Source organism: Microtus pennsylvanicus, chromosome 4, assembly GCF_037038515.1.
Source record: "Microtus pennsylvanicus isolate mMicPen1 chromosome 4, mMicPen1.hap1, whole genome shotgun sequence".
Classification (NCBI taxonomy): Eukaryota; Metazoa; Chordata; class Mammalia; order Rodentia; family Cricetidae; genus Microtus; species Microtus pennsylvanicus.
The window spans coordinates 25,881,906-26,170,263 of NC_134582.1; the positions used below are offsets into that span (position 1 = coordinate 25,881,906).

Genomic DNA, 288,358 nt, shown 5'->3' on the forward strand with positions numbered 1-288,358 from the left:
ATGCAAATGAATCAGGAGAGCAAGGTTATAAGTCAGGAGATATAAGTAAAATGGCTTAAATCCCTGTTCAAAAGTCGGAATTATATGCTATTCTCATGGTATTATTAGATTTTCCAAAGCCTCTTAATATAGTTACTGATTCTCAATATGCAGAAAGAGTTGGTTTACATACTAAACCCACTAAACTTATACAAGATAATTCAGAATTGGTGTTTGTTCAATTACAGGAAATAGTTAGAAACATCCCTTGTATATAACACATATCAGATCCCATACTGGTCTACCAGGCCCTCTACCACAAGGTAATGATGAAATTGATCAGTTGTTTGTTGGGAGCTGTGAACCCCCAGATCCTGAACTTCTTGTAAACAACTTGTTTTCCCCTGATCTGAGTGCCTACAGCTGCTCTGAACATGAGACCCTTAGGCGTTCCTGATGGCAGGGGCATAGTTTCTGGTGCGTTTGGCTGGGGTGTGGCTATCCCTATATAAGCTGCCCCTGGACACAATAAAGGGGGCATTCTTGGGGCACTCCTGTTTCAGGGATGGTCCGTGTTTCTGTCTGTGAGTCTTTGTGTGTTTCAATCTCTAGCCCCTTTCCCGGTACACGAACAGTGTGGTGGCGCATAGAGCACAGACGGACATGTCGCGTGACAGTTGTTGTCAAGAAATGTCCTGAAGACTCAGAATTCCATAGGAAATACCATGTTAATAGCACAGGTTTGAAGGAAATTTTTCTATCACTTGACAACAAGCCAGGAAAATTATAAGGAGATGTCCCATTTTTTCTTTGTATAACCAAACTTCCCTACCTGCATCAAGTAATCCTAAGGGTACTCAAAGAAATTAAATTTGGCAAATGAATGTGTTTCATTTAGAAGAGTTTGGAAAATTAAAGGATGTTCACCACACCACAGAAACTTGTTCAGGATTTAAATGGGCAACTGCTTTGAATTCTGAACAGGCTGATTCTGTAATCACACAGAGTGTGTGTGTGTGTGTGTGTGTGTGTGTGTGTGTGTATTATTATTGATATGCTTACTTTGCAAAGGCAAAAAGCTTCTAGAATACACATTAAGATTTATTCATGAAATTCATTTCTAAATGAAAAATTAATCCAGTAAATATTTTGATGCAATACTTTTTCTGTTAAATTCAGGACTTAATACTTAACAGATTAATTAAGGAATGATAAGCATTTGAGGGGGATCAAAGCATTCTAGCCATCTCTGCCTTCAGTCTCTATCCAAATGCTCACTGGGGTATATAAAAGCTGCTGGGATTCCAATTAGCTTCCTAGGAAAAGCAATGTATTCCAGCATGCTTTCAATACACCAGGATTGCAATGAAGAAAGTTGAATCTATCATGTAAATATCACCATTCAAGCTCACAATACTATCCCCTCAGACTCAGCATGAGAAACCTGTTGTCTAAATTGTATAATTCTTTTATCAAGTAATTCCTGGGTGTGAAATACAGAAATGTAAGTAAAATACTGAAAGGTAGAGGCAGTTATAAACAGGCTTAAATGTCATGGGAAGTATGAGGGAACTGGAAAAGATAAAAATAATACACACCTCATTACCACTCTATCTTTAACGTTTTATTTTCCTTCAATTAGACTCTACTTTAGAAACAGATGTTGGAGTAATTTAGAGGAGTGGGGATAAATTTTATCATGGTTCTGGTGATGGAAGCTTATTATACACTGGCCTATTAGCTAGGTCTTATTATTAACTAGCTCTTACAACTTAAATCAAACCATTTCTATTATTCTATATTTTACCATAATGCTCGTGACTTGTTACCTTTCATCTTGCTTCCCCAGTGGAAACATGGCATCTCCTCACCTCTGCATACTCTCTCTCTCTTTCTCTGTTCAGATTTCCCACCTGGCTTTACTGTGTTAACCCATTTGCCAAGACAGCTTTATTGATCAACCAACCAAAGCAACACATATACAGAAGAACATCCCACATCAGGTTGTGGTATTTATTTTCATTTTTTATATGAACTTTTGGCAGTCTTTTTATTTGCTCAATATCTACTGTTGTATGTCTTCACAGTTTTAGAGTTTTACTTGATAATAATTTTACCAAAATAATTCCTCAATAAATATTTGCTAATTGGTTAATGTGGTGGTTAGCATGAATATTTGTATCTTTGTTGGTTCTGCTGTGTGTTTGTGTTCATGATGGCAGTATCCCTTTTCCTAACAGGACCACTTTATATAAAATTTTATCAGTTCAATTTCAGGTGGACCAAGTTCTCTAAAATGTAACAGTAGATTTCCAAAAATGTGTAAGTATGCATAATATATCAACAAACTCTAGAGGCAGTTTTGTCAACATGTAGAACTAATGTATTGATTGAGTTTCATTGTGATAATACCTAGTATGGAGCACATTTTGCTCAGATGTTGGTGGCTAAGCAGATTGGGACAGAAGAAGGAAATTGACAATTGGATGTGAAATTGAAGTTGATGGTTTCTGGCTCGATCCAGATGCGGCTTCTAGCCATCTGGGGAAATGAATCATTGGTGGTGTCCACAGCATCCTCACCATCTGTCATGGCAAACTTAGCAGCACGACTGGCATCCGAGTGAGGCTGTGGGACCGAAAGAAGCGGGACCACACTGGCTCCAGAGGCTACACTGTGCCCTATTGATGTCCCTGAAGGATAAAGAGACTGTCAGTCAGCATCGAAGAAAAAAATCCTCTAATACTGCATGCTAAAAATGATTAAGATGTTGAGAGGAAGTGGGCAAGGGAAAGGAGGCAAGCCAGCAGCAGTTAAAAATTCCATTATTGTCCTTGAGAACATCACCTTGTCTTATCCTGCATCGTTCCTCAACTAAGGGTACTTTCTGAAAATGGTTTGCCCTTAGTAATTAAGCATAAGTTAGAAAGGAAGCTCAGAAATCTCTAGATTGCCAGCAGAAGAGCTGCCACTAGAATAAAGCACACCAACTTCCTATAGTGGATGGGACCACAGGCACATGTCAGAAAGGAGGAAGACAGCAGGAAGACCGTGGCAGCTTTCCTACATAAGCAGAATGTAGAGAAAGCTTTGTTTCCACCTTCAGATCATATCATCAAGGGCAGTATAAAGCTCCAGATATTTCATGGGCTACTGCAGATTTTCATTTCTGTATTATCTATATGAACCAATTTCCTGTTGGGTGGGAGAGAAGAGAAGCAGAAAACTATCCAGTTCAAGGTCTATGTACAGTATTTTTCCCCCAGGACACTGTAATAAGCCCTAACTGGATGAACTTCTGAACAATCAAGCTGATAAAAAGGAACGAATCCTGTTCTTAGAAGAAAGAAATCAGTGTTAACCTGGGCCACTAATCAGTCACTCCAGTCATGGTGCTGCTGCCTTGGGCCTTCTTATGCTAAAATGTTACTCTTTTATTTAAGTTTCTGGGCAACATTTATTTACTTGTTTGGGTGATGAGCACACATTTGAATATTTCATTTCTGTACTTAGCTCTCACACTGTTAATTATTTATAATGGGCTCAACTCTTAGATCCAGAAACATTTGGATAATGACAGTGTGTGTGTTTATCTCAAGTCTGTATAGTCACATGCTGACTTTCTTCAGTGTAGAATACTTTTGCACTTAGTTGGCCAGGATGAAACAGAAAAACAGCTGCCGGCATCACACATTTTCACATCTTTCCTTGCTGAGGTCCAGTGGCATATGTTCAGGTAAACAGCGAAATGATTGCCGTTCCCAGCAGAGCTGCGTACAAAGGATCCAACAACGTGGGAGAGGATTATGAAGCAAGGTGGCGGCTACAACAAGCTTAGCTCTCTCCAGAAGAACATTTGGCAAAAGAAGCATGCTTAAGTGTGGGCTAAATGCCTCTATGGTGACAGCTGATCTTTGCCCTCCATTGATTTTATATCCTGCCAATACCTGAGAAGTCAGGCAAAGACCCAAGACAGACACTTCCCATTGGAATAGCCTTTAGTTTAAACCTGCTTTCCATAGAGTCCCATAATTGATGAATACCTCCATTCCTTCTTCTATTAAATATACAAAATATTCAAATAATCTTGAGAGCTGTTATTAGGATTAAGTAAATGCATTTAAGTAAAATGCATTGCATGTTTTTGAGTGAGTAATCATATACCCATAGTGATGTGGAAGGATAATGGAACATTTTAGGGTGATGTTTGTAAAAATAACCATAGATATTCAAATAACAGAATGCTGTGTTTGTATTACTGAGACTACATATTTTTTCTTCTGACCATATTCACAGTGTATTTTCTTAAACTTTAACACAGTAAGAAAACAGATACCATGTAAATCAACAAACTTAATTTTACTAACATCATGACCCTTAAATCGTCAGTCAGGAAATACAATATTGCCTGAAAAGAAATTGTCAGTAACTTATGTCAAATTACATAACCAATGTTAGGTGTACCTATGCTAGTTGGTCACAGTAGTGTGCTGGTTTACAGCTACACTTAAGTGCGATCTTTGCAGCCCTTCATCTCGTCTGTACAGGTCCATGAACTGAAAATGGTTCACTCCTACACAAAGACCTTTGTGCACCTATGGAACGGTGAGAATAACAGAAATAGTCTTCCCCAGGAAAGAGGACAACAATTAATTGCCCTTTACAAAATGCTCAGGCCTGAAAACATGGATACAAGTAACCTTACACAGACTGAGCAAGTTATATTTAGAAGTATACAAATGTAAGACATATGCATGTAACAACAATTAACCAAAAGAAATGGCCAGGGATTTGAAAGAGAGCAAAAAGGGTTAAAAGAGAAGGGAAGGAGAAATTATGAAATTATATTATAGTCTAAAAAATAAAAGAAGGAAAATAATTGAAATGCTGCTTTGCCCTTGGTTAACTCTACAACGTAGAGTGTTTGGAATGTGGTGTTTATCTAATACCCTCTTTCAGCACTCATTCATGTTAAAAAATAGACTCAAATACTAAAACATTAACTAGCCATGATCAATGGATAATAATTATCCAAAATAAATAACTAAATGTTCATATATTTCCATTTTTAAGAAAACAAAATGTGCACAAGAGCCAAGTTATGTAAGGTAAGAAAATAAGCTATTAAAATAAGTATTGTGAAAACCAAGGGAAACATAAGAGCAGAGATCAATTTTAAATTGCTGGCCCTGTCAAGATAAACATTTTAAAAGTGAAAATGTCATTAATTCCTTTCTGGTGTACTTAAAATGATTAAGATGATATGTTTAGGCAGGGAACTTTCCCTCCTGTTTTGCTCAATACTAAGTAATGTTATTTTGAAGACCTGGGAAGACTTTCAGTAAAAGGGGTTGTTACCAGGCTAGGACCCTTCTAGCTTGGTGCCCTTGTGGCCATGTGTCACAAACAATGCCAGCCATTTGTGAGACTCACTTTCCAGCTGACTTTGATAAAAATTGTTCTTGCTTTTGGTGAAAAATGAAAGTCATTTTCTTTACTTTGTTCATAAGGGTAAAATGTAAAAGATAAACCTTTTCTTCATTAGAAGCTGAAGACAGGCATGATGACAACATGGTCTGGTCAGCACCAGGAAGGTCTAGGTGGAATGCAGGAAAGCCAGAGAGTTGCCAATGTTGAAATATTTTGTTTGATTTTTGTGTACATGTGTTACCTGTTTGCAGAATGATTTTTTAGAACAAGTTTCATGAGACTTCCTTGCGTAAGTATATAGGTATTCATTCTCTCCTACATTTCTTAAATATGGCAGTTTTTCTAGCAATGACCTCATAGATTCAGTTAAAAGAAAAACTGTAGTGAGAAATGAGATATTTCCCTAGGTGTTTTTTCATAATTATAAAATTAATCTTCTTTATAATTTCCCCCAGGATTGTTCTATTTTTATATACTTTCTAAGGCAGATTTCAAATGATTCTTTTGTGGTTGGACAAGTCCTAGTCTTCAGAGACTGAGAAGAGAGGAGTCTCTTTTCAGAGGGTGGATTACTGAATTAAGAATTTATTCTCGTGAATCACTTATGAAGGCTGGGAGTAAGGCAGAACACAACGCACTTCCCATGATCCCATGGTATTTTTCCCATCTAGTAAAGCCAGAATGTTTTGTTGAACACCACCCTAGAAATTACATCAAATAAGACAGAAAGGAAACAACAGAGCTTCGTCAATGTTTTTGAAAAAGAATACGGTTATACCTGTGTTTTATTATAAATAAACAGGTTCTGTCATGTTTTATCTTCTTGCCAGCAAATGAAGGACATTGTTTCATAAAGCTTCTAAAATGTACATGAATATTTCATTAAATCATATTTCCTTGAGAAAATAAAGTTCCTTCGCATTTATAGCAGACAGCTGTGAGGAGTTCGTCATTGTAAGACCAGGGTAGCCAGTACCGGTTGCTTGTGGAACAGTACTCCTCAATTTTTAAAACTTTTTTCTTAAAAAATAAACATACAATCATAGGTGTTCATTTACTTTAAAAATTCTAACGATGAAGAAAATTATTGTCTATATATTTAAGTCCTTGTATAAATTACAAAACTCAAGTTTATGTCACAGAGTCCCTTCCCCATAGGAAGCATAAAGCACTTTTGTGGTACCTTTCACCAGTAAATATTTGTATCACATTGAAGTTGACAAACAAAAGAAAAAGTCAATATTGCATCTTTAAGCCCTAAGAGAACATTCTTCTAAGCTGTCTCTTGTGATGAATGCGCTTCCAAGGCCATTTAACTGCCACGATTTAACTCAATCTCAAAGCAAGTTATAGAAAAGTAATACGTGTATTGACTTCAGTAGAACTCTGACTGTGGAATATCAGTGAACTTCAGACTCTTCTTGCTTGAGGTCAACAAACACCCATTTGGAAGACAACCAAGAGTACTTTAAGACCAGAACAACAAAATAAAATTATATCAACAACAATAACAATAACAATAAAATAACAATAATAAAATAAAAATAATAACAGCCAACACTGAGGTAAACTCCCCTTTCAAAAGGCAATTAAGTGTTGCCTGGACTGTCAGGAGAGAGTTCGATTGTCCCTGATACCCAAATGTTTTTCTAACCAGAGTTCAGCCAGTTGCATGGTTGAGGCAAACGTACTTGCTTTGGATCCTAAACACATCTTATACTGCTTAGGGTCCAAGTTAGGATCACAATGAACTGGATGGAAAATGTGCACCACTCCTATTTCTTGACTTCTGAAGGGTTGTAAGCCAGATAGGATAACTTTACTGTAGAGATCGACATCTTCCAGTCCCCAGCCTTGTATTGAGGTATCAAATCCACCTGCACCCAGTAGATCACTTTTGTAAATACAGGTGATTCCATAGCCATAGTCTCTCCAAAATCCAGTTTCCTTTGAGAATACAAAGTCATCCTCTGGGGGAGGATTTCCCATATGGGTCACCTTTGGGTCATACTGGCTAAAGATGATGGGGAAGTATACCTGTTGTCCCTGAATTGTATTGTCTCTACATCGTTGGAGAAAGTCTCCTCTAAAGATCAAGTCAACATCACAAAATAGCAGCAACGTGTCATTGTCAAACTGAGAAGAAGCCATTTCAAGACCACGACCTCTGGAAAACTCTCCCTTCATGGGAATCAGCATCACTTCTGCCTTAGGGTACCTATTCTGATAGTCTTGTATCAGCGCAATGTGCTTGTTGGAGTCTTGGCCAGAATCCCCAGTGAAAAGGATGATGACCAGCTTTACATTTTGCTTTGGGATAAGACACGTACTTTCAAAATTTTCCATGAATCTCAAGAAAATATCGTACCTGCCAATAAGGGGAACAAGAATGTGCACTTTCTTTTCATTGTGCCCTCCCATTTCTTTGGCCTCTTGAAGAGAAGAGAGTATCTTTAGAGAGTTGGAGATGAACGATAATGACTGAGTGCCGCTGTTAATACTCTCCACCAAGCTGTTGACATCGAGTTCCTCCATTTCTCTGAAGAAAGGCTTGCTAAATAATTGCTGAAGATAGGCGTGGCGCCTCACCGGCACCGTCAGTTTCCTCCCTTTGTGCCTTTTGTACAGGAGTAGCAGATCCAAAATGTACTCCACCCCATGCATGGGGTCGACCCTGCGGTAGCCATACTGAATTTCCTTGAAGTCTATGAGTCGGCCCCTACTCTTGGCATTCTCGTTGATCATCTCCATGACCTGCAGGACGGTGTCATCCAGGGCTGTCCTTAGGATGCTGTTGATGCTCTGTCGAGGGGGCTGGTTCTCCGCAGCTGTGTAAAGCAGCTTCCCGGTCAAGAATTCCCACTCGATGACCTCATTTCTCTCCCGTGGCTGGAAGTGATTGAAAGAGGGCAGCACCCCCAGCTGCTGGTCCTCTTTGCTCACTTCGCTGTTGCTAAGCTTACTCATGAGGGCGCTTTCCCGGTGGAGCTGGATGGTTCGGTAGCGGAGCTCAGAGATCTTCCGGCTGAGCATGTAATTATGCAGTCTGTACTGGTACGCAGGCCTTTTGTTCGGATGAAGTGTGATGGCCGCGTGGATTTTGCTGTTGTGAAGGTCTTGGATGTAACCCTTGCGGTTGTGTTCATAGTTTTCATGGAACAGCTGCTGCATCTGCAAAGTAAAGGCAACCAGAATGTAAGATGGAAAGGAAAACGAGCATGATAGTTAAACATTTAAATGAAAATATTTAATAAATATTTACTAACATGGCACTTTGTTAATAAGCTTTATAAAATCATACTATAATTTATATTATAAAATTATATTATAAAAATAAGTTTTATTTCTAAAACAAACAGATAAAGTTTTATTTATCATATATAATATGAGGTTTTGAAGTATTCAAAAATAGTGGGAGTAATTAAACCTAGCTAATTAGCATATTTCCTATATCATAGGTATCATTTCATGAAATCCACCCCCCCAAGAACATTACATTATTATTGACCTAATCCTCCATTTTGTATCGTAGAGCCCTTGACCATAGCGTGTCAGTAAAACTATTATCTCAACCCTACTATTAACAACCATTTTACTTTCTGCTTCTAATTAGATCAACATTTTTTTAAAAAAAAATCAACTTGGACTCAGGTAACAAATGCCATACACTTGGGGGGGGGGGAAGATACTGAAAACCAATGGTTTATATATTTTCAAGTATTTTGTATCTTTATTTCTCCCCAAACCAGTCCCAAATCATTCAAATATTTCCATAACCCCCTAGGAGACCCTTAAGACGGAAAGAGGTGCAGTGACCATGCCATGGGTTTCTCTAAGAGGATGTTTGCTGAAGAGTAAAACAGGTCTGCTTGGCATGGCAGGAATAGGCTCTTCGCCAGATGAGCCTTGAACATTTAGTGTCCTAGTATACCAGCTTCATTAAGGAAGTGCTTGGTAAGAAGCTGACTTACACTGCTCATCTCAAGTTATATCCAGTTAGACATGATTGACAGCCTCCGAAACAGGAAAGCTTTCAGCTCATCTATAACGAATTTACTAACCCAGAAATGTAAGTGAAGATACATATTTTTAAAATCAGCATTCAAATGTCCAACTCACATTTCTTCCTATGACAGGAATCAAAAGTGTTCTACCACATCCACACAAATAAAATATACTGAGTGAAGAAGCTTTTTTTTTTAGAGAGAGCTGAGAAAGTTACTGATCTATTAGCATGGTAATACGTCATTGGGAGTTATGGTATAGCTATGTTCATCTAGTAGAATAATAGTAGTAGGTGCTCCCCCTGGGCATCTAACCTATCTAGTCCCAGGTTCTTGATCTCATTAACAACACCATTGTTTCATCTCACAGAGGGAGCCTTAAATCCAATTGAAAAGTGATTATCACTCCCCTAACATGTGCCACTATTGTACCAGTGTGTATATCTTGCAGACTGGTTATTATTATAGCTCACAAGGTTCATAGGGTGAGGTAGATTATTACTTTTCTCCTTTGGCAGCATGTATAGTACCTTCTAGCACTATGGATGCTAGCATAGAGAAAGAAAGCTTCCTGTAGAGCCCAAATCAGATTTCTCCATCTTCTATACTGAAAGCATAGTATATCACCATGAAATTACCAAGAAAGGAACAGGATATTACCATCATGTTGTGGAGGGTAACTACAACATTTGGGGATTCTATAAGACTCTATTAGTCAATGACTCAAAAAGAGGTAATACATTCCTGTACTGTGGTTTTATTTGGTAGCATTTGGTATCTAGTAGGGGATAGAAAACATTTTCAAAATCAGATCGCTTATACATACTTCAGGTAATATAGTAATTATGATAGTATCTTCAATATACTTTTTACTAAGAGGCATATAGATTGTTGTTCAAATTTTTTACTTTCATATTTAAAGAGGTTAAATTTATTATTAAGGTTGGACAGTTAATCTAAGAGGTGTACTTCAGAACCAACAGAGATTAAGTATTGTTGGGAACTATTGGGGGCTAAGGATCACGGGACCCTGAATTCCCTGTGAGCTGCATGTTTTTCCTATGCTTGCAGCCGCTCTGAGCAAAACAACTTGTTTTCCTCTGCTCAGACCCTGATGGCAGGCTGATGGGTCTACAGCTGAAAGATCCCAAGAGCTGGGGCATGGGCAGAGCCCCATACAAGCTTCCCCTGAGCACAATAAATTTGGTATTCTTGAATCAAGGATGACTCGTGTCTCTCTCGTGTGTCTGTCTATGTGTCTTTAAGTCTCCAACTTAGTTTCCAGCTCGCAGACTGTCTTGTGGGGGCACGGGCGCTACAGGCGTAGTAATGTATAGCATGAAGTACAGGACCGTTTCGGTTTGTACAAAATATACATAGGTTTTTGAACATGGCGCTCTGTCTTGTCTAGAAAATTTCGTAGTAAGTCTATTTAATCCTTTGTCGCCTCTGTACAAAGATAAAATGCCAACTACTTCAATGCTTATTGAAATTGCATTAACTAAGATAAAAGCATGCATGACTTTTTAACATTGTAGCTATCTAATAGGGAGTCCTTAGTAAACAATAATTACATGGAAATAACTATCCAAGGACACAGCAACTTTATTTTTGAAATTGTGGTTTTTTATTAGGACTCTTTAGAGAAGGAAGATTGCACCCCCAGTTAAAACATTCCTTTATTTTCATGCTCATCAAGGCAGAATTTGAAATTTGGCTACATAGAATGAGTGCTTAAGTACTTCACATACTATTGGCAAATTAAATTATAAGAAAAGGACATTGTGAATATTTCACCAAATTAAAGTTTATAGTGATTGAGTTAATTAATTAAAACTCTATTAAGAACGATGAAAATGGGCTTAAAACAACATGGTACATATCATATTACATATGGAATACAGCAAAACCTGAGAAAAGAATGTAAAGTTTACACTTGAAGATTACAGGAACTTGTTTGACGTGATATATAACTTATAGTTGAATTTGCTTGTTTTTTTTAAATTATCAGTTGACTTTGTGATAGCACCATGATACAATAACATAATCACAATTGTAATGATAACAATGATTTAAGTCACCCACAGCCTCAGTGTCCGAGAGGCTATGGGAAAAACGTATTATGAAAAGTCAGAAAAAAAAACAATAGATGTCCAGAAATGGTTTAATATGAATTATTGCAACACTATACTATGTTGAGCTCCCTCTGCCTTTGAATTTATTAGTAATGGAAATATAGTTTGCATAATTATGAAATGACCATAGATATGCAAAAGAAAAAACTTCAAAATCCTTTAGATATACAGGAAGGAGTTGGGTATTTAAATAGACGCAAGGTCAATATAAGAATAATGAAAAGCTAATTTATGAGCTTTAAAATGGTTATACAACCGTATCAACTTAGTAGATACCATTAGGCCACACAACTGCAAAATAAAAATTCCCCAGACTATAAGTTATTTAAAAAGAATAATGTTGGAAAGAAAATACAACCAACTCCAATTTAAAATAATATTGGTCACAAAGAAAATGTGGGGGATTTCCATGGGTGGTTGAGGATGATAAAGTCCATCAGGAGGCAACTGGTGACAAAAGGCCACGCAGGGCAATGGTCACAGAAGGCCACGCAGGGCAATGGTCACAGAATGCCATGCAGGGCAATGGTCACAGAAGGCCATGCACGGCAATGGTCACAGAAGGCCACACAGGGCAATGGTCACAGAAGGCCACACAGGGCAATGCCGTTGGTGAAAATTGCTGCAGACGGCAGAGTTCACAGAGAGCTAGGAAAAGAAATAGTCTAAGAATATTGAGCACATAGCCCTTAGTTTATAACTTGGGTGCAGACACTCACAAGAAAAACTCAGGTAGAATCAATCCCTGGATTCAACATCTATTTCAAAGAAATAGAAAACGCAGAGGCATGGGAGATATGAAACACATGGGAGGTTTGTCCGTGGAACAGATGTAATTTTAGGCTGCAGAGAAAAATCAATGTCTTGTCTTTGTTGAAATTAGCAAATATAGAACTGTTTTAAACACACTTCCAAGATAAATCTAAGGTGAATGTCTTGCCTGGTTAAAAGTACTTTATTCTGAGACAAGTCATTTTCCTAAGAAAGCACAAATACAAAATCCCAGTTTAAAAACCAACATAAAGAACTGCCACCTCCCTCATACCCATAAGAAATTATAAGCTATGGAACTGAGGAAAACATTTAGCAAACTAAGCAGAAATATAAGATGGTAGGGACGTGATGTTGAGAGGAGACATCAGCCTGTAGATTTAAATGTAAAATGTAAACTGTCACAGACAGGAGGATAAAGTGAGAAGGGAAAAAGGCAGGTCCCTTAGAGAGACTGCAAACGTAAGATACCAGGAGACACACTAAAGAGACGATTCACAGAAGTGTTTCTGTGGTAGGAGGGGCAAAGGTGCTTGCTGCCAACCACGAGGAACAAGCTAGAAGGAAGGAACAGACTCCAGCAAGTATTCCACTGTCCTCTGACCTCCCTGTTCAGGTTTGTGTGCTCACAAGCACATATGTGCATGAACACACACACACACACACACACACACACACACACACACACACACACGGGGGTGGGGAAAAATAATAACTGGCATACTTTTGTCTATTCTTTAAAAACACATTTACACAACATCCTTCGATCATACATATTCAATAGTCCCTACCTCTAGCCTCCCTATTGTCTGTCACACACCATGTTTCCCTCCTAACTTCCTATCTTTTTATTCTATTATTAACTCCCTGAGTCCAACCAGCATATAATGTTAGTTAGCATAGGGACATTTCCTAAAGAGGTGTGCCTTGTGACGAGCCTTTCCCCTACCTTGTGTACTCTCTGCTACTCCACTCCCTTCCATAGCTCCCAGGCCCCATTCACTTCCTTGTTTATGGCCCATGTGTCCTATGTCCACCCGTCATCCTCCTTCATGACCCAGTGTTACTCACTGAGTCTCTTTTTCTAGATATTTAGACTTTACCCAGACTTAACACATGTTCCCACAAATACACATATGCATTATAGGCTAGGATATGGGGGAAGACTTTATCTTTTTGTAGTTTGATCACCTCATTTAATATACATTTCTGTTCCATCATATTTCTGAAAATTGGATTTTTCTTTACGGCTGAAAATATCCCATCGTGTATATGTACTACAGTTTCCCTAGCCAATCATCTGTTGATGACATTGAGGCTGGTTCTGTTTTCTTGCTATGTTGAATACAGTGGCAAGAAACACAGTTGTGAAAATGCAGAGGCAACAGAATACAGAATTTGGGGGAAGTATACCCCCAGGAATGCCATCTTAGTTTTTGAGATGGGTTCTCTCACTGAACCTGATCTCACCAATACAGTCAGGCTGACTAACTAATAAACCTCATAGATCCTCCTGCCTCTGAGCCCCACAGTTCTTGGTTTGCAAACATGCGCTTCTGTTAGGCCTTTCTAAGAGAGCCGGGGATCCAGACTCAAATCCTTGTGGTTGCAAAGCAAGCACTGTATTGAGTGAGCTATTGTAGTAATATGGGCGGCGGCTAGCTTTACCCGAAATAATTACACAGACACTGTATTCATTTAAACACTGCTTTGGCCCTTAGCTCTAGCCCTTACTGGCTAATTCTCACATATTAATTTAGCCCATTTCTAATCATCTGTGTAGCGCCCCTAGGTGCGCTTACCGGGAAGATTCTAGCCTAAGTCCATCCTGGGTCGGAGCTGGGGCATGGTGTGCGTCTTCCCTGGAGCAGGTAGCATGGCGTCTCTCCTGCGTCTGCTCCGGAGAGCAGAGCTGTGGAGTCTGACCTCACTTCCTCTTCCTCCCAGCCTTCCCTTCTGTTTACTCCACCCACCTAAGGGTGGGCCTATCAAATGGGCCTAGCAGTTTCTTTATTGCTTAAACAATGAAATCAACAGATTGATATATGACACTCCCACATCACTTCCCCTTTTTCTGTTTAAATAAAAAAAGGAAGGCTTTAACCTTAACATAGCAAAATTACATATAACAAAACAGTTATCAAGTAAAAGTTACATCAGAAACATTTATACATATAACAAAATTGACCGTAAATCTCTATCAATAAAGCAAAATCTATACTAATGCAAATTATTCATATCTATATCATATCCCCCTTTAAATGTAAAAGAACATTTATAAACAATTTTTGGGAATATGGGCGCAGTTTTTCTCTCCAAACTGCTTTCTGCTGAATGGGGGCGTCGTTAATTAGGTCTTTCATGGTATAACCTGTGTGCTAGTTTCATCTCAGTTGGCAGTTGAGCGAAGCAATTTTTTGAAGATGTTTACAACAACCTTTCAGGAGGGCGTGGTCTATCATACCAAATTGGAATAGAAGAAATCCATAGAGTCTCATCCTCTGTGAAAACAAAAGAAGACTCTCTCCAAAGCATCATATCCTTAGACCCAAATTCTGAAGTCATACCCTTATGATATCCGTTTTGGTTCCACTTGGCAGCCCATATAATGAAATGTCTCTCTGTATTTAGCTCCTTCGCAGTCAAAAATTTTAAAGAAAACACAATGTACATAATCCAGACTCTCTGTGAATTTTCCATCTTTACGCAGCTTATTTTTATTTATATCTATAACTATCTGTACTCTGTCTCTTTAAAGACTTTACCTTTTTTTTTTTGAACCATTAACTTTATTTTCTATATTCTTTTTCTTCTCTCTCCCAAGCCTACGTACATTCATCCAACAGTGTGACTCGTTTAGTGGTCTGAATCTGTCCTATTGTGAATCTGTAATTTTTTACTATCCAGGAGCACTTTTGATTTGCGCCTTTAAATCATTAGGCGCTTAAGAATCTAAGCTGAGACATTCCTAAGTTAACTTTTTGCTTTTTGAGCGTATATCTGTGGACCAGGCTGTCTTTGAACTCTCAGAGATCCGCCTGTCTCTGCCTCCCAGGCATTGGGATTAAAGGTGTTTGCTACTATACCTTGAACTCACAGAGATCTGTTTGTCTCTGCCTTCCAGGCACTGGGATTAAAGGCGTGTGCTACCACGCTTTAAAGTCACAGAGGTCTAACTCCCTCTGCCTCCCAAGTGTTGGGATTAAAGGTGTGTACACACAACAACTCTCTTCCTTTTTTTTTTTGTTTTTTGCTTTAAGAACTTCAACTTTCAGCTTGCCTATATTTTTAACACACTTTAAACCATTTAGAAATTTTCTCTGTCTTTGAATCTCTCTTTACTGTATATCTCTTTTTCTGACCACAAGAGCCTTTAATTTACCAAGCAATATCAGTAGGACTAAAGGCGTGGCTTTGCCAGCTAGATCCAGTCCATTCCTTAGCTTTTCAGCCTCTTGGCTGAGGTACTGGCTGTAGCCATGTTTATAGCATTTCAAGGTCCCTGCCAGCCAGCAAGCTACAACAGACGACACTCAAGTCCTCTCTCAGTAGCCGGCCCTCCTGCCTCAAACAGTCAGAGTTTGCCCTGGCAGGATGGCCCAGAAAGCCGGCATTTTTAAACGCGCAGCTTTTTTTCTGTTACGGCTGAAAACCGAAAAGCATGCGTTCAGCTTTTCGTCACCACCGTTTAAGTGTTTTGTGGCAGGACCTCTTAATGAGCTGCAGGGATTTGCAGCTGAAGCTGAGTCAGGAAAATTTCAAAATGGAGGACGTACCATTTTGTGCTAGCTCTGGGGCCGCCAGGTAGGAGCAGCATTCAGCATTTTAATTCTGAGACTGAGCACGCAGCACAGAAATTCTTTTTATCCAAGTTACATCCAAATCTGACATGCAGAGCACTGTGCAGTCTGAAAACACGTCTCTGTATGGCGGCAGGAATCCGCCATGCTCTTCCGCCTGCCTAAGCCTGATTTTGCCTTCTGCCCAGGAGCAGGCGGGAAGCTCTGAGTCATCGCACCGTCTCAGAGCACTCTCCTTCCGATCCCAAGCGGGAACACAAACATAAAGCCAGAGTTTGCACTGGCGGCAAAGCCCCAGGAAGCCGCGCTTTAAAATAACGCAGCTTTTTTTCTGCTGCTGTCGCTGAATCAGGAAATCTCTCTACAGCACGCCACCAACAAACAGCAAAAATCTGTGTTAAACTCTCTCTCCCTTATTTTTAAGCCTTCTCAGGTTTTTTAAGTGGGTTTAGTTAGCCCCACGTTGGGCGCCATTTGTAGTAATATGGGCGGCGGCTAGCTTTACCCGAAATAATTACACAGACACTGTATTCATTTAAACACTGCTTTGGCCCTTAGCTCTAGCCCTTACTGGCTAATTCTCACATATTAATTTAGCCCATTTCTAATCATCTGTGTAGCGCCCCTAGGTGCGCTTACCGGGAAGATTCTAGCCTAAGTCCATCCTGGGTCGGAGCTGGGGCATGGTGTGCGTCTTCCCTGGAGCAGGTAGCATGGCGTCTCTCCTGCGTCTGCTCCGGAGAGCAGAGCTGTGGAGTCTGACCTCACTTCCTCTTCCTCCCAGCCTTCCCTTCTGTTTACTCCACCCACCTAAGGGTGGGCCTATCAAATGGGCCTAGCAGTTTCTTTATTGCTTAAACAATGAAATCAACAGATTGATATATGACACTCCCACATCAAGCTATCTCTGCAGACTTCATTGCCCTTCATTTTAAACATTCTATCCAAGACACCAGCAATCTTTACAGAAACAGACTTTAGGAACAAATAAACAAGACAAAATAAGTAACTGTTATCAGAAGGATGAAAGGGGGTATTGCAATTATTATTGTAACATAAGGTCATGCTGATAGATATATACATAACATCATATGCTCCATTACACTTCTATCTATATATAAACCAAGGTCGCTCATATACAAAACACAGCAAAAATTAAGTGGAACAGTGGAAATTTAAATTTAAAGAAAAAGAGATGGGAATTAAGGGTGATTTTAAAGAATCTAGGAAGTTAACACAAAAGACATAAAAATGTAAAATACAGTTGACAGAAGTTTAGAAAATGGACAGGTCCACCTGGGAGGTCTGTATGTAGCCAGATAAGAGTCATTTTAGAAGAACAACAAAAGAAACAGGCAAAGAACTATCAACACAATCATCCATGAAAACTGCCCCCATAGGCAACAGATAAAGGGCTGGTCTTTCCAAACTACAAAGGCTTTTTTCCCAAAACCTTCAAGATGGACTAACTCATGATATGTAAATCAATGAAAATTTAAGATCCTGTAGTAGAGAATATGCTGGAAGTCTGTTAGGAGAAGAGAAAGAAAAAGCTTAGGAACTTGAATGTCTTTGGAATTCTTAAAAAAGAAAAGAAAAGAAAAAAAATGAAACAAGATGATTGTTATGATTGTTCCAAAATTTGATGGAACAAGGATGTCAACCCTGCATGGTCTGTCTCAACAGCGGGAGATAATAAGGTCATGTCCTTAGTTCAATATATAAATATATATATCACATTTCTTAGAAAACTATTAGCTGATCTGTTTTACCAACAGAGGAAAAACAAGAGAAAGGAAGGAACTGTCAAGACAGGGACACGAAAGACAAGCAAAATTAAACTGATTATCATGGAGAAGTTGGTGAGAGGAAGCTACATGTATGCGTATATGTACATGATTGAAGATGTTTGTTTTTTTACGAGGGGACATGAGCAAGATGTATTTGTGTAGATTGAGAGAAGGCTCTACCTTGAGTAACAAACCTGATCCATGGGAATCCAACTGGATGATTAACAGAAAAATTGGCTTTTTTTTTTAGCAATTTCCCTGTAAAAGGTGATGACGAGTCCATTCATACAAAGGTTGTAATAAGCTCATACAAATGTTATAAAATAATTTAATTTTGAATGAATTTATAAAGATCAATGAATGTTTGAAAAATCCTTCCAAATGAAAAGGAACTAAGAAAAAAATAAACCCAGTGGCTAAATGGATAAGATAGAGAAAAAAATGCTATCAAATAACTTTATAAAATTGAGAGAATGAGAGAAAGGGGTTGTAATAAAGAAATAAAAACTAGGTGATATAAAATTAAAAAAGGCTTTTAGAAATAAAAAGAGTTTAATGAGTAAATCATTAGTTGGGAAGAAATAGGCAGTCTTTTGCTTTTCATTATAAATCTCCAAGCCTTGCATGATGTTTCAACCACTTTGCATATAGGTTTAGTATAAGTGAATTTAAACCAATAATTAATTGCATACATATAAATTTTGATAAATATTTGGCACACCTGTTTTGTTAGAAAACTTCATAGGAAAGGTATCTGAATATTGAATCTGAATATTGCTTTTGGTAGGGTGGCCATTTTTATATTAATCTTGCCAACCCACAAGTATGGGGGGGTCTTTCCTTTTTCTGTTATCTTCAATAGGGTAAGGTCCAAAGGTGGTGGATGAATACAAGGATAGAGCATCTTCCAGACACAGTAGCTGCACATCCGAACTCACAGTGAGAAAGGCATGCACAAGATGTATGCAAGCTCATGTCACCAAATCCCAAAATGAGAGGGAGGTGAGCACAAAGTCCGACCCTTTGCCAAATAGCTACTAGCAACTGATAGTTGCTGGGAAGGAAGAGACAGACTTAAGAGTACAGCCCTGAGGAGCTGATCACACTCCAATGGAAAGTCCATACATCCAAGATTATATGGGCAGAACAATTTTGACTTAATAGGCATTGCAGTGAGAATAAAAAGCAAAAACGACAAAGTTGAGTTTGTAGGGAAGGATAGCTATGGATCTGGGACAGGTTGGGGAAGGTTGAATTTGCCAACACACATTTTAAAAGAGTTCTGAAAGAAGTAATAGTTTTTGCTGTTCATGTTGTTTTTAAACTTAGGAAATGGCCCTAGCATGCACAAGAACTATTTCCATCACCCATTTCTGCTATAAGGAGTGCATGCATTTGCTTTCCGGGGATCTTCTCCTCTGTTCCCCAGCCAGTCCTCCCACTTCACTGTCTTACATTCTGTCAGTAAAAAAAATCGCATCACAAATAAGGTCACCTTTATGAACCATGTAGTAGAGATTCCAGTCCCCAGAGAACTCAGAAATTCTCTTGCATTTCTTAATAGCTTTGAACTCCTAGTCTAGTCTAGAAATATTTGCTATTTCTTTTCTATAAGATTTTATAAGTTCTGAAGAAAAGATCTATTTCTGTTTGTCTCACCATAACTCAGTCAGTGAGTATACCTTGCAAGTGAGCACTTAGACAGAAGCCAGACCATCAGGGATGGACCTGGCACTGAGGCCGAAGAACCAGAACCGTGTGGACTCGCACAGACTCCTTACTTCACAACGCTTTGGTTTAAACACTCTTAAAACACGTGTACCAAAGCATGAAGCCCGCAGAGCACTGTCAGCATTAACTAGGTTTGTCTGAAGTGCTCAGAAAAGTACATGCCATATAATAATTGCGATAGGAATCGCATTTTGAACATACACACTTCTGTAGACATTTGCTTTTTCTAACATTATTAATGAAAGTTTCAAATACGGATAAAGAATGGCCTTGGTCAAATTTTCCTTAGAAAAATTTACATAACATTTGATTTATCACCTGAAAACTAGCAAACTGACAATTCATACCATGAAGTCTTTGGTGAAATAAAAGAGAAATGAGAGATGACCATGACTGGGAAAGCTGGCTCTGAATATCTTTGATGCTCTCCATTAAGGACAAGCAATGACATTAATTTTTCTCTAATAAGGAGAAATTTCCCTTAATTTATTTGTGGAAGAAAGCATTTCATTCTGCTGATTTTTTCTCAGCTGTCACAATGCTTTTCTGAAAAGAAATGATCTTCTCAATTACAAGCATTTGCATATATTTCTTTAAGATAAAATTGAGGAGAACAGGGGCAAGGAGGGGTTTTTATACTAGGAAGTGGATAGTCCACAATTAGAATGATTGCGAAGGCTTACAAGACAATAATGAATCATTAACACAATGTAAAACATAATCGTGACTATGTATTAAAGACTTCATAATTTGCTCTGTGAATATTTAAACTTATTTCATTTTCTGTGATTTAGTTATATAATACTAATGACTAAATGGAGAGTACCACTGCCCTAATGAAAATGCCTAATGACGCTTCTTTTATTTTACTATATTAGAGAAAATACAAGTCCTAAGGGGAATAGTGGTTTCTCCAATTAATGCTATTATTCTTCCTTAAGTGCTGTCTTCAAATATTAACAGGAATGTGCATAAGATGTGTCCTACTTCTCTATGGGAAAAAAAAACCACAATGAAGGCACAGCTTGACTTTAAATCATAAGAAGTAATTTTAGAAAAAATCATTTAATTCTGTAGTTATGAGAAACAATTTAAAGTTGTCATAAGATGTACAGTAAAGAAACAGTCAAAATCATTGAGTTAGTGTAAGCATAACAAAATAAGCCCTTCGCACATCATTTATTCTTTTCACATAAACTATTGTTTTTTCTATAGAGATTTGTAAAAATAATAGTACTTTGTGAATAAGCTCAATTAATCTATGAATTCTGCTTTTAAAATTAACTGTTCAATATGGAGTAAAATTGTATGGAACAAAAAACATGAGGAACCCCCCCACACACACACACACAAGTTGAGAGAGTTGAGTAAGGTGAGCAGATATCAGTGTGCTGATTGTGAAATTTAATTATAGACTATCAAATGCTGTCTTAGTTGGGGATTCTATTACTGTGATGAAATACCAAAGCGACTTGAAGAAGATTTATTTCATTTTACAGATCACAGCCTATCACGAAGGGAAGTCAGGGCAAGAGCTCAAGAAGGGGACCTAGAGGCAGAAACTGAAGCAGAAACTGTGGGTTAACACTGCATTACTGGTTTGCTTCTCTTGGTTTTCTCTGTTTGATTTTTTATATACTCTGGGGCCACTTGTCCACAAATGTCACTGCCCACATGGGCTGGCTTTTTCATATATATCACCAACTGAGAAAATGCCCCGCAGGCCAGCCCAATGAAGGCATTTTCTTTTCAGTTGAGGTTCTAGAGTTGACAAAACAAACAAAGAAAAGCAAACAACAACAGAGGCCCCCAGATAACCAGCCCAGATGCTTGTTTTTATGAGCATATGTGAATCCATCACTATCTCAGACAGCTAAGAAAATAACTACAATTCAAAAGTTGAGATAAAGTATTTTATACTTTTTTCTCTTCTTAAAAGAGATTATCACACAGTATATTAAAAGCAGATTTTGAAAAGCTGTAGCCCAAAGGCTGCACATGTACCCATGCCAGTGTTTTGTGTTTCTTGAGTTGGGAAGTCCATCACTTTTAATGAATTTTAAATTGAAAAGTGTGAAGCAGGCAGCACCATTTTCAGTCCTATCCACTTTCCTCATGTTTGTTTTATGATTTTAATTTGCTTAAAGTCATTTGTGTTTTTAGATATCATTTTAAAGTCACAAAAGCTTAGTTTTTTTAATTTGAAATCATGTCGCTGCTACACCATAGTTTAAATTTGAGAATACGTCACTAGGCGATATAAACCAGCACAAACACATGCACGTGCACACACATACACACACACATTCATGCACACACAAACACACACAGCTACTAGCTGATGAACTCACATATTGGAATTATCTACGTAATCTTGTTAACCAAATACAATCTACAAAATGGTAGATGCCAAGGACTGGAGGAAGAGGACATGGGAGCTGATACAAAGTGGATACAGTGATCCAGTTTTGCAAGGAAGACTCTAGAGATCTGATACCTAACATGTGAATGCCCTTGCCGTTACCGAACTGTACTCTATAAAATGTGAAAAGTAGCTCTGTTTATTTTACATGGTGCTCTAACTCCCTGAAAGAGATTTCACACCACGCTCTGACTAAAATTTGCCATAAGAATTTACATCTGGGTCAGTTGTGTATATGGGCAAGATTTCTCTCTTGAACAGTAACAGAAAAGGTTCTCTTCAATCTTTAGTTCAATTTCCCACCTTATATCTCAAAGAAAGAAAAAAGATACCTTTCCAACCAGACAGAGCCATGAAAGAGAGGACTGCTTTAGAGAGCAAGAAACAGCAGTACCGCTGGGCAGCCACATCAGAGCTCTGAGGATACCAGAGCTGTGACTCTCCCCATATGGTTATGAAGCCATGGTGCTGTAACTTGCACCCAAGAATCCCTTCAAATACAGCTACCCTGATCCATTTCAGGGTGAGGCCTGTGCTAACTCTGTATAGTTTCAAAGAGAACTTGCCATTTGTTTGACTAGCTAGTTCATTCTTGGTTGAAATTCAAGCTGTGAACTCACATGGGTGCCCTATGCCATTAAAACAGATCTCATTTTATTTTCCCAGCTATTTTAGTTTCAGAAGTTAAAAGCATCTAGAAGAAAAATAGTTGTCAGATTATAAGCAAGATAACTCACGGATATGCCTGGATATGAAGATTTCTACACAGTATATATTCAATACTGCATGAAAATACTTCAGTCATACAGCAAATATCTCACAACTGTTCACTATCAATAACTGTTGCAGACCTCTCAATGAGGTATGTTCTGAACATTTGAAACCTCAGGCAAATGCAAAGAGTTAGGGCCATAAAGGGATGACCCAATTAATCATATTTTATTTTTCATAACTTATAATAATGCTATTAATGGCTTCATTTTACACATTTTGAATTTCCATATGTTCCATCACAATTCAAGAATATTAAATGGGAAATCAAAAAAATAAAAAATTGATAAGTTTTTGTGGCATGATGAAATTCCATGATGTCCTTCTCTGGGATGGCAATCATTCCTCTGTCCATCAGAGCCACACCGTATGTACCACCAACCCTTTTTTAACCTTAGAAAGTACAGCTTGGAGCTTGCCATATGACTTATGTTACAAATATGGAAACATCTTATCTGTCATACACCTTAAATGGCCAAGGAAATTTCCCATTGCTTCAAACATTTTCAGGAGATGCTTTGTTTGAGCATCTAAAACCATCTTCTGTTTTGTCCTCTGGGGTCTACTAGGCAGCACTTACACCTAGGCAATTCTGAACACGTATCATTAATGCCTTGGTTTTCCTTATGCTCTGTAACCTTTCCTAGAGTGGCTAACCTTGAATACCAAAATTATCTATGGGAAATCTTGATTTTCTTCATTCTTCATTTTCATTTGTCTTTCACTTTATGACCTAAGCTTAGGGTGAGGCATTAGAAAACCAGTCAGTTGCAAGTGTGTTAGGTGGTAAAGCAGCCACCACGCCATTAGTAGCCTCTCCCTTTCCCAGAGCTCACTCCCTGCTCTGAAGTGTTTAAAGTGAAAACACTTAGAAAAAACTTGGAGGACTAAATGCATTTCGGCTAAGGTAGCATGAACTGGCATGCTTTTCTTAGGGTCCTTTGTGTAGCAATCTAGGTTGGACATCTGTGATTCTGATCTTGTATATAACTCTAACATTTTAAACTTGCAATCTATTTACAAAAAGCTTTTAGTCTGGTTTGAACCTGCGCGGAGGTAAAAATTTGCTATGTACAGTTAGTCAGAGTAAAAGGAATAAGACAGGTTTTTAAGTGTCTGCAATGCTTGGTGGACAAATGGATCTAGTTATGAAGCATGTCTTAGTATATATTCTGCATGTCAAAATTATATATTTAAATGAAAAGTCCTCTTCCTGACCACCCACAGATATATGTGTGTCCATAAGATTGAAATGTAATCATGATATTGCATACAAACATACATGAAAATGCATAGTAATTTGAAGATATCATAGCTATTATCACAAGCACAATTACAGTTTTCAAAGTCAATAGACCTGCAGGCCCTTACTGGCAGGGTTCCTCCATCAGAGAAAAATTTCTCAGGGGGGTTGATATCTGAATTACCAATTGCTATAAGGTGTAATTGAGTCATGGCCCACAATAGCTTGTGAGAACATTCCTGACACCCATTGACTTTACTTTCCAGGTAGACATTTAATTTTTTCTTCATAAATTGTGAAGCAAAACCTCCCATTTACTTTATCCTTTAGACTTCTTATCTACCCACAAGTCACAATAAAAGAGGTAAAAAGTGTCTTCAAGGTGTCACTCTGTAAACATATAGCTACCAGTGACTGATATAATATTAAGATAATGTCTGTCATCACTAGTGAATTCATTTTCTTCTAAATGGTTGGTGTCCACCAGAAGGAGTAATAGACAATGGGTTTTAAGAGTTGAAATAGATAGAGAAGGCAGATATTACTTCCATTATTAGTTTCTGCTACATGATAAGTCTCTAGTAAGCATTATTAGTGAACTTTAGGAAAACTTGGAGTACATGGTAAGGAGTGACAATATGTACCACCTCCTAACAAATAGAAAGAGGGTCATTATTCAATGCCACAGGCCTATGTGCAGTTGTGTCTGCAGAAAAGGTTTATGTTAAAATACATTCTGAAATAGAAACAAGATTTCTTTTCAAGATTGTAGAGCAAGTATTCTGTGTTCATGATGTACGGTTCAGAGTTGCTGCCTTGAAGTACTATGAAGTAAGACATCTTGGAAAATACACTGCAGGACCATGTACACAGAAGATAGTCAGCAAAGATAATGGAAGTCAAGTGTGGGGAGACAGTGCATGCTTGACATTCTAGCCCCCAGGACGTTTAAGTCAGTGAGACTACATGGTGAGAAACTCTGCCTCAGATGAAGAAGTGAAGGAGTAGGTGAAAATGAAGGGAAAAGGGGTGTGCTGGGAGAGGAAGAGATGGAACTGACAAGGAGAAAGGGGGTGGGAGAATAAAGCTGCTGAGGCTACAGTAGAAATATTCTATTTTACATAAATGTGGGCTACATAAAAAAGATGAGATAGGAGATTTGATTGAGATAGGAGATTTGATGATAAGGTGGTAATTTATTCCAGCCTCTTTGCCTGAATATTATCGAAAGAGGATTTAGGTAAACCCTGTAATTCAACTTGCTTTTAGCTAACTTTTAGCACCACTGATTTGGTTTGTCTGGCAGCAGAGGCACATAGCATTGGTATTCTGGTGGTTTATCTATACAAAACACCTCTGAGTTTTCTTCCAGAGACTTGGAGATCATGACCATCAGGTGGGAAGAATTGAAGCAAACAGGTAGGCTTGGTGCTAGAATAGCAGCTGAGAGCTTACACCATGATCTACAAACACCAGACAGAGGTAACTGTGAATGATGTGGGTTTTAGAAGCTTTAAAGCCTGCCCCAAGTGACACATGTCCACAAGGCCATACCTCCAAATCTTTCCCAAACAGTTCCACCAATTGCAGAACAAGTATAAAACCATATGAGCCAATGAGGGCTATTCTCATTTAGACACCACAACATCTAAGAGGATAAAATGTTCTGCGAAAAGTTGAATTCTATTATCTCATACAGGAGAGGCTTCTTCCTTCCAGAGAGAAAAAAAATGCCTTTCTCTGTCCCCCAAGCTACTGGTAATGTTGTCTTTCTTTCTTTATACCATCCTCTAAAAAAAGATGCTTTTTACATTTAAAAAAAGTTCACTGCAGAACCATTTCTTGGAAAAGAAACTAGAAAGATATGAGTCAAATGACTTTCTAATTGTAATCTTTCTTTAGACATAACAGAATATACAACTAATGGTATGGCTTTATGAGTTGAAAAATGCAGTGCACTTCATCTTTGTAACATCCTTGGTATTTGCCCATCTGATATGCCTCTTAGGACTCCCGCCATAAACCTCACACCTGAAAACTGGGCAAGATGGTCTTTGATGTGGACAGCCTCCTTCTTTGGTCTGTTAGCTTTCTTTGAATCAACAATTTGCCCTGGAGTTGGTGGTCTTATTGAGCAGTTTGTGAACTTGAGTTTGTGCTTCATTTGCACCCCTGGCCTGAAACAATACTCCTGGCAGCTTGCCTGTCTCTCCTGCAGCTATAGTCATTCATGCGCTCCCAGTTATTTCGTTTCTAAAGGTGTCATTTACTACAGGTAGGGAAATTACAAAAATAAAGTACAGTTTCTGCCCTTGTGGAACTGCCTAGGGTGAGATATAGTACAACACACACACACACACACATTTTTAAGCAGCTGAATATTTTTGACAGGTGGTCATTCTGCTCATTGATCACACTGTACTTGTTGTTCTAAATGATACTTGCTTTTCTACCTGACCAGCTCCTAGTAGGTGGGTTTGATACTTTGTAAAATACATAAAATTAGTTTGAATGCACTCCAGAATATTTGTAAATATAGGAACCAAAATGTCTAAAACACAATAACCCATTTTTAAAACTGTAGCCACTTTAATAGCCTTTCTTTCTTAATATTTTCTATTTTCTAACTTGATATCATGAGTCAACCCTTTAGAGACATTTTGTTTTCATATTATACCAATAAAACTCTACAGCCAAAATGATAATATTCTAAAAGGAGAAGCCAATTGGCCCTGAATTTACATTTTCATTAAATTAATGGCTCTGCACTTGATCTTATAGAAGTCATCACAAGCTGGAATGTTCTTTGCCTATTCCCTGAACTCTATTTGAACTTGAATCCTTCTTCCTAATGTTATCATACTCATCATTTACATGGGAGGTCGAAGCCTAGACTTGAAGACTAACACTTTTCTATATCTGACATGTATGTAGACAATGCTTACCACAAAAATATAGATTCTTATACTGAGCCATTCAGGATTTTCTGTTTTACCACACACAAAGTCAAAGATTTTTGCAGTATTAGATTTTGGAAAATTGTGAAGGAAATAAGCTTTGTTATTTCTTTAAAACACACTTTACTATACCCCGGTCCTTTGAAATTCCAGTTTACAGGTTGTTGGAGATGTGCTGATGCCAACGTGGTTCCTCCATGGACAATTCCTTCATATGTCAAACTACTGTGGTTTCTGGCCGAGCCCACATGCTTGGTATATTCATCAAAGAAGCTACCCATGAACTCTCCTCAACATGGCTGCCTAAACAAGAACTTTGCTATGACACCAATGGACATGCTAATATGAAAGAGCAAACCTCGTGAAGCCTTAACCTTAGGTAAAGAACTACAGAGAGATGAGAAAAAATAAGAAGGAAATGGTCTTCCCCAGGGAAGAGCCCTCCAAGTTGGTTACCCAATACCAAATGGTTGGCCCTGATAACTTTTACATACTGACAACATTACACAGATTTATGTCTTTAGGAATGTATATGGGTATATATAGATATAGATATATAGATAGATATATGTATATATATACATAGATTTATGTCTTTAGGAATGTATATGGGTATATATATAGATAGATATATGTGTATATATACAGATATATGTATATATGTGTGTGTATTTCCTTATGTATTTAGGAATGTATGTGTATATTAATTTATATATATTTAAAAAATGTGTGTTTGTGTGTCTGAGAAAGTGAGAGTATATTTCTGGTTGAAAATTAAAGATGCCCTGAGTTTGAAAGAGCAAGGAGATGTGCATGGGAGAGTCTGGAAAGAAGAAAGGGAGAAGGAAAATGATGTTATAATAATTTAATGGTTTCAAAAAGTCAAAATTAGTACAAATAAGTCACTGTGTATATGCATAGAAAAGCATCCTGTATGTTCTACAGTGTAAAGGTGGGGAAAAACCAAAAACAAATAAAACAAATAACTCCATCAACAACTTCCATGACTTTTGTTTCAGTGAAACTGCGTTTTGTTTTTCTCCTTATTGTAACAGTCTTGAATAAGGTCTCGCTTGTTTAACCCAGGCCCTGGTGATTTTTCTTTAATACAGGTCATGGGCAATATTCTGTGATGTACTGAGCTACGGTGCTTATATCCCCTGATATCCCTAAAACTTGTGCACATTAACTTAATATAATTAAAAAAGGGAAGGCTCAAATTAAGATACAGTTCTTTATGGTGTAATCAAGGATAGAAGTAGGGCCTGCTTCCAGCTGATTTTATTAACATTAAAGTTTTATGATAAATTATAATGATCTCTAGAGCTAAACACACAATTATAATAGCATCAGCATGGCGGGGTGTCTATTATAATGTTTTCCTTAGGAGAAAAGTCCTAATTATGGCGCTGTAGACTTCTACAGGGCCACAAAGGATGGCAATAAGACTCTAATTAACAAGTGGTCCCTTCCAAGATGACAGTAACTGAAAATAAGTGATGTCTAATCTAAAAGTCAAGTTTTCTATAAGTAAAAAGACAATTTGAGTCACTTTGAATTTAACCTTCCTAACTGTATTCATCCATCTTTACTCAGGGAGTATGTGTAGTTTATTCCTATAGGCTCTCATTTATGAGGTTGTTACAACAAAAAGGCATAATTTATGTCAAAGATTAGTAAATCATTTTCATGAGACCCACAAGGTTTCACACTGTCTGACAGTCTCTGTATTAGCTATGGTAAAAGAGTAATGGGTTATTTAGTTCTCAGTAAACAGAATTATCTTCTAATCACACAGAAAGAATTTCTAATTGTTCCAGCTGACCAGAAGAAATAAATGAAGTACTTTTAGCAATCAAAAACAACATAGACTCTCAAGAGGAAGCTAATGGGAGTTGACAAAGTGTAATTGGGAGTGAATCCGTATGAGTCAAATGCTGGTTATGTTTATTAGGATGGATTTCTTTCCCTTCTTTCCTTTCTTCCTTCCTTCTTTCCTTTTATTAAGACGGGTTTCACTATGCAGTGTTGGCTGTCTTGCATTTGCTGTATAGACCAGGATAAGCTCAAAATCACAGAGATCCTTCTGTGTTGCCATACCCAGAATAAAGCTACTGGAAGAGAAAAGAAATAGCCAACTTTACCCAGCTGTGAACCCTGCAACCTACAGTAAAAAACTTACTGAATGGATATGACCACTGACGTAAGGGTAGCCAAATTTTAAGGACAGTGTAAGTGAGAAAATATCAAGCTAGGTAGGTAGGGTGGTAGGGGAGAATCTGTGAGGACTTGAAAAGGTTAATGAACACCAGAATACATGAAATTATCAAAGAATAAGTAAAAATGTCATGTACAACATAGTGCCACAAAATAAAAACATAATCAGTACATTATTAAAGTGTCTTTGGAGAGCAGAGATGTTATGTCAAGTTATACTTAGTATTTCATTCCAAATGACTACTGCATTACCAACTCCGATCTCTCTCCTTTCACAGGGTGTCACTGTCTAGCCCAAGTTGATCTCAAATTTATGATCACCCTGTGATGTGAGATTCCCCTAAGTATGCTGTGAATACCACTGGTTCATAAAGAAGCTCCTTTGGGCCTATAGCAGGGCTGAATATAGTCAGACTGGAAGAGATACAGAGAGAGTATCAGAATCAGAGAGATGCCATGTAGCCACTGCCAAAGGAGAAGATGCCTGCCCCCCAGAATCTGCCGGAACCTTGCAGGTAAACCATGAGCCCAGTGGTAAAATTCAAAATAATAGAAATGGATTAACTTAAGATATAAGAGGTAGCCAATAAGAAACCCGAGCTAATAGACCAAGAAGTGATTTAATTAATACAGTTTCTGTGTAATTATTTTGGTCTGGGCGACCGGGAACAAATGAGCAGTCTCGGTCAACAATCCTGCTTCAGATTCCAAAGTTCTATGATCACATCATGCCTGTCTTTCTTGTATACTCAGAGAAGATATAATAGTCCAAGATTACAAGACCTTTGTTTTCAATAACTACTTATTTGTCCCAGGACTTCTGGAAGCTGTCTGTAAGCTGTTCTGCACGAGGAACAAATGAGTATGATTGTTTGGCTTCCCTTCCCTGCTTGGGCCATCCATGGGCATAGACCAAAGCACTCAGGAGTCGTCACCTCCGTTTTTCTACAAAGAGTTCTCTTTTCTCCCACTCTGTGCTCTCCAGCCACACTTATGTCTTTTCCTTTTAATGCCTTTATACAACAAGCTTTATCCTCTACTTTGAATGTCCTTCCCTCCCTTAGTACTTCTCTGCTATTTAACTCTAACTCGGCTCAAATGTTACTATGGCAAAGGCACTGCTCTGCTTTCATTAAAAATGGCATACCCTCCTCGGTACCAGGTGCTAATCCTTCACACGTTCTGGCTTCATTTTCGATTGGTTTATTCATTCAGATCACTTCCATCCTCACACAACATCCAGATTCTAGGGTATCTTGGATTTATGTAAGGCATTGTAATGCCAGCCAGATCACATAACCTATGTTTACTACAATGCTTTCCTATCCAAGCATTCCTTTATCAAATTATATATTTAATTATTGAATAGCAACTAGTTAATTGGTTTTTAACTATTTAACTAGCTAATTGGTTCATTTCAATCCTTCACAACAGTTACATCCAAATCATATTTTAGCAAATGTATCTCATTCTGACTGGTTCTGGGGTTATTAAGGATGGCCAGAATTCCATCAAATGATTGTGGTTTCAAAGAGAAAAGCATGGTGTCATCTTAGAACAAGCGAATTGATTTTCCTCAGAGGAGGATTTGGAGCAAATGGAAGCAGCTCTGCAGGGCTCCAATGCTGAGAAAGATCCAGTAGCTGAAGCGAGACACATGACAAGCTGGCTTGAGCCAGCCCACCAAACTTGTGTCCCTTGGTGAGGGAGTGAAACATAAGCGACCTTTTCAAATGTGTGGGTATGAGTTGGGTTTCTTAAAAAATTAGGACAATTATCAAAGATAAAGTAGTTTGACAGATACTGTTTCTGTGCTTGACAAAATCATGTATGTTGCCAATAGATTTATTTTTCTCTACACACAATCACGCAGACACGGAGAAACACACACACATACACATGCCGACATGTGCACACAGCACATGCACACTTTCTTGGGTGGCAGTCTAATTATGCGGCACAGGGAGGTATTTGAATGGGGATCTTTCTGCCTCAGCCCCTGTGGATGGGATCGCATGTGTGCGCCATCATTCTGCCTCACATTCGTTTTTCTCAGACTGAAGCTCAACTCATTTGTTACCTTTTCCTCTTGACAAATCTGCTTTCATGTAATCTTTCTTCAATTTTTTTTTCTTTTTCAGGGAGAGGGGCTGGGCACTAAAATATATGCTAAGTGATTTAATTCATATTCTGAGGGCTGATTTGCACAAGTTGCACTGATTGAAAAATTGCTTGTTTGATGACAAAATAAATTGGAAGGTAATGCATTTACATAGAGAAGGCACAATATTGCTCTATGCACATCACCCGAGTTTAGAGTTGACTTGATTGCAGCTATGTAAATGTATTCCATCTGCATTGTGTAATCCATGGAACAACTGGTATGTGATAATGAGATAAATCATACAAAATAAATACACAAAAAATAAATATAGGAATCAATGGAATTTACAAGATGGAATGCTTGGTATCAGTTTATTTTATAAGGTAGAACCTTAGGCTGAAAGTCAACTGATCAACTGTTTGATAGTGGACACACTATCATCCTATTCTTTAGGAAGAATAAAAGCCAAACACAAGCTATGTATGCAATTATTACAATTAACTAAACCACTGCATACAATTAATGCATATTCATAGCCGGGCGATGGTGGCGCACGCCTTTAATCCCAGCACTCGGGAGGCAGAGGCAGGTGGATCTCTGTGAGTTCGAGCCCAGCCTGGTCTACAGAGCTAGTTCCAGGACAGGCTCCAAAGCCACAGAGAAACCCTGTCTTGAAAAACCAAAAAAAAAAAAAAAACAATTAATGCATATTATTTAAAAATACAGTTACAATAGTGGTTCATTCATACAGAAAGTTATGTGAGACAATCAAAACACATTTACATGAGATATAGTACATAAATTGAGCATCTTGGGGGAAAAAAAGATGACAAAAATGTATCTCAGCCCGGCGGTGGTGGCGCATGCCTTTAATCCCAGCACTCGGGAGGCAGAAGCAGGCAGATCTCTGTGAGTTCGAGGCCAGCCTGGTCTACAAGAGCTAGTTCCAGGACAGGAACCAAAAGCTGCAGAGAAACCCTGTCTCAAAAAAAATGTATCTCTGCTCAAATGACAGACTGGCTAAAATTCTCAGCAAGACAGTGCATGTCAATTATTATACCATACAAGTGTTTTTGAAGAGTACACTGAGAAGTAAGACAACTGGCGAAATAATCGCTACTAGAGGAGCTAATAAGCCTGTCTGAGGGGATCCTGAGAAGAGAGAAGATGCCTTTGAAGGGTTGTAAAGATGTGGAAATGAACACTGTGATGAGAAAGTGGAATAAAAGTCTGTAGAGTGTGAGAGGAAGAAAGAGGGAGAGAGGAGAAGAGAAGGAGACAGGAGAGGGAGAAGAAAAGAAAGACCAGGACTTTGTGCCACTTTTTTGGTAGTCTCTCCAAAGGCTGCCATTAAACCCCTCTACTGAGGAGGCCTCCTTCCCCTTCTTCCTCTCACCATTTGTTGAGTGAGCAACACTTCCTGGGGCAGAAGCTTCCTGACATCAGGAGACATCTTCAGGTATGGTGTGGAATGATACACAGGTCCCTTTGGGCTACAGACAGGACACAGCATTTATGTAATGGAAAAGAGGTTACCAGGAACCTCTGCCTCTATGATGATAAAAGATTCAAAATTCTCTTTAGTTCAGAGACATGATGTACCTCTAAACACAGAAATTGCAGAAAAGCACAGCAAACAGATGAATGGAATTTGAAAGGGAAGTAGAAAGCCACACGCAAAAGGAGAGACTTACAAAGAGAAGGAGAGAGGCCTCTGAAAAAGAACTGAAACATCACAGGATACAGGACCCTTTGGTAGGAGAAAGATATTTCCTCTGTTATGGTCGGGGGTGTGAAGAGAAACACATGCCTATGTGGATGAGCTGAGGCTTTAGTAGCAAGGAGACAAGCTGGTTCCTACACTTTGACTTCAGGTTAACTACTAAGTTAATCAGGTATTGGAATTCGGTGGACAAGGCATTTGCTGTTCTCTGTTTAATCCTGCTAAACTGAAATACAAAAATTTGTGGTTTTGATTTACATAATCTTCTGTGACTGCAAATACTCATCTGTTCCTAATTTAGATCCAAACGGAGATGCAAGGTTTAACGGAAATAATCTACGATGAAGTTATCGTTGAAAGATGCAAAAGGAGTTTCAGAACTATGTCCCATAACCATTGTGTATCCTTTGATGCCCATACACTGGAATGTTACTATAAGGAACTTTTAGCAGGACTCGGTCTGTGTCAGGTAGGGACCGACACCCAGCTTGTTTCATGGTCATGACTGTGTACAGCTGATTGCATTGATGTGTTGATGTATTCAGTGGTTGACTGACAGCAGACATAGATGCTCATTTTTGCTTTGGTCCATTCAGTTATTATGAGATTCATTCCCCCACCACTCACACCTCCAGTCTTTTGTACAAATTTGCTGAGATGGGAATAATGGACATATGCTAATTCTACCATTTAAATTTATTAGGCTTAATTTGCATTTTACATCGAAAGTGCATAATTACATACTAGATGTTTATACTCAGGGTTTGATTTCACTTACTGTGATGTCTCCACCAGAGGGATTAGAAAAGACAAAAGGACAAAGACAGAAACTCATTTCTTCTAGCTAAATTTAATGTGATTTAAGGTACAACTGGATAAAAATTGTTTTTAGATATCTGAATACAGAATAGAGGGATAATGGTTTTTATTATACAGGAAATTCCTGTGGCTAAAATTTTATCCCTGCAGTTAAGAAGTACCTTTCAGACTTGCTGCAAGAACTTTGGGATGAATTTTAAAGCCACCTATATGTGATTTCATGTGGGAATGTTAGCACTGACAAAATTCCCTTCCCCAGTTAGCAACTACTCCATCAAAGGTTGTCCAGGGTACAATGTGAGGGACTGTAGTAATAAGAGCGGTGGGGCTGCGTCCCCAACACCCCAGCCACCTGCTCGGCTAGCTTTTGCCCTGAAATAACAACACACAAACTGTATTCATTTAATCACTGTTTGGCCCATTTCTATCTAGGCTAATTCTCACATATTATTTTAGCCCATTTCTAATCATCTGTGTAGCACCCCTAGGTGCGCTTACCGGGAAGATTCCAGCCTCTGTCCATCCTGGGTCGGAGCTTCATAGTGTGCGTCTGCCTGGGAGCTGGGAGCATGGCGTCTCTCTCTGAGGTGTCTGCTCCCAAGAGGAGAGCTGTCGAGTCTGAGCTCACTTCCTCTTCCTCCCAGCGTTTTGTTCTGTTTACTCCTCCCACCTCTCTTCTAACCAATGAAATGGGCCAAGGCAGTTCCTTTAGTAGCCAATGACCTTCCTCCATCAAAGGACTCTAAGGTATCCCTCGTCTAAGTCTCCCAGTTGGTTATCAAATTCATTTTATTAGCTCTCTTTAAATCAAGAAAACCCACATGATCTTCTAAGGCATTTAGCTTAGGTGACTGCATCCTGGTATTAGTTCCATTTGTTCTTTAAGAATAGAACATGAAGAAAGCAGCAGACTTGAGCTTCTGGCTTTACTAGCCAGTCTCCAGAGTCATGCTTCTGCTATCCAGTAGATGTGACAAATAACACCACAGTGTAGGATTCAGCCCTTGTTCTCAGCTGAGTTCATTCTTAGGTATGCTTCAGGATATTTCTTTCTACTCAATCAAATTATCGAGTCCTTTAACTTTTAGTCCCTGGGACTAATTCTAATGCCTTGTGTTGTAGTGCCAAACTCAGATTGTATTTGTCCATGACTTCCCTTCGTGTGAATCAGCTGTAGTCACTTAGGTTGGCTGCTTTGTTGCTTAAAACAAACCCTGGTAGGATTCTCATCTCCTTTGTTTCTGCAGGATTTTAGTTTTCTCAGTGTATAATAATCAAAACCAAATCCATAACAGTGCTTCAGGTATAGCCAGAGGACCTCAACTGGGTCATTCTTTAGGCTATTTGAAAACACAGGGCTCTGCTCTCTTAACCAACATTTATACTATTTACCATGGTATGATTAGTATGATTATTATCTATATCTATATAAGTTATCGCTAAAATGAAGGGGGCAACAAGTGAAAGACGGTAGATAGATAGATAAATAGATTACAGATAGATAGATTGATAGATAAATTCATAGATGATGGATGAATGGATAGATAGATGATAGATAGATAGATAGAGTTTCAAGGTTGATGCTATCCTAATATCCTCCACATTTAGAGACTACAAACAAGTTAGTTATTCGTGAACTTGTATTTGAATCTCAATCACTTTAAATCAGACAAGCCCATCAGCTAAGAGATTTAACCCAGAGGCCTAAATTCTTAATCTGCAAATTGAGAAGGACAATATGTCTGTATAGCAGTCATAGCAATGACTATTTTCCTATACAATATTCAATAAAAGGTCTTTTTTGTTTTTGGCTGAGACAAACAATTCTAGGCTGTTCTCATAGAGGTGGCTGCCAAAAACCCAATCCTACAGTTTTGAGTCAGGAGCTCTCTGTAGGCGAGAGCTATTGTGGGGTGTGTTTTGCTTACATGCAGACAACTAAGTCTATGCAACACTTTATTAAATGGGATGGTTAGTGCCTGTGAGAGCTGAGCAAAACAACCTTTGCAATTACCAATACAAGTCTGAGGACTAATTGAGTGCTGATTCCAAGATGCTCAGACACATTTGCTGTCCAGGCTGGTGCCACAGACCCTTCTCGCCTGCTTTGGATTTGCCCTGCTTTTCACTCAAATAGCTCAGCTCTGTCATCCCACCCCTCTGATCTACAAAATGGTGATAATGATGTTGACCCATCTCCTCGGATGCGCTGTGAAGAAATGCTAATTAATGTTCACAAAACACTTTGAAAACACAAATTGCCATTTAAATGCTAAATATGTGTATTCAACAGATGCCGAGTGTACCTTGGGATTAGCATGTCCTAGATGTTGAAATGCCTCACATGAAGTACAGAAACCAAACAGCCTAACACCTGCTCAAAATTCATACTCCCTTCCCCCACGCTACTTTGAGCAACACATTCTTGTTTTTTTTTTTCTTATGAATTTTGTAACTGAAAGCTAGAAATAAGCAGTGACTTGAATGTGTCTCTTATAACAAAGCAGAGGATATTCTTTACGTGGTTGGTAGCGAGCTAAGTGACTAAATTGCTCAGGGTCTGTTTTTAATGCGTTTTAGGTGGTATACGCTATGGTGAGAAAACTGACAGGTCTTTTCTGTGAAACTCAATGTTGCTAATAAAGGGATAATTGCCACCTTTTCAAACAGGAAGATCGATTGATTTGGATTAACACAGACAAGCGCGTTCAAACCCTTAACTTCCCGGGGAAGAAAACATCTTGAATTGTACAACAGATGAGACTTGTAAAAGGATTCGAAGACGGAAGCCAGGCAGAGCCACCCCACCCTGTGCTAAGGCGGCTTGTGCTAGAGCTGAGCCAGCAGCTGCTTAGCAGAGTCTTGCTAATATATGCTATCCCAAGAACCCTGTCCTAGCTTTCCAAGGCTTTGGAAAAGGCTGCCAAACAGTTCTCCCTGTGCCTCTACCAACCAGTCCGTCGCAGGACCCTCTCTTGCTTTGAGGACATAAAGAACATAATGCCTAAACCATCTGGAACCGTTTTCCTCCAGTTGTCTTTTTACCCCACCAGGGGCCTGTGGCAGGATTTACATTTTCAAGGCTTTTCAATTTTCAACAGTTAATCATCTCGGAGGATAGGGATGTGCAAAGCTGGCAGTGTTTCTTGGGAGACTCGATAGAAACTCGGGAGAGGGAAAGAAGCGGTTTTGAAGTGGAGGGTTGCATTAAACATGAAATAAACACTCCACTCCGGTGCTGCCAGCCTAAAAATAGCTGTGGGCCAGATTTTAAAGAGTCGTTCTATGCTTTCTCCAGTGGAGCTAGTAGCATTAACATTAGCCTGATTACTACCGAAGGAGAGGGCCAGATGGCCTGCCCTTGAACTGAAATCAAAGGGCCTTCTTTTATTTGTAGCGGGTGCTTCCTAAATATGTAATGGCCCCTTGGTTATTATGCAAGTGAAATTTGGGGGTCTGTTACAAACTCTTCCAGCTGAGTTCAGTATTCTGTTTTCTTGGCACTCTGAATAGTTAAAATCAAAGTTAACTCTCCTGGAAATACCTCATTTTCAAATTGTAATGTATCCCAGAGCAAAGCAATCTACCACTGAACCAACGCCAATTGCTCTCTCAAAGAGTCAGATGTATTGGCTTGTTCTTCAGGGTGTCTTTTGGGGTATTATGTTAGAAATTTTGAGAGATGTGGGCTTCTAAGCCCACGAGGACTAAATGAATCAGCGATTGAAGTTTAACAAGATCCCAGCTGATTTGAATGCAAATTGGAGTTTCAGTACCAAGAAGCTCCATGTAGCTTCTGCCAAGTTCTCTGCTTCCTAAGGTAGACCTGAGCAGTGCCAGGACAGAAGCTTTCATTTCTCCAGGTAGAAGAATATTGAACAGAAAATTGTTAGATCTTAGCCACCACTACATCAGATTTAGCTAAGACATTAGTACTTATTGAACTTCTATGCATAATATAATATTCATAAGTGATGAGATCTTGCAATACCTGGTTACACATGCACACGTTGACTGATGGGTGGACTTACAGAAACTGAATTCAGGAAGGCACCAAGTGGCTCTGAAGGGAGAAATAAGGACACCAAGTGCACAGGTGGGCTCACTGACGTGGGAAGGCGAACTTGTCCCAGATGCGATGATGCTTTGCTCTCTGTTGTAAGGCTTGTAGGGTTTTAACTCATGGAGTAGGAGACACATTGTGATACCTTACAAGGGCCACTTCAGAGACTCCATGGGAAAGTGTTTGTTGCAAAAGGAATTCCTGTTATTCCTGGAGGCTGGGCTCAGTGTTCCATCTCACCTAACTTTTACATGTAGTCAAGACTCTGTATCTTTATGGCTCAAGCCACTTTTAATGTTTAAGGAGGGTTACTATTTATAAAAATAACCAAACACATATACCTCAAACTGAAAGGACCAGCACTGGAAAGCTCTGTGGGATGGAATTTGAAGTACTCCGCAAAGTCAACATAAAGTGTATGCAGTGGTTCTCAGCCTTCCTAATGCTGTGACCCTTTAATACAAGTCCACACATTGTGGTGAAGCCCAACCATAAAACTATTTCATTGCTATTTTATAACTGTAATTTTGACATGGTTATGAATCATAATGCAAATATGCAAGAAATATAATATGTGACCCCCCCCAAAGTGGTCAGGACCCACAGGTTGAGAACCTGTGCTCTAGCGCTCTGGGACCATACAGAGGTTTGTTGGTGACTTTCAGGATATACAGAGGCAGAAAGTAAGAGAAGGCACAAGGGGATGTAAAGGGAGGTGGATCTTCACTCTGAGTGCTGGGGGTGGAAACAGAACAAACTGCTGGGATGATAGGGTTCCCAGATTCAAAAATATTGGCTGTGACTTCAAGTTTCAAAAAGTGCAAAAAAGTAGAAAGAAGAGGGGGAGGAAGTGTTCCAGGTGGGAAAGCCGCACCAGCAAAGGCTGCGGGAGAGTGTTGCTTGGATGAGGCATCAGGCCAGGGCCGGCTAGGAGAGCGCACAAGGCTTTATCACTGACTGAACGTTAAGGAGTTCGTGACAAAGATTGCTGTTTATTTGTTAGTTTGTTTCATTTCTTATGAAGAGCCAACGTTCAGGCTGCGGTAGGAGAGACAGAGACCTGGACTTTAAATCGCTGTTCCATGTGACCTGATTTTGGTTTCACTGGGGCCAGAGACACAGAAGAACTCAGCCGGTGTAAATCTGCTCATGCTTAGGCTAGCAAGCAGTTTCTAATAATTTCTTCAGTTTCTAGAACTTTTCAAATCTGAAAAAAAAGATATTTAACAGATGTCTAGAGGGCACTAAATATTATCAATCAAGCTGACTTCATATTTCTTTGAAAAACAGCTGTGCTTCTTTCTGGGCTTTTTTTTTTTAAGGAAACTGTGTCTGTTGCTTTATCTATAGATTTAATTGGAGGTATTCCATCTGTGATTTTAATTATTTACTCTCAACTTTAGCAAAAAGAACATTGATTAAGAACTATACTCTTCCTCTATTCCACATCATGGGATTGACAGGAAAAAAATTTAAATGTTCTTTGGTAAGGAAAAACAGCCAACACAAAAATATCTCTAAAAATTATAGGCAGGGAGAAATGATGAAATTGAACTGAATATTAAAACATCCTGTTAGGCATATTTTATTAAAATTTCCAATCTGTGTTCTGGAAGTCATTAATTTATGCAATCTATAGTTGTTCTTTCCAAACTCAGAGTGTCAGAATGAGCAAAACGAAGTTTGGGTGTCAAACCAACAGTGTTTGCTGAGGTCACAAGGAATGCAAAAGACTGAATCTCAATGTTTTGCGTTATTGTGTTATTTCCCCACAATAAGTACTAAGCACAGATTCCTGTATCTGTTCTCTCTCTGTCTCTCTCTCTGTCTCTCTCTCTCTCTGTGTGTGTGTCTATATGTGTGTGTGTGTGTGTGTGTGTGTATATGTGTGTATATGCATGCATGTGTGTGGTACATTCACTTGAATGTGTGGGTGCTCATTTCCACGCATGAACCCCACATCAACTGTCTTTCCACAGTGAACCAGAAGCTGGGATTATAGGCATGTCCAGCTTCTTGTCTGGGTGCCAGGATTCAAACTCAGGTTTTCAATTGTGTTCACCCAGTAAGACATTTCTTCAGCATCAGGATTTATTTCTCAATTACAAGGGTTTGTTTTATTCTGAAAATCTCATATATGAGTATTGTGTTGGGTTGGTTAATTTTTTGTCAACTTGACCCAAGGCAGTAGGCTCATCTGGGAAAAAAATCGTCAGCTGAGAAAGTACCTCCATCAAATAGGCCTGTGGGGCAGTTTCTTGATTGATGATTGATATGGGAGGGTCCAACTCAATGTGTGCGCTGCCATTCCTGTGCAGGTGTGCTTGGGAGGCAGAAGAAAGTGAGCTGACCATGAACCCGAGAGTAAACCAGTCGTCCCACCCCACCATGGTCTATGCTACAGCTCTTGCTTGACTTGAGGTCCTGTTTGACTTCTTTCAATTATGGGCTGTGGAAATGTAAGGTTTAAAAACAACAATAACAAAAATTGCCTTTACCTCCCAAGTAGGTTTGGGAAATGGTGTTTATCACAGCTGTAGAAAGCAGACTATCACACACACACACACACACACACACACACACACACACACACACTGCTAAGTCCATTTTGTGTTGATCATGTTATGTGTTTAGGGATGACCACTTGGAATCGGTTAACTTATCAGGGGTTCATGTCTGAAGAAAATGGATTCTCCTTCTTTCGGCAGTCATTGTTTTTCCATATTTAGCTTATCATCTCAGGATGGGGCCTTGAGAGATTTTCTCCATCTGCATGGGCATATCAACTGCTGTTGCAAGCATGCAGATCTTGTTTAGGAACCCATAGAGCTGATTCCATAAGTCAGCATCTATATAATACATAAGAGATGCTTTTTTTTTGCTCCCCCTATTCCTTTATCCCCTCTTCTGTGATGTTCCTTATGCCTTAGGTCCAGGGACTCCATTGTAGGTGTACTAATTGGGGACAGAAACTGCATGGACACCTACTCTCCATATTTTAACAAGTTACGGATTTCAATAAGTCTCAAGATGCCGTTAAAAGAAGATTCATTAAAAAAAAGAAGATTCATTGATGAGAACTGAAAGCTACACTTAACTGTGGGCATAAGAATACATATTTAGAAAACAGTTAGAAATTATGTTGGTTTAAGAAAATGGCAGCAAGGCCGGGTGGTGGTGCTGCACGCCTTTAATCCCAGCACTCGGGAGGCAGAGGCAGGCGGATCTCTGTGAGTTCGAGGCCAGCCTGCTCTAGAAGAGCTAATTCCAGGACAGGAACCAAAAGCTACCGAGAAACCAACCCTGTCTCGAAAATCCAAAAAAAAAAAAAAAAGAAAAAAAAAAAAGAAAAGAAAAAAAGTAAATGGCCACAATAGGTCCTCCTCTAGGGTCTATGCCCTCACCAGCCATGAGTAGCTGGCTAGGTTTACAGGATTAGACGTGGATTCTCTCCTCTTGACTAAGACTTAAGTCTAACCAGAAGGCTATTGGTTAAGATGTAAGTGCCACTACTAGATGCTTGGGGATAACGTGCCATGAACGTCATGGTTGTGGGTCTATCATGGGAAAGGAAGCCGAGGTACTTCCTACATTGCAGGGTTCCTGCTTTTTATTAAGAGTAAGTCTGGTTCTGAATTTTTTACAGGTGTCTGGAGTGATTCTATTGGTAGAATCACTGCATTATATTTTAAATGATATTGGACTGATTATGCTAGGTTGACTCAAGGGTACTCATAACTAACCATAGCTAAGTCCTCAAGAAAATTAAACTTGTGAGATCTATGCACCATGGTAATACAGGAAAATGCAGGCTTCATGTAGGCTGAACTTTGCCAGGTTTGTACTTTACCATGACCCAGTACTCACATGAGAACCTGGTTCAGACTTATTCAGAAAGAATTTGCTGAATACATACCAAAAAAAAACCCAAAAAACAAAACAAAACCCTGAAATGAGCATGTCAGCACTTGCTTACTGACACTCTTGTACTTTGTTTGGTCTTCTGATCGAAGGTAAGCATCAGAAAGTGAAGGACATGTGTCAACCATGGAAAACTATGATAATTAAAAGGATTCCATATGGGCTTCCATGGATGATAGTACGGAAATTTGTTAACTGTCTTGGTGTTAGATAGATTTTTACTCTCTATCCACCCAAAACGGAGAAACTATCCATCGAAGTTATAATACCTTAGTGGATCATGACAAATCAGGGCCAAATTCAGATGCCTACTCTACGTTACCACATGAAAGAATTGTGACACCAGAAGTCTGTCCCTTCAAATGCCATGTAGTTTCAAGTCATGATGAAATACAGAGCAATCCCACCCCTGGAACTCAAAACCTTGTGAAATGCTTCCATATTTATTAGTTGTCATGCTCTGAGACCAGTCCTGTGTGATGGTTAAACTGCAGCAAGAAAGCGATGAGAAAACACAAGCTTTCTGTGAAGAAATTTCTTACAATCTCTCTGGAGTGCATGAGAATATTTTATGGAAATTTGAAGTTACATAAAACTCAGAGGAAGTTTTATTCCTCCACAGAGACTCAGCCGAGATGAAGAGTTCATGCTGCGAGCTCCTGCAGCAGAGCCAGCACTACTCCTACTGTGCCTTTTATTAGCAAGGGATAAGAAACCAATGTGACTTATAGTTCGAGACCCTTACTCTTTCTGCAACTAGCATTGTTAGCATAGACTGTGGGAGAGACTGCTCATTCATTTCCCGACTGCTAAGACCTGAAAACTCACACAGAAACTGTATTAATTACAACACTGTTTGGCCAATGACTCAGGCATATTTCTAGCTAGCTCTTACATCTTGAATTAACCCATTTCTACCCATCTGTGTATTGCCACAGGCTGTGGCTTAATGGAAAGGTTCTGGATCCTACTCCTTTGGCAGTTACATGGTGTCTCTTTGACTCTGTCTACTCTCTCTAAACATCTCTGTTAGGATTTCCCACCTGGCTTTGTTCTCCTAAGCCATCGACAGGAACAGTTTTATTCATTAACCAATGATAATGAAACATATTCACAGCATACAGAGGGGAATTCCACATCAATGAACAGTTCTCAAAACTCTGAGCATTGTGTCTGAAAGAAATCATGAGGCAGTTCACTGGGGCTGTTCAATGACGAGAAATCTATTGATACTCTACATTCAAGAGTTCTATGATTCTAATTAATGTGGATTTGTCTATGCTTCTCTGATTATCAACAGTATTTTCTTTTTATTATTTTTAAAAAGAAAAAAACTATCTATTTTCATTTTACATACCAATCCCAGTTACCACTTTCTCCCTCCTCCCATTTCCTCCACCTTCCTTTCACCCCACTCCCATCAATAGTATTTTCAATACTTTTTAATTGTTTCATGAACTATTTTCAATTAAAGTAATAGATACTTACTTTACAAAATATTGGGACCATATTTTAAAAGATGCCAAAATATCCTCAGGGTTCTGAAAACATTGACAGCAATGATTTTTATTTTTTATAAACTTTCATTCAGATTTTTTATGTTATTTGTATATAATTATCATTAAAAGACATAAACAATTTTATATTCTACTTTTTACAACTATTTTAATGACAATTTTATATATGAATATAGTGTATTTGGATCATATTTCTTTCCTATGAACTTCCATTTTTCCCCTCTGGACCCTTCTTTCTAACAAGTTTTCTGTACTTTCATGTCTTTTGTTAAATTAATGAACCATTCAATTTAAACAGAATTCTTTGCATGAATATGGGTATGGAAATATTTACTAGAGTATGGGTAGTTATGTAGGAGCTATATCATTGAAAAGTAATGATTCCTGCCCCTCCTCTTTTGCCATTAAGTGCTAAAAGTTCTTCAGCTATGAGCAAGGTCTTGTACTTTCATTCCCTATACATGGTGACATGTTGACTGCTTTGATACTATGCAAGAAACAATAGCTCTGTAAGTTCATGAGGACCATGGCCATATCATGCCCAGAAGGCAAAATTTATACCTGCTCAGAAGTTCTGAAACATGTGACTGTTGGGTACTCAGTCTTAAGTAAAATGTCTATATTAAAACTACCACCACCACCAGCATCTCCATCAAGACTCAAGAAACATCACCAAAGAGGTGATGGAAAGACTGTAAGAGCCAGAGGATGGGGAGAAGGCCTGTAAAATGCTGTCTTCCAGACATGAGATCATCTACTTTAAATGAGATTATCTCAAGTTATTCATAAGCATCATTTCACATTTTTATAATAATTTTAGGCATAAATTATATTTTAATAATTATTCATTATCATTTCATTTCATTAAGAAATTTGGACATAGATACCAGTGTTTTTTTTTTACTAATAAGAATACAGTGACAACTCTGTCCAATTCTGGGGAATATAACTTACCCTTTCCACACTAGGGTTATTTTTATATATAGACTGAAGCTCTCATTCTCTAGATAATCACTTTAACTACAGATAATATTCTATAATCATAGGCATCATTGAATGTGTGGTTTGTATGCTATGTGCTATAGAAGCTGTAGACATCTTTGACTGGTACTTTGAATATGGAGCAGCAATTTCTCATTATATTCATCAAGGACTGAACCTCTTTATGACTCATTTTCTCTCTTTCTAAGGGTTGACACAAGATTATCATGAAAAATGGCAGTGTTCTAGATGACCTAAACAAATGAAACTTAACTTCTATAATCACTAGTTTTAAAAACAGGCTCAGGGAGAATGGTTTTTTGTAGTAATAGGGGGCGGCGGCAGGGCTGCGTCCCCAAATCCCCAGCCGCCTGGCTCGGCTAGCTTATGCCCCAAATAATTACACAGACACTGTATTCTTTTAAACACTGCTCTGGCCCATTTCTAATCATCTGTGTAGCGCCCCTAGGTGCGCTTACCGGGAAGATTCTAGCCTAAGTCCATCCTGGGTCGGAGCTGGGGCATGGCGTGCGTCTTCCCTGGAGCAGGTAGCATGGCGTCTCTCCTGAGGCGTCTGCTCCGGAGAGGAGAGCTGCGGAGTCTGACCTCACTTCCTCTTCCTCCTGGCATTCTGTTCTGTCTACTCCTCCCACCTATCTTCTAACCAATGAAATGGGCCGAGGCAGTTCCTTTATTGCTTAGCCAATGAAATCAACAGATTGATATATGACACTCCCACATCACTTCCCCTTTTTCTGTTTAAACAAAAAAGGAAGGCTTTAACTTTAACATAGCAAAATTACATATAACAAAACAGTTATCAAGTAAAAGCTACATCAGAAACATTTATACATATAACAAAATTGACAGTAAATCTCTATCAATAAAGCAAAATCTATACTAATGCAAATTATTCATGTCTATATCATAGTTTTTCAGCTTACATACTTCATGACTAGACAAGTCCAAATGGGATGTAAAAAATATCAAACTAAGTGTTTTAACCTTTATTTAAATTTTTAAATCTGGGCATCATCTATGTACAGTAAGGTAAAAACATCTACAGATCACTACCATCAATACCAAGACACATTCATATTAAAACCTTAACAATCATAAATTCATATTACATTGTGACTACACAAACATAGGGTGAGTGTAAAATCTCAGGTGCAGAGTACATTCTGTTCGAACAGTTCATTTTGGCCATAGAACTGTTAAATGGTGAGTCTTTCAATGTGCCTTTGCTATATACTTGGCTAATATTTTCCTGACAAAGTCAACGTTTCGTCTTACTAGCATAACTGTTGTTATAACTGCCCAATTCTGGAAGGGTGTTCTCTTTCTGTTTCAACATATGAGCTCAGACTCATCACATTTGTGCGGTTGTGACAATGACCAGAAAATAGAAAATATGAGGACAGCACGCAAGCCCATATGAAAGGCCGTTTCTACATTTTTACCCATAAAGTCTTTCTGCTGTGCTGTACTGAGGATCTTTTTCCTCAAACCACTTAATGAAATCCTAGCAATGCTGAATAGAGAAAAAAAATTGCTCACAAGTAACATTATTTTGTGCAGAGCTTTAGTTCAGCCAAGACAGTCAGGACAAGCTACTCTCTATTCTTTAGAAGTGAGTCCCTGTTCTCCCTCCAGATTACTCAGCCTTCCTAATATCTCCTGGGTAATCAGCAACATTTAAATCTTTTCTACTAGTTATTCTGACATATACAATTAACTGCTGTGAACCATATATATATTCTCCCATGCTGCAAAGCACTAGAAGTCATTCACCCTGCCTAGTACAGCCCTCTAGCTCTTAGCCATCCTCTCCACACACACAATCCCTAGGCTCTGATGACAACTGTTCTACTTTCTTCTTTGGAGACTTTTAGTCTCCACTATAAATGAGAACATGCACTATTTTGCTCTCTCTTACTGACTTACTTAATATAATGATGCCCTTAATTTCTAGCCACTGCTGCATAAAACAAAATTTCACTGCTTTAATTTAGTACTATTACACACAAACACACATCACGTCACATTCACTTATCCATCAATGGAAATCTAGATCTTTTCATATCTTGATTACTGTCAGCATACTGGTTTTATGTATATGTGTGTGACTTTTTTGGTGTGTGTAGATGGAGCAGGGCATGAAGTCAAAGTTTGCCTAGCACACATGCCGCTGACCTATCCACTGAGCACTATAATGAGCATTTCTTATCCATCTTTTTGGACATTTGATATCTTATTCTGAGAAGTATCAATTAACATCTTTTGTTCACTTTAGATCATGTGCTTACTGTTCTATTACTTGAGTTCCCTACATAGGTCAGTGTTCTATTCCTTTGTTGGATAGTAGTTCTTGATCAATTTTTTCCCATTCTCCTGGCTACGACTTCCTTAAGTTGGTTGGATCCATGCTCTCCAGAATGATAATATCTGTTTTTGTTGGCAAAAAGTATGTATGTATGTTGTAAGTTTATGTCCTGCCTGGTCCCGCAGCCATTCAGTTCCAATAAAAAACACAGAGGTTTATATTAATTATAAACTAGTTGGCCTGTTAGATAAGGCCTATTATTAATTAGCTCTTACATCTTAAATTAACCCATAATTCTTATCTATATTTAGTGATGTAGCCTGGTACCTTACTCAGTGAAGCATTCTCATCTTGTTTCCTCTGTGTCTGGCTGGTGACTACAGACTGAACCTTTCCTCTTCCCAGAATGCTTCTAGTCTGGTCTCCCGACCTATACTTCCTGCTTGGCTACTAGCCAATCAGCATTTTATTAAACCAATACAAATGACAGATCTTTACAGGGTACAAGAACATTATTTCATAGCACTTGGGGAAGTGTCATATCCAAGAAAAACCTGTGCCCAGGCTAGTGTCCTCAAGTGTTTCCCATAAATTCTCTTGTAAGAGCCTCATGGTCCTTTTGATGTCGAACTGATTTTTGAGTATGGTTCCCTGCACATTTAAAGAAGCTTTAACTACTTAGACATTTTTTTGCTTTGAAAAAAATGTCAAAGTCTAATAATCAAAATTTACAGTATCATTTATTTTTGATATTATATTACTAATCACTATGAACCTTAGTACAATGATGATACAAAAAGCTCGTGTTTCATGTCTCAACTCAGTTCTCACAAACACAATCAACATTAGAATATTGTATTTTCTCTTTAGCTACAAACATTTTGTAAAAAGGAGGTTTCAATGTCCCAACTCAAGCAGAAATTATAAGCAAAACCCCTATCCTCTGACATTGCAGAATGTGTTTTAGACCAACCGCATGATGTCACTGCCACCAAACCCAAAAGGCATCCCATATTTACATGTGTAATTTTAGAGTTCTCTACTAAAATATCCATCTCTTCCATTTGTGATGTTAAGGGTTGACTTCTTGATCTAGTTTAACTCAAACAATAATGTCTGTTATATGAAAACCACATTATTACTGTAGATTTTAAAGATGAGCTTCAAAATCTCATCACTGTACTTGACTTGATAATAAACATTTCCATGAGAAGTAAATAAGTTTGTGATGTAATATCTATGATTATGAAATCTGGATTAAAGTAGTTTTAGCATTGGAACCAGGGTCTGTTTTTGGTGTGTGAGTTGGCTATTTGAAACTTATTCCCTATGGTGGATGCCTTGCTCAGCCTTGATGCAGGGGTGGGGGGCAGAGCTTCATCCTGCCTCATTTTGATATGCCATGCTTTGTTTGACTCCCATGGGAGGCCTTACCCTTTCTGAGAAATAGATTGAAGGGGGGGGCGTAGAAAGGAGGTAGGGGGAGGGAACAGGAGGAGAGGAGGGAGGGGAAACTGAGGTTGGTATGCAAAATAAATTTTAAAATATTAATAAAAGTATATTTATTTTAAGCAGTATAATAACAGATATCTTAAAATATTAACCAATGCATTCAGTCTCTCTGAACTATTTTAATGACTATAGTGATACTAACAGTGAATTTTGTAAATATTCTCTTTTAGATTTGATTTAATTATGTGTAAGTATGTAGTCTGTGTCTCGTTGGAGGTATGAGCACTCGAGTACAGGCGTCCATGGAGGGCAGACTCATGGGATTCCCTGGAGTCAGAATAAGTGACAGTTTTGTGAACCACCTGATCTAGAGTCCTCTCCAAGAGCAATGCTGGTGATCATAGCTGAGCCGCCTCTCCATTCCCTGTGGATATTCCTTATCACTCTTTAAATTTAGAATTTCTTAGAGTTCAGCTGCATCATTTTGATAGCCTCTTGTGAAGACTCAGAGGGGAGCCATGTCTTCCTGCAGCAGCATAGAAGAAAAGAACTTGACTTTAGAATAAAAATTCCCATTCTTTTTTTTTTAACACTTTTGCTTGGTATTCTAGAAAGCATTGCTTTCATCTACTGTGATGCTGTGTGCCTTACCAGCTCTCGAGATTTTAGTTTCAGTATAGGTGAGGCACATTCTAACTTCAAGCTCATAGTGAGGCTTTCTGTGTATCTCACACATGACAAAGCCAGCACAGCTCACTAGGAGCTCCTGAGCTTCCTGAACTTCATCACTACTCTCTTCAAGGTTGTTTATTTCAATGGTGTCTTGCTCAGAAGAACTCCTTAGGCCAGCTGCATTCAAATCTCAGCAGAATTGATGTTTTAGGTATGTATTATTTTTTTTAACTCATCATCATTCTTGAAAAAAAACTTGAGAAAAAAGAAAAAAAAGGAACTTGGGTTCCATTTGTTAGAATTGTCTATGCTTTTAGGTCAATATGTTTTTATCCCATTACTCAATATCATTTTGCCAATCTCTGGTTGATAGCTAAATTAGATCAAGTCTTTATTCTCTATGTTTCTCTATTATATATGGATTATCCATGCCAATGATTACAAAATGGCACCAAACTGGCTCAATGATCCATTTTATATATTACATATGATTCTCCCCAAATATAAAAACATTAAGAAAGTAACTGATTTATAACTCTGGTTAAATAGTATGCATCTTAATAAATTGGGATGGCTCTTTAGATTTAAAAGTAGAAATAATTAAGAGTTTATTATTATTTGCTTACAAGAAACAAAATTTTCTACACCTTCTATTGATTAGCATTCTAATGAAAAATACACCCTTTACCTAAAGCACAAATCTGGAGAGATGTTCATTCATATCTGCTTAGAAGACCTTAAATCACTTTCCATATTATAAAACACTAATTTATCCAACAACCCTTAATCAGTTACCAATACACACTGGGCACCAGATGAGATCAGAGAGGTAGAGGCAAGCTCAGTGTTGAGTCTCTTGCTCTTCAGCAATTTTTTAGGCTATTTTCTTCGTGGCTTATTTCAGAGCCTTATCAGGGTCATCAACATGATAATTATAAAAACAATTAGCTTTTTTTGTTGTCATCCTTTGGCTTTCAACCATCTGGGATGATGGCAATAATGATTTAATGCTATAAAATTCCCAGGATCTCTGCTGTCTTTATCTGGTTAAAATAGATAAGAGCACATAATTAACCCTGTAGAATTTTTGGAGTGTATTCCACTCAAAACTGAGCTACTGAAATAGCTCCATTGGGTATACTTACTAAGAAAAAATTAACAGATGTGTGCGGGGGGGGGGGGAGGGAGTTGTTGGAATTATTGCTTCAGGAGAAGCTTTTGCTCTAAGATTGCTTTTCCCCAATGTTTATTCCACTCAGAATTCAAAATTTCCTTACAGGAACATCTATACTATGAAAGGTAGAAAATAATTTAAAGACTATACTGAACAGAAAGGAAAATGAAGGTATCTTCAGGAAATGTCGCTTGAGGAGTATTATACATGAATATGATTAAAACTACATAAATTTGTTACATATGAATGTGTTATACACATATACATAATCATATGCCTAGCCTTGGTTGCATCAGTATTTTGATTATTTTTCTTTGATAGTTTTCTCATTGCTTTACGTTACCAAAAATGATACAGATACACATACGTGTATGTATATTTCAAAGAGTGTGCCTATGGTTATTGCATACAGAATAATATTGTCTCTACATTGCATCTCTTACCACACTCTGTCCCACCTATTTCATCCTTACATCATCCATTACTTCCTAATCCTCATACACTGAGCCTCAAGTTGGCCCCACACAAGTCCTACTACTTATGGGCATAAAGGATGTAGATGAATTCAACATTAAAGTCATCCACGCTGTGTGTCCTCATTTCAAATCTGCTCTCTGTCGTACCTTCTTGCCTATAGCATGTTCTACCATGGAATAGGCTCCTGCTTCAGATTTTAACCTATATGCTGCCTCTGAATTCTTGGCCTGCCTGCAACGACTCCTTCAAAACTAACATCTTTTCTGATTTGTTTTACAATCTTTCGTCAAAGACTGCTACCTGAGGCATTTCCCCTCACATTACCTGCCTGTGTCTGTCTTCAGCCTCAGCCTTCCCTCAGACTCATGCTCAGATGCTGTTCTTGGATGTCACCTTGTATGTCAATGCATGGTCACCTGGTGCTGCCTTGGTTCTTGTACACTCTCTTTACCCGAGCTTTGCCTCTCTCATACCATTCTTCTGCCAAACGGGCTTCAGTTTTGAACACAGCATCAGGGACTGTTACTGAGAAAGAATTACAGTTGACTGCCGGCCTGCAGAAGCGTTTGTGCCTTTTGCTTACTTAGCACACTGTTGATGCATTTGCTCTTTTACCTTCCCCCTTCTATTGTTCTTTTGTTTCAATTGGTTATCAAATTTTAAAGATGCGAAAATTATGCATAAAAATCTGCACTTCTAGGTGGAATTGAAGGTGGAGCTATAGTAATACTGTATCTGTGTCAGCGCAGTGTTTATGACTCCTCAGGTTGCTAATATCTTTTCAGACAAAGCAATTCTATCATAGACTGTCACCTCCCTTGGTGAGGTCATATATATCTGACCCTTATTATATTTGTATTGTTACTCTTTCATTGTGGAAGATGAAAGTGAACAAGAAGAGATTTAAATCTTAGATTTAAAATTTAAGCTAACACATTCTTTTGTTACCATTAAAGAGTCGGAAAACCAGAGATTAATATAACCACATGTTAAATATACGTACTTGGAGAGAGGGTGAGAGAGAAAGGGAGAGGGGGTCAGGAAGAGAGGGAAAGAGGGTAAGGGGAGGAAGATGGCGAGGGAAAGAAACATCTATGTACTCAGGCACCTATTTCTTGATGGATATTTCTTACTGGATATTACTGTACATGTCTTCTATAACACTATACTGTACATGTCTGCTATAGTTCTAGACAAACTAATGTATTCACACAGCCTGCCTGATCTCTGCTGGTATTGAGATTTTTTAACCCATTACGATTGGATGGTGGGGTTGGATTTTAAAGAATTTAAAGTGAGGAAGAAACTAGACAATATTAGGAAACCTTGGCTGGCCACAATAGTCCCATATAGGCTGAACTGCTATAAGGATTTCTGTTTTCTCTGTGAACTGAAAGGAAAAGAGTTGCAGGGAAAGACGTTTTACTTGTTAGTGCAGACAATTAGGGTTGTAAGATATTCTCTAACTGCAGATGGTGTGAACACAGCCTGTGGGAACTCCTAACAGCTTTAAATGCTCATGCTTTTTAAATAGGTATGAGTCATTACATTCGAAATAGTGATTTATTTTCAGTGTTTTTTTTTTTTCCTGAAGACTAGAGGGATGTACATGAGGCAAATAATGAAGGGAGAGAATAATTTTTTTGAGAGAATAATTTTTGAAAAAGTATTATTTGAAGTTAATGAATCTTTTTAATGTTTGGAACCAGAGACTCGAATAGGTGAGACATAGATTACCTTCCGCTTCCTCTATCACCTTCCCTCTCCTCTTTCGCTTTCATTCATTCTTCCTTTATCCCTTCATTTCTTTTCCCTTTCTTCTTTTTTTTTCTTTCTTCATCCCTTCCTCCTCCTCTCTCAAGTACTGGGAATGGAGTGCAGGGCCTTGTACAACATAGGCAAATGTTATGCCACTTGGTCTCATCTCGGTCTAACCTATAGATTAAGATGTTGATGATGATGTAGTTCATGGGTGTACCTAAGAATGGTTATTAATACAATTTTATATTCTAAATGAATATTATGTAGGGATATTAATGCAAGGGGAAAAAACAACATTTTAAGCCAAACTAATTTTTGATGAAAATCTCCAAAGATTCATTGTTCAAGCAATGAATGAGATTCAGAATCTAAAGATAATTAAAATCTATACTATGAGCAGCAACTCTAATTATACCTCTAAATATTTGAAGTTGAGCTCTGTTGTAATACATTCTTTTGAAACAAAGATGTGAAAAACATGTGAATATAACAAAATAAAGATGTGTGTGAACATCCTGAAAGTATGTTCGTGCTATGAAAGTAGAAGCAAAGTAGAAAGTCACACATTTACATCTATGTAAACAACATCTTGATCTCGCTCTAGATCTCCATGGTAGAGAGTTTCCCTAGCATTCGTAAGGCTCTGGGTTCCAATCCAGGAGTGTAAAAACAAAGTTCCATCTGGACTACCAAGCTTGCCACCTTCCAATTCAAATGTGTTCTATGTACCTATTACACCTTTGTCACAAATCTGGGTTTTTGTTGGAAATAAAAACGGTAAGTGGGCAAGGTGCTAGTTCTTAGATCATCAAGATAGAAGATATCGGGAGAGAAATGAGGCTAAGTAATCAAGAGATAAACTCTGAGTGCTGCATGCCATGACTTGATAAACTAGAAAGAATTCAATACAGATTTAAGGGGAATATTTGTGCATTGTACCTAACACGGGAGGTCAGATATGTCCTCCTCAGGTATAGACCATAAAGAAAATGTTTCTATAGAAGAAACTGTAAGGGGTATGCTTCTAAATCTGAGGAAGGCTGATGTACTTAAGACAATTTTAAAAAGCAAGACCAACAGCTCTGAAATTGGGTGTGTTTTCAGGGGGAGATATTATAACCCTCCCCACCATAAGTAATAGTTCCTCTGGATTTTATTCAATTTCTTTTATTTCCTATCAGGATATTTCACCTGATCAGTTTTCTTGGAGACTAACAATAATATCCATAATGTCACCTCTCTTCTCCTGCCAGGAAACATTGCCAATACCCAGTTACACACAGTCAGCCATCAACTAAGTCCAATTCTTAAAACTGAGGATTCAAACTCAGCAGGATCCGCGTCCTCCAACTGCTCTCTCTCTCTCTCTCTCTCTCTCTCTCTCTCTCTCTCTCTCTCTCTCTCTCTCTCTCTCTCTCTTTATTGAGAAAAGGGAAAAAAAAGGTTCCGCCTCCTTCCAGCCTCTCATTTCCCTCCCCCTTCTCCCACCCTTCTCCCCCTCCCCCCACTCCTCTCCCCTTCCCTGTCCAGTCCAAAGAGCAGTCAGGGTTCCCTGCCCTGTGGAAAGTCCAAGGTCCTCCCCCCTCCGTCCATGTCTAGGAAGGTGAGCATCCAAACTGGCTAGGCTCCCACAAAGCCAGAACATGAAGTAGGATCAAAACCCCGTGCCATTGTCCTTGGCTTCTCATCAGCCCTCATTGTTCGCCATGTTCAGAGAGTCCGGTTTTACCCCATGCTTTTTCAGTCACAGTCCAGCTGGCCTTGGTGAGCTCCCAATAGATCAGCTCCACTGTCTCAGTGGGTGGGTGCACCCCTCGTAGTTCTGACTTCCTTGCTCATGCTCTCCCTCCTTCAGCTCCTCATTGGGACCTTGGGAGCTAAGTCCAGTGCAACTGCACTCTCTTTATACTGTGGCCTGCCCTTGCTCACCGAAAGTCATCCTCCAGGCAAGTGTCTTAGCAGCCACTCTCCTTCAAGACACATCACACTCTCAGATCCTATTTAGGGTCTCTGCTCCCCTGCCACCATTGTGCTAGCAATCCCAGACTCTCGAGGCTCAATGGCTTTTGGTCTTACCCCAACTTCTACCCACCTTCCACATGATTTTTACAGTACACTGTTTTAAAGCCCTGTGCGGTTTAAAATTTGCCAATTCCTTTCCTTTCCCAGTGGGCAAAGTCCAAATCCTTCACAAAGCCTGTGAGACCTCTATGGATCTGTTCCCTAATACTCTGCCTGCTTTTCACACGCAGAGCTCTGGCAGGACTGAACCCGGCAGTTCACAGACAGAACACCCTCCTTTGAATCCAGATCAATTTCTTTTGTAATGGGGAGACTGTGCGCTCATCTTTTCTGGTAATTTGCCTCTTTTTTTCACATTTTCCAGGAATTTTGTGTATTTGGGACAGAGTCTGCTGGTCAGTAGGTCCTAAGTAGCCTTTCTCTGAATGACTCAGCAGTGAGTTCAGTTTCGTCTGTTTCATTTCTTAGATAAATCTCATTCTCTTTTCTTTCCACCATCTCTGCCAGTGCCGGAGTCTGCCTTCCGTCATCTGCTGCCTGGACTATTTCAAGCAGCTTCTGAGTTGCCCATTTTTCGTCTTTCTCAACTCCATCTGTCAGACAGTTGCCAGAGTTAGAATCCAGTCATTACTTCCCTGCCTTAAAACACGGTGGCTCCAAACTCCTTGGTAGCATGGATTATTAGTCTTAGTAACCATATGGATGGTATATTCCAACGACATGAAACTCGTTACAGCTTCCAACTGAATTATGCTGCTTCTTGTCTTTATTACCTGATGCCTCTGCCTGGATCTCTCGCTACTTCTCAGCTGGATCCATCACTACCTCATTTCTTTCTCTATGTGCCTTCATCTCCTCTAGCACTGAGAATTCAATAAATAATTATTCTTTTTCTGACACATTCTTCATCTTCCTCCCTGTCTGACGGTGGCAAACATCTTCTGGAATGAACAGTATTCAATGTCCAACTGCGCTGTACTGATCCTAAAATTTCTCATTGCAGTGACTTGGTTTTTCTCCTTCAATCTCTTGAGAGAAGGATAGGAGCTGGGAATTTTCTCAAAGAATCCTAAACACATGGCATCATAATCAGGAAGTGGACAACCTTAAGTAATTATTTGAAAGAAAAAAAACTTTTAATTTTGTTCTATTGGCTATCTAAAATCTTGAGCTAATTATATAAGCAAAATAGCAGCAGAATTTGTGGTTTTGTGAGTCTGAAGACTAACTGTGGTGTCCAAATAATCTTTCGTCTTTTATTTTTATTAGGAAGTGTATAATCAAGAGATAGCTCCTCCTGAGAAAAGCCAGCTTTTTACAGAGAGATGAATAATGAAATCACAACTGCGTACAAAGCCTGAGAGGTTTCTAAGCAATATTTCAGTGATGGTCCTGACATTCAAGGAAATCGATTCATAGTGAGATGGAGAAAGGGAGAAAATGATGGGAAAAAACGCACATAAAATAAAATGAAATTTGAAAGTGTGGAAAGTCAAGAAAGAACATGACTGACATCAGCTCCAAGGTTAAATTAAAAAGTAAAAATCCTGCAAGACAAGCGGACTGACGTTTTTCCATGTAAAGATACTTCATGATATTTTAAATTCAAACGTCAACATGTGATGTTTAAAAAAAGAAAAACAAGTGGTTTGAGTGTGATGGGCACCGTTTTAAGTCCAGCACTTAGGAAGTAGAGGCAGGAAGATTTCTGTGAGTTTGAGGCCAACCTTGCCTACATAGTAAATTCTAGGACAGCCAGAGAGAAAGATACCCTGTCTTGGAAAAACAAACACAATACAAGTTACAAGTGTACCTTCTAAAGAGCCGTTTGACACACACATACATGCATGCATGCACACATACATACCCATTTGTATATATTCCCATTGACAGCCTAAAATGAGACTTTACACAGAACAGGTACTTAGATATGTGAGTGCTTATATGCAAAGTGTCTGTGCATTCATCTATATCCATGGAAATATTCACAAGTAGACGGAAGGAATGGTTTCAGAGTCTGGTATTATGTGGAAAAACAGGAAGAAATGAAATGTGAAGTAATATAAGTAGTGACTGTGCAACTTGACTATACATTATTTTAAGAAAATTACACGCTGTAGTTATCCTAACCATCAAAACTCTTTGTAAGTAGACAAATGATGATAGCAAAATACAGGGCTCCAATCTTTAAGAGAAAATGATATTAAGTGAGAACATCTTGACTAAATCTATGCAGTAATTTCTGACTGAAAGGTTATCCAATGGTTTCTTGGAACTGGACTTTTAAATATAGCTCAATTCTCCAATCACCTGGTGAAGTGGGTGTTCAGAGAATAAATCCTGCCCCAGGTATGATGGGATTGTGACGGTGAGACAGCAGGACTGAGAACAGGAGATTCCTGACCCTGCCATTGACACAACAGGGGTCCTATATTTTGATCCTCACCAAAACATGTAGCTTATAAAATGTATTTTAATGTATAAGATCTCCCTTTTGAATTTATGAAATTTGAGAAAAGTAGAAAAAATATATAAATCCCATTGTTTAAATATTAAAATTAAGCACCACACATTCTAGCCCAGTAATGATATGGAGACAGGAAGATGGACTCTGTGTACAATTGGATAAATGTGGGTTCAGGTTCAAGTCTATGTTTCCAGGCCCTTAACTCTGCAAAAGCAGCATCGTTTCTTCAAGCTTCATTGTCGCCTTCCACAAAGGCAAATATATCTCAAGGGGTTGTTTTACAAGACTAGTAGGGAGCTATGAATAGCACAGTAAGTGATATAAATGACATGGCTGTTACTCAAATGTTCATATGTGACATGTTATGCTAGTTTCTAAAATAATATGATACCGCTTTTATAAAATAGCAGAGAGCAGTTAAGAATCAGGACTAAGTGAGACAAGGAACACAAGCAATCACAATCAGGGAAGTGCACACCTTGGGGCAAACCTACATCTGATTTTATTCTTATGACAAGACCTGTTATAAGACAATGTGTTTATTCACTGTCTTCTTACCTTTAAACAGACCTTATATTTCCAGAAAGCCAACTTTTTTCAATATCAGAAAAACAATAAAAACATTCCATGAATACCAAGATCCTACAGGTAAAATTATAAATCTGAGGGGAGGAGGACATGATTTGGCAGGGGAAGTGCTTGTTGTGCAAGCACAAGGACTTATGGGAGCATGGACCTTTATCCCCAGCATTAGAGAAGTGGAGGCAGGAGAATCCTGGGGGTTCACTGGTCACTCAAGTCCTATATAATATTATAAGGTGAAGAGCGATAAGGAAGACAAGTGAGGCAACTTCTGGCCTCTACAGGTGGTCAAACAGACAAGTACACATGAACATATACGTGCACACATGCAATTCATGCACATGAATGCACATGCACACACACATACACACACAAAAACACATAAACACACATGTTGTGTTCTGGATGATATCTCTGAGCACTAGGTACTTGGTTATGAATGTCAATGTTGAACAAGAGGTTAGTCCCAGTCTACTGAGAGACAGGGAATATTGTTCCTGTATCTCCTTTACCATCCTTTCCTGATTTCATAACCCTTACCTCATACTCATTTCCCACAGTTGAAGAAGAGGACATCTAGTTGAAAGAAGTCATAGCAGTGACCAAACATCCCCTAATGAGCAAGATGCAAATCCTCACTTACAACAAAGACTTTTCTGATCCTTATTATCAGTAGCATCAAGGTTAAGAAACCTTCAAATAGGAATCTGACTTTTGTAGTCTCTCCAAATTTATAAAATCTCCAGTTAATATTTTTTAACCATTTTACTTTATATAATTCAATCAAAAAGATCTATTATATTGCACTGTTCTGCTACAGGAGTATAAGAAAACACAAGCCTCTTGACTTTCTTGGACAGATGTGACCTAGAATTTTTATGTAAAGTGTTTATAGTTATTGGCCAGCTTATTAAAAGCTCCTTTGGTATGCACAAGAACTCATTATCTTAGCATTATCATAAGGGCAAGAGCACAATACTTTAATAATCTCATTTTCCTTGAACTCTCAATTGTCTCTCCATTCCTCAACTGTGACAAATTGTGTGTGTGCCTGAATTTATGGGTGTGCATAAACTTAGTTACAAAACTAGGAAGAGTATCATGAGAAAGAAGGAAGAGATATTAAGGGAAGGATAAAAAAGGACAGAATAGTAGACCTGAGAGCAGAAGCGAATATTATATGGGATAGGGAAAGGAAAGGAACCAGCAAGAAAAAGAAGGCATAGGGAAAGGTGGCATTATGAAGTATATGTATGAAAATTCTGCACTTGAACACACAACATTTTATGTTTCAATTTAAATTAACTAAAGCAGGTTTCTAGGACCCCTAGCTTTTCCAATCATCTGGACCTTCTTTTGTGATGTTTCTGAGCCCTAGGTATCAGGCCTGCATTTCACATATATCAGCTGGTATTGGGGATCTCAATATCACCTGCTCTTTGCATTTTGACAGTTTGTGGACCACTGTAATGGTTTCCACCTGCTGCAAAAGGAAGCTTCTTTGATGAGGGTTTGAATGTAATACTGATCTGTGGATATGATGATAAGTATTTAGAGCAGAGTTAGCAATCATATTAGTTTAGGAAAATGAAAGTGAGTGATAGAACTCCTGAGGTAAAATAGTATCTTTCCAACATGATAGGGAAGCTAAAATCCCAACCATAGTTTTGCTTAAACCAGAACCGCATAGTGAAAACACTAGTCCAGATTCCAAGAGGGATTAAGGGAAGTTTCACAAGTTCCTACCCCCAGAAGAAGATTGACAGATAATCATTTTTGCTCGATGTAGGAAGTCCTTCTGCATATATGTTGTTTTATTGGCTAATGAATAAAGAAACTGGTTTGGCCTGATGGGATAGAACAGAGCTAGGCAGGGAAAACTAAACTGGATGCTGGGAGAAAGGGGGCGGAGTCAGGGAGAAGCCATGGAGCCACTAGAGACAGACTTGTTAAAACTTTACCTGGTAAGCCACAGCCATGTAGTAATACACAGATTACTAGAAATGGGTTTAATTAAGATATAAGTGTTATTCAATAAGAAGCTAGAGCTAATGGGCCACGCAGTGTTTTAAATTATTTAGTTTCTATGTGATTATTTCGGGTCTGAGCTGCCAGGCAGCCTGAAAACAAACAAGCAGCCTCCCTACAGCAGTTGCTGACAGAGAGCATCAGTTCTCTCTAGGTAAAGTCCTCTGAAAGGCCATCCAGTCCCAGTCGGTCAGCACCAGCACAGGAAACTGCTAGCAACACTAAACGGATTGAGTAGAACGTGTATGTCTATGTGTGTGTATATATAACAATTACTAAAGGTCATAATTTGAGATGGAGTTGAATGGATTTGAGAGCAGTGGAAGGAGAGAGGTGTGAAAATGATGTTAAGTGTAGTACTCATTTTAAAATATAATTTTAAAAATTAAAATAATTAAGAACTCTTAGTAGATGATAACACAGGCTCACAAATAGAATACCCAGTCTCAGGAATGGCCATGTCTTCTAGAGTTGTTGTTCAGTCAGGCCCCATAACCTCTCACTCCCCAAAATTTACAGGCTATTGTTTATTGTGCTTCGTTTCTTTCCCGAATTTGACGGTAAGACCCGGTTTCTGAAGACACCACATAAGAAAAGTCACTGTGTTACTAACCTGGAAGCTTCACCCCAATGGGTCAGCTTTCATAGTACGGGAAGGTGCTATGCACATTATCAGAAAAGAGAAGGAATGATCAGTGTTATTCAGCTGTGAACCTTGTGAGCTACAGGAATGTCTAGCCTGGGAACACATGCCCACAATTGTAATAGTGTCATATATGTCCTGGGAATAACCAGGCACTTTCTAGTTGAATTTAAGTCCCACTCAAAAAGATAAAACCCAAATTTGATATTATCATACACACAAGAAACTATGACTAGACAGGTGTTAGGCCCTCCAGGCACAAATACTTATGGAGGAAGGTCATTGGCTAATAAAGGAACTGCCTTGGCCCATTTTATTGGTTAGAAGATAGGTGGGAGGAGTAAACTGAACAGAACGCTGGGAGGAAGAGGAAGTGAGCTCAGATTCGACAGCTCTCCTCTCGGGAGCAGACGCCTCAGAGAGACACCATGCTCCCAGCTCCCAGGCAGACGCACGCTATGAAGCTCCGACCCAGGATGGACAGAGGCTGGAATCTTCCCGGTAAGCGCACCTAGGGGCACTACACAGATGATTAGAAATGGGCTAAATTAATATGTGAGAATTAGCCTAAATAGAAATGGGCCAAGCAGTGATTAAATGAATACAGTTTGTGTGTTGTTATTTCGGGCATAAGCTAGCCAGGCAGCCGGGGTGCTGGGGACGCAGCCCCGCCGCCCTTATTACTACAAAATACTACTACTATCCTGCTAAACTGGCATAGCATTAAAATGATCCCTAATAATTTATCATTATAACCATAGATTAATATATCTCTTAACACTCATTACAGAAGGTTTTTGTCCAGTAGAGCATATTACACTGTGTTGGTTTCTTGCTGCTGTGACTTTTATCATTTTTTCTGTATCCTGAACTCTGAACTTCAGGACCAAACCTACATTTTACTATGGTAGTCACAGCTCCTAGCAGGAGATTTGCCTTCAGGTAAATGGCCAAATATTTATTCAAGTTAATCACAAACCAGGAATAATCTTGAATTTTTTAAGAAGCTACCTCTGAGCTTACTGTTGGTCATAAAACCTTATTTCAGTCAACAAATGTTTTACTGACTGTTTGCTATGGAAACTGAGTTTGCAACAGCAAATGAGTCTGAGCTCTTGTGCCCTTGTGGGCAAGTGGCTGGGAAGAGAGTAAGGTGGTTAAGAAGAAAAAAAAAGTTCAGTTTAGAAAGCTTCTATGCAGAAAATTGAACTCAGTGATGAGGCAAGAAAATTCAGGTGGGACTTGCTTTAAATGAGTAGTTGGGGAATGTCGGGGGTGGGGTCTCAGGATGATGGTGACAGCTTACAAGAGCATCACGGATAAGGATGTGCTTTCTGCAGTCGGATTTAGAAATACAAGGCAGGTGAGGGGGGTCAACACGCACCAAATCCACAGGTAAAAGTGAGTGAGCCTCTCTCCTTAGTGAACACGTGATCCCAAGATCTGGGGGACAGTAGTGAGCCAAACAGACAGAACACCTCTTTCATTGTGAAGTTTATACTCTAGTGGGCATGGTAAGGCTGATTGGATGGGCAATGGCCTAATTCTTCAGAGACTTTTAATGCAACAACTTGCACTACTTTATAGCATAGACTCTGGGACCACTGCTCGAATTTAAACCTGGAGCCGGTCAGCATTACCCAAGTGGCTTTGTCTGGTTACCTTATCTATAGAATGGGGAGAGTAATAATATTTACTGAATAATATTGTTGTGATTAAATAACATGATGCATTTAAATATGATATTTTTTAATTTGAAGCAAAAATGCTGCTCCACGGAAACCTGAGTTCATGCATCAGAAACAGATTAGTGAGGGGTGGTCATGCTGCAAACACAGAAATGTGCAGCAGTTGTCAATTTGTTAGGAACACCAAGTTTGGGAAATTTAACAGAAAATTCCAGGGATATTCTAAAATTTTCAAATTGACCCAGCCAATGACTTCCAAAGTGAACAAGATTGTGAAGGAACTGATATGGGGAGACGCTCTAGAAGGCACTCTTAAGCTCTGTAGGTGTGGTAGCTCCTGAAGAAATCTGAGTTGGTAGAGTAGCAAAGGCGATCTGAGGGAGACAAAGAAGAGCAAGGCCCAGGGAGCACCATTAGAGAACCATAGGAGGACTGAAGGTATAGAGAACTAGACCAGACAGAAAGAGGAAAACAGAACCCATCTGTGAGATCGGCAGAGGGGAAAAAATATGATAAAGAAGTGTGACTTTTATTAGAAACCTTTCTGACAGCAGTACCTTAGAGATATGCATTTTAGAAGACACTGAGTAGCCGCATAAGCAGGCCTGTGCATTTGAAGGAGTAAAAAACTGGAGAATACAGCTAAGGACAATACAGAAAGAGAAATTCCTGAACCTCAGGGGAACTGAACAATGTCCTGGGCAGGGTGGCAGAGAGTAGAACATGCATAGGATTTCTCTCACCAGTTGAGAGCTAGGTAGCAGTCTGACAGTTGACTTCAAAGACTGAGTAGAGCTGATACCAATGAATGATGTGCCTGGGGAAAGGGCTAGTGCAAGCCTAATTTTACAAAAAATATGTGGAGTAATAAAAAGTTGGCAGATGCCTTTCACCTGCTCAAACACAGAACAAAAAAATCATCTTTAACTGACTTGTATACACCACATATTCCATACTTGTGTTAGTGCAAACATGTATGTTACCTTTAAAAGTCTGTGTGTTTTCAGATCAAGGGAACCAGACACCAATGAAAACAAGTAGTCCAGGTGATCCAACCTCTCAGATGCCTTTGCTGCAGTTTCCCAAAGTTCTGTATTCAGAACAATTTCAAGACTGTTGGCTGAGATGGCTCAGCCTCACAGACTATTCCAGTCAAAACTTCAGATAAGCCTTACATTTTCCTATCACACCAAGACTAGACACAACTAGCTCTCCCAGGACTTGACCATTATCCCAATTTTTCCAGGGTCCCCTAAAGATGCCAGTGCCCCCAGACAACAGGAAGCAGTCTAGTGAAAATGACATCCTATTTTCTAGAGGTTGTGGATAGTTTTTGGTCATTTGGTGGGTTATGCATGTTTGTCATCTTTTAGGCAGGGGGTTGGTTACAAGTTGTTAGTAGTCAAGGTCAGAAAAAAAAGGAACAGAAAAAATTAGATTCAAGGATCTTTTTCTAAAAAGTAGAAGGGGGGATATAATATAGAAATGATGGGATAAAAGGGTAGATTGTTGAGTTTACTTTTGAACAACCACTTGTCTCAAATATTTTATATTGCTATGGAATTTTGTACATTGATACAAATTTAAGGTTATTTTTGCTAAACTGTACTGCTTGTATTTCTTGTTTAAGGTATTGTACCTATGTAGCTCATTTTAAAATGTAAAGTTTTAGTCCTTGAAAGATCTTGAATATAATAAAGAAATAGAGGTTAATAGTTAGTCATCTGTAAAAAAAAAGAAGAAGCATGTCAGGATAAGTTATGGTGTCATCTGAGAGCTAAAAGCTGTAGAATGTCTGTTAAATAATAATAGACTGAAGAATATCCCTACAATTATTATATGACATGAAATTCTGGGGTAAGTGGTCCGTGAAAACATATAAGCTAGCAGGAAGTCATAATACCTCACTTAAGTTTAGTGAGGTTCACCGATGCTAGAGAAAAAAGAGGACAGAAGAGAGGGGGTCAGGGAGGGTGAGAGCAAAGGGAAGAAAGGGAACTTAATTAAGGATGCACACAGGAGAACTAAGAAATAAAAAGCCAACTCACAAAAGTGAAAATGTGCACCTTCGACCTGTATATAAACTCTGATACACTGACAACCATTCATAATAGATCTTATTTAACACAATTAAAATGATCTGTTTCTACTTTCCTACAAAACTGTCTTGGCAGTGGAATCGATTGTTCTTGGCTTCCTAACATTACCATTGAAAGTCAGTTTTGTTTTACGAAAGATTCATAAAAAGCATTACATTAAAAACTTATTTTCAATAGTAAATCTTTCTTAAGTTTATATAACATAATTTAATCCTTTTCACCTTCCCAGATTTTCCCCAGACCACCCCCCCAACCCTTGCAAGTTTATGTGTTCTCACTCTCTCAAAATCATAAGATGTATTTATGTTTATAATGCTTGTAGTAACTATAGTATTTTTATGTGTGTTTCCTCATTAGGTCCCTGTAGAATCAGACCTCACACAATGTGGTTTCATAAACACATCAACAAAAGAGAAACAGAGCTGGGGCCACTGTAGCTCTCCTTTGGGATCACTTTGCTAGAAAATGAGGGGGTCAGCTGCAAGGTCCAGTTTTGAATGAAAATGACCATGGCTTTGTGAGAAAAGCTAGTCATTAAAAGTCCTATTTTACTATGAAATTCTGAAGCTTTTGTGTGCATTCATATTTTTTATTTTCCACATAAAATGGAGGGCTGAGAATGTTATTATTTTCATGAATATAACTAAATAAGAGATACCTAGTTTCTTCCTTGCCTATGAGAAAAATTCATGGGATAAGGAAGTCTTGTGTGTATCAATTAATTTGTGTCGTGAAACGAAGTCAACTGATGCTATTGCTTTACTAAAACTTGGGGACTTTTACACGTATGCAATGAGATGCAAACCATGCACAGAGCTCCTGGTGAGGCAGAGCTTTTTGTAGCTATCTCAGATTCAGGTCATTCATTACTTTTACATGGGCTCCTCAGTTAAGAAAAGCACACATTAAATTAATAATCTCTTTATGCTATATTTCTCGAGTGGATGGGGCATTTCTGCACTCAAACACCAAAACTGTAAGAGCTGTTCAAAACATTGGCACTGATTATCTTGGGGAAACATGGCACAGCAAGATTCCTGTATACAACCCTCCGCCAGTTCACATATGTAACTAGAAGGGAACAGAACAATGTGTGTTTGTGAAATTTTCTCTAATTAATTGGCTAATGACAATAACCATTTTTTTGCTTGAGCATTCTCTACGCATAGGTGTTAGAAAGAGAAGAAAGGCACAATAAAGTCAACATACACTCACTCATTATACTCTCTTAAAGATTAAAGTGTGTAATATATTGTATTTTACATTTATAAGTTCTACTACATATATATGAATATGTGCACTCTTAAAACTATCACCATTTTCAAGGCTAATGGCATATTCATAGTCATTGAAAGTTTTCCCTGAGTCCTCTGTTTTATTTGTAGTCAGTAAGAACATTTACCTTAAGAGCTACGCTCAGAAAAATGTAAATACACAGCACACAGACTTAAAATCTCTAAACCACGCTGTGTAGTATGTCTCACAAACATCCATTTTGCGTGACTAACACGAACCACAGATTGAGCATCACCTTCTATCTTTTACCTCTTCACTTTGCCTTTTGACCCTAACAATTATCTCTTTTATTAATGGATTTATGATTTTTGCCATTCTAAATTTTGCATAGAAATGAAATCATGCAATATTGTCCCTCTTCTTTTAAGCTGACCTCAGGTGACTTAATGTCCTCTGGCTCCAATCATGTCAGCAATGACAAGACTTCCTTATGTAAGATGAAATTACTGTGTGTGTGTGTGTATTGTATACACAATATTGATATCATCTAATTAATCTACTAATGGACATTTACATTATCCCCCTATTTTAGCTATTAAAAGCACATTTTAAAATTTTGTTCACCCCTTGAGAATGGAATTTGTGAAGAGGAAATACGATTTTTCTCTATGTGATTTGTACTGTTGCGATTTCAGTCTTTGTTCACTCTTGGGAAAGGTAAAGGATTTTTGGTTCTAACTGAAAATATATTTTGTATTAATATATATTTCTTTTCAAACTTTGAATAACTTACAGCTATATATTGTTAGTGGGGAGACAATAATTTCAGTACATATCTCCTTACTTGTCTGATAACTGCTGAAATTGTGTCTCGCTGGTATAACTTAAAGCCTATATTCATAGAATTGAGAACATTAATACTGTGTAATCACAATAAAACATCCCACACTCTGAAATAATCTTTAGAACAGTACAAAACCTTGTTTGTTCATCATCACAGATATAAAAATAATACTTGCAACAGCTTAACTCTCAAGTTGTCATTAACATGATGTTTCACCGTAGGTAAGATTTTAAGTCATGAGTATATGTAAACTTTGTGACTGCCTAGTTTTTCTAGACTTAACCATAGTCTAAAAACAGGAAAAACAAACTAAAGTGCTTTTATTCTTGTATAGGAACAGATGCCTGCTGCCAAGGGCTGAGTGGATGAAGGCATTGCTGTGCTCAGGGATTGCTGATTGAAGACATAAGGATTTATTAGAAGGTCCATCTGCTTCAAACCAGTCAGACCTAGGATATGTCCCAGAATCTAGAGTTACTGACTGGGCAAGAACCTTTCTCTCTACGCTTTGCATTTTCTTTATATTTCACAGAGCCTCATAACACTCAGCTTGAGGGCTGCTTAATAATGAGAAATAATGTTGGGAAGTGTCTGACACAGTATAGGATATAAAATAGAGGCTCAATTTGGAAAATGAGCATGATTGTGATAGCCTAAAAATTGAAATTGAGAAAAGCAAGAAAGAAATAACATGATGAGCTCCCAAGAGAAGACACTGTGGGCTACATAGAATCGAGTTGGAGATTTATTTCATTTTTGAATTTTGTATATGTGGGATTATATGCCTGTGAGTGCAGATACCCACAGAATCCATAAGAAGACATCAGATTCCCTGAGACGGGAATTATCAATTGTGAGCTGCCTGCCATGGGTGCTGGGTCCCGAACTGGGGTCCTCCAGAAGAACTGCAGACCCTCCTAACCACTGTGCCCAAGTTCCCAGAGCCCTTTGTCCGTCATGAAAGCTGAAAATATAAACTCAGAACACAAAGTTACTGCTTGGCTCCGATTATGCTCTGTCACAGAATTCATACATCAGAACAACACAGCCACTGCCTTTGCTGAGATCCTGCCGTCTTTCATGACTGTTTGAAAGATGCTCCGCTGGCTCCATGGCCACATTCTCTGGGTCACAGACCTGAGATTGGGTCCTTTAGCATGGGTTACTCCCTGTAGGGTTAGAGCTTAAAGGGAATAAAAAACAGGACAATGTGGCCTTGCAATCTGAGGTTGTGCTTCACTTTTTCAATCGTTGTACATTTATCAATTTTATTACTGCTGTGTTCTGCTTTGCATGACTATATAGTACTGCTATTACCAAATTATAGGATCTAAAAAAGTCCAACATAATAGGAAGCTTTTGGTCACCCAAGTTGTTTCCTACCAGAGGATAAAACCATGGAGCCTTATGTGATGGAGGAAGGTCATTGATTAAAAAATAAAGAAACTGCTTTGGCCCATTTTATTGGTTAGAACATAGGTGGGTGGAGTGAACAGAACAGGATTCTGGGAGAAAGAAGCTGAGTCAGGGAGACGCCATGCAGCTCTCTTCCAGGCAGACGCGATGCAGCCAGCCACCAGGTCAGACATGCTAAATCTTTCCTGATAAGCGCACCTCATGGTGCTACAAAGATTATAAGAAATGGGCTAATCCAGGTGAAGAGTCTAGATAGAAATGGGCCAAGTGGTGTTTAAAAGAATATAGTTTCTGTGTAATTATTTCGGGTAAAGCTAGCTGTGGGGGCGGCCGGGTGCCAGGGACGCAGCCCTGCCACTTATATTACAACACTTATGTCATGGACTTCTTAGTTTGTACACAGTTATAGCCCCCAATATGTCTTTTGTTTTCCCTTCCACAGCAAAATTACAAGCTGTTCTTGCCATTATGAAAAAAAAAATAGTGACAGCATTTACCCCAGAAAGTACTGACTAATTTTATCTGTATAATTATGCTTTTCTTGACTCTGGGTTAGCATCCTAATGAATATAAAAACAAGTCCAACAGGATACACAAGGATCCAGAGGTGTGGCGGCAAGAGTTTAATGTGCTAGAGTTTAACAGACGGTCTCCTCATCTGTGAACCAATAACAGCTCACCTTCTTTCCTTGGGTAAGGTCAATGAGCCCAGCAGGGGCTGCTCAACAGGAAATCAATGCACACATATTCATCAAATATCCAGAGAGCATTGATGAGACAGCCATACTAGACTCGTGATATGAAATCTGTTCTCAGCAACCTCAAAATGTCATTCTTAATTACAAGAGCATTTGCCGCCAAAAGACAAAGACAAAACAAGTATATATAAAAGGTTCTGCAAAATTTAAATTCAGGTATTATCATAATATCAGATTCATCTAAAAATAAAATGTGTGAAGAAAGCAACTGGAAGCTGGGAAGTTGTATTCAGGTGAAAATCCCTGAATAATAATGCCCATTTTATTAGCTATGGAGTAGAAGGGGTGAAGTCTTGGAATTGCATTGCACAATCATAAACAAGAAAGCAAACAAGCAATAATAAAACCGGTTTCCTAAAATGTGTAAGTTAAGCTTTCTGTCCAAGGTCTTGAGTAGCACCTCCCTGCATGAACCTCTCTCCAGGAGCTTTTGCATCCTTTAGATTTGGTTTCCTGCCATTGATTCAACAGATTTACATCTAACAAACCTGTTTCCAAGAGCCTGTTACAGTGATGTAACGGTCTGGGGTCAGAATGGGGTCAAGGTGCTCAGCTTTGACCCCCATATTTTTATATTAAATTCAAGGTTAACTTTAGGTTCATCTCAACTTCTGGATTGATATTTATTATTTCTAGCTGATCATTTTCTTTCCAAACATTACTCTTGTCCTATCCTCTGGGGATGAATGTAAATGAAGAATAAACTGACAGTCTGTGTTGAATTTTTACTGGTATTGAGAGCAAAATGCCAAAGGTAACTCCAAAATAAGCAAAGTGACTTAGAGCCAAGCGTAACAGGCACATTGTTGAAGAATACATGAAACAGTGATACAATTTCAAGATGCAGAAACCGCTTATTCTGTCTCACAGCCTGATTGTAAAGATTTGCCCTGTTGTTTTATCCTTAGTGCAAGCATTTTCATGCAGATTTAGGAGTAAAGGAAGGAAGACAAGAGATATAGAGAGCCCCTCCTGTGACAAGGCTGGCTTTGAAAAGGCAAAGCTATTTCAGTTCAAAGACCACTTTGCCACCAGAACTTGTCTCACAATGTCACTTAAGAACCATCCAAAAAATACCTCCTCCAGGTTTACCACAAGACCCTCTGTATCTTGTATAACCTATTCTATGATTTTACATCATAGCTCTTAGGACTGGTCACTTTTTTATGATAGTAATCACTCTCTATTGCAGAAATACTTTAGGGTAATGACTGTACATGTCTGTGCCTCACAAGTGTGCAAATGTACACATAGGAAGAATATGACCAGAAGTCCATACACCCTAACAGATTTATTTGAAAAACCCAGCTTCTTTATAAAATTGAGAATAGTGAATTTAATCTCAGCACTTGGGAGGCAAAGACAAACGAATCTCTGAGTTCGAGACCAGCCTAGTCATCAGAGCAAGTTCCAGGACAGGCTTCAAAGCTACAGAGAAACCCTGTCTCAAAAAAGCAAATAAGCAAGCAAACAAACAAACAAAAAACAGTGATTTAGAATCAACATTTTTTTTTCCCTTGGGTTTAAAAAGAAGTGCTTTCAATTTGTGACCACTACATTTTAAACATAGCAACAACTATAATATAATTAATGTCATTTTAAAAATATGTAATGATTCTAATTTAAAGTATTTTTCAAATAAATTATTATTCCCTGCATAGACTTTTTTTTTTTTTTTGGTTTTTCAAGACAGGGTTTCTCTGTGGTTTTGGAGCCTGTCCTGGAACTAGCTCTTATAGACCAGGCTGGTCTCGAACTCACAGAGATCCGCCTGCCTCTGCCTCCCAAGTGCTAGGATTAAAGGCGTGCGCCACCACCGCTCGGCTTGCATAGACGTTTTTGTACCACATGCATGCTTGGTACCTATGAAGACCTGAAGAGGGTTTTGAATTCCCTGGATCTGGAGCTATAAGCAGTTGTGAGCTGCCATATGGGTGCCGGAGTCAAACCCAGATGCCGTGAAAGGGCAGTGAATGCTCTTAAGTGCTGAGCCATCTCTCCAACCCCATTGAATTTTCACTGAAACTTTCTTTTTCTTGCACTTTAAAAGGTGGAGGTCACACTCAGCAATTAAAAACAGATAAATAGTCAGTTGGATGGATTTTAAAATAATTTTCTTCCTTTGTATACCCCACAGGCAATATTTATAAATGACCTAAAAGAGAACAACCAAATCATTAATAACATTTTTCTTATTGGAGATTAATTTTCTTTCATTGTTGAATATTGAAGTGGTCCAAAATATGGACCAGTTTGTCCAAGGGAAACAGACCTCTTTGGCTCTGGAAGTGACTTACACAAGGCCACCCTCTCTCTCAAGAAAACAGTGGATGCTGTATGCCAGTGGCTGGAGGACTGTCTCAATGCCTCTCTTTGAAATCTGACACAAATGCTTGCTTCAAGATGGTCTTATTAGAAGGCTAAGTGCTTCTCTGTGCTGCTTGCCTCTGGCATCTATGGGATAAAAATGCGCATTTATTCTTTTCCTAGAAAGACTTTACGAGAAAACCCAAGCATCTTTGTCATTAAGAAGCAAAGAACCACTCAAATTACGGATTCGGTTGGTTATATTACCCTTTTGCCTTGTCCTAATAGTGCTTTAAAATCTGCAAAGGATAAAATTCAACTCCAAGAACATGTGCAGTATAATAATCATGGTGAGAAGGGGAAACAGTAAAGAGAATAGCAAATTGGAGACTACGCACATCTGCTGCAAACAGACTGACTTGCGTATGTGTGGACAAGCCCGTTTGCCCATTAATTTGCTTGTTCACTTTCTGCACGTGTGTGTGGAGGCAGTCTTTCCATTAATTCATTTGTCTGCTTATTCATTTGTATTTTGTCACAACTCAAAGTTTTCAGACATTTAAATTGAACGCAGGAGTGTGGGTGGTCACCCCCTTCAGTTATAGTCCCGGTACAGAGTCTTTCTCCAAGGTAAACCCTCCAGAAGATCAAGGCTGGCTTTATGGTTGAACAGGTTTGATCACAATGTCCTGGGAGGACTGTCAGTTCCTTGCCAGGTACTAAACAACAGGCCCCAAAGTCCTGCACCTTAGTTAATGATGACTACCTCTCAGCAGGCTCTTTGTTCCCAGCCCTCATCCATCCCAGCTGCAGGACTTTTATCCAATTCTAATACAAGACAGGCAATCTGGAGACATTCGCAGATTGATCAATAATGGTGTTTACCTGCCAATCATCACTGACAAAGTATGCTCTTTTCTTCATTTCTGTTTGGGGAAAACCACACATTGAAATGATTATAAATCTATTCAACAAGATTACTGCCCTAAATTCCTTAAAATTAGCATAAGCTTCAGGGTATATAACATCCAATAGTGGTTCCTTAGCAGGTGATATCCCTCTAGTATTCACGCAGTATTGAGGAGGTGATTTTTTTTCTCTTTTTAATTTGAGCTACAGGAAACACCGGCAGAAACTGAGGAGAATTCCTCTAAGATATTTGTCCTCTGGCTCGGAAGTGTCCAAACTGTTTACCTGTGTGAAGATGTTCACAGTTCTCTTCCATCATTTTGCTTTCTTTCCATGTCTTTTCTCTAAATATGTTAGATACACGGATCTCCAGTTCCCTGCTACGTATGAAATATGGCTTCATGCTCCTCTTTCTACTTCCGTTTAGACAATATTTATTAATGCAGCCCCTACAATATGCTGACAGTGCCGCTTTGTTTTAGAACCTGGCTGTTTAAAGCATAGATCAACAGCATTGCAAACTGGAAAACTGAGAACCCACTTCAACAAGTCTCCAAAAGCTGACTTGTATGCACTGAGGTTTGGGAAGTCACTCGAAAGACAGCCCCACCCTTGCGAAGTACAAAGGCTATTCATAGAATCCCTAGCTACGACGGCCACCCCAAATAGAACAGAGGGACATAATTTTTCAAGATGGTGTGGCAAGTGTAGATTTTGTGCCAAGTAAGAAAAAGGAACCTTTTCTTTTAAGCAGTTACATGTGTATACCTGGATTCTAGGATACAGAAAACAGCGCTAGGACAGCTTTGTATGCTGTGTTAGAGAGAGAGAGAGGGAGAGGGAGAGGGAGAGGGAGAGGGAGAGGGAGAGAGAGAGAGAGAGAGAGAGAGAGAGAGAGAGAGAGAGAGAGAGACTCATTTCAAGTCCCTTATCTACTCTCCTCTCTTTTCTTCCTCCTCCTTCACTTCCCTCCTTTTCACCCTCAACCCTGGAGACCTAAGTAGCATCTTATTAGGCAAGGAACTCCACAAAAAGTGTATGCCATTATCTGATTGATTTTTCAGGAATATGACTGTGGTAGCAATATCAAGAAATAGTATATAGAGACTAGAAAGATGGCTTGATGGGTAAAGGCACATCCCACTAAGTCTGATGATTTCAGCTCAACTTTCCTGACCCAAGTGCTGGAAGGAGAATCAACTCCTGCAAGTTCTCCTCTGACCTCCACACATACACAATGACACATGTGGACCCTCGTGTGTGCGTGCACACACACACGTAAATAATAATGCATAATAATAAAACTTATAAAAGGCATTACCTTTTATAATAATGCATATAATAAAACTTATAGAGGCATTACCTTTACCTGTATAAGAGGTATTAAATCAAAGTATTGGTGAAAGCATGAAATCTAAGAAGCAAGAATGAGAGACTATATATATATATATATATATATATATATATATATATATATTCATAGGCAGGTGTTGAAAGGAGGATATGTGAAGCACAGGTCTGGGATAGAGATGAGATATCAAGTATACTATGGCTACAAAAGGGAGGGGATGACAATGGGGGCCTCTCTCTGAGGCCAGAAGTTTCCAAAAGGCTTTTCACATACTAATGCCCATGTAACAATCTCTAATACCAGGAAAGCATTTGGAGCAATGGTTCTCAGCCTTCCAAATGCTGACAGTTTAATGCAGCTCCTCGTGCTGTGCTGACCCCCAACCATAAAATTACTTCATTGCTCCTTCATAACTCTAATTTTGCTACTATTATGAATCCTAATGTAAATATCTGATATGAAGCCTCTGTGAATGAATTGTTTGATTTTCCCCCGAAACGGGGTTGTGACCCACAGATTTTACACCTGCTGATTCAGTGAGGTCCAATCCTAAGCTTTAAGTTTTCTGCTTACAATCCCAGCAGCAGAATGGATGCCAGTATTGATGGCCTAGAAACTTCTTAACTGCATAGCGATAACACACAGTGGGAGATAACAGTCTGCTTTGCAGTTGTACAGTCCTGAACTCCAGTTAGGTCCACTTTCTAAGCACACCCTTCGAAGCCTCAATTTTCCTGTCTGTACAATGATAAGCCCTTTCTAGGAGGTCCCCAGTGGCTTGCCCACTTTTTCTGGAAGACTTGGGACAGCCTTCACACCCCCATGAGGAATTCTTAAGTGTCCACTTCATCCTAACATAGTCCCAGGTTGAAAGTGAAAGTCTGTCCCCTGTCCTCAGGACATCTAATCATGTGTTTAGGACATCATTGTGCTTGTCATCTGATTCCCCCTCCCCTTATCTTCACACGAAGGAAGCAGGGGATGCTGGGAGTTGGGTTCCTACTATAGACTTGACTGACGACAAAGCTAGAGTCCAGCACACAACAGGACTCCTATTGTGTGAAATCTTAGGTGGAGAGTCTCTTCAGCAAATCTTCTACCAAAGAAAAGCAACAGCTCTCTGTTAAGCTTACACACAAGGAAAGGAATCTGGTGATAATGTGCAAAATGACTATTGAACGATAACTATAAGTCAGGCTCCATCCACCCTCTGCATTTAGACTAGAGCCTCGGGTCAGTGCTGATGCTGATATTAGCATATGTAGTGATCCCAAGGGTCCAACTGATCATACGGAGTAATCATGTTCATTGATAAAACATCTTGGCAAATTGCTTTCTGAGTCTAACTGCTACTGAACACACCGCAGATGCTTTGAGCAACACAGATTGGAAGCAAAGCTACCATTTCCTTACTAAAACCTGAAGTCTGTAGAATACAGCAGTGTTTCTCTGAGCTCCATGGAAAATGATCTGAAAGCATCAATCAGTGATACTAAGTAGCGTGTTAAATATCCATCCTCGTTTACAGAGCTTTTGGTAACAGAAGTAAGAATATATTCTTATAAACTTCTGTAATCACAGAATATATGAATGAAAGAGTCAAGACTTTGCTTATTATATGCAAGATAGATTATCTATGAAAAAACAGCTAAAATAAATGCTTGAGAGGAGACTTGACACATTAGTCACTGTTTTCAGGAAAAGCAGCCAAGAAAAAGGCTCTCCTTTGGGAATGAGAAACTCGGGCTTATATTCCTAGCAGGCAGGCAGTGAGATCTCAAGGGGACCCCTTGTGTTCTAAACTTGTGATCTGTAAGCCTTCATTCACAGCCATCCTCCATCACCACCATCTCACCATTCCATAGACCCTGGAGATGGCTGACCTCCAACATATCTTAGTGTTCCCCTGCATCCTTGTCCGCATCATTGCATCGTTCTCCCACTCTCTTAACAGCTCCTTGTGCTTCCGCACCAGCCTCAGTTTCTCCATTCTCCTGGTGTAGATCCACTCCTCACTGCTTCCTTGCCTCACTATGCTAGATTGCATTTTCCCCAACACTAAAACTAAGACAGTTTACAAGAACTTAAGATGCTTTTTATTTCCTTATTTCTTTCTTGACGGATGCCTAGTCATCTGCCCTCCCTCTTCCCCACTCCTAAAACGATTCCTGGTTTCCAGACGGGGGGCCGTACTCAGCCAACAAGTCAATTTTTTTAGGCCAATAACTCATTAACTCTCAGGTAATTTATACTAAACTGGAGAGGTGATCTTTCGATCAAGTCAATCTTCCAAGTCCCCTAGAATTCTGCCAACTGAACGTTTCAAGGTCTAGATCATTTTGGCTTGGAGAGGCCTGCCATAGCCCCTGACCCTCACTTCTTGGGCTGGCTCAGGCTGCCACAGGAAATCTATGAAGTAGCCAGCTGTCCATTTAAGAGGCGATGAACTAATGAAATCAGGAAGAATCAGCCCTGTTCACATCAATCAATTTCCTGCTGAGCTAGAAGAGTTCTCCCCAGCAGTATATTGACTATTATATAAACAGGAAAGGAAGGCATGGGGCTTTTAAGCTTCTTGCTCATCCTGCTGAAGTTATAATATGAATGCTGTCTACAAATCATCCTTCTCTTTGACACATTTGAACACCTATGCCATTTATAGGAGTAAAATGTAGGAATGGGATAACAGATGTAAAAGTAATATATAATAATATGCTCTTAAATGTGGAGAGTTTTTTTCTTATTTTGAAGACAGTGTTCATAGCCTCATTGTGTCAGAAAAGGAACAGTATATAGCCCATCTTTGTCTCATATGGATAAATTCTTCTAAGAGTTATTATGACTTATTAATACTTTGGCAATAAAAATTTTCCTTTTAAATGTTTGACATGTTCTTACCACTTGGGTCAAGTGTCTTAAAACTTCTGAGAAGGAATTTCCCAAAATAATCACGGGAGACAAATAAGGGAATAATTAGAGAAATTCTGGAGAAGAGAGGAATGTTGACAGACTTAAGCCTCGGAAAGTCATCTGTTAGACCAAACATGAGAAGCGCTGGAGCCCAAGGAGGGGAAGAGGAGCATCTTTCAGTTATTACCGAAGGAAGCTGACAGGAGGCTACACCAGATGTTTCAAGGGCTGTGGGGCATGCTGCCACCCCTAGACTGCCCTTCCAAAGAAGAGCCAAGGATAATGTCATTCTAAAGAGTGGCTCTGCTCTGGTATAGTGTGACTAAACCTATGCCAAGTGTTATTTAGCAACCAGGAGTTACCCTATACTTTGTTCATGACAGCTTGAAATTCACTAGGATGGCTGGGCACAGGCAGGGAGTAGGAAAAGATGAGGGACGGTAACCTAGAGTGAATACTCAGTCTCTAAATTAGCAAAGTCTGGACAGAGGCCTTCTGAAGGAAACTGCAACTGGAATAGAGATGTGGCTGAGGATTGATTGACAGATAAGTAGACAAAAGCACAATAAGGTGTCGAGTCCTGGCCTTGTGGTGGCACCAGTAGAAAGTGGGTACAATTTCACGTTACACTTCCAGTTCATCCTGGCTCAAGGACTAGAGTGGGCTGATGCTCACTAGAGTTCCCTGTGCTCTAGCAACACTCTCAAACACGGGCCTACTTTCAATCCAAGCAGGTGGTTCATGTGTATCTCTTGTAAAACCAGGGTAACAATCCAAGCTGGAGAAACACTCTAGTTGGTTGGACTCTCTTCCCCTACCCCCACACCATAGGATGCACAGGATTGATGGCTCACCTGGAGACTGGTACCATGCACAGACAAGCCATGCAGTAGGATGAATTCCACCACACACTACTCTAAGGTTTGTCTAGAAGAGCGTGCTTGCTTCCTAAGTGCTAGGCCTGTCTTTTATTTTGTTTCATTCTGAGTTATCATTTATCTTTAAAAGCAGATATTTTGTTGATCGAATTTCCAATGTTATTTCAATAAATCTATTTTACTTCTCAGTTTAAATGCCTATCGTTATTTATTTTCTAAGCTATAACAAAGCCCACAGAATGGCACTTGGCATTCTTTCCTATAGAGGCTGAAACACTTTTGTTTAACAGGGATGTAGGAAAAATCTGATTGGGGGCAAAAATAAGTTAGGACATTACGTTTGATTTACACAGATTTTAAAGCTTAAATTTCCTGCAAGAATAATATATGATTTCATCACTTGTTATCTCCCATTATGAACACCATCTGATATTCTACCCCATGTTTTTATGCAAAATTCTCTGATATAAAGCATGTAAGATTTTAATAGCATGATTCATGATTACAGAATTCTAAATATACTTCTTACCCCAATACAGCTGCAGAAAGACTAATACTACTAGCTTAAAATTTGACTTCCAATTACCTCTAAATATTAGCTACAAATGGGTCGGTGATAGTAATTATCTGTATTACATTGCTAACTACCGTGTGATTTACCCAAAGGAAAAGGGAATGAGGATAAGTTAACAAAGGGACCTAAAAGGGAAAATGATTGGGGTTTTGTTTGAAATAACAGTGAAAAGTGATCGTGGCATCTCTGTAATCTCATTCTTTCGTTTCCTGTGATTTATTTCTTTGCTCGTGTTTTCTCAACTTCTTAAGAATGCAAAGGCAACTTGTTCAGTTTACAGAATCTCTAACAAGCCATTGAGTCTCCAAGTGTGGTTCTTTAATCAGCTGCATCAGATTCCCTAGAAAACCATTACTTGAGAAATGCTAAATGAAAAGGCCTGTGCGTACCAGAACTAGAGCTATGGAGCTGCTTGCAAGCGTGCCAACAAAGTGACATGTTGAAAGATTCTGGATGCCCTTAATACCCCTAGAGCTTCTGAATGCTTTCTTGAGGTTTGTCTAGAAGGGATGCCCAAGAAAGTGATTCTACTGTAAGGTCAGGAATGACTTTCAGCTTCCAATGGAAGGTTTTCACATGGGAAATTGCTACAATAAAAATTCTGAAATGTAGTAGCACTTCAATGACTTAGTTCAAAGGCTGAGGATTTGCATTTCCAAGTCCTCTGGTCTGAGCACACTGGTGAGTCACAATTGAGTCAACTATTTATTATGCTTCCCAATACCTAGTAATCCCATGTATATGTTCATTAAAGAAAATGTGTGAAATCAATTACATGCTATATTTTACTCACCATAATCTCAAAGGATATGTGGTATCTATTAATGTTTTCTTTCCATAGAGCTGAAAAATTGATATGATAATACATTGGGTTCTGAATATGGTAGACGATTAGATTCACCTGGTAGCTAAAAGTTACTGATTTCTTCATTTCAGTTTGCTTGATCTAGCCAGAAATGTCTTTGTTAAACTACTTTAAGTATTTTCTAGGCAATTAACCAGAAACAATGACCTTCACCTATGAATAGACAATAAGTTTCCAAAATATAATGTCCATACTTGGAATGTTTTGTTAGACAATACAAGGAATTGTTGGATAAATGAAAGTCCCTTGTCATATACAGAGATCTTTAAACACTTGAGCCAATGGTCAAATGTGTTCACAAACTTATCAATAACTGGATCTTGATATGTCTAAGACCTTGGGTCAATCCCCACCCCATATAATAAGGTTCTTAAAATGTACACTTATCAGCAATCCACTACGGTGTAGGGTGCAAAGAATTTGAAATCATTGGTTGCTTTAACAACTGATACTTCAAGTCTGGCTATGCTGTTAAAAGTAGTGTATGAAAGATTCTGGTCACTGAGTATTTAGCATTACTGATTTTTCATCTGGCAGTCCCACAGCCATGCAGATTTATGCTTTAATGTAACACATATTTGAAGAACTCAGGCCACGAGGCCAGAAGTGATATCTTAGCTTTACATCGATAAGTGGGTCTCACTCACAGAGCAACATATTTTTATACCAGCACACATCAGTTTCTCAATGCTAAAAACATGGGAATTTATATACAAATAACAGCTAACATGTAAGAAATTCAATTCCTGTGAAAGCTAAAACAGCTATAATATCAATGTGCCCATGACACAAGCCCAGTCTCCAGGGACAACAAACAGAATTACCAGGACCACTTCCTGTTCTTAACATTGGAGACGTTGAAAGAGAGGGGAGCAGAGAAAAATGTAGAGCTCAATAAAAGAAAAAAAAAAGAAAAATATTCCCATTGAAGACACTGTATAAAACGTTTAAACTTCTTTTTAAAATACCATATATTTTATCTAGGTTTAACATGCACCTATGTTAATGAAGTGTGAAGAAGACTATAGAATATATGACTTACTTTACATTCACCCACCTGGAGCAGATGAAGTACATTTCAGTGGATATATAATATAATATAATATAATATAATATAATATAATATAATATAATATAATAATATTTATATATACTAGTAACATATATGTATACGAAATTTTATACACACATATGAAATCAACATATCTTTCAATTAACTTGGAAAAACACATATGTAAATGCATGTTCATTGTGGAGATTATCTCCCAAAAGTTCAAAGTAGATCTTATAACAGCTGGGTTTCATAGACTGTCATTAATAAAGCCTCTCGGTAAAACAGAAGCCACAAATTAGACTGTGGTTTATGTGGGTTCACCTTTGGGGAATGTTAGACCATCTTTCTTAGCAATCACATGTATGTTAGAAGGAGCAGCTGTCCATAGTTCTTCTTGCATGCTACAGGGGACATAACAGAAGAGAAGACAACCAGGTGGGATTTGTCATCCGTGTTAATGCTTCGTAACACATTTACCCAGCCACTTCACTTCTTTTAGTAGAGAAGAAACAGAACTTTAATCAAATCTGTACCCAAAAATTAAGTGAAAAATAATGACAACTATATAAAATCCCTCACTAAGTCATAGCTTACATTCAAAGTCACTGCAAATCCCATGGCAGGAAGGGAGAGGGGATCCAAAACAGCTAGTTTTACCACTAATAACTATAACACTTCCTATAACACTTCCTTACATTTCCTTTCACTCTCAACTTCCTCCTCCCTTCTTGCCTTCCTTCTTTCTGTTTTTAAAAATTATACTAATTAAATCTTGTGTGTGTGTGTGTGTGTGTGTGTGTGTGTGTCTGTGTGTGTGTGTGTAGGAGCATGCCATGCATATGTGGAGGTTGAAGGGCAACTTGTTGGAGTCGGTCCTCTCCTTGTATTATATGGGTTCTTGTATCCGACTTACTGCCTTTACCAACCGAGCCATTGCTCCACTCCTTCTTCCTGGTATTTTGAGACAAGATTGCACTATATAGTGCAGGCTGGCCTTGAAATCATGACAGACCTCGGATTCCAGGTCTGCTTTACCACACCAGGTAGCACACTTCTCTTACGTAGACTAGCCACAGGTTCTTTGAGATCTCCAGTTTCTGAGCTGATGTATTTTTCTTTCTAGCATCTTGGAAGATACGGTCTTACAAGTACCTGCAGAGTTCCCTCTTCTTACATTATCCCTGCTTTTTACCCAATTCCCAACCTCCAGCATGCACTGCAGTGTTTTCCAAAGTGAGACAATGTGAGACTCTGAGCCGGGACAGAACTTAAGTCTGAATAACCACATAGCACCTCTGAGTCCAGCACTTTTCAAATTCCCATCTAACATTTCCCAACATAAAAATGTAGAAAGTTTCAGAGTACATTTCTGTGTTTTTGAAAAATGTTTCTTTCCTTAGAATATGAAAATCTGTTCCTCAAAAGAAGCCAACATGCATCTCCACGCCATAAAATGCAGTTTATACTCCAATTAATAAGGAAAATTAAGGCTCCTGAAATTTGGAAATCAAAGGGAAAAAAGTTTGACCAGCACACTTGCCTTTGAAGTTTACAAGTGATTATAATAAAGATCCTGATGTTCCTCTTGGTTGGATCAAGATCCGAAAGCATTGATTTAATTTCTCTTTCTTAAAACACTTTATTGAAGTGTTGGACTTGTCAAAAACTTGTTTTCAAATGTCTTCCTTATGACTTTCAATAAGAGATCACCCCCTAGTGGAAATGCAGTACATACTAAGGTGTTTTGGTGCCCTGCTGGGCAAAGTTTAATGGCGATCTAAGTTTCTTAAGATAATGCTTATGTTCCAAGGCAAACAAAGAGATGATTTTATAAGCAAAGGGATTTTTGGTACAGTGAGTCCCCATTAATATAAAGAGATAATAATAATTGTAGCATTCCTTGGACTTAATAATTAGTTCCTTAAGAACCTTATTTTAAAATTTCTTTTTCAGGTCATAATACACCAATTGGGAGAGAATACAGAATATATAAGTGGTAGGTTAGATCTTCTTTCTGTCCATAAATGTTGAGGATTATTTAGGTCTATAGGTACAATAAATTGTTAAAAATATGAAATGTTACTATTTGCCTCATGGTAATGAAATGCTGCATGCTAGGCCTATTCTTGATGCTTGAAACGTTATTACGCTAATAAGTTTTAAGCGCACTAATGTGCTGCATTATTATCTCTCCATGAATTCACTTCCAAGCTAATAATATGTGTATGAATGTTCTGACAAATGTCTAAATAGAGGTAGTGTTCAAAATGTAGTAAAAGCCTTATCACATTTACAAAGAAAATAATAAATCCAATCAAGCCTCATATTAATATACCACTATTCTACAAAAGTATAAAACACATGATATATATATATATCTCTTTAATAATGTTTCACAGTCTAAATAAATTAATACAATTTTATATAACCCATTCTATCTTCATTATAAATATTGCTACTGGAAATAGAACTTCAAACTTAGATGAATGGGAAATCACCACTAAAAAAAAATGAAAACTGTTTGAATCTTATACAAACTCTAGATTAATCCATAAAAGGCACAATATACTATTTGCACAGGAATGTAACAATATAAACTATGAATGCAAATGTGATTTATAAGGGTTTTCAGAAATTATGCTCAGAGTTTCTAGAATGTACATGGTAGTCACAGGAAACTTCAAACATACTAGTAACAGATGTACATATGTATATGTCCTCATGTAGTTGGTTACATCAAAGGTTTGGCATGGATTTTAACATTTTAATATTTATAACATTAGTTACTAGCATTTTAATAAGCAGTGTCAGATCCTTCAATAAGCTAGGCATAAAACCAGAAATGGACCTTTAGGGAGACAAAGTGATCATTATTGTTATTCAATAGTAATATTCAAAAGCATGACTGCTGATGTGGGATTCTTCTCTGCATGCCGTGAATACCACTGGTGAATATAAAAACTGCCTTGGCCTATTGATAGGGAAGAACTTAGGTACGCGGGGAAAACTAAACTGAATTCTGGGAGAAAGAGTGAGTTAGAGAGAGAAGCCACATAGCTCCTCCAAATACAGACACCGGAACTTTAGTCAGTAAGTCATGGCCACGTGGTGATACAAAGATTATAAGAAATGGGTTAAATTAATATGTAAGAGTCAGTCAATAAGAAGATAGAGCTATTGGGCCAAACACTGATTTAATTAATACAGTTTCTGTGAGATTATTTCAGGGCTAAATGGCCAGGAAGCAACAAGTGGCTTCTCCTTCAGCAAATTTAAGTTACCCGCCCACTTGGACATATAATATATATACCCATATATACCCATAATAACCCATATATTATACTATATATGCCGGTGTAAAGCACAGGGCTGGCTTCTCTTCTAGCAGTGTGATTCGGTTCCTGTACCCTGTTTGTGCAGAGGACTGTGATCTGTGAGTCTACCTCTAAATAAATAAACCTTTATTATACTCAGGTCTGAGCTAGTGTGGGATTTTTTTTTATTATCCTTCTTCAGTCTGCAGTGTACATAGACAAAATATAAAATATGGCACATATTCACAATGGAATTTTATGCAGCAGAATAAAAATGAAACCATCATATTCACATTGAATAGATTTAAGTGGGCATTAGTATGTTACGTGAAAGGAACAAGACACAGAAGGACAAATGCTGCATGTTTGCTCTCATATATGAATCTAGCCCTAAAATGGTGTATGTGTGGAACATAGGATGCAGCTGGGGAAAGAGAAGAAACCATCTGGAGGCAAACAGGGAACAGAGAGAGAGGCAACTGGATGAAAAGTAAGTATAGTGATATGTACTCTGTTTCATGGGTGAAGACATCATGATGAAACCCATGACTCCATAAGCTGCCTTAAGCTGTTTCAAAGGTCAAATGATCATTGAGATTATAAAGCATACATTCACAAAAAAGCAGAAATTTAAAATGATACCCTTGTGTAACTATGTACACAGACCAGGAGCTTTTTAAATCAGTTTGGTCTCCTAGTGTCCCTGCCCATTACTAACAAAGAATGTACATGATACAGTTAGAGGAAAATATTATAACTTTTAGAGTAATGAATTCAGAGATCATAATCCATGTTTAGATATGGCTGACCTATAACCATGAACTAGTAAATGTGGATATTTACTCGTTACGTCATACCAAGAACAGAGAAAATTATGCTCAATTTCTCCCAACTCTTTCTCACTTCTAGGCCAGTTTGTTTTCAGTCATAAAGTTTGATTTCAGAAATATCGCAAAAATTTTTCACCATCTCTAGAAATGAGGGAAATGTAAATCAAAATGAATTTGAGATTTATTTTTTTTTTAGTCAGAATGTAAAATATCAACAAAACAACTGTCAACGGGTGTAGAGGGGATGTAAGAAAAGGAAATCATTCTCTTTTGGTGGGATTGCAAACTGGTACAGACACTCTGGAATTCAGTGTGGAGAATTCTCAAAAAGCTAAAATTAAATCTGCCTTATGACGCAGCTATACTCCTCTTTGGCATATGCCCAAAGGACTTTACGTCTACTGCACAGACACTGGCTCAGGCGTGTTTATTGCTGCTCTGTTCACAATAGCCAGGAAATGGAGGTAACCTAAATGTCCTTCAACTGATGAATGGATAATGAAAGTATGGCACATACATGCTTTGGAACACTATTAAGCTATAAGGAAATATGAAAGTATTAACTTCATGGGTAAATGGATAGAACTAGAAAAGACTACATAGACTGAGCAAGATAACCCACATTCAGAGAGATAAATGTCACATGAACTCATTCTCACTGGAGTCTCCTAGCGTAAGTCTTCAGATGTGAGTACATGTCCCAGAGTAGCCTCAGAAACCAGGAAAGTAAAAAAAAACCAGTGGCAGAGTGTGGGAATGAGGGAGCAGTAGAGAAGGAAATAGCAGGGTGTTAGTGATCCAACTGAGGAAATGGGAAAAATGGGCACACTCTAATTAGAAAAGGAGAGATAATCCAAGAATAAGGAGAGGATGGCAAAATAACAGTAGAAATGTCTGAAAATGTCATAAGGAATCATAATATTATGAGCTACATTAAAACTCTATTATACAGACATGCACACATGCTTACACACAGAAAGACAGAGAACACACAAGAGAGATTTTCACATCTGTGATGATAATGCTCCCTCCAAAAGTCAAAGATCATATAACATAAAATCCAACACCAGACATGTAAAGCCCTTATTGAGTTGCTGGCTAAGGCTACTTAAGAGATTACCAAAATATTACAAACTATTGTTATTGCCCTTGATTGTCCCCAGAAGGTGAAAGGTAAGTCCTTATTCCTGGAGGTATGATACATTTCAGATACAGAGACCAGAAGCCCTTGAGCTGCAACTGATCAAAAAGCCTCCTCACCATGGACTGTATTTCATGAGACCAGAAGGAACCATGACATTTTCCATAAGAGGGAATCAACCAGCAGTCCTGTGAACCTCATGAAAAACCCACATGACCTGATAACCCAAAGGATGCAATAGTGGCATGCGTATCTTAGTAGTAACCAACAACTCTCTAATTATACTTAAAATCCACTCATCAAGAGGAAAATCATGACTGATACTAGAAACCTAGCCATCTACTCAGGGCTAGCGAAATCTTGGCTCTTAGAGAAGAGCTTACCACTAACACTACTAACTCAGTATGATCTCTACTTCCATTCTAAGAATTTGTCTTTATATCCACCAACATCTGTGGTCTTCATATCCTCTCCCTGAAGGAGATTTCTCTGTGCAAAAGACAGAGACCATTACATAATATAATAACCAATTGAAATACAGACTTGAGGGGCCCAGTCCCAAAGGATACACGTACAAAACACTAAGATGCAAGAAACACTGTGGAAGAGGGGCCAGAAAGACTGTAAAAACCAGAGGATCATGGAGTTTTCATTGAGACCGTGTCTCCTTGGAATGTCAGAAGATACACTTGGAAAGTCTCACCAACATGACTGTTTCATGACCTGAAGAAGTCCAGCAATAAAGCCATGCTGACGTGGTGTGAATTCTTCTCCTTTGCTGGAAGAGACGAGATACTAAAGGCACAAATTAATTCACTGATAAAACTGGTCCTTTGCATCATTAGGATTCTAGTAATTCGGGAATGCCAACAACTGACAGGTGGTATCTTATGTAATTTAAAAGCTGCTGCACAATCAAGTGAAGAGACAGACAGCCTACAGAATAGTAGACAATCTCTGCTAGTCATATATTTGATGGAGGATTAAGATCCAGACTATTCACAGGATTCAAGTAACTACATAAAAAGAAATCAACACAATGAATAGATGGGCTAATGAGACAACAGACCATTGTCAAAAGAAAAAGTACAAATGATTATTAAACATGAAAAGACTAGCCATTAGACAAATGGAAATTACAGCTCCACTTAGACATCTCACTCAGTGAGAATCTCAGTTAATAAGAAAATAAGTAAATACAGACTAAAGAGAACGCTTATACACTGCTGGCAGGGATGTAATCTAGTTGAGCCACTATGGAATGGAGTCCACATTAGCGTAGCACAGAGAAATTTGCTCATCAATGTTTATTGAAGCACTACTCACAATAGCTAAACTATGTACTCAACGTGGGTATCCAACAACAGAAGAATGCATAAGGAAAATGTGCAAGCACACACACAGGTATTATTTTTAGATATCAAAAAAGATATCAGACATTTATGAGTTTATATAAAGATAGAAATTTGTGTATTATATATTAGTTGAAAACACAAAAGAACCTGGCTAGTGGAACAAGGGGTGTGAGACAGAAGGAGGACTGAGGAAGGGTATGGTAGAATGAGAGAATATGCTCCTTGTATGCTATATACTTGTAAAATCATATACAACCTAGTATCATCACTAATGATTATACATGAATGAAAATAATATTCATGAACTTCTTTTATGAGAATTGACTGACATCTACCTAGTTAAGATAATTGCTGAGCTAAGTACGATATAAAATTATCTCACAATACACAATTGACTGCACGCCTACCATGGAGTTGTACAACAGCATCATTGAGAGTTCTTTGCTAACAAAAGACTCTCAGAGAAAACACCACTTGGACTTGTTTGCTTTGAGATGGAAAAAAAAGAGTCCCAGTTACATATAGTTCCAGATAACCACAATAAAAATACTGACATAGAGTATGTTTAAATGCTTATCTGGAAAAAATATCCCAGCATGATTATAAGCAGGACGAAGTACCCACACAGCTAACTATATGTGGGCAATTATCAACAAAGTGCCTTAATTGATAATTTACATATGGCCAAGATTAGTTTTGTGTTTGATTTTTACATGTGATATTTTGGCTATGATTCAATGATCACGACAATGGTGCTAACAAAACTTAAAACAAGTGATTAAAGTTACTTGAGTGAACTCTACCAGAATTATAACCAGAGTCAAATTGCTTCCAATGTAAATATAACTCCAAATGCCCAATTAGTAGTTGCTGTATAGAAATTTGCATAATATGACAGCATAGCCACAAACTATTTTGAGAACAGAAGTACATGAGATTAGAAGTTATGCTAAAGCCCATGGCACTTTATTCCAGGAATGTGTTACTTTATGCAGGCCTTTATGAGACAAATAAGTCTGTCTGTCATCTCTGCATATGGTTGGCCTCAAGTGACTTGGAGAATTGCTTGCATGTAAAAGTGTAAGGCATGAGGCTAGTAGCTAGTGGTCCTCACTCAGTAGTCACCTCTAGCTCAAATGTGCCCCCTCCTAATGAGAGTGATATACTAGTCTAAACAGTTGCTGTTTGAAACAAAGTAGAACCTCAGAGCCCTAATATTTACAAGTTTATATTATTTTGAGGAGGAGAGGAGAGCAGGGCACAAGGATAGGGAGGGGGTGTACACTCTGGCTATCTTTCAGAAGTGACTCACACCTTGTAATCCTCACGCTAATATTCATATTTTGCTTCTGTAATTCACTGACACACAGTTGTCACATTAATGGTCTTCAAACTCCTCAGGCCACTCGATCCAAGCACCATGAACGCTTTCCCTGACCTGATGAATCTCATCCAAGCTCCTCTATCAGTTGTTACTCTGATGGCCTGGCATTATCCTACCTGTCTTACATTAGTGTCCCCGAGGACACTTTACAAAGTGTCCTTCCATTATGATTTTGCTCTCCTATGTTGTGCTGGATAGTTTTATGTCAACTTGACATGAGCTACAGACATCTGAGAGGAGGGGACCTCAATTAAGAAAATGTCTACACAGAGGAACCCACAGAGACAGATGACGAGAGCTTTTGGGCAAATATGGACTCTCAGCCAACAGTTAGGGAGCCTGCATGGAATCGACCTAGGCCTACTCCATGTGTGTGACAGTTGTGTAGATTGGTCTGTTTGTAAGGCTCCTAGCTGTGAGATCAAGACCTATCCCTGGTGTTTAGCTGGCATTTGGGAACCTGTTCCCCATGCTGGATTACTATATGTGTGTGTGTGTGTGTGTGTGTGTGTACTTTTATTTATATAAAGTGAGGAGCACAGTCCTACCTCAACTTGACATGGCATTCTTTGTTTAAGTCCATAGGAGGCCTGCCCCATTCTGAATGGAGATGGAGGAGTAGTGGATGGGGAGGGGAGGTGGGTGGGAATGGGTGGGGAGAGGGGATCGGAGGACGGGAGGGAGGGGAAACTGTGGTCAGTATATAAAATAAATGAAAAAAGTTAATTAAATTTTTAAAAATTGTAAAAAAAGAGAAAACGTCATCACAAGATCAGGTTGTAGGCAAGCGTGTAAGGCATTTTTCTAATTAGTAGTTGATGAGGGAGGACCCATCCTTTTTGAGTGGTGCCACACCTGGGCTAGTGGTCCTGGGTTCTATAAGAAAGCCGGATGAGTAAGCCATAACGAACAAGCCAGTAAGCAGCAACCCTCTATGGCCTCCGAATCAGCTTCTGCCTCAAATCCTTGCCCTGTTGGAATTCCTGTTCTGCCTTCCTCTCATGATGAACAGTGTGCAAGTATAAGCCAATAAATATTTTCCTCCCCAAGTTGCTTTGGGTCGCGATATTTCATTGCAAAAATAGAAATCTTAACTAAGTCACACGTGAAGTCTCCCATTCTCTTTAGTTGATCCATATCCTACCTTATGAGAACAGGAGTCCTTCGCGGCTTATGGTACTAACCCTCCCCTAAAAGGGTCATAGCTTCACCAGCCCTCAACCACCCACTTTTTCTTTCTGAGTTCCATTGCACTGTGCTGCTGAAGCACATTAGTGGGATTGAATGGGATATCTAAAAACATATCTATTAATTTGGTTAGAAGTGTTAATTCATTCCTGGAGTTTTTCATGCACGGGCGAGAGCACTTTGAAAAAAAAAAAAAGAGTTCCCTTAAGAAAATATCTCAGCTTCAAAGTACTGAAATATGTGTTTAATCAACAGCTTTGGTTTTAATTCTCTGGCAAACATTGTAAAAACATTTTTTAATCAATGTGAATAATCAAGCTATATATACTTCTCTTGAGTTTCAGTGGCTACCGACAAATTAGCAATAGGGAAGCAGCTTAGAGCAAAATTCAATTTGCAAGAAAATCTCAGCCCCCCCCCAAAAAAATCTAAAATGATGAAAATGGACTTTCAAACTTGACAACCAAGCAACAAATGCATTTAGGTATATGTAAAAGAAATACTCATTAAGTGCAAAGTCCATTAACACATATTTATTTTTGGTCTATAATAGCACCTGTTTTTAAATTATAAGCCACATTAAATATATAAAGCAGCATGAGGCAACACACTATTAATGAATCATTACGGAGCGAACAATCTATCCCCATGAATCAGACAGAATTCCTGGAGGCGCACAGAAAGCAGAGGCTACCCAGGCTGAGTTTGTGTTCCATATATGAAGAAAATATGGAGCAAACAGAAAGGGCATGGCTTACCTATGTTGAAAATGCCTGTGCCTCAGGTGAAATTTTGAATAATGCTTTCAATGGTAAATGATTTTTTTTAACTTTTAAATTAATTCTCTCAGCAAATAATCCATTTTTGATGAAAACTATTTCATACATCATCCACATGCATGTATATTTTTATGCCTACATTCTTATCTAAAATATTTGATACAGAAAATGTTACCTAAATTTTCGATCTATGGAATGCACATCAAAATGATGAAACTCAAATAGGTCAAAATATAAAAAGAAGATAGCTACAATAAAATGAAACCAATGCTCACAACGATAACATTTAGCAAGCCTCCGAAGTCACGTGTCGCAGGCTCATATTTATCTTATTTTCTGTGCTCAACGTGGTACAATGCCTGAGGAGAAAAGCTCATCTTATCTAGAGTAACTCTAATGCAAACCTTGAGACACGTTAATTCTGGATTGACACAGTCTCTTTCAGCTCTGGATGTGTGCAACCCACCTTATGCCTAAGTAGTTTTTTCACACAGCTAGGAAATCTGGCCGGGGGGGGGGGGGGGGGAAACGACCACAGAATATAGTGTTGCTAGAAATTTTCAACATTCTAGAAATGGCTCCGAGAATGCATGGCTTGTTTCCAGTTGGAACATTTTAATTAGTCTTTGCCATATGTTCCATCTGGCTGAATCTATAGTTGTATCCCACACAGCAACACCTCTAGGCTGCAATGCAGTCCTGTTTTTTTTTTTTTAAACAGGGTATGTGATTCCATTGATGTTGTTTTCAGGCAAATAACTGGTTCTTCCTTCGCCCTTCAAGTTACCAAGTAAACAATTTTATTCTCAAGTAGGATACTCTGCTAGACTCATAACCTTTCCTCAAAGAACAAGCTGCTAAGAAAAATGTACGGGGGGAAAGGTGAATAGACAAGGCAGCAGAATATTGATCTAAAATAGCAGGTGCTAGAAATTCTCCTTGCACAAATTCCTATGTCAGCTAAGTCGCCTTCCAACTGTGGGTTTTGTTGTGAGGACTATGGGTGGTCATATTTTTACACTCTATTTATTAATCACATGGTCTCATACCTATCCAATGAAAGCATATGCTTGAACATACTTGAAACAAAGTCATTAATCCCATCTGAATGAAAGCTAGCTTCATCGTTCTCCTTCTCTGGACCACATCACAGTAAGGTTGACTACTAAATCAGATGGAAGTACTGCTCAGGAAGAGTGGTAACAAAAGCAAAGGAGTATCTTTGCAAATCGTCAGTCTCAGTCAGGCTTTCTAATTAACATGTTGAATGACTCATGAGCATTTAAACTTTAAGTCCAAAAGTGTTCAATATTAATAGTGAAAATCAAGACAAGTAATTAGTCAAGGTATCAACGGATAATTACTCATCACACAGCTTCACACAACTATCTTGCTGTAGGAATATTGACTTTCTTCCTTGAGTTTTCTATTGATAGATGTTCAGTTCAGTTTATCACTAATAAGTCAACACACACAGTTAAGAATATGTGAGAAAGTATCTTCTAGTAGCTATGGAGTTTAATTCTTGAAACTGGATAACATCTTTCAAAAATCACCACACTATTTAAATACTATAAAGCATTCCTTTCATAATTAGGTGTTACTTAAACATACAAATTCATTAGATGTCTAGACACTCAAATGGGAGGCGTATACACAAGTATATACATAACAACTTGTCAATCCTGTAGTCCTGATTTGTTCTTATTTTGTTCCTCTGCTCATATATAATTTTGTCATCAAACCTTGATTTTTTTTTCAAATTCAGTGTGTAATTTTTAAAATCTTTGTGTGGAACTTTATTTCTTGTAGTTATCATAATTCAAACATGCCCAGAGCCCGTTATGGGTGGGGCATTTCTATAACAGCCTTACTTTTCACAAGAGGCCACCTCTATAACAGCCTTATTTTGAGCCAGCTCACTGGAGATCCTACAGTAATCATCAGCCAACTTGAAGGCTTGGTAATGCCTGCTTTGAGGGACTTTACGATTTTCACTCAAGGTTGTTTGTCAGTAATTATCTTTAGAAACATATCATTTCTTGCTTTTGCCTCAATTCTGAGTCCCAAAATTTAATTATCAGAGGTGATGCCTCTTCACACAGGTATGAAAGAAATGAAAAGGTTGAATTCTTGATATCACCTTTGAAAGTAAAGACTTTAATGCAAAGAAAATTAATTGGAAACAAAATAGAATCATTCACACCTTTTTGTAGGAATCTATGCATTGATGCACTCCAAAGGCAAGGGGAATTCTGATCACTTTCATTTTAAACCAAAGAATTCTTGAGGATTCTGTCAAGACTTCACACAGCCACTACATTTATATTAACATGTCCCTCAAGTTTAGTAAAAGAACGTATCACTAACAGTGAACATATCTTGCCTCTGCACACCAATGGTCATGTGGAGAAGCAGAAAGCAGCACTCCCTCCCATATGTTCTCTCTAAGTACTGTTTGGAAAGGAGCATTGTAAGCAACAGAAAGAGAAACAAATCCAACATAATTAGTCCATTTTTACCAAATGTCAAACAAACAGTATTTGTTACTCTTCAAACTGGTTTGTAGGAGGTAGAACTATGGTTTATTTTAGATGTATGCAGCTGCGTGAGGAAAATAAATGTTAATTTGCTAATATGTTCTATCAATTAGATGCTGCTTTGCCACACTGCATCTTCATGTCTACATCTACAGAATGGTTTCACAGCTGCCCAGGTGCATATTTGGGCCTCTGTTGCCAGACATGCCCACACAATATCACGAAGGCATTTCTTTCAATCAAATTATAGCTAGGAATGAACATCAAATGTTCATTATTCACTACTCATTCTTATTCAGATTTAAAATACGGATAATGAATGCTTTCTAATTTGAATTTTTATTTTACACTTCTAGAATATTGTAATGATTAATGAATTCTTTTGCTGAAAAACCTTGTGTGAGTTTTATGTTTTGATTTCCTGATAAGGTAGAGTTAGGAATCTGAAGCTCCAGTTAGCAATTACCTTTTCTAAGTCTTCTGAGTCCTAAAAAGGACCACCAAGTGACAGCATGTACCAGATGCTCTGCTAACTAATATCCTTAAATCATCTCATTTAGTTCTTCCACAAGCATTTTGGGGTAAACATCATCATTTATCCCTCTCTTTTTCTGAAAACTTCATTTCATAGAAGTCTCCTAATTTGTCCAAGGTCATGGAGAACATTACACCCTCAGTGAGACTCTAATCCTTGGTAGCTTTGTGCCTGGCCTGTGGCTTTACCAACAAAAGCACAAGTCTGACAATTCTTACGGGTGTTGAAGTAGACAGAAGGCTCTGAATTCAGTTGGCAGCTGTGGTGGTACACAGGAGCCGAGTCACAGGAGGAGACAAGCAGGCACCCCATGTGTCTCTATCAACTGTACACTCAAGTCAAGCCATTGGAGGGAAGCACGCACCAATGTGTCTATGTCTACTGTTCACTCAACCTAGTCACAGGAGACAAGCAGGCACCCCAAGTGTCTGGGTCAACTGTACACTCAAACTGAGTACTAGGAGGCAAGCAAACATCCCAGGCATCTGTGTCACTGTGCTCTAAAGGAGCGTTTATGCAGAACACACTCATTCTGCATCACCGCTGTGCTCGTGTTTTCCATGCCTCATTTTATAACACTGCATGATTACATAGACTCCAGGATCAAGGCATCTTCCAAGTACCCATAGTTCTATTCATTGTAGAATGGCACTTAGAAACAAACACAAAGAACAGTTTAGTCATGTTACAGTAATGATGTATCTGAAAATCCTTACAGTGAAAACAGTCAGCAAGACTATAAGTGAATACTTTTTTAACTTTATTATTCTTAGACATGTCTTTTAAAAATTCTTTTAACTAATTTTTTTTTCCAATGGCACAGTGCATATTGTTCTTTGTAGTATTTATTTCTTGGAAAGTTTGAATTTAGAATTTTTAAGTTGTCTATAGATCGGAGTCATATATTTAAGGATAACTAAAGGAAATACCTGACCCCTCATATAGTCTCCTAAGCGGTGCAAGAGATCAGTTATTGCTTGGACACAGTTTTACAAATCTGCCAAAGACCAACAGAAAGGATGCCACTCTGCATCCCTACCAGGAGCTTAGTGGGTGGACTAAGGTGTAAGAGATAGAATAACATACAGAGGGCTACTGAATTTTTGTAGTCAATAAACCAATTTTTATCATTAGGGAAATATTAATAGCAATAATCCTATGGGGAAAGGAAGACAATGGTTATCAGAATATTGAAAGAAGATAATATAAATGTGCAGAAAAATAGAGAGTAAAAATATAAAATAATTTCCAATGATCAAAAGGGTATCTGGAATTCTTCTGTGTCAAAATAGTCATTCCCACGAGTGTGCTCCTGGACTTACTGCCAGGGTTGAAAAAAACACATGAGGTGAATATGAAATTCCTTTTTGAGAAGATGCTCTTTCTGAAAAGAGTAACCCATCAGGGAAGGTATTGCCCAAGGACAGGTCTACTGTCCTGTTGGGCCAACCACTGGGTGACTCTGTTACCTCCTACATCTCTGATGAGTTCCTTTCTATGTCAAGTAAGCCACGTAATGCACAACAATACAAAGTTAGAGTAAGCAAGAAATTTTAGGAGTAGGGAGCCTGGAAGAACCTAAGATAAATAAGTATGCAACAATCACCATAGCAATTGCTGAAATATTTATGCATATTTTCTTAGGTTGTAAGAAACATCTAGTTCAATAGAAATCATAGTTTTAATGTTTATAATTGTGAATAAAAATAGCCATCACTTGAAAGAACACAGTGTGATCAGAACAGTCAGACAGACTAAACAGTTCTTTACTGCACAAGCCACTGACATGTCTACATTTTTATTTGTGTCTGACTCTTACAGACTTCCACAGAATTTATTTGTTTCTCCATCAACATTGTTTTTTGTTGGTTTGTTTGATTGTTTTAAGGATTTTAGATATCAGTAATAAAAATCCCTTTCTGTAAAACTTGGAGATCACTGTCACACTAAGTGATAACCTAATTTAAACTATGTATTTATATTTACTTACATATGTATAATTTTGATGAAACATAAAAATAATTGTATGATTCTGTGTTTTTTTAAACCATACTCAGTGTTATTTTTTTTAAAAAAAAAAACAGTGCCAGGAACAGAAAAAAATCTCTCTTTAAGTTGTTGGTAAGGGGAATCCAAAAAATCCTCAAAGCAATATAATACAAACTGTTGTTGTTGCCTTTGGTTGCCTTCAAGAAATTAAAGGTAAGATCTTATTGCTGAAGACATCACACAGTTTGGACACAGAACTGGGATAAATAGAACTGGAACCAACTTGGAAGCATCCTCCCTGAGGACTCGCTCTCAATATACCAGAAGGAGCTGTATAAGCTGCCAAGGGGAAAAGCAATTAATATCTCTGTCTAGCTGTGTTACCTATGAACAACTATGATTAGAATGGTATTTATATCCTGAGGGTAACCATCAATAATCTAATTGAACTGAACAGCTCTTTAATGGAAGAGTATCCATGCCTATTACTGTAAACCTAGCCAACTATCCATGGCTGGTGTAGTCATGTGTAGCACACAGGAAGAGAACCTATGATTACCATTTTACCAAACCATTATAATTTTAACTGCATTTTAAATACATATCCCTATACTCATATGTAGCTCTGCCCTCATGAAAGAAGCTTCTTTGGGCTACATATGGAGACCATTAAGGTAAGCCACAACAGGTCAAAATACAGAGTTTTTTTGTGGGATGCCCAACCCCAGTTGACACGTCTATAGAACAACGCTTATACCTAAGGATTAAGGAACATTGAGGAATAGGGGTTTGGAAATACTATAAGAGCCAGAGGAATTTTCTGCAAGATAGTGTCTTCTGTACATGACAGGGAAGTGCACTTATACGACAGAGAAGCTCATCAATTTGGTTGCTTAAACATGACCTTAAAAATGACCCCAATTGACATACCAGTGGGGATGGGGGAGGAATGTCACAAGGCTTCACACTTACAAGAAATGATACAGGTAATTAACAGTTGCTGAGAGAGGAACAGCTGGTGTTCTTCATGGACAAGACCCTGATGGGTTAGCCAATCCCAAGAGAACATAACTAACCACTGTTGTGGGAGCAGCGGGTTGCATTCCTGCCTCCCCAGCTCCTGGTCGCCTGGCTAGCTTATGCCCCGAAATAACAACACACAAATTGTATTCTTTTAAACACTGCCTGGCCCATTTCTATTAATATGTGTAGCACCGAGGTGCGCTTACCGGGAAGATTCTAGCCTACGTCCATCTTGGGTCGGAGGTTCATCGCGTCTGCCCAGGAGAGGGGAGCATGGTGTCTCTGTCTGAGGCATCTACCTCACTTTCTCTTCCTCCCAGCATTCTGTTCTGTTTACTCCTCCCACCTATGATGGCCAGCCAAGCAGTTTCTTTATTTTTTAACCAATGACCTTCCTCCATCAAACCACATATGAGAAGTGCAAAATGATCTCAGCATATGTGCATATATGCATGTAAAATTATAATTACAGATTAAAAGACAACGAATTTGAGTAGTTAGACATGGGAAGAAATGGAGGAAAGATGATGAATGAAAATTATGTAAATACAGTACTCATACTTGAAATTCTCAAAAATTAAATAAAATGGCAAATATAATTTTAAAATCTCAAAAGAAAGGAAATCCTCAAAGTCAACCAAATAATATATATTAAGTAAGAAACTATTTAAAGTAGCAGTTGTCAAAAATGTCTGAGGTGCTTTTATATTTTAGTTTTAGAACTTCATAAATGAGTACTGTATATGATTTTTACCTTCCCCCTACACTTCCTGTGTCTCTTATCCTTAAATTATTGATATCTTATTTACTATTGTTACATATATAAACTTGATGAGCCTAGCTACTGTTTTTTATATGTCTCTGATCAGGATTGATATCTTGGGACCAGATAGCCTCTCAAGGGTCTGGTCACTGAAGAAGACTGATTCTTCCACTTTTGGCTGCCTTTAATTGCCTTTAGCTCTTCACAAAGAGATGGGGCCTTGTGAGACTCCATATGTCCACGTTAGAATGGTGCCATTATGCAGGTCTTCTTTAGGCAACCATGCTGTTGAGATTTCATGGGTGCAGACACCTGTCACATAGAGCAGTCAGAATCTGGAGACAGACATCCTGGTTCTCTGGCTTACAGTCTTTCCGCCCTCTTTTCTACGATGTTCTCTGAGACTTATTTGAAAGGGTTTCACAGTGGTATCAACTGGGCTTGGACACTCCATAGTCGATTGTTCTCTGCATTTGAGCCAGTTGTATATTTCTATAATAGTCTCCATCTGCTAGACAAAGAAGCTCTTTTTATTTGTGGGAGGTGAGAGCTACACTTACTTGTGCATAGACAAATAGGTTTTAAAAATGTACTTAGGAATTATACGGGTTTAGAAAAGCGGCAATATTAAATTCTCCTCTAGGGTCCATGAACTCACTAGACATAAATAGTGGCTAGATTTATGGTACGAGATATGAGTCCATTCCTATTGTGTGTGCGTTAAGTTAAATTAGACAGATGCTAGTACCCTCAAGATAATAGTGTTGCTTTCAAACCATTGGAGATATATTGTTGGATGGTCATTGCTGTAGTTCATAGGCATTACAACTGGGTGACTATGGATTGTTTTTCTACCCTGGGCAGCTTGAAGACTATTCTGATTCGAGGACAGTCAGTCTTCCAGGATGAGGGTTCCAGGTCAAATCCAGTACTCTCGCTCCTAGTCCTGTGTCTAAAGAATGCAGCCCTTTAGCAAAAGTGTTTTACATTCAAAGTTTTGGAGGAAACGGGAGGAACAGAAATAGTCTATGTGATTTTAAACATATGTTAAACTGAATTTTAAGAATAATCGCGTAGTGGTTTCTTTGAGTCTATCTATATAGAAATTTCATATTTGATGGAAAATTAAACATCACTATAGCTGAGGTCTCAGGTCAAGTGTACGTTGAAGCAACAGTGGGGCTTGGTGAATTTCTTCTATAGCTCACTAATAGGACGGACCTGCCAAAACTTTATTCATTTTGGCATTTATAACTTGTATTTGTCTCCCAAAATATTGCTTTTGTTGTGTGACAATATGAGGCAGGGTAAGATAAACACTCTCTAGTATCACCCAGAGGAATCAAGTGTGGTTTAAATGTGTTGAGAATCAGAGCATGGATACAGAGTGGCCAGAGGGAAGACAGAAAACACTGTAGGTCCTTCATGTGGCTCAGTAGTGAATGTCTATCAATGCAGATCAAGCAGAATGTGAAACTGATGGATTGGAACCAGTCATTGGCTAGAACCATTTGGGAGAACACTGCTTCAGATTTGTGTCTAAAGAGTACCCATTGCCTTTTCTATTGTTTGAGATGAGAAAGAGTTAAGAAACTAGGAACACTAATGTGATCTCTTTTTAAACTCAAGGCTAATTAACCTTGTGAAGCATGAGGTCTAGATGTCTTAACAACTTAACACATAGGCTGCTGAAAATGGAATTTTTATAAAAATCCCCATCACGTACTTTTACCACAAAATTCTTTCGAAATATTTAAGAAATGCAATTTTCCCATGTCTAAATACTTCTTATTTTAAAAAAGGCATTTATCATGGTTCCTGTATCATAGACTATTTTATCATATAATAATCTTGTGAACTTTTGAATTAAAACACCTTCCTTAATTCTACAGATGAAAAAAAAGAAGATTCAAGAAGCACAATTTTCTTTGTTTGTGGTGTTTATTTTTCCTTCCCCAGAAATTTATGATCATGTTCTTATGTACAGAATTACATTTAGGTCTAAAGATATCTTATTTGGCCTGATCCTGACACCCAACATTTAAGTTATTCACAGCTATTTTGTGGATAAGGCAATGGATCATTAAAATTATGTCCAGTTTCTCCCTTACTTTATTTTAAGAGTAATTCTCTTTAGTACATAGGAATTCAAATTCATTTGTTTATACTTGATATCTCAAAGGCACAGCTGAAAACAAATGCTGCTTTGGGACAAAAATATAGCTATTCTTTGTTTCAAAGAGAGGACATTGGGATAATTACACACTAAAAAGCACTGAGTCATGGTCTAATAGGAGAAAAGCAAACCCCTACATAATTAAACATAAGAAAAGCAAGATTTCTTTTAAGATCAGAAACAGCCAACCTGAAGCATGTGGCACTATTCCAGCAGAGTTCTGGTAAACAGGATTTACAGATGCTTCGTAAACAGGTCGTCTTCAATTATAAAGAAAAAAAAAAACAGATCCGAAGGACAGGAAGTACCTATGTGCCAGAGAGATAGCATCTAGCAGGTTATACCAACAGAATACTATAAATAGCGCATCTGTTCACATGATCCATAAGCAAATAAATGTGAGTCCACCTCAAAGACTATAAGTGCTTCCGAGAAGAGGAAGTAGTTTCTTATTACGTATTCTCTTCTTTCTCTCCATTGGTGGAAAAGTTACACCACACTAATGAGTGTAGCACATGAACAGAAACAACTTAGAGCTATGATGTTTGAGGAAATGAACCATGTGTGTTAAAGTCTATGTTTGTTGGCCATACCCAACTCTAAAGAGAAAGGGGAAGTTAATGCAGTAATTTACATGTTCCCCAGATTTTAAAACATCTACAGACTGGTATCGTCTTGTGGCTATAAGTGCTCAAATCCTCCAGAGCTGTGCAAAGTCTTGCAGGGTGAGGAGACAAAAGAAGTGGTATGAGGAAAAGAGACCTAATTGGGACCCTTGAGGAATGGTCAGTCTTGCTTTCGTAAATGCTGACTACATCCATAATGATGACATAGACAGAAAGAGACTTCAGGAAACCAGTACTACCAGAGTGCATTCTACCGTGTTCACTGGATGCTTTTTCACACGTCAGAGGGTAGGAAGACCTCAGCACCACAGCACAGGGTTCTTCACAGATCAAAAACAAAGTCTCCTAGGAGAAAAGAAATCCACTAGGATGTCCAGAAGGCACTAAAACCACACAGAAAAATTCTTCCCCATTACTTCTCTTCTGCTCTTCTAACCCTCTAGAGCAGAGGCAACATGGAGAGTGAACAACAGAGGAAAGAACGGAAAGCCAGGGCTGTCTGAGCAGAAGACAGACTTTCCATTTAGCAAGACACTGAAATTTCGATAGTAACACTAGGAATGAAGATGGGAGTCCTGAAAGCCTAGAAGTGTGTGTGTGTGTGTGTGTGTGTGTGTGTGTGAGAGAGAGAGAGAGAGAGAGAGAGAGAGAGAGAGAGAGAGAGAGACAGAGAGAGACAGAGACAGACAGAGAGAGAGAGACAGAGAGAGAGAAAGAGAGAGAGACAGAGACAGACAGAGAGAGAGAGACAGAGAGAGAGAGAGAGACAGAGACAGACAGAGAGAGAGAGAGAGAGAGACAGAGAGAGAGAGAGAGAGAGAGAGAGAGAGAGAGAGAGAGAGAGAGAGAGTCAGTCTTGCTGTGTTCAGGTAGTTCAATAAATCACTAACAGCTGCATTCTCACACTGACGTGTAAATACTGGGTGAATAGCTTTATTAGTCCCCAGATGTTACCTGAGCATACAATAGCACAAATAAGCCTCCATTTCCCTTGCCACCAGAACTTCATCAGTGCCAATTTACAGAGCTATGCATTTCATTCCCTTGTCTGTTTCCATAGATCCACACAAAGAGAAAGGTATACAATTCACACACATGCAAACATTGGGAATCTTATTTTCTAATACATAATGCATAAAAAGAAATCAAAATCAAGTGATGCTTGTTAATCTAACAGGAACTCTGCTGATACGATTAAATGAATGCTTCTGACTCCACTGTCACCAATAGATAAAATGCTGAAACTTTAAATTAGAACTAAACAAATAGATATATTCTCTGTCATTCAAAAATTAAGACGGTTGATTGGCACATAAACAATATCAATTTAAGAGTATAATTTTTCTTTGCTGGCCACTTGATGTTTATTAAAATGAAATTTTGTAATTGAACAAAATAACTCCATGTCAATCAAAAGAACATATTCCAAATCTTAAAACCCTTCATAAACATGGACTGTTTAGTTCTCACATGAATTTGATTAATTTTTATCTATTTGTTACATTCTAAGCTACACTTTAGGTTATAAATGCATATTTTTTGTAAAAACAGTATGTTTCATATTTTCCACTTAAACATTGAAACAATCTTATATTTTCTTAACAAAAAATAGGTACATGTATTTGTGGAACATAGTATAATATGTTGACACATGTATCTATTGTGAATTGATAAAATCAGCATATTTATTAACTCAAATATTTTTAATGTCTTTATGATAAGAACATTTAAAACATCTAAGTTAGTTTGAAATCATCCCAACTATAGATACTACTTATAAGTTTGGAATAAGAATTGTCTTATCTGCTGAAGACAGCTAATTTCTATAATTTCAGATATTAAAATCATAGTTACAAGCCTCATTGAAGATTCTAAACGTAACATCAACTTTCTTAAGGTAACAACAGAATATGCTTCTGAACTCAAGACAGGATTTTTGTGGATAAAGTACATTAGCTAGTTTAATATTAATTGTTCAGGGAACCCTGATTGCTCTTCGAGCAGATGAGGGAGGGGGACTTCATAGGGGGAGGGGGAGGGAAATGGGAGGCGGTTGCAGGGAGGAGGCAGAAATCCTTAATAAATAAATAAATTAAAAAAATAAAGGCAAATTAAAAAAAACAAAAAATATGAATTGTTAAGAAAAGAGCAAGAAATTGGAGTGGTGGGCAGAAGGGCTACTTACTTACATAAGTACAATTCCTATTTAGAGACAAAAGAATAACTGACATGCCACTTCACACCTATTAATAGAAATTTATGAAGGAAGGAAAAAGAAATCCTAACACTCATCTGTTTATAAAAAGGTCAAAATATATACTTAAAGATGTCTGGGGTATTTCCATATGGGAAAACATCAAATAATAACCAAACCCTAGAAATTATTTATTATAAAACCATAATACATTTTTGCTGGCATTCAGGATTGTATATTTCAATAATTCATAAAAATATGAGTGCACTTTAGAAAGATGCATTGGAAAAATCTTCTAAGATGAAAATGTACACCGAGCAGTTATTCACTGATTACCAATTCATCCTTTTCAAAATAGTCATTATTTCTCATCTAATTCGTTAATGGCAGATATATTATATGTTACTTCATGCAACGACTCAAATTGGCTTTAACGTTTTCTTGTATTCACGCCTAAGTAATGAAACTTGCTTATAAAATGGGATTGTCAGCCTTGGGGCAGTGGAAATGAGCTTTGAGAAAAGGAAAAGATAGATTGGATTTTCCCATGCATACATTTCCATAAAATTTTAATGGAACAGAGATATATTTTAAGATTATAGATGAAGAGGAGCCACAAGATAGCTCGGTAGGTCAAGGTGCTCGCCACTAAGACTGCTGGCCCGATTTTGATCTCTGAAATGGACATGGGGGAAGGAGAGAACTGACTGGTACAAGTTGTCCTCTGACCTTCACATACTAAAAACTGAGTTAATTTAACAGCTGAACAAATGGGCAAATCTCACATGTAAAATAAAATAATCTGAAGGGAACCAAGTATTTTTTTAATCTCAGGAATCATTTGTATTAAAAAAGCAAGAGGAAGAGTCTCATCTGAGGGGAAAGTGGGAAGGTATGTTTTTATGCTATATTCAACAGGAACTTACAACGTTACCCTGTCAGTGCTTCAGTGGGAACTTAGGATAGTACTCTGGGAAGTTATAACATTATTCTGGTCACTGCTTCCATGGTGGTGGTGAGGACTTAGGACATTCGTCCTGCAATTGCATTCAATGGAAGCTTATAACATTATTCCTGACACCTCCATTTCCATCCTAACATAGTCCTTTTGGAAAACTTTTTGATACCACTGAAGTCTTATTGCACAGGCATAGAAGAGTAATTAAATACTCCCATTCCTTTAACTGAGACATTGCTTATCGTATATTTCCTGAAGTCATTTTTATGAATACTGCCAAGCACAGGTCTAGATGCCTGCGTCATCCCATGCTCACTGAACCACTGGTGATGGAACATAACATGATTAGTGAGCAATACAGTCATTTAATAAAACTCACCAGGAAAAGATTTTGGCTCGGTGTGTGTGTTTGTGTGTGTGTGTGTGCGCACGCGTGCGCGCAGGCTAGATATCTATGTCATGTGTCTATTGCTCTCTGTGTTCTATTTTGAGACTAGGTCTCTCATTGAACTTGATTCAGCTAGACTGGCTGGGCAGCAAGTCCCAGGGAGCCTCCTCTGCTTGCACACTGATAGGATTCTAGTCTAGCTGCCTCTCTAGCATTTACGTGAGTGATAGAGATTTGGACTTGGGCCGTTGCACTTGTGCAGCACTCAGTTGTTTTGGGAACTCCTTCAACCAATAGCCTTTAATATACTGGCTCATTTTGGGCATGCAGAGTTGCAGGATGCTTGGAGTTACTGTAAAAGACATTAACCAAAAGAGCTCTGGCAGCCTTCCTGAAAAAGCTGGGTAGTAGTGGCACACACCCAGCAATCGGAGGGCAGAGGCAGGAGGATCTCTGTAGATTTGAGGCCATCCTGGGCTACAAGACCTAGCTCCAGGACAGGCTCCAAAGGTACAGAGATGCCCTGTCTCAAAAAAACAATAAAATAAAATAAAGCAACAAAACAAAAGTCCGGGCAGCTGAAAGTCACTAAAAGGGTGGACACAGTCAAGCCGACCAAACGTAAAGAGCTTGCCCCCTATGATGAGAACTGGTTTTACACATGAGTTTCTTCCACAGCAAGGCAACTATACCTGAGGGGTGGTGCCTGGTTGGTTCCATGACCAAGATCTATGGAGGATGGCAGAGAAACGGTGTCAGGCCCACCCACTTTAGCTGAGGCTCCAAGAATGTGGCCCACCTTGTCCTTCAAGCTCTGGAGGGGCTCAAAATGTTGGGAAAGGACCAAGATGGGGACCACAAGCTAACACCTCAGAGACAAAGAGATCTGGACAGGATTGCTGGATACGTGGCAGCTGCCAACAAGAAGCATTAGAACAAAGGATGCTGGGTTAGTAAATTGCCTCATTTATTAAAAAATGTAGGAGGGCTGCTGTGGTGAGCCTTGAAGTCTAGGGCACAGTGGAGCTGCCGCAGGTGCAGATCTTGGTGGTATTAGCAAATATTTAAACAAGAACATTGAAGGCCGAAGTGGGAGCCAATTTGTTGGCACACAAAACAGTTCCACAGTAGCCTGGACTGGAATATAACTAAGGTTTATTTATTTGGGGATAAACTCACAGAAACAGTAGTGATCTGCAGTCCTCTGTGTGCCTGGGAAATGGAACAGAATCTAGCCGTCTTTGTCTGCAATTATAGTACATATCACACCCAAAATGGGCTAGTATCTTAAAAGCTATTGGCTGAAGAATGCAATTTATCACAGCATGCAATTTACCTTACTGACTGAGCCATCTCCCTAGCCATTTGATCACATTTTTTTTAAACTAAGAGGTTAACACTAATGAAATTTATACAGATAAGATTTTGTAACAATAAGATGATTCATCATGGAAGGCAGAGCAGGATAAAGCTTAAAACATTTTATTAGTTCAAATATACCATTTGAAACGAATTATATACTGTGGCTTGAAACTGTGAAGAAACCACAGAAAATCTTTAAATTTGTCATTATCCATATTCCCTTTTATTAATTTTCTATATAGAATGCCTGTTTCTGAAAAGTTATAAATTATATGAAACCATCAGTAAGTTGTTACTCTTAATTCAGAGCTCTTTGTATAGAACATATGAGTAAAAGGTTATCAATCTGTTCCAAAGTTTTTCTTGGATTGTAATTGGAATTCATCATCATAATAATGAAATATACCTTCACTGATGGTAATAAACACTTATAAGGTGTCTTACCAAAAAAGAAGCAAATATGTTAAGATTAGCATAATATGACTTTTTGATTTGGTTATTGGCCAAGGTTTACATTTAAGAATTGGATACTTACACTTACATTCCTATATTTTAACAAATATTCCCCAAAATTCAAAATATTATGAAAAATAACACATTTTTTATAAAACACTGTGCTTTGCTGAAATACACTGCGAAAAGAAAATAGAGTCTAGTTTGCTTCATCTGACTGCCCATAACAACCAGCCCGTAGCTTTAAAATAGCCCATACTGAACATAGAGAGGAGATGTCCTATGGCCAGTGCTAACGATAGACAGGACTGAGAGCTTAGTAGTCAATGGCCCGCTGAGAAACCCTGATCACGCAGGGACTGAGTTCATGCAGGAATGAAAGCATGGGCTGGTGTTCCAACTTACTGAGCAAGGAAAGGTTTCCTTGGCCAAGTGCTATATATTATAAGATTAGATTGTGCTACAGAGGTCTAGATAGAAATAAGAAATAAAGTCCAAGCTTGAGAACCTAAAATTAAGAGCTCAGCTATTTCATAGTCTTCATTTTAAAGACAGTTACACTGAGAAGCATGACTTCATTCTATCCACAGATACAGCAAAGAGATGGGATTCAACTGGGCTTGCAGAAATAGTTGTGTGGCATATGGTAGAGGATGGGCATTGGAATGAGAAACACAATTGGGTGGGTATATGTATATCCCCTTATACATATATGCATGAATATACATGCACAGAGGTACTTCTGAAGGGCTGAGGGTATTCAGCTGAGCAAGACTCGAAGCTTGACAGAAAACACAAATGTTCAGATGTTATGAATCCAGCCTAATTGTTAGAAGGTCAGGGAGAATTGTCAGCTTTCCAACACCCACAGTAATGCACTGAACAAGCTCTTTGCTTTTTCTACGGATTTTCAAAGCACATGAAGCTATGTAGTCGAGATCACTTAGAGCCTGTCAAGGGCATCTTAGTTTCTATTTTCTTCACAACAGCTCTGCAGAAGGTATCAGGTTACGCTACCTTTCAAGACAAAGAAGAAAGATTTTAAAAGTTGAACAATACGCCTGAAGTCAGGGCATAATGTGGGAAGAGCCAGACACTATCCATCACAAGTCTATAAAACTGTCTGTTCTTATGCATCATCCTATTTTAACTGTCCATAAAGCTACTCCTATAAAAAAAAATCCAAACTCCAATCTAATAAAGAAACCACTAAAACCATAAATGAAGTAGAAAATGAGATACTTGCTTTTGAATCCGACATGACAATATGCTGCTAGTTCTAGATACACTTACCTAAATGTTAAAACTTCAAAAAGTATCAAAATTGGGAATAAGGTTTTTGTCATGATATTTGCCTTCGAGTCTTTCAAAAAGGAAATTTCCATTTGAAAAAAAGCACATTCATAAGTGTCGAAGTGAGATTTGAAAGGAAATGTTCTGCTCAGAAGTGACAGCAACACTCGGGCTGAAATGTCTGTGGAAAGCATTGTGACCTCAGCTCTGAATTCTGTGCTCCTCACAGCTGACATCCTGGCTGGGGATGTGGTAGAGGGGCTATTGTCATGGGTCTCTGAGGCAGATAATAGAAGAGCAGAGAATCGTGATTTCCCTAAGACACAGCAACTCTTGAAATTCAGGCAGCGCCTTCCCTCTGATGTTTGCAGAATTCTTTAACAAACATAATCTCATCAATCCTCATAATAACCTTGAGAGGAAAAGAAATCCCAGCACTTAATGTCCTGCTTTGATGATTATAGCATACTAGACAAATGAGTCCAGAGGGATAATGATGAAAGAGAGATGAGACAGGATGTGAGAGATTGGGAGCGGGCCCTAGCCTGCTGGATTCCGGGATTCCTCCTTATCCTCTGCACTTCTTGATGGCCCCCAACAGATGTAGCTGATTTCTCCAGACTTCTGTCTTTCATTCTTCTCTGAACCCTACAATACTGATAAAAGCATCAAGTCAAAACTGTCTGCTGCCTTTTGTATTTTGTATTTCTAAGGGCTACTCAGGAGCCTAGGGCTCTTCACTGGGCAAAAGTTAATGATGGTCTCCAACATCACCTATTTGAGATCTGAAGTCAGACAGCCTCATTTAAGATTCTACCAGAACCTCTTATAAACAATTTCCAATTCTCTGGTTTATTTATGATCTCTAAATCTCTGTTTTCTCACACATAAATGGGAACAATATTTCACTATATTGCAGTAGAGATAAAAATACACACAAACTGCTTAGGCCTGTGACTAATGAAGATTAAGTATTCAATAGATGATAACTGTTATAAGTATGTATTTATATTTTTGATTTCCTTAGAAATCATTTTCCTAGGGAGTTTCTATTTATTACATACAGTAGCACTTATGAAATAGTCTCCAATGAACAATTTAGCATTAAACTTACACATCATACACACAGTAAACCTAGTTTAGCAGGCCAACTCAAAGGCCATACAAAATATGGATACTTCTGAATGATCGTCACTGTACTAAGATTTCCAGGATAATCTCAATTTCTGCTTTCCGATAACTTTAGTTTTCTTTCCAGTCACTGTGATATGTCTGCTGACATAAACAAATTAGGGTAGAAGGGATTCATGCCAACTCACAATTTCAGGTTACAGTGCATCAGTGCAAAGTTAAGATGGCAGCCTAGTCCCACCCATAGTCCAGAGCAGTAAATGTATCTGTGCATGCTTACACTCAGGTCCCTCTTCCATTCTTGAGCAGTTTAGAATCCCCTACCTAGGGAATGGTGTCACCCTCAATGGGTGGTTCTTCCTTTCTCAAAATGGTGATGAAGATAATTCTGAAAGATAGTCCATAGGCTGACCTAAACCATCTACTATTAAGATTCTCAGTCCATAGGCTGATGTAGACCATCAACTACAGTGATTCTCAGTCCATAGTGGAACCTAGACCATCAACTACTGAGATTCTCTTTCCAAAAAGAATCTATTCTATACCAAATTGAAAGTTGAATTATCAATCATGCCAGTATGGAGTTTTTGTTTATTTGTTTGTTTATTATGGATACAGTGTTCTGTCCGTATGTCTGCCTGCCAGCCAAAAGAGGGCAACAGATCTCACTATAGATGATTGTGAGCCACCATGTGGTTCCTGAGATTTGAACTCAGGTCCTCTGGAAGAACAGCCAGTGCTCTTAAATGATGAGCCATCTATCCAATCCCACAGAGTTTCTTGTATCTAAATATAATATGCTTTAAGTCTAATTATCCAGCCTTTTGTTACCACCAATTACTGCACTTTTGCGATATCTTGCTATATTGGTTATTGCTGTGGTTCATAGGTGTCATAGCTGGGCAGGACTATTAATTTCTTTCCTCTTTGGGTAGCTTGGGTGGCATTTTCTGAAAGCATGGGAGATAGACTGCAGGGCAGAGGCTTTCGGGTTAGATTAGCTGAAATAAGACTAGCCATGTGTCCTAAGAGTGTGGTATCTTGAGCAATAGAGACTTACTTTCAATCTCTGAAGGCAAACAAGGGCAAAAGCAATATTTTTGGAATCATTTGAACTACTCTGACCAACAACTAAATAGGTGATTCTTGTGCCCGGGGTGTTTATTGGCTAGGATAAAGATGAGGGTCATTGTCAGTCCAAGTGACATGAATTTATAATATATACACATATAAATAGACTTCTATGTATTATGTAGACTAGAAAAAATGATTCCTTGAGCTTCATCAGACAACCTTTGTGTTGTTTGCCTTTCATCCCTCATTTCCTCTATTGAACTCCTTCCCCTCTTTCCAGTTGAATACTTCTCTCCTTTTTTTCATTTCCCCTTTATATCACCCAATCTCCTGCTACTCCTCAATCAAGCTCCCGACCAGCAGGGTCCTTTTATACTTTCCTTGTTTCTGTGGTCATTCCATATTGTGATGTAGTTATAATTTAATTGAAAATGTGTAAGGAGATAAAGAAAATAAAGAAAACAAAATATAACACATACTGAAAAATACTTCCCAACTTCTGCCTCCCTTCTCACTGCAGGGAATGAACTCCCCTAGATTGCAGAGGGCATGCAGGAGCCCAGCACTGCACTTCCTCCACACTGAGTCGGTTCTGAGGTTCCCATAGATGTCTTTGCTTCTGCCAGTCAGTGCCAGTTAGTAGCCATCCGATGATATCTCACTGGTAATAATACCGCAGATGACTGTGCTGACTGCCGTTCCTCTTGTATTCTCAGCATACACTCCAGCCACATGCAGGTACTCTGGATGAGCTTCCTTCATCCATATTAATGAGCATTTTTCTACTTCAAAAGCTTCACTCCAGGAAAAGACCACTGGCTATCCCACAAGACTTCTCCCCAAAGTTCCACATAAATCCCAGCAGAAGGAATGTAAGTTATGTTTCTTTGTTAATTCTGTGTAAACTTGGAGAAAACCATATCTGTATAGCTAAATATATACATTATTTCTTTAGAGAACTTTTTAAGTATGCATGTAGGAACATTTCCAAGCATATTAATCTCAAAGAAATGTTAAATCATTTAAGTGTGAAATTAAGATCAAGCATTCATGCATTCATTATCATCTATACACAAACATTTCTTACTGTTTTACTCCAGAAGATTTAGGAAACTCGAATGAAAAAAAAATAGTTCTTTTCCTTAGGGATTTATAAGCTAAATAAGGAATCAAAGTTTGTTCTCAAATAATTATAATGTGATGTGGAGTGTGATAGAATCACAGAGAATATAAAAGCCGAGAGTCCTAAGATTACACAGAGAGATTTGAATGTAATCGGGAATGCTGGTTTTTAGAAGTGGGATTGAACGTACATAGTAAAAAAACACAGACAAGGCAGCAAGAACCAAAGTCATCTTTTCCCAGCTTTCAGAGTCAATGTGGAATAAGGGAACAATAGCAGTCATGCCTGAGGGAAGGGCTGTAGTTGCAGAGGGCATCTCTGCGAGGCAGAGAGTATGTTGCAGGAAGGCAGCCAATGCTGCACACTTCCATGCATGTCATAGGTCAGCATCCATATGAACAATGAGGAAAGACTTACCAGCTGCAAAGATATTGAGCATTGGCAGCTGGGGAGGTGATGATGCCCTTAAACAGGATGATGAGATAAAATAAAACAATATCTCAAAAGAGATAAATTTGAGTGGTGTAGCATGAATTTGAAGTATTGGAATAAGCAGTAGAAATTATCCCAGGTAATATGAGTGGATTCCAGGGGTCAGCAAAGATCTCAGGAGGTGTGTGCCTGACATGATCTTATGCCATGCACATGGTCCTTTTCTTTCTGGAGATCTTTCCCACCCCATTTGTATTTTAGCATTTATCTTTATTTTGATTGACAGAACAAAATGCTAAAAAAAAAAATGAGGTTATGATCTTTTTAAAAGATCTGACTCTCAGATTGAGCAGGTTTTATTTGTTTGTTTGTTTGGGAAATAGATATTTAAGAAAGAAAGAAAAGAAGGAAGAAAGGAGAGAAGGAAGGAAGAAATTGTAAAATTCTGACTCGGTATTCTTCATAATATCTACAGAACGTCTCACATAAGTAACAGCTGCTTGAGAAGCAACAGTTTGAATGAGTGGAAAAGGAAAGAACTCTCACTATATTGTCTATGAAACATGAGCAGAAGGCATTGAACATAGCCAAACAGGAGTAATTTTGGCACAATGAATGCAACTACATAAGCTGAAGTAAATAAAATGTATGTGAACACACCAATATCTTTGAATTTCATATTGCTTCTTCTGAGTTATCACTACATTTCAATTAGTTATAAAATATTCTGAATACATGAATGTTCAACAAGCAAAATCTCTATGAAAATGATTTGGCTCAGAGTTGTAATAAAAGTGCTTGAGTTTTATCACAAGGGTTGATTTTTTATGCATAGTTATATACTAAGGTTGACTAATATTTCCTTCCTTTGGCCTTTAAAACAAAACAAAAAATACTGATATTTACAACAAATGGTGTAACATTCTGAATGAGTGAAAGGCTTTACAATTTCAAACCCTTTATTCTGGTGAATCCTCAAGATAGTCCAGGAAGTGGGATCCTGATTCCATTTACAACTGATCAAAATAAAGATAACATACACAATCACATGACTATTCAAAGCTTGACTATGCTTATCATGTATCTATTTATTTAAATGTAAATTTCCATTTTCAGAAATGTGATTCTCTTTTGTCTTTGGTGTTCGAGCCAGGATTCCAATTCCATACAATAAGCACTGAATTTTAAATATAGTGATGATATAATTGGGAGTAGCAGTGTATATTATGTGAGTCTGAGGTTAATGGAAAAGTGAAGAAAAAACAATCTTCACACTTTTAACAAGTTATTTTTTTCTCCCAAGAGCATTACCAGAAAATATCTATTTTTAGAACTAGTAAATACCCAAATTCCAGATGTCATGGGGGTGTGAACATCACATAAAAATTATAATTTATAAAATGTCAAGATTTTATTTTCATTATCTCCTAGATATTGTGAACTAATTTGATAATAATAAATGTATACTCACAATTCCCTGTTTTATTTGAATTTATATGATCCTAACAGCTTTATTCTACTAAGAATTTACAACACTGGGGCTGGAAAGATGATTCAGTAGTTAAGAGCACTTGCTGTTCTTGCAAAGACCTGTGTTCATTTCCTAGCACCCCATCAGGTGGCTTATAATTCTCTGTCTGGTGTTGGAAGTTCTTCTGTCTATGTGTTTATTTTATTGGTTAATGAATAAAGAAAACAGGCTTGGCCTATAGCATGGGTGGAAGAAGGCGGAGTCAGAGAGAAGCCATGGGGCCACCAGAGTCAGACATGCCGGATCTTTGCCAGTAAGCCACTGCCACGTGGCGATATACAGATTAATTAGAATTGAGTTTAATTAATATGAGTTAGCCAACAAGAAGCTAGAGCTCATGGGCCCAGCAGTGTTTTAATTAACATAGTTTCTATGTGGTTATTTTGTTTCTCGGCAGCTGGGACAGACAAGTGGCCTCCTCCTACATCTGTCACTCCAGTTCCAGGGGATGTCCAACCCTCTTCTGGAAGCTGAGGGCACTGCACACAGGTGGTACACATATAAACAAGCAGAATTTATGTCCTATCTTTTGGTAGGTAGTAGATGGTTTCTTTGTTACAAGGAATTAAGCTTTATAATATGCATGCTTGCATGATACTTCTTTTCTGTATGTGTCTGTATCAGCTTGACTCAAACTACAGTCAGCTGAGAATCTAAGAAGAAGGAACTTTAATTGGTAAAATGCCTCCATCTGACTGGCCTGTAGGGCATGTTACTGATTCATGATTGATGTGAGAAGGTCCAGCCCACTTGGGTGGTGCCACCCCTGGAAAGGGGGTCTTGCAAGGTGTAAGGAAAAGTAGCAGAACACGTACCTGAGGAGCAAATCAGTAAGTAGGTCCCTACACAGACTCTGCTTCAGTTCTTTCCCTGACTTCCCTCAAAAATGTACAGTGACTAGAACATGTAAGACGAATAAACTCTTTCCTCCCCCACGTTGCTTTTGGTTATAGTGGTTTAATCACTGGAATAAAAAGCAAACTAGGGATCTTGTTTTTTAAAAACAAAAACCAAAACAGTTAAATTGTCCAGTATTACAACATATCACAAGAATGCACAGGGTCAAGTGAAAAGGTCTGAACTCCAACTTAGAGGAATATTGTTTATTTTCAAACTAGCTCTTGAGAACTGGAGCTCACATTGGACTCAGTGTCTCACTCCTGTCTCTGGCAAGAGAGATGGGCTCTACTCTGATGTGTGTCTTGAAAGCTATACAGTAAAAAATGCCAAAAAAATATTTGAAAACTAAATAAAATACATTGTAACATGAAAATTCAGGAAAGCTATCCACAGTAATACATGCTTATAATCCTAGCACTTACAAATTGGAGAATCAAGAGTTCAAGACCTGCCTTAACTGCATTGTGAATCTGAGGATAATCTCAGCCACATGAGGCCCTAGCTAAAGAAGAAGAAAGAAAAACTGGGGGTATGTTATTTTAGTTGGTTTCACTGACATTTTTGCTAAAAGTGGTATTTCTTTCTTGCAATCTTCCTTTGTGTATTTATGTTCATATTGCAGGGGTTGGGTTGGGGTGTGTGTGTATGTGGTGTGTGTGCGTGTGTGTGTGCGTGTGTGTGAATCCTCAGATGTCACTTTGTTTGATTTCAACCAGGGTCTATTACTTGATCTAACACCTTCTAAGTAGGGTAGATTAGTAGTAGTAGGGAGGCTAAGCTGGTTGGCTGAGAGCTTTGCAGATAACCTACCCAACATTATATATCAGTGCATGGCCACACCTTGCTTTTTGAGGTGGGTTCAGATGATTACACTCTAGTCTTCACATTTCCACAGAAAGCACTTTACTGTCTGAGCCATCTCTCTAGCATGCTTTTCTATCTATTTCAAGAGGAAAAAAACAATACATAGGCATGTTTATGGAACACAATACAATGTTTCGATCCCTGTCCATGCTGTGGAATTTCATCAGCTTTTATTTCTGATGGGATGAAGAGCTTACTATTATTTTTACTGAGGATATTGTATATTATTTCATACACATCACATTGTTATCAAGTGTGTTCACAATGCACTATAAACCATCACTGACAGAAGTCCTTCTGTCTAACTGACCATCTACCTCTTCTCCAACCACCATCTTTCCCCCACATCTTCTCCTTTCCATCAACTTCAGGCAACCATATTTCTTCTCCCTATTAGTTATACCAGGTCAGATTCCACACTGAAATGATTTCACACAGTATTGCCTTTTCTGCTTCTGGCTCGTTTTACCCAGCATACTGTTCTATTCATGTAGTCACAAATGACAAACCCCATCCTCGTTTTCCTGTCTTCACTTTTAAATCTGTATAATATTTCACTTTCATGGACTAAAAAGATTAATATGGTCGAAATATCTATAATATCTAAAACAAGTTACAGTTTGGATGTACTTCATATAAAATTCCAATGACATATTGTTATAAATAGAAAAAGAAATCATAAAAATTCTTATGGAGATGCAAAAGTTTAAATAACTAAAGCAATCTTGCGAAAGGATATAGAGCAGATATACTAACTTGCATGATTTAAAATCTAGTATGAAACTGACATTTTAAACAATATATATATATATATGTATATGATAAAGATACAACAATTAAATACTTGATGACAGACACAAAGACACAAACACCAATAAAGCCAAATAATGATGCCAGAAATAAATTCACACATACATAATCAAATGATTCTCTTTTTACATAAAAGCCAATAAAAAGCTATGGAAAATATTTTTTCTTTAGTAATCCAGACACAGAAGAATACAGTTAGAACATTACCTATTACTGCATGCCCTAAAACAGTGGTGGACTATGACTCAAAACCACTAAAGAAAGTAGGAAAGATTTTATGACACCTGCGTACACAACGACTTCTTGCAAATAACGCTGAAAGTATAAATGCAAACGTAAAAACGGATGAAGGAGAACATGAGCAGCTATGAAGCTCCCCCTGGAAAACAGACAGCTACCACCATGGAGGCAGAAGCCTTGGTGCAGGAGGTGAGCATCCAGACTGTGGTCTGAAAAGAGGCTGACATATGAGGAAGTCAGGTCGCAGCAAGAAGCACATAACATGATTGAAAATGCAACTGAAGGACCTGAAAGGACATTTGAAAAGTGTTCTATATCTCAAATCACCAGTAAGAGAAAAATTAAATCCAAAATTATATGTAATGCGACATCTTTTAGAATATCTTACAGAAAGGAAAAATAATAATATGTACTGTCAAGGATATGGAAAAAGGGAAAGACTTTTACAGTGATTCTGAAACTGTAAATTTGCATAGGTGGTTTAGAAAGTAATATATAGATTCCTCAAAAACCTTAAAGTTGATCAACCATAAGGTCCAGTAGGCACACATTGGGTATGCAGCCAGTAAGAATGAATCAGGCATATGATGCTGAAGGGCTATCTGTGCACAAAGTTCATGCATCACTCCTTCCATGGTCCTCCATTAATGAATGAGTGAACGAGGAAAACATGGCGTGCACATGTGCAAGGACAAGAGGGAGGCTTGTCTAGTCAGCCACCCTTTGTTCTTTTCTATGATGTTAAATTAAACTCCTTTTGTACACAGACATGGGCTTCTATTCATTTATTTATTATGTCCAAAATGTTCAGAGAATGCATCCACATATTTTCACAACATAAAATATCATTTGTAAATTTCTTTGGATGAACACCTTCATTTCCATGCAAAATTCTAAATGTAAAGTTATAGGCTTCCGGGCACTACTATTTTATACGATGATAGTGACATCTACAATATAGTTATGAAACTGTGTCTTTATTACTTTCCCAATTAGTTAATAAATAAATGTGCTTATAAAGCTATGTGCTGTCTCAGAGATGTTATAACAGAGAGAATACTTTATTGTTTTCATTTATTGACAAAGCCGGACAAGAGACTCTGCTACACAGCAGAGCTGCCCTTATCTCAAAAGTCCCTCTTGTCATTTTATGACGCTAAATGGCAGAGACATACACATGAATGGACCCAATGAACAAGGGGTTTATGTCTACGGACCTTCAGACTATTTCTTTTGCGATTAAAAATGGAACTAGAGCAGCAAGAATTTTGCAGCTCTTTACTATGTTCATTTTGTACCAGTTTCATCTGGGCTTCCGTGGATATTTACCTTACATTTAAAAAGTCCTTTTTCTTCATTTTTAATTATGTATTGTGGGGGCTGAGACTATGCACAAGTGATTGGTGATGGCAGTGCCAGCCAAGGGCAGAAGACTGTGTTAGATCCCATGGAGCTGGGGCTACCGGTACTTGTGAGCCACAATACATTTGTGCTGGTAGCTAAACCTGGGTCCCCTTGAAGAGCTAGTGTGCTTGAAAACCTGAGTCCTCTCTCCAGCTCCAAGGTTTATTTAACTGCTATTAATGCTTTAACAGTACAAACATCAGTAAGTTTATCAAAATTGTGATAGCTGAACTTATTTCTCCATCACTATAATATATAAGATGGGAGGCAGGCATTTAGCTGCATAATTGAGTACTGGCCTTAGAATTATTTTCTCATTTCAACTCTTAGGCAGTCAACTGTGTTTAGTCATTTTATTGTTCCAGTGCTAAACTATGAACTCCATAGTTAATTAAACTTTTACAACTGGAAAGTGTTTTTGTTTTATCTTTCTAGGTCAGCAAAATCCACAGACAGTTTATTGATATGCATCAGGGAAATCTGGCCTCGGATTTTGCTGCCTCTTCAATTACATTTTCCATCCATAGGTTAATTAAGGCCTAGATTGACTAATGGAAAGTACGGGTCTTTTATGACAAGATGTTTAGAGAAAGGAAGGTATACACATGCTAGGCATAGTTCACCTACTTATTCATTTATTAAAGGAAACTAATTGAGTCATAGACTAGTAGCTGACACTAGAGATGTCAAAGAAGCAAACCCAAGTCTCCTTCACCAACAGGGCTGTGTTATAGTAGCTTTGGAACTTCTTCTTTAAGTAGGTGAAAGATCGGGTCTTTATGCCAGAACCTAGGAGTGGTGGGCTATAAGCAAAGTGACTGCAACCATCCCACAGTGCCATGGCTGATAAAGGATTTGAGAAAGTATCTCTAGCATCACGCTGTTCAGAACAGTCCTTCCTAAGGAAACACCAGTACTCACTTTCTATGAAACTGGCTCCATACTTTCTGTCTAGACTTCTGTGGTTTGGCACTCCCTTGCTTTGCAGCATCACTCAGGGATGTCCAAGGATCTTGCCACACTCTTCCATATTAGGAAGAGAGCAGCAGTTTTGTTACATAGCCCTTTTTGAATTTCAGGAGTGCAGTGTGTTTTTTGAGTGGTTTTCCTGGTAAAGGCTAATAAACAGGGAAGTAATAACAATAGAGGTAGCCCAACTGGCAAGCAGGTGGACTGTGTTGCTCCATCATGGAGACACTCCAGTAATTATAAAATCCTCTGAAAATAAAATAGACATGTCATGAATTTTCCATCTTACTTTAAAAATATCTTGGGAAATTCAAATGCATTCAGCTCTTTCCCTTGCAATTATAGGGTTCATTAACAGTAACTACAGGTTCTCTGCATATTTTGGTCATACCAAAGTCCCAGCTGAAAAGCCAATAAGGAAATACAAACTCGGTTTGATGAAATATGAAAACAGGTCAAGTGGAGGAAGGGGTAGGAGCATATGCTGACAACTTAAATGTATAGAAAATACATTTTTATAGCTGCTTGGAATTTACACGCTGAGTATTGAGTTATTTGTTGGGACATTTGTGCAGAGAGAGGAGCATTGCACGTTGCAGACTGAAGCTGTAGCTGGAATCCACTTCCTATAAAGGTCTGTATTATTTGTAGGCGCCTGGACCACATGAAGTCACTGCACAGTGTTGCATTGTATGCGTGAAACCCAAAGAGGAGTGGCATACAGTCTGTGTCGTTGAAATCATAGGCAAATAAAAAAGGAAGAGCCAGATAGACAAGCAGCCATGTCACCCATCCTCACCCTTTGTCCTCGCCAGTCATTGCACCTCGTGTTCAAACTAGTTTCCTCTGACGAAGATGGTTTCCCAGGCTCTTCTCCAGAATGGCTATTCCTTCTCCCCAAAGCTTAGCATCACAAAGTACAAACTTGAGGATCCTTCTCGCTTCTAGCTAATCGGATTCCCTCCAGCATTAAAAACTCAGTTTTGAATTTTATGTCCTCAGATTATATCACTGTCCAAGATGTCAACTCTGAGACTCTGTCATCCAAATCTCAAAAAAATGTTAGCTATTAAGAATCTTCAAGAAAGTCCCAATTCTTTAACGTATCAACACCCACACCAATCATTCTCTCAGCATTGTACTTTCAAGTCTTAATCTCCACATCTCCCATGATCTAACAAGTTTTCCTTCTGTGTAACCTCAACCCTTCACTACTAGGCAATTTTCTATGCTTTATTAAAGTCAGTGTATCCTTCCCACGGTCTGTTTCCATTAGCCTGCCCTACAACTATCATCTTCTTTCGTTCCATCTTGCCCAAACCCGTCAGCCCTTCTAGGACCCACAACCAGTGAAGCTAATCACCACTCTATTAATGTTTCAGAACCTATGGCCCATCTTACAGTCTCTTGTCTTTGACCCTTCTGTTACTTCTACTCTCTTGGTTCATCTGCTCACTATTAAAAATCTGTGACTAAATCCAATGACTTACTGACTTTCTGGTACAAGAGAACAAAAGGGTAGACAACACAAAAAACATTCCAAACCCTGACTCCAGCGCCTTCCTTTTACTTCAGCTCTATTGTTTCAGTTAACCATACCAACCAGCACAGAATTTTAGTTCTGTGTTTCTCCTGTCCTATCCATTCCAGCAGCAAATTGTATTGACTTTCTTTAAAGCATAGCCCCCCACAGTTAATCACTACTTACCACTTGTACCATGTCAATGCATGTCATCGTCACGTTCCTTGTGGGTTAACAGATGGCTATTCCATACTTCCTCATTTGTCCTCACTATCTTCAGCATATTGTCCCCTATTGCTATTCTTGTTCTTTGCCCAAAAGTCATAGTAGCTTTCTTGTTATTTTTATAATAAGACAAGAATAAGTCATAACCTTTGACATGTTCTTTGATCTGGAATGTCTTTACCTAGAAGGTTACATGGTTTACACTTCATCAAGCCGAATGTTATTTACACTGTCACAATTTAAAAAAAATGACTCAATAAATTAGTGAGAAGACAGGAAGAACATGTGGGCAGTGTATTTAGCTAGTGAGAATAAAACTAAGGGTAGAAGGACCGAGTAAGTTGTAAGAAGCTGTGAAAAATTCAGGGAGAAGAGTATCATGGAAACACTTGTGAAGATTTCTCTAATTAGAAGAAACATCTCTCCAGACAGATGGATCCAGCGGTTTCAGAGTCAGGTCAGAGAGCACTACATGTCTGAGTCATGCAGCTTTCGAACTTCAGAATCCACACTTTTCATGAAAGCATCTGGTAGTATCTATTGCATGCCCCTAAAGCACTCATTCAGACACTGACCAGATTACTTGTAAAATGCATTTATTTTTACCATATATCAATATGCCATCATTATCTGGGATTTGGTTTCTAGGCAAAAAAAAGTGCTACTTAATAATGTAAGTATGTTAATTATGATACACTGAGATTTTTTTATTTTAATTTTTTATTGATAAAAGGAGAATAAAAAAAACCAAGTTTCCACCTCCTCCCAGCCTCCCATGTCCCTCCTCCTCCTCCCACTCTTCTCCCCCCTCCCACCCTTCTCCCCCTCTCCCTACTCCTCTCCCCCTCCCTCTCCAGTCCAAAGAGCAGTCAGGGTTCCCTGCCCTGTGGTAAGTCCTAGGTCCTCCCCCCTCCGTCCATATCTAGGAAGATGAACATCCAAACTGGCTAGGCTCCCACCAAGCCAGCACATTACGTAGGATCAAAACCCCGTGCCATTGTCCTTGGCGTCTCATCAGCCCTCATTGTTCGCCATGTTCAGAGAGTCCAGTTTTATCCCATGCTTTTTCGGTAACAGTCCAGCTGGCCTTGGTGAGCTCTCAGTAGATCAGCTCCACTGTCTCTACACTGAGATTTTGTAAGCTGAAATTTTGGCCATCTTTTAAATATACTTACTATTAGTTATTTTCAAAGAAAATATTTCTCAACAAGGAACTGACTAACCACCAATATCAACTTATACAAGTCCCTAACTCATACCACAGTGAGTTCCAAAGCAGAAGTCCCTTTGTAGGGACAGTCCTGTGTGTGTGGTGACAGCTAGTAGCTTCTGCCCCATCCTTCTCCAAGGTGATTTCCATTTCTGATTGTGAATATATGATGAAAGTCTCGGGGGAGATCTTGCATTCGTAACAGAGTAGCAGACGGACTATGCTGCTGAATGTGTGTTGAATGGCAAAGCAAGAATCTGAAATAATCCATGGCTGTAAGACATGAAGGAAACCAAAACACTCAGGCAGGAAAATTAGAGATGGCTTCAGGAAGGAGGTCATTGAACTGTTTTTGGAGATCACTGTTCATGAGTTTTCATAAACTGATACTAAAGGTAATAAAAAAATTTTACAACTACAGCCAGCACAGCCTGTGATAACAGGACAAAAAAGAGAAATGCAGGTAGGAAGATAAACAGGTGTTATAGCGCCAAGTTCTAGCACGAGACAACGAAAGAAGTTACTTATGGTAGCAGGTCATGGAGACGAATTCAGCACCCCTGACTATGCTGCCAATGGATCTGGCACAACCTCATTCAACACCAGGCCAAAGAGGATACTCTACGTTGATTACAAACACCAGGTACTCATCATCATCAGTGATAATGAGAGTGTCAGAATAGTGAGGCTTGCTCCTGCCCTGGCCTTCCGTTTTTTACCTTGACTAAGCTGAACTTGACCATTGAGAGAAATGACTCCTTATTTTCTTCTTAGAAATCATTGATGATAGAATGCAAATCACCCAGGGTCAAAGTTTAGGGAAGTTAAAAGCAGACAATAAAATAAAGAGGTAGGAATAAGTGTAAAATTAACAGCTGGGATTCTCAAATGTGCTAGGCTTGGGCTTGTCAGTGTATTCCCTTGGGGCAATTAACTCCTACCATGTTAAATATGCCAGTTCAAAGTTTTGTTGAGAAAATTAAAGTGTAGAAATAAATCTGAACCTACAAGAATGTTTTGCAAGTTCAGATTTCCTCTCCCTTACTAATTGTGGCTCCACAGTAGCTCTTACTATTCAAAACTGAGTGCCCAGCCAAGAACGTCTTTGTTTCCTTCACACTGTTTTATTTGAAGTGTAGTAATGATTATAGACTCGGAGTGTTCTGGAAAACACCCAGTATATTAGTATATATTATCAGTAGGAACAGAAGACCTTACTCAGAGACTCAATAATCACTTATAGTATGATGATTAAAGAGAGAAATGCAGTTAGCAATATTTAAAATGAAGTTGTGATGACCAGAATATATGATGGAAACAGTTTTTTTTTTGTTTTTTGTTTTTTTTTTTTTTTTTTTTTGGAAAAGGCTGCTCTGAAGAAGCATGGAGAAATGAGAGCAGGTTTTTGGTCTCTTGTTGGTGTAGTCTCAAGACATGTGTATCCAAGTTTCAGTTTATTTTCCATGGTAGGAGCCATGGAACAATGTGTTAATGCCACATAAGTGAAAGCACATTGGGAAGATCTTGAGATAATACAAAGCAGGATGAATAAGGACATTGTTTGGGATTAGGAAAATTGTGGGTGCTAAACAAATGTGACAGGGGAGGAAACTGTGATGCAGATAGTTCGGTTAAGAAAGCTGGCATTTCACCAAATAGAAAGTCGGTGAACGGATACAATTAAACAACAATGTTAGACAGCAAATTTAGGAGCATATTAACACACTCCATCACATGTCAGACTAGAAGAGCGTCCTCCTCTCTTGAGATTTTTATACTAGGAAAACAGCAGTAGCATCTTATGTCTTCACACTCAGCCAGCTTGTCATGTGCTATGAATCAGGAAGGTTCTCAAAGAATGTCGTGGGTAGAGCCCTAATTCCTCTGATGTAGCTAAAAGCAATGAGCTACTCCAAGAAATAGCAAGAACACCTAAAAACAAGGAAACCTTCAAGGACTTCACAGGGACACTAGCAAGCCAACTCATATCACCAAGTCCCCATAATCAAAATTTTCTAGGAAAATGAAGATACGAGGATCATTAGACCACATCACAACAAATAACCTTTTTAGTATGCCGTAAACAAATGTTGAGAACTACCATTAATTCTTGCATGAATATTTAATTAAGCGTTGTTATAGAAGGACTTTTACTAAGCTGGTTCTAAATACTGAGGTTTTTAGTCCCTGGCAAGGGTTCTTGCTTCAAAATGAACAGACTTTTTTTTTTTTTTTTAGAACAGTGAACACTAGGTTCATATTTGAAAGGCAAGATTCAAACCACACCACAAAAGAACAATAACAGATTTCTAAATAAATTCGGTCTTTCAGAGGCATTTACATCTGTTGACAAAGCAGTAGCAAAAGGCTAGGCTTCTTTCAAGTGAAAAGGCTGCAGGAAGAAAGCTCTCTTCAGATCATATGTAGGAAATCAGTGCAAACATGGAAAAAAAATAAGTGGGGGGGAATGCTCTTGCAAATTGATTTATGTAAAGCCTAACTATGTCTCAATCATTGGCCATTGGTAACAAAATATTTTCTTTAGAAAGAACAACCTTCAACTCCAGTGAAAGGCAGCATCAGTATAGGTAACAATAACAGTGTCTCATGCTCAGCACAATTAGTTGTTAACCCCTCTGACTTTTCTCTCTGCTCATGGCCAGTGACTTCATTTGGACTTTCTAGACCTTGCAATGTACTTAAAAGAATTCTGGAAACAGCCCTGGCTCTTGGGAATTCTCTTAGACTTGGCCCCAGATGAAGAATCAGACATATGCAGATTTAAACATCATAGATTTATTATGCAAAATGTGAAGTCAGTGAATAGCAGACAAGCCTTTCATCTGTTTCCCAAATTAACCAAAATTATTTAGACTTTTCTAAATTCTTAACATATGCCTCAGAAATAGCCCTGCTTCAGAGAATTGCCTAAGGCAAGTAAAAAATTCATTCCAAAACCACCTTCCCTATCCAAATACTACAGGGATGATCAATGGAGAGTTGAAGCAATAAATAGACCTTATCTCTGAGCCTGCCACAACCACTCTGGAACTGTGTAAAAATTCCTTAACTTCTATCAGCTTCAATTTCTCAGTGTAAAATGAACCTTGTATTGACATAACAGACCATCACAGGAACAAGAAAGTACTTCCAAGACGCTGGATGTGTTTCTCACATAGAACTTGCATAAAAACCAATTAGTAACATTATTAGATAGGACACCCAGCATATTATTTTAAAAAGCAGAAAATTTAGACGATGAAAGAGATATCTTGATAGAAGGAGCCATTATGGAGTTAGGGAGAAACCAGGTGCTAAGGAAATACCCAGGAATCCACAAGGATGACCCCAGCTAAGACTCCTAGCAATAGTGGAGCAGGTGCCCAACTGACTGGTGACTACCCTAATTGTCATCACAGAACCTTCACCTAGTAACTGACAGAAACAGATTTGGAGATCCACAGCTAAGCACTGGGCTGGGCTCCTGGAGTCCAGTCAAAGAGATGAAAGAGGATTATATGAGCAAGGAGATTCAAGATCATGATGGAGAAATCCACAGAGACAGCTGAACCTAGTTAATGGGAGCAGTGGACTCTAGAATGAAAGCTAGGGAGCCCACATGGGCCCAAACTCGGCTCTCTGAATGTGGGTGAAAATTGTGTGGTATGGTTTATTTGTGGGATACCAGACTATGGGACCAGACTTTATCCCTGGTACATGAACTGAGTTTCTGGAACCCATTCCCTATGGTAGAATACCATGCTCAGCCTTGATACAGCAGGGGGGAGCTTGGTCCTGCCTCAACTTGTTATGTCAGACTTTGTTGACTCCCCATGAAGACCCAACCCTATCTGAGGAGTGGATGGAAGGTAGGGAGGAAAGAGGGGAAGGAGGAGGAACCATGGTTGGTTAAAATATTTTTTAAAAAAACTGTCTGTAGCTCAAATGACAACCCCATAATTTTCTTAGAGACTCTGCTAATTTATTGTTTAAATAAGAGACATACAGGTCAGGAAGAGAGAATTTCCCTAGAATCATGGACACAATTTTATTTTTTAGAAATCCTAGTGACCAATACATCTTTTCTTAATTCCTGTATTCTGTGTTTTGAATGCTTCCTTCAATTCAGATGGAGTCAACATGATAGCCTTATGACATTAGGATCTTAAAGAACTGATTAGGCCATCAGGGGCCCTTGGTCTCTGTGGAAAAGGTTAAAATTCAGATAGAACAAGTTTCCGTTAGTCTTGAACTACTTTTCCCTCTGGCCTTTCTACTTTCTGTCAAGTCCTGACAGCCAAAGCCTTCTGAGCCTTGACCTGGAATCCTTATGCCCAGAGTAATGACAGTGAATTTCTATTATAATAAATTACCTAGTCTGCATTGTTCTGCTGTAGGGCCACAAGGGCATCACAGGGCCTCTTCGAAATGAAATTATTGATTTTCTTTATTCATAAAAGGGACACATCCTGTCAACGTTTTAAGACCACAACATCAATGGAGGACCTTCAGAGGAATGGAGTGGGGATAAATGAGTGACAGAAGACTACTACGTAAATACGTCTGAGATGCTCTAACCATACAGCAATTACAGGGACATTTTAGTGCAGTGGGAGCCGCACTACCGATAGCACCCATTGGCACAAGGCTAGGTGTGTGCACCTGATAACAACTGCTGCCCAGGATGTCAGTGAGAGGTAGCATCTGGGGGCCACACTGCAAGTATGTATCCATGTCTGTTGAGATGCCCTCCCTGTGTCCAGAGCTTTTCTCTTCATCCTCTCTCCACTTCAGATGCCTTACAATATGCATGCAAGGAGACAGTCACAAAATGTTTCTGCAAGTTACATGCATTTAGAAAGGAAGTCTTATTAAGTTTATACTATTCATAAACAAGTGAATGTTAAGAATACAGCTGTTAACTATACAATTTCAATTTACATTACTGATTCACCAAATCACAATATTTCTGAAACACAAAGAAGCAAAAAAAAAAAAATTGGCACAATGGTACAGTCCACAAAACCCAGGAGCTAATGATTATCTCCTGAACACGAAATATTTTTAAATAGAAGTAGAGTTTTCATTTGAGAAATAAATCCTATCTGGAAATGTTTAAACAACGTGGTTTTCTTTAAAATTGGACAGGATGAGGGGAATTAATACATACCTTAAAATGCAGTCATTATTTATTTTACACAGAACTGGGTTGAGTTATAAGCTGCAACCTAACTTCCAACAAATTAATTGTTCACTGGAAAAATCTACAGAGAGTCTGGCAGATGTGAAAATTAATAAAACAAATACAATCTGAACTAGCCTCTCCAATGCTTAGGCATCGCTTCTGGGATGCAGAAATGGCTAAGCAGTTAAGAGCTGTACTGAACTTGCAGAAGGCCTGAGTTTGGTTTTCACAACCCATGCCAGATGGTTCACAACTGCCTGCAACTCCAGGTCCAAGGTTTCTGATGCTTCTGGCCTCCATGGGTAAGGGCAATCATATGCTCAATGCCCCCAACACACACACACACACACACACACACACACACACACACACACACACACACATACACACACACACACAAACACACACACACACACGATAATTTAAAATTATGAAATTGAGTTTTTAAAAAACCAAAAGTGAAAATGAAGTTTCTGGTTTCTTGGAAGATAGCTTTGCCAAGAGATTTCTTTTACTTCATTTTTAATCATAATTTAGACTTCAGGTTCATTTAAAGCATTATAGTCAGCTATATTTTATTTATTTTACCTGTGATGCTCTTCTGTCTTAAATTCCCCCTGGCACCATGTTCATGTGAATAGCACTATTTTTCTGTCGTGGTTGCTGCTGATTACTGTATTAAGAATTCTGTGGTATCTCATAGTATTTCATAATGCCCCGTGCCATGCCCATCAGGAATTCTTCATTTCTAGGGTAGTTATGGTAGGCAAAAACATGCCCATTCCATCCCCAAAATATGTACCTCAAATCCCAGAAATGCATGATTGTTACCTTATTTGGATAAAAGATTTCTTCAGATGTAGCCAAGTTAAGTATTTTGAGATGAAATCATCCTAGTTTGCCTAGGTTGAGCCCTGCATTGGTCAGGGTCCTCTTGTTAAACAAAACAGGGACTGGAGGAAGAAGAGGGAGAGGACTGGAAAAAAGAAAACGGGCAAGGAAAGATGGGGAAGAAGAGAGAAAGGAGCTATTGTTTTGTTTTATTTAAACAGAAATTGTTTAATTTTTGTTGTTGTTGTGGTTAATTGGCCCTGTGTTATTGGCAAGTTTGAAATCCACAAGGCAGCCTTGCAATTTGTCTGAAAACTGATATTGAAGCTTTGAGAATGGAGTTTGTACAGCAGGGTAAGAGGCTGGTAATGTGAATACAGTTCTTTCTTCTCCAAGGAACATCATACTTTGCTCATAAGGTCCGCAGTAAAATGCACGAGGTCCACTGGAATTACAGAAAGCAATCTACCATGGCATAACTTTAATCACCTCTGCAAAATGCCATCCCCAACTCAATCTGGATTTCATCAAAAAAGCTGAGTGCCATAACCAAGTAGACACCGGACTGAATTTGAAAGGAAGTGTCTTGCTAGAGACAAAAAGGCAAACAAAGGCAGAGGATGCTGATACGATTACTATCTGGTACTATCTAGGAACCTATTCACAGCCATAGGTAAAACGATTTGATCAAGAACCATTTCTCCCCTAGAGGCTAAAGAGTATGCTAACACCTTGGTTTCAGATCTGAACTCCAGAACCATAAGACAATGAGTTTCTGATGTTTAAAAAACAAATAAGCAAACAAAACTATTATATAATAAAACAATAGACTGGAAGCTGATATAATAAATGATAATGAAATCAATGTTAACTTCATTTTACATACTTATTTTTAGCTATTTTATTAAATTTCTCTATTGCATTGTTTTATGGTTATATAATTTTTAGCTTTCCATGAGTATTTTTCACCATACTTATCCATACTTAAAGGACGACTGATCACAGCAGTTTTGTTTTGTTTTGTTTTGTTTTGTTTTTTATTTTTCGAGACAGGGTTTCTCTGTAGCTTTTGGTTCCTGTCCTGGAACTAGCTCTTGTAGACCAGGCTGGCCTCGAACTCACAGAGATCCACCTGCCTCTGCCTCCCGAGTGCTGGGATTAAAGGCGTGTGCCACCACCGCCCGGCTCACAGCAGTTTTTTAAAAGCAGTGAATACCTTGCTTCTAGATTTCATAATATAAAGTAGTAATTTGAGTAACAGATAAGGTTTTTCAAATATGGAAATGATAGTAAAAGGAGAAATTCTGAAATTAAAGGTTTCATTTTGAGCCATAAAGAGGTAGTGAAATAAGATAAAAAAAGAGTTGCTTAAAGGAAAGATTCATTAATATTTAGTCTTTGCTAAGTAAGGAGTGGAAAAGAAATATTGAATCTGATATAATTAAATTTGGGGGACTAAGTGATTAATAAAAGAAAGGTACTCCTAACAAGGATGTTGATTAAAGGTACCATGTGAGTTTGTGTGTGTGCATGTGTGTGTGCGTGCACACATATGTGCAAATGGGCATGTGCTTATAACGGCATGAGCACACTTACATAATTTGTAGGTAAAAAAAGGAGACAGTGGGGAAGAATGGTGATCACTAAAGAGAAGAATAATTACAAAATGAACAGGGCCTAAGTTCTGAATTTATTGAATTTGAGATGTGGTGAAGTGTGTGAATATAAATAAACTGTTTTCATCAACAGTGTTACTGCTGGAGAAGAAACAAAAAACAACTTCAACAATTATGGAGGAGTCTATCACTAGACCTTGCCTATTGCCAATAAAGTAAATATTAAACTATAATATGCTTTTGATACAAGGTCTAAAATTGAACATAGATGTCCAGATTATACCTGCTCAGCTTCATCCTTGCTGAAAATAATATTATGTGACATAGATAGCACTGAATTCTAAATGGAGCATATCCTATTTTCTGTGCTTTTTACACTTAGCTATCTGAGGGAAACAAATATAATCAATTTTAGAAACCAAAATGTTACCAAAAACTATAGTAACTAATAGTAACTGGAGAAATTATTTAGCAACCACCATGCATGATGTCAAAATCATATGATCCTGCAAACAGCTTCAGAATCCGTTTCATTTGGAGCAGTAAGAACATAAGGTTTCCACAGTCTTGGGTGACTTCACTAGAAGCAAACTATGGACACAGCACACATAGTGTTTCCCTGTAGTCGGCAGTATTCCTGTGCTCTCTGCGTGTCAACTCACGCAGTCCTCCGCAAAACCCCAATCCAGCTCTCTAGAAGGGGGTCATGGGGTCAAGTGCCATTAATAATCTGTCTGAGGGTATACAGCTAGCAGGGACTAGACCAGAATTTTACCCGAGAATGCAAACCACAAACTAGACCACCGTCTTTTCTACACACTGTAAAAAAGATGGGGAGTTATTTGAAGTTATTCATCATCCTTTGCTTTGTACCCACTGCCTCTTCAGCAAAGAAACTGTGAAACAAGATGGAGTAGAAAAAGCGGCTTTCCTGTGACCATTGCTCTACAGCAATTACTGAAGATGCATTATGGTGAGTTCTGAAATTTCCTTTTGTGCGGATCGTAGCTATTCTTTAATATCCTAGAGTACTTCGACTCTAGAATCCTAAAGACAGGGACCACAGCAAACAGAAAGTCATCATTTCAACAAAAGGGCAGGGTCGTCATTTGTCATGAGCACTGAACTGTCAGATGAGTCCTTCTTCTTCTTCTTCTTCTTCTTCTTCTTCTTCTTCTTCTTCTTCTTCTTCTTCTTCTTCTTCTTCTTCTTCTTCTTCTTCTTCTTCTTCTTTTTTTGCTTTATTTCAATTTATTCCTTCTGATGAAGCAGAACTTTCTTTGCCCAGCTGAGTGACAGAGCCAAGCCCACATCATCAGACACTTTCTGGGTCAAAGAACTGCATCCAACTCAAAAAGGTTCGGATTTACAGAGAATAAAATAAAAGTTTGAGGTTTTCAAGGAATGCTGCATAAACTTCAGTATATAGGTGGAACCACACAGGAGAAACTTAATAGTCACCAAATTCTAAGCAATGTTAATATTTAAGACCAAAAGAAAAAAAAAGATTTACAATCAATTGTCATCCCCTTTCCAAATCTTGCATTAGAATGTCTTTCAGTATACACTGTCCCTTGGTGATGGTGAATAGTTGACACAGTGACAGCTCTGCAATCAGAGGAACCAAGGTACCATTGTCATCACCTTGTATGAGCTCCAACATTGAATATGTCATCTCACCAAAATGCCCAGTCATCCCTGGCTCTCTGCCTGGAAAACAATCGACAGTGGTTCTGGTAGAAGCAGCAGCAGCAACTGCTAGGCTTCAGCTCTGTTTCTCAGAGTATTATTTGGGACGCTATGAGAAGTATACACTATTATCTCCTGGGATCCATCGGAGGCGGCATCCAGAACCGCACTGTTACAAAAGTCTTCAGATATTCAGAACCCTTAAAATGCCCTGGAATTTGCCTATTTCCCCGTGTACTTTAAATCAAGTCAAAATTCCCTCAAACCCAATGCAACATGACTGTTGTGTAAATGGAAGTAACACTGACTTTTATAGGAAGACAAGGAGAGAACTTCTGCAGATTTATATGGTGCGTACACAATATTTCTAGAGTATGTTCAGTCCAGGGTTGGTAGCTACCACATAAGCGGCACCCACACACTTGAAGGGTGAAGGAGTGACTGCCTCTAGAGTACCTGTGCCTCCTCATCTTCCCTTAAAGTCACCATTCAAGTCCACGAAAATATTAAAGTCAGATCGTGTTAGCAATGGCTGAAAAGTTCCAAGTTCTGCAATATTTAATAAGAACAGAAAAGCGACATATCAGTGTTACTTTCCATATATTTGAAGCTCTTATTTCAAATTCATTAAGAAACACTACAGCTTGCCAATAAAAAAATCAATACTCTCCTATTAATGGGAATGTTCACATATAAAGCCACATACTACTATAGAAGTGAAATTAAAAGTCTTTTAAAAATTTTTAATACTTTTACAGTCAGATGTATAGCTTAATAATGACCTTTTTCCTTTGAGGAAGAAAATTTTATATTCATAAGTATTCTTCTATACTTTTCTTTGGCTAACAAAATACTTTTAGTTTTTTGACACAGGGTTTCTCTATCTATCTGTCGGTCTGTCTGTCTATCTATCTAGTTACCTACCTATCTGCCAACCTATACCTATGTACCTTGTTAACTACCTTTCTACCATCATCTACTCATAGATTACACATGAAACAGAAATAAATGGTAAAGACAGGTCCTAAACTAGAATTTGGACCCAAGTGTTTAATTGTAGTGCTCATCTTTTCTTTGGTTTGAATTTTCAAATATATTTTTAGTAAGTAAATATAGTACTTTTAAAATCTCTCTAGTGGGTAAGATTGATGTGTAACTAGCTGTGATTATTTAGTACTAGTGAATTTTTATTTCCTTAGGTGTATTCATAAAAACAAATGACTATGTCAAGATCATATAACATAATACATTTACCCACTTTGTGTAGATAATATGTAATCTTCAAGTAAACAGAATAATGTCATTTGTAAATCCCCCCACTTTAAATTCAATGAATTATTTAAAGATTCCGCAAATGATATTTAAACAATTCTTAAACAAGAAATAAAGCAAACTGGAGGTGATGGATTATTCTGAAAAATCCACAAGAAGAGACATTAGAGGATAATACAAGTTTGAGAACTTATGGATACTAAAGGGAGTGTATGGATTTTAAAAATGTATCATTTGCTTACAATCCCCTACAGTTTTGTGTGTGTGTGTGTGTGTGTGTGTGTGTGTATGTGTCTATGAAGGGTAGAAAAACAATGACCCACAATATCATGTGCCTTAGTAGCAATACTTTGGATTTTTAAATTCATTTATTAAGAAAGCATGACTTTAAAATGTAACTTATCAAATTTCTTTAAGATAAGAATTTTTTTAAAAAAACTGTCTTAAAATATGAGTCTGAAGATAAAATCTCTGGGCAGATCCTTTCAATAAATACAAGGCATAAATAACCAGTCTTTCTTCAAGATTCCTACAGAAAAAAAAATGGGTTAAGTTCAGAGACAAATAAATATTTGAGGTGTATCATGAGACAAGGAGAATTAGTCAAATGAAATTAGGGAGAAAGTCGGGAGCCAGGAAAAATTTTAAAAATACATATGAAAACTACTAAGTAATACTCAAATTACACTCAGAATGCAATAGTAATACTCTATCTGGTTATATTTGATGAGGAAAAGTGATAAAACTGTATTGTGCCCATCTGCATCCTCTGATTTTTACAGTTAAAATGGAATTAGACTGGATGGTTTTGGCTTTAGCAGGAGACCACTGTATTCTCATGGAGGCTACTTAGAGCACATTATGAAGGGCATTTGCTTTCTTTAGCCCTTATTCATCTTAGCTGTGGAGCTGCACACAACAGAACTTTTGTATTAGGTAAGAGTGTGATACGTTTCAGAGAAAATCTGTATGGATTTTTACTGGTCTCTTAGCTAGGCAATGAATTACAGTCTGAAATACTCCTGAAGATGATTTTTCCTACAAAGTAGTATTTGACTTATCCTAGAAGACTTAATAGTGCCACGCACCGCGCCCCCGTGTCTGCGCTCTGTGCACTGGCACCCAGTTCGCGAGCTTCGGGCAGGAGGCTGGAGGTTAAAATACACAGACACACACACAGAGACAGCGACACGGGTCATCCTTGAATTTCCAAAGAATGTTCCCTTTATTGTGTTCAGGGGCAGATTATATAGAGATAGCCACGCCCCAGCCAAACCCACCAGAAACTACTCTCCTGCCATCAGGAACTCCTGAAGGTCTCGTGCTCAGAGCAGCTGTAGGCACTCAGATCAGGGGATTACAAGAAATTCAGGATCTGGGGTCTCACTGCTCCCAACTAGATCAGATCTCACAACTTGTCAAGTACATTTCTAAATTGTATAATTATTTTTTCCTTTACTTACCAATGCTATGTGAATAAATATGCTCATTCAAAATAGATATGAGAAAAAGATTTAAAATTTTAGTGAATGTAACTTATTAATGATTCACTTGCCACAAAGTAACAGGTCATAAATTTCTAATTTCTATACACACACTTTTAAGGAATTTTTTTTGTGTATATTTATTACATATACAATATTCAGCATGTGTGCCTGTAGGCCAGAAGAGGGCACCAGACCTCATTACAGATGGTTCTGAGCCACCATGTGGTTGCTGGGAATTGAACTCAGGACCTTTGGAAAGGCAGGCAATGCTCTTAATTGCTGAGCCATCTCTCCCGCTCTCTTTTAAGGAAATTTTAAGCCAGCATATGTGAAGGGTTTTGTTATGGCATTCATAATATGCATCATTGTATTTTGTTCTAATTAATTTTCCTCTTCTGCTGTCTTCACCATGTCCCTACAACCTCTGACTGGTTCCCTTCCTTCCCTTCTGTCACAGGTATCCATTACCACTCCTTCCTTCTCACTATCTTCCCCACCCCTCTCGTGATCCCCTTTCTAGTTTCTCTCTTCTAAACACACACAAATAGTCACACAAAATATGCATATATTTACATAAATATGCACAGATATATAAGTATGTTCATGTACAAACTGCACACAAATATATATATATGTGTGTGTGTGTGTGTGTGTAAATGCTGTGTATATATATACACATAATATGCACATGCTATACACTCACACCCACACACGTGCACACGTTCAAGAGAGAGATTTCTGTCTTTCCATTGTAGATGATTATAGTACTGTAAATGTCAATTCACTGTTATTCATAAATTCTATAAAGTGTGTTGCATATATTATTATACAGTATTGTTGATGTACTAATCAACAGGTACAGTTTCTTCTGAAATAACTGATCCGTATATATTTGAGATCATCAGAAGATCATATCTATTGTTCTACAAATTTATGATCAAACCAACCATTTTGAAAATGTCAATTTTTGAAATGCTTTAATAAGTAGCCAATTTTTAAATGATTATTCATGAGGACATTTTCCTGAGATGTTCTTGTAATTCCAACTGTCATCTCCTTTAACATAGAATGCCTAGCACTTTGTCATAAACCAGCCTAATTTTTGTCATAGATAAAGCAATTGACACCTGTTTGTATTTTGAATTGCTTCCTAACCTTCAAAAGATTAGGATGTGAGGCCGGGCGATGGTGGCATGCCTTTAATCCCAGCACTCGGGAGGCAGAGGCAGGCGGATCTCTGTGAGTTCGAGACCAGCCTGATCGCTGATCGACAGAGCAAGTTCCAGGACAGGCTACAAAGCTACAGAGAAACCCTGTTCCAAAAAACCAAAACAAAAAAAAAATAGGATGTGAGAAATCTGAGTGGAACCATGAACCATTCCAATTTAAATCGATATAAAATTAACAGAGGGCCTCCTGAGTCAGTGCCTTTGCCTTTCCCCTGTATCATGGCATGATTAGTCAAGTTATTTTCTGGCATTTAGCCTTAATAGCCTAGAAAGTATCACTTAGCAAGTGAGCAGAAAGATAGAATGAAGCTACAGTAAGTCATAGTGACACTGAGACACTCAACAGGAACTTATTCCCTTAAGCACAGGGAATTCATGAGAGCAATCAGGCTTCAAGCACCCTTTGGAAGGACTGAGAGGTTTTAACCACTCTGAGCATGAGTATTTCCTGGAGTAGTGATAGATATTCTATCACAGAAGACTCCCAAGCCTGGCTAGACAGAGATGAAGGCAGATTAAAGGATGCTTCAGCACCCTTCCTCTGAACGCAGCCCTGTACCCTGGCACCCCCAGCATTCCTGGGGAGAGTACCTGATTTGCTATCTCTGCGAATCTCAGGCACACGGACAGAAATGGTGAGTGTTGTTCCTGTTCTCATCTCGGGACTTGCTTCATCATCACCCTCATCCATGTCACCACCATGAACCAGGTCTCTAAGATCACATCACTTCCTCTCAGACTGGCACCCCCAGCATCTTTCTGTACATATTCTCTAATTATCTACAGCTGCCCTCCACTTATCCTAAAGACTTGGAAGTCTCCTTCCAATTTCCAAGGCTAACATGACTGAACATTGCTCTAAACTCAATCTTTTCTAAATTACTCCTCTAATAGGCTATAAGCCAAATTTGGCTGTTCTATGGACACATTGGCTTCTTACTAACTCTAGTGAACAAATTAGTAGCTTTATTTTATACTCTAGAAGGTGGGACACGTTTTCTTGTCTTGCTACTTTTATTCATAATTCATTTAGTTCCACTAGGAACCAATGCCACTTAAGCCACCCAAATATCATTGTCCCAAACTTCTTTCCCATAGTATTTATTTAACTTGTGTTATTGCTGAAGAAACCACTATCTTCCCTGTCATTTTCTGGGATGACATCAACCTCCTTTAATCAATGCCTATCCTTCGAATGGTCATATGCTGTTGTCTTAAGTCTCTGACTTTATCACCTCAAACAACCCCATTAATTTTCCCTGACAGCCTGTCACTGCTGTATAAAAAGCTTAGTTCTAACTTCCACCCAGAAATATGCATTCCGTCATCGTCTTCACTCTCCCTATATGCCCTTCCTCCTCGGGTTCATCAACAGGGCTCTTTCACTATGTGAATTTCCTCATGTCCTTCAACACTGGACTCTCGCTGCCTCTGCATCTTCTCTCCAGTTATTCAAACCAAGGTTAAAATATCAATTATGTTTTAAAGGCTTTCACTGGTGGTATCCTTTTATACACCCATCTTTATTTTCTGCTTGGATTCCTTGATTATCACAATCATTACAATCACCACTTTAAACATATTTCCAATGCCTTAGTCACCCTAGGCACTCCTAACCTAATCAGAATATCTGCTTCTGTCATTATCTCTGTATTTATCAGTGTATCTAATTTCATAGGAAGAAGCATAGGAGTAGACTTTCCCCCATGCTATAAACTAGACAAGACACTCAAAATTAGGTTTTATGTTTCCTAATAAACTCAGTTTACTACTCCCCAAATAATTATTTAGCACATCTTCTCCCCAAAGTGCACTGATTTCTTTCCCATACTCAGGCACGGATAATGATTTCACAGTTCACTTAGTTAATATAATAGTTGTCGGAATTCTCTCACCTTCCAATTGCTGAATCTGTCAATCTGCCCACATATCTACCACCTCCCAGTCTTCCCTCTGTTCCCTCCTTTAATGGAGGTGAACTCTCTGCTTTTAAATAAGACAAGTTTTTGCACCATGTCTGGATTCCACCTTCTGTTTCTTTGTCTAAGCTTTTACTGTAACAAGACAGTATGTTTACTTTATATCATGAAATTCAAAGTTATTCTATGAAATTCTATTTTGACACATGAAACCCTTAAACTATTCTATTCATTATGCCAAAACATTCTCAAAACATACATGCACGGACGTACACACATATGTACAAGCGCAGACAAGCACGTGTATATAAAACATTCCTGGCAGGTATGTTTTACCTAAGAATCATTTTCCTTCCCTCTCTTTCACATTCACAGTTCAATACACACCAATGTGATGTCTCTCAAATGAACACCAGAAACTTGTCCCCAAGGTCACCTTCAAACACCTGGCTGCCAAATTTAGCCAGGAGTCCTCTACCTTCGTTTCTTCTGCAGCCGATTCAGCTGACCTACACCCTTCCTCAATGCTTTTTTTCTTGATCTGTGTCACTCACTTTGACGGCTTTTATATTACATTCTTTCTGATTTCTGAGCACCACTTCCCCGTTCTTTCCCTTGACCTCCCAAATAAGGAAATTTCTAGATAATTAATCCTGGGCTGTCCAGGTTCTCTTCACGAACATCATCATCGGAGGCTGCATTTGCTCTCAAGCCTTTACATGCCATCTACAGTTGCTTTAAGGACAAGAGCCTTGCAGGGCAAAGCTTTCCATTGTGAAGGCTCTGCTTCCAGATCCAGTTCAGCTGCATGCCTGACATTTTCATACCAATGTCTGACTAGCACGTTAGCCTCGCTGTGGCCAAATCTAAATCCTTATGTTGCTTTAATGCTACACTTCTAGTCTAATCTTCTCCATTATCACACCAAATTTCACCAGAATCAACCCAACGTACTCAAGTAGAAACTGAAAGCCTTAACAATTCATCTTCTTTTTCATTCTAAACAGCAAGTCCTACTGCTACTGTCTGCAAAATTTATCAGTAAGTCATTTGTTTTCTCTAATCCCATTGTTACCAGGTCTGTTTGCCTATAACCCATTCTCTAGAGAAGTCAGTCATTCAGTAACAACAACTAAATCTTTTATTTTTTTAAACAACTAAATCTTTTATGTTCTTGCTTTTAAAATAGCAAGCGGCTTCCCACTGCTCACACAGAAAAATTTCCATTTGCTTATAAGGCCCTGGGTGAAGTGGTCCTATGGCCTTAGCATCATGCTTCAGACCTCTCCCTCTGAGCTCTCAGCTTACACAGAGGACCATGGTCATCTTGCCTCCACCTAAGCATGTCCACCATTATCCTAACAGCTGCAGGTTCCTTACCAAACAACTTGCCTTAACTCCCACAATACATTGCTATCTCATGATCTCACTTGTTCCATCCCATGCATTTCTCAATGTTCACAGCTATCTTTATTTATTTAATTCCTTATGTCTTTAAATCCCCTAATATGCTTTAAGTTTCACAGCGGAAAGTATCTTGTATTCCTTCTTAACTCTAATCCCTCAGCATTTACCAAAAGAAGGCTCATAACATGGATACACAATAAATACTTAGCGAATAAAAAAATGAAAGACTACAGAGGCAACCCAATTTCCGCTCAATATTCTCATTTGTTACCGAATCACATTGCTGGCAATGGATGTTTAGCATGGTGCATGAAATTTTTCAGCATCAAATATAACCCCTTCTGTCATGTAGATCTACATAGTTATTCAAATAAAGAGCCAATATTTACCAAGTAAGTTAAAAACTGCTATTTGGCTACTATTCTTTTTATAAACAAAAATGAGTGCACACTTCCTGTGCTTTTCTAATGATTTGTTAAGCTAAGCCTATGATGTGACAGCAAATGCATACATGAGTAAAGTTGTATGTGAGCCACATTCATGGCACGAGGCAAATGCTGGACAGAAGAGTGGACAGAACAACTGTGCGGTTGTCCATGCCCTTTCTTTAGTATCTAGTCTCCAGGCAGATAATAAAACATGATCTGCATTATTCTTAGCTGCTAAAAAAGAAGACAGATGCATCAGTGCAGGTGTGCCTATGAAGACTGTGCCTCACTTATGATTTCTAAACAAAAGGTCTCCAGATATCCAAACTCATTCAAATCGCTCTTATTGCTTTACTCAATTCTCTCCCCAGGGAAAAGTGTGAGAAGTCATCCATCTTGTTTCATAAATTATAATATTGACGAATGGAAGACTTCTTCTAGCTCTGGGAACACTTGGTAATAAAGTTGTAATTCAGGACAGCGGAGAAAAAGAAAACAGGACAGAAAGGCAGACATTAAGTGTGAAAAGACTCCTTGAAACAGGAGGATACACCTCAGCCTTTGGGATGAACTGACAGCCAATGGCATATGGTTCAGGCGTTAACATGAGGCCTCCACCTAGCCCCTGGCAATCAAGGTTATCTATGTCAGGCCAGGAGACAAAATTCTTCAAGCTCCTATCATTGACTGTAGTGAGGAACCAGGATCCAGAAAGTTGTACTTCTCTGAACATTTTTTGCAGTGAATTTTGAATAATAGGTGGTATTATAACAAGCAGAGACTGTTTTGGAATACAGAGACTCTTTGGGGATCATTGATAAGAAAGGGATTGATTTGATATCAATAACAAGACATTTAAATGTTAAAAATAAATAGTTATTTCCTTTAATCAAGCTGAGAACATAGATTCAAAAATCAAATAAATATTGATATCCTGTTTCATATATGCATGATATAATCAAACAAAATGATTGGCTTAGACATTTAAAAACAGCCAATAAGAGGATTGGGAATTATTTTATTTTTAAAATGCAAAAGGAGCTGCAAATAATTTAAAATTATAGGGTATGAATATTTATTTCTCCTTGATCTAATTAAAGATTTGCTTGAATAATTACTGTCTGGAAGAAAATGCATGTATTAGTGAGATGCGATAGTACAATAAATTCATATGTAAATTAAAAGATAGACTATCAGCACAGATTATTAAATATTAATCCTAAATTTTCTTTAAAGCTTTTTATGATGCTCTTTTACCTTCTATCATTGTTACCTTTCTCCAAACTACCTACGCACTAGAATTCATGAATAGACAAGTATCTTTAATGGGTATGTTAAGAAATATTTTTAACTTTCATAAAAGAATAGGATCACTGTGTTTAATGGCCATTATAATGCTGTTTATCTTTCACCAATGTTAAGATGTAATTTAATGACTTTCAAAATAAACAGATTAAAAATACTCATTAAGTGAATATTTAATTACCTATTATATCGGGTATTTTTGTATCACTGAATCAAATCCCAAAGGAACTACTTAACAAAGGAATGATTACATTAGCTCACGATTCCCAGGTTCAGTTCATGATTGCTTGACCTCATGCCCTCACCCAGAACATCGTGCCAGTTGGAAGGTGTGGAAGAGGTTGTCACCTCATAGTGGACAGGAAACAGAAAGGGGGAAAGGGAACTGGAACCATATACAACCTTCAAGTCATTCTTTACGTAACCTACTTCCTTCAGCTAAAACTTATATACGATTTCTAGAACCTCCCTCCTAAACTAATACCACCAGTGAGAACACAGGATCAAATACATACACCTGCTTGGATAACATGAAGCCAGAACAAAGTGTTCAATATATACACCTGGAGGGGCCATCTTACATTGAAATCATAATTTACACTAGTATTTTATACTCTCGTACACACACATGCACATACACGATTTTCTAGTTCTTCCCGTATCTCTTTCATTTGATATTAGCAGCAGAGCAGCACAGACAAAAGAAAAGAGAAGGCACTTGTATTGGGATGGGTTGCTGGGTCCTGGGCACTTATCTTTTCAAGAGATTCTCAGAGAAAGGGGATACTGAGCAGAGTCAGGATTCTGGTGTGCTCTTACCTCTTACGCCATGTCAGCCTTGTAACTTGGGAGAATGTTGGGTGCAATTGCCAGCTGAATTTATCCGACATAGGACAAAGGGGCCTCCTACTGTCTCCCAGTAGCTGTCAATCATTAAGTGGAGGAGGGCATAAAATTTCTTTTATGGCTAAGATAATTCCTACTGGGCCCAACACAACTCTGCAGAGTAGGAGATAACTTCAAAGCTGCTAGAAAGCAATACTTACAGCAGCCTGCTCTTGGTCACACTGACAAAGCAGATGTGGTTCTGAGATCTATCCCTTCAATAGCACAGACCTTCCTTAACTATCATAACTCAGTGTCCCAAGATAATTGCTCCTGTAAAGAAACAGGTAAGCAATTTTACTGCTTGATCATAATATTATTGTTCCCTTCGAAAAACCACGTTGACATTTTATTTTGTTAGTAAAGGACTTCCAGAGTGTACTATGTGGAGCCAACACAGTAATATGCAGAAAGAGCTACCTTTCTTCTTCCCTTAAGAAATGTCAGGGCAGCTGGGCGGTGGTGGCGCACGCCTTTAATCCCAGCACTTGGGAGGCAGAGGCAGGCGGATCTCTGTGAGTTCGAGACCAGCCTGGTCTACAAGAGCTAGTTCAGGGCAGGCTCCAAAACCACAGAGAAACCCTGTCTCAAAAAACAAAAAAACAAAAAAAAAAAGAAATGTCAGGGCAGGCAAGCTGTAAACTGTGTTTTAGGTGTCTAGTGTATGTCCTGCTTATTTTTTTTTAGCAAGTTTGAAAAATTTGGGGTTATCTGGGCAGAGGGATCCTCTGAAGATGGACACTATAAAGTAATCCCACACTCTCAGAATTGAATATAATAAAGGGTTCTTTATTCAGGGGGAGACTCACAGATCATAATCCTCTAATCAAATCCAGCAGCCTAGAGAGCATATGCAAGCTTTATGGCTGCATTTACAGTGTAAGAGACCATGCCCAATTGGGCTGGCATCTTAAAGAATATTGGAGGAAGGAGTTCCCACAACACCCCTCAATTGAGAAAATGTTTCCATTTAACTGGCTTGTAATAGGGGCATTTCTTCATTAATGGTTGGGGTGGAAGGACCAAACATACTGTGGGTGGAACCACCCTCCTATGGTGGTCCTGGGGTGAATAAGAAAGCAAACTGAACAAGCCAATGGGAGCAAGCCAGAAAGCAGTGTTATCCCATGGCCTCTGTTTCAGCTCCTGATACCAGTTGACTGCTCTGAATTCCTGCCTAGATGTCCCTTGCTTTCCCCTCATGAAGCACTCTGAGCACAAACTCTTCTTTCCCCAGCTGCTTTTGGTCAGGCAGCATTTGATCACAGTTATAGAAAAGAGACGAAACAGCATAAGTATTGGTTTTTCTGGAAACCTAACCATTAGCTTATTTTGGATGTCCATCAAGTTAGAAATGATTTGCTCTCCTTATTTTCACTCATGTGGCTGTTATATTGCACAGCTCTCTGCGACACAATATTGAAAACATCTGAGCCATAGAAGATTTACTATAGACCATTAAATGAGTAAATTCCCAGGTAGGTTGAGACATCTCCATCTCCTTAGCATTAACAATGGCCAAAGCGAGCAGTTTTGACACTTTAAACATCTTCACCTTTCAAATGCGTAGTATTACAGGTCTGAACCATTTGGGGAGCGAATTTTAGAATGACTACCTTGTCACAGCATGGAAATTAGTACCCTGGAAGCTGACAGCTGAATAACACAATAACAACAAAAATGTCATCACTACGATCCATCTCTTAGGCTCTAAATACTAGATGGCTATTCAGGTTTCCATGAAAATGGCCACTGAAGCAAGTTTATTTTGAAAGGGGCTCTAGCCCAGAAGCCCCTTTAAAGCTGCCCCTCTCCCCATTGTCTTTATGCTTCAAAAACACAGGAGTGTGGGCCACAGCTCAAAATCGCAGAACTCGAGCCACAAGTTTAGAGTGCTTCTAGTAACATCATTCACTTCCCACATGGAAGTGAAGTAATTTTTACCACAGTTTCCCTAAAATAACAAGATCTGAGCAGCTTATATTAGTATGCAAAACTGTACAAAAAAGAGAACACATTGGAAAATGAAATATCCATGAAAAAGTTAAAGAATCCAAAATGTTCTTTCTGTAAAGTAAAAATCCTATTGTTTCAACTGTCAGCTTGGGGTGGGTGTTTCTCTCAAGATGAAAACATCTTAAATCTGAATTTTAGCTAAAAAAAAAATACTGAACATAAAGTAGTCTTGCAAACAATCTAAACATTCAATAGAAAGTCAGAAATTAAATTTAAACAGGTACTTAGAAGTTGCTTTTGCTAAAAAAAAAAAATGCCACACCATCATGGGGCCAACATGGTAAGAGAAATGGGACAGCGATGAAGGCTATGTATCCCTTCTGGGTCTTCCAAAGGGTACCCAGATTTCCGTAGGAACATGCAGTGACTCCACAGAGGAAAATGGGTTTTCTTTTGGGGTCCTTAGTCTCATTAGCAAAAAGAATTTAGAAACAGACTTGGAAGAGAGATGGAAGGCAATTTCACTAGAGTTTGAGGTGAATAAGAAAAGGGCAGGCAAACTGTAAATCTCAGCAACTGCTGGCAGGAGAGAGATGGAGACCAGGAATAGAGAGAGCCCAGCCTTTGGAGTTAGGATCCAAAGAAGTCATCACGTTCAACAATGAATTTCTGCTAAGAGCTGCCTGGTGGAAGAAGCTTCAGCAATAGAGTGATGAGCTCTTTTCCTTGTCAGGAAAGCCCTGTCCAGGCTTTGCCCAGTTTCCAAAAATGAGAGAGAAAATGAAAAGTTGCCTTTTATTTGTGTTCAGACTCAAGTCGGTCAGGCTTAGCGGTGAGGCCACGAGGAAAGCTCCAAAAGCCAGTGCAATGAGGGAGGGGCTTCTGGGAAAGTTAGTACATCATTTTGTTAGAGGCCATAATTAGGCCTCTCACCTAGTTAGCTTGTTCTCAATTAATCAGTGTTGGGTGATGAGGGGATAGGAGCTGAGACTACACACACAGCTAGAGGGTGTCTTAATGAAGTAGACAAAATTATGCAGTGTTATAGTCTTTATAGCAAAAAAAAAAAAAGAATGACATGTTTCCACCCAGGACCAATGATATTTCATTCTTTTGACTGGGAGCCCTAAGAAGGAACAGTTGTGATACCTTCCTTTCTAATGCTACCATGGAAACAGGAGGTGGGGTCCAAAGATGCTCACTGGTCTCCAGGGCTACTAATCCCTGGATACTACTTAACACTGTGCTCAACATTAAGCGAGATAAGCATTCTGTATGTTAAAAATCTTGCTTTCAATTTTAACAACAGTTGTACTACTGCAGGAGGATCAAAGAATGTGCTGAGGAGCTCGCACCTCTGAGGGAATAAGAGATACTTTATTCTTGAGTCAAATATGAATGACCACAGCTCAGAAACATGAATCAAGGTAACCCCAGTTACAAATTTCAACTCACAAATTGTTTGACGGAGGTTTTCTTTTCTCAATAGAGACTAAATAATTAATAATGACATAACTCAAAGCACTCCTGGGGTACCTTGGCAAAAATATCAGGGTGGTAGGTCACAGCAAAGCAAGAAAATCTCTGCATTAACATTCAGATGCTGATGACTCAGCGTTGGGTGGGATCTCTTTAAGGCGTCTCATCAGATCTCGCAAGCCAGTCACTGAGTGTTAGATTAGACAAAGGCATGACCACATTACACTCTTGTCTCTTGTCAAGGCAAAACAAACAAATAAATATGCAAGCAAAAACAAAGCAGAACAGAACAGCTTTAATCTTGGAGTGAGGGAGATTTTCTCAGGAGACAATGTGAATGACCATGGCCCAAGGACAGAGTGGTTACCTCAAATTTCATGTTCCAACATGGAAGTAGTTTCATGATGTTTTATAGTTTTACCAAAGAAAGAAAGTCATAAATCGAATCAAGTTTCAATATATTGGTGGGGTCCAACAGAGAGTCGGTTACAGCAAGATGGGGGAAGTTTTTCTAAAGGCTAAGATGTTATCTGATGACATTCTTTATCTTTTCGGTTGGTGGAATCCCATCGGTCTGCTAAGCCAATACCTTCCAAAGGTTTCTACCTATTAGTCACAGGATGTTATCTGAGACACAGAGATGGGCAAGGAATTCTGCATGCTAAAGCTCACCCAAAATGAGGCAAGCAGGCTTTGGACCTGCAACATTTCAGCCACTCTACAACACTGCAGTTCAATCTGTCTGTCAGTCAGACACAGCTTCTTTTCAGACATTTGTGTGAAATCCAAAAAGTTCCAATTCTCAACTATCGTGAAGTTCTAAAGCAAGGTTTCAATTCTCAACTATCATGAGGTTCTAATAAGTCGTGAAGCTCTGTAGAATCTTTGATACAGGTGTGGTTTTTCCCCCACTGAGAACTGCACCTGACTTCACCTAACAAGAGGATGCTGGCTTTTAACTTCTTACAGAGGAAACACACACATGCGCTTTTGTGTGTGTGTGTGTGTGTGTGTGTGTGTGTGTGTGTGTGTGTAAAGTGCCTTTTTTCAAAGTCCCTGAATCTTTCCCAGAGAAGCTTGTTCAGAGAGAAGATCATTACTAACTGCTAATACCCTGCTCTTTTCCTGAGAAGGGATATCTAAAGCCATTTCCTACAGATGATGAAACACAAGGTGAACACAGACTTCAGCTACTCCCCCTGGAGATGATACCAACCTGCCAAACGTACATCTTTTGGATTTACTCTTGCTATATACCTCAGGAATCAGGGAGGATCAAATTCAAGTTAACATCTTCTACAACCATTTTAAAAGGTCTAATAGCAGCAAAAATTCAAGTTCAGAAAGAGACATAATTCTAAAAAAATATATATATCATTAAAATGACAATGATGCTGGGTTAAAAAAAAATCTGCATTCTATTCTCCATACGTAAGAAACGGGCTTCTTGAATGGAATGACAGGACTCAAACAACTTAGCAGCACAGATGGAGGAGGGAGTGACTGCTCCTCTCCTTAGGGTGAGGCTCTGCTGTCTGCCAAGAATCCAACCAGCACTGCTCAGGCTACCTTGGCAGATATCTCTTCTCTTCATTTTAAAAATTTTCAATGAAAAATAAAAATTCATACTTTGAGAAGTTTTTGTGGTTGTTGTTGAACCCAAAGGCTTTTTACATCTTTCTGCTTAATGCTTTGTCATTTTCTTTTGTTCTCACCAGCTCTAGCAGCCTCTGCCATTGGACTGACCTTCATGCTCAGTGTCTCTGCAGCCTCCTTGTAGGAAGGAAGTGAAGCAGAGAATACCTGGATTCATTTGCCTGTCTAGGTCCTCATCCTCGAGAGTAGTGGGGTCCAACATGGTTCATTTGTCTACACTGTCTGGAGGACTCTAGGAATTAAATGTGGCGTGTTTTGAAGCATCCTTTACCTTTATTGTCGCATCACCAATCCATCTTCTTTGATTACATCTTTAGTCTTTCCATAGCATCTATGACTCTTATGTCTCCCACTAGCAAGAGGCAGCTTTGTGTCTTTCAGGGGGACCTCTTGAAGAAGTGACCACCTGTGGCAGGAGAGCTGCTTTTCTCCTCTGGTATCTTTCCTTGATCTAGCTTTTAGTTTACTTAGAAATCCAGTCCATGGTTTGCACAATGACTCTCCACTAATTGTAATAACAATAGGAGTGTGGAATTATTTCTTCATGTTTTATTTTTAAGAGAATACATAGCACATACACACACAAATACACACACACACAACATGGGAATGAGGGGGGAAGTCTAGAATCAGTTTCAAAACAAGGATGAAAGTAAAACTATTTTCACTCCGATAAATATCAACCAATTTACTCAATAAAGTCTTGTGCACAGGAGAAAGCTGAGCTCATGGAGGCAAAGGGGCCACAACAGAACACAGCAGCCTCACATGCAGCCCGAAGGCTCTGGGATCTGACTTGTCATCTTGTCAGCTTATGTGCATGGCTCTCTATGTTTTTTGACCACCTTAGCAGACTAACAGGGGACATGACTTTTAAACAATAAACAACAACAAAAAATGTGTTTATAGGGTAAAATGACAAGTCTACCCACCCAGTGTCTCTGCAATCAGGACACATTTCTAAAGCAACTGTGTATTTGAGGTATTTTAAAATTCAAGGCACAGGAGGACTTGTAGTTGAATAGAGAGATGCATAAGGTATGCAAAGAAAGGTTTGAGATATTTTTAAAGGCACACAAATTTTAAATTGACTAATTGTCTTAAGTAGGGAAAATAAGATGCAATTACCGCAGGACTGAGAGCATTTTGTGACACTCTTTACTCCATGTTCCCCAGAGTGAACACATAATAAGCATGATTTAATTCATTCTCTGCCATGTTCCAGAAAGAAAGTGTGCACAATTTTTTGTCATCATTATATTTGAGTGCATCCGCTGTTAGACGCCAATCTATCTTGCCTGACAATCAGTGTGTGTGGACCAAAGCTTTACTGTCCAGGATCAAAACAATGATTGTGTCTAACACAGTGATGTTCACGAGCCACTTCTGAAAGCAACACTAAATGAACAACTAAATGAACAATCAGGCTTAGGCACCTGCTCCAGAGAATATCAATATCCCAATCAGCCACATACCTGCTCTTAATTCTAATGCAGAGAGTTGAAGTTGCCAGTGGAATTTAGAAAAGATAAGAACTTGAAATCGATAGTTTGTTCTCCTAGTGACTAGAGATCTGGCCTAAATATTAGAATTTTTATGAATACTGTTGATTATTCCTGTCACACAGTAATTCTTCTCTGTTACTGACCTTGGCTTATTTCTGTTTCCTGCGTCTTGAGGCATCTGCCTCACATCCCTCATTTCAATTTACTGCTAGCATGCTACATATAGCCCTAGGCCTGTTAGAAAATCCATGTTGCTTTGCATTAAAGAAATAATGATGTTTACATTTTCATTTATTCGAAATATTTTTACTGGAAAAACACAAAAAATGTATAGATGATTTTTATTGTATTGTAGACACTTGCAATCTAGGATAACTATCCTTTTGATTGATTACATCACAGATCCTGGAATCTTCCATTTCCATTGCCCGTCCATCAGGATATCCCATGGGTAGTCTTCAAACACAAAGGAAACCGCCCCTACCCTCTGCCTTGGCAACTATTTGGCAGAGGTTGTTGTCATCAGTTGCACTGTTATTGAGATGCCTACACCTACGCTCTCTCTGATTCTTCCCTTGCTGTGTTAAGATGGACTTCTGACATGTGTCCCATACCTTCTAAGCACACTCCTTTGGCTATCATAAACTTACAGCTGCTAAAATGGCTTATAAGATTTAATAATAATAGGTTTCTATCACATCTCTAGTCTCCTCTTTTCTGTGCTTTCTACAGTTCACCTTGCTCTAGTCATATTAATAGCAGCCATCTCTAACCTCACCCCCATACACACTAACCTTCTCATGAATGCTGAGCAGCGCTTTCCCCCCTCAGAACAACCATACTCTTCATTCTCCTCACTGAAGATGTTCATCACCTAGACATTTTTGTTTCTCATTTGTTAGTTGCCATGGGGTCTTTAGTCAGATGCTATTTTCCTAGTGACAAGTTGCTGATGTGAAATTACAGTACACTGGGAACTTCTGCCCCCCTCAGCATTTCCTGTAAAAGCACCCTGCTTCATTTCGTATACTCACTGTAGAACTTACTAGCAGAGTATATACTGGTTATGTTTCTTACTTGTCCATTTTTATTTACCTAGACTTCCCAGAATATGATCTCTGCAAAGTGAGGGTTTTGCTTACTGTTTAATTCTTCTTGAAAAAAAAAACTATCTTTAAACCACAAATTCCTGTTGAATTTTTTTGGCTTTGAAAGTAAACCAAGTATATGTTACTGATGAGAATGATGACAACGGCATAATAAAATGTTGCTAAAATTGGCAGTTCTCAGATTCCTATTTGGGAGAATGAATCATTCTTTTTTAAAAATATGAAGCTGTACCTCTTGAAAGAAGGAAACGATGAATTCTGAGTAACTTGAAAAGTTTATAGTCTCCCGTGGGAGATTCAGCACAGATTAGATGTTTAAAGTCTATCAGTATTCAGTATAAAAGGAAATGAATTCTGCTTACATTTTTTATGATATTCATAAACAATAGTTTAAAAACCTCCCCATCTTCATTTCTGTTTTCACATGAGCAAAACATGCTCAACATCAGAGCGATTTGCAAGCTAACATCTGTGAATATTTTCATGTAGGTACATGAACAAAAAGCATAGCTCTTAACTTCTGTTTTTCTAGTAAATCTACCCTGAGCAAAACATTCATTGAAAATGTATTTTCATAAGGAAAAATGTCTATGTTCAGTAGTGCAAACAGTTTATTTGGGGTAGTAGTGATGATATGATCAACAGCAGTACAAAGCACAAGCCAAGTAACATTACATCAATAATAAAAGCAAAGGTGCACATTAAGAAGGGACTTCAGAGTCAATGGCCAACTGTGTCACTTGCTTAAGAAACTAAAGTTTCCAGGAGCTTGTCTGGAAGTCTCAGACTGTACAGTAAGATGGAGGAAAAATGCTTCTAATTCCAAATTGTGTACTTTCTTATCTCAAAGAATTACACTACAAAGAATATTTATGATGTTCCTAAGTTAAATATTTTAGCATGCTCAGTGATCAGGTGAACAAAGACATTGTCTTGTACCTAACAGAGAATCATGGTTCATCTGAATCAGCCACACCCACACTTACCTAGAATATACGACTGAAGACAATTGGACAGGTATGGAAAGTACCTTTAAAAATTATCACAAGTTTTTCCTGACTGTAGAAAAGGGATCGAGAAAGCTTATAGGGATGACTTTTGAATGAGGTCTCTCTGCAAGAATATTTTAATAGTGAATGAAGAGAGAAAGAAGCATTTGAAGCATGGAATAATGTGTCAGAGAAGGTTGAAAGGACTAGAAGCCTGCTTATTTTATTGGGGTGGATATAATCAAGAGGCAGCCTATAAAACAGGAGGAAACTTTTGGCAGCCCATACATCTGATAGAGGATAGAATATATGAAAAACTCAAAAAAATAGCACCAAGAAAATGAACAATTCAATCAAAATATTGACTCTCAACTTAAACAGAATGTTCCCCAAAGAAACCTACAAATGGCTACTGGCCAATTTTTAAAAAGTGTTCAATACTTTTAGCTGTCAGGGAAATGCAAATCAAAATTACTTTGAGATTCTATTGTCTTATTCTAGTGAAATGGTAATTGTCAAGAAAACAAATGATTTACAAATGCTTGGTAGAATGTTGGGACAGGGGAACATTTATACAGTGTTGATGGTCGTGCAAACAAGATCAGTGTGAAGATGGCTCAGAAAGCTAAACCTAGAACTACCAAAGTGAGCATACACTCAAAGGACCCTTCAAAAGAAGACAAAGGTACTTGTACATCAGTGTTCACTGTTATCCTAGTCACAAAAGCCAGAAATATAGTCAGTATAGATGCCTACCAGTTGATAAACAGAAAATGTGGTTCACTCACACAATGGAGTTTATGTCATTTTCAGATTCCAATTTACATTGATTAAAAGCATCTAGGAAGGGAAAGCTGGACTTTTACTTATTCGATTTTATTTATCTCCATAATATTTTTATTAATGGTAACACCAGTACTAGATAAATAATAACATAGCTAGGAGTTTTACAGGGGGTAAACATGTTTTTTCACTCTTTTCTACATTTATCTATTTATTATTAATGGTAACACCAGTAGTAGATAAATAATAACATCGCTAGGAGTTTTTACAGGGGTAAACACATTTTTCACTCTTTCCTACATTCATCTATTTGTCGTTGGGGGGGGCAGTTGTGCATATGTGAAGGCTGGAGGACAACTTGCAAGAATCAATTCTGTTCTTTGTCCATGGGTCACAGCAACTGGACTCAGGCTGTCAGTATTCAGAGCAAGGGCTTTCGCATGCTGAGCCCCCTTCCATCCCACAGACAAAAACATTCCCTACAAGAAAATATAAAACACAGAATACAGAAACAATAAAACCAAAGTCTTCAGATATGGAGGCAGTCTAGAAACAAGAACTCTGGGAACCTCATGTTGCCTATGTCCAAGAACTCTAGAAATCTCAGATATCCAGATCCTAGACCTCTAGGACCCTCAGAAGTATGGATTCTAGCTACTCCATTCCCCAGTGAAGTTATTTCATGTGTGTAAGAATCGGTTTAAGACTCATTAATAGAGTTTGTAAGAAGGGTGCTTATGAAAGCATCTATAAAAATGCAATCATTAACAAAAGCATATCTGGAAGCAATCAATTTTACTATTCTTGAGGTTTTACTGGTCTTTACATCTATGAGTCCAGGGGTCCCATTGCTTCTTTTCTGACCCATAATGCCTCTGCTTTGTGGGTGTCAACTAGAAAAATTTCAAGTGTGTCTAATGGAAGAAAGATGAACTTAAGAACAAAATAAGGCAAAATATATCATTTACAGAATAGACAAGCATGCGCTGTAGTTGGAGAGGGAAAGAAGTGAAGAAAACTGAGACTTTTGATGTTTACACTAAACTGGAATGTTTTAATTAGCTAAAGATGACTATGTATTGACTAAGAGCACTTGAAATACTATATACATATCAGCAGAAATGCCAGGAGTATTTCTCAATGGACTTGCCCCATGCAGCCTATCCTGATGAGCACACAAGATGCCCATCTGTGCAGAGTATGGTGAGCAGACAGCCTCCTGCAGTATGCCTTGGCTTTCAGACCAATAACACAATCTTCTCAGGATAGCGCAGTTCATGAATGAGCACTGACACAGATCCAGGCCACTTCCAAGGCACACTCTGTTCCAAGCCCCTGGTTGGGCTAGCAACAACTATCAGGTCTGCATAGTTGCTGGATTGCATTCCTGGCCCATTCACTCCTTTTTTCACAGGTTTTATAGATGAATTGCAATCTCTGAGATGCCTCATTGACTCTCTCACTTCTCTCCTTCACGCCAACCAACTGTGACTCCCCAAGCATACGACTGAACTTAGGGGGGTACACCTCTTATGCCCTCAGAGTGGGCTCTGTAAATATCCTTGCTCATTATTTGACAATCACTTCTGAGAAGATAAAGGGACGGAACACACAGTGGAATTCTCCCATAAACCTCATGGAATATGCTCCAGCCAGGCTTAGAGTGGGTGCTGGCGCCTTACATCCATCCTCACTTTAGAAATAAGAGGGTATTGTATCACAGAAGAGTTCTTCTTAAGGAAGCTAAGCAAAAAGTGCACCTGTTTAATGTGCCTCCACTTCAATTCCTTATTCCACTGATAAGTCTAAGGAAAGCCTACTATATTAGTAATGATGTGACAATGCTTATACATCTAGAAGTGGTGGCTTCTCCCATGAAAACAATAAGCAACTTGGAATGAAAATATTTCTTAACATCTTAACTTTCTCACTCACATCCCTGTCTGGGGCAGGAGGGGAGGTGATATAAAAAGATAAAAAACTAAATAAAAGGAATAGAATATAGAGACTCAACAGATATGTTCCAACCCTACGTATATGCTGCAGTTGACCCTATAGGCAGCACATAAGGGAGGTATCCATGAACGAAATACAACACTACTCTTAGCTTTAAATTTGCTCAAAGTTTCACTGGTTACCTATGCTCTCTTGTTTCTCAAACTACAAATTTATTTGGTTACACCTTAGCTGAAGGTAATTTCTTCTGAAATTAAATGACCGAACCATTAATGTGTTAATATTGTATAAAACAACGTTCAGAATGCTAACATTGTATACAACCCAAGCACAAAGAAAGTGTTCACCAAGTACCCCAGTACTGTCAGTTATCTGAGAAGGCCAGGGAGCCAGACCAGAGCCATTACAGGTTTCTAATAGCCCCTGCCAGGGACCAGGTCTTAGTTTTGGTGTACTGGAGCTGGCTGGAACTGAGCAAGCAGTTCTTGAGAAAACCACAAATCAAGGGCAACCACTCAGCAGGCACCCAGCAGCTTTCTGCTACCTAAAGATAGTTTACCCTACCCTGAAACTGAAAGGTCCCTAACCAATAAATTCATTTACCAGTCCTATGAACTTTTTGTTTAAACCCACCAATCAGCTCCCAAACTAATCTCTCCTTCCAGGAATTCCCCTAACCCTGCTTAAAAGGAGCCTGTGAGCTTCTTGGGGGATCACCATTTGTCACCCCAACATGTTAGCAGTTTTTAATAAATGCACCTGCTGATTACAAATGTGACTGGTGGTCTTTTAGGGGATTTCTCTTGGACCCTAGAATTTTCAATTAGATTTACTTACATGCACACAATTTCCCTGGGGAAAAAGAATGCTTTCCATACTTCATATTATAAACAAAAAATGTAAACTTGTCATCACTTTTAAAAGATGACAGCAGATTGAAAAATTAAAAGCATTTCAACTCACTGTGTCATTATTTAGCTTAAATTTGAGTAAGTTAATCTATTAAATTTTCAGAAACAAGGCAATTTTTTAAAAAATTTGTGGAAAATGAATTAATTTTTAGAGCATAACCTAATCAAAATGCTCCATAATTTTAAGAGCCACCGGATCCCATTTTCAAAGACTTGGATTGAGATCATGGTTATTAAACATAATTTCCTTATAAGAATGTAAATTGGCAAATTAGGCACACAAATTAGGAGGCACAAATCTATTTGCATCAATAATACTAAAACATATCACTGCTATTTATAGATCCCACCTGACAGTCTATAATAACATTTGCTACTGGCATGAAACAATAAATTCCGTTGAAGGAAATCCCGTTACCAGTGTTTTCAGCAGGCAGTCAAGTTATTTAAGAAACGATTATCTGCTTAGTGCTTAACCACAGTGAATGCAGTGTGTATTGTATATCTTAATTACTTCTCTGCTAGTTTTCAGTACTTTGCCAAACAAAGTGCAATGTTTGTCAAAATGGGGGTGAATAGTTAAGAAGAGATGCTGTGACCCGGTGGTAATTTCTGCCCTTGCATGATCCCTGCATGTTTGCAACCTGCGAAAAATACAACAAGCAAAAATAAAATACGACTTGCCCTTGTTGAGAGTTATCATGGATCAGTGAGATTTTCTTTAAATCATTTCTTCTCTATACTCTCCTGGTTTTCAGAGCCAGCCCATGCCTTCCCTGTGTGTCCACAAGAACTAAAGGTGTTGATGCAGATGCTCTATCTACTTCCTTCCCAGTTCTTCAATATGGCCTCACTACGTCAGCCAGATGATCTTCCAAAGTATAACCCAGACACTATATGTTATAAATAAATGCAATGCCCCCCCCCAATTCATATATTTAACTTGAAAACCCACAGGTGATGGCATGTGGAGGTGGAGGGAGTTCAGCGAGAAGATTAGGCTATAAGGGCAGAGCAATCTTTAAAAGGAATGGCTGCCCATTCAAAGAAAACCACAGTTTCCTTGCCCTCTTCCACTTTAAGAGACAAGTCTACTTCCCAACAAGTAAATAGCAGGAGCTCATGAGATGGCACTTCTGCATGTGCCTTTGGCATAGGCTTCTTGGTCTCCAAACTCTAAACCAATTTCTGTTTCTATAACTTGCACAGATTATGGTTTTTGGTTGCAGCAGTATGAATGGCCCAAGACAATATTATTTCCTTGTTTATCATCTCCTCCTTTCTTTCATTGAAAGGCAAATAGTTTTTGGATGCTTAGACAATTTTTTTTCTTTTTAAAAGGCATATTTATTCACTATTTGAGAATTTCACATGTGCTTATAATGTATTTTGATCAACTCCTTCCAGATCTACCTTCAACCATTCCCAATATCATTCACCCTTTCTTTAAAATTTCGTGTCCTCCCTAGAATTTTACTATAGTATTGTATTTACATTATTTCAGGTCCTCCCTCTTCCTCCTCCCATTCTTCCCATGCTACCCTTTCCATCTCCAATGCAACTCCTGCATGTGCCACTCAGAAATCATTGTAGAAGATGGGGAAAGGAAAATTTTAAGATCTCAGAGGATCACGACACCTACCACTAGATAGTGTCTTCTAGACATGCCAGAGAAGCTGCACCAACAGAATCTCAACAACATGACCACATAGGCAAGACCAGCATAATGACAACACCAGTTGACATGCCAACACAGATGTGACAAATGTCACAAGGTCAACACATAGACAAAGAGACACAGGTTATCAGTGGCTTCTGAGGGAGGAACAATCAGTTTGCTTCAGGCATGAGGTTCTTGGTGAGTTATTCAAACTTAAGTGGTCAGCTCTAAACACATGTACGTTGACGGGAAATACTGAATGAGCTCAGTAGATTATACGTGAAAACAAACATAGAGAGAGATGTAAATATGCACATATATGTAGCGATAATTTTAAAAAGCTAACAGTATGTCCTGTGTTGGGAACTTGACAAGCCCTGAGCTTAGGTGAGTCTGCCTTCCTATCTTCTCTCTAGCCACACTACTCTGCTTCCTTCAGCCAGTTGCCTGCACTGTGTCTTCCTAACTTAGATGGTTTCTTCCCCATATGTTGTACTCCATGATATTCCCCTATATTTCCCTTACATTCTTTTTTTCCTTGGAAGATGATTTGCTAAAATGTTGACAAAGCTAATTTCATTAACACTCAACCTAAAGGTTATTTCCTTAGGAAGGATTTTTCTGATACTGCCTTCAAATACAAATGGATTTGGTCTCATGCAAAATGAAATTAAAGGAAAGCCCATAACTAAAGATGCCCATGGTAATAGAATGTCACAAAGGGCTCTGCTATGACGGGAATACTCTGGAAATGACTCTCACATAGTTAGAAAAAAGAATATTTTATCAGAATCCTTACCAAGGGAGGAAGTGTTCATTTTCTTGTACACAAGTGGCTTGAGGCCATAAATTAATCCTTCATCAAATGTTTGCTGAAATATTGAGCACGGAAATAAACTGAGCTCAAGCCAGCATTGCCAGTCCTAGATAGCCCTATAGTTTGGTGCTGTGCAGAGCTGTCCAACTCAGATGACGTATGTGTGAAGTTGGAACTGAAACACGACCTCTCTTTTCTCTTTAGTTGTGTTTTTCAAAGGCTGAAAAGTGATAAAAATATCCTTCACCCAGTTACATGCGTCTCCGTGTCTGACTGCTTTACTAGTGAGAACAGTTCATTCCTGTAGAGTCTCAGCCAAGCTCGGCATCGAGGTGAGAGGGCTGAGTTCTGTGCTCTTTAACAGTATTTACCTGTTGAACTGCTCTGCTACCAGCTTCTGTGCCCATATAGTCGTTCCAGAAACAACACTGGGGACCACTCAGGGCTGCTGATCTCACATCTTTCTGAAGATTTTTGATAGTTTGCTTAATTTTGTGTTCAGGCTATCCACTGTTCCAGAGAATTTCTGACTTCTTCCCAGTTTTCCATGCAGGTAAAAGAAAATTAATTTTCACAAATGTCAGCAAGAAACATTTTCTAAGCACTATTTAATGAAGACCACCCTGTATCGTGTCCTTAAACGGGTTAAAATGGGATGCGACTCCACCGGGAAGCCTCATGGCTTCACAACTGCACAGTCATTTCCCCTAAAAATAAAGCACTTTCAAACAAATTGCTTCATGGTTAAAGAAGAAGAAGAAAAAATCCTTTCCTTAGTTTTATTAAGTAAAGGCTCAGTGCAATAAAAACTGTTCCAACGGGTTTTGGTATTGAATTGTTTTCCCTAAATTATTACTTTTTAAGATCTTATCATGTTCACTTAAATTAGAATTGTAAATCTGGAGAAAATCTTGAAGACAGTTTATTTCTAATGTGGAAATCATTTAGACTTCTGTGGATTCTGCAGGGAGGGGTGACACGCTTACACAATCATGGGGCTGGTGAGGAGGAGCCACCAAAAGACTAGTATTCGAGTTGATCTGGCCACACCAGAGAAGGATGGGGACATCTCGGGTGGTTAAACAGTGGTTATGAGCAGCACTCAGGTGGACACTGACTACTTCTGGGTGGGTGTATGTGTCTGAGGTCCTCTTTTGCTTGTGAGTCAAGGTCTCTACTAGTCACTTATAATCCCTAGCCTTGATGGCAGGCAGGAGGAAGCGCACTGTTCAAACATTGAGATGCAACTGACACCTTATATTGGGAAATGTAAAATAGTCGCTCATAAACCCCCCTAAAAAATGTGAATGAACAACTATTTTTGAAACAAAATAGGGTTTTCTGTTCCAATGCTGAAGAGAGAAAACATAGTTCCTCTTGCAGAGGCCACCTCTGCCCTGACTCCATGTCGTCTCCATGCACCTTGCCAGCACACTGACTGAAGAAGTAGGGGAGGTGTGGAGTGTCACAAGGCAAACTCGGGTGTTAATTTCTGTGCTGCTGCTGCTCTCCAGCTCTGTAAAGACACATCATGATGACCTGAGACTTCAGCTGCCTCCGCTCACTACCCACACAGTTTTTACTGACAACGTGTAACTCTGAAAGCAGGAGGCACAGTGATGAACACACACGCAACACTGGTTGGTCTCCTCTAAATGGTGATGGAGTTGCTTTTAAATAGCAATGAAATTATCATAAGCATTCTTTATTCATTCAAAAGTTATTTGCCATCCTGTTTTTATGGGACTATTGTGTTATATTCACCTTCATAATAGCCTAATAGGGAAATAAATTGAAATGTAAATCTCTGAAAAAAGTGCAATTTCAACATGAGTGACAATCAAATTACATGTGTTTGCTGCCTTGTGCAATTTTGCAAACAGAGAGAGACAGATAGACAGACAGACAGACAGACAGACACACACACACACACACACACACACACACACTTATTAGACTCCTTAAAATTCAGCTTGGAAATACCATGGTACCTGAAATTTGTTCTGTTTTCTACAAGAAGTATAGAAAACAAATATTAAAAAGCAAAATTCAAATGTTCTTGAGTGGAGAGTATCCACTTACTAAAAGAAGAATGTAACACCACAAACCTTTCTGACCTGACACTTCAGAAAATGTTTTTAAATAATTGTAAGAGTCCATCTCTAGGAATATGCAATGAAAGTCAAGGAGACAGTCTCAAGTTCATCATCATTTTAATCCATAACTGCCCTTTACCTAAAATGAGGCATAGTTTTATATATTGAATTTCAAGAAAATAAAATTCCACATTTTACTGGAATCCCTCTATAAAATGGGATACACAAAAGCAAAAATAAAAATAAGGCTCGTTGTACTTAGTGTGATACAATTACCACTCATTTCTGGGAGACAAGGAAGCTAAGGGAAACAATGTTTAAATAGTGTGATTTCATGAGGCGCTTCTTCCAACAAGAGCCTCTGAGACGGGAGAATGATGCTCTGCACTGAGGGGAGCATCCACGAAGGTGAGCACTTTGCTCTCTAGTAAACTGCACTCCTCAAAGCAACTCATAAATTAGAGTTGACTGAGCAAAGTCGTAAGAAGGAGGACAGGGTGGTCAGATGCTATTGGCAGAGGGAAAAAGAGTAGAACTGGCTTTGTTTTCAGAGACCTTTTCATATTTCCAACATGCTGGACCAATTGTAAGCAGATGCATCACTACTCACTCACCATCTGGGGCCCATCTTTAGGGTTGGTGCTAATATCGGGGAGCAAAACAATGGTTAGTTTAGACGTAGAATCCAAGAGAATTTTTCATTGTAGCAGTTATTCGCTATATTTATTAAGATAATACAGACATTAATGTACTGTAATATGCACTAACTATGTAGATGTACTATAGAGTGATGTGGCCCACAAACATGAAAGTTAAAGAACATGGGCAAGGGAGATGTTAAGAGCATGGGTTGCTTGTCCATAGGCCTGGAGTTCAGCTCCCAGCGCTATGCCAGGAGGTTCACAACTCAGGAACTCCAGTTCAGGGTGATCTGGCACCTCTGATCTCCATGGGCAACTTCCATAGGCACTGCCATTCATGTGCACATAGCTGCAAACACACACACACACACACACACAAACACACACACACACACACACATACACACACACAGACACACACACATACACACACACATACACAAACACAGACACACACACAGACACACACACACATACACACACACAGACACACACACACATACACACACATACACACACATACACACACACAGACACACACACACATACACACACAGACACACACACATACACACACAGACACACACACATACACACACAGACACACACACACACACTTAAAAATGATGAAATGAAATCTTAAAAAAGAAAGTCAAAGAATAGCCATAGAAAACTTGGATTGCTGAGTATAACAAGCTGGTAAAAGCAGAAATAGGTATTTAGAACTCATGAGCACAGAATTATTTCCTATATCATACTGTAAATCATACAACCAAATCCATTCAGCTCTCACTGAGGAATATTTTGAGAAGAAAACTCCTCCTTTCAGGTGACAAATTTCATCCGTTTCCTCGGTAAATGACCCAATTTGTTCATCCAAATAACAAACAATACTGACAGCCAATCACCATTGTGTGTGGATAGGTGCTGAAATAAAAGGAAGGTGCTAACATCTTGTCCTTTTCTGTGGATCATGCACACTTACATGATGAGGCAAGACAGACACTAGGTAAAAATAGAAATGAAGACTGACTTATTTCTAAACTTATTGAAATCCCAGCTAATAGAGAAGTCTGGATAATCAGCCAGCAGACATCATGTCTTAAAATCATAACACATTTGCTCTTTTCTCCATTTTTTGAGGATTTCTCATACATATGAGCTTACAGAGAACTTGCTTCTGAAAAAGGAAACATAAGAGGTAGGAAAAATTAAATGGAGCAGAAAGAAGCATTAAGGTTTAGTCAAGATTTGGTAAAATGTGAGAAAGAGAAAATTCTTGTGTATACACATGTGTGTATTTGGTGTGTATATTCATGGATACATGGGTGTGCATTTGGTTTCATGTGCTAAGGAAACAAACCAGACTCTTCTAGTGTTCCTTCCTGGCTAAACAAACAGAAAGCTCCATTACCATGGAAACTAACAGGAAAAGAAATTCATGGCCCTGTTTTCTCCCCACATTTACAGAAGAAAGATCAAATTGCACTGATGTACTTAAAACAGTGATTCAAGTATAAATGAAAATATCAGTAGTTTTAAAAGCTCTCCAACATCGCTAGTTGAGTATTCAGCATTGTAGAAAGACAGCAAACAAGTACAGTTGTAGCCATAGGAACCAGCAACAGGCATGACCCCTCATCTTAGCAAAGATTATGCTATTATCTGCTTACTGATGAACCAGAGTGAAAATCTTATTACTCAACATTTCATCAGAAATATATAACTAATAAAATTTTTTAAAAGGGTGCTCCAGAGATGTCAGTGGTGTAACAAAACATAAACATGGCTAAAATTCATACCAACATTCATTTCCCAGACAAACATACTGACATATTCTATAACACCGTGGTGATTTGGATGAGAATGGCCCCATGCACTCATATATTCAAATTCTTGGTCCCTGTTTTGGAAATTTTATTTTAGGAAGGATTAAGAGATGTGAGCTTTTTCAAGGAAGTGTATCACTGGGGCTGGGCTTTTTGGGATATAAAAGCCCTTGCCAGGTTCAGTCTCTTGTTCTTTGTCTCCAACTTGAAGCTGTTCTGAAACTGTATATGGCACCATGAAATCCAGCATGCAGATATGCTCCCTACCATGTGATGGCCATGGATTCCTCCTTGGAAACATTAAGAAAGGCCCAAATTAAATGCATTCTTTTATAATATGCCTTGGTCATGATGTATCTTCATAGCCATAGAAAAGTAATGAAGACAACCAAATATTGAGGACTTAAGTCTGTAAATCTCTCTGTCTCTGTCTCTGTCTCTGTGTGTGTGTGTGTGTGTCTGAGTACCTACAACAGAGATGAAAAGAAAATCATGCAAATGACCAGAAATACTATGAGATGAAGAGGAGTAGATAAAGGTATAAAAGTAAAAATATAAGCAAGTTTTGGAGCATATCTTACCAGACAGAGTAGAGCACAGTGAAATGAAAACGGATTCCCAGCAATAACAGAAGAACTTAGTCAAGCAGGCGAGCCACTGCTGATGTGATGTCATGTTTGGCTCTTAAACATGAATCCAAATCTCTGCCCAAATAACAAACAATACTGACAAAACTCTGCCCACCCCCATAAGAGTCCAGATTCTATTTTATTGTGTGTGTGTGGAGGGTGTACACATGCCACAGCATGTATGTGTGGAAGCCAGGGGTATCTTAAACTTGTCTTAAGATAAGTCCTCTTCTGTTTGTCTTCTGTATATGCCAGGATAGCTGGCTCACAAGCTGTCAGGGATTCTTGTGTGCTTGCCCACCATCTCCCTGTAGGAGTAGTAGATTATAGATACTGTTGCTATCTACCATATTTGATGTGGATTCTGGGGACTTTAAGTCGGCTTCACATGTTTGTATGTCAATAATTTTATACAAGGAACCATCTCTTCAGATTGTCACATTATAAATATGCATCTTGGTTGGTTCAGATATACCTGATCCTGAATGCAGTAGGCCAGAAAAGCAGCACAAAACCTCACAAGGGGCTATTGAAGGCTTGCTCCAAGCACAAAGCTGGGACTTTCATCAGAAGGAGGTGCATGAACAAGGCACTAATAATAATATTCAGAGAAATAGGTGTGCCAAATTTGTGTTTTAATAAGAATTTCTGTAAAATAACAGTGTAGGGAAAATATACACAGCACACTGCTAATGTCAATACCTCACAGAAACAGAATGTTCTAATACTCTTTGGCAGAATGCTAATTTAAATTTACTGCCCATTACTTTAAGTGGAAAGAATCACAATCTCTAATCCCTTGTGTGATTTTAGCACATATCTAAGTATCTCTTTTTCCTACTCAAATGGTATAACTGCTAACCCAGAGAGTTTTGAGAAGAGTAACAAGATTTCTTGTAGGGCCAGTGACTTCAGAACTGCAAATACACTAGGCATTGTGCAAAGAGATGGCGCAAGGCTTAAAAGGAAACCCACAAAAACTCTTGACAAATTGATCATTCTATGATTAGTTTTGCATAGAGTTTTACATGGAGTATCAAATAAACAAGAAAATCTTGAACTAAAGATGAGGGATAACAAGTGGGGAGATAGGCAGAGAGGTGATAAGATCGAAACAGTAAAGAGATCAGATCAATCCGATGAGCCCTGAGGAGGGGAGAATGAGAGAGGCAGAGGAACATCATTTAGGTATCTGGGCTGCTTGGGCAGAGCAGTTGGTGCTGTCAATTGTAGAGACAAACGATGCGTGAGGAGAAGTGTTAAAAAAATGAGTTGTTTTGGAATATATGCTAATGTTTGATACTATTTCCATTATAAGAGTAATTGTCTGAACCGTTTTCAACAGGTGTAAAATATTAATTTAAATGTGACTACAGTACATTAAAAAACTCTTCTACGTGATATATAAAGATGGGGATATGGATATAGACAGGACACAAGATTAGCTGGAAAATGCAGTGATCTAAAGAGAAGGGAATAAAAACTTGAACGAAAGGGGAGGGATGAGTTGTGGGGCAACAGACACAGAGGTGATGGGTCATGATACCCAGAATGCTGGTCAGTAATGGTGTCACACCATTTGATGAAGAGTCAAAGTCCAAGAAATATGTTTGACCCATAATGCTGACAAAATTCTTCAAAATGACAGTGTTTAAAGACACAAAGCAGTGCAGTACATGCTAAGCTCAGGGACACTGAGGAGCACAGTGCTGAAAGGGAGCTTTTTCCCAGTTACTGTTAAGTCTGCTAAATCGTTGGAAATGTAAGGGTGTTTTTAAGGCGAATAACAGTAGTCAGGATTGCTTGTGAAAAAGCAAGACATAAAATGAGGACAGGCAGATATTTCTTTGGTAAATAAGGGTGGACTGTACCTTATATGAATATGATTTTGTTTGGGCACATAAAGCTATGCAATCATAATCTCCTTTAGGTTAAAAATGAAAAAACTAGGTTAAAAATGAAAAATGAAGTATTTGGACTGGAATATTGTCAGTTGGAAAAACAAAAGGACTTAAAGGCACTCCTCACTGACAGGACAATTTCCTCTTAAGACTGTCTCAGTGAGAATGCATTTGGGAGCCCTGGCCACCCAGCAGGAACAGCAACTAATACAAAAGAAGGATGTGTCCTTCAGCCTCTTGTTCCCAAGATAAGTCTCTGTGGTCAAGGGATTTCCAGAGAATTTGATTTGGGTTTGTTCTCTCCCAGAGATCTCCTAAACCAAACAGAAACAGCACTGCTTAGATTTCCTGCAGTTCTGGTGTTAAACCCAATTAACTACGGCTGCACACCTTCAAGACACTTTCTCCAAAAACTATTATTTTTTTATCTTTATGTGAATAAGTTGTGTTGTATTTGTAAGTAGATATGTGTGCCATGAATCTCAGATAGAGGAGAGTTACTCCCACCATCCACCTTATTTGAGACTGCGCTCTCTTTTTTAGTTCTACATATTCCACCTTAGCTAGACCAAGAGTTTCTAAGGACTCCCATATTTGCTGAGATTATAGGCATGTACTACTATTCAGCGCTTCACATGCAGTCTGTGTACTCAGACTCTAGTTCCCATGATTGTGTGATAAGTGTTTAGTACACTGAGCCACCCCCCAGGCCAACATTCTTTATTTAATTATGTTTCAATGCTATGTGTACAAAACTCTACATCTACAATAAAAGACATCTCATGCTATCTGACTGTTGATGTTCACTTTCTCTAAATGAAATGATGAAAACCAATAACAAAAACAAACAACAACAACCAACAAATGTAAATTGTGTTCATAGAGAATAAATACAAGGTAAGATATTATGCAAACAAAAAAGTAGTTGAAGTCTGTCAAAGTTTCTTATTAGAGAAAGCAGTGTAAAAATATCTCAGGCAAGCTACTTTTCTTTCATGAGTCGCCACCACCATCAGGATATAAAAGTTCCTGCTTCAAGAGGCACAGGCTAGTGAAGAGCTACAGAAAAGGCAGGAGGAACATTGATGACTGGAGAAAGCCTGGGGCAGTGGAAAGACTAGCTTGTTAGGGGACCTAAGTTTAGCAATGGGGAAACAGCAGGGGGATAATCATCGTGCAGCTGGTGATCTCCAGAATGTCAGAAACAGGCAGCCTGCCACACTCACTGATCACTCTGTACCTGCACAGCATGGATACAAACACACGAACAGACAATGTGCCAAATGTCCTTAGGCTCCCAAAGCACCTCCTTAAATGAGTATCAAGCAAAACCTTCGTGTGTCTAGCTTTTGGAGTTTCTTTACACTCCCAAGAATACCGTCCTGATCCTAGGTCTCCTCTCCCACTTGGCTGGATGACTAAAACAGTCTCCTAAAAGACACAGTCATCTTGGATGCTCAGGAGCATCACTTGCACCACGCCCTCTGTGGTGGTCATCCTCTCTCCATCAGCATCTCCCTCTTAACCTGTATCTCAGAAGCCTTAAATAGATACACCCGCTGAACACGGCAATCTGGGATTCCAGGCACGATAGATCATTTTGGTGTGGTGTCTTATAATGAATGTTCAACTTGATCTCTATAATGCGGGCATTCTAAGGCTCCTTGATTCCCTTGAGCATCAGAGGGACATGAACCCAGAGTTCTCCTTCTCATTCCTATGCTAACCAAACTTCCTATTTTTGTCTTATTTTCTCTCCTTATTCAAAAAGATATTATTAATGAATAAAAATAGTACGAAAGTCAAGTAACAAGACATGCCAGAGATTTACTTTTAGAATCATTTATTATTAATGAAAACGTTCAAATTCACATTTCTATTGAAAAGTATTTATACATTTTAAAGTAAATAATATATCACTGAAATTTAGATATTGAAATTCTAAATATTATAAAAATAGAAGATGTGACGTCATTCATCATTGCCACTCAATAACTGCCTTCATGTTGTGTGGCTAAGGAAATTATCACCTTCATTTTAAGTGTGGTATGGAGGTACCCAGAGCACAAGAGAACGTCTCTTCTGCATTCTAGCTGCTTAGGAATTATAATTTGAATAAACTTACAAACTCTATGGATAATAATCAAAACAGTTCAAATAACACTTCATTGCAAGTATGAAAAACAGTCTGTTTTATGACCATAAGATGTTGGAAGATCTTGTTATTTGACCTCAACCACTGTTCTAGTTATCTTAAAAGTCACATAAATTCTGAAAAGTACCCAATTGATGGATGTTTCTAGATATTCCAGAGTGCATTCCAGACAGAGATTTTAAATAAGTGACTTTGGAAAACAAATAGGGCTACCCCCACCCCATGAAGCTACTCTTTAAACAAGTTAATATCTAAAATGGAATGTCTTGGTCGTTTCTGTGTGATGAGATTTAAAAAATGATTAATGCTATCTCAAAAGGTGATTATTCTCCAAAAATATGGAGGTGCACACAGATTTTGGGTGCTTCAGGAGTCCTAAAATCCAAACATAAGCTTTGAGCATTCATTTTGTTCACTACTGAAAATTCAGATAAAATTAGAGTCTAGGGTCTCAAATTGATTAGAAAAGAGCAGGCTGCTTTTATTCACTCAGGTCACTGTCCTGTTCTGCTTCCCTCTTTTTTAAATACTGTTATAATTCATCTTTTTACTGAACCTAGGCGTGTTTCCTGAGCATAAGAGCCCAGATGAAGGAAAGGTCAGTATCCCAAACTTCTTAGCACCAATTCCTCCCCAGCCACAGCTGTGCCTTGGAGGGCCTGAAGCTCAGAAAAGGTAACTGAGCATGAATGAGGAGCACACAACCTTGTTACTTCATTGTTCAGCTGTAGTCTATGAGAATCAAGATTGAATACATGCTCTGGCCATGAGAAAACACATAAGAAATTCTAACTACCATTCCTTTGAAAGCCACGTGTCCGTCAGCAAGAGGCACAGAGAATGATTAATCCTTTCTGCATACAACAAACCCCATAAATGCATTGCATTGCACCACATGAAAATCTCATTGACTGGATTATGCTTCTCCCACACACACTGCATTGTGGTTTTGATAACAAGACCCTAAGCTGCCATGAATATCCCACAGAGTCTTCACAATCTAATTAGCAACAACCACACACACACACACACACACACACACACACACACACACCATTTAAACAAAGCGCACACACATAGTTTATAACCATTGACGTGTCTGATAGGCAGCTGTTCAAGGACAGCACAGACTGAATATTTTAAGTGGAAATGTCATCTGAGAAGCCCTGAGAACATCCAAAGCAAAGCAACCCCAAGGTTGGGCACTGAACATAAAAGTTTTTAAAAGGCAAACAGGACCAGTCATTAAGAAAAAACAAACAAATGAAAACATCGATAGAGCCATTTGGGAGCATAGCAGAAAGTACAGAAATTATACATGTGATTCAACAAAGGCAATGAGTATACCACATTCCAACTACTGAAAAACATTTTTGTTTATTTAGATTTGATTTCTCATTAGGGTTTTATTTTCTGTAAATAAATGTTTTTTTTTCATAATATGAGTCATAGGTCTCTCCAAGGATAACTGGTGGTACTCTGCTTGTCAGAGAAAAGGCAACTGATAGGGACTTCCTAGTATTCTGGGAAAAGGGACCACCCAGGCTCATCCTCTCAGGGTTCTTCTCACCAATAGAGAGAAGTGAAACATCCCGTTAGTTATAAGGTCTGCAAAAGGCTGAGCTCCTGACATTTTCAAATAGGCATTTATCCAGCCAACAACTAACCCTAGGCTAAGCTTCAGGCATATGTTCCCGCTCCTCTACTGTGCACCCTGGGCATGATAAGTCTCCCTGTAAGAAGACCATGACAGGATGAGGGGTAAACACACATTCTCTTCTCTTGTCGATCTGCAGCTCTATAGATGTTTCCCAGCAAAGTCTTCTGCTGCTTTATCTCAATGGGTTCTCTATCAGAGCACACGTGTTATGAAAACCACTGTTAACTTAGAGGCAACATGGGAAAGGAAAAGACATCAACATTGTCATCAGAAATGCAGATTTGGGCAAGTGCACTGCCCAAATCTATAAATGTGTGGAACTGGTGAACAGACCTTTGAAAAGGAGGCTGCTGAAATGAGAAAAAGCTCATTCGAGGGCGCCTGTGTCTTAGACAAACTGAAAGTTGAGCATGAGTGTGGTATCACTATTACAACTCCTGGTGGAAATTTGAGACCAGCAAATTATTTGTGACTATCTCTGATGCTCTAGGACACAGAGATTACATGAAAAACTCCATTCCAGGCACATTTCAGTCTGACTCTGCTGTCCTGAGAGTTGTTGCTGGTGCTGGTGAGTTTGAAGCTAGTTTCCTCAAGAATGGTCAGACTTGTGAGCATACTATTCTGGCTTACACGTTGGGTGTGAAACAGCTGATGGTTGGTGTCAGCAAAACAGGTTCAACCAAGCTACTCTACAGGCAGAAGAGGGGGAAATTGCTATGGAAGTCAACGTTTACATCAAGGAGACTGGCTACAAACCTGACACGGTGGCATTTGTGCCAACATCTGTTTGGAATCTTGACAATATGCTGGGGACAAGTGCCAATATGCCTTGGTTCAAGGGATGGAAAGTCACCTGGAAAAATGGGAGTGCTGGTGAGACCAAACTGCTAAAATTTTTAAATTGTATCCTGCCACCAATTGATCCAACTGATAAACCTTTGCAGCTGCCCCTCCAGGATGTCTATAAAATTGATAGTTCCAGCACTGTCCCTGTGGGCCAAGTGGGGGAGACAGGTGTTTTCAAAGCAGGCACGATGGTTACCTTTGTCCTCGACAATGTAACAACTAAGGTAAATTCTGAAATGTACCATGAAGTTCTGAGTGAAGGCCCAGGACAACATGACCTTCAACAAAAGAATGTGGATGTATAAGATGTTAGACGTGGTAACACTTCTGGGAACAGCAAAAAATGACCCACCAATACAAGCAGCTGGCTTCGTCACACAGATGATTATCCTGAACCACCCAGGCAAAATTAGTGAAGGCTATGGTCCTATACTGGATTGTCACACATTTCACCTAGCTTATAAATTTGCTGAGCTTTGAAAAAATGATTGCTGAGCACAATGGCATATGCTTTGAATTGCAGCACCATGTAGGTAAAGGCAGGCAGAGATCTGTAAGTTTGAGGTCAGCCTGGTCTGCATAGTTCCAGGACAGCCAGAGCTATATATAGTTTCTGTCCCGGAACAAAACACAGCAAAACAAAACAACCATACAAACACACGTGCACACATACATGCACACACATACATGCATTCCAGCACACACACACATACACACACATATGAACACACACACCCCAAATTGATTTTCATTCTGGTAAGAAGCTGGGGAGATGATTCTATTTCCTGAAACCTGGTGATGCAGCATTGTTGATATTGTTCCCGGCAAACCCATGTGTGTCTGTAGTTTCTCTGACTATTCGCCACTGGGTCATTTTGCTCCATGTGACATGAGGAAGACAGTTGCTATGGGTATCATCAAGGCTGTGGACAAGAAGGCTGCTAGTGGTAGCAAGGTCACCAAGTCTGCCCAGAAAGCACAGAAGGCTAATACATTGACCCCTAACACCTGCTACCTGTCTTACTCAGGGGTATAAGAAGGTTTCAGAATCATTTGTCCACATTGACTACTTAGGTTTTATAATAAAAGACTGCTTGATGATAGCAATGTGCCATAAAACCTCCCAAAGGAAATAATGTTTAGTGAACCATCTAGTATTTATTTATGCATTTATTTGGGTGTGTGTATATATGCTTTAAATTATTAGTTTTTAAAATCAATAGTTTTAAATGCAGAACAACTAAAATCAGTCATGGAATTTTGAGACCCATTTAAACAACTTTAATGAAATTAAAAAAGTCTACTTCTTAAATCCCATGAGCCTCCTAGTGTTTATGCTAAACTTATGATTCTTTCAAGCAACAGCATATGGACACAGAAAGAAGCCACCCAGGCAACCACCTTCATGTACAGGCAACAGAATTTCACCTATGGCAAATGTCATAAGTCTACGATAATACAGAATACGGGCTTAGAACAACCTGGGTGTAAATATTAACAGCGATTTACATATCTGTTTTATAACAAAAACTGGCACAATTCCAAACACCTTTCACTTTTTCTCTTTGGCTGTACATGAAGTTATGTTAGTGAATTAAGTTTTTAAATGTAAATTATAAGAATATAGAAATTTTTATCTGTCTAGCTTAGACCTTTTTGAGACGACTCTGGTGAAGGTATGCTAATAATAATTAATAATAACTAATAATGAGATATCCAAGAACATTGAGAGTTTTTAAAATTCTATTTATTTTTATGAAATAATTGTATTATTAATATCTTTCCTTAACCAGAAGCAACATGCATAAATCTACAAAATGCTCACCATTTTTCTAAACCACTATAATTCCTAACTGCATTCTTAGGACTTATCCTTCTACCCACAGATAAGCATATTATCTCACCCTTCATCAAAGACACTTCTTTTTGCAGGAGATTGAGACTATTAAATAAAGCCACAACTGGTCAAATGCAGAGATCAATTGATTGTGGATGCTCAGCCCCAGTAGATCCATCTAAAGCACAAGTCCTACACTTAATGCTCACAGACCATTATGGAAGTGGGGGTCAGACCAGAGGACCACGAATTCTGCTGTGATTAGAAGCTGCACCCATCATCTCAAAAGCTTGGCTGCCTAAAAAAGGAGTGAACAATTCCATCACAATTGACATTCCACCAGATAGAGGGAAATTTCACAGGGACTCATGCTTAGAGAAAGAGCTACAAGCAATTAACAACTGCAGAGATGAGGAAAGTGAGCCTTCAACTGACTATCCAGTACCCTAGAATCATATACATGCAGGAAATAATGAATAAACTCAGTAGGTTGCATTTATATGTTTGTTGATTATTTTTTATGTGTATATGTAAAAACAATGGTTAAAAGAAGGAGTCCAGTGAGTTTGGGGAAGCAGGGGTGTGAAGGACATGGGTGCAATAAGAGAGAGATGGGAAAATGGTGTAATTATACTTTAAATAGAAAATTAAATTAACAATATGCTCTGATCAACTCTAACTGCATTGGTATATGAATTGCTATGAACACTTACTTGATTCTGTATTTAAATTGATGTAGACTCACAAATGAAATGTTTCATTCTCTGCCATTCAAATTTGATGATATACTAATATATGTTGATAAGACAGAGAGAAAGGAACTGTATTAAATATAATAGTTATTCATGACCTTTGAATTTAAATGTAGCTCAGCACTGGCCAAATGAAAACAGACCAAGATGAAAAATTTTGATCAAATTATATATAACTGCTTTAAAGACATCATTCGATTTTCACCAAAGGGATGAAGTGACTTTAGAAATTTATTCAGATGTGATTGAAGACATGAGAAACAAAAGGCATTCCTTATCTCTCCCATATGTGGAGACATATGCAAACACACATAAAGGAAAGTAAGACAACAGCTTTAGAACAATTAATTGGTGGGTTGCTTACATGTCAGAAAAAGTCTTCAAGGCATGGTGAGACAAGGGAGGGGTGTTACTGAAGAGTGAATTTCTATAACCTGAATACATTATGCATAATAAAGAACCTAAAAATGACTGTTAAATCCATCAGTAAAAATAAAAATATATATAGCATCTAAATCTTATTAAAAGATAAGCCAACTACAGATCATTACCTCTCATGAACAAAGATACTAATGTGTTAATAGCAAATAGAGACCAACAATGTGCTAAAAGAACACCCAAGTGGGATTTATCCTAGATATGCAAGAAAGATTCAGGGATCTATTGTGCTAATCTAAGACAACTAAATAAAAAACAAAACTTACAGAGCCATATTAATAGTTAGAGAAGAAACTGACAAAAATCCAACATTCATAAGAACAGGGGACTCAGAAGTTTAAGTAACAAGGAGGGTTCTAGCAGGGAATGCGTGGATCTCTATGGGAAGAGGAAATAGGATAGATTTTGCAGGTGGCCTGGGAGTAGATAGGATGAGAATAGAAAAGATCAGTGCCAGGGGATAGAGGGAGAGTACAGGTATAGATGACTGGAATTGGAGCACATTTGGTGAGCAACGTGGAAACTTACTGAAGTGGAATCGCCCTGGAATCTATACAGGTGACCGTAGTAAAGACCCCTAGTAATGGAAGCTAGGGATTCTATCCTATCTTCTGTAACCAGGCAAGGCTTCTGGTGATGAGACTGGACACCAACCCTGTCACAAAACTGTACAAGGCTTTTGGATCTCTAGCCCCCAAATCACAACATGGAGACATTTATTATTATGAAAGCTTGACTTATTCCTAACTAGTTCTTATAATTTAAATTAGTCCCTATTTTTAAATCTACATTCTTTTATGTGGCTCAGTTACCTATACTCTGACCTGCCCATGTTGCTTCCTCTGTATCTGGCTGGCAACTCCCTTTCTTCCTCCCAGAGCTCTTTGACCCCAGAAATCTTACTTAGCCTAAATTTGCATAGATAATGGCCATTCAGCTCTTTATAATGGCCAATTGGCCAATCACAATGATGCATTTTGACACAGTATTAAGGAAGATACCACAACACAATTTTTTGACCTACAATCTGTCATCCACCCTGCAAGATGCGCTGGGGCAATGGTGGCAGAGAAGCCATGGAGTGACCAAACAAAGAGTGGTCTAATTTTTGATTCAGGCCACAGAGGGAGCCCACCCCAATATTGTCTGGATTAGCAGAAACCAGAGACAGGATAGCCCAGAGTCCTAAGGTAGAACACAACACACACACACACACACACACACACACACACACACACTAAAATGATTCCTACTGATGTTCTCCTAGACTCATAGGTCATTGCCTAGCCCTATTATCAATAGAGAGCAGATGGGAACAGATGCAGAGACCCACAGCCAAACATTAGGCAAAGAGAGAGAGAGAGAAAAAGGGAGGGAGGGAGGGAGGGAGGGAGGGAGAGGGAGAGGGAGAGGGAGAGAGAGAGAGAGAGAGAGAGAGAGAGAGAGAGAGAGAGAGAGAGAGTCTAATTTAGAGGTCTCCATCCAGTCCCTCCCTCAGGATTTTGGATCTCTTTGGAAAAAGGGAATGAGGAATTGTTGGGACCATTTGGAGTCCTGGCCTCCAGCTGCTCTTCCCTGCTAGAGATCTTTACTTTCCTTCTGATTTGAGATACTGAAAGCTGTGTCAAAGTTGTTTACCAGCTCTGCTACAGGAGCACGGGTTGCCTTGGCCTTGAGGATCAGAGGATAAGGTTTTCACCTGTCGGCCCACCTGACTTTTGGGTATATAAGCCTCCATGGTGCTATTGAATAAAGGGCTTCTTACCAGTGACTGAAGGTCTGTGTCTCTCTCTGTCTCTGTGTGTCTTTGTATGTTTTAACCTCCAGCCCCTCGTTCGAAGCTCGGGAACTGTATGGTAGCACATAGAGCTCAGACAGGCATTGTGTGCTGCAAGGAATTATGCAAACCAGAGGGATTGAGAGCCTTGGAAGAACATGGCCCACGGAATCAACTACGCAGGGCTCATGGGAGCTCACAGACACCAAAGCAGCAACCATGGAGCCTGCATGAGCCTGTGGTTCTCAGCATATATGTTCCTGCTGTTGGCTTGGTGTTTTGTGGGGACTCCTGACAGTGAGTCATGTGTCTCTGACTCTTTCGCTTGCTCTTGGGATATTTTTTCTCCTACTGGGCTGCCTCCCCCAGCCTTGATGTGAGGGTTTGTGCCTGCTCTTATTGTATCTTGCTGTGCAATGTTTGTTTGATGTCTCTAGGAGGCCTGTATTTTTCTGGGGTGAAAAGGAGATAATAGATCTGGGAAAGAGGGGAGGTAAGAGAAAAACATGGAGGAATTGAGAGAGGGAAAGCTGCAGTAGGGGTATATTATATAAAAGAAGAATTAAATAAATAAATAACCTATTTTAGTTGATATTTTATAATCACAAAATGATTGGTGACTGAAGTAGCCCTTTGCAGAATTATCTGAACTTAGAAACCATGTTTATCACTGGGCAAATGAGTAAACAAGGACTTAGCAGTGGGACATATCAAATGCTAAAAGTTCTAGAATCTGGCATTGTGTTTCATGTCTCTCATCTCTCATCCCGGTCCTTGGGGGAGGAGAGGGGGGAGAGGGAGAAGAAGAAGGAGACGGAGAAGTGGAGGAGGAGGAGGGAAAGAAGAAGCTGGAGTTCAAGGTCATCTTCATCCTATATAGCAAGTCTAAGACCATTCTGGGCTACATGAGACCATGTCTCAAAAATCAGGAAATTATGTTATCAATATAAGAAAAGAAATGACATAACACATGGGTAACTCTGAAATGTACATTAGTAAAAAAAAAAAAAGAAAGGCCAATATGAAAAGGCTATAGACATGCTAAAATTCCACAGGGCCCATGCTCTAGACAGTTACAGGCTAGAAAAAGGGAGCATCAAAACAGTAAACTCATCAGAGGGTTCCAGACTGGGCAGTAGAGGATGAAGAAGAGTAAACAGAGGGTTTATAAGGAAGTAAAAAGCTTTGTAAGACACTAAAATATGCCATTGTACATTTGGTCAAACTTATGGGATAACAATACTAAGAGTGAACTCTAAGTTAAACTATGGATTTTGATTGTCAGGAGATTAATGTCTAGACTTATTGTAAAAATACACTCTCTGGAAGAGATGCTGGCAGTGGAACCTAACCATGCATGGAGTAGGGAGTGTGTGGAAACCTCAATACTATTCATAAAATAATAAAGTTTTATTATTTTATTTATGAAAACAAGGCAAGTCAAAAGCTCACTTTAATTTTACCACTTACTATGAATTGAAAAGTTTAAACACTGTATGGTATCATATAATATATAAGGAAGACATCAAAATCTTATATTAACTTTTAAAAGCTCATTCATATAAATTTAATAATCCAATAACTTGCTTTATTAAATTAATTGTTTTCAATATGTGTACCATTACATCCCCACACTGGGTATTAATAATGTGAATCTTGTTTTAAATTTCTGATTTAGGTTCTTAGTGCAGGAATAAAGGATACACTCAGGTCACTGGGTGCTAGGAAGATGTGAATCTTTCTACTGCTGCTCTTGGTGTTTCCAGACAACAAGTGGAGGAAACATGAGCACAGTTATTTTGCTCCTGAATTTCACTCTCTGAACCTCCCCTCACTGCTGGCAAAGGCAGATCTCCAAATGTACCACCTATTCATGTTCATGTGGCAGTCCTGGGAAAACATAAGGCCTGTGGGGTGGGGGTCTTGGTGCTGGGTCTCATTGATAATGCTTTTATATCACCAAAGGCGATTCAGATGGTTCTGCTGTTCTGCAGCCCCAGTTTGAAAGTCAGCAGCTGTAGGTTAGGAGTGAACATAAGCCTATCTCCAACATCCTCAATCAGAATAGCTGCTCTTCTGGCAGGTCGAACTCGTGCGAAAACTCCCAGCATCACCAGGCCAGGACAATCCCACATCACAGCCACTTAACTTCTCAGTGCCATCGTGACAGTTTACTCAGCCAGACTGGCACATTCCATTGCTTGCAGGTGATTCACAAGGAGGGTCAGGGTGTAGCTAACTCAGTGTCATGGGACTCAGGTGCTCAAAGGCATCCTCAGAAAATAAGAGCTCCCAGAAGCCGTTCCACTTACTGGGGAAATATGATTTGCCCTCAGATACAGCTGATGAAATTTGAACTTCACATTTTAAGTAATACAGGATAGTAAGATTTTTTGATGATTACAGAAAACTGAGGAGTGGTCAATGTATAAAGAATCCAGGGCAGGTGGGATTTTGCAAATCAGACCGAATCAGAGCATTCCAAAACAAGAACGCAACCTAAGGAGGTTGCCAGTTTAGGAATGCCAATTTAGTGACTGGCACAGTACTTTGGTTTTATGGGGAGTGGGATAACTTTTCTTGAGAAAGTAAGCAAAAATAGATTGTGCTTTGTTTTTCAAGACACTGAAGGATTCTGAGTTTAAAAGCACCTTATTCAAAGTGACACATATTTTAAAAAAGTGCTCACTTGGCAAGGTGATGAGCAGGAAGAGCCAGCTCATCAGCCTCCCAGGAGAGGTAATGAGGCCCTTGATCAAGGCTCTGCATATAGAACCTAGGGAAAGTAGGTTTTACAGAAGGACAATAGAGACGACTGACAATGTCTAACAGCAATCAAACAATAGGACATATTAGGGAGTAAGAATGTATATAATCTATTCAAAACATGAATGAAGTAAATTGCATCTAAAATTATCCTTAAAATTCAGCAGTAACTTAAAAAGAAACACTTTGTATTCATTAGAACAGGAATAAAAATTTGATATGCAGAGAGCAGCTAGTTATGTGGGAATATAATTCAGAGACATAAAAAGAAGCAAAAGTTGTTCGTTTATTTGAATATGCAGTTATAGGTAGATAAAGCTTTGACTATGCATGAGGTTTGACAGTTTCTAACTTTATTTTAAAAATCTAATAAATAAAAAAGGAATGAGTTATTTCTGAGAACTAGGTGATGATGTACAATATATATCAGAAATCATAACTGATGGGACTACATTCCTAATACGGCATAATCAGCAGAGACAGGATGTATGACATAAAGGTTTCATAAACACCACAGCTAAAAATTAACTCACACTTAATTAAGGAGCCATCAGAGAGAGCAGAAAAACAGAGAACCACATGACCGCTCCAGCCGAGATGTTAGAGCAACAGAAGGCAAGAGACACAACATGCAATGTAGTAACAAGCGTGATTCATCATACGACTTGATCGGTGGGCTAAAGTTCAAAAGGAAGTGGAGAGAGCTGAAAAGGCCAGAGAATTCTGACAACAGTTACAAGTTGAGAGAAGGGCTAGAGACGGGACACAGGCAGCAGAAAGCATTGGAAGAGGCACCGTGTGGAAGCGGGGCATTCTGGACAAATACAGAAGCGCTTCTCTGCACACTGTTCAGTTATTACAAGTCTGATTGTGAGAGCACTCTGGGTGAGCAGATGGGAGAGGGCTGGGTGTTTTTTAATATGCATCTAGACACAGACACACAAACACCCCTGCACAGCAGAGATGACATCGGGAGCTGTGTTCACCATCTGCACTTCTCTGACGAGGGCTTCTGAAATAGATACTAGGCTATTTGCTGGACCAAGAGGGGCCACTATCATCGAGAATTTTTAGATTATATTAAAAGATCAGGATGTTTCCTTCTACAGATGCAGGTGGAGAGGGCTAAATAGGATATGTCCCACAAATCCTGAAACGTTGGAATGGAAATCAGTAAGGAAAGCATTCTAGAGATGGAAATTCAGGGTCTTCCTGTCAGTCCCTTTCCATGCTCACAGCTTCTCATCCTTTTATCTCTCTGAATCCCTAAATATCTGTTTATATAATGGTGTTATCTGGAATGCTTTGGTCTTGGAATGGCCAGATCATTAATAAATTCTTAGTTGAAGCAAATACAAAATGGGGGTGTGGGGTGGACATACACTTAAATACAAATGCGAAGAAAAATTGCTTAGGGAAAGAGGTAGCTCCCCATTTCCGGTAAAGGTTGAGTGTCAGATTTTAGCCCAGTTCTGTCTCCAGAGCAAAAGATAGTGACTCCATCTGGAAGGTGCAGAAACAGGCAGAGATTAGGACACTATTGGAATAGTTACTTTTTGTTGCTCTGATGAAACTCCAGGGCTAAGAAAGAGTTTATCTGGCTTACAGTTCAGATGGAAGAGTCCATAATGGTGGGGTAGGCATATTAGTAGGTGGCCAAAGCAAGAAGCTGAGAGATCACATATTCAAACACAAACATGAAGCAGAGAGTGGAACAGGCGGTGTGGTAGTGGTATAGACTCCCAAACCTCTCCCCAGTGATATACTTCCTTGAGCAAGGCTCAACCTTCTAACAGTTACATAACCTTTCCCAAAGAGTCACACAAACATGGGAATACGTGTTAAAATGCATGAATCTATGGGAACATTTCTCATTCATATAAGTACAGCTGTTAACCGCAGACATGAAAAAATACATCCCTTCATCCAAAGACACTGTTCAGTACTGAGAGTAATTTGTAAATCTTGGTTCTGAGTTAATCAAAAAGAATTATGACTATATGATACATTATACTTGTCTCTTAGATCCCCAAAAGACTGAAAAATATGTTTGTATACATTACAGATGATATCATAATTAGTGAGTTATTTAAGGAAATTAGGCATAGATAATCTTTATTATCTATTATAAATAAATAAAAGCAAAAGTACACAGTTTGTGGTGACAAGCAAACAAGAGAGGTAGGCTAAATAGAAAAATAACAGCGCAGAGGCTTTTAATAACAGTCTTATCTGTGCATTTCATATTCAATTAAGCTTTTAATGGATTTCAATATGAGTTCTTTTTGAAAATGGAATCAATTGAGCTTTTATAGATTATCAAAATTCAAGCATGAAATCAAATGTAAGATACACTCTCACACTGACGATTCACTCCAGGTAGAATGTTTTTATCCTTAGCTCTCTGTCTTGTGATTGACAAGTAGGCATCTCTGATCAGGAATTCTTTCTCGTTCTCAAGAGCAGTCTCTCCCTTTTACTCTAACAAAGTCTCAACTCAAAAAAAGTTAAATTACTACAACTGATGTTACTGAGGAACCTTAACCCTTACCTGGAATTGAGTTCAATGAAACATTAAATACCATTAAATACCACTCGTATGTAGATGATACAACCAGATATTTCTACAGAAAATCAGTTCGTGTCTGATATAAACATGTCCACAATCTATTGCATGTCTATAATCTATATGAAAATAGAATCACAAAGAGAGTGAAGATGAATGATCATACAAATGCTTAGAGAGCAAAGAACTGTGAGAAAGATAACACAGGCCAAAAGAGTTCTAAGGAGTCATAACTAATGGTGATGGGAATAATTGAGAATGTCTATGGAGTGAGGTTAACCATGTTGTGTGTCAAGCCAGACACGCAATATGAGTACGATCTGCCAAGGCAGAAAACCACTCCAAGCACAGTGAATTCCATCTGCACATTATCAAGGACCACCAGGACTTTCTATATAAGATAACTTGTCTTTAGGACTTAACGGCAGAGTATTAAATCTGGAGATAATCTGAAATGGTTTTAATCTTGCTGATAGATGATGATATATTTAGTCACTTTAAAAAAAATCGACATTGTCTGAGGGTGTCAGACAACACTGAGGTCTATAAGTCTGATCACCTACCTGAACTTAGTCAAAATTCCCACCTGACTCATGAGGGAAACTGTCTCCTGCCAAAACAATTTAGTAAAATGTTGGTTAAACAAGGCTCCCTGTGGATTGCTCTAGGGGAAGTAGCCCGTTCACACTTGAATTAACTAGAGATGAAGCAATGTGTAAAATAGTGCTGCTGAAGTCCCAGCAGAACCAAAGAATGTGCAGAAATTCACAGCTGCCAGCAACAATTTTACTTTACACAATGAGGTCTCTGGAGATGAGGCCATGGCTAATGTTCAACTAGCCACTGTGCCAGTAACCCCAATAAATGCTTGGTGATTTACTGAACAGAAAATGCAATCTACTCTAAGACTGTGTCTGATTGTTATTTTATGTGAAGATGGTATTTTCTAGAAACTATGTGATATAATAAAAAGAATTTTTATTATAGGATTTAAAAACACATTGACCCCACCCCGAACACTTTTATAGCAATATAGCTTTCTTTAGGCAAGTAACTTGAGCACACAATTTTCTCATTTGCAAAATATAGATAATAAAACTCTTTTGCAAAGTGACTATGTAGATAGATGTGTTTAAAATATCCACATTACTGCTTAGTAATATGAACAAATAAAAAATTTAACCAACAGCATTTTGTTTTATGATGTCAGTCTTGTTACCCAATGGCTAGAGAACTTAGTAAGCTAAATGAATAATTTGTGACAATAAAATTAAAATTAAGCCCATATTTCATTATTACAAATATTTAAAATAGGATTATTTACGCTTTTTTAACTAACTACATGATGTGCTGAAAATGATCATTCACTGTAAATTGCACCACATTTAAAATGCAATCACAAAAATTATTGTTATCATGAAAAGTCAAATACATTCACAATTATTTCTATCTTATTATGATTTTGAGAACAGAATACCAGGGAATTCTCTTATTTTTAACCATTGGGGTATAACCATAACATGCTCTCTAAATTAAAAAGCATTTTAAATTTCCCAAAATGTTTTCTTGTATTTTAAAATAGAATACCAAGGAATTTGGTAAGAATATCTCTAAGTACAAATGGCAGCCAATCATAATCTTCTAGCTTTATGAATAACTGATCTAGGGCTGGAGAGATGACTTAGCAATTAAGGGCTAGGCTAACCACCAAAACTGAACAACTGATCTAATATAGGCATTTCAATTGACATTAAACTACATAATTTAGAATTGGGCACAGCAGCTCCTTTTTATCCCTCATACCACTGAATATCTCATCAGGTTTGACACTTGCCAAATTCAGATCATAATATGTTTATAATATCTAAAATAGTTTATGACATTGTTAGCCTACTCAGAAATCATTTTTTATTTAAAAATGATTTTTTTCTTAAATAAAAAGAAAATTGGTACTAAAACTCACCCATTCCTTGATACTGAGAAGATAAAGACATTATTTCACATTAGAGCATTTATTATATATTTCCATCCATTCATCCCTTCCAACATATATTTTTAAGCACATCTTATGAACTGGCCAAGTATTCTACTATGTTCTGCTTTTGCATATGTTTGTATGACAGATATATTCAAGTTGCTTTCAATACAGTGGTAAAGACAGACAAAAAGGAAGTAAGCAGCCATGTGACTATGAGTTCTGATAAGTCTTCGGAAAGCAGCAAGCAAAGGCTGAGGTGGCGCCCTACATTAAATACTCTAGTAAAGCCAAGAAGAGCTAAGACTTCCTTCAACAGAAACCTAAAGGCTGAAAATGATACAGCTTTTCAGACAGACATGGGAGAGATGAATTCTCACCAGTAGACAGATAGCATATGGCAAGAACCTTTGCTTAGAAATGACTCAGAGTGTTTGGGACACTCAAAGGAAGACAAGTGTGCATTCTATTTAGCCTACAAATAAGTATGTACACATGCTTCCCTAGTTTGGGTTGAGAAGTTATTATTTTCTTCCTGATTCAAAAGAAACTGACCTAATGCATTAATTAAAATAGAACATTGTGTTCAGGCTTATATTTCTGGCTGACCTTCAACTACTGCAGAAATAGCACTAACGGGTACCTCAGCACAATGAGTGTTACTGAATAAAAGAAGCAAGCACTTCAGATGGCAAGAGTATCCTTTCTACTCATATCTAGAGAAACCACTTATAATGTGCTTTGGGAAAAAAATAAATTACATTTTTGAGTAGAAAAGAAACTTTCATTTAAGCTCAAGACTACTCAGAAGCAAAGAAAATAACTGATATTCACACAGGAAGTATTTCAAATTAAATGCCTGTAAAGAGCAAGAAAATGAGTGTAGCCTGCAATCAGTACACTTAATGACTTAAGTGCAATTAGCTAATGCTTAGTTGAAGAAAATATGCTTCATAAAACATGATCCATTTAATTATACTAAGTAAGGCCTCATCATTAACCATTAATGAATAAATCATTGCATTAATAATGGAAATTGTATAAACCAATTTAAATATAGCAGTATTCATGCTGATTCAGAAATAGGTTCCAAATTTACACCCCCTTACTTAACTCTACAGATACTCCCTCTGAATTCTGTATGTGTGTGTGTGTCTGTCTCTTTGTGTGTATTAATGCACAGATAAATTTTCAAAGTATTATTTTGTAGAAAACAAAGGACCTATCAAAACAATGTCCATTTACTTCCATTGACTTACAGACAGTGATGCTGAGAAATATATACCAGCATTGACTTAGTATCGTGTCCATTAATTACAAAATATTCATAGAAATAATTCACTAATTGCCAGAAAGAGAAGTCAACAGTTAATGATCCCCAAAACTAGGTTAAAGGCAGGGTCATGGGTTCCAGTGGAGATTCTTACACAAAAAAAAAGTCTGGAGAACTGCTTAGAAATCAGCATTAACAGACCGTACTTCTCAGACTAAGGCGGACAAGAGTGATGGTACCTTTGGAAAGCACTGACTGTTGGAAACTCAGTGACCCATTCACTGAAGGACTTCTGTCACGGAGTGCTGGTCATTTTATAAAAACAACCGTGTTTGCTTCTTGGCTGCTCTACTGCATGGAATGCTGAGAAATGCCTCTCCTCCATAGACACACTTGTAACGGAATTTCGAGAAAACCATGAGAACACAGTCACATCATATGACTGAACATCTGCCACACCACAGATGCAGCTGGAAAACCCTCTGCCCTCCTTTCCCGGGGTAACTTTCAAGAGCAGCAGATCCTGGACTTCTTTTAGATGACCTGAAGTATCACAAAGCAGTTCGCACTTAATATTCAGTGTCAGTTTGCTGAACTGCATTAAGAAAAAATAGATTCAACACCAGAAATTATACTGATATGGAACATAATTAGATATGAGTATTTTCCTTTAAAGATAAATCACACAGGGACTGGGGGGACTGTAGTTGAAAAGTGCTTGCTTTGCAAGTACAAGGACATGAATTCAAGTCCCTAGAATTCATGAAACCCAGAAAGTCAACTGTGGTAATGAATATTTATAATTCAAGTCGTACAGAGGTAGAGAAAGTGGAATCTCTGGCCTTCCTTAGCCATCCCGCTTATTCTACTTGGCGTATTCCATGCCCATGAGAGACCCATCCCCCAATTAAAAGGTATATGATTCCTGAGGAATGGAACTTGAAGCTGAAATCTGTCTGCCTTCCAAATTCACACATACTCAGTCAGATATGCCTATGTACCTAGGCAGATGCGTGTGTGCATACATTCATACACACACAGATAAACAGGCCATGGAGAAAGAAAACTACATGATCTCACTCCCATAGAGAGGTAAGAAGGTAGGCGGCCTACAGAAGCAGAAAGAAGAATGGTGGGCACCAAACACTCTTCTAGGAAGAATGTGATGCCAAGAGAGTAGTTGACGGGCACAGAGGTGCAGGTGGAAAAGAGAAGAGATCCTAATAGTGTACAGCATAGCAAGATTATTAAAGTTAGAAACAACTAATTGAGCATTCCAGCGTGGCTATCAGAGAATATGTTCATTCTTACAGTGGAAAACGGCTATAACAATTACATGGCTGTGATCACTGAGCACCGGGTACCGATACTTAGAAATCACACCGTGCCTCATATAGAGACCAATAGGTGCCAATTTTAAAAATCTGGAGAACACTTCTTTAAAAAGGCTAAACTCGAAAATGTGTGGTCGAATTGTAAAAGCACTCATTATACCGATAAAATTAAAAAGGGAGAGCTCAATCCGATTTTATTGCAGGTTAATTTTAGCTATGCCTATAGATGGGTTTATTAAAGTGTGTCATGCGAATGGAAGCGAAAGCACAATGCAGATTTCCAAACAGTATATATTTAACCAGACACAACTGACTTACTGAAATCTCACAAGAGGTGTGAGGACTGATTCTTCATGAGCCATTATATTCAAGGAACATGCTATTTTAACTGCCAACACATCAATATTCTACTTATGGGAGGGGATTTCACTCCTGTAAAATCTACCTGTAAAATTTCTCAAGATTAATTCAGATTACATTATAAGTGCTCATTCTTATGGCTTCAACAAGGCAGTGGAACAAACTTAATAAAAATAGGTTAGTATTAGATTAAATAAAAAATTCTAGGCCTTAATGTCATTTCTAGACGTGCTCTCTAAAATCCCTTCTATAGTCGATTCCAAACACTTAGGCAAATTGATGGCTGCTGAATGAAGCGCACAGTGCTTGAGGACACAGTCGGGTTTAAGCACGGTTTGTCTATGAACGATTCTTTCGTTTTCACTCACCATCTTCTGTATAATTAATAGCCACTTTCCCAAATCACAAGCCAATTAATGGGATGCAGATAAAGGCTTAAAGGTCTGTATTGCAATTCAGCCGTAATGAAAGTCAATATCCCTCTGCCAAGAAAGCCCAGATCACATTTGGCTTTCTCAGATAATTAGTGAGGTTGTTATGGAACCAAATAGCAGCAGAGACTGGTAAATAGCAGACCTTTGAAATAAATGTCATATTATCCAGAAAAAGAACAGCAAAAGCCACTTTTCAATGTGTATAGAAATAAATTTGTTTTGTTCTCTTTAGAGGATATTTGAAAGAGAACAGCTCACCACACCACATGCACACACAAACTCTCTCTCTCTCTCTCTCTCTCTCTCTCTCTCTCTCTCTCTCTCTCTCACTCACTCACACACACACACACACACACACACTCAGAGCGAGAGAGAGCACTCTATGAAAACACTTTATTAAGCATTATCACACATAAAAGTTATCTTCACCTATGTTTCTTAATTCCTCTTGGATTAAACATTAACTTTCTAGGTAGTTATATAAAAACTATTTCCTGGTTCAATCTTCTTCCCTTGAGCTCCTCTCAGCCTCTATAAATGTGTCCTCGACACTTAGAGGCTGCATGATATTATTTCATAAATGAAGACACTAAAGTTAGTTAAGTAGTGAAATTTGACTTTAAACACAAGGGCCTTTGACTCTGAGTGCTTTTTCCATTACAACCCGGTCACTCTACATTGGCTACATAAATAGAAGATGGTCAGAATCATTCATTTATTGCCTCCTTAAATTGCTTTAGGCAACAGTAACACTAGACACGTTGAGACGGTACACAAGGAGTCCTTTGACTTTACGTATAAAGTGACTTACAGTGTCCTCAGTGTGTGAGGGACAGTGTGGTCACTGAGAAGGGAATAAAGCCAGGCATTGGCTCCTACATTGTCACTTCTCAGGTTTTTTTCTCATCTCCCTTTCCAGGCCAGAAATAAATCCAGTTCAAGAAAACTCATCGTCGATAGTAGGTTAGAGTTCTTTTTTCTCTCTCTCTCTCTCTTTCTTTCTTTCTTTCTTTCTTTCTTTCTTTCTTTCTTTCTTTCTTTCTTTTTCTCTTTCTCTCAGGTAGACACTGAATAAAACTGAGTAGTTCTACAGAGCTGCAAAAGCCCACACTTAGGGAAGAATCTCTGGAACATGAAGATCACAAGCCCCACACTGTGGCCATTAGGCAACTCCTGTAATTTCTGCTATTCTACACCGCTAAAATAAATGAAGCCAGAACCAAGAGAGTATGATTTGTATTTTCTAAAAATGGCTATACATAAACATGTCAATATCAAATGAAATGCTCTAATTTCTCAGCGACCTGGGTCTTGCTTTATTCTACGGTCGTACAGAAGTTCAGAGAAGACAATGCTACCTGGCCAATCGGCTGGAGATGAGGATTATGGCCTGCGCAGGCAGTGGGCTTCTCAGGATGACTCGTGTGCCTGCTGTCCATTGATGGCTGCAGTTCAACAACTGTTTACTAAGCTTCACCTGCTCACATGACATTGAGTTATCCCAAACACAAACTCTTTTGAATCACCAGGCTAAATCAGACGGATATACTCCACACTTTTGGTTCTGGCATACACACACTCCTTAATGGTTAGTAGTGGTTATTCTATAATCATTTGTTATGTATCACACTTTATAGAGATATAAGCGGAAGCATATTTTAACAAAAAACCTCCTGTCACAGCTTCATATTATGTAAGCATACTCAAAGTGTAGTCAAGATCCCAGGCTCTTGACTTTCCACTGGGATGGGTGTAGTTTCTCTCAGAAAAAACACAAAGACAACTGAAGCCAGTAGCTCTAGTTGTTAGACCTGGTAACCTTCAGGTTTGGGGTACCTATTTCCCATGTTACATATACACACATATGCATGCCCGTGCACACACACACACAAACCACAAATCCTCCCAATTTCCTACAGCCATTTCAGAGGCATCCATTTTTCAACACCATTCATAAAACACGCAGAGGCTAGTGGTGAACAATAAAGCAACATCTCTGCAGGTCCTGGCAGATACCACCACTGTCCATGGTGGTCACGCTGCGGTGAAGCAGATACTAAGAATGTATTAGTGTGTGAAGCACATAAATTGCTTTTATTTTCTTCTTTTCTTGAAACTTCAAATTGGTAGGCATGAAAGACGATAGGATCAGTGGTTCTCAACCTCTGGGCTATGACTCCTTAAGGGTCACGTATCACATTACTTTTGGTAACAGTAGCAAAAGTACAGTTATGAAGTAGCAATAAAATAATTGCATGACTGGGAGGTCAAACAGCATGAAAATTGTATTAAAGGGTCACAGCATTAGGAAGGTTAAGAACCACTGTTATAGATGATTCAACCTACATTTTGCAGGAGCAGAATAAACTATCTATCAAGGATAGATTCAATCAAATACTTTGACTGAATGAAAGAAAACCAATAAAGGGAAACAGAAAAAGATCAAGATCCTTTGCATTTTCTGGAGTAGCATAGCTTTAAAGTCAAAATCAAACACAAAGAAGGCTTATATTGTGAGAGGCATCATGTCTACAGAGCTCAAAAGTTCTTCCCATAATTTGAATTTTAAACACATCTGTTGCTAGTAGCCTGCTTTGTGTCACCAATTAAGGTTCTTCCTAAGGTAGTTGGGATTCTGGGCATATCATTTGTTAGACACACGTAGGGATTGTCCTAAATAATTCAGTCCCAGAGTGTTAACCACTGGATGTTAAAAACAAAGAGATAAACTTTACAGCTTCCCAATATCAGCCAAGATAGCTTGAGAGCTTTCTGATTCCAATACATGGGCACATGATTTAGCTACAGTAGCCCCAATTGTAGGATGAGTTGACATTAACCTCTTCTTTCCTTGAACCATCCTTACTTTCTCTTATCTCTCTCATCCCAGACTAGGATAGAGCTCAACTAATAGAACAGAAAAGCCTATGGTGGCCAGAAGGAATTCCACCTCATCTACCTGCTATTCTGCTCACATACATAAACTCTGGGTAAAATAATTGGCTCCTCACTCAGCTATCCCAGGATCAAATGGTAATAAGCAGCCTCTAGTGCACACAGAAAGTTTGACTACAGGAAAGGAGACAGATCACAGCCACTTAGCACCAAGCCAGTGTATTTCTTCTTGAGTGGCACACATACTTGAAAATGCAGAGAGTGACTGCTACCAGGGCTCAGACATTAATCATCAAAAATGAACTCCAGCATATACAGGCAAAATATTTTAGAGATTTCAAAAACCTAGCAGGAACTCCTCTCCCAAAAAATAAACCAAAACAATAACAACCAAATCCCCTCAATCATGACACTACTTGGTACCCAAAACACCCCCACTCAATAATGTGGAAGAAAATTAAAATGTGGATTTTCTGAGTCAGATAACATTAGAAATACTGGAATGATGACGAAAGGCAAATACCACCAGAAGAAGGTTGCAGAGTCTGTACATACGGCTCTGGGATGCATCCCAAACACAACTAAAAATGGGTCACTGTAACAGCCGAACAGAGGGCTGCACTGTAAAAAGTAGCTGAAAATCAACTCCTCAATGTCATAGGCTAGTTATTTTTCCATTAAATCACACTTCACTAATATGTTAAGAGTACACATTGTGACCTGAATAGTGTTAAATGTTAACACGATCCCATGAGGGCAGTACAGAAATTAAATGACATGGCTGCTTCGCTTGGCTTTGAAACCCAACCTAATCATAACTTTTCATTTTGCTTCTTCCTTCACAGAAAAACAAAACTGAAAAATGAAGACCACCTCTATCATAAATAAATTCAATAAAATGTCAACCCACAGAGTAGATGGAAACTGTTTCATGTACCCTAAAAGAATGTGGGCATATAAGGTGTTATCTATTTCTCTAACTTGAGAGAAAAAAAAGAGTGTCAGAGCTCCCTTTCATAATGAATAGGATTCTCATTCTTAGGTCACTGAATACACAGTGCCTGTGCCTCTTCCTCAAGTCATAATTTTGCTAGATCAATCATAAGTAACAATTAATTTTAATTATTCTGACTTTGCCACTGGAGCTGTGATCCTGGCAGTGACCTTGGGTTTCCTGACATTCTCTCTCGGAATCTATAAAATATCTATCACCAACAGTGCACAGCACAAGTTAACTCTACTACAGAAACTAGATGCCCTGGAAAACACAAAAAAACAGGTATTTATTTCCCTGACCACAATCAACCAAAATGTTCTAACACTCCAGGAGGCTTTTGACCCTTTTATATGATTTCAATATTTCTGCAAGAATTGGCATTTGAATGTACTACTTGAAATTGGTCACTGAGAGTCTAGAGACATGCTGTCAGCCACAAACACAAGGGATCAGGATTTCTTTCCTTCACTAGCTAATGACTGGACGTAGGAAGAGTAAGTTAAGACTTCAGATACACACAGGAGGGAGAGGTAGATCTCACAGTCTACAGAGAGGTTTTTCTGCATCTTGTGTGTTCTAGAAGCAACAAAAGAGCTTAAGTAGAAGAGAATCAGGTCATTTACTAAATAAATAGACAGACAGACAGATAGATAAGGAGAGATAGCAACAGCTGTGATTTGGAAACCAGCCTTGTTGAATTAGGTACTTTCTAAAATCTGTTTGGTGTAAGGGTATCTGGAGTAAGAGCAGAAGAGTACATTAGGAAGCAATGCCAACCAAGCATGGAATGAGTTGAATCCATGGAGTAGAAGAGGACAATGTCTTCCAATAGGCTCTGATGTCTTTACATGCAACTGACTTGACAGAAGAACCATTCCATGAGATCAGAGGCACAGTGGAAAAGGTTACTGTTGAAGGTTATGCAATCAATCATGCATTGTGAGGGCGAAAATGAGCCTCAGCTGACTAGTTTATCTACGCTAAAAGGCAGAGCAGGGTGCCCGACTGAGAACACGGAAGCCAAAACCCAGATGCAGGCATTGGTATAGGATGAACAGACTTCCTCTCGTGTGGGACCTGGGACAGTGCTGAAGGGACACTGGCAGACAGGGAGAGTTTCCTGGTTTGAACTGAAGGAAGCTGAGAACTTCCAAATGATAAATTTTATCTTCTCGCCATGAGTGACATAGGCTATTCTGTAGATAGATAATAAGGTTGGAAATAAGAAGTGTTAGAGTAGAGGGGGTTTGCCATGATTATTGAAATAATTAAAATGTATGCTGCCCTCAGAGAAAACAAAAACCAGTACGACTGCTATGCAAATAGATTTCAAGTTATGCTTCCATGAGGAATTTAGGGTATCAGCAAATAATACAGAACATGCAGAGCCAGGAGTTGAAATTAGGCTAATGGAAACATAAGGTTTATTCTACATGGGAGTGTAATAGCACGTAACTAGATTGTGCTCAGCTCGTAGATGATGAAACCATCCCAACCATCATGCCTGAAAGGGAGTAGTATGTAGTCTATGTTTTCAAGTAAAAGGAATCAAATTGAAAATGTCTTATGTAATCAAGAAGTAATTTTATACAATGTCACTACTATGTATGTGTGATGTATGAATGTGTTCAGGTATGTTTGTACACATATGGAATATGGGTACTGGCCAGAGGTCTCTCTTCATTACTCTCTAGCCTAATTTTTGAGATAGGATCTCTCACTGAATCTGGAATGTACAGATTGGTTGGCTAGCTGACCAACATGTCCCTGGGATTCTCTTGCCTCTGCCATCCCAGCACAAAGATTGTCCATTTGCTCTATCACTTGGTGTTTGACTTGGGTTCTGGGAATCTGAACTCATGTCTTCAAGGTTGCATGGTGTCTTACTTGGGGTTTCTATTGCTGTGATTAAACACCACAATTAATTAGCCAGTCCTGAAGGTCTGTAGAAATCATGCCACCATAAAAACTGATTAGCCTGTGCTGACAACTATGGGTCAGACCACTGTAGACATTGCTTTGTCTGTCCTTGTCATTGCAACTGTACTCACCTTGCCGTGGGGAGTCAGTGCTGCCAACCAACTCCTGCCACCCGAGGGCTCAATGAAATCCACTACATTTAATTCATCTAATTGAACAGCAGCATTCCCCATCCCAATGTCTGGCATAGGAGAAAGGCAATGACAAAGCTCTTCAAATGCGCTGGTGTCCCTCTCACCGTTTTGCATCTTAGAGTATGTCTTATTTACTTCTCTGTTTCCATGATAAAACACCATGATCAAGGTAACTTTTAGAGGAAAACATTTCCTTTGGGGCTTATGGTTTTAGAGGATTGGAATCCCCAATAGATAAGCAAAAGCCTGACAGCAGGGATAGCTGAGAACTTAAGTACTGATTACAAGCATGAGGCAGAGAAGAAGAGAAACTAAAAATGACAGGAGTTGTTTTGAAACCCCAGAGCCTGCTCCAGTGTCCCCAGTGATGTACCTCCTTCAATGAAGCCACACCCAATCCTTCCCAAACAGCTCCAGCATTGGCATCCAAGTACCCAAATGTGTGAGCCTGTGGGGGACATTCTCTTTCAAACCACCACGTTTCTTTCTCTGCCACCCGCGATGGGCTTGTAGCCATATCATAATGCGAAACTGATTTAGTCTAACTTTAAAAATCCCCATCATCTTTGACAGCATCAGCATGTCTAAAGATCCAAAGGCTACACTCTCTTCTGAATGTCAAGGCAATTTCTCAAAAGTCACACCTTCTAAAATCAAAATCAAAACCAAAGTTACATACCTCTAACATACAATGTCACAGAATACACACTACCATTCCAAAAGGAAGGAAGGGGGCCATAGTGAGGAAATACTGGATCAAAGCAAGACTGAAACTCAGCAGGGCAAATTCAAGATGCTATAGCTCCATGGTTGATGCCAACGGACTCGGATGGCTCTTCCCTTCTGGCTTTGTTGCGTGCAATGCACTTACATCTCTTGGACTGGTTCTGCTCACTGTCTGCAGATTTCCTTGGCTGATGTCTCACAACTATACTATTTCCAATGCCTCGTGATCTCTAGTACAACCCAGGCTTTACTTTTACAGCCTCACACCATGGCCTCTCTGGGTCTCTAGGCAAAGACAACTGGCTCTTGCTCTCCTTGCACACAGGCATGCATGCACACATGCATGCACACACACACACACACACACTCACACACACATGGCCTCAGAAGTTCTTCTTAAACACAGAGAAAGAGTACATAACCCTTTTACTTGTGTGTCCTTTATGATGCTAAAATCAGACACCACTGCCAAGTTTGACAGAAAGCCCGAGATAGAGCCTGACTTGCTACAGTTTTCATGCTGCTGCTTTTTAGAAACAGAAAATTCCTCAGTCCTTTCTTTCTTACACGTTGGAAGGTTGTCTGGGTGAGGTGTCACCCTGACGGCACTCCTCCCTTTATTCCATTTCAGAACAGGTCATTCTTTAATCTCGTCATCTCTTTGGGCACTAAACCTCACTCCACCATTCAATTTCCTGGTATCCTTTTACTCGTCACACTGTACATTTTTTATTTCCTGATACATGGCTTTCTCTTTTTCATTCTAGACCTACAGAGGAGTGGACGTTAATCACCACATGACAGAGCCAATATTAGGCTGTTTTGAAATCTCCCGTGCCAAGGAAATGAATCTAATACTCTTCAATATAGCCTGCAGATTCCTAGGACAAGGACAGAAAGCAGCCACATTCTTTGCCAAAATATCATCAGAATGATCTCTAACCTAGTTGCTAATATTGCTTCCCTCTGAAGCCTCTTGAGCTGGGCATCCCATAATCTACATTGTTCTTGGCACTACTGTCTTCCAAGCCCCTATTAGGATGGCCTGCAAAACCCCAGGGTTCCTGATATGAACTTCTGACTTAATTTCTATTGCTGTAATAAAATGCCATGACCAATACAACTCTTTTTTTAAACTGTTGAACTTGGAGATGATGGCTTCAGTTGGTTAGAGTCCCAGAGGGCAAAGCAAAGGCATGAGAGCAGAAAGAGTTGAAAGCTTACATTTCGTACCAAAAGTTGTAAGCAGACAAAGTTATTGGAAGTGACACAAGGTTTTTTTCTTTGTCTTTTGTTTTATTGAGAATTGATTTCTCTGTGTGACAGCCCTGGCTGTCTCGGAATTTGCTTTGTAACCAGGCTGGTCTCAAACTCATAGAGATCTGCCTGCCTCTGTCTCTTGAAACCTAAAAGCCCATCCAGTGACACACCTCCTTCAGCATCCCCCTAATCCTTACCAACCAGTCCCACCAACTGTGGAGCAAGTATTCAAGTGGATGAGATGGGACAGCACTCGTCAATCAAGGCACTCATCAACAATCCTTCAGGTCAGGCTCCCTATGCAAGTGATACTAATCTGCACGAGTTGACATTAGAAACATCTAAAACACATGGTAAGCCCTTTATAGGCAGAGCTGTCTCCAGAGCCCAATAAAGCTATTCTCAGAGGCCAGTGTGATCATGCTTCCTATCTCTCTCAGTTCAAATCCCTTTATCACCATTTCAGACCTTACCTGCATTGATATGTTATAATTAGAAAGTTAAGCATTCTCAACAACTTCAGCATTGTCAGAAATACTCGATTTCAAAGGGAAGGGAAGGAAGGAAGGAAGCAATTACTTGGTGTGTTTCTCTCATTAGCTGAACTTTCCATTGACTGTTTTCTGAAAACTCATGTCTGCACCATTTATGGTGAAAAGCAGGACAGTTTTGCCACAGTCAACCAAACATGCCAAGTCAAGTCACTCTGGGAAGAATTTCAACTAAGAACACACTGTGGAAAGTTTCTGCTGGTTTGCTCATACCCACTGGTGGATGTAGCATTTAGAGTAGCTCAAAAAATAAATCATAATGTTATAACGCAGAACACTAGACACAAAGTAATACAAGTACAAAGGCAGATTTTTGGCATGCTTTCATAGTTATACTATCATCTGGGAAAAGGTGTTTATAAAATACTCCCTGAAAATGTGTTCAATAAATTGGGAAACTGTAAAATTTTTCCTATCCTTTAAAAAATGAAACAAATTCATTATGAAACAATTGGCTTACTAAAAAACCAATGGCACAGTTTTTATTATTTGCAAAATTGTTGGCTTATTACATTGAGGGTTTTATAACTTTAAAACAAATAAATACAGTGAAAACTTGAGCTAGAGTTTTAAGACCTCTTCCATAATTTCTATTCTTCCATGTATTCTTGTCAAATATTCAACTACTTTTTCGTCTCACTACAGTTGTCTTTTTCCAAATGAAATATAAATAAAATGTCTTTATAAAATCAAATATAAATGTCTTAGTCCATTCTATTACAAAACTTATTTAGGTTTGGATTTGTTTTCCATATCTATTAAAAATGTTGCCAATTGCTAAAATCTTGGCATTAAAGGCCATTTTAAATGTACTAGGAAACGCATATTTTGAAGACACTGTTTTACCATTTCTAAACAAAGACCTTCAAGTAGATTTCAAGCTTCGACGTTCAAACTTCCTTTATTCATGTAACAATTAGGGAGTGTCTGCTAAGTGCCAGACTTTTCTCATGTGTGGATTGAATAGCAAGAGAAGCCTGCAAGTCCAGTGACAGTGCAAAGGTTATCCTTGGAATAATATGCCAGGTTCTTTGCAAACAGCCAAAGATGGGCCTCAGAGGCACCATTTCCTTATAAGGTCATGTGGAGGAAGTGAAGGAACCCCTGCGTGTATGTTTAAGGAGCAGATGAAGTTTGTAATGAAAGTGTGTTACTGATAAGAGCACAGCCAAGTCTAGGACCTTCAGGGCCATAGGAACAATAGGAGCATCAAATCTTCCCCTGAGCAAGGCCCAGAGAGATGGCAAAGGCTTCCTCTCAATGCCAGTGCTGACAGAGTATGCAGAAATTCTCAACTGCAACTTCCTCCCCAGGGAGGAAACCTCACAGGATGAGGCAGTCATGATATGATCATCTGTTGTCAAATGATGGTTTAAGACTAATAATTCACAGGCCTACGAAGTTTCTAAGATATGTCTGATAGCTCTCAACCCTTCCCAAAGCAGAGATATGATAATGTAATAACAGGAAAAGAAATACCCTGAACTTTAAAAACATGCACTTTCAAAGGAAAAACTGCAAAAATGTATGACAATTCTCAACAGCTTTTTTCCAACTGGTGGCAAAGAAATACGAATGTAAATAAGTCAGGAACACTGTGAATTGAAACTAATGTATGTACAACCGTGCACCTTTAGCTGCACATTCAAATGAATAACACTGAGTTCAAGTATTCCAAATCATAAATATATTATTAGCACTATCTATTGGCATTAAAACTGGCATAACACATTTTTACATGAAAATTAAGAATTTCTTAAATATGCTGGATTATGTAACACAAATTTGAGAATAAAGGGGAAGATAATATTTCTGTTCAATTTTCTCCATCAAATCAATATCGTAAAATGTAAGCCCTAAACAGAAATGTAGACTCAACCACGGAGACAGCTCTTGAATAGGTGGCAGAGGAGAAACATTTTGGACATGTGAGCAGATTCTGGCTTAGACAGCAAGCAAGAGATTGTAACTGAAATTTGGTGATGGAGTCAACATGAGGTTAGTCAACTGGCCAATGTTGTTTGCCTCGTTTATTAGGGGAAAAGTATTCAGAAAATGAATAAATATAAATAAAAATTAAAACCATCTTCATGACAAGATCCACATCTAACAGTAACTCATGGGAGCATTCAACTCAGAACGTGAAGGAAAATAAAATAATTTCACAGAGGGGGAATTCATCTATGCTATGCAAATGTGAGCACATTCATTTGGAGTTTATCCAAGAACACTTCATTAAAAACTACAAGCTGGGACTTGAATAAGAGTACATTTTTGCTATCTATGTTTAGCTAACAAACTTTTAGTAACAAGTCATTTATTTAGGCTAGCAGGAAAAATACTGAATCCTGCACTGTGTTTCTTCAGGTATTAATCTTTTAAAACTTTGACATTCAAAAATAATCTCGTCCTCAAAGGAATTCCTTCCTAAATGGAAAGCACCCAGCACATGCTAACTGAGAGATTCAGTGACATCATTTTGATTTGTCAAAAGAGCACCAGCATCTAACTAGGTATCTTTTCATTCACATTTTTTTTCTGCCCACTGTCTTTTTTTTTTGTCCACTGTCTTTAAAAAAACCAGGTAAATAAAAAAGGAATCCTATTAGAAAAGCAGATAAATATAAGAGCCAACTAATTTTATGTGGAGAAGAGGAATAAAGGTCATATTAGTCAACAGACCTTTGAGACCTGAGGATCACATTACTTATTGCTAATAGTGTTCCTGTTTGCTTTACATTTTTCTTTGTAGATTAGAAGTAATTGTCTCATTTGTTGATAATGAGGATGATTAGATAATATGAACTAGCAGTTAGGTGATATTTAATAACTGACACTTTCGATCCACTCAGCTCCTCCTACAGAGTCCCAGGCAGATCCTCTTCTCTGAAAAAATGTAAATCATAGACAAGGTTGGGGTAGTACATCGAATGAAGAGTGTTTGCCCAGCTTTATCGGGGTATTGGGTTTAATCTCTCACACCACAAAACAAACAACCAACAGCAAAACGTAAATTTTTAAAAAATGAAGAAAAAAAAGGAAAGAAATATTACCTCGAGTGAAAAGTTTAGTCAGGAAAACTCTGCTCATAAACCAGAGTGGGCACTGCGATCGAGAAACAATTTAGGTGAATATTAAGATGAGATTGAGACAAATAACTCAAGTTAATAATTTATAAAATGCTATTCACTTAAAATAAAGCCCTCTCCTTCCAAATTTCTTAGACTTCTACATTTTCTGAAGCATGGGTTTATCGAATACTGTGCGAATAAGCTTAGAATTCAATGCTCTACTCTGCACTCTGTCTAATCTGATACAGAGAGAGGGAGTACTATGGCTGCTAAGCATGTCTGCATTCCCACCCATCCTGACAGTTTCAGGAAGCAGGTCCTTTAAGAGACCCGTAGGTCACGGGGCTCTCCCATCATGATTGAGCCAGTAGGATTTGTGTGGAGGTGAGTTGGCTACTTTGTGACTGGGTCCTGATGAGGGTTTGAGTCAATCCGATTTCCCTTCTAGGCTGCATCCTCACTCGCTCTCTACCATGTTCTGACTCACAGAGAATGCTGGGATATCAGGACTTCTAACCCCTACAACCAGGTGCCAAAGAAATTTCTATTGTTATCAAAAGAAATCAAAGGATAGCCTCCGTAAACAGTGCTAACTGCACAGTAATTGCAAGCAGTGCTGCCCAGCACATTTCTCCAGTACATAGTGACACTTTCATTTAATTCATTAATAACTATACATTCTTAGTATGTGAGTAACTCATTGATATTTGGTTCCTAGCCATTTTTGCCATGTTAAAGAAATTTAAACTCCAAGATCATCCATAGTCAGATGGGCACCATCATTCACTTCCCAGGATTTGATGACTGAATGAAACAAAAATTCAGTCCTAGACCTGAACTATGACTTTTCTTCGCTTTCTAACTTAGAATGTATTCTACTTTTATTGGTGTATCCAAGGAAACTACCACAGCATACCAAAGTCCCTTCCCAGAGGATGAAAAAGATATGTCACTATCAAAACTAAAGGAGAAATAAAATGCTCTCTCAGGAAATAAGCTTGAAATACCCCATAAAAAAAGAAATTGGAGAATTTAAAAATGACGTGGGAATTTGCATTAAAGCACCAGATGGAAAACACAATACATCAAATGTGACCAATGAGAGATTTTAAAGCATAAAGAGAAAAATGTAGATAATCACAGATACAAGTTGCAAGTTGAGGATGCGTGACAGTTTCCAGGAAAAATAAAAAAAACCTCATCAATATGATATGTAAATGGCAGAAAGAACCCAAAGTTCTAAATACTGGAACATAAAGTCAGAATGAGTCTAACTGAGCTTTATAAATATGTTGATAGTTATTTTAGTTACACGTTAATAAAAATAGCACTCAACCTCTTGGTATTAAATGATCTCAAAACACATTCCAGGAGTCTTCAAGACCCACTTATTACTCATTAAATTTGGATTAAACTATTTTCCAACTGAATATTGGTCACTTCTCCTGTCAAATTTACAGGACAAGGGCCCTGCTTATTGGTTCAAGGTAGGCATTCTTTCTATATTTGCTCAAGAAAGATATTCCAAACTCCACCTTACTCCAGTTTCACTCAAGAAATAGTTTTTTCTTAACAACCCCAAATTGCTTCATCTCTTTGCCTTGCCTCCTTTCTCTGAATGCTCACAGCCTGGCATTGCCCACACCATATGATACACAAGTTTAAGTTTATTATGCTATGCTCTGTGTTCCTGTGTGGATACCCTTTTTGGTGCCAGACTGATTGTATACCCATTCTGCTTATGTACCTGGTCCTTAGCAGATGTAAATGGGGCATACGTAACAGTGCTAGCAAATGAATAGCAGAAAACAGTTCAAAGCAAGTGGTGACATAGAAGTGGTAATTCCATTGTCAAGAGAGCCCTAAAAAAGCGATCTCTTTCTGTGGACACATCCATCAAGTGTGGCTGTGACTTTGTGCCTTATCTGCTGTGCCACAGCAGATGACACAAAAGGTACCATCAGGGAGAACACTGTCTCACCGTTCCACTGTAAATATCTCCTGAAAATCTTAGCAAGTTAGGGTTTGAATACAGACGTCAGTAAGTTTCAAATGGTATTCAGAGAATAACAAGTATATGGTTTGCCCAATCATTTTTGAGCAGTGATATATTCTAAAAGGTATTTCCCCTCTTGTTTAAGGTCCTCCAACTTATCTGGATGTCAACTCAGTGCTATGGAATTGCTCTGTTTCCTGCTTCTGTCCTTCCAACTGTTTCTCAAAGTTGTCCCCAGAAGGAAAACACTGCATGATAACATAGTAGCACTGCAGGTTTGAATTTTATATGAGATTTGACAAAAACTGGTGAAATATTAATAACAGGAGCACTTTGGATATGGAAAAGAAATCTTTTACGCTGTAGTTGTCTCATTTGCTCAACCTTTTTGAGTTGTTCTCATTAATTTACGTAGGCATTCTTCACTTAAGTATAATTGCACACATTATGTATATATATTTTATAGACAGTAAATAGTAATTACACAAAAGATGTTTGATATGTAATACAACCCCTTTCCATATAAGATTAAATGTTCATACCTTGCCATACTAATTTCAAACACAATCTACACCAATTTAAAATACAGAAAAAAATTATAACTTATGTGGCTATGGTTATTTGTTTTGATTATAACTGTATTCTTGAGGAATCCAGAACTCAGGGTAGCAGGGAAATATCAAAAGCCTTTCTCTATGCTACCTCCTGAGAGTATCAATAGCCCAAGGCTTTTGTTAGTGTTTAATCCCTTCTGAGTTGATTATTATTTATGGTAAATACAGTGATACAAGTTCATCTTTTTCCATATGTGATATTCAGGTTCTATTCCTAACTAGTATTTTCCATGTGTTTTTAACTATATATATATATGATTTTATGTATTGATTTCTGTATGCTAAAACTACTGAATTTACAACATGCGCTCTAATGGGCTTTTATGAAGTCTTTCTTTGTATATGTTTACACACATGATCATACCATCTGTCAGTTTTCAATTCTTCCTTTTTATGTCATTTGTTACATTATTTGCCTAATTGCTCTAACTAAAACTTTTAGGTCTATGATTAAGTGCTGAGAAAGCGGACATCCATTCCTACTCTTAATCTTAGAGAGAAAGTCTTCCCTTGTTTCCACTATTAATTATTATGTCAGCTGTCAAATATAGTCTTTAATATGAGGAGGTAAATTGTCTTTATATAGGAATTGCTGAGAGTGCTCATCATGAACTTATGTCGCTTAGTTAAATGCTTTTCTTATCATTATTCATGATAGATTTATCCTTCGTACATCACTCTACTATTATGTAATACAGCATTTATTGATTTGTGTGTATTAAACCATTTGAACTCCAGGAACAAATCCCACTTGCTCTTCTTAATGTGCAACTAAATTTGATTTTTAAATGTTTTGTTGATGATTTTTACATCTTTATTCATCAGACATATTGGTCTATGATTGTCCATATAGTATTCATATCTAGCTTAGATACAGGCAAAATATAGGCTACAAAATTATGTTTGGGAGTATTTTTTCTTAAATATTTTTGAAATGGTTTGAGAAAGCTTTATATGTTCATCAGAATGGACCAGAAAAGCCCTAATCCATTGCTTTTCTTGGTTGGGAGAAGAATTAGTCATTTTTCTTGTTGCTATGAGCCAATATGATAATGACAAGAAGCAACTTAAAAGAGGAAAGATCTATTTTGCCAGATAGGTAGAGGATACAACCTATCATGGTAAAGAAGTTGTAGCAGAGGAGCTTAAAGCTGTGGATAATTCTATATTCACCATCAGGAGTAAAAATAGATGGATGTTGGTACTCAGCTCGACCCTTTGTTCAGGACCTCAGCCAGGGAACGGTGTGCTCACACTTAGAATGGGTCTTTCCATCAAAAAAAAATTTCCATTAGGTCTTACCCTAATCTAGATGATCCCTCAATACCACGCCCAATCTAACAGCAATATTCACATGTACCCCAGGGTCTTATCTCCAAAGTGATTCTAAGTCACAGCAAGTTAACTATGAGATTTAGAGAGAACATCACAAGAGAATTTGTTAATGATTGTCTTAGCTACTCTTTTATTGCTGGGAAGAGACATCATGACCAAGGCAACTCACAGAAGAAAGCAATTAATTGAGGACTTGCTTCCACCTCCAGGGTGTTAGTCCATGATCATTAAGGCAGCGAGTATGGTGGCAGGGAGGAAGGCATGGAGCAGAAGAACAGCAGCTAAGAGCTCATATCCTGATCCTGACCCACAGCAGAGAAAACAAGACTGGCCATGTGTGGGCTTTTGAACTGTCGAAGTCTATCCCTAGTGACACACTTCCTCCAATAAGGCCAGACTTTCTAATCTTTCCTAAACAGTCCACCAACTGGGTACCAAACATTCATAGACATGAGCCTATGGGAGAGGGGCATTCTCATTCAAACTACAACACTTATCAAATCCTCAAACTGATCTCAGTTTTTGTTTCTTCATTGCTCAGTCCTGTGGGACTAATCTAATTTGCTGGTGTATATTTAAGATTCTTTATTTTCTGTGACAATGAATGCAGCTGTCTCATGTTGTCTGAGTTTATTGATTGGAGTCTTCTATTTCTTCCTTAGGGCCTATTTACCAATGTTTACCTCTTCAAAACAACTATAGTGTTAATCTTCCTTTTTCCAGTTAATGTTTCATTTATTGATACTCTGATGTTTGTTATTTCCTTACATTTTAAATCTGGGCTTCTTGGTTGCCTCTCAGAGGTTGAGGGTAAGTCCCTATTGCTGAAGACACCACACACTCATGAGACAAGGATTTGTCTGGATTATTCAAACGAAAAACCTTCTTTCTGTGGTCAAATTTTCATTGTACCAGGAAATACTATGCAAGCAGCCAAGAAAGAGAAGCAATTAATAGTCCTACCTATTCGTGACACCTATGAACCACAAGAATGAGCAGCATGACCATTTGGAAAGGCACAGGAAGAGGCATTTACATATTGGCAAGGCCCAATAGTCATCTCAATGGACATAAGGCCCACTCAACAGGAAGGAAATCATACCTGAAACTAGAAATCTAGTCAACTCCCCGAGACTAGCGTGGTCACGGATCTTAGAAGAAAATCCATTACTAACACTTTGCTAGACTATAATACTCCTTTTCTAAATTGTAAACCTTATGGTTATGCCCACTGATAAGTATAGTTACGACCCCTTAACAAAGAATATTCTCTTCAGAGTAAATGAAGAGCACCACATAAATTAACCATTGAACACAATGTAAAGATCAAGAGAGCATGGGGAGCTCAGGCCCAACAGATACATCTACACCACAGCTCTTTCATCTATGTCTCAATACAAGCATGAGGACTTAAGTTTGCAACTCCAACACTCATGGAAAAGTTGCCCTGTAAAGCCAGCACTGGGGTGGAGGAAGAGACAGGAGGCTCTCTGATCTCTGAGACATGCTAGCCACGTAACATAAACAGAACAGCAAGTTCCAGGTTCAGTGAGAAAGCCTACCTCAAGAATTAAGGTAGCAATAGAGGAACACAATTCCAATGTAGATTCTGTCCTTTAGATATACATATAGAAGAACATATTCCATACACAAAAAAATATAAATAGTAAAAGCATAATATAGGGGTTTCTTTACTTTCTAATGATTTAACTGTAAATTTTACCTTGATCTAAATTTGCACAGTAATTCTTTTTATTTATTTATTTATTAAAGATTTCTGCCTCCTCCCCGCCACCGCCTCCCATTTCCCTCCCCCTCCCCCAATCAAGTCCCCCTCCCTCATCAGCTCAAAGAGCTATCAGGGTTCCCTGCCCTGTGGGAAGTCCAAGGACCTCCCACCTCCTTCCAGGTCTAGTTAGGTGAGCATCCAAACAGCCTAGGCTCCCACAAAGCCAGTACTGCACAGTAATTCTTTACACAGAGAAATCCTCTAGAAAACATGATTATTTTCATAATTCCCTAATTGGATCTCAAAATTCTTTTTTATGAAGCAGCTAAAAAATGAGAAAATTTGCTGACAATGTCTGTTTTTCCTCCATCCACCATACCCATATACACAAAGACTAACAAACATAGGCAGTGAATCAAACAGAAGTATTCACAAACGTGAGGAATCCAGGCTGGTCTGTCAATGCACTTGAGCTCATATCTCTTCTTCTTTGACACTATTCAAGTCATGCTAAGAGTGGGAAGGCTGTTAAAAATAAGCCTGTGGTTAGAATAACATCTTTATAGGTTTATGTCTCTCAAAGTCACGGACTATTTTTTTTTCCCTGAGAAAAGTCAGAACTGCATTCTACATAAAAGAAAATGAAGAAAGAAAGGAAGGACTGTTAGACTAGTTGAAATTTTTACTAAAACCAACACACACACACACACACACACAGAGAGAGAGAGAGAGAGAGAGAGAGAGAGAGAGAGAGAGAGAGAGAGAGAGAGAACCAAAGGCACTACAAATGCTAGGGAAGTTTTAGCCATTACAAAGTTGTTTTTCCTTAATAAGACCAACATTTTAATTTAAAAAACAAACAGACAGTATTTTAGCTATTCTGCCATCCACAAAGTTTTATGCTAAATACTTTGGACCGCAAAGCATGAATGAAAAGTCCCAACTGCCTTTGCATCTCTCACTCCCTCAGGTATCCGAAAGCAACACCCTCATCAGTCTGTTCTCCACTTCTTTTCTGTGTCCTTTCAGAGAGAGGCCCCTTACATGTCTCCCATCAGAAGTGCCTCATGAACAAGAAGGCACACACGCTCACAGACTGAAGTGAGTATAATTTCTAAAGCTCGAACCATGCCTCAGGTGAAAAATCCTCAAGTCTTATAAATTAAGAACGGGTTGTATTCCTTACTTATAGTCTTGTTTGTGTTGTTTTTCTTTCTCAAAACTTCAGGCCAAGGTGACGATGGAGAAAACAGTGGTGTGCTCACTCTGCAGGCTTTTTTGGAGTGCTCAGAAGAACACTTGGCAAAGAACAGAATAGCAATTTCCAAATGAGATTTTTCCTAAATTCCCATGCATGTTGCATTTTCTACGCTTCCAACATTACTCTGGTCCAGAGTCTCTCAACATCTTTCTTTCCTGAAGTACTAGGGCAGCTGCTCGCTGCGGACTACAGAATGACAGTCCTTTGTCTGTTAAAGTAAACAGCCCTTAAACTGGTGTCAGTATTACTAATGAGAAAGGATCCAACAAAGTGGTTCTTAACATGCAAACCCTTTGGGGGTCAAACAACCCTTTCATGAAGGTCACCTCGTACCATAGGATGATAGATAGTTACATTATGATTTATAACTCCAGCAAAATTACAGTTATGAAGAAGTGATGAAAATAATTTTATGGTTGGGGGTCAACACAATATGAGGAACTGGATTAAAAGGGAAGGTTGAGAACCACTGCTCTAACACATGGGTTTATTTTAATTTCCAATGCAATTAATTCTGGTCAATATTTTTTTAATAATGCATTTTCTAGAATGACTTTATTTGACATAATCACTTGCCAAAAAAAATGACAAAGTAGGTCACTCGCTCTTTCAATTTTCAAATTTATTTTTTAACTGGTATAAATATGGTACCTATTTTTAGAGTACAGTGTGCTGACTCAATATATAAAGGTACTGAGTTATAACCAAATCATAGAATAGAACACTTCTGTGATGAGAAACCTCTCAGTTATTTGGAAATACTCAGTACTACACTGTTGACTGTGATCAACTGCCCATGCCATTGGACAAGAGAAACCACATCCCTGATGACAGCGGTATATCAACATCCACATTAGCCTCTACCTGCTACCCTCCCATGCCACAGGTAAATCATTTTTAATCAATAAACCATGTACTGGGCTAGACTATGAATGAGGACATTGTGAAAGCTATGAAGAAAGACAACTTTTTCTCGGTGTTCTTGTTTGCTTTATGTCGCCATGATAAACACAGTGACCAAATCCAACTTGGAGAGGGAATGGGCCCCTTTAACTTACAAGTTAGCATCCCTCATGAGGAAGGGAAGGCGGCAGAAACCTAGATGCAGGAACTGCAGCAGACATCAAAGGTAAAGGTTACTTTTCACTTGCTTTGTAGTGCAAGCTCAGCCCACCTGCCTAGAGGTGGCACCGCCCATATAAGAGGCTGAGCCCTCTTATGACAGTTAACAATCAAGAAAATGCCCCACAGACAGGCCAGACTGATACAGTTTTTCACATGGGGTTGACTCTTCCCAAGGGTGTCAGCCAAGTTAGCAGGCACTTAGGATACTTACCTATTTGTATTAAGTTTTTGCTCTCTGAGAAAAGCCATCTTATTGAAAAAAAAAGTATTTAAAGAAAGAGAAACAAGAGAACACATAACTTTCATCTATAGGGAATAATATTGTCTTGATAAAATTATTTTTAAAGGAAATTTACTTAAAAATGACATCAGGTTAAAACATGGTGAAATACATGTTTAATCCAAGCACTTGGGAAGCAGAAACAGACAGATCTTTCTGAGTTCAAAACCAGACTGATCTTCATAGCTAGTTCCAGGCCAGCCAGGGCTACATAGTGAGACTCTGCGTCAGAAAAAGTGAATAAAATAAAATATTAAAAATGGCATAGAATAATTACAGATAGATGATGTAGTCAAAAGTTCAAATGGTTAAATTCATTGTCCCAAATAGTGAGTTGAAATTTTATGCCCCTCTCCTTAGCAACCTTTTTTTTTTAAGTTCAAGGACCATTTTATTAGATTTTGAAAGCTCAGAGCAGCAGGATAGTAAGTTGTGAATGTGGATCATTACTGGAGGAGGATGGTAGAGAAGAAAAAGAACAGGCCATACGGTTTGAGTTAAACTGGCATGGAGGTTAACCACAAGGCAGACCAGCACTGACATGATGAGGACAAAGAGAAAAAAAGCCACAAAGTACCAGACCAGAAAATGGAGATTTAGGCACTGGCCAGTATCCAAAGAAAGAAAAGTAAAAAGCAGGGGAAATGTCGACTTTTCTGAGCCCTGACTCAGGTCAGCAGAGCCTCACAGTTGCCCTGTATCAGCTGCACAGACAGCAGGAATTCTGAGAAAGAAAAGTGTATTGTCTCTTTAAAGGCATAATTTTTCTTCCTCTCTTCTTAGCAAGGTTTATGGTGGATCCACCTTCCTGAGAGCTGGTATCTTGGGCAGGTGATTGTGAGCTACTGAGCTGAATGAACTCTTAGGAAAGACAACGATGATAGGCCTCCACCCAGAATTAGGTTCTCCACCTGTTCTTTTCTGTACCCTTGCCCCTCTGAAGAGGTAATCCTAAAATCATGGAACTGTATAATAAATAAAACCATCTTCCACATGAAAATCCAGATATAAAATATTATGAGCTTGGTATAATTCAACACTGCAACATCTACCTGCAGTCGAGAAAGGCCCACCACTGTTTTCAAATGATGGTTAAATTGATTCTCTCTGTGTCTAGAAGACACAGGATGGTAAACCCACTTAAAAGCTGGTTCTGGGCTCATCACTCTCAAGTCCATCCATAGAGATAAGAGGAAAAGAGGAGTCTAGTGGCTTGATGACCTTGTAGGGTTCTAATGGGCCCGGACTTCTGACGCTTTTAAAGTACCCTCTGCCTGGGGTGGTACTATTAGTAACTCTTGCCTTTACGTCTCCCTCACATCTATCCTGACACCAGTCAAGGACTTTCTTTCTTCCCTACACTCAGCTGTTAGATAAATAGAAATACACATTTGGGGTCCTCTAATTTGCAGCTTTGGAAGACTACCCCTACTGACAAACCTGACAGCTCTAGAGGTCAAATAAAACCATGTCCTAGTTTCGTAAGTGACAGTTGGGGTTACCTCTTCAGAGGAGAGAAGAGTGAAGAGGAGATAGAATATGGTGAGGTAAAGGCTCGGGGAAGGGACCCCAAAAAGCTGTTCTAGAATTGTCTTTGGTTCTCTGGTCAGTAGTGCCAGGAAGGATCTCTGGGTTAATATCTCCTCCTAAAAGAGCAACTTTCTGGAGGTGACCCAGGATGGTCCACACACTGATCCATTCTGGTGTCACAGTAACTTAGAGGACCATCACCACACCCCTTGTTAAAGAAATTACAATGAAGTCCTACTTGATGTTTTTCATTAGCAGCCTAGAATGGTCAGTATCTTCCCTTCCTCAACTCCAATAAACTATCACAGGTGTGCACATGGGCTAAAAGGAAAACAAACTGACCTCTTGGTCAGAGTTAGTGACCTTTCTTTGGGTTATATTAGATGGCAGTGTTCCCAAGAGCCACAGGAGATGTTGTAGACTCATGGCTGAGCCCCAATGGAAAAGGCAGTGCTGTGATTATCACCTTCAAAGTGGATAAGCACTTTCTATGTCTGATAAGCACCACTGCAGACCTGCCGCCAGAAAAGAGGGACAAGACAGACATTGACAAAATACCCTTCTTGCAACCCTCAACCTGTGGGTCCCACAGCCTGGCACACAACTTACTGAGTGTTCATATAATTTGGGGACATGTCTAGTAAATGCCTTCTAAATTGTATGACAATGTTAATCATTAGCTATAAGAGTTTTAAATATCCACATTTATCAAATATTTAAATGAGGAAAAGAAATTATTATAGCCTTATATCACAGAATTTAGTAAAGAATCAAAGTTATATTTTTAATTCAGGAATATGCATGCATACATATTTACAACTCTTAATTGTATATATGTGTATGTTTAAATAGGTAAATATATATCATTGTGTCTATGTTTATATAAAAAAATAAATGTACTGTATCCATAAATATACTCTCCTAAGGATTATAAATGTATATATACTTTACAAATATATGAATAGAATCTACATATACATTATTCTATATGTACATACATTCACAAACATAAGAAAGTGTACTATTTTTAAGTAACAATGAAAACCTAAAAGTTTCATTTACAAAAAAAGGAAGGTCAAATTCATGTAATTTTCTGGAGTATAAAAGGCATAGCCTTATATGTTTAATATTCTACAGTGTATGAATTTATTTTAGACATAATTTATAGGTTATCATAATGTTGAAAATTTTTATTTTAAAAAACAAATCTTGTTATATCTAATGACATAATTTTTGTTAACCACCTCATGGGGTAAACATTAATTTCTTATTCATATCTAACTCATCATTACAAATTTTCAGAGTGAGTTCAGTTCATGAGGACCAAAAGAAGGCCCAACACATCTTAAATAATTTGATGATCAAAAATCAACTTCATAATGTGTAAACAAAAAAGTCACATTTTTTTTAAAAAAAAAAAAAGAAAGATAACTAGATGCTCTCCTCACTTCAGATTCCAGCATGGGCACAGACAGGACAGGGAGGGCACATAATGGGATCCTGCTCTGCCGTGATGTCAGCAAGGAAGACTCTAAACCACAAAGGGGAATTTTGAAAATATCTACTCAAGAACTTTTTCAGTAACATTTGAATTTGATTTGCATAGCCATTAATTAGAATCTAAGATCATGTATCCAGTTCACAAGTCTCCAACCGTTCTGTAAAGTCAGATAACGTAGCAGTCCCTATTGAGTGGTGATGTTTCTCACTATAGGGAACTGAAGAATCAGGACTGAAGATGCTTTTTATCTTTCTGCTTCGGTTCTCAGGCTTTACGTTTTCATCTCATCTCGAGGCAACACTTAGGAAAATATTTCCTGCCAACTGATAGGATGCTCTCTGTGGGAAAAAGCTTTGAACCCCTTTACTTTCAAGCCATCAGGTTAAAATATGTTTTAAAATAAACTTGGTCTCACTGAAACACAGTTCACTTCATAGCATAAAATCATAGCTTCATCTACCCAAAAAATCTTTCTATATTCTAAGTTTCCATTAGGTAGAAACCCCACAATTATTTGGGCTTAATTTTTTAATCTGAAGAATTACATACTATAACCTAAAAAGCAAGTAGCAGTCTTGGTTCTTAAACAAAAAATACTGTCTTTTAATATCAAATATTATTATTTGGCGAGAGAAAATATAAATATCTTTAGATTCTTTTTCTTATTGTGCATAGCAGTGTATCTGATATTTTGTGTAAAATAAAACTTGGGTAAAGCAAAAGGATAAATATCCATTCACATTTTACAAACTTAGCGCCTTAAAGGGTCACAGAGTTAAAAAAAAACACTCATATTTGTATACATTTTTGAGGAAAATACAGTATAAATATTTGAAAGTGAAAATTCTTGGGCACACATTGCTGCCTTGAGCCTGCTGTTATTCCTAACAAAGCTTCCTGAGATGACGGAGGCACAGCATCCAGGACAGATGGGACGAGACAAGAAAGGAAAAAAAGTTAGAGAGAGGAAGAACGAAGAGAAGAATTCAAGGGATTCATCTGGCTTTTTGGAAATGAGTGAGAGATCGATCCACATCCCTTTTGAGTTCAGAAACAGGGAGGAGAGAAGAGAATTCCAAACGAAGGAACATGTTTCTTCACGTAGGAGGAAGCAATGACTTTGTGGCTGACACATGGGCAGTCTGTACAAATGCGCATGAAAGGAATTTTAGACCAAGGTAAGAAGGTTAAGGAAAGCAGAGCATTACAAAAACAGAAGACATCCCATTGGGAGGAGGAATACGCTATGGACAGAGTGTAGGGCTTGAGGACAAAGTAAAATATAAAGCTGTAGGTCAGACATGTTTTTTCCTGGATGGTCGTTGTTTATTATTCATTCTTGTTTTTGAAGACTTCTCATCTGAGGTCTGTCATAGAGCAATTACTGGAAAGTAGTGGCCCTTTGACAGCATTACTTATTGCTCTGGTATAGAAATCTCACCTGATAGAGCATGTCAGACCCACACAGGCACTAGTAATAGTAACACAGAGAGAAATGCAGAAGCTGTTTCCCTGTAGTGGGGGTGACCATGGATGCAGCTACTTTGGGCTCCTGAGAGTAGCCTTGCAGTGGTAACTGAACTCTGCTGGGTGTTGAGCAGCAGCAGTGACAATACTGAGCTAAATATGAGTTGCGGCCTAATCCTGGATCCTGTCCTGACAATTGGTACTCAACCTTATTCTTGAGCTGCTAAAGCATTCATGAGCTGCCCCAGGATCCTTGAATCAGTCATAATCTATGCAAATCACTCAGAGGTGGGTCTTTTGCTTTCAAGTAAGAACCCAAACTCATATGTCATGCAAAAAGGGCAAAGCTACAATGAAGTGCAATACAGAGAACAAAGACCAATGAAGGCAATCTAATTTTCTGAATTAGAGCCTGACTCAGAAGTGTTATTTTGTTTTCACATCTAATGACCATCACAAGGGCCATGTGAGGCTTCTAAATTTTTATATAAGAACATAGATATTTCTGGATTAATGGCTGAAACATGGTAACTATAGATTATCTTGATATTGATACTTGTTGCAATTTAATAATTTTCTTTTTATAAACTTTATTACATGAAAAAAACTGAAAATTTTAAAAAAATGCACATTGAAATTAACCAGATCCAAAATCTATACAACTTAATGAACTGCTATGAAGTTAGAATAGGCCTTCAATGTAGTGATATTTTGTTTGTATTTTTAACAAATAAAGCCTGCCTGAAGATCAGAGTGCAGAACTAAGCCACGAGAGGACAGGCAGTGATGGAACACACCTTTAATCCCAGGACTCAGGAAATGGAGGCAAACAGATCTCTCTTAGTTCAAGGACACCCTGGGATACAAGAAATTGATCCAGTCTAAAAGAGAAACAGAGCTCATACAAAGGAGATCCTAGCCTTTGGGATCCCACACCTTTAATCCCAGCACTAGGAAGATGGAGACAGGAGTGAAGTGGCTAGGTGGGGAGAGGAACGAAGGTGGGAGGAGACAGGAGCTCATTGCAGTCTGAGGTTAAGAGTCTGAGGATGCAGTCTGAGGATTGATGGAGACTGGATAGCCTCTTCAGTCTGAAGATTCAGGAGAGGTAAAAAGTCTGTCTAGTGGCCGACTGCACGGCTTCTCTGATCTTCAGGCAAGCTTTATTTGTTAGATTACAAACAAATTTTCACTACAATTCAAAACAAAAGTAATGGAGCTACATATTAAATTTTACACTTTCTGAAATGAAAATACTTTATGCACTTATTCACCACCAAAACTGTGTATGTGTGTGTGTGTGTGTGTGTGTGTGTGTGTGTGTGTGTGTGTGAGAGAGAGAGAGAGAGAGAGAGAGAGAGAGAGAGAGAGAATAAGAACTAGAGAAACAATTAGCTTTCTAACCTCTTTTATAACTCTTGTCCATTACTTGCATTCAGTCCTTCCTCAGCCTCTAATACTAAGTCTTTCTTGTTCTTTTTCCATCTTGTACTGTATTGATGTGTTCGTTTGCTTACATATATAGCCATAGCAAATTAAACTCTGCCTATAAAAAAATGCAAGTTTTTGTTCTTTCTGAGATTGTGTGACTTCACTTAATATTAAACATTCTAAGTCCATCCCTATTTCTGCAACCTATGTGCTATTATAGATATATTTGTACCCTCATGCTTATTGTTGCTTTATTCACTATAACAATGAATAGGAATCAACTAGTTGTCAATCAACAGATGGATGGAAAATGATATCCTTTTAAAGCTTTAGGGGTTTTCTGTTTTGTTTTGCTTCAATTTATTTTCCTGACAAATTTCTCTTCTGGGTAAACATGGGATGTTTACCCAACTAAGCTCTTAGGTGTATCTGATAAGAAATTCCTCTGCAGCTATTTCATCTTTCAAAAACACTGGACAGATTAATTTCCTTACTAACTTTATAGAGAAATACTGTCAAAAAATATCAGAAAGCTATGAACTACAGAAATCAATACCAGACATGCAGCAGCTTCAGCACAGAGTGTGAGCCTTGGACCTGAACAATGATGACATCTATAGACACAATAACATAGACATGAGGGGAACTTACGAGGACTCAACCCCAGACAAAAACTATAAGGAACAAAAGAGTGGTGATGGCAAAAGAATAAGGTTTTCCCAGGTTATCTAATGCCATCTGATCAATTCTGAAAATATATACATACAAGTAACAATATACAGATAAAGAATGTCATATTTATGTCTCTAGGAATACACAAACAAATGCCACCAACAGAAGACAAGAATGTGAAAACAAGGAAAGACAGGTAGTACAAAGGAGGGTTTGGAGGGAAGAAGAAAGTAATTTAATTATATTATAACCCCAAAAACTTAAAAAAAAAAATTTAAAAGGGCATGTGATCCACTTAGAATGTGGCACAGGAGAGTAAATCTACTTAAGTATTAATAAAAAAATGCTTGACTTTCATTTTTCCATATTATTTCTTTTTATCAGTCAGTTCTACTTGAAATAATTGCTTGCAGGTAGCCACATGTTATTTTTTAGGTTTCTTATGGGTGAATTAACTCTGAAAATGCAAACTGTATCAAATGAATACTTTGGCAGAGTGATAGATTGCCAAGAACCAGCCTTTCCATTGAATGAGACAGCATTCACAAGGCAGATGCCTGTCTTATTTCAGACAAGAAAACAAACCCAATGAGATAGGGCTAAAGAGTTCATCTAATTTAGAAGCGCGTGATAAATATACAACCAACGAAAATTCAGGGGAAACTGCTCTTTATATTTCATAATTCATATATGTCTTTCTTTGATAACTAGAAGAATTATCTATAATTCTCATATTTAAAAATCTCATATTTATAGTTAGAAATCAGCTATTTAAATGGTAAGGGGACTTCTCAAGCCAGTTGTGATTTGCATGCCAATTATCTCAGAGGTTAAGGCTGTGGGATTCTGAGTGAAGACCAGGCTGGGTAGTATATTGAAGTCTAGGAAAGTCTGGGCTACACAGGGAGAACTTGTCTACAATATAAACAAAATTGGGTAAGGTGTGCCCTCAAAACAAAATAGGAGGGCAGTCAAAGAGAAGGCTCAACAGGAAAAAACCACTTGTAACACAGGTTTGTCCACCTGAGTTTGATCACTAGAACCCACAGAAAGGTTGAAAGAGATAACCAACTTCATGAACTTGTTCTCTGATCCCCCACACATAGACACATACACAGCAAGAACGCATGTGGACACACACATACACACAAGAATAAATATTCTGAATCTCAGAAAGATTACATCGTAAGTGTAAATTTCAATCAGTAAATTAAAATAATATAATAATACAAAACAATAGGTGCACTGGAGAAAATGTGGGCAAACAGAATTGTTTCTCTTTAGAAAGGATTCACTTTTTCACATACCAATTAAAACTTTCTTTTTAGTAGCTTTTCTTCCTTTGATATCCCAGCTTTGAGTATGATTCACTTACTATGAGGGTCTCATTCATAACAATGAGGAAGAATTTCTTTCTAAATTTGAAGTGCTCATTTTAAACTAAGTATTCTTAAGATATCTCTGTTCAATTTTCAGCTCTATTCAAGACCAGAGCTCGGCCTTTTAGACAGCCCATCTCAAATAAACCTCCTATGCTGCTGACATAAGCTTCCTACCCATCTTCTGAAACCTGAAATTACTCCCCCAGAATGTTCCCTAAATACTGCTTCAGTTATTTCCCTGAAAGGCTATTGTACTCAGAGAACTCACGCTTGTACAGAATCCTACGCTGTCTCCAGCCTCCAGCGTCAAACTCAAACAGACTGATACACCTACAATGTAACCACTATCGCTAGGGCTCCAGGGAAATCACAGAAGAGGTAATGGAAAGATTTCAAGAGGCAAAGAACCAGGATGCCTGTTTCTTTTACACATGACAGGGAAGCTGTACTGTAAAATCTCAACAATGCGGCTACCTAAGCAAGATATGCATAATGACAAAGCCAGTTGACATGCCAACATGGATGAGGGAAATTTCACAAGACAGCAGCCCTAGATGAAGAACTATAGACAATCAATAGTTTCTGGGAGAAAGAAGATCAGTTTTCTCCAGGGATTATACAATTCCAAGTCACAAATGCATGTATGCATAAGCAATACCAAATTGAAATATGTTTGTGTATACTTAAGTATTTTATATATTTATGTACACTTAAGTATTTTATATGTTTATGTATACTTAAGTATTTTATAAAAACAATAAAGGAGAGGTCATTGGTTTGAAAGGAGGAACAAGAGACATGTTGGAATGAGGAAAGGAAAGGGTGGAAATGATATATACAGAACTTGTGTACAAAATTCCTTCAAAATGAAAAAAATAAATTGAAAAGAAATAAAACAAAAATAAAGGAGTAAAAAGGCTTGGGAGGTGGCTCAGCTGGGAAAGTGCTTATCAGGCAAGCATGGTGATATTAATTTAATCTTTAGTACTTGAGTTTTTTTTAAATAATACACACATAATACATATATACATACATACATACATACATACATACATACATACATAAAGCAAGTAAGTCCAATGTAATCTCAGTGCTGAGGAGGCAGAGACAGACAGATTCCAGCTGGTCAAGAAGTCTAGGCAAATGGGTGAGCTCCATGTTTGGTGAGAGTTCTTGTCTCAAAACTGCGGTAATAATCCTTGAAGCCTAGGCATAGCTAGAAAAAAGAAAAACACTATGCCACATCAGTTGTGGCCTGCCCAACCACACACCTAGAAAACTGAACAGCCACTGTGTCCAAAATTTCTATAGCTAAATACACTCTTAAATGGCTTTCTAAGCATCTAATCAAATATTTATAAATCAAATGTCAACAGCAAATAAATCCACAAATACATATAGCATCCATGACAAATACTTGTTCCCTTATAGAAAAACTAGTAAAAAATTAATTTTAGAGTACGCAGCAACTAAAAACCATGTAGAATTTATCAAAGAGCTAATTAGTTTCTTATTTTAATGTGTGGAATGGCAATATTATCAAACAGCTAATGATTTCCTTAATTTAAAATGTGAGATTATGTGTTCTATTAGAAATATGCAAAAGAAGTCAACTATTTCTTTCAGTGGAAGAAAGGAGAAGCTGGTCTGTCCAGAGATGAAAGTTTATTATGGAAAGAAATGCTTGTTCTCTGAAACAACTATGCCTTAAATTGTTTACAAAGCTGTACAACCAATTTTTGTACATTACTACCCTGGCCTACAAATACTGCTAATGGCTGTTTAAAACAAGGTAGATGAAGCAGACAACTTCAGAAGAAAATCTGGAAAAACTGAAGAGCCTTGATCAAGAGCCACTGTAAGAAGTACTCATTTGCAGTCTGCATCCTCCCTCTGTGGCTGTCATCTCTGCCGTAGATATCCAATGCTCAGGTCTTTGTAGCCACCACATCTGTCACCGTACAGGAAGAACCCTGGCGTCCCCTGTGGCTGTTGAGATTTGCTCCTTCCTATACACTTTTGATCTAGACACCAGTACCTTAAATTGGGTGATGACCCCACATGCGATCATATAACTGAGTGTGGAAGCTATCAGTAATTTGTCAATTGTGCAATGTTTCTGAATCTGCAACAACCAAATTGATTCAAATGAAATATAAGAACCTGAGGTGATTCTGGCAATGTATGGAAGTGATTCATCGCAGCCTTGGTGCTAAACATACAATATTTACACTTTGTACTATATATAGGCCATCATGCCGGGTAGTGACTGAAGCACCTTAACTGGCAGACTATCATATGATATGATTGTGATGGTCTTAATGATCTCGTAGAATGATAATCATTTATAACAAAGACTTTGAACATTTCCCTACTTTCGTTCTTCCAAATGTAACTACAAAAATGTCTTGGGTTGATATTGTGTTTGAAGTTTTGATTTTGAAAACTTGTTTGAGTTGGTAATTTGAGTATCATAAGAAATCATTAAACTCAGTTGGATTCATTAAGAAAGAATAAAAACCAATTTCTGAAATGGCCTTGAATATACTTCCGTCATTTTGTACAATATATAAAAATTATATATATATATATATATATATATATATATACACAAATATTGATAAACATTGAAAAGCATTGAACATGCTCTACCACCTGCATTATTAAATATTCAGCCAATAGTTTACTCTTTGCTTGAAGAATTACTGAGCACATTCTTCTCAGTATCCAAAATTGCTTTTGTCTTTAATAAATAATAAAATGATAGAAATACAAATCATCTATTTTTAAAAAAAATCTTGTGATTTACTATGATGAAATTTTGGTCTATACAACTATATAATCAGACATACATGAAGAGTTAGCAGGTAAGAAGGGGCTATGAGAAGAAAAAGTTTAAGAAGCCTTGATCTAAAGGATACCTTGACTGTGCTGCCCTGGAACTTTACGGTCGATCAATCCTATCACATCCCACTTCTGCCTGGGACGTTTGCCTACTTGCATTTCCAAGTTCAGATCAACCAGCAATGAGTCATTTAAACATCCCCAGCCTAGCTCTGTGTGTGGCACTGTAGCTTATCTTCTTGTTTATTGGTCCTCTACCCTAGTTACCCCATTCAGCCAAGGAGGTTCTGTGCGTAGGATCTTACACTCAGTGCTTACACTGCTCGTTCATGTAAAGGGCTCAAGTGTATTGGGATCTCATTTTTAATTAAGTCAGAAGCTGAGCATATGTCTAGCAATCACCACAGCCTTTTTGCAATGATGATTAGGATTGAGTTCACAATAACCCCACTCATATTTAGGGAGCTTCACAATGACTTAATAGTTTAGTGTAAGTAGAAGACATTCATTCTGAAAGAATAATAATTATAAAGTATCCACTTTAATGTCTGAAACAGTTTTGTAACAACATTGTTGTTATATTTATGTTATAGTTTGTTCTAGTCCTGATAACTTTCTCTCATATGTATGTATTTATGAAGTAAATGAGACAGTCTCATGGTAATACAGTAGAAAAATAGGTATTTTACAAGTAAAATGCTGAGTTCTCAGAATGTATTGCATTCAGCAAGATTGTCCTGTGATATGCATGCCCACATGCTCTCTCCTCCTAAAGATTACAGATGGAAATAAAGGTCATTTAGATACAACTGATAGCTTACATTCTTATTTTTGTCCTGAGGCCAAATAATTGTTGTTTCTATTGACTTTTTTGTTTCTATTGAAAATGAATATTTTGTTCTTCTAAATAGTTTCCTGTAAACACACTAAGGGCTGGAAAGACAACAACAATTTTGATCTTATGCATCCGCATCCCACACATCTATCTTGGAAAGACAGTGTTTATCTTCAACAGGTAAACATTCAAGCAGAGAATTGTACAATTGTTGGCCACTGATCTTCATTCTGTGTCTGTGATTTAATCTTTCTCACCTTATACATTGTCTTCCTTACTTCCCCGAATGGTGAATCCATATACGGGTGACACTGTCTGTCCACTATGACAGTAGTTTCAAACTAAAATCCAAGGCAATTCTTTGAATTCATAGCCATGATGTCAGTGTGACAATAAGACAAGGATATGGCCATTGGAATCAAATAAACCAGACTTCAAGGCAAGACTGTCAATTTTCAAGCTGTATGATCTCCGCTATTTGTGAAACTTGTGCTTGTAGCATAAGATACAGGAAACAACATCTCCCTGAATCCCTGTATAGCTCAGAAACCCTCAGAGTAAGAATCAGGTATATAACTCATGTTCAACAGTTATGATAATTATTGATTTATATACTCATAAATGTTCAAACGTAAGTTACTGGTCCTCATTAGCATAATAAGATTTTAGACTTTTCAGCTAGTTAATAGCATTATTTTATTCTACAAAGAAAGACAGTAGACCACATCAAACTATAAATTGGCTTCTGGAATATTTATATATACTACCTTGTAAGCTATAATAAGGTATCATTCAAGCTTCTATTGTCTCAAAAAGTTACATGATACTTCAAGTGTCAAAATGAAATATTCTCATTTCAGTTTACTTTAATGGTAACTCTAGCATGCAGAAAGAACAAAAATTATCAACTATTTTATACTGTAAATGGAATTACCATCTATTTTTTAAAAACAAAATTTATTAGGTTCCATTTTAGAATTAGATATGGATTAACTCAGCAATAATAATTATATTCCATGTGAGGAAAAGAAACTATGACACAAATGAACTAAAAATATGTACTGTTCATCATTTTCTAATATTCTAAAATCTGTGACTACTAATTATATAAGTTGTCCTGTAAGAATCATCACACTACAGATTTATTTTGCGTAGACTTTGTGAGAACTTGTGACACACTGGGTATCTATCCTAAATGTATGCGTGTAGCACACACTAGAATTTAACATGAATATGGAGAAGGGGAAATAAAAGAGCATTAATCATTATAAAACTTTTAAAAAGATTAAGAAGAATCTTTGTAATCACAACATTTGGCATGAAAATGAGGTGAAAGCAGGTGTTGCTTGAAAAATCAAACATGTCCCCGCAACTCCCACAACTAGGAGTTGTTAGTGTCATGACTTGCAATCTTATACAAAAATCCTGACACTTGCCAGGCAGTGGTGGCGCACGCCTTTAATCCCAGCACTAGGGAAGCAGAGGCAGGCGGATCTCTGTGAGTTCGAGTGCAGCCAGGTCTACAGAGTGAGTTCCAGGACAGGAATCAAAGCTACAGAGAAGCCTTGTCTCAAAAAAAAAAAAAAAATCCTTACACTTACTCCTACACAATAACGTAGAAAGCTTTAAATTGTTCTCTTAAACACTTCTACCAGTGTCGGCCACAGCAGGAAAATCTCAGTTTCACCATTATCAGCCGCTTCAGGTGACATGGAGCGATGAACACTAGTGCTGAACCTGCAAGCTCAGCAGCCTGAATACTGCAGTTGGGTCATACGCCCGTTTGTCACAAGTTTCCCAGGAAAAGCAGGAGCAAACGGAGAACATGCTAGAGGAAGAGTAGGCCAATGTGGCTTTATTTCACAGCAAATAAATCAAAAATCACAGAGGTAAAATTAAACATAATAACGGAGTTTAAGCCTATGAATACTAAAAACTAAGAGCTGATAAAAGAGAAATATTTCAAAATGAGAACTGGAGTTGAAAATGTGGAGCTTAGTTAAAATAATCCATAATTTAAAGTGTATTAAACCATGGCCTTAAAAACTTCATAAATTTTACTTCTGGTATTCTACAGGGTAAGAATAGTGAATACACTTGTTTTCATTGGCCTGTTCTCATTGTTTCTGGTTTGGTTTCAATCTTGCTTGAGAGCCTAAAATGTTTCCTTTCTTTTACTACAACCTGTATGCATCTTTGTCCAAGATGAGTGATCCTTCACACCTATGTCTATTTTCAATATTTGTTGAGATTACTTTTGTTCGAAAATGACAACATGCTAAAAAACTAGAAAGAAAAAAACTTCAACAAACTTTGCTGACATAATAAAATGGCATATGTAAAAAAAAACTTAATAAATATCTGAATTTATAGTCATTATCAATTGATATTGTTTTTAATTATTTTTATTCATACCCCATAATTACACCATCCTATAGTTATGAGCACAGGTTTTCAGTAATACACTGGTATTATTGAGACTGCTTAGGTTAAAAGATAAAACTAACTTATGTTATTAAATGTTCTTCAAATGAAACAAATCCGTTGTAGTGAATTTGAAATTATTTACACAACAGACACTTAACTATTCCATGCAAAACACTTATTACTCTAGATATACATACATTTAAATACTATGATTGCAAAATGAGTAAGAATAATCAATGACAGCAGGTTTCCAACCAAAGAAAGCAAAACCTTTAATAATATACTGCAAAATGGTGTCAAGAGAAAGGCTGGTAAACCAAGGTTGTAAGACTGAGCACAGTAAGTCTTTCTGTCAATTTACAAGTCCAAAGACATTCTCCCCAAAACCTGATTGTCACAACTTCATAGATAGGTGATCATTTAATGAAAAGGGAAGCCAAGGAAGATGAGGGTCAACTGTAAGAAATGTAGAATGTTAAACAGCCACAGAGGAATCAAATGGGTATCAAATACTAATCTAAGCAATTGTGTGGGTAGGAAATCAAGAATAGACTAATGGTAAGAGACTGTGTAATTTAATTAATTTTTAATTCATCTAAAATTTAGTTAAAAATCATTTCAGTAAAATTACCTAAACTTAGTTACAAGTACTATATATTCATATAGTGAGATGTTAGTTTCATAAAGAAAGATATTTGTTCCTTGCTTGTTGGTTGGTTGGTTTGTTTATCTCCCTCCCTGAAACCATATATTCCATAAACAGAATTTACATCTCACAGCACACAGCAAAGTGTCTTCCCAGGAGGTACTTGGCAAATCTTGTTGAAATGAATAATACATATTGAAAAAGGCTAATCATTGGGAGAGTCAACACTGCATCCAGGAACCAAGTGCAACCATTAAAGTGGGGATTCGCGCATGATTTGGAGTGCTGTGGGGTCCATTTTCTTTGTTTTCTTCCAGATATGCAAATAGTTCTCCAAAAACAATAATCCAATGATACTGAAATTCTAGATAGCATCAAAATAAAGAGTGAGGATATTTGATACTGATGTGAGTAACTCTCTATTAAGACGTTTTTGTTACCATAATGAAGTATTAACAGAAACAGCTTGGAGGGATACCTTGTTCAGCCTCAATACAGGGGAAGGGACTTGGTCCTGTCTCAACTTGATATGCCAGACTTAGTTGATTTCCCAAGGGAAGGAAGCCTTAGTGAATTGAAGTTCAGGGGGAAGAACGAGAGAAGGGGAGGAAGGGGGAACTGTGATTGGTGTGTAAAGTGAAAAAAATAAATAAATAAGTAAGATTAATTTGACTCACTCAGTTTCTGAAGCTTCAGTCCATGGGCTAGGCCTAAGATGAGACAAAATGTCATAGAGCTGTGAGCATGGGGCTGAGGAAGCTGGTAGCAAGATAGAAGGAAATGGAGAAAGGACCAGTCACAAGGAACGTCCTCCTAATGCATGCCTCAGTGACTGGCATTTTCACCAGACTCCTCCTCTTCCAGGCAGTTCACCTACAAACCCATTATTAGATAACCCATTAGTGAAACTAATGCCCTTCTGGACCAGTCACCTCTCAATAGCACCACCAGCTGGGAACAGGAGCCTCTTGGAAGGGATACTTGCTCATCAAATTATGGCTCCCAGCAATGATCATAACTGAAAAACCCTAATGTTCAGAACAATATGCATATTACATCTTCTACTTCCCATGAAAATACAAAGTAATAACAAGGGAGAGCAACTAAATCAAAGGTTTCTGTTAGTTTTTAAAAAATAAAATGTGTTACTGGAAGGGAAACTAACAGAAATAGATTTTCATATATATGTATATATATGCATATATATATGTGTGTGTGTGTGTATGTATATATGCCATAAGTTTCTCCGCATTTTATAATATTACTTTTTCACACCACCATATTCAGCATTAAATTAGTTTAAAACAATGGCTTTGAAAAATAAAATTATAATTAAAAAATAGGACTGTCACACCATGGACATGGTAATTCTTTTCTTCTGCAACGCAATCTCAGACTTCCAGTCTCAAATACTCTCCCCACTTCAGGCCCTTGAGTTGACTGAAGGACCCATGGGCCCTTGTCTTCGTAGACAGCTGTAAGATGATCACTTACACAGAGTTTTACCTAGAAGTGAAGCTTGACAGTGCATGTGTTCATCAGAAGATAAAGCTGGCTGTGGGTGGGCACCCCTGCCTCACTAGCAAGGTAAATTTTTTAAGGTACATGGAACTCAATTTTCTCTGGAAAAGTCCACCCAAAGAACTTCAAAGTCATCCCTGATATCTGCTGCCATATTTTCTCCATTCTGATCTTGCTTTTTTTTTTTTTAACTCTCCAGCCTGTCACTTCATTTGAGCTTCCTTCTAGCTGGTTCTCATGTCCATGCTCCTTTGCTGATTGTGTTCTCTCTTGTTACCTGCATCCCTCACAGAGCATCCTCCCAGTAAAGCCCAGCTTGGCACTCTGTATAGAGCTGTGCCCGTGCCCACTCTAGACCTGATGTTCTGCCTTCCTGAGCCTTTTCATGTGTGTTTCCCTTCTTTCCTAATCTAGAAAATACAGCCAGATAAGTGTTTGCTGAAACACCAGCCACTGGGAGAATGCCTGGATTGATGTGGGAGTGTCATATATCAATCTGTTGATTTCATTGGTTAAGCAATAAAGAAACTGCTTGTCCCTCATAGGTTAAAACATAGGTGGGAGGAGTAAACAGAACAAAATGCTGGGAGAATGAAGCTGAGTCAAGGAGTCGCCATGATTCTCCCACTCCAGGCAGACGCAGGTTAAGATCTTTCCTGGTAAGCCAGCTCGTGGGCTACACAGATTATTAGAATTGGGCTAGTCCAGGTGTGAGAGTTAGCCGAGAAAAGGCTAGATATAATGGGCCAAGCAGTGTTTAAAAGAATATAGTTTCAAAAAAAAAAAAAAAAGAATATAGTTTCCGTGTAATTATTTCGGGGCATAAGCTAGAGCTAGCCATGTGGGCAACCGGGTGCCGGGGACGCAGCCCCGCTGCTCCTATTTCAATACTGGATGACGACTGTTGGCTGAATAAATGAATAATGAGTAGAACTTGATGAGCCTTAAGTAGACATTCTCCTGTGTTCTGCCAATTCCGGAAACATTAATCACCCATACCTGCTCATCTCATGTACTCTACCTCTGGGAATATTGTCATCTTCCAGCCAAAGCCCAGGAGTGATTGTATCCTTCCCCCAGTCAACCACCATGCCCCTGGATTGTCACTAACTGTCAATTCTGTCTTCACTATCTCTTAGTTCATCATGCTCATTTTTTTCCTTGTTGCTTTTATTAAGATTCACCTCACGTGGTCAGAGGATTTAACTAAATCTCCTAAGGTGCTATCCCTAAGCACGAGGCCTCTAAGGCATCCTCCCACATTAAACCCATTAAGAAAGATCTCTGTGTGATACTCTACACTCAGAACTCATCAGAGTTTCCAAGTACCTACCTGCAGGATTTTCTATACGGGTGGTTCATTACTGTCACCCAGAAGGATTTTTAACAATCTCATCTTCTCTTCTAAGTCCACACTGTCCCACGAAATTCTAAGACTCACACACTCATCTACAGACATAGCTGGGCCATTGAGTGTTATGTATAAGTCGTTTATAACTGGATTTGCATATAGGTTTTAATCCTCACTTATCCTATCTCAAGATGTGCTTAGCCCAAGCCCTCCAACGCTGTTACTCAGCCTTCTCTGCTCTTCCTCGTCTGGAAACGGCCCTGTACAGTACCGCAGGTTTGAGGGAAGCACATTTCTTTCTCTTATGCACCACATACTTTCCACCATCAGAGAAGGCAGGACAGTGATGAGCAAAGAAATGTTTGTTGATAATAAGCAGATGACAACAAATGTATCCTTAAAGATTTTAAAATCTGTGTTACCATTTCTGCTCTACCATGTTCATCATGCAAGTTACCCAAATACCTTTTGGCTTGAATGCACCACTCCAACGCAATAAGTCAATATTATGATAGCAAAATCATGGGACTCAGTATACAAGTATTTTTGAACTCTTACTATATATCACTCGGATACAGTCATTAGGAAGAGCTATAATTCCTTAAGGATTATAAAAGTATGTAAAAAATAGTTTCAGAATGTCTGAAAAATCCCCTTTGATTTTTTTTTTCTTTTTAGGAAAACACTATGTGAGCATGATCATTAGGCAAAAAGACATGCATATGTAAGTGATAGTCTTATACCATCGCCTTAAAACCGGGGACCAGCTGTTCAAAACAGATGAATGACAATGACTTAGTTCCATTAGTCTTTATGATTCCAAGAAAGGAAAGAAAATGAAGAATAACTCAAAACTGACTATGTACTTAAGTATGTGAATTCACTTAAAATCCACATACTATGAAAATGGGGAGTTATCTCAGTGGGTAAAACACTTGCTGTGTAAATGCAAGGACATAGGCTCCACCTCCCGCAGCAATGTGAACATGCACGCATATATTTTAATGGGCACTGTGATGTCAGCACTATATCCACATTAGTCACTTAGAAAATACACTATGATCATCTTAGTCACTTGGAAAATGTCAAATAATATCCATGGTGCAGGCATCACCTGTAAGAGATGCTGATAGATTGGACCAGCGGTTGGTTCCAATATTACAATTCTTTTCAAAGTCTCTCAGAGAATTCCACTGTGTGATAAAATAAGGAACCAAAAAACTGGCCTGGATAGATGGCTCATCAGTTAGGAGAACAAGTGCTCTTACAAAACAGCCAAGTCTGGTTCCTACCACCCTCATCAGGCGGTTTATATATACCACCTTTATCCAGCTCCAGGGGATCTGGTGCTCTCTTCTGGCTTCTGACAACATCTACACACTCATGTTTATACACAGAGATGGACACAAAACAAACCTTAAAATAAATAAATATAAAGAAAATAAAACACTGAATCTAGGCTTCCCCATTATAGCAAAACAGACCTTTGAAAGACACATTACAGCTAAACTCTTTCCAATTGGCATTCCTCTCTTCCTGGGGGCTGAAGCATATGAACACTGCCATTTGGATATCAGAAATAGTTAACATGAACGCATGGCTTATTGCGTGCCGAGCAGGCTTCTAAAAACTTTCAGTGTATAGACCTTTTCAATTCTCCACAATGATTCTGTAAACTTGGCACTATGTTATGGCATGTTGCTTCTTCCAAAACAGATAAAGGTCATGAGATGCTTAATAGTTCTAGCAACTACTCCGAAATGCTTCTATACACAGGAAGCCAGTGAGTCTTCTCAGAAGTGCTCTGAAGTAAGCATTACTGCGATACCATTCTGTACACATTAAACCACTGAGTCTTCTCGGAGGCGCTCTGAAGTAAATGTCACTGTGATACCAGAAGTGCTCTGAAGTCAGTATTACTGCATCATGGTTCATTGATTATGAAATGAAAAGGAAAGAAACAAGAGACCTGATAAGTTGTCCATGGCCATACAGCCAACAAATCCCAAACTGGGGTCTAGAATTAGATGGTTCAGTTCTTGAAGTAATTTGCCATTAGTAGTGGCCAATGGGAATAAAGGATATTAATAGAGAACAAGTTTATATCTAAGAGATGCCACAGCTAATAAAGTTGAGTAATAGTGATACCATCTTTATTACGAGACAGTTTATCACACAGTTGGAATCAACTGGAGCTTCCACAGTGCAGAACATAAATAATATTGAGAAACAGATCTGAGATGGGAGCCAGATTCTGGGTCAGATATGAAGGCAAGAGGTGAGTTAGAAGCCTGAGTTCTCCTCCTGGTCCGTGCCATAAGACGAAAAAGGTAGGTTCACGATACACTGCCTATAGAGGAGGCTCCACGGGCATATGGAACAAGTCAAAGAGGCTGGCTATATAAGCAGATCATTTTAAATATTCTTTAACCAATGTATTTTTCAGGAGTGCTACTCATCATGTACATTAAGTAATCCTCATGTCATTAAGAAATCAGCTTGGTATTATAGGATCGTACCTCATTAAAAACAGCTTTTATTTAAGTGTTCATCTTCTTATATTTTGATTTGTGTTTTTACCTCAAAATTAAATGACCGTTAATGAAAAGAGTCATTCCTGACCATCAGCTCTTAGTTACACAATGGAGCGTTTAATTCTAGGCCCAGTTGTTAGGATCCCACTCCTCCTCTGAGCTCCTCAGGTCGGATAGCAGCCCTGTCCTAAGCTGGCTGAGTGATCGATCCTCAGGGGTTCCCCCACCTTCCCTAGATTCCCAAGCCCACCGCAGACAGTTCCTCAACAAAAGCACAACACCTGAACTTCAGTTTTCTGACAACAACAACAAAAACAAAAACACATTTTTCAAAATATCTGTTGGCCAGCTTATTAGAAAATATTTGAAACAGTTGCGGTAGGCATGGAGGAGTCTCTAAAGTACACTTTATACTTTAAAACAAACTCAAGCAATCCACCAAACACTGGGGCAGTTGTTAACAACTGTGTGTTCTCTATGTCTGCAGAATCTCCCTTCTGCCTTCCAGCCCCAGCTTCTGTTGAATGTTATGAAACATCCACGTGACCTTCTCTTAGCTGATGTGTTAAGGATGTGGTTGGCTAACTCTCCATACTCCTTTCCCTCACTTGCGTCTTTTCACTAGGTCCTAATTTTCAGAAATGTTATTTAAGTTTCAGAAGATAATAGCCAATGTGCATTTATATAGTTGTCACTGTATTCTTCTGCAGTTTCTTTTTCTCTGATTACTTTGAATTTTAACAGCTAGTTTTCATATATTTGTATACTTAAACTATCACCTACTATTATAGGAGTTTTATAAATAAATAACTTTCCAAAAAAACAAGTGAAAGCAAAAAGGATAGTGAAAAAAACCTCAGTTACTATTGAAAACAAAGAATGAAGAATGCAGCTGTTGGTATTATAAACAGTAAATAAAGATTGAAGACTCTCAAAACAATTAAGAAATCAATTTCATTGTCTATTAGCTCCCAATAGGCCCAAAACATTGCCTGTTCAGTTTTAAAGAATAAATCTTTTTATTCAGTTAATTCATAAACTTGTAGCACACTTGCCGAACTGTTCATGTACAATACATTTCCAGGACAGAAAAACATGAAACGCACCTGAAGCTGACAATGGGCCTGGACTGATGTGTTCTTTCTTAGGAGATTAAATTAGAACAGCACTGGGCCTCTGGGGCCCTGACGTTTCTCAGTTCCCACCTTCCTTGACTGGCTTTAGTATCTGACATTATTTAATAATGACTCACACATATTGGTACTTTTTTCGTTCTTACATCAATTAAATTTCTTGAACAAAATGTCTCGAAACGTGGTATAAAGCAAATAAACTGTACTTTGATAGCTGGTGTATTTCTCTGTATTTTTGACTTGCTAAGTAGAAAAACAACTGAACTCGTGTCTCTCAAAGAACATGCTGGTTTAGACAACAACACAATGAAAGTGGAACCATAAACGGACTTGATTTTTTTTTTCAAGAAATTAGAATAGTTGTGAGTTATTAAGGAAGAAAAGCATTTAAAGCTGACAGGAGTGTCACGCTATCACGCAGTTTATTCTCAGTTGTCTGGAGGCATCTTTCAAACCTAGTAATCGCTTCAACTGCTGGCAAACATCTATTTGGAAGGCATAAACTGTCTCAAGGCAGGTGGTAAGGGACCACTTAGCAATGGAAATGAATGAAGCTCACAAAGTGCTGAAAGCAACACTGTTTTCCCCCATCACTTCGGAGGTGATTTTATTTTGAACAACGAAGAGAACAGTGTCGCAGCAACAGCGTCTCCGGAAGTCAGTTATGGATGATTTCACCTGTCGAGTGGGGTGGGGGAGGAAGGAGTGGGGAGAGAAGCTTGCTGCTTCTAGGCAAGAAACAAACAATGATGGAATCACACCGAGAAAACACTTCTGAAAGACTGAATTTTGAATGAAAATCATTGTCTTGGATTTTGCCACACCTGTTAATGACTTCTGGGGACATCGACCACGTTGACAACAGAGCTAAGCCATCATTAGGCAGGGAGTCGTCTGTCACTAGGCTGGGGAGATGGCTTCATGAGTCAAGAGCTCTCTGTGCCACCACGAGGAACTGAGTTCAGGTGCGCAGACCCAGAGTGGAAATCATGTATGGCAGCAGGTTCTCCTACCCCAGCATTCAGAACTGGGGGACAGAGTGGCCTAAGTGGTATACTTCTGGTGGCAACCATCTGAGACGACAACCAATATAAACAACTGCTGGCTTCCACATAGGGACACACAAGAGATGTCACTGGCATACAGACTTGTGTACACAGCTGCACACACTCATTCATATACAGGTGGAGGGGGAGAGAGAGAAGATAAAGATGAAGGCAAAAATAAAGGAGAAGGAGGAGGAGGGGAGAAGAGGGATGAAAGAATAACCTACAAAGACCAAGGACAAGTTGAGAGATCTGAGGGACCACCCTGTAGGAATGGCAGAGATACTCTGAAACTATAAGATGCTATGAATACTATATATACAGTCTAATGTCTCAGCTCCCCATTTAACTTAAAAGCCCAGAAACAACTCGTGAAATATATCCTTTTGTAAAATAATATAATTCACTATGACACTTATTGCCATTAATGGGCCAAAAGTGAACAACAGACTTCTAGCATAAAGTTAAATATGAAAAGAGTCAAATAAAACTCTGTTTACTCACAAGAAATGATTCTCTAAAGTCACAGAAAAATATTTTTTTGCCAATGTAGAACTGGCTTTTGAAACAATATGTAGTTGAATTATATATCGTTCTATTGGCTTATTTTATTACAAAAATTAAAGTGAGAAAACATAACTCTCTTCATTGACCTTTGATGATCAAATGCAAAACTCACAGGGTGAGAATAATTACTGAAGTTAAAATATTTTAAAACTTAAATATAAGTGATAGTACTCCAGTAAAAATGTTCGATACTCTTAGTAACTAAACAGGAATATATAAATAATTTATAATAAAAAGAGATGTATATATGATACAGAATTTTAATGGGAATTTCTGAAAAAACAATGATTCTTTTACAAAGTTGAGCAATGCAGTATTATGATGGTATCGCTAACATTCTAACATAATAGAACTTTTTCTGGACCACAGAGTCAGAGTCAATAACACAGCTTAAAGTTACTGGAGACTGCTAGCCTATGATGTACTCAAATTGTTTGTTTAACTTGCTTTTTAAAGGCCAGTATAAGACTCTATCTTGCTTGCCTTGGGGTTCCAGTGTAAACAAGTTTTACCATCTAAAATTATGGATAGCTGTAATCTTAAATTATGAACTCTTCCGTGCTCTCGACCCAGATAATGTGTGTGCATCATTTGCTAAAAGCGGCAAATACAGAAGCTGAAAAACAACTTCCTGAAATCTACCATAAGGTTGGAAAGCAACCATTTGTGGATACTGCTTGATAAACAGAGATGCTTTGTATTAGGGTCAGTGGGGACCAGAAGCAATGATTTAATCCCTTGTAAAAACTCTATTAATGATTTCTGTAAAGTATCCCATCCCTTCCTTGTGTGATGCTTTCTATGATGCTCAGTAAAGACAGAGCAAAGCCCTTTGTTAGAGATAAACACAGACACAAATACAGACACAGATACAGACTCCTACAACAGACAGAGGACAGAAAACGCAGGGAAAAGAACGTGGACAATTCAAATCTAACTTGCTCGTGTTTAATCAACTCCAAGGTGAGATGCTTTTATTTCTTTCCTTAACATGACACCCACGCATTATTGGTGACTCAGGGTTAATAACCACTACATATAATCTGCACGACAAAGTATTTAAAGTACAAATTTTATTCTTACTGCCAAAAGTCATTCATTTTATGGAAAATAATCTAATAAAATTTGTAGCCTTAAGGTTCTTTGGCTCAAAAAAAAAAAAATAGTATTGTTTTTGTCAGCTCAGGCCAGACGTATAAAATAAAAATCCTGGTGTCCAATGAGACATGAAAAGAACTGAAAACTGCCTGCCTTTGCTGCAAGAATCAGAAAACAAAACTTAAAACACAAAACTTTAAAACCTCCATTGGGAAGGCAATGTTGAGAGCCATATGCAGTTTCCTAAAGCAACAGAGATCAACAACAGTCAAGTCAAGGCTCCACCAGCAGAAGGTGCCAATCAATGCTAGCACAGAGTAAGTCCAACAGAAGCACCTTCTAACAGGCTTCAGTCTATACACAGAACCGGAGATGCGCGTGAGTACACCAGCAGCCTAGCAAGTCCTTGAAGATTAACAACTTGAAAAAAATGGATGATTCAGTCCCAAGCGGGAAAGTAGCCATCTGCACTCTTCATTGGCGTCAGGTGCTATCTGTGCCATGAAAGACCAGGGCCTGCGAGAGTACATATGGAGAAGAGAAGGAGGAGCCAACTGGCAAACATATGTGCCCCGGGTACCAGAATCTGATTATTAGGTACTGAAGTTATACATTAGTGTCTCAAAGTTCTCCTAAACAGCAAGAGGAGTTTTCAGCCACCTTAAGAGATCAGTTCCTGAAAACTAAGCAGACTGAGCTACTGAAGACCGCTTGAGTTGCCTGCAGTTTGGGGTTATTACAAATAATTGTTGTAACGTTTGCCTAGAAGGCTCTGTGTAAATTTAAGTTTTCATTTTCTGAGAGCAAAGTTGTTGTGGGGTTTTTCGTTGTTGTTGTTTTTTGTTTTATTTTGTTTTTCTGGAATAAAAAGGGAGAGAGAAGGACAAGAGTCCCCAGATGTTTGTGGAAGAGAAGGCCAAATGGAAAATCACTAACTTCCTTGCCTGTTGAGACTTTATGAAAAAACTCAGAAAACGGAAAAGAGCTCTAGAAATTAATCTATGAATCAGTTGAGTAATTTTTCTTTAAGTTTGTATTCTCTAACCTGTTTAGAATTCTTGACTAATGTATATTTAAGTAACATATTCCACACATTCTCCTTTAATTTGGTTACATTATAATGCAATTTAGAAGCACTCTGAATTTCACGGTCAGTTTTCTCCCATTGGATTCTTTATAATTTCTAAAATAAAACAGAAATCAGTTTTCCAGTGTTTTAACAAAAAATCATTAAAGCATGGACTTGGTAACAAAAAGTTTTAAATTTTTGTTTGACTCATTTCACACAGATGAATCAACATCACGAATGACTAATACTTGAGGAAAGTTTATGAATCCGTGTTATATTACACAGTTCCTGATTTGGTACCACTAAGCACAGCATACAGCTCTGAGACCTCGATGAGAGGCATGTGAAAATAACCTGCCACAGGCTAAATACTGTAGGAAGGCCTTGGGGCTGATCGGAATTTCATTCAGGAGACTTTTTTCCAACACTAGAACAAAATGTTGAAATGATCTATTAAAGGAGATTCTGAAGACAGTGATGGACAAGCGTCGTTCCAAATGAAAACATATTGCAAAAGTTACTAGAAATTTCACCAAAGCCCTGCCTGGAAGAGAACCTGCACATCACTTGAGCACGTTTTTCTTGTCATGGGACACGAACAGATAAAGCACTAAGGAAAGACAGGACACTCCTAGCAGAATCAATAAAAACGTGGAAGATAATAATAGATAGTTTGCTAAAACTTTCTGTTTAACTTAAACAATGAATTAGCAAAAACAAAAAAAACACATTATTTCCCCTTTTTGTTTTCACACATACATTCCAAACGACTGTAGCATATCTTCCCATAAGACAAACCGAATGAATTTTATATGTGAAGCATTTGTTGCCTTTTGCAGATGATTTTACATCAGAGAGAAGTCTTTTTTCTTTCGGTCAGTGACATTACCTTTACTGAGAAAAGCTCTAACGCTTTGATGTCATCTCCTTCTAAGTATGCTTGTTTTGGTTTTAAGATAATCTGACTACAAATCTGAGGCTAACCTCTGATTCACAGCCCTTCCTCTTCAGATATGCAAGTGTTGAAATCACAGGAATGGATTACCAAAGCTGAAGGATGGGTTTATAGAACAAAAGTTGCTATTTTATTATTAAAGGAACTACTTATACCATCATCTAAATTTGCCTAATACATGTTCCAAATGCATAATTACCAGAAAGTTTCCTTGTGTATAATAATTATTCAAAATGCCTCATTGAATTGTATCACAGCACATTTTGTTTAAAGGACTAAATCAAGTGATATTACACTCCTGAAAGAAAAGAAGAAAGGAACCATGAACTTTGATGTACAATCATTTCACACGTTTTCATAAAATATGCCCTCCACACTAAACTTCTAAAATTCCTGAAGATCAACAACGAAGTTAAAATGCAGTTTTAAACAGTGTGCACTGGGTAGGTAAAAGAAGAGTACACTCCAAATATCTGAAAACAAAACTACATTAAAATTGCAATGTATTATTTAAACATCAAATCAATTGTTACTAAGATTATCTTTCAGGAAATCCACTTTAAAGGACAATTCATTTGATTTCAAAGTCAAATTCTAAAGGGAAAAAGTTCACAAGACTAATGGCCACGATCTCATCACAGCCCACACCTCTGATTATAAAAACAATTCTGGCTATTGATAAATTGCCACCAAAATAGACTTAAAGTCTAGAGAACAAGCGGATAGCCTCAGCCGTTTCCCCAGATTGCTCACACACTACACAATAGAGGGTTTGAAGAGTTGGAAATGAACCCTACCATGAATGACATATTGCTGACCTCCCACTGAGTGTTCAATCCCCACTTGAACATTCCCAAGGAAATCAGATTTCAGCCATGTAAAAGTAAAGGGCTGTTATAGTGTAAATAAAGAAGAAAAACAAAAAAATATAGTTGACAAGACTCAAACTAGTCTTCTTGTTAGAGACATCAAATGAACACACTTGCAAGTAAACACCATAAAACGTAAATACAGAGGGGGTAGGGGAATTGTATCTGATGGAGATGTAACCAAAACTCTGCTCAAAGTTAAGATTCATGCTAACAATGAAACCTCAGAGAGGCTCCGGGTCCAATAAGAAAGATGGGTCCCACAATCATTCCCAAATCTATAAAGGCAGCTACCATGAATTTGAAGCAAATAAAAGTAAAGATAGGACTTTAGTCCAGGATGTGAAGTGGCATGTACCTGTAATACCACAAGTATCTGTCACACTTCAAGGCTTACCTCATAAGACCAGACACACTGAGTCCCACCGAAGCGGCGAACACAGCGACCCACTTCCACATCCTCGTGAGTGGTGTACATTTCTCGGAGGCATTCGCCAATGTGAGGAACCATCCTCCTGAGGACTTCACGGCTGAAGATCATGCCGGGTCCTCCCATGCAGAAGTTCTCCCCGGGTTCCAGCCCCAGCTTTCCAAGTTCCTCCGTATTCCCCAGGCCAGTCTGTCCCAGGTAGAGAGGCTTGCTGCTATTTAGGGACCTAAGGAATTCTTCTAATTTATCACCTACAAAGAGAAAACAGAGAGTCACCTCCTTCCCTCATTTCACAGGCAATTACTGTGTTCATTGGAGTGAGAGAACTTCCACCATCGCTCTTAACCTCCGTGTACACCTTTCGCCGCCAGGAAGAAGAAACAGTTCCCCCTCCTTTAATTTGCAAAACACAAGCTTATGATTATTTCTCTACTCTAAATACAAATTTAACAAGTCTAACAATCATCAAACTTGAATCCGAGGTGAGATAAAGATAAGGGAACAAAGACTGTTACTATGTATGAGGTGACAGAAGTTCTCGGAAATATAACCCAATATCAAATGCAGGTATTTTGACAGCGAGTAAATATTCTTCTTTGTATGTATATTTGTGTCTATATTCTCATAGGTAGGACACAACATCACATGTCTGCACGTGGAGGCTAGAGTTCAACCTTAGGTGTCCTCCCTCTGGTTCCAGGCACCTGGTTTTTGGAGACTGTCTTTCGAACTTGCATGAAGTTCACCTAGTAGACTAACTTAGCAGGCCAGATAGGCCCAGGGAGTATTCAACTGTTTCTAGCTTTTTCTTTTTACCTGGTTTTGGAGGTTGCAACTCTGGTTCTGAAGCAGGCAAGGCAAGCACTTCGCCAGCTTAGCGACCTTCATAGCTCCAATATCCAACTATATTCTTTTATGGTAATTGACTTGGTTAGGTGTTTCTCATTAGTTAAACTTCAGTCACATGCAACCTACATTTTTAAGGGGACATTTAAATAAAACTTCATGTTGACACTGAACTTGAAGTGAAAAGGCCCTAACCATCACAATAAAAATAATGTGATAAGTTGACTTGTGGATGGGAAGTTGATCAAAAGAAAGGATTTAAAAATAAAACTCTGTATCTTTAACAGGTCAAAGCATTTGATGTTCTATATAGCAATATATCAGAATAAACAGTCAACCTCTTCACATTCGTGACCAGTCTTGGTACGCTCATTTTTGATGGCCACTATCTTGTCACACCCTCTAGCCCCCAACAAGCATTACTTTTAACTATGACTGAGTTATTAATACAAAATGCTTTTTATTTTTAAGAGAAACACAGTATGATATTTCAAAGATTTGAGAATTAAATAACAAAAGTAGGTGCTATCAGTTGTACACTGTAAAGTGTGACCCCCCCCCCAGGATGCCTTCTGTCATTTTTGGATGAGAGACAAAAGATAATTATCCTAAACTCCAAGTACCACAAGGCAAGAAACAGAAAGAAAAAATAGCTCAAGTGTTAATACTTTTGAAAGTAGTACTTTTCTCTGAATCAACCATAAATACCACATTACAGGAATACAATCATAATAGGTTTGTTTGTCGTTATTATCAAAACCTCTCATTTCAAACGGCGTCACCAAAGTGATTCTGCTCCTTCCAATTCAAAACTTAGAACACCAGCTGTTAAGGTCAACTCCTTGACCCAAAGAAGATCTTTGGGTCGGCTTGTCCTAACATTTGGTGAAGAGTATTAACCTTGATCTTGACAGTCATACACTTACAGGAAGCCAGCACACACTGAAAAGGGCTGCCCTCCACAGAACAAGAAGTTAGAAAGCACAGAAAGACCATTTCTTTCTTTGTAATCTTTCCCCTCCATTTCCACGATCTGAACCAGAAAGCCTTAGTCCTGTGGTCTAAGGAAGTTTGAACCACTGAGTTTAGAAATTCTCTGTCCAGAACCACGGACAATCTGTAAATAAACGGCCCCTTCCCTGACAAAGTTTCCTCATGCTGTGGCTGTATGATGCTGTTCTGGGTAGTTCTAGGTTCTGGCATATACTGTAACCACCAAGATGAACTGCAAAGGATCTGCCGTTTATGTGCTTGATGCAGCTTGCAGCTATGGGCGGTCTCTGTAAATCTAAAGCTCTTTCAACCTCCTTTCTCCACCTGACCTTTGGGCAGCCCCACCCATTGTCTCTGGGTTTTATTAAAATATGGCAGAGAATGAGGAACAGCTAGCACGCTGGGCTGGTGGGTGTACCCAACGTCAGTTTCAGTGTGGGGGCAAGTTTCTAAAGGCAACAGAATGTTCAAACACGGGTCTGGGACAGTAAAAGATGACTAGCCTCAACCCCAGGGGTTCGCAAACTGCTCTAGACCAAGCTGAAACAAAGGAGCAGGGGAGTAAAGCAGCAACGTGCAATCCCCAGCTCTGCTCTAGCCAGCATCCTGCATCTTGCTTTCCTCTAGCCAGGACACGCCCCTCTGGACAGATCTGGGAAACTATCACCTACTTGGGGGAAGGGTGGGAATGGATTTTGGGTTAGCTCTAAGGTCCCTTTCTTGGCCTTTCGAGTAGGGACCTGCGCCGAGAGGAAGGAACAACTACAAGAGCGAGGAAAGTGGATAAAGCTGAGCAGGTATGAGGAGGGTCCAGACTGCAGAAGAGGAGGGGCAGGCTAAGAATGGTGGGTGGATGCGAGGGGTGGGGATAGCGGGCCAGCGGCTGCAGAAAGCCAGAGCAGGTGCTGGCAGAGAGGCAGTGGAGGGGCTGGGGATGGCAACAACGAAAGGAATCGGGAGGTGGGCAGGGGGCACAGCTAACACTGGGAGGTCACCTTTGATGTAGACATCGTCGTCGGCGCGCATGAACCACTCATACTTGTCCAGGTAGTGGTCGTGCATGTACTTGATCATCATGAAGGACTTTTTCTGGGGAGGGTAGGAATCGTCGACCCCCGGCAGAGCGATGACAGGCAAAGGCGGAGGGGGCTGGCCGAGCGCAGCACTGGGAGGCTGCTGACTGGAAAAGAACTCCACGCGGCCAGGGATGAAGCGCGCCCAGGTCCTCTGCGCGGCCAGCGCGCGGCTGCCCAGGTACTTCTGCGCGGTCATCACACCCACGTAGAGGAAGTCTCCGGGTCCGGAGCTCGGGGCAGCGGCGCCCCCGTCCCCGCTGCCGTTGTGGCTGCTCCCGGGCCGGCCACCCTTCCGAGGGCCAGCCGCGCCCCCGTCCTCCTCCTCGGGTTCCCCTTTGGCAGCTGGAGCGTCGGGAAGCGCCGTCGCACCTTCGGGCTTGTGTCCTCGCCTCCTCTGCGGCAGCGGAGCTGGCTGCTGCCAGGGGCTGCTCCGAAAACTGGGACCTCCGGGCGCCGCCTCCGGCCGCTGTGGCCCCTGGAGCTCCTGGTTGGCAGGGGGCGGCGACTGCTCTAGCCGCGGCCGGGACTGGGGTTGGGGGAGCGGCTGCTGCGCGCCCGTTCGGGGCCCGGTGGCCAAGCGGCCGTAGAAGGAGCAGAGGCTAGAACCACGTCGCCTCTTCTCACTCAGCTCGGCCACCCGGGGGGCGATGAGCCAGGACGCAGCAGTGAAGCCCAGGACCAGCCCCAGCGCCACGCTCACCCACGGGCGGCGGGAGCGCACCGCCATCGCGGCAAACCGGGGCTCGGATGCAAATTGGGCGGTGTAGGAGCTGCCGCGGGTCCCCTAGGCTGGCTGCCGCCCCAGCTGGGTCTCAGAGACCCCAGCCCGGACCGTGGCACGCCGCCTGGGCGCCAACGAGAGCTGGCTATCCCCACGCCGAGCTGCCGGCCGTGCGCTGCAGCTTCAGGCTAGGCGACAGCTCTGCTCCGCGCCGGGGCTCCCGCCGAGGGTCGGGAGTGAAACTTCGGCACCGGCGGAGGTGGCGGTGGCGGCCGCGAGAGGAGCTGCAGGAGGAGGAGCGGCGGCGGCAACGCGTCCGCTTCTCGGCTGCCACCCTGTCACAGGCGCGCCTGGTCCCTCCTCCTCCCGCAGCCTCCGCCCTCGCTCCCCGCCTCCCTCCCACCCGCCGCCCCGCTCGGGACCGGCCCGAAGGAGGAGCCACCCGCGCCGTGGCTGCCAGGCGTGGGGAAGCGCGGGTCGTGGTATTTCCCCATCACCCGCCCTTGGACGCCCCCCAACCAGCTCCTGGCTCGACTGGCCAGCCTCCTCTCCGGAAGGAAACGACGCCTGTACGGCCACCTCCGGCTTCCAACGCGGCGGTCCCCTGATCTCCCCTCCTTTAACTCCAGCTCTGGGTCCCGTCCCGCCCCCGCCCCCGCCCCGCCCTCCTGACCCCGCTTCCCGGGTCTCAGTTGTGCTCCTCCGGGTGCCTCCACCGGGCTGGGTTTACACTCCGAGCTAGAATTCTCGAGTCCCCAGTAAGAACTCGCTGCGGTGGGTGGGCTCCCCTCTTACAATCCACGGCCCTTGGCGTCCTGGCGTGACCCTCTTCCACTGTGCCCCGCCCGGGGTCCTCGGAGCCACTTTGGCGGTTTTAGTTTTGAGTGGCTACACTTACTGTTGCCACTGTGCCGCGCCCTCTCTCTCCACTCACTGCCAGGAAAGCAATGGTCAGCCCCAAGCCCAGCCGCCCTACCTGCGTCTTTCCCCTTCCCTCCCCCTGGTCAGAACATCAGCAGTACTAGGTGTCTCCTGAAACAAAATCTGAGATTGGAAATAAACGCTCCGAAGGCCAGGAGAGATGAAGGTGAATTGGGGGTATGAGGGGAGAATATTCAATCCTCAAGAAACTTGTGAAGACTGTCCTCCACCTGTTGACTTGGGAAATTGTCCCCTCCTCCTGGTAGTCTTTTTTGGAGAAATAAGCATGAATCATTTTCTGTCTGGGAAGAAAAACTAAATAGGACCGGCAAATGATTACAAAATGCGAACACATTAGAAAGCCCCAAAGACGCAAACCAAGGAGATCATCCCGTCAAACTTAATCACAAAATAAAATAAAAGGTGTAATTTTTGTTCTTGGCTGTTCTGAGACACTGACAAGAGACAGTTCATCTTTCTGCAAGGGATCTCAAAATGGTTCAATGGTATTGGCGAAAATCACTCTTAATATTGAGAAGAATTTATCTGAAGATAATATTTTGAAGGAAGGAGACTTTTCAAAATTGTTTTCTGAACAAATGCGTGTGTCTAACCATCTACAGTCTGGTGTGTCTGACATCCCAAACCTTTTGCATCTCTTCCGATTTCACTGCTCTGCTTTCCAGATCAACCTCAAAGGGGATGGATGGTATTGAATGGCATTAAGCGTAATGACTCTGTCGAGCACTGTGCTGGCAGCGTCCCTGGAACAGTCAGCCTGCCTGGAATCATTGCAGGAGGGTTCTTTCCACGCCAGTCACTGGCTGTCCACGAGCCCGGCAGACTAAAGGTTGCTTCTGTTTAACAATGAGTCGCCTCTCCTTTCCACATCTGAGCCTTGCCCTGCGACTCATGGGAATGAATGTCGAATTTCAGCTAGGGAACAAACCCAGCCAAGCAAAAAAGACTATCCTGATTAACAGTATATCTTCACCATTTTTTTTAAATTTTCATGCAAGTGTTATCTCATGGAACTTTGGCCACGATGAATATTCTTTATCATTCTTTCATGGTAGTCACTGACCACATGAAATTTGGGGGCACTTGAAATACGGCTACTGTGACCGAAGAAATGTATTTTTAGCTTTATATAACTTGATGTTCATTCTGATTGAAACATCCCCATGTGGTCAGCTACTGTCATGATGGGCAATACATTTTCAAAGAGTTTCCCAATTATGTGTGGTAAGTGGCTGAGGGTCAGCAAACACTGCCTTAGAGCTCTCGGTGGCTCTTCAATCTAGTGGGTACTGTTCATGAGTTGGCCTACGAGGCCATTAATTCTCATTAGATACAAATAACCCACTCAGGACCTGTTTAGAGTGATTGAGAAGAAAGTTAATTCCATTTATTAGTTTGCTTAGCGAGCATGTATGAGGCACTACATACCACTCAAAGTGGACAGGTTTGCACTGGGAGACTCCAGCTAGATAAACGCTGAGGAAGTGTTCACTGTGCTCAGGGTGGACTCTGTGTTGAACATAGCACACACTACAAAGCATCAGAGTGGCCTGGCGGTGGTGGCTCACGCCTTTAATCCCAGCACTCGGGAGGCAGAGGCAGGCGGATCTCTGAGTTCAAGGACAGCCTGGTCTACAAGAGCTAGTGCCAGGACAGGTTCCAAAGCTACAGAGAAACCCTGTCTCGAAAAACTAAAAAGAAAAAACAGGGAAAAAAAAGCATCAGAGTGTTGGTAACTCATGGGAGGGAGAGGCGCAGTCCTTAAGAGTATCCTAGTACTTTAGTGCATCCGTTTGGGAATCAGGAAGACACAGAAGCTTTTTTTTTTTTTGTCATATAAATGAAGGTTTTGAAGCAGTGGTCTGAGTGATTTGGGGAACCTGTTTTAAATCCTCCGAGTTTTAGATTTCTCACTTGAACATCACATCCCCGTGAGAATGTCTCAGCATGCTGGATGTGTTTAGTACAGCCTATGGGTCACTGCAGACCCAAGACATGTTAGTGCTTCCCCCATCTGATCTCTTCAAAGTTTTAGATAGAACCTCCTTTTTATATTTACTTTCAAGTATTGTGTGTATGTGTGTGTTCCTTCAAACCTGTGGGTCTCCGAAGAACAATCTCAGGTTATCAGGTTTGGCAGCTCGTACCCCTGAACCTCCTTATCATTTCTTCATTTATTTAACAAGTACTTAGTATCTCTTCTAAACCTGATTCTGTTATTAAAAAACAGAAATTAGCAGACAAGGCCTCTGCATCGTGACACTTATATTCCAAGGGAAAACTCAAAGTGCTACATAAGAGATAGGTAAATAAATAAACATGTTGGCTCATCTACCCGTGTCTTTAAAATTAGAGACCAGTGCTGGGGATGTGCATGGTAATGGGGCAATTTAAAATTGTTGCGCCAGATTCTTTCTGATAATTCTATCAAAGATAGGCAAAAGTAATGAAACTAACCATGGGGTTGGTTGCAGCCAAATGGCTTTCATTCACGTCCCGTGCCTGCTTCTTCATGTCCTCCCACTTCTCCAAATACACCATGACCCAGGAACTGCCACCCTTGTGAATAAATAAAATGTAACTTAAAATATACCAAACATTAAAAACATTTTCTCACAACTTTGGAAGAACTTCTGAGCAGAAAGACCACAGCCACCACTAAGCCTTTGGGACAGGCACTGCCTACTGAGGATCACCAAAAACTGGCCTACTTAAAAAAAAAAAAATCCAGAAAGGTACAAAAAAAAACTAGTATGAACTCCAAATGTAAGATACGTGATTAAAATGTTTAACAGTCACATTTAAAAATAAACTAGTATGAATATTTTCCGTGCTTTCAAATTAACATACCCAAAATGTCATTATACTATGTTATCAATATAAAATTATTAGTGAGATGTTTTATATTTCTTTTAGTGACTCTGCTTTTTCAAGGCCATTCTGGCATATAAAAACTCGTATTAGCCACTGTTTTGGTGTTTAATAGACACTTTTAACTAGTGGCTAATAGTGAGCAGTGTATATTTAGTGTCTAATAACTATTTTAAAATCTCTGAATGATTCTAGGTGACAATAAATATGGTATGTAAAGTAATCTTATGGTTGTTGTTTGTATTTTACAAGAAGAAAACTGCATGCATTATATATATACCCTAATGCCTATGGGGAGAAAAATCTAGAGACAGGGAGACATATTGTAAAGGTATTTAAAGCTTTATTCTCGGCAGCTCCCAGTGCTCGAGACCATGGCTAACCTCACCAGTATGAGACCATGAGATCAATTACAAGCCCTACGAAAATTAAAAATAAATACTTTTTAGCAAATTAGAAAATTAAAATACCTTTTTTTTCCTTCACCCCCAGTGCCTGCATTTCTTTCCATTTTGAAGAAGAAGCTGTGAGAGAAAAAAAATATGCCTTGAATATTTTAAATTATGTTTTATTTATTCATGGGGAGGATCTTGTGCCGTGGTGTATATGTAGGGATGGAAGGACACGAAACAGTAGGTTTCGGGGGAATGAATTCAAGCCATTTGACTGCAGGTACCTTTTCCCGCTGAGTCATTGCGATAGCCTGAAAGTATTTTTATTAATCTAAATTAAGTGTTATGCTTATTGAGAATGTATAGCTACTTATTTGAATTGCCCAAAGCCAGTGAAACATTTTTTCATACTTTATTTTAATCTTGAAAATACATACATTTTAGGATAAATAATTTGGGGGAATTTTAAAATTAAAAACAAGCAATATATAACCTAAAAAAAATTAAGAACAAAAAGCTGCCTGGGCAAGAGGTATTAGGAGCATATTTACCTGGAAACTATCACCCAAAATCAAGAGGTAGGTTATGGCTGGGCCATGGTGGCATACACCTTTAATCCTAGCACTTGGGAGGCAGACACAGGTGAATTCCTGTGAGTTCGAGGTCAGCTTGGTCCACAAGAGCGAGTTCCAGGACAGCTAGGACTGTTACACAGGGAAACCCTGTTTGGGGGAAAAAAAAAAAAGAGAGGTAGGTAGGTTATGTGTAGGGAATAAAACAGAAAGCAGAACAGCATGTTTCCTGCACTAAAGGAAAAAATACTCAAATGTGGCAGGGAAGAGCCGCATCTCGGACTGAAGGTCCCCAGCACTTTTGCTAGTCTTACCTGAAACGAATGTCTCAGCATGTAAACTAGCAAACCACCAGGTAAAAATCTCCACGGAGCAGCATGGTGGCCAATTTCGAGAAAGACAGTAAGACCAGAAATGTCCTAAAACCATAATTATTTTACAAAAGAAATCACAAAATTGATTCTCTGACATCCCTAAATCTTTTCAGGATTTCAGAGGTGACCATGTGCAACTGTGGTAACATACAGATTAGCTCTCACACAACTCCTCGGAGATAAAGTTATTGAGATATATTATCATCTGGATTCAGGGTGCAGGTTTTCTTCATGATGGAAGCTTAGGGTTGTTTGACAGCATCGTCAACCACTGGAGACCAGGTGTGTGCAAAGGTGTGCTTGCTCCGAAGGCCCTCCCTTGAGTATATGAGTATTCCTAAAGAGCTAGCACTAGCTAGTAGAAATGAGTTTGGGGAAGAGTCCCTAGTTCTGATCACTATACTAACGGTAAATACTTAAACAAACAATCCAGCACATACTTCTGAGGCTCTAAGCCAGCAGAGGCTGGTACTGGCACTTTGACTTGAGATTCTATTGAGCCATGTTAGGGTATTTTTCTTTAACAGATCGACTGAATTGACTTCATTTGCGTGAAGCAACTGTGGCATCTAGTGGTTAGTAATCATAATGGTAATACAGTTTGCTTCTAAGATAAATTATGCCATAAGTACTTTGGACATTGAGGGTTATTATAACCACTGATGATAAGATAGCTTTTTTTGTTATACTTTTATTCCCTCAGGAATCATCACAGCAGGAAATGTTCAAAGTGTACACAGTGAAATATGAAAAGCCAATTAGTTAGAGCAGATTACAAATTGTGTAGGCCATGACCTGATGTTAATCTATACCATATAGGTTAATCTATATAGATAACAAAATGAGGATATGGTGGTTCATTCTTTGGTTTTTTTGTTTTGTTTTGTTTTGTTTTATTTTCTGCCCTTTGTTTTCGAGATAGAGTTTCTCTGTGTAACAGCTCTGGCTGTCCTGGAACTTGCTTTGTAGACCAGGCTGGCCTCTGACTCACTGAAATCCGCCTGCCTCTGCCTCCCGAGTAGGGGGATTAAAGGCGTGCACCACTGCCAAGCCCAGTGGTGGTTAAATTTTTACAGTGACTGTCCTTTGAGTTTTAGAAATTATTAATTGTTAATTCTGCTTTTACATATGATAATGCTATTGGTGTATGATTTTTTTCAAATGAATCTTTATTTTCAGAAGTGTATACTCACATGCTAACCAGATGAGTTGATATGATGACTTCAAACAGTATTGGTGGAGGTCACACTAGCCAATGTGTGACCACACATTATGTGTGGTCACAATGTAAATCCAGACATGTGTAAAGCTTGGTGTTATTAGGGGTGGGCCTTAGCCTTGGGGGTACCTTTGGAGATATTTGGAATTATCCATTATAAGCTGCTTAAAGAAAATACTTCATTTGTTCACATTAGTGTAAATTCAACATTTTTTTTTTCAATAGATTTAGCTGACTGAGATAATATAACTTGCCCAAAGGATTGCTGAAAAGGCCTCTTGGCCAGACAAGAGAATGCCATTTGTCTTGGTTTGAATGATAAATGTCTCCCCAAAGCTCATGTATTTAAAACTTGGTCCCAGTTGGTGGCCCTTACCAGGTTTCAGACCCTTCTGTAGGGACAGCCTTCCAAGCATTACTGGGAGAGGACTTTGAGAGCTTGTGGTTTTGCCGGTTAGGTTTCCTGTGTGTTTAACAGAGGACACCTGGGTAAAGTTATCGCAATTGAGAAAATGATTCCAACAGATTGATCTGTGGGCATATCTGGGGAACATTGTCTTGATTAATGATTACTGTGGAGGGCCCAGCCCATTGTGGGCAGTGCCACCTCTAGGCACACAAACCTGGCTTGTGTGAAACAGCAAGCACAGGGTGCCATGGGGAGCGAGCCAGTACACAGCATTCCTCCCTGGTCTCTGTTTCAGTTCCTGCCTTGCTCGAGTTTCTGCCATGGCTTCACGGCATTATGAACTGTGATTTGGACATGCAGGCCAAACAAACAACTCCTTCCCAGGTTGCTTTCGGTCTGGGTGTTTATCAAAGCAGCAGAAAACAGACTCAAACAATGGCCTCGTCCCCCTGCCTGTTTGCTGATTTCGCTTCCTGTTTGTAGATGAAAATGTGCTCAGCCAACTGCTGCTTTCTCCGCCTCTTGCCGTGGCCCCCTGCCGAGACCGGCTCTATCCTAAGTTCGAATCAACCCTCTCTTCCTAAAGTTATTTTGATCATGACACTTTTTTTTTCCACAACAGCAGAAGGATAACTAATGTAACAGTGCCCTTTGGAACGGGTCAATAAACATCCCAAATGAAAGAAAAATCCTGTCTTCAGTGTCCTCTCTGTCTCAATGATACTCGGAGCTGTAAGAAAAAATGCCTGATTGAATTCTCACAAAGAAAGGAGCACTGTTTCTGATGCAAGAATTGTTTGTTTTTAAATAGAATGAACTTTTATTATTACAGTGAGCTGCAAAATTTTTAGAGAGGGCTTAATCAGAAACCTGGACTTATTCATAAAAATATTACTGCTTTTAATCTTCTCTCTTCACTACTCTCCTAAGATATTAATAAGCTACAATTCATATCTTAGCCTTAGTACTTTAAAATTACAAATACCACCTTCCTCTGTTTAATGTACAGTCCCTGCTGGTTGCTTCTGTCTTTCTGTTTGTGAGACAAAGCTATGCAGCAGAAACATACAATTTAGACATGCCATCTAAAAGTTTCTTACAGCCATGTTTTCTAAAGTAAAATCAATCTTAATATTGCATTTTTGTCTTCTCAATAATCCTGTCTCTAGGTAGTAAGCCTTAAGGCTCAGTTTTTAAACAATAAAAATTTAATTTCAGAATGTTTATAAAATTTATTATGCTGCTTTTTAAAATATTTACAGATGAGTATATTTTATAGGAACACATAACAACGCCTGTGTGTGTGCGTGCACGCACACATGTGTATTGATTGTATGAATATTATATGTATTCGCTGTCACATAATTGTTAAAAAAAGTGTAAGAGGGAGTTTAGAAACAGTCCTTCTTGTTGATCGCAATTCTTATTAAATTTCAGGATATTTTACTAGGGCCCAGGCAAGCTTAGGTATCACATCTTTGAATAGATTGTCATAGAGTCCTGCCTTAGGCTTACAGATAGAATATCCTACCCAAGATTCCACATCTCAAGTGAGGCAGGCATGGCTTATAATTAATTTTATGGTGGCTGCAGACAGAATGACTCTTATTTAACTTCATAGAAAACTAATAATGTCCTGAAAGTCTCCTACTCTTCAAAGTTAAGTGTTTGGCAATGTTAGCACTAGGATGTCAGCTATTTTTCTGACAATCCTCGTTTTTTTGTTAGTTTTAGAAACATATTAATTTCATTTATTCACATTAATGTGTCATGACTGTTGTTTTATATAATATGTTAATACCTGAGTTTTTTAATTTATAACTTCTCAAATAATATTGAAATCCAATTTTTAAACATTTATTTTTAAGTGTGTGTGTGTGTGTGTGTGTGTGTGTGTGTGTGTTTGTGTGCACGACTACATCCTTGTAACCAAGGAGGCCAGAGACATTGGCTTCCCCTGAAACTGGAGTTAGTTGTGGAGGTGGTTGTGTGCTGCTAAACATGGGTGCTGGGAATCAAGTTTTTCATGCGTAAAGGGGAGTCCACACTCTTCACTGCTGAGCCGTCTATGTGGCTCCCTCATCAAGTTTTGCAGATGTAGAAAGTATCTTTACAAGTGCTTGAGAACGCTAGCCTAAAGAAGTTCCTTCATATATCTTTTTCTTCTGGAAGCACTACAAAAATGTTCTCTAGGAAGAAGAGTTCAGAGCTAATCAGACTTGGCTTGGTAGCTCAAGCCTGCAGTCTCAACACTCCAGATGTGAAGACAGAAGTGGGAGGCCAGCCTGGGCTACAGTGTGAGACCCTCAGAGTCACTGAGAAAACTGAGGCTCCTTCTCTTCGATTGACTCGTAGACTCATTAATAAAGGAATTTAGAAACAGTCTTGGGAGGAACTCAAGGACAATGTCATTAGAGTTTGGGAGTTAAAAAAACAGAGCAAGAAAAGCTGTAGCTCACAATGACTTCTGGGAAGAGAACAGTGGAGAGGAGGAGGAGGAGAAAAAAGCAAAATTTCATACGTCAGAAGCCACACTGTGGAGATGTGTTTCTGTCTCAGAAGGAGGGAGAAGCTTTAGAGACAATAAGAAAGCCCAGGATCCAGGACAGTACACCCAGGCTTCGGTGAGTATCATAAAGAAATGAGATAGAAAAAAGGAGATGAAAGTTACATTTTTCTGGGTTAGGACCCAGAAGCATGTACAATCTCCACGTGGCTCCTAAAAGAAGCACTGCAAAGGTTTACCTGGAGGATAAGTATATTATCTCATTAAGGGAATGATTATTCCTCCCGTCTCCTTAGCACGCCTGGCTCTGAATCGCCTTCCTGAGTGGATGATAGCACGGGCTATCATGTTCTAATTTTGGAGCACTTCAGATATTACATCACCAATCAGAAACCGAGGTTTTCCCTTCTTTGAGGTCAAAATAGTGGCAAACCTTTTAATGTTACAAGGGAAATGGGAGGCGGGGCCCAAAGCCTTAGTGGCTTCTAAGGCTATAAAGAATTTTCTCCTCCAGAGCAGGGAGCTTAAAATTGTTTCAGAACCAGACTAAGAACATGTGCCTACAAGTACTTCAACATTTCTGACCTCCATCCAGGACAAGACCAAGGACATGTTGGCTTCTGGTCGAGCACAGGAACAACAGCCCCTATCTCATTTTTAAATTGCTTGTCCTCATCAATATTAAGAAAAATTAAAATAGAAAAAAAAACTCAAACATTGAAGAGTTAGAATATGTTGCTGTTAGTTTTACTCTTGGAATCTTGGCTGGCATGACAGTGTCTGTCCTTGAATTAGCATTTGTTGAAGGTTTCAATGTTTTAAGAATATTATGTCACCACAGTTTTAGACTTTTACCTTTGCATTCAAGGAACTCTGTTGTTGGCGTCTGCTCTGCTTTTCCATTGATGGCTATGGAAAGGACATGGCAAGGATGAATTTTCAGGAGCATTAATCTCATGTCATTCTTTTCTAATTAAACTCTGAGAGTCTAATTAAACTCTGATGGCACATTACTATCTTGCACAGGCTGAATGACATGCTTTTCAAATCTACAAAAGACTGATACATCATCCTCAAATTTTGAGCCATTTGGATTGTCATATCAAAGGAAAAATCCTCCAGTTACTGCAAGAGTCAACACAGTCATAAAAGTTACTGAGCAGGCAGATAATACTACCATCTTAGTAAAGTTAAAAGAGTAATTATATTCATCCAATAGATGGGATGCTAAATCAGAAGGAAATAGTGTGAATTAATGTACATAGGGTCTCATAAATGTAAGGATTGTAAGAATTGAGGAGGAGGCTGGAGACGTGGGGAGCTGGGTAAATTGATTGCTACACGAGAGTGAAGACCTGAGTTTGAATCCCCAGAAGTCACACAAAGGCAGGAGCTTTTGTAACCCCAGCTCTGGGGGAGAAAAGGTTGCAGATACAGGGAAGACACCTGAGCAGTCTGAGCAACCACTCTAGCCCAAATTCAGTAAGAGACTTGATCTGAAAGGAATAAACTGGAAAATAACAGAGGAAAACACGGAATACCAACCTCTAGCCTCTATACATGTATAGCCATTTACACACATATACACACATACATACACAAACACTGCACATACAAACACACACACAAACACTACACATACATACAAACACACAGACATACACACACATACATACACACACGAACATACACACACATACAGATACACACAAACACTGCACATGCATACAAACATACACACATACATTTACACACAAACATACATACAAACACTGCACATGCATACAAACACACACATACATACAAACATACACATACATACACGCGTATCATACACATATGCATAATTATTTTAATTAAAATCATATGAGGCAGAGGAGGAGGGAACATGGTGGTAATCCTTAGATTGGTATCTGTGGCTTCATCTCTGAGTCTGTGAGCCTCAAAGCTAGGTGGCTTCTCAGCAGGAAGCTTTGTGGTTTCATCTCCTAACCAGGCACAAAGGGATTCAAAATGACACGCGACTGCGGCACACCCAGAAATGAGTGAGGGTGTGGAGCAAGCATTCCCAACTCTCCTGGTGTCATGCTTGCCACACCCTTTATTCTAGGCAGCATTTTTCCCCAGCCTTAATCTCCTCTGTCTACTTTTACAGAAACACAGGCAGGAATAGTAACTGTGCCACCTGAATCTAATTAAAATTAAATTTAGATTTTAGTATTAGTGGCACACAAGTGGGAACTCCTGAACTCTTGAACATGGTATAGTCATCAAAGTCAGCTCAAAAGCTAGTCTGTGGGTATATAGAACTTGGCTGGCCATGACATCTTACATGTTAAAATGTTGGTACCAAGGTTGTTGATTAGAATACCTATGTAAATATTTCTAGTTCTTGATTTGGTAAAACTAATTATAAATCTCAATTTCTACTGAATCCGAAACTCTGAGGGTGAGAGCCAAGAATCTATTATTTACTTACATGATTCTTAAGCTATTAAAGTTTGTATAGCATTGTGTTCATTGTCGTTAATAACTGAGTCTGACACATTAAACTAAACTAGATAATATGAAAGTCAAGAGCAACCTCAGGGGAAAAATAGATCCATATCTAAATTCTAGGTTCTCTAGCCCCAAAACATAGAAGACCTTTCCTTTCCTTTTTTTTTTTTAATTAAATGTTATTTTATCCCTCTGTTCCTTAATTTGGGCTCCCCAGAAAACAGGTTTTGAGTCTGAGCTTTAAGGGTTATTTGGAAAGTGACCACAAGGTACATTAATAGAAGGGATATAGGCAGGAAATAGGAAAGGATAAAAATAAGTGATTGCAGATTTTGAAGCCCACTACATTGGTGGATGTCATTGCTTGAATGTCATTGCCTCTTATATTCGAAGGTTTAGTTCCCAATTGGGAGATTGTTTAAAAAGGATTAGAAGGTGTGGCCTTGTTGGAGGAGGTGTGTCACCAAGTTTGGACTGGGAGGAAAGTCATAAAGTCATGGACATTTCTCATCTCCCCACCCCCACCCCATCTCTGCCTCATGCTTGTGGGTGACAGGATCAGATGTAAGCTCTCAGCTATTGCTCCAACTCTACGCCTGCCTGGTGCCATGCTTCCCACCATGAAGGACATAGACTCCCCTCTGAAAGCTGGTCGTTGGGAGACAGCTTGCTACAGAGCTGAAGGGTAAGGTCATGTGAGCAGGCCTCTGACAATCTCAGTTCTCACCCAGGGGTTAGAAATCACAGTCACCCCTAGAGCCACACTGCTGGAATTCATACAGCACCACAGACACACCCGAAGGACTGGCTCAAATACATTCCTTGCAAATTCTCATTTCTTTTTGTTGAGAAATGGATCATATATTAGCAATCTTTATGGATCTATTTGGCTTGGTGTTTCCTGAATGGTTGTCTTTTTAAACTACTACTAAGATTTCAGGAAGGAGCTTTCAGGCTAACAATGCTTAGTTTTGAGAATTCCCTTTGGCTATTTAAAAAATCTTTTTACAAAGGAACACTTTTCTGTCTCTTCTTGATATCCAACTTAAACAATTCTCACCTTAGGTATTTTATCCTCATCAATAACTGGATCCAATAATCATTTCTTAATATTATCCAATTTCTAGTAATCCCATCAAGTCCATAGCATCAGTATTATTTTCTGTGGCTCTTGAAAATTTGTAATGGGTTCTATCTACATCTCTTGTTTTTCTTAAATTATATTTTGTTTAAAAAAAAAAGTTGGGTCTTTTGCCCTCTAGAATTTCCCTTAATTAGGGAACTTGTAGATCTCCTGTCTGTGATGTCATTTACCACCTTTCTCTAGATAGTAACAATACCCTGAGAAACGGTAAATTAACAACAGTAGACTCTAGAGAATTCCAAATACAGGTTCAGTTTTTTTCTTTGGGGCATAATTTACTTCCTAATTTACTTGCATTCTTTCAGCAGCAGGATTGCTGTGCATGTCATGTCTGTCCTTGGCTGGTGTTACTTGATACTGGATTGACTGATACTGGATTCCTTGACTAATGTAATGATTATCTCATTAGAAACTCCAAGTGGACATATTTCAATTATTCTTCCTTTATCACTGAGATACTTCTGTAAAGGAAACCTTAACTCTAAATTTACCCAGACAGTCTGTACAAAGGGTGGATTTTTGCTCTCGCACCCATAATTGTTTATGCTCTAGAGAATGTAAAAGACAAGGTTAATGCTCTAGAGAACTTTTAATTTTTTATTTTTTAAAAAACTATCTTTTCACATTTTACATGCCAAATCCATTTCCTACTCCCTCCCCTCCTCCTGTCCCCTCCACCTTCTTCCCCCATCCCCTATCCACTCCTCAGAGAGGGTAAGGAGTCAACACAGAAAGATAAGCATGGTATGTACCCACTCATAGGTAAATACTAGATGTAAAGCTAAGGGTTATGAGCCTGTAGTCCACAACCCCAGAGGAGCTAAGTAACAAGGAAAAGCCTAGGAGAAACATAGAGATCCCTGTGAAAGGGGAAAACAGACAAGCTCCAGAGAATTTTTAAAAAACAAGGTTAGACAGAATTTGTTCCTACCAAAAGCAACCTATTTTTCAGCTGTTCTAACCAAAACACCATGACTATATTCAAGTCTGCTTTTTAACATATAAAGTTATGACTCTAGGAAGAACAAAATAAGCTATGTATGTTTGCAATTTTGCTTTTTTATTTCTTAAATTAGACTTCTAGATTTCTCCAGTGAGTGTATAATTGAGTTAAGGCGAGGAGGTGCACCTCCAGATTATTTTTTAGCCTACAAAATTTCTAGTACATTATGAATGGATTATTTATGAGTTATAGGGTATTTTAATTTGCATTTAAGAAGAGTTTGGCAAAGTTGGATTTGAAACAGGAAGAATTCTGCTGAATGTGGTTTTTACATGGTGAACGCCCATGTGGTCATTTTCGGTGTTTTTTTTTTTTTTTTTTTAGTTCAACTGTGGTTTGGCGTCCACTACTGCTAATGTCTGTGCCTCCTTTCTTCTTGCATTACTCATTAACGTTGCAGAAATGTCAGCTGTCCCCAGGCCTGCCCTGCAGCCATACTCTGCTCCTAGGCCTAGGGTTCCTATGACCCCTGCACAGGGAACCGTAGACTCTGCTGTCCTCACAGCGAAAAGCTAACAGTGATTTCGCTTGAGCAGAACATGGCAAACTGCATCCCACAGGCCAATCCACCCGTCCACCTTATTTGATACAGTCTACAGGGCTAAGGTGAACTTTCCTCACTTCATTCCCCAAAAGGTTTCACACTTCAATATTTTTGCTTTTTTAAGGTTTACTTAAGGTCTTTAATTTTGCCTCCTTAAAAAAATCTTAAAATATTTGATATTTATCTCTTTCAAAAAGAGTTCAGCAACTACAGTTGTGATTTTTCAAATCGAATGTAGAAGAAAGAACAGGAGAGTGGCAAAAGCATCCCATTTAAACCCTGACTTAAAAAGAATATATAATTACTTAATTTTTTTTTTTGGTTTTGTTTTTAGTTTGTTTTGGATTTTCTCTCTAAAAAAGTTGAATCCAGAGCAAGTGGGCTGCTTTGGTGAGCATGATAGACTAAGCAAGAGATGACAATTTTGACATTGGGGATTGCAGATGACAATTACAGTATTAGAAATAAAAATCAGCCTATGATTTATTCTGTGGATATTTTCTGTTGAAGTGATTCAAAAATAAAATCCTGCTTCAAGTAGATAAGTGAGTATTAATAGCAGTATTTTTTTTAAGCAACTCACCTTGCAGACTTAGGACCTTCTGAAATTAAACTGATTCAAATGCTTATAAAGAAAAATAGAAATTTTTGATTTACCCACCATGTCAGAAACAGCTCTCATCATCAAAATGCAGCAATCAGGCAAGAAGCGCCAACAATTTGGAGTGAGAGATAAAGCTGGGCCTATTCCAGCATCCCCAGTGTGTGCTCGGGATGGAGCCACTGGCGAGTGGCTGTAAGGAGCAGGCACCTGGTCGTGAATTTGCTGCTACTGTCTTGTATGGGTGGATGGAGAGCTTCCGTTGTAGAAGGATGAAGAACAACTTTCCTATTTGAAGTTCCTAACTTCAAACATTTAAATATGTGCACACATACAGCAGTTGAAGTTTATTGAAAACGTAGTTGGATTAAAATTGGTGAAATTGCATTTACATTTTAAAAGAGATTGGGGGTAGATTTGAAAATAAACTAAAAATCCATTAAAATTTACCCTTGAAAACCCCATATTTGTCTATAAAGTAGATTATCTATGGTCTTGGATATGCATCTGATGGAGGAAGGTCATTGGCTAATAAAGAAACTGCCTTGGCCCATTTCATTGGTTAGAAGATAGGTGGGAGGAGTAGACAGAACAAAACGCTGGGAGGAAGAGGAAGTGAGCTCAGACTCGACAGCTCTCCTCTCGGGAGCAGACGCCTTCAGAGAGACACCATGCTCCCAGCTCCCAGGCAGACGCAAGCAATGAAGCTCCGTCCCAGGATGGACATAGGCTAGAATCTTCCCGGTAAGCGCACCTAGGGACGCTACACAGATGATTAGAAATGGGCTAAATTAATATGTGAGAATTAGCCTAGAAGAGGCTAGATAGGAATGGGCCAAAGCAGTGTTTAAATGAATACAGTTTGTGTGTTGTTATTTCGGGGCAAAAGCTAGCCGAGCAGGCGGCTGGGGTGTTGGGGATGCAGCCCCGCCACCCATATTACTACATGCATCCCTATGTGGCACATTTTATGACACTGAAATTTAATTCCTTCAGAGCTCAACTGGGACAAAAGGACACATTCAGCTGTGCAGAATCACTGTCCTTACGAGGACCCACCATGTACTTACAACGACTAGAGGGTGGGTGGAAATTCTGAAATGTTTGCTGCATTCTGACTTTAACTTCCACTGAAATAGGTTCGATTTGCAAGTTATTGTGCTATTTAAGTGAATGCAGCAAGACAGACGCTCAGTATGAAACATCTCTGGGACAGAAGGTGTTTGACACAAATTCTCTATATTAGAATATTAAAATATAAAACAAATGTGTGTGCGCACACAAACCATTTCATCTACAGATCTAAGCATGGCACTTCCATTTTGATGCCAGTCATTATTTCTCCTAGTTTTTTATTCAGGAAAGATTTCTAAGCACTAGCTACAAGGCAGTGGGTGCTAGGCATTCTTATCCAGGTAAAACAGACCAAAGTTCCTTGACTTTATTTCATGGGACTTATACACTAGTTGGGAATGATCAATAAATTGAGTGTGATTTGTGCTGGGAACACCACAGAGGCGGCGTGGGGACATTGCAGACCTGGAACAGAAGAGGCCTTGACCTCATTCAAGTTTGCAAACATTCTTGTAGAAGAAGGAACTCCATAGAGTTACATCTTCTGTGAAAGTTAGGCTCTCTTATTTGAAGTTACACACAGAGAGACAGACAGACAGACAGATGCCCCCACACAGACACAATAGCTCTTCATATCATGAAACATTCAGGCTTGTCTATTGCTTTCCTGAGTTTTAGAAATAACTAACAGCACTACTTGAAAAATGAATTACAGTAAAATATTTAAATCACTAAGAGGCCCTGAGTACTAGGAAATCAGAACATAGTCTGGCCTCTTGAGTTAGAAGAGATCTTTATCTTGCAGTTCCAGTAATCTGTGGGGATATTTCAGCTACTGATGCCCGACCTCTCTAGCTTGGTCCCTAGTTGTCTTTTTAAAAAATATTTATTCTGCTTTTCTTGCTAACAATTATCTCTTCGTCCCATATCTAGCTGCTGCTTAGAGACCCTGCTGGCATCTCTATTGCACAACATCTCCACATCAGAGCAGACAAGTATCATTCCAAGAGGCTAAAGTTGACACAATTTCCCTATCATTTGCAGTTTTACTTTGGAGGTGGCTTTATCGAAACTGTTCTGATTCAGGCTGGAGATCCTGATTATGCAATACAGCATGAAAGCATTTTTTCCTTTTATGGCAACAGTTTGTCTTTATCTTCAGTATTTCTCCTTCCTCTTATTTCAAGCTGAGAGTCAACCTATTTGTTTCTCTTGATCCCAGACATTTTACAGAGTTCGAGGTAAAATCCTCTTGAGGAAAACTGTCATCCTTAAGTTTTGTAAAATATTGCCTCGTGCATAATAATATCCTTGGGGCTCCTTCCCAAAAGGTATGGAAGTGGATTTATATCAATAGGACCATAATTTGTGGGTCTCATGAACATCAGTTACTGGGATCATTCGAGGAGGAAGTACTAGGACGTGTGCACCCTACACGGAGACTCACAGGGCACACAGGGCAGAGGTTTGAGAGCCTCCGGACAGTGAAACACTTGTGCACCCTACACCACATGTTATCTACGGAGACTCAAGACACACAGGGCAGAGGTTTGAGAGCCTCAGGACAGTGAAACACTTGTGTCAACAGCAACCACTGTGCACAGCATAACTTTAAGAGCATCCTAGGTGCTAGAGACACAAGCCTAGAATTCAGACAGTTTTCATAGGAGGTACAAATCCCTTGAGTTTCATTTCTTACCAACCGGAGGCATGGAGCTAGAAGAAAATAAAATATCAACCGAATAGCAGAGTGTGTGCTTATAATTCTAGCACTCTAGAGGCAGGAGGATGGTGAATTCCAGACATGGAGGTGGACAGTGAGTCTGCCTATGAACTAAACAAAAGGAAAGATTGGAGGAAGGAGAAAGAGAGAGAGAGAAGAAACTAAACAAAATATGATACATATATATTGATATAGATCAAGTTTTATGCCATAAACATTTCCCCATTTGTAGGCAGTAATAACTTAATTAAAAATAAGTTTCTTTCTCAGTAGTTTTTATATAAAATGTTAATAAATGCTGCTGTTACATCAAGTTTTTTAATTTCGAAACTCATCTCACTTCATATCCTTCAACCAAAGAATGTGAATAAAACTGATATACATCCAATATAGGCTTTCTTCTTATTGACTTTAGACCTACAGGAAATTGCACGTTAGAGTTGGTATGTATAAGATATTAACACTATTATCTAAAAGATTAATTATTGCCAAACCCTGATCGAACAAAGTCTAATTTCATCTGTTTAATGTATTTAATCTTCAAAAGTTAATACTTGGTTCTGATGTCACACCTTTAGATATGATCATGTAACAATTTTCCATTTTTTTCTGTAGTACCTGACAACTAGATATGTAACTGATTTATAAAAAGTCTTATGATTTATAATAATGTGAATTTAAGGGATGTGTCCTTGTCTTTGCTTCTGATAGCTAAAATAACAAAGAAGCATTGATTGCTTTTAATGAAATTGCTACATTAATTCTTGGCATCAATATATATGAATGGACACTAGAGGCATTCAGCGCTTTCACGCTTTTAATTTTTGCATGACTAGCATCCTTTTAGGGAATCATATGACATTTCTTCTGCAGTATTCCTGTTTAGTCTCTGTGACGTAGGTGGAACTGACTATCTTTAGCCATAGTCAAGTTCTGGCTACCGTTCAGCTTCAGTAATGTGATCCAATCAAGGCTACCATGACCCTCTCAAGAGTGGTGCTGGAAGAAGATTGCTTCCCTTTCTCTATAAACCCTAACTGCAGAGACTTCTGGAGCCTCAGATGCATGGGGTCGCTTCACTTATAAGAGTTAGGAAATGGAGCCATGCTGATGAGAGGGGCTCGATTCTAACATTCCCCGCATCTAGAAGTGAATGGAAACCCACGTTCAGAATTGTGATGCGAAGTAGCTGATGCTGTATTTTACACACTTGATTGTGTTAGACTTGTGTCATTCGTTACAAGCAGGATTTTCACAAAAACATGGGTAAGCGTGCTTTAAAGATGGCTACATTTAAAAGGCTACATTAAATGTCATCTTTTAAAGATTATTTACACCACATATAATCAGACCCCAGCTCTTTCCCTACCTAGCTATGTGACCTAGAATCTGTCCCTTAGACACCTTGAACCTGTTTGCTTCCCTCTCTGGCATAACAAGCATAGCAATCTTATTAAATGCAGACTATTAACAGAAACTGTGTATGTGTGTTCAGTAAATAGGGAGGAGAAGATGATAGAGAGAGAAGAGAGACTGGGGAGGGAGGGATTGAGGGAGAAAGAAAGAGGGAAGGCTGAATACTAATAGGCTATGTCAGGTCCATGATGAATATTGAAGTTGTTTTGTTTGGACACTAAGCAGTATGCATACTAATAAAACTGGATAAGAATAAACAGATTTAAAAGGGCCAGATATCAGATCAAAAATTAATTTTAAAGGCAAAGGAGCGGTAAGGAAGACCTAGAACACTTAGACAGAGCTCAGAGAATGGTAACACAAAAAACTGAAGACACGAGCAGCACCAAGCTATGAATCAGAGGTTGTCAGCCCCTGGCCCAGACACTCTATTTATTTTACTTTTTGAACGGAACCTATGACTCTGGCACTAAAACAAGAACTCTATGCATAGAACCAAACCAGCAGATATTTTAACCTGGCAGAATTTTTGTTAGCAGTTTTAGTACCTTGATCATAAATTTCATTTCATTTTTTTTCCTAGCTAGTGTGCTAACAGGTTATAAAATACTTGGACATTAAATTTCCAGTTTTCTTGGAGTTTTGTACACACATAGTAGACATTCCTACAGACATGTTGTAACAGGTATTTAATGGAATTCAGTTCCAGTCTGTGCTTTCATTTATTGGAAAAGGTGAATAAAATGATTATTTTAAAATATCTGCATTAAAATAAAAAAATAAATTGCATGACAAAAATTATTATATTGAAATTATAATTCACTAAAAGGTAGTGCTTCCTTTAAATGTAGCTCATTCCTAGACTTAAGTCAAAATGTAAGACCATAAACTAGATTAAAAATATTAGAATAAAAGTAGAAAAAAATCATCAAAATGTGATAAATAGGCATTTTACCACCACTTATAGGCACAATATTCTGCAAATTTGGATATTTTTAATCCTACATTATTTTTAATTTTTTAAATAAATGAATCACAGTAAGTATGGTTTGGACTGGAAAGATATCGTGACAGACCATATGCTATCCTATTTTATGATGCATGAATATTAATGCACAAAGTGATTAAATATTATTTGAATATCATTGTTACTAATCATTTCTAACCTTGTAGTCTCAACATAGCAAATTATTTAAACATGTTTGAACAGCGTTATTCTGATGTTTATTTTTTCTCATGAATAATTTTTCTCCAATGCAAGGCTTGGATTATCCACAATTATGTGCAGACAGCCACTGCCACCAAGTGTCTCAGACACCGGATAACGACTGGGGTAGTAACATCACACATACACACATAGCCAAAGAATCCAGGGACCTTTCCTGCTGTTCTTCTAAACTCCCCATGAACAGCGACTGTGTCTGAAGGGGATGCTCGCAATGGAACATTTCCTATTGCTTTATGCAGTGTCTTTTAACTTTTAAAATGTTACCTTTGCACTAATGTTCTCATTAAAAGTTGAGCTACCTACAAAGTTCCATTTCCCTGCTTAAACAGGTGTTAGGGTCTACAGAGACTTTGCAGATCTTCAGCATGGAACAAGGCTTACGCAGACTTGGAAGGTCATTGTGTCAATACGCATCATGGGAGAAAAGCAAGCCTTACCCTGACTTGGGAGATCGTTGTGTTAATACCCATCATGGCAGACCAGAAAGGTGTCTAGATCCTTTTTACTCATCTCTCCTCAATGCTCTACTCACCACAAGGTGGAAAGACGCCAGCCTAAGCAGATTCCCAAGACTCTAGTTAGAGAAAAAGGTGCAAGCTATTCTGTTTCCTCTTTCATTTCAACTTGGCTCCTATGTATCCCTGTGATGTCCAAGGCACCAGCAGGAGAAAGGAAGTCAGTATGAATATACCGGACTCTGACACTTCCACAGCCTTTGTTGCCACCTCCCCCTCTCTAAGGTCATGAAGAAGGTTGGACTGCGGCCGCACTCCTGTCTCTCTGACACTGAACACCCATATATCATTCTCACGCAGTTCCTGCAGTACTAACATTCTTATGATCTGGTCAGAAGTGCTGGCCTGTGCCTCTGATATCTTAGTGACATCTTCTCCAGTATTTGTATTCTGAATATGGAGCAGTAAACACTGGTTCCTTTTTCCTCACAGCTTTTTTTCTGTGACAGTAAAAACCTGCCTTAAGGAAAAACACGTGCAGAGACACAGAGAACAACAAATTACATGAAATGAGTTTTAATAAGAAACATACAAAATAATTTCAAAATCCATACTCATGTTTTAGCCAGAACAGGCCAGTCTATCATTTATGCAGAGGTGAGAGGTCAGATATGCCCTTTGTGATTAATGGATTAATGGAGCTTGGACTTAAATGTCTCTAACTATCATGAAGGCTCATAGAGGAGTATGAAAAATAATGTAAATTATAACATAAGCTTAACCATCTGAAAACAGAAAGGGAGGAGAGAAAATATATCAGAGATGCTATACATGGAAGTTTGAAATTATGTACCTATATTCTGGACAACATTAGGGAATATACTTGATTATAGTAATCATAAGATAGTTTTGAAAATATTATATCCAATATATCTAGCAGAGAAGTTCACCAGTAAACAATGAAATGAATGATTTTGTAAATTAATATTGTATAAGAAAGTCACAATAAGTTGTACAAATAGGATGTGAGAACCCAGAAAACCAAACAAATCAGGCGAGCCAATGCTGCTTCATAGAACAAGCACTCTAGGAGTGATTTCCTTCTTCTCCCTACACCATCCGTTATTGTACTTAGTGTTTTATAAATACGTTGTGTGCTATCTTTAAGTAACATTATGCTCAGGTGAATGTGAAAATTAATCCATGCAACATACCAATGTAACTATTTTGCAGATATGGAGAGAGGGCTTGAGGATATAGTATCTTGTTATTGGGTTGGGGGGAATGGGGAGGAAGTATCCTCGTTGAATGAAGGACAACTGTGTTGTGCTGTTGAGAAAGGGGGAATTTCAAAATTTTGCATGAAGTCTTATATAGATGTTGCATATTAGAATGTGAGTTTCCTAGGCACATTCATTCTGGGTTGCTAGAGTCAGTTATGTGAAGTGGAGAGCTTTATAAAGAAAAGAAGTTTACTTAGCTCATAAATCTGGAGGCTCAGGACCATGCATAGCACCACTATTTTGGCAAAGGCCAGCCTGCTTCTTTCACAACATGGTAGAGAAACAGAAGCTAAATGGCCATACCCAGAAGAGACCAAATATGAGGGGCAGCCACGTTTTACAACAACCTGCTCTTGTAAAAGCTAACTCATTCTGAGAGACCAGCACTAATCATATCCCAGGGGGTGCCTTCACAGTTTGGTCCTGGTACACGAGGACCAAGCATTCAAAAGTTCTCAACAATATCATACTGGGAACCAACAATGCAGTACATGAACCTGTAAGACAAAGAAATAGCACCCTACAGCCCATCCTTCCATATTCAGCTTGGGACACTGGGCCTGAAATTCCTGCCGCTTCAGAAGTGCTTCGTTTTCAATAAGCTTTAGCTGGATGTGAGAGAAAGTCCTAGAATGTAGGAGGAGAAAAAACTGTCACATCCTGTGTGCCGGTGCTAACTTTCTGTCCAATAGGACAGCTGTAATATTTCCCATACCAGTGTTTGAATCAGTTTTTGTCCATCACTTTCTTAATATTTTCTCATCACTTTGTATTTTCCCCATCAGCCTTATGCTTTGTTCCCAGTCTGCATTGGCCAAGCACCATCATGTTCTGACACAGGGAAACAGACTCAATGAAGCCCCACTTTGAGCCTCTAATTTTAAAATGCTTTTTGTCTTCCAAATCCTGAGGTGTCAGCTGCTTCCATACTTAACATACTTCTGACATTAGTGTTTCTTTTGGTTGGCTACTTATAATATTTCTGTAAAATTCTTTCTTTGGAAATATGAAATTCCTTTTGAGACCACTAGACTTAGGAAAAATGGTATTTTGTCCATGCATGTGGGTTGAAAGTATTTGATGTATCTTTACATTATAATATTCTATATAACAATATATGCTCCAGCTTTTTCTAAAGACTTACAGATGTTAATTACTTTGCCTCAAAATAATAGGGGAGTTTATCATTGGTGGAGAGGTAACAATACTCTAAGAAAATGTACTGCATTGTTGGTTCCCAGTATGATATTGTTGAGAACTTTTGAGAAATGTTCCAGTTCTTCTGCACCAAATTAGGACTGCTGGAGACCCCCAACTTGAAGGACTGAGCAGACCTGACCCTCAATTTTGCCATGTGAGGCAGCCATTAATTGGACAATCCAGCCTATAGCATGTAAGCCAACCCAACAAATATCATTTTAATATATTCATTCTATTTGTTCTGTTCCTCTAGAGCACCCTAGCTAAAACATGCTAGAAAAATCCAAACAGGTGAAAATAGAGATGGCTCCATAGAAGTCCTTGTGTTTTAGGGCTTCTAATCTTTGGGACCCTAAAAGAAGAAGTCTGAATTGTTCTCACTACTGAGTCTGGGGTAATTTGTTATAGTAGCAGCAGGAACCTGAGTGCAGGTTTCCAGGAGATAGCACTTCTGATTGGCAAAGCCATTAATTTAGATAAAAACATCAGGAATATGTATGACCTGGCTCAGCTAACTCCATGCTCTGGCTTTTCTGATCCAATAATTTTAGAACCCATCCTCATATACCTACCTTAGAGGACTTTGTTGCGGGGAATTTAAACAAAGCTGAACCAGAACATCACAACAGGTGGAGGAGATAATCTATACCAACAAAGCAGGGTAGTTACAAAGTTCTCAGATTCAAAGTTGGGTGGATACAAAGTTCTCAGATTCAAAATTCTCCATTCCAGTAGCAGCATTCCAGTTTTCAGATTATTACTGCTCTCCTAGAGACTCTGATACTTTCACCAAAAAGCCGCCAAAGAACCTGGATGATTCTGAGACACCCAGAGAAGACTGCTGCCTGGTCCTACCCTGACACCTTTGTTGTAACCAGACTTTTACCTCCAGTGTCCCCAGCATGTTCTGTTTTGCCTTCCCTATGACTATTTTTCAAATGTGTCCCCATCTTGCTCCTTAATATCAAATATTGCTTACTGTTGACTGAGGTTTCTGTCCCGACTGGTTCCTTCAGCCATTCAGTCCCAAAGAAATACACAGAGGTTTATATTAATTATAAACTGAATGGCCTATTAGCTCAGGCTTCTTATTAATTAATTCTTACATCTTAAATTATCCCATAATTCTTATCTGTGTTAGCCATATGGCTTGGTACCTTTATCAGTGAGGCATTCTCATCTTGCTTCTTCTGCATCTGGGTGACCACTAAAGACTGTATCTTTCCTCTTCCCAGAATTCTCCTGTTCTCATTGCCCCATCTCTACTTCCTGCCTGGTTGCCCCACCTCTACTTCCTACCTGGCTACTGGCCACATTTTATTAAACAAGTACGAGAAACAATCTTTACAGGGTAAAACCATTGTCCCTCAGCAACTTACCTTTATGATAGAGTTCACATTTAATATCCTTTTTGAGTTCTTTCCTTTGTGAAGATGCATTATATGCTGGCAACTATCTCCAGTGTAAGTGAGGTGAGGCAGAGCACTCACACAGGTCAGGACTTAGTGAAGCAGAATTTTCATTCACAGATAGGCATCAAGACACAAGAGAACCCCTTTATGTGTGCAGATTCAACCCCATAAGCCTCAAGAAGTACCATAACTTTTAATAAGTGTTTGTTCTACACAATACAGTAGAGGGGCCTGGACAACTTTTTGTTCTGTGATGTTCTACTCCAGAAGCCACGGTAATTGCTAAACTAAAAGTGTTGCAAGGGCACCTTTTTCTAGAAAGGGTATGGACACTGATCTGTCTGGACCAGATAGTTCCTTGTATCTCAGAGTACTGCATATTAAATCTGAGAACTGCATTAAGAGGTGAGGAGAGCCGGGGCTGCCAAGGCTAAGCAGAGACTGGCTTTTCGCCTGCTTCCTCAATTTTCTCTTCACGTGACCTTACTGTACTTATGCTTCGCGACCATTATACTTAATGCCCATTAAGTTACTCTAATGTTTGAGTTTACAGAAACTTGCTGCTGCTCACAATCCCTTTTAAGTAAACTTAATTATTTAGTTGTGTTTCCCAAAGCTTTGCTATGTCTGTAAAGCCAATAACTTAACAGCTGAATGAATAAAAAGAACACAGTAGGTGGGAGTCCGTGGTTTCGTCGATACTCAAATGAGAGGAACATGTGCAGAGTTTGGGCAGTGATTGTGATCTAGCTCACCAAGGAATTTTGATTTTTTTTCCTAAATTGCATTTTCTTACATGAAGCTCTGAGTCTCCCAATGGGAATAGTCGTTCATGAAAAGCATTAGTGAGCAATTAAGAATTAGCTAAAAACTGCAGGTGAGATTAGAGGAAATTAGACTACTCACAAAGCAGCGAACTCCGTCTCATAAAAGCCCTTCAGCCATGCTAATAATCACAGTCTTGACCCTGCTGGGAAGCACAGCCCCTCCCTTGCTCCACACCCCCACTCATTTGTTTTATGTTGAGGATCTGCTTCCTCTTTCACAAGAATAAACAGCTCTATCAAGACACCTGACTCCACAAAGCTGCTTTCCCTTACATTAAAATGATTAAAATAGTGCCAATGAGATAAAAACACATTCACAGCAGTGCAGGTGGCTTTGTCTAAGTTGTGCAGGGTTATGACAATATATCGCCTGAAGTATACTCATTATACAATTTTATTTACCCTTAATCATTATGCAATAGTTGCTTTTTGAGATTATTTTCTCTTGCCTTATTTCTTAATTCCATAATATTCACAAACATTATTTATTATCTTTTTCCAAACCCCAATTATCTTCCCCTTGTGGGATATAATGAATGTATTTCTACCAAATGATTTTATATTTTTTCATTATCTTCTTTCATATAACCCTAGATGCCTTAGAAATTTGCATAAAAACACGATTTGGAAACTGTTCTACTCATAGTAATGTTTCCAGTCCATTGGGTGAATCTTCTGTCATCTCATGAATCTTCATACTTCCTCCACTCCATTACCTTGGTGTCACAGCAGCTTGGGTGCCTGTTTACTGCTATTTCCTCCTCTTGTTAATGACAAACAGCCATGGCTGGTAAAACACTGGGTAAACACACTCAGCATGCAACAGGCTCTGCATTTACCACCAACCTCTATCACAGTAATAGCAAGGATCAAAGTGAGAACTGGGAGAATTGTACCAATGAAGAAAAAAACTGGACAGACGTCGAATGTATTGTGTGTATGTGGGGGGGGGGGGAGTGAAATAAACAAGGAAAATCAAGCTTCTGGAAGTAGAATCCACAGGCTTACATATTTCCCTTAAAGGACATTTAGAACAATAATTATGTTAAAATAAAAATTCCGTAAAATTTTGTACTACATTTGTATTGTACAAAGCCATAACTAAGACTTAATAAGATTTTCCCTGTGTTTGGTTACAAGCTACCTTTGTGAACTTTTAGTAAATGATGTATTTATTGCATTTTTCAGAAAATATTAATACATGTCACTATCTAATATTCGTGAAATAGTCAATTAATTATTTCCTTGTGTTTTTCAATATAGAAATCACAATTGCCAAGGCAATGGCTTTGCCTCCCTTTAAAAATGCAACTAAATCAGGAAATTAATCCATTTCTTTCAAACTTTTGATTTAATGAAATATAGTATACATTTTAAAAAGATTTTCCTTATAATGTTCTATATTTCTTATGTGTATGTTAATTCCCGGAGAATACATTATTATTTATTTTAGCTACATTTGTTGAAAAAATATGACATTGAAAAGGGAAGCCTAACAGGAAGTTAGCTTTAATGAAGGAAAACTCTAAGAATAAAAGGATTGGAAAAACAAAGATGAATCCAGTGTATATGATTGAAAAGGAAATCAGAATAATAATAAGCATTTTAAAATACAGAAAGAATAAAGAAAAATGTTACCGCCCCCATGTCTGTTGCCTGGCTATCACTCCTTTGTTTATGCACTTGTACCTCTGATTTATTCCTTATGGGATAATATTCTTCAGATGCCATAGGGCACTAAAGCCATGTTGTGTCCCACAAGGCAGGTATTTTTTTTTTTTGGTTTATTAATTTTCTTCTTCTTTTTCTTTTTCTTTCTTTTTTTTTTTTTTTTTTTTTTGGTTTTTCAAGACAAGGTTTCGCTGTAGTTTTAGAGTCTGTCCTGGAACTAGCTCTTATAGACCAGGCTGGCCTCAAACTCACAGAGAGCCACCTGCCTCTGCCTCCCAAGTGCTGGGATTAAAAGCCTGTACCACCACCACCTGGTTTACCACAAGGCAGGTTTTAATGTGGAGTTTATTAGAAGAACAAAAGGCTAAATTGGAATAATAAAATTAAATTTACAACACTACAGTAGGTCACTAAAATTAGAATATCACCAAGTGTCCATGCCCAAGTCTTAATTTGTCTTCTTTCTTGTCTATGGGATCAGAGGTAACTCTAGTCGCTCTTTCCCTCTCACAAAGCTTCTTGGTGTTCGCCTTTTTTGTTATATTTAGCTACATCCATTACACGGAAAGTGACTTCATTGCCACCCTCTTCTTCAATTTGGAAATTCTAGAGCAAAGCTTTCCCAAGTTTTCCGCATCATTAAGTTACTTATTTGGTCTACGGGGAAAGGGGTGTTGAGTTAATCTTGGAGAACATGAGCCTGTCAAGCCCCACTTAGTCTCACATAGGCACTATGTATGCACTGTCTTGCAAAGCAGCATTGTAGATTAACCAATATGAGCACTGAATACATCGGTCCATCTGCTGCTTCCCATTCACAGAGGATCCAAGTCTCAGGGACTCAATAGCATTCTAGGCAACCATTGGATTCTGAGTCTAGTCTATCTGACAAAGAGTAAAGAGGGGATTAAGATTCCCTTCTCTGCAGGGATGATTCTTTTCCTGCTGGCTTTGTCAAAGAGCAGAATGCCATGACTACAGTAACCTCCTGGGTTGTGCTTACTTGAGCTTGAACAGAGATCATGGGAAACAATGCCAATGGTGGTCAGCCATTTGCATGTGCAGACACACTGGCTCAACCTGATCCTTTAATAATTCACATTATTTTCCTCCACTGTGGTTCTCCGTCTGCATTACAAACGAATTCTTTCGTAGCCCATTCTGCAGATACACACTAGTCAGATAAGCCAGCAAACCTAGTCTTACATCATCTTTGACGTACTGTTCCTCATTTATGCATGTTTATTTTCCATTATACCGCCTTTAATAGAGAGTAGATTTTCTCATATTTAGGGTGTCCTGAACAGGTTTGTTGAGGTATAATTTGAGATCTTTTACTTCAGTCAACATCTTTGGTTACCTAGGTTATTTACTCTTGAAAAGCCTAGATCCTGATCCTCATAGTCCTTCACTCTGCTTTCTGCTCACATCATGGAATGAATAACTGGTTTGTAGGTGAACCTGTTGAATTTCAAATCATCTCCATCACCCCGATTATGTAGCAGTAACTCTTATCTTTTCATGAAAAGCAGATCATGATAATCTAATGTAGTGAGTCATTTCTTTGCCTGATGATCTATAGACACAATAAATCTACAGTGACTAAGATGGCATCGTCGCTGTAGGACTAGACTCTATTTTCTGATAGACGCAATCCCACTTACTAAGGAACCAGAGGCTCTAATGTAGAGAACTTTACAGAGACAGGAAGCATGGAGTCCCCGAATGGATCACTGGGAGTGAGGATTAGGGGAGTCATTAAGGGATTCACGTTGTGTCTTAGGTTCTGAATGCATTCATTATTGTACATATAATACTGTACCACATAGTAGCTGCTGCTGAGCCATGCACACAGTAGTGGCTCTCAACCTGTGGGTCACGACTCCTTCGGCAAGTCTCTATCTTCACAAATATTTACATTATGATTCACAACAGTAGCAAAATTGCAGTTATGACATAGCAGTGAAAGTAATTTTGTGGTTGGGGGTCACCACAACATGAGCAACTATATTAAATGATCACAGTATTAGGAAGGTTGAGAACTACTGAAGCCTGAAGGATACGGGGGTCTATTTCAAAGAGTTAAGGGTGGTATTCCTATGTTGGTGCTTTAGCTATGCCTTTAAGGAGTCATTCACTGGTTGAGTGGTGATGAATGCTTTAGGATCCATGAACATTTACCCATTGACACCCCTACTTCATCCAAGGCAATGTTATGTGAGGTGTCAGGATGATTAGTCAGAAATTCTGATAATACTGGTAGCCAAGGTACTATGATAGTTGATGGAAAACGTCATGCCCATACATTTATCAATGCCAGAAAATGCAAATGTTTGTGTTTTCTTTTTCCTGGATGAAATGGGTCTGATTTACTCAGCTTGCCACCAAGTGGCTATTTCTTGAAGAATAGTTCCATTTTGAGAGTTCAGCATCAATCTTGCCTATTGAGAGGTGAACATTAATCCTTGGTAGTAAATATGTCAGCCCCAGCAAGAGGAAACACATACATAGTCCTCACACCTGGCACTCTGACTGCTTCATTTAAAAGCCAATTTCTCAAGCACTATACGGCCATGGACAGGACCGGGATGCCTTTCAATATACAAAATCCAGATCACCCTACTCCTTTTGTTCAGAGCTTCCTCTGCAGTGTGTGTGACTGCCCCATGGGAGCAAACATCTGTCCTTTTCATTCATGTCCAGTAAGTCTTTGCTTGAGCCTGGCCCTTCCCAGGTGACTGCAAGCAATTCTTTATATCTCCACGTCTAGTATATCCTATCTCAAATGACTTCTTTCCACATTAAACTCTCAGCCAGGTATGCTACTCAAAGTTTTACCCACAGAAGATTTTTATCTTCCTGCTGCTATCAGGGCCAACACTGGGTCAGGTTATAATACAGCAGCCATACAATTTTATCAAGACAAGCTGAAGCCACTACATTGTGTCAGCTAGTCATGGAGAACTCCCTGAAAGGTCTTGGGAAGTAGAGAATAGGGCAATAAAGGTGACCTGGGGAGGCGATGTGAGTCGTATCTTAATTTCTTATCCCCCTGGTCCCTTGTAGCCTAATATTAATTGTGATAGTTTTATACCAGGCACTTTTTAATCTTATTGCATGGTGGTTATGACAGCATTCAGATGATAAAGTGCACACAGAGGGTCATTTGATGTTCTATAGTCAAATGCCAAGCTCCAGTTAGGGCCCAAAAACATTATAGAAATAGAGGAGTTTCTGTTGATGAAAAGTTTTCTGCCGCAGGCGGAACTGTCTTGCTTAAAACCTGTAGAGTCTGTAATGAGTTTTTTCTTCATGGCCCTTCTTAGCACTTGAAGGAATCATACTAGGAATTCTGATCTCTCACAGAGAGCTCTAGCATCACAGGACTTACCCTGACACTTGTCCCAAACGACAGCAGTCATCTTCAGCACCCTGAAAGGAAAGAAGAATCCAACCCAAACTGACAGACTTCTGTGCCACCTTGTAAGTAAGTTCACACACTCTGCCTGAATTCCTCTAAATTCTATGAGGATCCCACTGGTAATTTACAGAGGGATGTAATGGCAGCAACGCTATGCCCTTTTACACGTTTTTAGATTTTTTTTATTTAAATCACTATTTTATTTATTTTCGATACCAAGCAACAGCAATTCTACCTTCCTCATCTCCTCCCAGCCTCTCCCCTCCCCGCCACTTGCCGTCTGCCCCATTCCCCTTCCTCTCTTCTGTCTCCCTTCAAAAAGGGGCAGGCCTCCATGATCTTGAGAAAAGCACAGCACATCAAAATGAGGCAGATAAAACTCCTCCCCTTGTGTCAATGCTGCCAGCGTGGGGAACAGGTTGCCAAAGCCGTGTTTGAACTGATTAAGAATCTTATGTTCTCCATACAAGGGTGCATTGTTTTGATTAAATTTCTTGGCCAGGTTCGGTGGGTTCAGAGGCCTAACCTGGCTTTCTTTCCTCTTTGAAGTCTTACAGCATAGATAGTATACAGAATCAGTGTAAGGGTACTCTCAGCTACCAAAATAAGTCACACACAAACATAGTGGTCACACTTTGTGCCATATCTTAAGACAAGGCAGAATTTCCCATTGGTCTCTGAATTATTATGGGATATATCATGGCAATAGTCTGTTTGTTGTACTGATGGCATCTCAGATGTTAACTGTACTAAATTGCTTCATGCTTGATATCCCCTTCTCCTCCCGTCATGTGCATCATTTAGAGAAATGATAGCTAGTTCTACAGGACTTTGGAAATCACTGTTTAACATTCTGTAGATATTTCAAAATCTTCTTTTAAGATTTAGTTTTATCTCCTTAAATCTGCAAGTTACACATTTGAGAATAAATTCAGGTTTGGACACCCAGCCAAGAACACGACTTTATTTTCTATGACTGACATAAATCTTCTGTTTCTGAAAAAGTCTTGGTTATTTTTTGATTACAGATAGAACTGTTGACTCTCCACCTATTTTGACCTAGAATGATTTTGGTTTTTAGGTCATTACCCTTGACGTTTATGGACTAGAGATTCCTGGTTGTCCATCAGCACTTCCCATCACAGTGATTGCATCAGTCTTGATGATAATTTAGTATTGGATTTGGTACTGGTTAGTAGTCTAGAGTCTTGTCATCTAGTGAGCCCAGTTCTACTATCTTCAGCTTTCCTGAAGAGGAGATCCATCACCAAAATCTTCAGCAATGTTAGGTCTTTTTTAACTTGTGTATTCACTGGGCTAAAACAGTAGGGAGTTTCTGCTGTGGCCTTAAAGAAAACAGAGTCAATTATCTTGCTGTATTTATAATAAATTGATTGTTAAATGCCAAGTTTTCCTCAGTACTCATCCATAGAGATCATCCATCATCTTGTCTGATTTCCAGACTCTATATTAGCAGTTTATTAGAAATAGCTGCAGGAGACTTTAGTGGTTATTAGCCTTTAAACCACAAGATGGATTCAGTTCATAGCATGTTTTGGTCCTGACATGATTTTGATGGATACTCTATTTCCTCCAAACAGTAGCAAAATTTTCATTGTCAGTCCAGAGCAAGACTATGTCTAGTTGATGATCTAGAAGCAATAAAGGGTGTGGGGGGGGCTTAATGAAAAATTTAATGAGATCTAATATCATTTTCAGGGCCTTTCGGTTATCTTGGCAAGGTCAGATGTTACAAAAAGCCAGAGGAACTCTTGCTGCCCTCCCCCCCAAAGCTTAAAGCAAATATGAGAACATAAGTATAACCAGTGGTTTCAAAGGCTTTTTGCAGGTTCCTGGTCCCATAGATAAAATTATTCAAAAATATTCAGAAAGGAATTCAAAGGTGATTTATTGGAGGTAGACAGAGAAAATAGGGTAAGTGTCCTCGGTGCCTTAATAGATGTTGCTAAAAGAAGACTAAAAAGGGAGGAAACAGAAGATTAACAGCCAAAGTCTATAAGCAATGTCAGCAGGAGAGTTTGTGGACTATATGCATTCATATCCTATTGAAGCAATATTTATTCTTCCAACTTTCTTGCCCTCGGCTGTGTCATATTTTTTTTAATCCGACACTGGTCCGCATTGGGTCCAATACCCTCCAGCTTTGTTTAAATAAGGGAAGCACTAGATGTCTACATTCAAAGAGCATTGTTTCCCACTCCCTATGCCTTTTACAAAGGTGAGAGAAGGGATACTGATCATCAACCACACTCTTTGTTTCAGAAGACTTCAACTTACTGACATTCATATATCCAAAATGGGTTCCTGGAATGGAAGATGCTTGTCTATGTAAGAAAAGATGTTATCAACTATATATCATGTCAATTTTGGTCAGTGGATTCTAACATAGTGATATTCATATGTCCCAAATGATGTCCAGAAAGCAGGTATGCCTCTGATCTTGAGTGTGTTCAGGTAAAACAGGGAAAAGAGAAAATTTTAGGTAAAGATATGATATAATATCATATTTATGATAGAACTGGAAGACATCCAACTTATATTGCAATGAAAAGTCGGCCCGCATTAGTGTTTGAAGAGGTTAAAGTAAATTAGGACTTATTATAACATCTGGTACGTGGAGAATGCTTAACATCCTGCATCCATGTCGCATACCCACACCAAGACATGCATGCATGTAATTAAATCTAGGCATATTAATATGAAGAGAGAAATCTCGATGGTCCTCAACCCTGGGAAAGGAACTACAGACAAAGAATGCAGAGAACAGGATAAATAGTCTTCCCTAAGGAAGGGGCTCCAAGTTGTCTAGCGAGTGACCAGTATAGAGTCTTGTCAAGTTGTGTTTATATATTTAGGAATATACATATATGCATGTGAACAATTAAAGTAGCAGAGGCTATGAATGTGAGGGAGAGGAGGAACAGGAAAGGGAAAATGATGTAATAACATTTTAATTTAAAAAATAAAATAATCATTAAATGTTACTAAGGGAGATGTGATTCAATAGTTCAGAGAATTTGCTGCTCTGGCAAAGAACCTGAGTTTGGTTCTCAGCACCCAAACATGCTGCTTACAATTACCAATTATTCCAACTTGAGGGGATCTGCTGCCCCCTTCTGGCCTCTGTAGGCATCTGCACTCATATGCAAATACAGATGCATATACACACACATCATTACAAGAACAGTAAATATTTTAAGATCATTAAAATATGGTTGCATGTTATTATTATCACCAAACATATCCTTATGACAGTTATTTGAAGGCTGTTTTGATATGAGTAAACCAAGAATAATAAAAGACTCATATTGAAGAAAAGTGAAATATCTCACTATTACTTTTGGGGGTGCATAGAAAGGAATAAGGCAGTTAGTGTACAGTTCAGTTTGAGACACAATTTTTAAGAAAGCAGTTCACGTTCTCCTTCTTTGAAGGGTAGAAATTATTTATAAAACATGTCAGATTTTTAAAAAAATGGATGAGATGAACATCCCCAACTAGACTGCTCTGTTAGTCAGAAGCCTAATGATCTTGAACTGAAACTAGATGTTCTTCCTCTCCCACCTCTGCCCCTTCCACCCATCTCCTCTTATCTAATCATTCCCTTTTCCTATTAACTCTCCTTACCTAAAGAACCCAGTTTGTTCAGAACCTATTCCCTCTTGAAAAGCATGAAAAGAAACTCCAACATATATTCATAACAAAAATATTGAAGTTTTGTCATTTAACAACTATATTGTTGTAAATATATGAAATAAATGTCAAAAGATTTTTCCTCACTTCCCTAACTTCTAAATGACTGAAATGTATTCTTCTGACACAGGAAGCTAATAGATGAACGCTATTTAAAGATCTGGTGTTCAACTGACCTAGCTCCCATGCTATGAGCTGAATTCATTTGTTTCTTCAAAATGAGCTGCCCACAGCCCTTGCACTCCCCCACTCCTAATTTCTGGAGACAAGCTAAGAAAAAACAACTGCATGGTAGAAAGCAGATGAGGCTGCAAAATACCCATTGGCCAGAGAAGCTCCTGTGGGGACAAGGGACAGCTGAGAGTATTGTGATGTCAGTGGGGAGCAAGAATGGGAAGGAGGGAGAAAAATGTAAAGGGAAGGAGAAAGTAAAGAGAGACAGAACATGAATCAGAGGAGTACTAGCAGGAGGGGGGGTGGACTAGAAGAGAAAGTTGAGGAAGAAAGGAAAGACGTGTGGTAGGGAGGGAGAGAGGGAGGAGAGAGAAGTGTTTTCCAACAAAGATAATGAATATCTCCAAACAATAATTTGTTTGGAAAATTAATTGTTAATAAGCAAACCATAGTATAATGGCTCTCACTAGAGATCGGCACATTTGAATGACTATGGCCTGCTGCTCTGCAGTAATGACCCATAAGCCCCCACTGAGTCTGGTGCACCGGGAAGACAGACAGAAACAGCAGTGGCCCATGCATGGCTACCTTCAGGATCTTAGGGGAGTCTGTGACTTAGGAAATGGCTATTTGTTATCCTGCTGGCACACTGAGAGAAACTGCTTTCAATAGGAGTTTTGAAGCCCAATAGGAAATAAAGTCTGCTATTAATTGAGTCATACTAATATTTCCAGGGTGAAAGAGACATGATGGGATTTTTCTCTACCTGCTGAGCTCACTTGGCATTATTTTTTGCAGGGTTTGGTGGTTTGGCCAGACAGTTACTTTTCTAAGACACATCTGGGCATGCCATTAGTAGTTACTCCTGAATGTTTCAGCTGTTGCCAATGTGGTCTGCTAGTTTAAACAGTCCAAGTGCCATCTTGGGAAAAATTACTCTTGTAAGCTGCTGTATAAAACCCAAGCAGTTGTTCTGTATCAACTGCTGTTAACAATGCACATGAGAGTCTCTAAAATGTTTGTGTCTTGAATAGTATTTAGTTCACTGAAAAGTCCATTACAGAGAGAACTGTCTTTTATTCCTAATTTGTAATGTATTGATTACAGGCACCAAAATGTTCCTAAGTGGCAACGTTCTTCCAATCGACTTCCACCTTTGAAGGAAACCAAGCATCTACTGAGAGTTTTCCCTTGAATTCTTAACAGACAAAGAGGGAAAGTAAAAGTCTTCATTTAGTTAATTGCCCCTTTTCTCCATCTTACTCTTGTGTTCGTTGTACAACTTAGAGAACGTCTTTCCAGCAATGACTTCTCTCCAGGTGGCTGATAGAAAATGCTGGCCACTCTGTGTTTATTTTTACTCTAAACACAAAACCTTTTATCAGCAACAACTTCAATTTGCTCAAAGCATTTTTAAAAAGCACACCCATTTTCACAAAATCACAGGCTAATGTTTAAACACCATCTAACCCTTTCAGATATGGATTCATTTTATCATCCTAATAACTCCCTGAAATGTCATGTTTTATTTTTATGTTACTTTGCAGACTTAGAGCAGAAGCACAAAGAAGTAAGGTAATTTCCTGATAAGAGATGAGCAGACACAGGTACCAGAAGTTTATAGCAGACCCTGTGTTTCCAGTCATTAGATTTACTGGTGCATCTGGTGTACTTTCCTTGCCCACAACAAAGAGGAAGCTAGGTAAACACTCTAGCAGAACAAGAAAGGAAAACATGTTTCTTCATACCCATTTTCCCTTCTCTTCTCTGATATCTGAACATAGGCTTGATGTGGGATTCCCTTCTGTATGATGTGAATATATTTTGTAACTATTGGTTAATAAAGAATCTGCTTTGGGCCTCTGGCAGGGCAGAATAAAGCCAGGCGGGAAATCCTAACAGAGATATAGAGAAAAAGTGGGCGGAGTCAAGAAGATGCTACGTAACTGCTGAAGGAGAAAGACAACAGGACTTTGGCTGGTAAGCCACAGTCTTGTGGCAGTACACAGAATAATAGAAATGGGTTAATTTAAGATGTAAGAGTTAGTTAATGAGAAGCCTAAGCTAATAGGCCAAACAGTTCCTTAGAAGTGGTCTTCAATTATATTCTCATAAGAATTACTCTTACTCCGTTTTATTTCTGTCACTGCTCTATCCCCTGTAGAAATGACCATAATTTATCACAGCACTTGTGTAGTAGACATAATCTCCCTGTTAAATATCCCAGTCACAAATGATAGCAGCTGCCTGCTGGCAACCACCACCAGGTTACATACACACAAAGTAGAGATAAGAAATAGGGTGATTTGATCACAGGGCAGACCTTTGACCTTTGAGCTCCTGCCGTCACAGTTATTTAAGGATCGGATATTTTCCCTCCTGTGTTTGTGTTGCTGTTTTGTTTTCAAGTTAAGTTTTTCGTTAGCACAATGAAATGCGTTTCATTGTGGGATTTTCCTAATAAATTATGATACATTGTAGTAACACCCCTCATGCACATGTTTTAAAGATTCAATTATTTTGGATTCATCTTCACTTTAGAATTTTAGACTCAAAAAATGTTAAGTTTTATATCTTACCCTCTCCGGATTTTATTATATAATCTAAAGAAATTCAAACACATATTTATGAAAAGGCTATCTCACAGTTAAAATTGTTATGCCCAGATCACAGAGTCCCCCCCAAAAAAAAAACCAACTAGGAGACCAAGTCCTCTATTAAAAACAAAGAACCTTTATTCTTACAAAAGTTCGCAAATGTGGACTCTTCATGTTCCAATGTATTGGAGTGGTCAGATGTTGAAATAGGAGCGGCGGGGCTGCGTCCCCGGCACCCAGCCGCCCACAAGGCTAGCTTAGCATATGCCCTGAAATAATTACATGGAAACTGTATTCTTTTAAACACCGCTTGGCCCATTTCTATCTAGCCTCTTCTAAGCTAGCTCTCTCACCTGGACTAGTCCATTTCTAATAATCTGCTGTAGCCCACGAGCTGGCTTACCAGGAATGATCTTAACCTGCGTCTCTCTGGAGTGGGAAAATCATGGCGACTCCTCAACTCAGCTTCTTTCTCCCAGCCTTCCGTTCTGTTTACTCCACCCACCTAAGGGTGGGCCTATCAAATGGGCCTAGAAGTTTCTTTATTGCTTAACCAATGAAATCAACAGATTGATATATGACACTCCCACATCACTTCCCCTTTTTCTGTTTAAACAAAAAAGAAAGGCTTTAACATAGTAAAATTACATATAACAAAAAGTTATCAAGCAAGAATTATAGTTACAATATTTATATCTATTTTATCTTTTATCATAACTAAGGAAAACTATAACTATCTATTCATTCTTCAACTCCATCAAAGACTCCAGAAGGATATAATACTACCTAAGTAAACAAGAAATAAGAAAACTCTAGAAATGACAGAGACATCTCGCTGCCTGGACAGTCGCCCAAAGTTCTTTTGTACTGTTGGGGCATCCATCTTCAGCCTTCAGGCCCATAGTATCCAGCAGACATTTCCATAAAGCAGGAAATTTTAAAGACAGTTCAGTCACTATCTGTTGTGTCCTGCAGAATGTCTCGCAGACTCTTTCATGAGTCATGAACCCCAAAAGACCGTCTCACCTTTAGGCAAGTTTAACAGTCCTCTCTCTGTGGGTTCTCTGTGTCCATTTTATGCATCAGTCCAGGCAAGAGCAGTTTCTTGCCCAAATGGCTATCAAACTCCATAAGGATCCTCTTCGATGCCCATCTTCCTCTCGAAGTAGATTGGTGCCGCCAGGAGCAGATATGTCTCATTGTCATGAAAAGTCCTAAGTTATTAAAACATTAAATGCCATATTCTGCAGTCTTTGAAAGATATGAAGAATGTCTATCTAACTGAAATGTATCTCTATATATCTAGAAAATCTAACTAACATGACTACAAGCTTGACTATTATTGATGATTATCCATTAACCTATATTTCTTAATTATACATTACATTTTTAAATGAACTACCCAATCACAATACCTTAATCAAGATCAGAAATACATATACATATAACAAAATTGACCTTAAAATCCACACAAATGTAAATTACTCATACCTATATCATTTCCCCCTTTAAATGTAAAAGAACATTTATAAACAATATTTTGGGAACATGGGCGCAGTTTTTTTCTCTCCAAATTGCTTCCTGCTGAATGGGGGCGTCGTTAATCAGATCATTTAGGGTATAACCTGTGTGCCAGGTTTATCTCAGTTGGCAGTTGAGTGAAGTAATTTTTTGAGGGTGTTCACAGGAACTTTTTGGGAGGTCGTGGTCTATCATACCATATCAGGATAGATGCAATCCACAGGGTCTGGTCCTCTGTGAAAACAAAAGAAGACCTGCTCCAAAGCATCATATCCTTAGACCCAAATTTTGAAATCGTAATACCCTTATGATATCCGTTCTGGTTCCATTTGGCAGTCCATATAATGAAATGTCTCTCTGTACTTAGCTCCTTCACAGTCAAAAATTTTAAAGAAAACACAATGTACATAATCCAGACTCTGTGAATTTTCCATTTTTACGTGGCTTATTTTTCTTTATTTCTTTTAATCTATAACTATCTGTACTCTGTCTCTTTAAAGACTTTACCTTTTTTTTTAAACCATTAACTTTATTCTCTATATTCTTTTTCTTCTTTCTCTCAAGCCTACGTACATTCATCCAACACTGTGATCCATAGAGGTCTTCTATGTCTGAATCTGTCGTATTGTGAATCTGTAATGTTTTTACTATCCAGGAGCATTTCTTAAAATGTTAAGCACTTCTTAAAAACTTAAGTTGTGCCACATAGGGGTAATATGGTATTGCCTGTTTCCTGCGGAGTCTAAACCTTAACTGTGCTGTTTTTACGGTAATTACAGTATTTCCTGCCTGAGACCAGCACAGTTCATCATGGTGGAGCCGAGCAGCTCCTGCCTCAGAGCCGTTTGGTGCCCCTGAGCCACACACAGTTCCAGGCACACAGCAGTCCACATTGCCATCAAGCAATCCATAGAGCTTTACTCCAAATGCTCCATTTAAAAGCTCTGTCTCCCACAGGGGCCAGACAGAGATCGCAATGGCGGAGCAGCCCAGAAAGCGGCGGTTTAAAACTGCAGCTTTTTTCCTGTTGCGGCTGCTGAGTCAGGAAATTCTCTCTGCAGCACGCCACCCACAAGCCACAAAAAAGACTGTGTTAAACTCTCTCTCTCCTTTTTAAAGCCCTCTCAGGTTTTTAAGTGGATTTAGGCCCCATGTTGGGCACCACTCTGTTGAAATAGGAGCAGCGGGGCTGCGTCCCCGGCACCCAGCCGCCCACATGGCTAGCTTAGCTTATGTCCCGAAATAATTACATGGAAACTGTATTCTTTTAAACACCGCTTGGCCCATTTCTATCTAGCCTCTTCTAAGCTAGCTCTCTCACCTGGACTAGTCCATTTCTAATAATCTGCTGTAGCCCACGAGCTGGCTTACCAGGAATGATCTTAACCTGCGTCTCTCTGGAGTAAGAAAATCATGGCGACTCCTCGACTCAGCTTCTTTCTCCCAGCCTTCCGTTCTGTTTACTCCACCCACCTAAGGGTGGGCCTATCAAATGGGCCTAGAAGTTTCTTTATTGCTTAACCAATGAAATCAACAGATTGATATATGACGCTCCCATATCAGTCAGAGAGCTTCAAGTTCAGTTAAGAGTTTGATTTTTATAGTAGCAAAGGTGGGAGTGAGGGATTTCTAAGATTCAGGACCTCTGATTGACTGACATTTGTCTAGGGGTGTCCCTAGTGAAAAACGATGGGTGTATGCTGGCAGGTGATCCTATTTACAATGGTTGGAACATTAGGAATTTCCTTTGGATGGTCTGTTCCTAGTAGTGCCTGGGTAGTCTCGGTTTGGGACCAGGTCTTTCTTGGAACCAGGTATTGCCTCAGGGTAACCTACTGAGACTCAGGCCTCTATTAAGTTTGTCACGGCTGAATCCTACACTGATATTTACAGGAATGTAAAATTTACTTATAGTGACTGCATTGATGAATAAGAGACCAAGCACAGTTGCCCAGATATTGAGAAAGAGACTCAGGTTTTCAGAAAAGAGGACAGATTAGATGACTAACCTAGTTTGCATTCTATTCCTATGAGAAAACACTCTACAAGCAACTTAGAGGAGGAAGAGGCTTATTTAGCTGTCATTTTAGGTAATAGTGCATCTTTGAGGAGAAGCAGGACAGAAACTCAAAGGTAGAAATGATGGAGAAAAGCTACTTGCTGCCTTGCTCACCTGGCTTTCTTATACAGTGCACATCCACCTTCCCAGATGATGGTACTAACCACAAGGGGCTCAGCCTATCTGTATCAATTAAGTATCAAGACAGTGTCCCATAGACATGCTCATAGCCAGCCTGATCTGGGTAATCCCCACCTTTTTCAGGTGACTCCAAACCGTATCTATTTGACAGGTAAAACTAAGCAGGATCATGACATAAAAATTGCCAGTCTAAAAATGTATGCTTCTGGGCCAGAATATAAATGTTTTCAAATTTGTGAAAACAGTATATGAAAATTTTAAAACTAAATCAGTTCACTTTTCCAGCTTAAATAATAAATCTCCTTTGTTGCGGTAGTACACTGAAAGTACGTGGGATTACAATCCAAACTGATTTGAATTAAAATCTCCATTCTGCCCCTTTTTTGACATGTGTCCTTAACCAAGCTGCATTATCTCACTTCCTCCTATTTAAAGTAGGATTGCAAGGCCAGAAAAATGAAACCCTTCTGGTAGCCCTGAATTTCTTGAATTAAAACTGTTTATTAGAATTCCTTTTCAAAGCACAGTTGAATTGTGAACTGAGAGAGTTGGCCTATACCCATAATCCCAGCTTCTCTGGAAACCAAGGTATGGGATCACAAATTGAGGACCAACTGGAGACCTTAGAGGCAGAGCAGGGATAAGCCACCATAACTAGAGAGCCTAGGGAGCCCATTCTGGCTGTGGAGAATGTAATTAGTGAAAATCAACAGGTGTTCTGTTTTAAACAACATAAACAATAAAGAACTAGAATTTCTCATTCACCAATTCCAAAATTAAAGATTGCTTTTGAGTTGCTTTAATATAGGTAACCATGCAGAAAGATCAGAATTAAAAGATTCACTAATTATTAAGTCTACCAAAAAAGAGAAAGAAACAAATAAGCTTAAAGGTTTTTTTTTTTTTTTTTTTCTGTACCAGTCCTGGGAAGAAATGGTATTTAGGATTCTGTTCTTCAGATAATTAGAAAACAAGAAGACTTCTACATCAAAATGGGAAAATACTCTGCATTTTTATTCATTTATTTATTTTACATCCCAACCAGAGCACCCCCTCATCCACACTTCTCCACCACTCCTTACCCCCCCATGCCATCCTTCCCAATCCCTCTCCCAACCCCATTCCGAATCCCCTCATCTTCCATCTCCATTCAGGAAAGGACAGGTCTCCTATGAGTTATCAATATAACATGGTATATTAAGTTACAGTAAGACTAAGCACCTCCCCATGTGTTAAGGATGGACAGCATGAGGAATCATGTCACAAAAGCCAGTAAAACAGTCAGAAGCAGCCCCTGTTCCCACTATTGGAAGCCCCGTAAGAGGACTAGGCTACACAACACATATGCAGAGTGCCTAAGTCATTCTCCCCAGCTGTTGTTCATTCAGTCTCTGCGAGCCCCTGTGAGCCCTGTGAGCTGATTGTGTGAACCTTCCTCCGGTGTCCTTGACCCCTCTGTCTCCTTTCTCCTTCTCCTTTGCTGGATAACCAGACTCTGCCTAATGTTTGGCTGTGAGTTCATCTGCCTTCATCAGGTGCTGGATGGCACCAGGCACCCATCTGGTCCCAGATGGCCAGTTCAGGCTACTAAGATATTATTGATAGGAGGCTAACCTGGGGTCCTCCCCATAGGCTTCTGGGAAATTACCCTGCACCAGGCTCCTACCTGACCCTAAATACCCCACTCAGCAGTCACCCTGCTCCATGGGCCCCAACCTGAACACTCCCGTCTCCACCTTCTCTCAGTCTACTGATAAAATCTCTTCTGTTTTCTCTTCCCTGGGAGATCTGGATGTCTCCCTAAGGAACTCTCCTTGTCACCTAGTCTCTCTGCATTTGTGGATTGTAGCATAGTTTTCCTTTATTTTATAGCTAATGTATTAGTTTGGGAAGATTGGAGACCAGGGAGTTCTCCTGAAGTTGAGAAAGCAAAAAGTTATGAGGTGTAATGGTAGAAATAAATAAATCGATGCCATTTCCCAAGGGGCCCATGGGTCATGGGCCATGAGGGGCTGTGGGTCCCAGGCAGGGAGACACTTATATTCCCATCTTTTTTTTTATAATAAAAAGGCAGGAGGTTAGGCACAACAGGTTAAAGGAACTGGGATGGCAGATTTTCAAGACTGCTTCCTACTTATTTGAAGGCAAAATCTTGGGGCGGGAGGGCTGAGAAAGCTGGGTGCTGGTCACATCCTGGTATAGCTGGTCTCATTGCTCCAGTCCAGTGATTGTGGTATGGAAATGTCTGGTGTCTCTTACACATGTTTAAGGTATTGGCAGAACAGAGAACAAAGTCCCCTTCCAGTCAGCTAAACCACCCCCTGTTTCTAGGAATACCAATGGAATTTTGGGTGCTCAGTTTCAAATAAATGGTTTAGCTGACTGGAAGGGGAAAACTCACAACCGAAGCTGCTGGTGTGTGTAGAGGTTGGCACTTAGGCAGAAGGAACATGGGACTGTTGTGAAGAAACCCAGTTCCATAGCCCAAGGTTCCACGTGCCCCAGCTGGCCCACCTGCAGGCGGGAGGGGAGGTGGAGAAAGCCTGGTTGAGTCATGGCATTGATGTAATAGTAAAAATAAAATAGTGCCCATTCCCCAAGGGGCCAACAGGCCACAAGGGGCAGCAGGTCCCAGGCAAGGAGCCTACATGGTGGTGAGAGACCTCGGTGGGTCAACTAGTCCCATGAAGAGCTGTGGCATCTGAGAGACAGAGATGGATAGGTGCACCATGCAGGGTGAGGTTGGATATTTATTTAGTGGGTTATGGAAGGGAAGAGGAGAAGTGGGACAAGGAGAGAGAGGCAGAGAGAGAGAGAAAGAGAAATGGGGTGAGGAGAGGAGCAGAGAAGCTACCTCTTCAGGAGAGCTCACAGGCTGGAAGTGAAAGGAAGATCCATTTGCTTCAGCAGGAGGGGGCAGTGTGTGGGGCTTGTTTCTTAAAGGTACAGGAGAGACCATTACTGTGGAACAACTCAGAGACAAACTATGGCAGCTTTGACTGCAAGATAGCATAAAGCCAGACTTGCTATGCCCAAGGCCTGAAGATGAGGATGACATTAACCCAAGATACAGAGTGGTTTATTCCAATTTTCTGGTTACTTTCTATTATAAAAAATATAGGATAAAATGAAGGATAATTCTTTTTGTTCTAACATAAATCATGAAGTGTGCCTAAGGAGTGGATTTTCATCTTGACCTTGCTATGAGAGTCTCAGTATAAGTCACTGAAACCTGGCTTCAGATCTCTCATCTGTGAAATTAGAAGGTTAGATTAAATGATCTTTTAACTCTCAAGTTTCACTCAGCTGTTAAATTCTCTGATTTCATGTTTTAAATATTTTAGTCAGTCACTGTGGCCACCAGTCATCCATCGAATAATCCACTGATTACCTTTATGCCAGCCAAATAGATACAATTCATTCACTAACAAATTTTGAAAATTCTTGGTGCTTCAAATCCAACTGGATAAAGACAGGCCAGAATTCCTGCTGTCCTGCAGCTTATTTTCTAATGAGAAACAAACGTACAAAAAAAAAAAAACCAAATAAGTGAAATACATATTGTACAGAATAATTACCATGGAGAAGGAAATGTCAGATTGGGAAACTGTGGGTCTCACTGAACAGAGGACTTTAGATTTGAAATTATAGAGCAAGTCACCTGAGCATCAGAAGCAGGAAGATTATCAGCATGCCAGTTGGCAAGGGCAAAGCATGGTGGGTAAATCTGTCATCCATCTTTCGTCCCACCTTTCCATCACCTAATAGCAGTCTACAGTGTCTAAACCAGACAGAAGCCAGGAAGTCTGACCACAGACTACAGCTTTCTCATGCAGAAATCAGGGTGTCCACCTAGATATGACGCTACCACCATAGAGTGGAGGATAGAGTCACACAGAAATGTGTGCAAAGACAAAAGTCAAAGATGCAAGGATACTAAGCTCATGGAGAACCTAGTGCATTACAGATAAGCAAATGAAAATATTAAATTTTGTTTTGTATTTAGTGGAATCATTTCCACAGAGATGCTGCCAAAACATTAGAAAATGTTCCACCTTACCTCTAAGTTAATATTTTCTCTGCTTGTTACAACATTTCTCTCAATAGAAATTCATCTACATAATATACAGATCAATATGTAAACAGTCATGTATATATTTACATATCGTATAGATATTTATTTAGTCATAAATGTGTGTGTGTTTGCGGGTACGTACAGAGAAAGATAAAGATAAAATATGAGTGGAATGAAGGACAACATCCCATTACTGGAGGACGACAGCAACAAGGGCCTGGAATAATATACCTGGACTGCGTGATATGACAGCCTGGGCACATTTATAGGGGAAGAATGGTCTGGAAGTCACAGGGAGGCACAAAGATGGCAGTAACTTCCTTTGGGCCTGTCTATGGGAGAAATCAAGAAATCAGCAACTCCGTCAAGTGAACATAGTTCTCAACTAAGGGAAGCTAGAGCAAAAAGCAAAAGAATTGGGCAAGAAATGGATGAGAATATTGTTCCCAAAAGTTGGAGGTTTTCCCAAAAGACATGAAGATATGGGTATGCTGCCTTATTCTGTAGCCCTAGAATAGGTAGAGACACATAGGCAGAAGGGTCACCACAGGTTCAAGTCCAGCCTTCTCTACATGGTGAGTTCCAGGCCCACCAGTGCTGCACACAGCCCAGCGTCCCCTGCAGATTGGCATGAGTTGGTGAGAGAATTTAGTCATCTGTGTAACTTACACCTACAGCGATGAGGATGGGATTCCAGCATCCAGACCCAAAACAGTGTTTCTTGACATAAATTTTAATTTTTTGTATGGTAGCCTTTCCATACAGGGTGGGAAGGGTGAAGAAACAAGGACCCCACACTCAGGCTGTAGGGAAATCTCCAGAAACAGGCTATAGCTATGGACTCCAGAAGTCACTTTCTACTTACCTTGATGCTGTTGTAAATGGGATGAGTCTTCTTAAAAAGGTGACATCTGTCACCTTGAGTCTTTTTAAAAACATGGATCCTGAATCTCATTTTTCTTGTTATTGATCAAGCTGATAGAAACAGCTGCAAAACTTCAGATTCAAGAGAGGGTGCACACATACATTGTGAGATACACTAAAGGGGATGCAGCATGTGGGGAGATTGGAGGCCAAAGAAGAACCACAATGATCAGAAGCCTAGACAAAGCTGGGAGACCCCGGGCTAGGTGATTGGGTGGTGAAGGGGGGTTAATCAGACGAGCAGAGAACGAAAGCACAAACGGCCTTTGAATGCTGTTGTTTTATTGCAGTTGGAAGGATGGCAATGAAAGAACAGAGAAAGACGAACACACAGTCTTTTTTTAGAACCAATTTATTGGAATGATTTCCAGTGTTAAATGGTTACAAAGTCTGCTCTGGGATTCAATTCTTCACCTTGGAAAAGCATTTCAGATGGCTTCCTAATTGCCTCGCTATCCTATTTTATAAGTTCTTACATCAATGCATCCTGTATTATACTTTCCATCTATTCTGCTAAATGACATTTCTGGCACGGAGGCACAATTTTAGTAAGTGGTCTGCTCTCTAAAATAGGTTCTATTTCTTTTTAATCATCTAAAGTGTTAGCAAAGAACAACAAAATAGAAGAAACACAAAATGCCATGGTGATACGATAGCTTTCTCTAAGCTATAAACAAGCACAATTGACCCAATTTGCTTCAGAAAATTGTGTTGGTGTAGCTGGTCATCATACAGATGTTGTCTTCAGAGTAAGCAGATTTCATGTATCTCATCAGAGCACAGAATTTTTCTTAGGTGCTGTGCGTTTGTCCTTTTCCTCAGCCTTTATCCTGCAAAGCCTAATTTATATATTTTTATCAGCAGTCTTCTAAACCCTTTGATGTGGATCAAATATTCTAGTCAAGATCTTTTCTGAATGTCAGATGCAGAATCCCATCCACCTAGTTGGCTTGTCTCTGTAGTTCTCACAAAACCACTTTGGACACAGGATGACTAAATTGAATGCAATATCTATCCAGCCAGGAGCTCAAACAAGGACAATATTACCTATCAAAAGACACAGATCAGACAAGGAGCACAGAAAGTCACCTGCTAAAACCTCACCTTATGACCCATGTACATCTATCTAAAATTTAGAAAATTGTATTGACATATTTATTTTCAATATATCTACTTCTTTTGTTGCTGTCGGTCTCATCAAACTGAATACATGGGTGTCACATCGTGCCACGAGATTAGCGTTCCTACTGTGTCCTGCAGAGGCCTGTGTGGACTGGACACTGACATTACTGAGCTTGCCTTACTGCATGCCTCTTCCTTTGAGCTGCACTAAGCCTTCAGATCCTCTAATACACATTCTCCCTTTGATTTGGGGACATTCATACATGTTTCTCTTTTAGAAGACTATCCCCCTCCTCTTGGTTTAATTTATCTCTGCTTGGGTCCACTGCCCCCTTTTTTGTGTGTGTTTGTGTATGTGTTTGTGCACATGGGTGTGTGTGTGTGCATGTAAAGATCAGAGGTCAGGTGCATTACCAACCCACTCTCAGCCTTCTTCCATCCTATTTTTTGAGAAAGCGTTTCTCACTGAACCTAGAGCTCACTGATTCTGTCTTGTGGGCAAGCATTTTATTCACTGAGCAATCTGTCCAGCAACCCAAATGTTCCTTCTCGGAGAATTGTCTGATCAAAACTAGTCCCCATGGCACAGTACTTTGTAATTTCTTTCTTAGCACTTACGAGAACATGCAGTTTTCCTGAGGAACTGCATTATCTCTGCTTCGTTTTCCACCATGCCCCAGTACCTAGGCAAATGCATGGCATCCAGCATTCATTTAACTCAATAAATAAATATGTGAATGTCTTTGCCAATGTCATCTGTTTGGGTGAAACCTCTGCTGGCCTAGCACAGTACCTGGGAAGTCCCTGTCAAAGAAGAGAGGGGCTGTCGATCTGAAGAACCATAATTACATAGTCAAAATTCTAGCAGTATGGGAATAATTATCTTTTGAACTTTAAAGAAAAGAACCATGATGATTTGAAAGTTTGAGATTCATTGAAGATTAAAAAGTCAGAAGCTGTGGAACTGAATCAAACCAGATGTCTGACCCTGCCTACTAGTTAATTTCTGCTTTCTAATGGCTTAAAGACCAATGGCTGATTCTCACATTTTGGGCTGACAGAGCCATAGTGACCACCAGCTGTCCTCTACCACTGCTCTCCACGAGCTCCCCCTACCTCCTACCTGCCGTCTCCTCCACCCCTTCCCTTTGCCACCCAAAGGATTCCAGCTTGTTTCAATGAATATCTCAGGTGAACCTTCTTTTCTACTCTAATAATTGACCAAATTCTTTCACCCTTCACCAAATTCCAAGGCATAGACCCAAGTAACCAATTTCAGTGAACAACCGTAGTTTAGGAGTTAACTAAAATACAATTTCTTCTGTGATAAAAGAGCAATTAAAACACTGGCGTCAACAATTGGAATTTAGCCAAGTGTGGTGGTACACGCCTTTAATCCCAGCATTTACCTAAATAGTTCGATTACTAACAAAAACTCAGGACTCAGATATTGGAGTACAAATCTGATAGATCAATAAATCAATGGAGGAATGGAGCTGACCCTTTCTTTCCAACTTCCCAGATGGAAAAAAAACTCTGAACCTTTCCAAATCCCACCTTATCTCTTCCTGAACCTCTCTATCTGGCTCTTCCAAAATCTCTATGGCTAACTCTGGCCAGATAGTTATGGACTCTGCTCCTTGAATCACAGTTTAACTTTATTAACATTCTCCGAGTGTCACTGAACAATCAAATATTCTGAAACAATCTATTATGGAGTTTGAACTTACTGATCTTCATCTTAACTCTAACAGAACAAAGCTGTGTATGATAATGCATGTGCCTGTAATGACAGCGTACTGGGGGTAAATACCAGATTTCTGGGGGTTCCTCCCTTCCAGCTCAGCTCCAGGTTCAATTGGAGACTCAGTATTAAGGAAAAAAGGCAGATAGTTAGAACAATACCGATATGCACATACATTACACACACACACACACACACACACACACACACACACACTCATCTTTGTCTTTCTCTAGTCTTTTGTTTTCTGGTGTTAAAGAAAATTAAAACCAGCACATTCACCTCAATTATAATACACAAGGTGGATTTATGAGCAAGCTGCTGCCAGAGAAGTTTTTACCAAAAGTTGGGGAAAACTGTGTGTTCCAACTTATGCCCTTGCTAAGGAGGTGGGGGGAAGGTTGGACAGATTCCTACCCCAGCTCTACCAAATATCAGTACAATGAAGGAAGCCTTCTGCAGACCATGGTAAAAGGCCACTCACTGGTGAACAAACAGACCTACTCACAATCAAGCGCTATAACTAGCACAGACCAACTCAGTCATCTCGAACCAAGGCATTCTCAAGATACCTATAACTAGCTTTAGTCATTTATTTTTATTTTGGATGTGATATAGCATCCGTATACTCCAGATAATTACACCTACAACAAGCCAAACATGTATGTCTTTAGCTTATGAATTTGGGGTAGCAATTATATAATTAAACCATACTCATTCTCCTCTGTATGTTGTGAATATGTTTTATTACCACCGATTAATAGAGAAGTTGCTTTGTCCTATGGCTGGAAATCCAAACAAAGATATATAGAGAGAATAGGCAGGATCAGAGAGATGCCATGTAGCTGCTGAAGGAGAAAGATGCTGGAAACTTACAAGTAGGCCACAGCCTCATAGTGATACACAGATTAATAGAAATGGCTTGATCCAGGATGAAAGTGCTAGCTAGGAATACGCCTAAAAGCTATTGGCCAAAACAGTATTATAATGAATACAGTCGCTGTGTGATTATTTGAGTCTGGCTGCCGAAACACAAGTGAGCAGTCTTGATCTATAATAATGGTTTTATTTATTTGGATTGATACCAAGTAATGGATTAGTGGATAGTTAGGAATAAATTTAAGCAGGAGGTGAAAGAAATTCAACATGTAAATTGTAAAGTACAGATAAAAACCTTGAAGAAGATACAAAAAATGAACAGAATTTGCATGTTCGTGGATTACGAGAATTAGTGTTGCCAAAAAGTATGTATCCAAGTGCTAAAATGTTAGCCCAAAAAGCATACATAAAAGTAACACTATGCAGACTGAGAAGAGCATATTAGGATATATATCTACATATATATCTATACCTATATACATACACACATATATCTTCCTTGTAACATTATATATATTCCTGGTAACTTGAATATTCTTTCATGTTTGAATACCCTTTCAATATATATGTATGTATATGAGCATGTAACAATAATTAATGAAAAAGAGACTATGGGAAAGACAGTGATGAGTGGTATATGAAAATTTTGGAGGGAAGAAAGGGAAGGGGAAATAATGTAATTATAATTTTCAAAATGTGAAATAGAGTATAAAATAGTCTGGAAGACAGTGTGGCTTAATTCACTCTATAAAGAACAATTATAGGTTTGGAAAATATATGAACAAAAAATAAGACAGCTTTGGTATACAATTAAAAAAACCCTAACCTTGAAATCATTGATGTAGAAGAAGGAGAGAAATGTCAAACACAAAGAAAATACTCCCATGGGTCAGAAGAAATGGCTTAGTGGTTAAGAGCACTCATTGCCTTATCAGAGATCCCATGTTAATTTCTCAGCAAGTAATAGCAATTTATAACCATTATAACTCCAGTTCCAGCCTACTTCTGTCCTGTGAAGGTTCTGCATACAGACATATATACAAGCAAAACATCCACCCATACATGCAAAATAAAAACAAGAGTAAAGAAATTAAAGATATATTTTAAACAATTTTTTTTAATCTAGAAAAAAAAGATACTCACTCTAATACAAACATTCTACACACACCAAATGCCTGGGATTAGCAAAGAAATCCGTTACAACATACTATAGTCAAAACATCAAAAGCAGACGATAAAGAAAAGATATTCAAATCTACACAAATATTCAAATCACTTATAAAGGAAGTCAAGCCCATAAGAGTAACACCTGATTGTTTTATTTAAAAAAAATAGGTTTAAAGTCAAAAGTGACTAAAAAATATACTCCAAGTTCAGAAAGATCACAATTCTCAATCCAGGATTTTATACTAAGTAAAACTATCTATTAAAATTAAGAAGTAATAAAAATATTATAGAGACTTATGACCACTAAGCAGGCTTTACATAAGAAACCAAAAAGAATATTTCAGTGTAGGCAAAGGCTGCTCATTTGTTCCTGGCTGTCCAGTCCCTAAATAATCACACGGAAACTATATAATTTACAATACTGTTTGGCCAATAGTTCCAGTGTATTCCTAGCTAGCTTTTACATCTGAAATTAACCCATTTCTATTACTCTGTGTATCGCCACCAGGTAGTGGCCTACCAGGTTAAGTTCCTGGGCGCCTGTCTCCTCTGGTGGCAGCTATATGGCTTCTCCTTGACTCTGCCTTATTTCGTCCTCTATCTGCTCGGAATTCCCACCTTGCTCTATTCTGCTAAGCCACTGTGTGAAACAGATTTATTCATTAGCTAATAAAAGCAACACATATATAGAAGGACTTCCCACACCACTTCAGTCTCAAGAGAGGAATGAATTCACCCAAAAGTTCACAGGACAGATTTCCAGGACAGTTAGTTAATGAAAAGAGCTGTAAGGAAATGCCACATGATCATCAAAATTACACTAATGCACCTCTTTCAATAATAACTTTGAATATTAACAATCTCAAGTCTCAAAAGAAGACATAGACTAGCAGACTAGACTAGAAAACAGAATTCATCTTTCATGCTGCCTCTAAGAAACACACACACCACCATCAACAATAGGCACTAAAGGACAGAACAGCGTATTCCAAGCAAATGGAACAGGGAGAAAAAGTATATGTAGCTTTTTGATCTGACTAAGTGCACTTGAAATCAAATGAGTCAGAAGAAACAAGAGGGGTCACTTTAACCCCATAAAAGAGCAAGATGATTTTACAGTTCTGAACAGGTACGCATCAAACATAGGAGCACCAATTTCATCAAAGAAGGACTATTAGATCTAAAGTCATTGATTAATTGCAGCACAGTGGTGATAGAGACTTCAGTACCCCACTAGTACCAGACTCAAATACAATTCTACTCAAACTACAAGAGCATTTATCTACATAAAGAAAGAAAAAAATATGGAGTAATAAAAGACTAAAGTTAACCAGAGAAATCCAGATTTAAAAGAATATGCCAGAAGGTATTGTCATTCCTAGTTTCAACTCATACCACAGCTCCATAGTAATAAATCTAGTGTGGTACCTGAACCAACACAGACAATGAAGATCAATGGAGAAGAACATAGAAGACATCTATAACTTCATGTAGTTACAGGTGTTTGATTTTTTGATAAAGATACTAAAATATATATTGTGGAGAACACATAGCCTTCAGTAAATGACTCAAGGAAACCTGGTTGTCAACACCCGGAAGAAAAAAAAACTACATTACTTCTCACCTGGCAAAACTCAGGTGCAGATGAACCAACAACCTCAACATAAGACCCGACACTCTGAAACTGTTACAGAAAAATGTACAGAGAATACTTAGATGTATAAGCACAAGGACCAATGTTTGAAATAGGGCTCTGAAAACACAGGAAGTCAGACCAATGCTTATCACCTGGATCTCCTAAAACCTAAAAGCTTACAGGGAATGGTCAGATGAGTCTAGAGAAAACCCACAGCATCTAGCAGGCAGAGAATGGGGACCATGGCTGAGTAATGCATCCCTATAAACATGACATGGGTGTTGTATATATGACTTAATAGGAATGCAGTTATTTGTACAAGACCTACACAAGATCAAACCAGTTTCTGTTCTACTTTATTTGTGTTATTTCTACATAGTTTACTTATTTTGCTATATACTATCTCTTAAGCATCTGTACAGAGAAATCACATTTGTCAATCATTTAAAAACATTTTTATTAGTGACCTTTGGAAATTCTTCCAAATAACCTTCATAATTGTTTCGTTAGTATACCTAATCTTCAGAAACACTGTTATTTTGTGTTGAGTAAAATTTTGTTAAGACTAGCATAATTTGAGAAGAATTGTTATTTTAAGAGTTTTTAAGGTTAAACCTTTTGACTTTCTAGAACTATATTCAGCAAAATATTTTGGATTTCTCAAACAAACAAGAAATAACAGTAAGAAATTACAGCATGGAGAAGGGAGGAAACCCCGGGACCAGACTCCTAGCTGAGAAGTTATTGGTAGCTAATGGCTGCTGGAGAAGGGTGGGTCACTTTTCTTTAGGGATGGCTGCTGAGATTGCCCATGCCCAGGAGAATGAACCATACGCATGTGCAGATGTGCAGGAATATTTTTTCTCAGTGAAATATATGTGTGTGCATTCATGTGTGTGTGTGTGTGTGTGTGTGTGTGTGTGTGTGTGTGTATGACATGAAAGTAGAAGAGAGATAGAAGGGATGGCACGGTGGAAATTTAGAGGGAAGGAATAGAGGAAGATTTGATTAAGATGCAGTGTATACATCTGTGAGATTAAAAAAAATGTTTTAAAAGTTGCTCTTCTGCTTTTGTTACTCAGATAGTGTAATGTTACACTGTTTTGTGATAAAATAGATAGATGTCATCTAAACTTTGATGACATTATATGCAGATCATTTTAGTTGTATTGCAAATTGTTCAACTAAAGAGAGCACTATCTCTGAGTCCAATGAAAAAGGCTGAACCAGATCTCAGAATGTCTGCGTTACCAATGTATCATGTAAGTAAGGACTTTTCTTAGTCATAGCGCCTTTTATCATTTGGACCATGTGACCTTGGGCATTGTTCTCATTTTTTTTAAGTCTGGCAACATAACTGCTGATTCCATCAACTTATGAGAACTGAGTGAAATCATATCAATAGTTAACATTCTCTCATGCATGAGGTTTCAGTGAATGTTAGAAATCCATAATTGACTTAAGATGTAAAAGTTGTGATCTCTTGTTTTTGAAGTTTGATACTTTTGACCCTTTTACGTTAATTTCATATTTTTTGTATGTAAAATAAATTCCATTAAAATTCTTTCCAAAAAATTTCTATGTACAAAATCTGATTTTAGACAGGGTTAGGAAGGGTCCTGGTCATCAGAACTTGTGATTCATGGATCCAGATAATGCTCCCATTGATATAGTGTTATAGTTAGCCAGTTCTATTTTTTTTTTAGAGCTGAAGTGGTTGGAAGTTAGTAGAAAACATGTTTAGAATTGTTTTAAAGATGACTTTTAGTAGTATCATGACACCAGGTATACTAGCTTATGTTTGCTTCCTGCCTTGTCCTGTGGAGGCCATGTAGAAAACTCAAACTGTGAGAGTTGTGCTATAACTCGGAAGATCCAGGGGATGGCCAGGGTTGGGGACAATGTAGAGAACTGGGGAACACATATGGAATAGGTGTCCGATGAGCTGACTCCATTCTGACTCATCCACTGTTGAGATCATTCACATATTTTACACATCGGCTCTCAGTTATTCTTTGTAAAAGAGGGGAGATGAAACAGAAATATGTTGAGAGGTTTGTTAGTGATTAAGAGATAGGAATTTGCATTTTCTATAGAGAAATCAATAAAGTTCAGTAACAGGGAAAAACAAATCATTTTCCATTGTTAGAGGCGAATATAGATGAAAATATTCATGAAATACTTTATAGGCCCCTTTAAATGCAGATCATCAAAGTCAGAATATGTAATAGATGACCACACATTGAGCTCAAAAACATGAAACTATGTTTTAGACTCTAAAGGAATAAATCAACTTAATTTAAAAAACTTTTTGAATGTTTGAGTCATAGATAGTGGTTATGACTATCTAATACCAGCAATGATTACCCATTATGGTGGATTAAGGATGGGTTACCTACCTACTGGTGACCCTTTGCTCTCTAAGATTTAGGCTCTAGCTCAGGAAGTGACACAACACAGAACACTGTTGAGGGATTGAAACAGTGAAGAGAGTTGTGGGTGTTTAGAAATATGGAGCTACAATTTAGACAATTCTCATGAACCTAGGCAGATCTAGCTAGCATGAGCAATGGGGTCAAATGCATGTCTAGAATAAGATGAACACTTTTACCTGTGTGAAATGTTTTAAGCCTGTTTTGCAAACTCAGTACTTGAAATGCAGCTCTACAGTCAAGGAGGAATTAAAATATTGTTAATATGCATTGAAGGTGTGCACCAAAATTCCACCGAGCAGCATATGTTTCTAAAATCAGTATTGCTTATATGATCCCCCACAATTTATTCTTAGACATATACCTGCGTGCTTCAGCATAGTCTTCCAAAATGGGAAATTATGCAGTTTTTTTATAACTAAAAATGTGCCAAGATACATTTCTAACTTTTAATGGCCTCTTTTAAGGCAATTATATTACTATTTTTTCCTACTGGCTTGCAAAAATGATCACAGATTTATACTTAAGAATGATCTAATTATGCCTTGTCATGAAGAAACAGAACTGAACTTTCACGTAGAGTGATTATTCTAAAGACCTGCCATTACTTTTCACCCCAGACATTCACCTGTGAAATTTTTTAGTGCCAACAGAACACACAAAGAAGATTAAGTTGGTTACTCCCTCTGATTTGGAACTTTTTCACTTGGTATTTTTCCTAAGAACATGTATGCCTGTATCTTTCTGTGTGGCTGCATTATAAGTGTTTCTTAAAAGTATACATAGTTGCAGAAGATATAACTTTTACCTCATTATCCTAAAGTCTCATTGTCACCTCATAACATAAAATGTATTTAGCCCATCTTTGATAGTTTACTATATTTATCAACAGTCTCAGCAGTTCAGGCGTGCAGAATCTCAGTTTCTTTGAGACTCAAAATAGTTTCTAAAACATGAGCACCTAAAGGATAAAATAATTATTAACTAATTTGATGGCCAAAGAATGCCATGATCACTTTTATCACAATGGTTCTAGTCCTAAATATCAGATTTCTATATCATTTGTTTGCCTCGATGATGTGATAAATGTCTGATGGAATCATCTTATGGGAGGAGGGCTCATTTTGACTCACAGTTCAATAGAATACAGTGAATGATGGCAGGGAAGGCAGGATAGCAGGAGTATGAAGTGTCTAACCACACTGCATCCATAGTCAGTGCACTACTGGTCTTGTGTGTCAGCTTGACACAAGCTCCCATCATCAGAGAGGAAGGAGTCTCATTTGAGAAAAGGCCTCTATGAGATTCAGCTGTAAGGCGTTTTCTCAATTAGTGATCAGTGGACGAGGCCCAGCCCATGGAGGATGGTGACATCCCTGGGCTGGTTGTCCTGGATTGTGTAAGAAAGCAGGCTGAGCAAGCCAGGGAATGCAAGCCAGTAAGCAGCACCCCTCCATGGCCTCTGCATCAGCTCCTGCCTCCAGGATCCTGCCCTGTTTGAGTTTCTGTCCTGACTTCCTTCAGTGATAAACAGCAATGCTCAAGTATAAGCCAAGAAACCCTCTCCAACTTGCTATTTGGTCATGGCAAGTAGAAAAAGACAAGATCTCCTGAGTAAATTGGGAGCATGGGGACCATGGGAGAGGATTGAAGGGGAGGTGAGAGGGAGGGAGGAGAACAGAGAAACATGTATAGCTCAATACAATCAATAAAAAGTGATGATATCATGAAATTTGCAGGCAAATGCATGGAACTAGAAAAAAACCCAAACTCAGAAAGACAAACATGGTATCTATCACTTGTAAGCAGCTATTAGCTGTAAAGATAACCATTGTATATCCCACAGACACAGAGAGGCTAGGTAATGATGACTCAAGTAGGGGAAGCTCGAATCTCCCTAGGAAGGGGAAATAGAAGAGATTTCATGGGTAGACTGGGGGATGGTAGGGCTGAGTAATCAGGTGTGGTGTGGTGTGGTGGGAGAGTATTGAAAGAGACACCCTGAACGGGGTCAGCTACAGGATCAGGTAGAAACCTGGTGCAAGGAAAACTCCCAGGAATCCACAAAGAGGACCCCAGCTAAGAGACTCCTAACAATAGGCATTATGTAGCCTGAACTTGTCATCGTCTGTGACCAGGCAAGAATACCAGTGGAGGTACTGGGATACCAACCCAGACACATAACCTTTGACCTACAGTCTGTCCTGCCTATGGGGTATCCTGGGGTAAGAGTGGCATAGAGATTATGAGAATGGCCAACCAATGACCAATCCAGCCTCAGACCACGAAAGTAAGTGCACCCTGGACACTGCCCAGAGCTCCAGGACCCATAGGCTAGATGGCTCAGAGACCAAATATGCCTGGAGAGAAAAAAAAATCAATGTAATAATGCCTAATGATATTTTTCTATATTCATAGTTTGGAGCCTATCCCACTAGTCATCAGAGAGGTTTTATTCAGAAACAGATGCAGAGACCCACAGCCAAACATTAGGATAAGCTTGGGAAATACTGCTGATGAGGGGGGAGGAAGGATCGCAGGAGACG

General features: G+C 38.8%; 1 protein-coding gene and 2 pseudogenes across 1 annotated transcript; 2 read left to right on the forward strand and 1 right to left on the reverse strand.

Annotated features, from left to right (window-relative positions):
- Positions 1–6,160: 6,160 nt before the first annotated feature.
- On the reverse strand, positions 6,161–231,264 carry Chsy3 (chondroitin sulfate synthase 3). Its single transcript, XM_075968613.1, has 3 exons — positions 230,040–231,264; positions 227,173–227,456; positions 6,161–8,580 (listed from the first exon to the last, which is right to left on the reverse strand). The coding sequence occupies exons 1-3, from the start codon at positions 230,845–230,847 to the stop codon at positions 7,018–7,020; spliced, it is 2,655 nt and encodes an 884-aa protein (XP_075824728.1). The 5' UTR covers positions 230,848–231,264; the 3' UTR covers positions 6,161–7,017.
- LOC142848634 (small ribosomal subunit protein eS19-like) lies at positions 102,394–102,988 on the forward strand (annotated as a pseudogene).
- Positions 113,373–165,467, forward strand: LOC142848521 (elongation factor 1-alpha 1 pseudogene; annotated as a pseudogene).
- Positions 231,265–288,358: the final 57,094 nt, after the last annotated feature.

Excerpts from the sequence above, each read along its gene's own strand:
- Chsy3 (XM_075968613.1), bottom strand. The coding sequence starts at position 230,847 with ATGGCGGTGCGCTCCCGCCGCCCGTGGGTGAGCGTGGCGCTGGGGCTG. Across the intron at positions 227,457-230,039 it reads CGACGATGTCTACATCAAAG|GTGATAAATTAGAAGAATTC; the intron begins GTGACCTCCCAG and ends TTCTCTTTGTAG. Across the intron at positions 8,581-227,172 it reads AGTGTGTCTGGTCTTATGAG|ATGCAGCAGCTGTTCCATGA; the intron begins GTAAGCCTTGAA and ends TTTACTTTGCAG.